Consider the following 249,726-nt stretch of genomic DNA (forward strand, 5'->3'; position numbering starts at 1 on the left):
GTAGGTTTGCAGCTCCCCCTGCATGAAAACGACGGAACGTGCAGCGTTAGTCACGAAGTTGTGCGTAAGCGCCATAAGGCGCTGTGAGCTGACCTGCCACCACGTTCACAGTTCAACAGGGGGCAGCCGAGAGAGAGAGCGAGGTCCGTAGAGGTCGACCAAAGGTTAAACCCCCGCCATCCCCGTGACCGGAGACTAACACCCCTGACCCCCCACCCGTCCCCAAGGCCCCTTAAGATAAGACCTTCCAAAAGGTTCTGGGAGGGGGGGGGGGTCAAGAGGGGAGTGGAGACCCCGACCTGGGGTTAAAAGCCCAGCCCTCTGGACGGGCCGGGCAGTGTTCACCAACTCAAGCCTGAAGACATCCGAAGACCTGAAGACTGGACCAGCACCCGGGGACCCTCAACCGAGGCTCTTGTTAGAGTCGGGTTGTAGCAGACCGAGGTGGCTCGGACACCCTGGGACCCTCCCCGAGCTCTAGCCAGAGCCGGGTTGTAGCGGACTAGAGGTGAGCTCCCGTACCCTGGCTGGGACGGGTCGTCCAGTCTTCCCTTAACGCCGGGCTAAGGGACCCGTGGGTAGCAGAGCCCGGAGTGTGCAGGCTGCGATAGAAGGGAGGCTGTCACTCGCGTAGGCTATCAAGTGGAAGGGGCCGTACTCCTTCGTGGTACAGTAGTGTGTAGAGCCGAGTTCAAAAGAGTTATAAAAAACGCGTTGCCTCAACCAGACGTCTACGTGTGGTTAGTTAAGGACACAACACCTATATAAAAGTATAGCCAGTGGGTTTTCAAAGTACCTTCGTTTTACAGAAATCAATTTCGCGTGAGCCCACCGCATTAAAACAATGCTCTGCTGAGCAGGGATAGCCACGGGGGTGGGGGGTCACCTTATCTTTGCCACGTGCCGTAGCTCACGTGACTTCTGCCGCGACAATGTCTGGATGTTTTCGCCTGAGGACGACCGCTCGTGTTGCGATAGAAACGTCGTGATTTATTGTATTTTTCTACCTGCGTGACTTCACTCAAAGAACCAAAGAGTATGAAAGACGTCTTGTCTGCTGATCTTGTTCATATCTATCTACATTGATATCCCACATTGCTTACACGTACACACCACATACAATGAAATAAATAGAAACTGGAACGACTTCCGGGGATGGGCAAAGATTGAGGAATCTCTTTCAATGGAGCAAGTTAAGTTTGTTCGATTCAACATCTCTCTGTCCATCTGTGTCTCTGTTCCTTTTTGTGTCTCTCTCTCGCTGACTGTGTCTCTGTCATCTCTGTATCTTTCTTTCTGTCTTCCTCTTGTCTGTCTGTCCACCTCTCTCTTGTCAGTCTCTGTGTGTGTCTCTATCAGCGTCTTTCCAACCGTATTCAACTACTGTCAGTAGCAACATGCGCCAATTCAACTTTCATGGTCCACGACTGCACGCGACTCAAACTTGCTCCGAGTCTCTGTGTGTACGTTGAACTTATTTCGCAACATACGTAGCCAACCGTGCTAATCTGTGGGTCTCTGTGTGAGTCTCTGTGTGTATCTGGAACTTCTTTTGCACTGTACGTAGCTGAACCTGCACAGGAGGAGCGGCTGGTATCTGTGGAGCTGTGGGCTGGGTACATCTGTCAGCAGGAGCGAGAGACAATGAAGCTCTCAAGCATTCACTACGTTACCAACATCATATTTGCACTCATAAATCGCTTGCCTAATTGCCTCGGCAACTCGGTGTTTCGTATCGAATCTCATCTCAAACAAGCGAAGGACCCCCCCCTCCTAAGTGGCAGCTGCCCCTGTGTGGCACAAGGTGGCCCTGCACCGGTCTGCACGTGGACATGAGTCTGTCGGTAGGGGGCGATCATTGGAGCGCCATCTCCGTTGTGTAGTTTCAGGATAATGTTTGGAATTACCCCAATTTTGACCGTGACACAAATATGCAATGACCTGCGCGTTGTGAATGATACAACGCTATGTTTTATAGCTGCCGTTAAGCAGACTGTGCATATTTTGGTGAATGTTACTGGGGTAGCCAGGTGTGTCTGTCGGTGTTGAACCTTGAATCTCTGCAATAAATACAGAATGTGCTACCGTATTCTTGGTTCTTTCGGTAAAGTTACGTAAATAGAAAAAAAATGGAAAATAATAAATTGATGAAAAAATGCCATTGGTCGACTGACTTAGATGACTGGGCCCCGCACAGTGTGTACACACACACAGTGTACACACACACAGTGTACACACACACAGTGTACACACACACAGTGTACACACACACAGTGTACACACACACAGTGTACACACACAGTGTACACACACAGTGTACACGTACACACAGTGTACACACACACAGTTGTTGCTGAGCTCACACACCCATGGGGTCTCTGATCAAGGGAGGGAGCAAGGGAAAATGAATCTAAATCAACTTAAACTCCAACCCCGCTCTGTGACGTCACCACTCAGCATTACCTCATCGGCGTAAAACGCCAGGGGGAGGTGTACCTCGCTAGTGACGTCATGTCACCAAGGTATTCATCCCACCCGGTCCACTGCGCCCTTGAGTGTGACGTCACCTCTGCCTGGGTCACTTCCCTTACCTGTTCAACTAGAATCCTTGTTTGGGCAAAGCTACTCCCGGTGACTGGCGGCTCATTAACATAATATATTCATGAAAGCCGTCGCGAGTTTATTGCGACGAGTTCGGCACCCACGCCCACAGAGCCGCTCATTGTGGGAGGGGAGTGTTTGGTACCCCGCAAGTGACGTCATGTCACCTCCTGCTGCTGCGTGACGTCACGAAGTAACAGGAAGCTGCTGCTCCGCCGTGCACTGAAATCCGAGGTGAGAAATTCTCATCGCGGTTGTGGTGGTGGTGGTTGTTTTTGTTTACCGAGCTCTCTCTCGTAGGGATGTCAATTGAGTAGCAGCGAGCATGGAAGCGATGTCCAGGTTGGAAATTTACAGCGCGGGGCCTAGCCACGCGGGGCCTTGCCTCCTGCCCTCGCCTGATCGCGTTTGCTTCAATTCTCTCGCTTAAGTTTAATTTGTCTTCACTCAGCTCGTCACTTTGTCACTTTGTTTTACTTGTTGTGGTGGTTGGCATGGTTGTTGTGGTGGTTGTTGTTGTGGTTGTTGTGGTCGTGGTTATTGTGGTGGTTGTTGTGGTTTTTGTGGTGGTTGTGGTGGTTGTGGTGGTGGTTGTGGTGGTGGTTGTGGTGGTTGTTGTGGTGGTTGTTGTGTTGGTGGTTGTGGTGGTTGTTGTGGTGGTGGTTGTGGTGGTGGTTGTTGTGGTGGTGGTGGCTGTGGTGGTTGTTGTAGTGGTGGTTTTGGGGTGTTTGTGGTTGTTGTTGTGGTTGTTGTGGTGTTTGTTGTTGTGGTGGTGGTGGTTGTTGTGGTGGTGGTGGTTGTTGTGGTGGTGGTTGTGGTGGTGGTTGTGGTGGTGTTTGCTGTAGTGGTGGTGGTTGTGGTGATGGTTGTTGTGGTTGTTGTGGTGTTTGTTGTTGTGTTGGTGGTTGTGGTGGTGGTGGTTGTTGTGGTGGTGGTTGTTGTGGTTATTGTGGTGGTTATGGTGGTGGTTGTGGTGGTTGTTGTGGTGGTTGTTGTGGTTTTGGTGGTGGTTGTGGTGGTGGTTGTTTTGGTGGTAGTTCTGGTGATTGTGGTTGTGGCTGTGGTGGTTGTTGTGGTGGTTGTGATTGTGGGGGTTGTGGTTGTGGTGGTGACTGTGGTGGTGGTTGTTGTGGTGATAGTTGTGGTGGTGATTGTTGTGGTAGTGGTTGTTGTGGTGGTAGTTCTGGTGATTGTGGTTGTGGTGGTGGTTGTTGTGGTAGTGATTGTTGTGGTGGTTGTGGGGGTGGTAGTTGTGGTGGTGGTTGTGGTGGTGGTTGTGGTGGTGGTTGTTGTGGTGATTGTTGTGTTGGTGGTTGTGGTGGTTGTTGTGGTGGTTGTTGTGGTGGTGGTTGTGGTGGTTGTGGTGGTGGTTGTTGTGGTGGTGGTTGTGGTGGTGGTTGTTGTGGTGGTTGTTGTGGTGGTGGTGGCTGTGGTGGTTGTTGTGGTGGTTGTTGTGGTGGTGGTGGCTGTGGTGGTTGTTGTAGTGGTGGTTGTGGTGGTGTTTGTGGTGGTTGTTGTGGTTGTTGTGGTATTTGTTGTTGTGGTGGTGGTTGTGGTGGTGGTTGTTGTGGTGGTGGTTGGTGTGGTGGTGGTTGTTGTGGTGGTGGTTGTGGTGGTGGTTATACGCTTTGGTTCTATTCGGTGAAGTCACGTAGGTAAATAATAAAACAACAATAATCACGACGTTTCGGCCACAACACAAGCGGCCTTCATCAGGTGAAGGGACGAGCCTGTCTGGAGGACAGCGCTGGAGTGGAAGAAGCCACGCTTAGATCGCGACATTTAAGCTGTGTGAGAAGAAGAAGAAGACCACGGGCTTTGACAAAGGAATTAGCATATAATTTAGCATTGAAATGGCTCATTGAAATAGCTAAGTTAAAGTATACACATCCACAGAGGTGCCCCTTGACAAAGGAATTAGCATAGAATTTAGCATTTAAATAGCTGAGTGATTAGCTAGTAACTGGTCACAGAAATAGCTATGTTAAAGTCAGAGTATATACATTCACCGAGGCACCTAGTACTCATCAAACAGGAGAATTTAGCGAAACACAACCACGCTCAGACATCGGACCTGTGTGCGAGCAAAGAGGTGGTGTACGTGCCGGTGGACTTGCAGTTTGGCGAAGGGGGGGGGGGAAAGGGGGGAGGGGGATTTTACCTATTGATGGTGTGAAAATGGGAATTTATAAGAGCTGCAAAAGTTTGGGGTACCACTACTCGAAAAATATACTGTACCATTGAAATTAGTTTAATGTTTAGTTCGATTTAGAACATCTTTCCAATGGTTGCTTAATTTGAAACCATCCTCTCGGTTGAAATTGTGGCTGTGTTTGTAGATCTGAATTGCTTCATGAACAAATCTCTGATAAAAGCCCGTGGGTTTGCAAAGAACCTTGGTATCGGAAAAAATTATATCGTGATCCCCCACAGCGTTGTAACAGTGATCAGCTACGGCAGAAGAATTCGTTTTGCCGTGTTTCAAATCTGATTTGTGCTCGCGAATTCGGTCAGAGACATGTCGCTTTGTCTCACCGATGTAGCAATAACCGCAGGTACAACTCAATTTGTGAACCCCGGGGTACTGTAAATCAGGAATGACATCCTTCACGGATGGGATCAGATCACGAATTTTGTGTACTGTATTGAACCGGACCTGGATCTTGTGTTTGTTTAGAATTTTGGAAATATTTTTAGTAACGCCTGCTATATATGGAAGTGTGATGGTTTTGACCGGAGTATCAAGTGGTTGTTTCTGTATGGAGGGAGAGACAGCTTGGCGGATGGTACGGTCAGAGTAACCATTCCTTTTGAGGGCCAGGTGTACATGTTTTAATTCACTGGTCAGGTGGTGTTGGTCCGAAATGCAATGAGCCCTATGGTATAAAGTTTTGATGAGAGAATTCTTTTGAGCTGGGTGGTGGTGGGAATCAGGTTTCAAGTAGGAATCTGTGTGGGTGGGTTTCCTGTAGACAGAATGTCCCAATGAGCCATCAGGTCTCCTCTCAAACAGAACGTCTAAGAATGGTAGCTTGCCATCTTTCTCCACTTCCATGGTGAATTTGATGGCGGGATGTCTGGAATTTATGTGGTGTAGGAAAAGGTTCAGAGCTGGGAGGCCATGTGGCCAAATGACGAAAGTGTCATCCACATATCTCTTTCACAGGGAAGGTCTGAGGGTGGAAGTCTGGATGGCATCTGATTCAAATTTCTCCAAGAAAATATTGGCTATCACTGGTGACAAGGGGGAACCCATGGGGGTACCCTCATTTTGTTTGTAGAAGGAGCCATTCCAAGTAAAGTAGGTATTGTTGAGGCAGTGCCTAACCAGTGCAGGTGTGTCAGGGTCTAGTCCATGTTGGACCAAATTTTCAATTATTTCAATGGTATCAGGTACTGGGACCTTGGTGAACAAAGAGACCACATCGAAGCTGACAAGGATATCGTCAGGGGACAGTACAACGTCTTTGACCATAGAGACCAATTGGGCTGAGTTAAGTACTGCTGAGGTGGTCTTGCCAGTGAAAGGCAGCAAGGTATCTGACAGAAAACGGGCTAGTCTAAAGGTAGGGGAGTTGATCGTGGATACGATGGGTCGTAGTGGGGTGCCTTCTTTATGAATCTTGGGAAGACCATAGAATCTAGGGGGTCTTGCAGCAGAAGGTTTTAGGGAGGGACGTTTAGTTGGGTCGATTAGGGAGGTCGAACTAGTGATGATCTTGTTGGTTTTTATCGCTAGGCTATTAGTGGGGTAATTTTTTTATTTTTGAGTAACTTCCATCGTTGAGCAGATTCTGGATTTTGTTGTTGTATGAATCTTTATCCATAATAACAGTAGCGTTTCCTTAAATGTCGTGATCTAAGCGTGGCTTCTTCCACTCCAGCGCTGTCCTCCAGACAGGCTCGTCCCTTCACCTGATGAAGGCCACTTGTGTTGTGGCCGAAACGTCGTGATTATTGTTGTTTTATTATTTACCTACCTGACTTTACCGAATAGAACCAAAGAGTATGGATCCTTGCAGTCACGAAAGCTTTAAATCTAGAATTGTGGTGGTGGTTGTTGTGGTGGTGGGTGTTGTGGTGGTGGTTGTGGTGGTTGTTGTTGTGTTGATGGTTGTGGTGGTTGTTGTTGTGGTGATGGTTGTGGTGGTGTTTGCTGTAGTGGTGGTGGTTGTGGTGGTTGTGGTGATGGTTGTTGTGATTTTGGTGGTGGTTGTGGTGGTGGTTGTTGTGGTGGTAGTTCTGGTGATTGTGGTTGTGGTGGTGGCTGTGGTGGTTGTTGTGGTGGTTGTGATTGTGGGGGTTGTGGCTGTGGTGGTGGCTGTGGTGGTGGTTGTTGTGGTGATAGTTGTGGTGGTGATTGTTGTGGTAGTGGTTGTTGTGGTGGTAGTTCTGGTGATTGTGGTTGTGGTGGTGGCTGTGGTGGTTGTTGTGGTGGTTGTGATTGTGGGGGTTGTGGTTGTGGTGGTGGCTGTGGTGGTGGTTGTTGTGATAGTTGTGGTGGTGATTGTTGTAGTAGTGGTTGTTGTGGTGGTAGTTCTGGTGGTTGTGGTGGTGGTTGTTGTGGTAGTGGTTGTTGTGGTTGTTGTGGTAGTGGTTGTGGGGGTGGTGGTTGTTGTGGTGGTTGTGGTTGTGGGGGTTGTGGTTGTGGTGGTGGCTGTGGTGGTGGTTGTTGTGGTGATAGTTGTGGTGGTGATTGTTGTGGTAGTGGTTGTTGTGCTAGTGGTTGTTGTTGTGGTGGTGGTGTTTGTTGTAGTTGTGGTTGTGGTTGTTATGGTGGTAATGGTTGTTGTGGTGTTTGTTGTTGTTGTGGTGGTTGTGGTGGTGGTTGTTGTGGTGGTTGTCATGGTGGTTGTTGTGGTGGTTGTGGTGGTGGTTTTTGTAGTTATTGTGGTGGTTGTGGTTGCTGTGGTGGTTGTTGTTGTGGTTGTTGTGGTGGTGGTTGTTGTGGTGGTGGTTGTTGTGGTGGTGGTGGTTGTTGTGGTGGTTGTTGTGGTGGTGGTTGTTGTGGTGGTTGTTGTGGTGGTTGTGGTGGTGGTTGATGTGGTGGTGGTTGTTGTAGTGGTGGTGGTTGTGGTGGTGGTTGTTGTGGTGGTTGTGGTGGTTGTTGTATTGGTGGTGGTTGTGGTGTTTGTTGTGGTGTTGTGGTGGTGGTTGTGGTGGTGGTTGTTGTGGTTGTTGTGGTGGTGGTTGTTGTGGTGGTTGTGGTGGTGGTTGTGGTGGTTGTTGTGGTGGTTGTTGTGTTGGTGGTTGTGGTGGTTGATGTGGTGGTGGTTGTGGTGGTGGTTGTTGTGGTGGTTGTTGTGGTGGTTGTTGTGGTGGTGGTGGCTGTGGTGGTTGTTGTAGTGGTGGTTTTGGTGGTGTTTGTGGTTGTGGTGGTTGTTGTGGTGTTTGTTGTGGTGGTGTTTGTTGTGGTGGTGTTTGCTGTAGTGGTGGTGGTTGTGGTGGTTGTGGTGATGGTTGTTGTGGTTGTTGTGGTGTTTGTTGTTGTGTTGGTGGTTGTGGTGGTGGTTGTTGTGGTTATTGTGGTGGTTATGGTGGTGGTTGTGGTGGTTGTTGTGGTGGTTGTTGTGGTTTTGGTGGTGGTGGTTGTGGTGGTGGTTGTTGCGGTGGTAGTTCTGGTGATTGTGGTTGTGGTGGTGGCTGTGGTGGTTGTTGTGGTGGTTGTGATTGTGGGGGTTGTGGTTGTGGTGGTGACTGTGGTGGTGGTTGTTGTGGTGATAGTTGTGGTGGTGATTGTTGTGGTAGTGGTTGTTGTGGTGGTAGTTCTGGTGATTGTGGTTGTGGTGGTGGTTGTTGTGGTAGTGGTTGTTGTGGTAGTGGTTGTTGTGGTGGTTGTGGGGGTGGTTGTTGTGGTGGTTGTGGTGTTTGTGGTGGTGGTTGTGGTGTTTGTGGTGGTGGTTGTGGTGGTGGTTGTGGTGGTGGTGGTTGTGGTGGTTGTGGTGGTGGTTGTAGTGGTGGTGGTTGTAGTGGTGGTGGTTGTTGTGGTAGTGGTTGTTGTGGTGGTGGTTGTGGTGGTGGTTGTTGTGGTGGTGGGTGTTGTGGTGGTGGTTGTGGTGGTTCTGGTGCTTGTTGTTGTGTTGATGGTTGTGGTGGTTGTTGTTGTGGTGATGGTTGTGGTGGTGTTTGCTGTAGTGGTGGTGGTTGTGGTGGTTGTGGTGATGGTTGTTGTGGTGTTTGTTGTGGTGGTGGTTGTGGTGGTGGTTGTTGTGGTGGTGGTTGTTGTGGTTATTGTGGTGGTTATGGTGGTGGTTGTGGTGGTTGTTGTGGTGGTTGTTGTGGTTTTGGTGGTGGTTGTGGTGGTGGTTGTTGTGGTGGTAGTTCTGGTGATTGTGGTTGTGGTGGTGGCTGTGGTGGTTGTTGTGGTGGTTGTGATTGTGGGGGTTGTGGTTGTGGTGGTGGCTGTGGTGGTGGTTGTTGTGGTGATAGTTGTGGTGGTTATTGTTGTGGTAGTGGTTGTTGTGGTGGTAGTTCTGGTGATTGTGGTTGTGGTGGTGGTTGTTGTGGTAGTGGTTGTTGTGGTAGTGGTTGTTGTGGGGTGGTGGTTGTTGTGGTGGTTGTGGTTGTGGGGGTTGTGGTTGTGGTGGTGGCTGTGGTGGTGGTTGTTGTGGTGATAGTTGTGGTGGTGATTGTTGTGGTAGTGGTTGTTGTGCTAGTGGTTGTTGTTGTGGTGGTGGTGTTTGTTGTAGTGGTGGTGGTTGTGGTTGTTATGGTGGTAATGGTTGTTGTGGTGTTTGTTGTTGTTGTGGTGGTGGTTGTTGTGGTGGTTGTTGTGGTGGTTGTGGTGGTGGTTGTTGTAGTTATTGTGGTGGTTGTGGTTGCTGTGGTGGTTGTTGTGGTGGTGGTTGTTGTTGTGGTTGTTGTTGTGGTGGTGGTTGTGGTGGTGGTTGTTGTGGTGGTGGTTGTGGTGGTGGTTGATGTGGTGGTGGTTGTGGTGGTGGTTGTTGTGGTGGTGGTTGTTGTGTTGGTGGTGGTTGTGTTGGTGGTGGTTGTAGTGGTGGTGGTGGTGGTTGTAGTGGTGGTGGTGGTTGTAGTGGTGGTGGTGGTTGTTGTGGTGGTGGTTGTTGCTTACCGAGGTAGAGCCTCGCTGTCTCTCTCGTAGGGATGTCAATTGAGTACCAGCGAGCATGGAAGCGATGTCCAGGTTGGAACTTTACAGCGCGGGGCCTAGCCACCCGGGGCCTTGCCTCCTGCCCTCGCCTGATCGCGTTTGCTGATTCTATCGCTTAAGTTTAATTTGTCTTCACTCGGCTCGCCACTTTGTCACTTTGTTTTACTTTTAAATATTCACGCAGTTTTTATTTCATTCTTTTTTTACCAGGCCAGGCCCGCTTGAGCTGCTGTGCTGCTTTTGTTTTTAGAAGCGACCTGCCGACATCACAAGGTGAGGCTCGTCAACAGTGTGGCGGTGTTCACTCTAGACGCGTGGCGGTGTTCACTCTAGACGTGTGGCGGTGTTCACTCTAGACGCTTGGCGGTGTTCACTCTAGACGCGTGGCGGTGTTCACTCTAGACGCGTGGTGGTATTCACACTCTACATGTGGAGGGGAAACCCGGGTATCGGGAAGGAAATCCACGCAACCACGGGAAGAGAGATAGAGACACGCAACTTCGGCTGTGTTGATTGATCCTCAATGAATTTGCTTGGTGGAGTGAGGAAGCATTAATTCTGAGCAGGTGAACGTGGCCAGGCGTGGGTCTGGACACACCATCACCAGTGTAGCATGCCAGTCCATGACAGTGGTGGAGCCAGTGGGGGTGGGGTGGCACGTGCCCTCCCAACAGTCCGATCGAAATCCCTAATTTCGATTGGATCATTGGGGTTTATTAGTAACTAGCTTCACTACCCGGCTTCGCCCGGAACTTGGATTCTTGTCTTGGATATATTTCATATTACCTTATATTTCACTGAAAAACCCTTAAATGTTGATGCTTGCAAGAAGGAAAAAAGCCAAAACAAATCAAGTTACCTAAATCGGTTGTTTTCACTCAAGGAAATTTAACCTTAATCCACTTCTACGCAAGGTCGATTTTCGCCACTCTGGAATGAATGACGTGGCGAGCTGAAAATAGTCGCGTTCACTTAGAAATTCCAAACAGCATAAGCTGTGAAAATTTCATGACGCCAAAGCTCAGCGTTAGAGAGGTTTTGCTGCTTCACACAAACAAACAGATATAATTTTCTGCTTCATATTTAAGATAGCCATTCTACCCGTTCTTCGCACGGATATGTATTGAAACTCCGAGAAACCAATGGCTTCATCGGCCAGGAGCGACGCGCCACCTAAAATCTCCCGGCACGCTGTGAACAGCTCTAAGCATTGCAGAGCGCTTAACTCAGGTGTGTTGCGGGTTGACGTAACAAACTTGATGGTCATACAAAATACAAAAATATATTTTTATAATAAAGTATTAAAGCTTTCGTGACTGGATAAAATTACTCATTTGTTTTTTCGGTGAAGTCACGTATGTAGAAATACAATAAAATTATATTTAAACAAAAAAACAAAAAACAATCACGACGCTTCGATCACAATGCAAGCGATCTTCATCAGGTGTCAAGAACAAATCACGGAGGTAAATACAACAAAAAGATGAGAGACGAGAATTCAACAAACCTGAAAAAACATGTGAAGCACATCCAGTCAGGCCAACAACACAGACACTTCCTAGCGGACCACGAATTTCAGAAGAGTGTTAAATTTCGTGTTCAACCTTTGGATTGCAAATACCAGCATAGATAGAATAAAAAATACGAGGTACAAGGTCAGTAGAAATACATATACATGTCCACCAAGAGGTAAGGGGGGAGGAAAGACGGACAGGGAGGCAGAGAGAGGGGGGGGGGGGGGGGCGGAGGGATGAACAGAAGCTTAAATAGGAAATACGGTTGGAGGGGGGGAGGGGCCAGAGCGAGAGCGGCAGCTCAAACACGCACATCTTACACATACAAAACGGCAGCTCAAAAAAGGACCACCTCTTGTAGATACAAAACGGCAGCTCAAAAAATGACCACCTCTTGTAAATACAAAATGTCAGCTCAAAAAAGGGCACATCTTACACGTAATTACAACGGTAACTTCCCCGTAGAAGTGTGATAATAAAGTATTAAAGCTTTCGTGACTGCATAAAATTACTCATTGTTTTTTTTGGTAAAGTCACGTATGTAGAACCTCGTATTTTTCATTCTATCTATGCTGGTATGTGCAATCCAAAGGTTGAATACGAAATTTAACACTCTCCTGAAATTCGTGGTCCGCCAGGAAGTGTCTGTGTTGTTGGCCTGACTGGATGTGCTTCACATAATGTTTTTCAAGTTTGTTGAATTCTCGTCTCTCATCTTTTTGTTGTATTTACCTCCGTGATTTGTTCTTGACACCTGATGAAGATCGCTTGCGTTGTGATCGAAACGTCGTGATTGTTTTTTTGTTTTAATATAATTTTATTGTATTTCTACATACGTGACTTTACCAAAAAAACCAATGAGTAATTTTATGCAGTCACGAAAGCTTTAATACTTTATTATCACACTTCTACGGGGAAGTTACCGTTGTACTTATGTGTAAGATGTGCCCTTTTTTGAGCTGCCGTTTTGGATTTACAAGAGGTGGTCCTTTTTTGAGCTGCCATTTTGTATTTACAAGAGGTGGTCCTTTTTTGAGCTGCCGTTTTGTATGTGTAAGATGTGCATGTTTAAGCTGCCGCTCTCGCTCTGGCCCCTCTCCCCCTCCAATCGTATTTCCTATTTAAGCTTCTGTTCATCCTTCCGCACCTCCCCCTCTCTCTGCCTCCCTGTCCGTCTTTCCTCCCTCCTTATATTTTCATACTTTGTTCATTGCGTACAGTACGGAACCTACCCACATGCCAAATTTCAAGTGTGTAGCATGTTGGGAAGTATGCTAATCACTTTCGAACAGACACACATATCCACACTTTTCCCTTTTATATATATATAGATAAATCAGCATTTTGCGACCCCCACTGCCACCGTGTGGCATATTATTACGTGCCAGGGACTCTATGAGAGGACAACAGTCCGAGTCCAAAATTGGCAATAAGTCACGGCAAAGCTGTTACAAGCGACTCACAGAATTGGGCGCAGTTGCGTATACAGTACACGACTTCCCTGATGGCAAACACCTTCAGCGAGCGCGGTGCCTATCATACGCGTCAAATATAAAGCAAGGGACAAGTCCTTACTAACTAACAACTCCTTACAACTCCTTACTAACAACTCCTTACTAACAACTCCTTGCTTACTAACAACTCCTTACATACTAACAACTTACTTACTAACAACTCCTTACTTACTAACAACTCCTATCATTTTTCATTGCTGAAGGGGTTGCCCCATCTTCCTGAAAATCCTGGCTCCACCTCTGAGTGTGTGACAGGGTCAAGTTTGTATTTTGCAGTAAAGTCTATTAACTCTATTGAGCACGGAGGTTATATCAAAACAGTTTATTTTTTATTTCCTCTGGAACTTTTTGTAAGAATGGAGTCAGGAAGTTATCACAGCACATGTGCAGTTGAAGTCAGAACTGTTCATCCCAGCATTCAAGGACATCTGTGCCTGGCTTCACACCTCTAAGTTGCGATTGAACATTAATTTATGCATTTCTGCATAACACAAACAGTATTATTTTCAACACCCTTTGCTATGTCAACTGAATTTAGCTTTCATAAATATTCCTTTTGAAGCCAGATAGCCGAAATTGTGTGCTCGGAGTTTTGGGTTAACATTCATTTTGAAGATACGAGGGCTTCCAGGCATGTTTATAACATTCGACCTCTCGTTGTGTGCCATAACAGCCCGCGTGATGAATTTGGGACACTTTTTCACCATATCATGAATATATGAATAAGTATAGATGTGTAAGTCATGTGTTACTGTGTGTTTGCATTCCTCTGTGCCTCAATACTGACGTGTAGATGGTGTGGATATTCTTTTTTCTCTCTCTGCAGCTGTCGCTTCCTCTGCAGAATTTGTCTGATGGAGCAAAGGCACTCAGCACAGCTCGGTGCAAAAAGGCATCAATGCAACCGGCGTGCAAACAGCACGGATAGTACTGAACATTTGACATGGCACCAGATAACTCACACAGGAGAGAAACCCTTCAAGTGCAGTGTGTGCGGGAAGGCATTTTCACAGTCATCTGCTCTTGTAGCACACCAGAGAACACACACGGGAGAGAAACCCTTCAAGTGCAGTGTGTGTGGGAAGGCGTTTGCACGTTCATCTACTCTTGTAGAACACCAGAGAACACACACGGGAGAGAAACCCTTCAAGTGCAGTGTGTGTGGGAAGGCGTTTGCACGTTCATCTACTCTTGTAACACACCAGAGAACACACACAGGAGATAAACCCTTCAAGTGCAGTGTGTGTGGGAAGGCGTTTTCAAATTCATCTACTCTTGTAAAACACCAGAGAACACACACGGGAAATAAACCCTTCAAGTGCAGTGTGTGTGGGAAGGCGTTCACACAGTCATCTACTCTTGTAACACACCAGATAACTCACACAGGAGAGAAACCCTTCAAGTGCAGTGTGTGTGGGAAGGCGTTTTCACATTCATCTCCTCTTGTAACACACCAGAGAACACACACGGGAGAGAAACCCTTCAAGTGCAGTGTGTGTGGGAAGGCGTTTGCACGTTCATCTACTCTTGTAGAACACCAGAGAACACACACAGGAGAGAAACCCTTCAAGTGCAGTGTGTGTGGGAAGGCGTTTGCACATTCATCACATCTTCAAGTACACCAGAGAACTCACACGGGAGAGAAACCCTTCAAGTGCAGTGTGTGTGGGAAGGCGTTTTCAGATTCATCTGCGCTTGTAAAACACCAAAGAACACACACAGGAGAGAAACCCTTCAAGTGCAGTGTGTGTGGGAAGGCGTTTGCAGATTCATCTACTCTTGTAAAACACCAGAGAACACACACGGGAAATAAACCCCTCAAGTGCAGTGTGTGTGGGAAGGTGTTCACACAGTCATCTACTCTTGTAACACACCAAATAACTCACACAGGAGACAAACCCTTCAAGTGCAGTGTGTGTGGGAAGGCGTTTTCAGATTCATCTGCTCTTGTAAAACACCAGAGAACACACACGGGAGAGAAACCCTTCAAGTGCAGTGCGTGTGGGAAGGCGTTTGCACGTTCATCTACTCTTGTAGAACACCAGAGAACACACACGGGAGAGAAACCCTTCAAGTGCAGTGTGTGTGGGAAGGCGTTTGCAAAGTCATCAAATCTTCATGTACACCAGAGAACACACACGCATCAGAAGATCCACAAGGAGAGGAGTCTGAAATCAGCTTGTGAAAGTCAAAGTACCGCAATGAGCCCATCCTTGATGAAACAAGATACGGAAGAAAATCCCAGCTTGGACACTTTTAAAGGTATCGAGGTGAAATATGAAGAGGTGAAGGTGAAATGTGAAGAAGTGATGGTGAAGAGCGAAGAAGTGAAGGTAAAATGTGAAGTGATGGTGAAGAGCGAAGGAGTGAAGGTAAAATGTGAAGATGAAGATTCAACTCCAAAGTCGGACCTTCACATCAATGGAGGCAACGTGAAGCGGGAGGAGAATTCTGACTGTGAGGCAGAGCGAGGCAACTCCCAGCAGTTTGTGGAAGTGGAGGTGTGGGTGGACTTCCTCCGAGACAATACAAAGTCAAATGGAGACCCGGTAGATGTGTAAGCTTGAGACGATGTCGCTCCAATAGATGCACCTTTGGCACAGGCCTTTAATGATGATAATGAAGTTGAACACAATTCCTAGGTTCAACCTGCAGGGTAAGAGCGGCCAGTCTTTGTGAACCTGTGGGTTGGGTAGATCTCTAACCAGGAGCGAGAACCAATAAGCTCCCAAGCATTCACTATGTTCTATTAATTCCATTTATATGGTGCTTGCTTAATCGCCTCTGGCAATTCGGAGTTTTGTATCGTATCTCGTTTGAAACACTCGGAAGAGCACCCCCAAGTAGCAGCTGCCCCTGTGTGGCCCTGCACCGGCCTGCATGTGGACAAGAGCCTGTCAGTAGGGAGCGATTGTTGATGTGGCATCTCAGTTGTGGAGTTTGTAGGTAATGTTTAGAATTTGATCAATTTTGACCCAGACACCAGCATGCAATGGCCTACTCGTTTTGAATTGTGCAATAGTATGTTGTACATACACTGTTAAGCGTATTTTTTACATAGCTTCTTGTTCATGCGATTTAACCTGGTGCAGTATATTTCACTGCAGTAATACAATTTTGTTAAAATGACTCTAATTTAGAATGAATACTTGTTTGATTGTGTGCATACATGTAACATTTTGTCTATAAAGGTCAAACATTAAATAAGTGATGTTAGGACAAAGTGTGTGTTTGGAAGTAACCTGTACAGATAACTCAGGTGAGACTCATTGTTCTTGTGATACAGGTCAAAGGGTACTTTTGTGTTTTCAGGAAGCATCTCCCTCTGGAGCAACTCATTGTCTTTGAAATAGGGAGCACACTCGGATCATTCATCAGTTACAAGGCATACCACACAAAAGTTACACGTAGAGGAGATACATTCTCTACAACACGAATTATAATTTTGTATTTCGTGTTGACGTAGATTTTGTCAAATTAGGACGAGAAATGGTCCTTGCTGATTAACGTCTGGATGTTCACAACAAAGGCTTGAAGCAAGCCTGACCGCCTGCGGCGCCCCTTACAACCATTTACAGCCTTCGGCCAGGAAAGTCACAAAAAAAATTGCGCACGAATGATGCATTCACGCAAGCACCTGATGCTCCGTTTTGAAGTTTGAAAATGAAACAACTTTGAATTGTATTATGTTTTGAATTAGATCATTGTATTTCTTCATTTAAAGCTTATTCATTGAAAACGATATTTTGTGTGAATGTTCTCTCGTCTTTAAGTTGATGGCCTTGCCAGAGGTTCAGTTCGATGCGGACTTTCACCTGGTTGGGATCGCGGGATTGAGATGAGGCGACAGAGCTGGGCGTGCATGAAGACCGCCGTCCGCAGATCGATTCCAACGCGATTGAACGTCTGTCCCTGCGCCTGCGTCGTTCATGCAGGGGGCGCGTAGGTTTGCAGCGCCCCCTGCATGAATATGACGGAACGTGCAGCGTTAGTCACGAAGTTGTGCGTAAGCGCCACAACAAGGCGCTGTAAGCTGACCTGCCACCACGTTTACGGGCCAACAGGAGGCAGCCGAGAGAGAGAGCGAGGTGCGTAGGGGTCGACCAAAGTAAACCCCTGGCCCCTGTTGTATATGTAGGTCATGAAAATTTAATGAAAATATTTTTTTTTAATTTAATTTAAAATTTGCGTAAATTATCCGAAATTATGTTAATTTGTGTAATTATGTGTATAATTATGCTAATTCGAGAGATAATCGTATTAATTTATGCGAGTGTGTGTGATTATGATAATGCAAGTCGTTATGATATTGAGGGTCGCATCCAATCGGAATAAGACGATTGGTCGTATGCAGTTATGCAGGTGTTGTGAGCGTGAATGAGAGAATCAACTCAGCTTCGTTTAACTCTGTATTATCAATAAGGATACGATTATTCTCGTTTTAACATTTATTGATTATGTGTATTAGTGTGCTTATGATAGGTCCCCCAAGTTCATATCTCAATCGGAGAACAATTCTAATGCGGAATTTCAGAAAGAATCACAAGTCGCTTCTGCATTAATCAATTTTATTTTCTAACTAAACTTTAACTTTAGAAGATGCACTCTCGATCTTGGCATTTCAACACCGTATCATCACTTCTGCGTTATTTCACTCTGGCCACGGCACATATGGTTAACCACCGCGTAACGCGACCTCGGTTGTTGAGACAAAAAAATGCAAAGGCTACTCTAAGCAAAACCTTAACTCTCTATTATGAATGATTATACTGGAATTTTGCACACACAGTACCGCGTTCATTCCTAGATCCATAACAAGATTATGCCATTAAAGACGACCGACTAAAATATTTCTCGGTGACCGTATTTACGTAACTCGATTCAATCGTTATCAATTGATTTTTAATGCACCACCTTGGAGTGGCAACCCTTCTTGATTGTCCCGATATGCGTATCATGTGTCTTCTTTATCACTGGTTCAATTCTTTGCGTAAAGCAGACGCCGATGTTGGCATCTCTTGTGTCAAAAATGTGTTTGTTCCCTGCGGAGCGGTGGGGGTGTGAGGGTGAGAGTGTGGGGGAGGTGGGGGCATACGAACACGGCTGCCACAGTTTCTGTCCACAGCTGGCTGGAAGAGTCGGCACGACGCTCGCCGTCGTCGCGCGATGATCCGTCGTCAGAGAGCGCCCGCAGCTCGTCCGCTGGCTGCAGTTCCTCACTCTTGTCTTGGTTCCCAGCTGGTGCTGGTCGGTGTGCGTGTGGATCGAACCCACGGCGCGCTCGCTGGCGCTGACACTCTTGCTCACGGGCGGCTGGTCAGGCTCTTTCCGCTGCTGGATGAGCCAAGTCGCATGCGCTCTCTCTGTTGAGATGCCCGAGCGCTCTCACTGATTCGCTGGCAGCAGCAAGCTTAAATTTCGATTTAAAGCTTTCGTGACTGCAATGATTCATCTTCTTTGGTTCTTTCGGTAAAGTCACGTAGAATGAGAATAAAATAATAAATTGATAAAATAAAATAACACAATAATATTCTCACGACGTTTCGGCCACAACACAAGCGGCCTTCATCAGGTGAAGGGGGCGAGACTGTCTGGTAGGACAGCGCTGGAGTGAGAGAGCCACGTTCAGATCACGGCTTTTAAGCTGTGTGAGAGGAACAAAGAGCCCTCTCACAGCTTAAAAGCCGTGATCTGAACGTGGCTCTCTCACTCCAGCGCTGTCCTACCAGACAGTCTCGCCCCCTTCACCTGATGAAGGCCGCTTGTGTTGTGGCCGAAACGTCTTGAGAATATTATTGTGTTATTTTATTTTATCAATTTATTATTTTATTCTCATTCTACGTGACTTTACCGAAAGAACCAAAGAAGAAGCAGCAAGCTTCTTCACTGCTGGATGACTGCTACACGCTCTTGCTTGGCGGCGCTGACTCGTTGACTCTTTGTTTGTTGGCGGCTGGCCAAGCTTTTTCCGCTGCTGGATGAGCCAAGTCGGCACACGCTTGGCCGCTGGTTGCAGAAGCTCTTGCTTGGTGCGTCGGTCGCGCTACAGCTGGACTCGATGTAGAAATAAGGGTCTTTAAGTGATACTTTGCCTTTCAGCTCTGAATCACGCACGTTGATACATCGTTATTGGGCGAGGCTCGCCATCCTCAGTTGATTGCGGGGCTCGTTGGAGCCAGCCGCTCGTGCCCTCTTCGGCAGCTCGCCTGAGCTAACGACCTGTTGCTGTTGTTCCCTGTTTGAACTGCACTTTTGAAATTATGGTTGGACCGTTATATTAAAAAAAAAATTATCCGCTCTGCGCCGTGGAGGGGCGTGGCCTGTGTGTGTGTGTGTTCGTGTGTGTGTTCGTCAAGCCATCTGCGTTATACAACCCTGGGGGGGAGGAGGGGGCGACCCTCTTTGTAACAACAAGCCATTCCTCGCTAGGGTGTTAAATTCCTTTCTCGTGCTGTGGGGAGAGACAAAGACGGCCGGGGTCTCTTTCTCTCTCTCTCCAACCCTTGAGTGATAGAAAACAGATATCCCTTTTTCACCGTCCTTCCGTGGCAGTCTGGAGATTTCGCAGATAACCTCTCTGCCCTCTCTTGGAGTTTATTATTATATAAATTTATGGCCTTTTTACGATTTCCATCTGTGCTTGCGTGTTTTTGGGTTTGTGTGTTTTTATTCATTATTGTTTTAATTATTTAAAATATATACATTGGCAGATCATATTGTTAATATAAATTTTGGAAAAGACACATCTATCCAACATCCTGCACCGGCCTGCACGTGGACATGAGTCTGTCGGTAGGGGGCGATCATTGACGCGCCACCTCCGTTGTGTAGTTTCTGGATAATGTTTGGAATTACCCCAATTTTGACCGTGACACCAACATGCAATGACCTGTGCGTTGTGAATGACACAACTCTATGGTTTTTCATCTGCCGTGAAGCAGACTGCGCATATTGTGGTGAATGTTACTGGGGTAGCCAGGTGTGTCTGTCAGATTTGAACCTTGAACCTCTGCAATAAATAGCAAATGTGCTACCATATTCTTGGTTCTTTCGGTTGGCGCCGATGATGGCAGCCTCGGCCTGTTGGTGCGCCCTGTTTTGTCCGGTTTTGTCTTGTTTTGCTTGATCACCCGTGCTGGTGATAGAGGCCTGATGTTCAGCACACCCGTGCTAGTGAGAGAGGCCTGCTGTTCAGCACACCAGTGCTGGTGAGAGAGACCTGCTGTTCATCACATTGGTCCTGGTGAGAGGGGCCTGCTGTTCAGCACACCTGTGCTGGTGAGAGGGGCCTGCTGTTCATCACACCCGTGCTGGTGAGAGGGGCCTGCTGTTCAGCACACCTGTGTTGGGGAGAGAGTGCTGCTGTTCAGCACACCTGTGTTGGTGAGAGGGGCCTGCTGTTCAGCACACCCGTGCTGGTGAGAGGGGCCTGCTGTTCAGCACACCTGTGCTGGTGAGAGGGGCCTGCTGTTCAGCACACCCGCGCTGGTGAGAGAGGCCTGCTGTTTAGCACACCTGTGCTGGTGAGAGGGGCCTGCTGTTCAGCACACCTGTGCTGGTGAGAGGGGCCTGCTGTTCAGCACACCTGTGCTGGTGAGAGGGGCCTGCTGTTCAGCACACCTGTGCTGGTGAGAGGGGCCTGATGTTCAGCATACCTGTGTTGGTGAGAGGGGCCTGATGTTCAGCACACCTGTGCTGGTGAGAGGGGCCTGCTGTTCAGTACACCTGTGCTGGTGAGAGGGGCCTGCTGTTCATCACATCGGTGCTGGTGAGAGGGGCCTGCTGTTCAGCACACCCATGTTGGTGAGAGATGCCTGCTCTTCATCACACCCGTGCTGGTGAGAGGGGCCTGCTGTTCAGCACACCTGTGCTCGTGCTGGTGAGAGGGGCCTGCTGTTCAGCACACCTGTGCTGGTGAGAGGGGCCTGCTGTTCAGCACACCCGTGCTGGTGAGAGAGGCCTGCTGTTCAGCACGCTCATGCTGTTCATAATAACGTTTTTTGGGTTAGATCGCGTTTATTTATAAATGTGTCGTAACCCTCCACCACCCGACACGGCCAATCAGCAAAAAAAGTGTCACGTTGACAAAAGACGAATAATTCACTACTTTAGCCCACCGGTGTGTTGAAGAGCGAATCCACATTTACAGTTTGAGTACGACGTTTCGCTGGTAAATACATCCAGCATCATCGGGCAATTCGCCAGAATGGTAAAGCCCTCGCTTGCTCCCGGTTTTATATAGAGCAGCAGGGTGACGTCATCACTTAACTCATATCAGGTGCAGTGATTAGAGGCGGAGGGGGGGGGTATTGCAATTATATAATCGATTAGTAATCAGTCATTGGTTATGATTAGTAATGAGTTGTAGATTAGTAATTCTTTAAATCAAAATGTAATGTGTATTATTTAATAATACGCTTCCAGGCCGCACTAAGCCGGTAGCTGTCAGAGCGATTAAAGTTATTCTTGTTCCTCTCAATTTCAATGGATTCTCTAATTAGTCTTTGCCAGTAATAATTAGTTTTACACACCACTGCAACATTGTCAAAATCAATTGAGTGTCCTTGTTGACAAGCATGTTCTGCCACTGCCGACAGTTGTGTTTGAGATAATTTAATATTTCTCTGATGTTCTTTTAGTCTTACACTGATGTTACGTCCCGTCTGCCCAATGTAGCAGCTGCCACATGAACAATTAATCCGATATACACCTTCTGTTGATAGTTTAGGTAATGCGTCTTTAGTGCAAGATACTAGTTTTTGAATTTTGTGTACTGTACCAAATCTTACTGTGATGTTTTGCTTTTGCAAAACACGGGCTAATTTGTCAGTTACTCCTGAGATATATGGAATTTTTATTGTTTTAACAATCTGGTCGCTTTCAGCAGTATTGCTTTGCGATCATGATTTGGCATTCAGTGCTCTGTTAATTTGAGCATTATTGTAGCCATTCTGTCGTAGTGCGTCTTTAACGTGTTTAATCTCTCTCACTAGACTCTCACCATCTGACACTGTTTTTGCCCGATGTATGAGCGTCTTGATAAGAGAGGATTTCTGAGCTGGATGATGATGTGATTCTGCATTCAGATAGGCATCAGTGTGCGTTTGCTTTCTGTAAACGCTGTGTTATTTTACCGTTTAGGCCATGTCCAAGCAAAATATCTAGGAATGGGAGTGTGTTATTCACCTCCATGTAAATGTGGATTCGTTCTTCAACACACCAGTGGGCTAAAGTAGTGAATTATTTGTCTTTTGTCAACGTGACACTTTTTTTGCTGATTGGCCGTGTCGGGTGGTGGAGGGTTACGACACATTTATAAATAAACGCGATCTAACCCAAAAAACCGTTATTATGAATAATATTGGTCGCGAAAGCCTACGTGTTAAACTGACGCTCATGCTGGTAAGAGAGGCCTGCTGTTCAGCACGCTCGTGCTGATGAGAGAGGCCTGCTGTTCAGCACACCTGTGCTTGTGAGAGGGGCCTGCTGTTCAGCACACCCGTGCTGGTGAAAGAGGCCTGCTGTTCAGCACACCTGTGCTGGTGAGTGGGGACTGCTGTTCAGCACATCCGTGCTGGTGAGAGGGGCCTGCTGCTCAGCACACCCGTGCTGGTGAGTGGGGACTGCTGTTCAGCACACCTGTGCTGGTGAGAGGGGCCTGCTGCTCAGCACACCCGTGCTGGTGAGAGGGGACTGCTGTTCAGCACCCCCGTGCTGGTGAGAGGGGCCTGCTGTTCAGCACACCCGTGTTGGTGAGAGAGGCCTGCTGTTCAGCACACCCGTTCTGGTGAGAGGGGCCTGCTGTTCATCACACCCATGCTGGTGAGAGGAGCCAGCTGTTCAGCACACCTGTGCTGGTGAGAGGGGCCTGCTGTTCAGCACACCCGTGCTGGTGAGAGAGGCCTGCTGTTCAGCACACCCGTGCTTGTGAGAGGGGCGTGCTGTTCAGCACACCTGTGTTGGTGAGAAAGGCCTGCTGTTCAGCACATCTGTGCTGGTGAGAGGGGCCTGCTGTTCAGCACACCTGTGTTGGTGAGAAAGGCCTGCTGTTCAGCACACCTGTGCTGGTGAGAGATGCCTGCTGTTCAGCACACCTGTGCTGATAAGAGGGGCCTGCTGTTCAGCACAACCGTGCTGGTGAGAGAGGCCTGCTGTTCAGCACACCCTTGCTGGTGAGAGGGGTCTGCTGTTCATCACATCCGTGCTGGTGAGAGATGCCTGCTGTTCAGCACACCCGTGCTGGTGAGAGGGGCCTGCTGTTCATCACACCCATGCTGGTGAGAGAGGCCTGCTGTTCATCACACCCATGCTGGTGAGAGAGGCCTGCTGTTCATCACACCCATGCTGGTGAGAGAGGCCTGCTGTTCATCACACCCATGCTGGTGAGACAGGCCTGATGTTCATCACACCCATGCTGGTGAGAGAGGCCTGATGTTCAGCACATCCGTGCTGGTAAGAGGGGCCTGCTGTTCAGCACGACCCAATTGGTGCTCGACCAGGTGATGCCAGAAGGCGTACAGCTCAAAGACAATGCACTATCAAAGTAATGAGGGCTCGGGGTGGACCAATTAGTTTCAAGGACAATGCATATATTGTCATAGTATGTTTTTTGTTTGCATTTTGACTGCAGGTATTGTGGTTAATGCAGACATGAACCCTCGTAAAAAGGTTTCAGTTTTGTTGCCAGAAAAAAGGGGAAAAACCCTATTATTACATTTTGGTACTGGCAAAGGAGGTCTAATGATGAAGAGACAAACTTTTAAACATAAGGGAAACAACTCCTGTGGATTTATTTCCCACTTTTCTGCTTCCAGCGGCAGAATTTGTGGGCATTCTAGTCATAGCCGCGCTAGGCTTTGCTCAAGCAGTGAAACGCCGCCGAAGGGGTAAACGGTCGGGGGCTCTTGTATGGCTACGCAGACGCGGGATCCGAACAGTGCTTCCGAACTTTTTCCTCTCCAACGTAATGCACTGTGCAACAAAATGAACGAACTTCAGCTACTGATGGTGAAAAACAGAGACTTTCTTTCACCTTCTGTTTTGTGCTTCACGGAGACATGGCTGTGTGATTTCATTCCGGACACTGCGCTACAACTGGCAGGATTCCATCTTGTAAGATCGGATCGTGACATAGCACTCTCCGGCAAGACGAAAGGCGGTGGTATTTGTTTTTACATTAACAGTGGCTGGTGTGTAGATGTCACAGTGATTCTGCAACATTGTTCTCCGCTCCTTGAATCATTTTTTTATAAACTGTAAACCTTTCTACTCGCCTCGCGAGTTCGCGTCGCTCATTTTGGTCGAAGTTTACTTGCCGCCGGGTCCTCAGGTTAAAGAGGCCCAACGCATGCTCGCCGACCAGATTCTGAGTGTGGAGCGAGCAAATCCAGATTCGCTGGTTATCGTACTTGGGGACTTTAACAAAGGTAATCTCTGCCACGAACTCCCCAAATACATACAATTCATTAAATGCCCTACCAGAGAAGGGAACACTCTGAATCACTGCTACACTACAGTCAGTAGAGCCTACCGCGCCGTCCCCCGAGCAGCACTGTGACACTGACCATGCCATGGTTCTCCTGATTCCTGCATACAGGCAGAAACTAAAGCTCTGTAAACCTGCTGTGAGGACATCTAAACAGTGGACCAGTGAGGCTGTGGAGGATTTGCGGGCGTGCTTGGACTATACTGACTGGGATATGTTCACGACTGCTACCAATAGTCTGGATGAACTCACAGAGGCTGTTGACGTCGTACATCAGCTTCTGTGAGGACTGCTGTATTCCAACACGTGTCAGGGTGAACTTCAAAAACAACAATCCCTGATTCTCAGCAAAGCTCAGAAGGTTGAGGTTGGAGAAGGAGGAAGCGTTTGGAGTGGGGAGAGAGACAGATTCAAGGAGTCAAAGAACAGGTTTAGCAAGGCGGTGAGAGAGACTAAACGACTGTACTCAGAGAGACTAAAACACCATTTCTGTGCTAACGACTCTGTCTCTGTCTGGAGAGGGCTCAGGCAGATCACCAACTACAAGCCCAGAGCCCCCCACACCACTAACGACTCCCGCTTGGCCAACGACCTGAACGAGTTCAACTGCAGATTTGAAAGACAATTGGACTGTCCTGAACTACCCCTTCCCACCCAAGAGGCCCCATCCCCCACCGTTACTACAGAGACGACCCTCTCCTTTCAGGAGGGAGAAGTTAATAGACTTTTCAAGAGGCAGAACCCACGCAAAGCAGCTGGGCTGGACTCTGTCTCTGCAGCCACCCTCAGGCACTGTGCTGACCAGCTGTCTCCGGTGTTCACCAACATCTTTAACACCTCCCTGGAGACATGCCATGTACCAGCCTGTCTCAAGTTCTCCACCATCATCCCTGTGCCCAAAAAGCTAAGGCCAACAGGACTAAATGATTATAGACCGGTCGCCATTACCTCTATGGTAATGAAGTCTTTTGAGCGCCTGGTCCTGGCACACCTCAAAGCCATCACAGACCCTCTCCTGGACCCCCTTCAGTTTGCCTACAGAGCCAACAGGTCTGTGTTAACATGGCCCTCCACTTCACCCTACAGCATTTGGACTTCCCAGCATCCTACGCCAGGATCCTGTTTGTGGACTTCAGCTCTGCCTTCAACACCATCATCCCTGCTGCCCTGCTTCAGGACAAGCTCTTCCAGCTGAACGTGCCCGACTCCACCTGCAGGAGGATCACAGACTTCCTGTGTGACAGGAAGCAGCGTGTTAAGCCGGGAACACAAGTCTCTGACTCCAGGTCCATCAGCACCGGAACTCCTCAGGGCTGCCTCCTTTCCCCACTGCTCTTCTCCCTGTACACCAACAGCTGCACCTCCAATCATCTGTCTGTCAAACTCTTGAAGTTTGTGGACGACACCACCCTCATTGGGCTGATCTCTGGTGGGGATGAGTCTGACTATAGGTGGGAAGCTGATATCCTGGTGACCTGGTGTAGCCAGAACAACTTAGAGCTAAATGCTCTAAAGACAGTTGAGATGGTTGTGGACTTTAGGAAAAATACAGCCCCACTCACCCCCATCACCCTGTGCGACTCCCCAGTCAAAACTGTGAAGTTGTTCAGCTTCCTGGGCACTATTCTCTCCCGGGACCTCAAGTGGGAACTGAACATAAGCTCCCTCACCAAGAGAGCTCAACAGAGGATGTACTTCCTACGGCAGCTGAAGAAATTCAACCTGCCAAAGACAATGATGGTGCACTTCTATACAGCAATCATTGAATCCATCCTCACCTCCTCCGTAACCGTCTGGTACGCTGCTGCCACTATCAAGGACAAGAGCAGACTGCAGCGTATCATCCACAGTCCCGTCGCTCCAGAAGGACTCTGGCCCAATTCTCCCTCCTGCCCCCCTTATGCCCCCAACGCCCGTTAACCCCCTGGTCATATGACGTAATTCTGAACATGCAATCGAATCCTCTTTTCGGCCGTTTTGAGCGCTCTGGCCGTTGGGGGGGGGGGGGTCGTGTCATCCCCCCCCCTTCCCATTGTCTCTGTGCCTGCGTTCCTCGCCGGTGACTCACCGATAATCCCCTCGCTCCCACTTAAGTCAATTCTTATCTGCCTGGGGGCTTTTCCCTCCCACCCCACTGGTTACCCTGCCGCTAGGTACTGGCTGAAGGTCCCATCCCCCCGTGATGTGTACGCTTCATCGCGGCCGGCCTGTAAGGCTCTACGCCCCCTTTTTGGGGGGGCCACCATGTAATCCGGTCTGGGGGGCTCAGCCAATTTCCTGGTCCGGGGAAACCGTGGAACGTCCCTGCTAGTGGAGTTCTCGGGTGAAAACCCATCGTACCAGGTGATCCCTCCTCGAGACCCTACGGGGGTGCATGCGAGTGTTTAGTGGGGCGTGCATTCATGGGGTGGGTGTGGGGGGGGCACATGGAGGGGGTAGCGCCGATCGAGCTGCTCCGCTGCGGTGGCACCACACAATCTACCAACCCTCGAGGACCTGCACACCTCGAGGAGCATGAGGCGAGCGAGGAAGATTTGTGGCCGATTCCTCCCACCCTGGACACTTCTCTGTTCCAGCTACTCAACTCCGACAGAAGGCTGCGGCCCATCAGGACCAAAACCACACGCCACAAAAACAGTTTCTTCCCATCCGCTGCTGGCCTCTTCAACAAGGCCAAGGGCTTACACTGACTTTAACATTTTATCTACAAAATGACACCTTGCCATATTTACACTATGTTACCCTATTTGTATTTTTAGATTGTATCTCATAGCTAATTTATATTCAATATTTATTCAAAATTTTACATACGTTAGCCCCTTAGTGTTAGTTAGACGTTGTACCTTTAGTATAGTTAGACTTGTATACCACTTATTTAAGATTCCTATATGTTGAATGTAAATTCCTTGTCTGTACGAACTTTCATGGCGAATAAAACCCTTTCTGATTTAAACCCTTTCTGATTAAAGTCATGTAAATAGAAAACAAAAATAAAGAAAAATGTGGTTATTTTTATTATTTAAATTGTCATTTCAGTTCATTATTTTCTTTTGAGTAACATGTTTTTTAATCTACCAGACTTTACCGAAAGAAGCAAGAATATTAATTCCTGCAGTCACAAAAGTTTAAAGTCAAAATAGAATGCGCCACCACTCGGCTCGCCTCAATCTGCGTGGGGGCTTGGCCCCCCCTCACACACACAAAGTGTGTACACACACACAGTGTACACACACAGTGTACACACACACACAGTGTACACACAGTGTACACACACAGTTTTCAAACACACAGTGTGCACACACACAGTGTACACAGTGTACACACACACACAGTGTACACACAGTGTACACACAGTGTACACACAGTGTACACACACACTGTCTACACACACACAGTGTACACACACAGTGTACACACACACAGTGTACACACACACACCGTGTACACACAGTGTGTACACACACAGTGTACACACAGTGTGTACACAGTGTACACACACACCGTGTGTACACACACAGTGTACACACACATACAGTGTACACACATACAGTGTACACATAGTGTACACACACACAGTGTACACACACAGTGTACACACACAGTGTACACATACACAATGTGTACACACACAGTGTACAGACACACACACACTGTGTGTGTACACACACACACACACAGTGTACACACACACAGTGTACACACACACAGTGTACACACAGTGTTCACGTATACACACACACACGCAGTGTGCGCGCGCACACACGCAGTGTGCGCGCGCGCACACACGCAGTGTGCGCGCGCGCACACACGCAGTGTGCGCGCGCGCGCACACACGCAGTGTGTGCGCGCACGCACACAATAATGTCCACGTTGTTGCTCAGCTCACACACCCAAGGGGCCTCTGATCAAGTGAGGGAGCAATGGAAAATGAATCTAAACTTAAACTCCAACCCCGCTCTGTGACGTCACCACTCAGCATTACCTCATCGGCGTGAAACGCCAGGGGGAAGTGTACCTCGCTAGTGATGTCATGTCACTAAGGTATTCACCCCACCCTGTCCAAGGCTCCTTTGAGCGTGACGTCAACTCTGCCTGGGTCTTTCTGTTCAAGTGACGTCATGTCACCTCATACTGCCGCGTGACGTCACGAGATAACAGGAAGCTGCTGCTCCGCCGTGCACTGAAATCTGAGGTGAGAAATTCTCATCGCGGTTGTGGTGGTTGTGGTGGTGGTTGTGGTGGTTTTTGTGGTGGTGGTTGTGGTGGTTGTGGTTGTTGTGGTGGTTGTTGTGGTGGTGGTTGTGGTGGTTGTTGTGGTGGTTGTTGTGGTGGTTGTTGTGGTGGTTGTGGTTGTTGTGGTGGTTGTTGTGGTGGTTGTGGTGGTTGTTGTGGTGGTTGTTGTGGTGGTGGTGGTTGTGGTGGTGGTTGTTGTGGGGGTGGTTGTTGTGGTTGTGGTGGTGTTTGTGGTGGTTGTTGTAGTGGTGGTGGTTGTGGTGGTTGTTGTGGTGGTTGTAGTGGTGGTTGTGGTGGTGGTGGTTGTTGTGTTGGTTGTTTGTTGGTTGTTGTGATGGTTGTTGTGGTGGTGGATGTGGTGGTGGTGGTGGTGGTGGTTGTGGTGGTGCTTGTGGTGGTGGTGGTGGTGGGTGGGTGGTTGTAGTGGTGGTTGTGGTAGTGGTTGTTGTGGTGGTTGTGGTGGTGGTTGTGGTGATGGGTGTGGTGGTGTTTGTGGTGGTGGGTGTGGTGGTTGTGGTTGTGGGGGTGGTTGTGGTGGTTGTGGTGGTGGTGGTTGTTGTTTACCGGGGTAGAGCCTCGCTCTCTCTCTCAGGGATGTCAATTGAGTAGCAGGGAGCATGGAAGCGATGTCCAGGTTGGAACTTTACAGCACGGGGCCTAGCCACGCGGGGCGTTGCCTCCTGCCCTCGCCTGAACGCGTTTGCTTCAATTCTCTCACTTAAGTTTAATGTGTCTTCACTCGGCTCGCCACTTTGTCACTTTGTTTGATTTTTAAATATTCACGCAGTTTTAATTTCATTATTTTTTACCAGGCCATGCCCGCTTGAGCTGCTTTACCGCTTTTGTTTTCAAAAGCGATCTGCCCACAACACAAGGTGAGGCTCATCAACAGCGTGGCGGTGTTCACTCTAGACGCGCGGCGGTGTTCACTCTGGGCGCGTGGCGGTGTTCACTCTGGGCGCGTGGCGGTGTTCACTCTGGGCCAGCGGCGGTGTTCACTCTGGGCGCGTGGCGGTGTTCACTCTGGGCGCGTGGCGGTGTTCACTCTGGGCCAGCGGCGGTGTTCACTCTAGACGCGTGGCGGTGTTCACTCTGGGCATGTGGCGGTGTTCACTCTAGACGCGCGGCGGTGTTCACTCTGGGCGCGTGGCGGTGTTCACTCTAGACGCGTGGCGGTGTTCACTCTGGGCGCGCGGCGGTGTTCACTCTGGGCGCGTGGTGGTGTTCACTCTAAACGCGTGGCGGTGTTCACTCTAGACGCGTGGCGGTGTTCACTCTAGACGCGTGGTGGTGTTCACTCTGGGTGCCTTGCGGTGTTCACTCTGGGCGCGTGGCGGTGTTCACTTTGGGCGCGTGGCGGTGTTCACTCTGGGCGCGTGGCGGTGTTCACTCTAGACGCGTGGCGGTGTTCACTCTGGGCACGTGGCGGTGTTCACTCTGGACGCGTGGTGGTGTTCACTCTGAACGCGTGGCGGTGTTCACTCTGGACGCGTGGTGGTGTTCACTCTAGACGTGTGGCGGTGTTCACTCTGGGCACGTGGTGGTGTTCACTCTAGACGCGTGACGGTGTTCACTCTGGGCACGTGGCGGTGTTCACTCTGGACGCGTGGTGGTGTTCACTCTGAACGCGTGGCGGTGTTCACTCTGGACGCGTGGCGGTGTTCACTCTGGACGAGTGGCAGTGTTCCCTCTTGACGCACGGCGGTGTTCACTCTGGGCGCGCAGCCGTGTTCACTCCGGGCGCGTGGCGGTGTTCACTCTGGGCACACGGCGGTGTTCACTCTACTTGGTGGAGTGAGGAAGCATGAATTCTGAGCAGGTGAAGGTGGCCAGGCGTGGGTCTGGACACACCACCAACTGTGAACTATGCCAGTGTGTGACAGTGGTGGAGCCAGTGGGGGTGGGGTGGCACGTGCCCCTCCAACGGTCCGATCGAAATCCCTAATTTCGATCGGACCGTTGGGGTTTATTAATAACTAGCTTCACTACCCGACATCGCCCGGAACTTGGATTCTTGTCTTGGATAAATTTCAAATTTCATATTCCCTTATCTTTGTTGCAGGTTGATGCCACACACTGCATGGTCATTTCCCCCACCCCCCCCCCCCCCCCCCCAAATACAAAAGTATATTTTAATACTTTTTGCATTGTGTCCTGTCTGGAAGCTACCGACATGCCAAATTTCAAGTGTGTAGCATGTCGGGAAGTATGCTGCACATTTCAAACAGACACAAATTCACAAATTTCCATTTTATAAATATAGATAAATCAGCATTTTGCGACCGCCACTGCCACCATGTGGCATATTATTACGTGCCAGGGACTCTATGAGAGGACAACAGTCCGAGGCCATAATTGGCAATAAGTAACGGCAAAGCAGTTACAAGCGACTCAGAATTGTGCGCAGTTGCCTATATAGTACACGACTTCCCTGATGGCAAACACCTTCAGCGAGCGCGATGCCAATCATCCGCGTCCAATAAAAAGCATAGGACAAGTCCTTAGTAACAACTCCTTACCAACAACTCCTTACCAACAACTCCTTAATAACAACTCCTTACTAACAACTCCTTACTAATAACTCCTTACTAACAACTCCTTACTTAATAACAACTCCTTACTAGCAACTCCTTACTTACTAACAACTCCTTACTAACAACTCCCTACTTACTAACAACTCCTATCATTTTTAATTGCTGGAGGGGTTACCCCTCCCTGCCTGAAAATCCTGGCTCCACCTCTGAGTGTGTGACAGTGTCAAGTTTGTATTTGCAGTAAAGTCTATTAACTCTATTGTGCACGAAGGTTATATCAAAACGGTAGTTTATTTTTATTTTCCTCTGGAACTCATTGTAAGAATGGAGTCGGGAAGTTATCACAGCACACGTGCAGCTGAAGTTGGAACTGTTCATCCCAGCATTCAAGGACATCTGTGCCTGGCTTCACACCTCTAAGTTGCGATTGAACATTTATTTATGCATTTCTGCATAGCACAAATAGTATTATTTTCCACACCCTTTGCTATGTTAGCTGAATTTAGCTTTCATAAATATTCCTTTTGAAGCCAGACAGCTGAAATTGTGTGCTCGGAGTTTTGGATTAACATTCATTTTGAAGATACGAGGGCTTCCAGGCACGTTTATGACATTTGCCCTCTCATTGTGTGCCATAACAGCCCGTGTGATGAATTTGGGACACGTTTCCACTATATCATGCATATATGAATAAGTATAGACATGTAAGTCGTGTTATTGTGTATATATGCATTTCTCTGTGCATCGATACTGACGTGTAGATGGTGTGGATATTATTTTTTTCTGTCTGCAGCTGTCACTTCCTCTGCAGAATTTGTCTGATGGAGCAAAGGCACTCGGCACGGCTCGGTGCAAAAAGGCAACAATGCGACCGGCGTGCGAACAGCACGGATCGTTCTGCACATTTGACACAGCACCAGAGAACTCACACAGGAGAGAACCCCTTCAACTGCAGTGTGTGTGGGATGGTGTTTATACATTCATCTACTCTTGTAATACACCAGCGAACACACACGGGAGAGAAACCCTTCAAATGCAGTGTGTGTGGGAAGGGGTTTGCACAGTCACCACATCTTCAAAGACACCAGAGAACACACACAGGAGAGAAACCCTTCAAGTGCAGTGTGTGTGGTAAGGCGTTTGCACTTTCATTTACACTTGTAACACACCAGAGAACACACACAGGAGAGAAACCCTTCAAGTGCAGTGTGTGTGGGAAGGCGTTTGCACTTTCATTTACACTTGTAACACACCAGAGAACACACACAGGAGAGAAACCCTTCAAGTGCAGTGTGTGTGGGAAGGCCTTTGCACATTCATCTGCTCTTGTAACACACCAGAGAACACACACAGGAGAGAAACCCTTCAAGTGCATTGTGTGTGGGACGGCATTTTCAGATTCATCTACTCTTAAAAAACACCAGAGAACACACACGGGAGATAAACCCTTCAAGTGCAGTGTGTGTGGGAAGGCGTTTGCACTTTCATCTACTCTTGTAAAACACCAGAGAACACACACAGGAGATAAACCCTTCAAGTGCAGTGTGTGTGGGAAGGCGTGTGCACAGTCATCTGCTCTTGTAACACACCAGAGAACTCACACAGGAGAGAAACCCTTCAAGTGCAGTGTGTGTGGGAAAGCGTTTGCACGTTCAACACATCTTCAAATACACCAGAGAACTCAAAAGCATCTGAAGATCCACAAGGAGTGGAGTCTGAAATCAGCTTGTGAAAGTCAAAGTGCCGCAATGAGCCCATCCCTCATGAAACAAGAACCGGAAGAAAATCCCAGCTTGGACACTTTTAAAGGTATCGAGGTGAAATATGAAGAGGTGAAGGTGAAATGTGAAGAAGTGATGGTGAAGAGCGAAGAAGTGAGTGTAAAATGTGAAGATGAAGATTCAACTCCAAAATCGGACCTTCACATCGATGGAGGCAACGTGAAGCAGGAGGAGAATTCTGACAGCGAGGCAGAGCGAGGCAACTCCCAGCAGTTTGTGGAAGTGGAGGTGTGGGTGGACTTCCTAGACAATACAAAGTCAAATGGAGACCCGGTAGATGTGTAAGCTTGAGACAATGTCGCTCCAATAGATGCACCTTTGGCACAGACCTTTAATGACAAGAATGAAGTTGAACACTCAATTGCGAGTTTCAACCTGCAGGGTAAGAGCAGCCAGTCTTTGTGGACCTGTGGGTTGGGTAGATCTCTAACCAGGAGCGAGAGCCAAGAAGCTCCCAAGCGTTGACTATGTTATAATTGCAATTATATGGTGTTTGCTTAATCACCTCTGGCAATTCGGAGTTTTGTATCGTTTCTCATCTCAAACACTCGAAGAGCACCCCCAAGTAGCAGCTGCCCCTGTGTGGCACAAGGTGGTGGCCCTGCACCGGCCTGCATGTGGACAAGAGCCTGTCAGTATGGGGCGCTGGTTGATGTGTCATCTCAGTTGTGTAGTTAGTAGGTAATGTTTAGAATTTGCTCAATTTTGACCCAGACGCCAGCATGCAATGGCCTACTCGTTTTGATTGGCGCAATAGTATGTTGTACATACACTGTTAAGCAGACGGTACGTATGTTTTAAAATAGCTTCTTGTTAGTACGATGTAACCTGATGCAGTATATTTAACTGCAGTAATTCAATTTTGTTAATATGCCTGTCAGTTTAGAATGAATACTTTTCTGATTGTGTGCGTATATGTAACATTTTGTCTTTAAGGGTGAAACATTGAATAAGTGATGTTAGGACAAATTGTGTGTTTTGGAAGTAACCTGTACAGATAGCTCAGGTGAGACTCATTGTTCTTGTGATGAAGGTCAAAGGGTATTTTTGTGTTTTCAGGAAGCTTCTCCCTCTGGAGCTAGTCATTGTCTTTGAAATAGGGAGCACACTCGAATTATTAATCAGTTACACGTAGAGGAGATACATTCTCTACAACACGAATTATAATTTAGTATTACGTGTTGACGTAGATTTTGTCTAACTAGGTCTAGAAATGCTCCTTGCTGATTAACGTCTGGATGTTCACAACCAAGGGTTGAAGCAAGCCTGACCGCCTGCGCCGCCCCTCACAACCATTTACGGCCTGGGGCCAAGAAAGTCACAAAGAAAACTGCACACGAACGACGCCTCCACGCAAGCACCTGATGCTCCGTTTTGAAGTTTTAAAATGAAACAGTTTTAATTTGATTATGTTTTGAATTCGATAATTGTATTTCTTCATTAAAAGCTTATCTCATTTTACATCTGGAACACTTATTTGAAAACGACATTTGGTATGAATTTTCTCTCGTCATTAATTATTATTTTTTAATTAGATAATTGTATTCATTAAAAGCTTATCTCATTTTACATCTGGAAGACTTATTTCGTGTGAATTTTCTCTCGTCATTAAGTAGATGGCCTTGCCGGGGGTTTGGTTCGATGCGGACTTTCACCTGGTTGGGATCGCGGGATCCAGATGAGGCGACACAGAGCTGGCCGTGCGAGAAGACCGCCGTCCGCAGATCGATTACAACGCGATCGAACATCTGTCCCTGCGCCTCCGTCGTTCATGCAGGGGACGCGTAGGTCTGCAGCGCCCCCTGCATGAATATGACGGAACGTGCAGCGTTAGTCACGAAGTTGTGCGTAAGCGCCACAACAAGGCGCTCTAAGCTGACCTGCCACCACGTTCACGGGTCAACAGGGGGCAGCCGAGAGAGCGAGGTGCGTAGGGGTCGATGAAAGTAAACCCCTGCCCCCCCTCCCCGTGACCGGAGACTACCACACCTGACCCTCCACCCGTCCCTAAGGCCCCTTAAGATAAGACCTTCCAGAAGGTTCTGGGAGGGGGGGGGTTCAGGAGGGGAGGGGTGACCCCGACCTGGGGTTAAAAGCCCGGCCCCCTGGACCGGCCGGGCAGTGTTCACCAACTCAAGCCTGAAGACATCCGAAGACCTGAAGACTGGACCAGCACCCAGGGACCCTCAACCGAGGCTCTTGTTAGAGCCGGGTTGTAGCGGACCAGAGGTGAGCTCCCGTACCCTGTCTGGGACGGGTCGTCCAGTCTTCCTTTAACGCCGGGCTAAGGGACCTGTGGGTAGCAGAGCCCGGAGTGTGCAGGCTGCCATAGAAGGGAGGCTGTCACTCCCGGAGGCTATCGGGTGGAAGGGGCCGTACCCCTTCGTGTTACAGTAGTGTGAAGAGCCGAGTTCGAAAGAGTTATAATAAACGCGTTGCCTCAACCAGACGTCTCCGTGTGGTTAGTTAAGGACACAACGCTTATATAAAAGAGAATAGCCAGTGCGTTTTCAAAGTACCTTCTTTTTAGAGAAATAAATTTCGCGTGAGCCCACCGCATTAAAACAATGCTCAGCTGAGCGGGGCGAGCCACACGGAGTGGGGGGGGTGGGGGTCACCTTATCTTTGTCACGTGCCGTAGCTCACGTGACTTCTGCCGCGACAATGTCTGGATGTTTTCGTCTGAGGACGACCGCTCGTGTTGCGATCGAAACGTCGCGATTTATTTTTTATAATTTAATTTTTTCGACCTACGTCACTTTACTGAAAGAACCAAAGAGTATGAAAGACGTCTTGTCTGCTGATCTTGTTCATATCCGTGTACATCGATATCCCACATTGCTTACACGTACACACCACACACAATGAAACAAGAACGACTTCCGGGGATGGGCAAAGATCAAGGAATCTCTTTCAATGGAGCGAGTTAAGTGTGTTCGATTCAACATCTCTCTGTCCATCTGTGTCTCTGTTCTCCTCTGTGTCCCTCTCTCTCCGACTGTGTCTCTGTCGTCTCTGTATCTTTCTTTCTGTCTTCCTCTTGTCTGTGTCTGTCCACCTCTCTCTTGTCAGTCTCTGTGTGTGTCTCTATCAGCGTCTTTCCAACCGTATTCAACTACTGTCAGTAGCACGCGACTCAAACTTGCTCCGAGTCTCTTGTGTGTACGTGGACCTTATTTTGCACCGTATGTAGCCAACCGTGCTAATCTGTGGGTCTCTGTGTGAGTCTCTGTGTGTATCTGTAACTTATTTCGCACCGTACATAGCCGAACCTGCACAGGAGGAGTGGCAGGTATCTGTGGAGCTGTGGGCTGGGTACATCTGTCAGCAGGAGCGAGAGACAATGAAGCTCCCAAGCATTCACTACGTTACCAACATCATATTTGCACTCATAAATCGCTTGCCTAATTGCCTCGGCAACTCGGTGTTTCGTATCGAATTTCATCTCAAACAATCGAAGGACCCCCCCCCCCCCCCGCCAAGTGGCAGCTGCCCCTGTGTGGCACAAGGTGGCCCTACACCGGCCTGCACGTGGACATGAGTCTGTTGGTAGGGGGCGATCATTGACGCGCTATCTCCCTTGTGTAGTTTCTGAATAATGTTTGGAATTTCCACAATTTTGACCGTGACACCAACATGCAATGACCTGTGCGTTGTGAATGACACAACGCTATGGTTTACATCTGCCGTTAAGCAGACTGCGCATATTTTTGTGAATGTTACTGGGGTAGCCAGGTGTGTCTGTCGGATTTGAACCTTGAACCTCTCCAATAAATATAGAATGTGCTACCATATTCTTGGTTCTTTCAGTTGGCGCCGATGATGGCAGCCTCGGCCGGTTGGTGCGCCCTGTTTTGTCTGGTTTTGTCTTGTTTTGCTTGATTACCCGTGCTGGTGATAGGGGCCTGCTGTTCAGCACACCCGAGCTGGTGAGAGGGGCCTCCTGTTCAGCATACCCGCGCTGGTGAGAGGCCTGCTGTTCAGCACACCTGTGCTGGTGAGAGGGGCCTGCTGCTCAGCACACCCGTGCTGGTGAGAGGGGCCTGCTGTTCCGCACACCTGTGTTGGTGAGAGAGGCTTGCTGTTCAGCACACCTGTGCTAGTGAGAGGGGCCTGCTGTTCAGCACACCTGTGCTGGTGAGAGGGGCCTGCTGTTCAGCACACCCGTGCTGGTGAGAGAGGCTTGCTGTTCAGCACACCTGTGCTGGTGAGAGAGGCCTGCTGTTCAGCACACCCGTGCTGGTGAGAGGGGACTGCTGTTTAGCACACCTGTGCTGGTGAGAGGGGCCTGCTGTTCAGCACAATCGTGCCGGTAAGAGAGGCCTGCTGTTCAGCACACCCGTGATGGTGAGAAGATGGCGCCGATGATGGTAGCCTCAGCCGGTCAGTGCGCCCTGTTTTGTCTTGTCTGTTAATTCAGTGTTTTGCCAAGATTTTCGGAGTTCCCTAACAAGAGACAAACTTTTAACATCAGGGAAACAACTCCTGTGGATTTATTTCCCAACTTTCTGCTTCCAGCGGCAGAAAATGTGGGATTTCTAGTCATAGCCGCGCTAGGCTTTGCTCAAGCAGCGAAACGCCGCCCAAGAGGTAAATGGTCGGGGGCTCTTGTACGGCTATGCAGACGCGGGATCCGAACGTTGCTTCCGAACTTTTTCCTCTCCAACGTACGTTCACTGTGCAACAATATGGACGAACTTCAGCTACTGATGGTGAAAAACAGAGACTTTCTTTCATCTTCTGTCTTGTGCTTCACAGAGACATGGCTGTGTGATTTGATTCCGGACACTGCGTTACAACTGGCAGGAGTCTATCTTGTAAGATTGGATCGTGACTCATCGGCAATCTGAAAGGCGGTGGTATTTGTTTTTACATTAACAGTGGCTGGTGTGTAGATGTCACAGTGATTCTGCAACATTGTTCTCCGCTCCTTGAATTATTTTTCATAAACTGTAAACCTTTCTACTTGCCTCGCGAGTTCGCGTCGCTCATTTTGGTCGGAGTTTACTTGCCGCCGGGTCCTCAGGTTAAAGAGGCCCATCGCATGCTCACCAACCAGATTCTGAGTGTGGAGCGAGCAAATCCAGATTCGCTGGTTATCGTACTTGGCGACTTTAACAAAGGTAATCTCAGCCACGAACTCCACAAATACATACAATTCATTAAATGCCCTACCAGAGAAGGGAACACTCTGGATCACTGCTACACTACAGTCAGTAGAGCCTACCACGCCGTCCCCCGAGCAGCACTGGGACACTCTGACCATGCCATGGTCCACCTGATTCCTGCATACAGGCAGAAACTATAGCTCTGTAAACCTGCTGTGAGGACATCTAAACAGTGGACCAGTGAGGCTGTGGAGGATTTGCAGGCGTGCTTGGACTGTACTAACTGGGATAAGTTCACAACTGCTATCAAGAGACTGGATGAACTCACAGAGGCTGTGACGTCGTACATCAGCTTCTGTGAGGACTGCTATATTCCAACACGTACCAGCGTGAACTTCAACAACAACAAGCCCTGGTTCTCAGCAAAGCTCAGAAGGTTGAGGTTGGAGAAGGAGGAAGCGTTTAGGAGTGGTGATAGAGACAGATTCAAGGAGACGAAGAACAGGTTTAGCAAGGCGGTGAGAGAGGCTAAACGACTGTACTCAGAGAGACTAAAACACCAGTTCTCTGCTAACGACTCTGCTTCTCTCTGGAGACCGCTCAGGCAGATCACCAACTACAAGCCCAGAGCCCCCCACACGACTAACGACTCCCGCCTGGCCAACGACCTGAACGAGTTCTACTGCAGATTTGAAAGACAATTGGACTGTCCTGAACTATCCCTTCCCACCCAAGAGGCCCCATTCCCCACCCCTACTACAGAGACAACTCTCTCCTTTCCGGAGGGAGAAGTTAATAGACTTTTCAAGAGGCAGAACCCACGCAAAGCAGCTGGGCCGGACTCTGTCTCTCCAGCCACCCTCAGGCACTGCGCTGACCAGCTGTCTCCGGTGTTTACCAACATCTTTAACACCTCCCTGGAGACATGCCATGTACCAGCCTGTCTCAAGTCCTCCACCATCATCCCTGTGCCCAAAAAGCTAAGGCAAACAGGACTAAATGATTATAGACCGGGCGCCCTTACCTCTGTGGTAATGAAGTCTTTTGAGCGCCTGGTCCTGGCACACCTCAAAGCCATCACAGACCCTCTCCTGGACCCCCTTCAGTATGCCTACACAGGTCTGTGGACGACGCAGTTAACATGGCCCTCCACGTCACCCTACAGCATCTGGACTCCCGAGCATCCTACACCAGGATCCTGTTTGTGGACTTCAGCTCTGCCTTCAACACCATCATCCCTGCCCTGCTTCAGGACGAGCTCTTCCAGCTGAACGTGCCCGACTCCACCTGCAGGTGGATCACAGACTTCCTGTCTGACAGGAAGCAGTACATTAAGCTGGGAACACAAGTCTCTGACTCCAGGTACATCAGCACCGGAACTCCTCAGGGCTGCGTCCTTTCCCCACTGCTCTTCTCCCTGTACACCAACAGCTGCACCTCCAATCATCTGTCCGTCAAACTCTTGAAGTTTGCGGATGACACCACCCTCATTGGGCTGATCTCTGGTGGGGATGAGTCTGACTATGGGTGGGAAGCTGACAACCTGGTGACCTGGTGTAGCCAGAACAACTTAGAGCTAAATGCTCTAAAGACAGTTGAGATGGTTGTGGACTTCAGGAAAAATACAGCCCCACTTACCCCCATCACCCTGTGCGACTTCCCAGTCAAAACTGTAGAGTTCTTCCGTTTCCTGGGCACTATTCTCTACCGGGACCTCAAATGGGAAGTGAACATCAGCCCTTTCACCAAGAGAGCTCAACAGAGGATGTACTTCCAACGGCAGCTGAATAAATTCAACCTGCCAAAGACAATGATGGTGCACTTCTATACAGCAATCATTGAATCCATTTTCACCTCCTCCATAACCGTCTGGTACGCTGCTGCCACTGCCAAGGACAAGAGCAGACTGCAGCATATCATCCACACTCCCGTCGCTCCAGAAGGACTCTGACCCAATTCTCCCTCCTCCCCCATTATGTCCCCAAAGCCCGTTAACCCCCGGTCACATGACGTCATCCTGAGCATCCAATCAAATCCTCTTTTCTGGCCGTTTTGAGCGCTCTGGCCGTTGGTGGGGGGGGGGGGGGGTCGCGTCATCCCCCCCCCCCTCCTTCCCATTGTCTCTGTGCCTGCGTTCCTCGCCGGTGACTCACCGATAATCCCCTTGGCCCCTCCCACTTAAGTCAACTTCTTATCTGCCTCGGGGCTTTTCCCTCCCACCCCACTGTTTACCCTTACGCTGGGTACTGGCTGAAGGTCCCACCCCCCCCACCCCCCCCGTGTTGTGAATGCTTCAATGCGGCCGGCCTGTAAAGCTCTACGCCCCCCTTTTTGGGGGGGCCGCCATGTAATCCAGTCTGGGGGGCTCAGCCAATTTCCTGGTCCGGGGAAACCGTGGAACGTCCCTGCTAGTGGAGTCCTCGAGTGAAAATCCATCCTACCTGGTGATCCTTCCTTGAGACCCTATGGGGGTGCATGCGAGTGTTTAGTGGGGCATGCGTTCGTGGGGGGGGGGGGGGCACATGGAGGGGGTAACGGCGACCGAGCTGCTCCGCTGCGGTGGCACCACACAATCTACCAACCCTCGAGGACCTGCACACCTCGAGGAGCATGAGGCGAGCGAGGAAGATTTGTGGCCGATTCCTCCCACCCTGGACACTTCTCTGTTCCAGCTACTCCCCCCCGGCAGAAGGCTGCGGTCCATCAGGACCAAAACCTCACGCCACAAAAACAGTTTCTTCCCATCCGCTGCTGGCCTCTTCAACAATGCCAAGGGCTTACACTGACTTGAACATTTTATCTAAAAAATGACACCTTGCCATACTTACACTATGTTACCATATTTGTATTTTTTTTATTTTTAGATTGTATCTTACAGCTACTTTATATTAAATATTTATTCAATATTTTACATACTTTTAGCCCCTTAGTGTTAGTTTGACTTTTTACCTTTAGTATAGTTAGACTTGTATACCACTTATTTAAGATTTAAGATTCCTATATGTTGAATGTAAATTCTTCGTGCGAACTTTCATGGCGAATGAAATCCTTTCTGATTAAAACCCTTTCTGATTAAAGTCATGTAAATAGAAACCAAAAATAAAGAAAAAATGTGGTTAATTTTATTATTTAAATTGCCTTTTCATTTCATTATTTTCTTTTGAGTAACATGTTTTTTAATTTACCAGACTTTTCTGAAAGAAGCAAGAATATTAATTCCTGCAGTCACGAAAGTTTTAAGTAAAAAAAGAATGCGCCACCACTTGGCTCGCCTCAATCTGCGTGGAGGCTTGGCCCCCCCTCACACAAAGTGTACACACACAGTGTACACACACACAGTGTACACATACACAGTGTGCACACACACAGTGTGCACACACACAGTGTACACACACACAGTGTACACACACACACAGTGTACACACACACACACAGTGTACACACACACACAGTGTGCACACACACACAGTGTACACACACAGTGTACACACATACACAGTGTGCACACATACACAGTGTACACACAGACACAGTGTACACACAGACACAGTGTACACACACACTGTACACACACACAGTGTACAAACACACAGCGTGTACACTCAGTGTACACACACACACAGTGTACACACACACAGTATACACACACAGTGTACAAACACACACACAGTGTGTACACAATAATGTCCACGTTGTTGCTGAGCTCACACACCCAAGGGGCCTCTGATCAAGTGAGGGAGCAATGGAAAATGAATCTAAACTTAAACTCCAACCCCGATCTGTGACGTCACCACTCAGCATTACCTCATCGGCGTGAAACGCCTGGGAGAGGTGTACCTCGCTAGTGACGTCATGTCACCAAGGTATTCACCCCACCCTGTCCAAGGCTCCCTTGAGCGTGACGTCATCTCTGCCTGGGTCGCTGCTGTTTTCTGTTCAAGTGACGTCATGTCACCTCTTGCTGCCGCGTGACGTCACGAGATAACAGGAAGCTGCTGCTCCGCCGTGCACTGAAATCTGAGGTGAGAAATTATCATCGCGGTTGTTGTGGTGGTGCTTGTGGTGGTGGTTGTGGTTGTGGTGGTGGTGGGTGGGTGGTTGTAGTGGTGGTTGTGGTAGTGGTTTTGTGGTGGTTGTTGTGGTGGTTGTTGTGGTGGTTATGGTGGTGGGTGTGGTGGTTGTAGTGGTGGTGGTTGTGGTGGTTGTGGTGGTGGTTGTTGTTTACCGGGGTAGAGTATCGCTCTCTCTCTCGTAGGGATGTCAATTGAGTAGCAGCGAGCATGGAAGCGATGTCCAGGTTGGAACTTTACAGCACGGGGCCTAGCCACGCGGGGCCTTGCCTCCTGCCCTCGCCTGATCGCATTTGCTTCAATTCTCTCACTTAAGTTTAATTTGTCTTCACTCGGCTCGCCACTTTGTCACTTTGTTTTACTTTTAAATATTCACGCAGTTTTTATTTCATTATTTTTTACCAGGCCAAGCCCGCTTGAGCTGCTGTACCGCTTTTGTTTTCAGAAACGACCTGCCCACAACACAAGGTGAGGCTCGTCAACAGCGTGGCGGTGTTCACTCTAGACGCGTGGCGGTGGTCACTCTGAACTTGTGGTGGTGTTCATCTCTAGACGCGTGGCGGTGTTTACTCTGGGCGTGCGGCGGTGTTCACTCTATACGCGTGGTGGTGTTCACTCTGGGTGCCTTGTGGTGTTCACTCTGGACGCGTGGCGGTGTTCACTCTGGGCTCGTGGCGGTGTTCACTCTGGGCTCGTGGCGGTGTTCACTCTGGACGCGTGACGGTGTTCACCCTAGATGTGTGGCGGTGTTCACTCTGGGCGCGTGGCGGTGTTCACTCTGGACGCGTGGCGGTGTTCACTCTGGGCTCGTGGCAGTGTTCACTCTGGGCGCGTGGCGGTGTTCACTCCGGGCGCGTGGCGGTGTTCACTCTGGGCACGTGGCGGTGTTCACTCTACTTGGTGGAGTGAGGAAGCATGAATTCTGAGCAGGTGAAGGTGGCCAGGCGTGGGTCTGGACACACCACCACCTGTGAACCATGCCAGTGCGTGACAGTGGTGGAGCCAGTGGGGGTGGGGTGGCACATGCCCCCCCAACGGTCCGATCGAAAACCCTAATTTCGAACGGATCATTGGGGTTTAATAGTAACTAGCTTCACTACCCGGCTTCGCCCGGGAATTGGATTCTTGTCTTGGATAAATTTCATATTCCCTCATTTTTCACTGAAAAACCCTTAAAAATGTTGATGCTTGCAAGAAAGAAAAAAGCTGAAACAAAGCAAGTTACCTAATTCGGATGTTTCACTCAAGGAAATTCAACCTTTTCCCACTTCTACGCAAGTTCGATTTTGGCCACTCCAGAAGGGAATGACGTGGCGAGCTTAAAATAGTCGGGTTCACTTAGAAATTCCAGACAGCATAAGCTGTGAAAATTTCATGACGCCAGAGCTCAGCGTTGGAGAGGTTTTGCTGCTTCACGCAAACGAACAGATGTAATGTTCTGCTTCATATTTAATATAGCTGTTGTACCCGTTCTTCGCGCGGATATGTATTGAAACTCCGAGAAACCAATGGCTTCATCGGCCAGGAGCAAAGCGCCACCTAAAATCTCCCGGCACGCTGTTAACAGCTCTAAGCATTGCAGAGCGCTTAACTCAGGTGTGTTGCGGGTTAACGCCACAAACTTCATGGTCATACAAAATACAAAAGTACATTTTTTATACTTTTTTTCATTGTGTACAGTATGGAACCTACCCACATGCCAAATTTCAAGTGTGTAGCATGTTGGGAAGTATGCTAAACATTTCAAACAGACACACATATCCACACATTTCCCTTTTATATATATAGATAAATCAGCATTTTGCGACCCCCACTGCCACCGTGTGGCATATTATTACGTGCCAGGGACTCTATGAGACGACAACAGTCCGAGTCCATAATTGGCAATAAGTAACGGCAAAGCAGTTACAAGGGACTCACAGAATTGTGCGCAGTTGCGTATACAGTACACGACTTCCCTGATGGCAAACACCTTCAGCGAGCGCGATGCCGATCACACGCGTCGAATAAAAAGCAAGGGACAAGTCCATACTTACTAACAACTCCTTAATAACAATGCCTTACTTACTAACAACTCCTTATGAACAACTCCTTACTAACAACGCCTTACTAACAACTCCTTACTTACAACTCCTTACTTAATAACAACTCCTTACTAATAACTCCTTACTAACAACGCCTTACTAACAACTCCTTACTAGCAACTCACTAACAACTCCTTACTTACTAACAATTCCTTACTAACAACTCCTTACTTACTTACAACTATCATTTTGCTGGAGGGGTTGCCCCCCCCCCTACCTGAAAATCCTGGCTCCACCTCTTGAGTGTGTGACAGGGTTAAGTTTGTATTAGCAGTAAAGTCTATTAACTATATTGAGCACGGATGTTATATCAAAACAGTAGTTTATTTGAGTTTTTCTCTGCAACTCTTTGTAAGAATGGAGTCAGGAAGTTATCACAGCACATGTGCAGCTGAAGTCGGAACTGTTCATCCCAGCATTCAAGGACATCTGTGCCTGGCTTCACACCTCTAAGTTGCGATTGAACATTAATTTATGCATTTCTGCATAATACAAATAGTATTATTTTCCACACCCTTTGCTATGTCAGCTGAATTTAGCTTTAATAAATATTCCTTTTGAAGCCAGACAGCCGAAATTGTGTGCTCGGAGTTTTGGGTGAACATTCATTTTGAAGATACTAGGGCTTCCAGGCATGTTTATGAACATTTGCCCTCTCATTGTGTGCCATAACAGACCATGTGATAAATTTGGGACACTTTTTCACTATATCATGAATATATTAATAAGTATAGACATGTAAGTCATGTGTTACTGTGTGTATGCATTCCTCTGTGCATCGATACTGACGTGTAGATGGTGTGGATATAATTTTTTCAGTCTGCAGCTGTCACTTCCTCTGCAGAATTTGTCTGATGGAGCAAAGGCACTCGGCGCGGCTCGGTGCAAAAAGGCAACAATGCGACGGCGTGCATACAGCACGGATCGTCCTGCACATTTGACACGGCACCATAGAACTCACACAGGAGAGAAACCTTTCAAGTGCGGTGTGTGTGGGAAGGCGTTTGCACATTCATCTACTCTTGTAACACATCAGAGAACACACACAGGAGAGAAACCCTTCAAGTGCAGTGTGTGTGGGAAGGCGTTTGCACATTCATCTGGTCTTGTAAAACACCAGAGAACACACACGGGAGATAAACCCTTCAAGTGCAGTGTGTGTGGGAAGGCGTTTGCACATTCATCTACTCTTTTAAAACACCAGAGAACACACACGGGAGATAAACCCTTCAAGTGCAGTGTGTGTGGGAAGGCGTTTGCACAGTTATCTACTCTTGTAACACATCAGAGAACACACACAGGAGAGAAACCCTTCAAGTGCAGTGTGTGTGGGAAGGCGTTTGCACGTTCAACACATCTTCAAGCACACCAGAGAACACACACAGGAGAGAAACCCTTCAAGTGCAGTGTGTGTGAGAAGGCATTTGCACAGTTATCTACTCTTGTAACACATCAGAGAACACACACAGGAGAGAAACCCTTCAAGTGCAGTGTGTGTGGGAAGGCGTTTTCAGTTTCATCTACTCTTGTAAAACACCAGAGAACACACATGGGAGATAAACCCTTCAAGTGCAGTGTGTGTGGGAAGGCGTTTACACGTTCATCTACTCTTGTAAAACACCAGAGAACACACACGGGAGATAAACCCTGCAGGTGCAGTGTGTGTGGGAAGGCATTTGCACATTCAGCACATCTTCAAATACACCAGAGAACACACACAGGAGAGAAACCCTTCAAGTGCAGTGTGTGTGGGAAGGCGTTTGCACGTTCATCTACTCTTGTAGAACACCAGAGAACACACATGGGAGAGAAACTCTTCAAGTGCAGTGTATGTGGGATTGCCTTTGCAAAGTCATCTAATCTTCATGTACACCAGAGAACACACAAGCATCAGAAGATCCACAAGGAGTGGAGTCTGAAATCAGCTTGTGGAAGTCATAGTGCCGCAATGTGCCCATCCTTCCTGCAACAAGAACCGGAAGAAAATCCCAGCTTGGACACTTTTAAAGGAATCGAGGTGAAATATGAAGAGGTTAAGGTGAAATGTGAAGAAGTGATGGTGAAGAGTGAAGAAGTGAAGGTCAAATGTGAAGATGAAGATTCAACTCCAAAATGGGACCTTCACATCGATGGAGGCAACGTGAAGCAAGAGGAGAATTCTGACTGTGAGGCAGAGCGAGGCAACTCCCAGCAGTTTGTGGAAGTGGAGGTGTGGGTGGACTTCCTCCGAGACAATACAAAGTCAAATGAAGACCCAGTAGATGTGTGAGGCAGAGACGATGTCGCTCCAATAGATGCACCTTTGTCACAGGCCTTTAATGACAAGAATGAAGTTGAACACAATTCCTAAGTGCAACCTGCAGGGTAAGAGCGGCCAGTCTTTGTGGACCTGTGGGTTGCGTAGATCTCTAACCAGGAGCGAAAACCAATAAGCTCCCAAGCATTCACTAGGTTATCAATTGCATTTATATGGTGCTTGCTTAATCGCCTCTGGCAATAAGGAGTTTTGTGTCGTATCTCGTTTCAAACACTCGAAGAGCACCCCCAAGTAGCAGCTGCCCCTGTGTGGCACAAGGTGATGCCCCTGCACTGGCCTGCATGTGGACAAGAGCCTGTCAGTAGGGGGCGATGGTTGATGTGGCATCTCAGTTGTGGAGTTTGTAGGTAATGTTTAGAATTTGATAAATTTTGACCCAGATGCCAGCATGCAATGGCCTACTCGTTTTGAATGGCGCAATAGTATGTTGAACATACACTGTTAAGCATATTTTTAAAAATAGCATCTTGTTAGTACGATGTAATCTGATGCAGTATATTTCACTGCAGTAATTCAATTTTGTTAAAATGACTCTAATTTAGAATTAATACTTGTCTGATTGTGTGCGTACATGTAATATTTTGTCTATAAGGGTCAAACATTGAATAAGTGATGTTAGGACAAAGTGTGTGTTTTGTAAGTAACCTTTACAGATAACTCAGGTTAGACTCATTGTTCTTGTGATACAGGTCAAAGGGTATTTTCACGTTTTCAGGTAGCATCTCCCTCTGGAGCAACTCATTCTGTTTGAAATAGAGAGCACACTCGGATCATTCATCAGTTACAAGGCATACCACTCAAAAGTTACACGTAGAGGAGGTACATTCTCTACAACACGAATTTTGTATTACGTGTTGACGTAGATTTTGTCGAATTAGGACGAGAAATGGTCCTTGCTGATTAACGTCTGGATGTTCACAACCAAGGGTTGAAGCAAGCCAGACCACCTGTGGCGCCCCTCACAACCATTTACGGCCTTGGGCCAGGAAAGTCACGAAAAAAATTGCACACGAATGACGCATTCACGCAAGCTCCCGATGCTCCGTTTTGAAGTTTGAAAATGAAACAACTTTGAATTGTATTATGTTTTGAATGAGATAATTGTATTTCTTCTTTAAAAGCTTATTCATTGAAAACGATATTTAGTGTGAATTTTATCTTGTCGTTAAGTAGATGGCCTTGCCGGGGATTCGGTTCGATGTGGACTTTCACCTGGTTCGGATCGCGGGATAGAGATGAGGCGACACAGAGCTGGCCGTGCGAGAAGACCGCCGTCTGCAGATCGATTTCAACGCGATTGAACGTCTGTCTCTGTGCCTCCATCGTTTATGCAGGGGGTGTGTAGGTTTGCACCGCCCCCTGCATGAAAACGACGGAAAGTGCAGCGTTCGTCACAGATGAAGTTGTGCGCTTATATAAGAGTACTAGCGGTAAGCACCCAGCGTTACCTGGGCAAAAAAGACATACACACACATTGACCTACACACACAGACATCCACTTTAGACACACACACATGGAGTTACACACAAATCGACATACAGCAACTCACACACATACATAGACTCTCACACATGGACCTAAGCACACAGATTTACACACATATCGACTAAGAGACACACACATGGACTTACACACAACATGGACCCACGCACACAAATTGACGTACACACACACGGACTCACACATACCGGGGTTTTGGGGCACCCGAAGGGCTGGGGTCTCTCTCGCCGGGGCCGCCCTCCATGGTTTAAATCTGCGGACGTTGACCACTGTCTCACGGCCCCTCTCCCCACCCTGGATCAGCACCGTCCAGGGGGGGATCTGCCGCACCATGGTCCAGGATCCACGGCAGTAGGTGGTCAGCTTCCCCACCTGTCCAGCCCCTACGCGCGGGGTGTGCAGCCGCACCTTAGAGCCCGCTGAGTAGAAGGGGGGCTCCACACGGGGCCGGGCGCCCTGCTCTTGCCGCTGATGTGCAGCCTCCGCCTGTTGGTAGGCCCGGCCACGGGCCCCTCCCAGGATCCCCATCAGGTGCTCCACGGGCTGGCTCCCTCTGGTTGCGGCGGGGGAACGCCGAACAACAGATCTGCTGGTAGGCGAGACTTACGACCAAACATCATTAGGAACGGGGTCTGTCCCATAGATGTGTGTACCGTGGTGGCGTAGGCGAAAGGGGCATAGGGGAGGTGTTCGTCCCAATCCCGTTGATTGGCGGCTGCCATACGTTTGAGCTTCCCGTCTAAGGTCTGGTTTGTACGCTCCACCATCCCATTCGCCTGGGGGTGGTATGCCGTAGTTTGGTCCTTCTGGATTCCGAACTCCCGGCACAGCGCCTGAAATAGCTCTGCCTCGAACTCACTACCCTGGTCAGTAATGACTCGTTCAGGGATCCAATGTTTAAGTACGTATTGTTCCACAAATGCTCTGGTGACCACAAGGGCCGTTTTATCTGGGATGACCACCGCCACTGCGTAGCGCGTGAAATACTCCACCGCCACGAGGATATACCAGTTGCCTCGGTGTAATCGTGGGAATGGCCCCTGTAGGTCGATCCCAACTAGCTGGTTCACCCGTCTGACACGGATCGGACTCAGGGACACCTGATACTGCACCGGTTTCTGCCCACACTGCTGACAAGCGCGGCAGCCCTGTACCCAGGTGGCCACATCTTGTGCCAGTTTGGGCTAGAGATACTGGCGACGCAGGGTCTCCCGAGTGCGCCGTTCCCCATCATGGCCCCCTAGCGGGTGATCATGCACCAACCGTAGCAGCTGGGGCCGCACCTGGGCAGGAACACAGATGCACCCCAGCTGCCCGGCTTCGGTTAGTTCCCGCACCACTCCGTTCTCTACACGCAACCGGGCATACAAACCACTCCAGGGTCCCTGCAGGGCGACCTTTTCCTCCCGCAGGGCTGCCTCCACCGCCGCCAGGTCCGGGTCCCGCCGCTGGGCCTGTCTCAGCTGCTCGTGATCCAGGCCCGGGAACGCACAGCCGACGTCCTCTTGGATCTGACCGGGTGAGGCTGAGTGGCCCGTCGGGCCCCGGGATGTGGGCCCCGTGCCCGCCGGGCGGTCCACTGGGTCCCTGGCTCCTTCTGCAGGGACCTCCGTGGCACACACGGCACTTTCTCTCAGCGGAGGGGGGTTAGTCTCAGGGCGCTCCAGGGGGGCCGTTGCCTGTCGGCAGCGTCCCCCCGTGAAGTACGGGCAGGCCTCCTCCACCCTCGTCTCGGCGCACACCGCGGGTCGCCTTGACAAGGCGTCCGCGTTTGCGTGCGTCCGCCCTGCCCTGTACTCGATCTGCAGGTTATACTCCTGCAGCTGCATCAGCCACCGGGCCATCTGCCCCCCACGGTTCCTTGAATGTGAGGAGGAACTGCAGAGCATAATGGTCAGTTCGCACGCGACATTTCCTGCCGTACAGATACGGCCGGAACTGTTTACACGTGAAAATCACGGCATACAGTTCCTGACGGGTCACGCAATAATTCAGCTCGGCCCCGCTCAGGGTCCGGCTGGCGTATGCGATGACCCGCTCTATCCCATCCTGAACCTGTGACAACACCGCGCCCAGCCCACTGCTGCAGGCGTCGGTGTCCAAAATAAAATCGGTGGAAAAGTCAGGGAAAGCCAGGGTGGGGGGTATGGGCGAGGTGGTCCTCCGTCCACTGATAGGGGTTCTTAGGGGAACTGAGTTTGGTGAGGGGGCGTGCAATCTCGCCGAATCCCTTCACAAATCGACGACAATAAGTGGCTAGCCCCAAAAACGACCTGATCTCCGTCAGGTTCCTCAGTCTTGGCCATTCCACTACGGCGCGTACCTTCTCCGGGTCGGTGCGCACCCCTGCCTCGCTGACGCGGTGTCTTAGGTACCCAACCTCGCGCTGCGCAATATGACACTTACGCGGCTTGAGCTTGAGATGGGCTTCTCGCAGTCGTTCGAACTGTGGTGCCACGACAGCGAAGACGCTCCGTGGGAGCCGTGCCTGCAACGGGGGTGCTGCGGCAGAGAAGCCACCAGGCTGCCGTCGCAGCGCTTCCCCCACCACCCTCCACGTGAACGCACACACGCACTCACGTAGGGTCTCGTGGGGGGGTCACCTGCCCCTGAGTTTTCACCCGCAGCTCGGGGTTAGCGTGGACGAGAGGGGCACCGCGGCGTATTCGCAAGATGGTTAGTACAGCCATTTAAATCATGCCACGAGGGGCAGCAGCGAGGGGGGGAGAAGAGACGAGTGGGGGGTCACGGGAGAATGGGGAGACGGGGGGCAGCCACCCCAACAATTCATATTCTTGGTTCTTTCGGTAAAGTCACCACGTAGAAGGGAAACAAAATGAAAACCGCGACTTTTTTCAAATTTTCTTGCTGTGGTTTTCACACCTGATGATGATTGCTTGTGTTGCAGTCGAAACGCCATGAGAATTTTATTGTTTTATATTTTTATTATTTTATTTTTTCCCTATCTTCGTGGTGACTTTACCGAAAGAACCAAAAATACAGTTGAGATGGTTGTGGACTTCAGGAAGAATACAGCCCCACTCACCCCCATTACCCTGTGCGACTCCCCAGTCAAACCTGTGGAGTCCTTCCGCTTCCTGGGCACTATTCTCTCCCGGGACCTCAAGTGGGAACTGAACATCAGCCCCCTCACCAAGAGAGCTCAACAGAGAATGTACTTCCTACGGCAGCTGAAGAAATTCAACCTGCCAAAGACAATGATGGTGCACTTCTATACAGCGATCATTGAATCCATCCTCACCTCCTCCATAACCGCTGCTGCCACTGCCAAGGACAAGAGCAGACTGCAGCGTATCATCCACACTCCCATTGCTCCAGAAGGACTCTGACCCAATTCTCCCTCCTGCCCCCCTTATGTCCCTAACGCCCGTTCACCCCCGGGTCACATGACGTCATCGTGAGCATCCAATCGAATCCTCTTTCCGGCCGTTTTGAGCGCTCTGGCCGTTGGGGGGGGGGGGTCGCTTCATCCCCCCACCCTTCCCATTGTCTCTGTGCCTGCGTTCCTCGCCGGTCACTCATCGATAATCCCCTCGCTCCCTCCCACTTAAGTCAACTCTTTTCGGCCTAGGGGCTTTACCCTCCCACCCCTCTGGTTACCCTGCTGCTGGGTGCTGGCTGAAGTTCCCATCCCCCCGTGTTGTGAATGCTTCATCGCGGCCAGCATGTAAAGCTCTACGCCCCCCTTTTTTGGGGGGGGGGTAATCAGGTAATCCGGTCTGGGGGCTCAGCCAATTTCCTGGTCCGGGGAGACCGTGGAACGTCCCTGCTAGTGGAGTTCTCGGGTGAAAACCCATCGTACCAGGTGGTCCCTCCTCGAGACCCTACGGGGGTGCATGTAAGTGTTTAGTGGGGCATGCGTTCGTGGGGGGGGGGGGCACATGGAGGGGGTAACGGCGACCGAGCTGCTCCGCTGCGGTGGCACCACACAATCTACCAACCCTCGAGGACCTGCACACCTCGAGGAGCATGAGGCGAGCGAGGACGATTTGTGGCCGATTCCTCCCACCCTGGACACTTCTCTGTTCCAGCTACTCCCCCCCGGCAGAAGGCTGCGGTCCATCGGGACCAAAACCTCAAGCCACAAAAACAGTTTCTTCCCATCCGCTGCTGGCCTCTTCAACAAGGCCAAGGGCTTACACTGACTTTAACATTTTATCTACAAAATGACACCTTGCCATATTTACACTGTTACCCTATTTGAATTTTTTGTATTTTTAGATTGTATCTTATCACTACTTTATATTCAAAATGTATTCTTCATTTTACATACTTTAGCCCCTTAGTGTTAGTTAGACTTTGTACCTTTAGTATAGTTAGACATATACCACTTATTTAAGATTTAAGATTCCTATATGTTGAATGTAAGTTCCTTGTCTGTGCGAAATTTCATGGTGAATAAAACCCTTTCTGATTAAAGTCATGTAAATAGAAAACAATAATAAAGAAAAAATGTGTTTATTTTTATTATTTAAATTGTCATTTCATTTAAGTTTTTTCTTTAATAAAACATGTTTTTTTATCTACCTGACTTTACTGAAAGAACCAAGAATATTAATTCCTGCAGTCACAAAAGTTTAAAGTCAAAATAGAATGCACCTCCACTAGGCTCGCCTCAATCTGCGTGGAGGCTTGGCCCCCACACACACACAGTGTGTACACACACACAGAGTGTACACACAGACAGTGTGTACACGTACACACACACAGCGTGTGCGTACACACACACAGCGTGTGCGTACACACACACAGTTGTTGCTGAGCTCACACATTCAAGGGGTCTCTGATCAAGGGAGGGAGCAATGGAAAATTAATTTAAATCAACTTAAACTCAAACCCCGCACTGTGACGTCACCACTCAGCATTACCTCATCGGCGTGAAACGCCAGGGGGAGGTGTACCTCGCTAGTGACGTCATGTCACCAAGGTATTCACCCCACCCCGTCCACCGCGCCCTTGAGCGTGGCGTCACCTCTGCCTGGGTCACTTCCCTTATCTGTTCAAGTAGAATCCTTATTTGGGCAAAGCTACTCCAAGGGACTGGCGGCTCATTAACATAATATATTCATGAAAGCCGTCGCGAGATTATTGCGACGAGATCGGCACCCACGCCCATCCCTCAACGTATGGGCCAGGCTCATTAACATAATTTATTTAAATTACAGAGCCGCTCATTGTGGGAGGGGAGTGTTTTGTACCCCGCAAGTGACGTCATGTCAACTCCTGCTGCTGTATGACGTCACAAAATAACAGGAAGCTGCTGCTCCGCCGTGCACTGAAATCCGAGGTGAGAAATTCTCATCGCGGTTGTGGTGGTGGTTGTTGTTGTGGTGGTTGTGGTGGTGGTTATGGTGGTGGTTGTTGTTTACCGAGGTAGAGCCTCGCTCTCTCTCGTAGGGATGTCAATTGAGTAGCAGCGAGCATGGAAGCGATGTCCAGGTTGAAACTTTACAACGCGGGGCCTAACCACGCGGGGCCTTGCCTCCTGCCCTCGCCTAATCGCGTTTGCTTCAATTCTCTCGCTTAAGTTTAATTTGTCTTCACTCGGCTCGCCACTTTGTCACTTTGTTTTACTTGTTGTGGTGGTTGTTGTGGTGGTTGTGGTGGTGGTTGTTGTGGTTTTGGTGGTGGTTGTAGTGGTTGTTGTGGTGGTGGTTGTTGTGGTGGTGGTAGTGGTTGTTGTGGTGGTGGTTGTTGTGGTTATTGTGGTGGTTGTGGTGGTGGTTGTTGTGATGGTGGTTGTTGTGGTGGTTGTTATTGTGGTGGTTGTGGTTGTTGTGGTGGTTGTGGTGGTGTTTGTGGTTGTGGTGGTTGTTGTCCGGCAAAACAACCCCCTACCTCCTCGCAGTGCCGGACGGGCAACTCTGTCGTGGACAGCGCTGTGGGGGGAGATCCAATTTTGATTGGCTCCCCTCATGGCATATGTGTCCACCACAGGGGCTAAACGGGGGCTCTGGACGGGTGCGAGGGGCTGGTAACCCCTCCACCTTCAATTAATTACCACGAAACCACGAATTAAACTGAAATATGTAACAACTAAGCTTGTGCCGGAGGCCCCGGGGGGCCAGGCGTCTATGACGTCTCCTGGCCAAACCCCAATTGGCGGAGCCAGGAGATTGAATACCTACCCTCGGGGCTACTCCAGAAACAACGAAAAGCCACTACGGGTGGCCACGTGGAATGTTCGAACGCTCACTGCAGAGGAGAGGCTGCCACTCCTCTGTCGGGAGCTGGACCGGTACCGCCTGGATCTATGCGGCATTCAGGAGGTCCGGTGGACCGGCTCTGGCTCCTGCCACCATGAGGGGTGGACAGTCCTCTACTCGGGGCAGCAGACTGCCAAACAACAGGGTGTGGGTCTTCTTTTGAACAAAAGAATGAAGGGGGCGTGGGAGCGTGGCGGTGAGGTGTGGGAAGCTGTAAGCCCCAGGCTACTTTGGGCTCGCCTTCCCATCAACCGGAGGCGAGGAATGGTGGTCGTGGTTACTTATGCCCCCACCGAAGATGAACATCCGTGGAGGGATGCAGGCAAAGCCGATGAGTCAGATGCCTTCTATGACCTCCTGTCACAGGTGCTGGCTAAAGTGGCCCCTCGGGATAGAGTAATCATGTTGGGTGACTTCAATGCCCGAGTTGGTCATGATACTGGCACCTGGTCTGGAGTGATTGGAGGGCATGGGCCAGATCAGCTCAATAACAACGGTAGGAGGCTGCTAGATTTTTGTGCAGCCCATGGGCTTGTAATTACCAACACGCTGTTCCGGCATCGGCGCATCCACACAACATCATGGATGCATGCCGGGTCCAAGCAAGAACATCTGCTGGACTACATAGTGACGGACCAGCGAATGCGAGCCCATGTCCTTGACACCAGGACCTACCGTGGAGCTGATCTGCCCTCTGACCATCGACTAGTCATCTGTAAGATGCACCTGCCATTCTTCCACTCCGGTGGTGGGTGTACACCCAGGACCCCATTCCAACCTAAAGTGGCCTGGTCTCAGTTATCTGATGAAAGTTGCAAGCGAGAATTTCATCATCGCTTGCGGCTGGGTTTGGCATCTTCCCCGACTACTCCTGCTGTCGAGGGTAAATGGGCGAGGTTTAGGACTGTAACTCATGCTGCTGCAATGGCTGCTTTGGGTACGCGGTCCAGACCTCCCCAGACACCCTGGATGACAGAGGAGTTGCTCAGGATGGTTGAGAAAAAGCGACAGGCCCACTGTCATCGGCTACAGAATCCCACGTCAGAGAATGAGGAGGCTTACCGCAGCCTTCGCTCGGAGGTTCGGAGAGCCGTGAGGCGCTGCAAGGATGGGTGGTGGTCGCGGGTTGCTGAGGAGATGGAGTCTGCCTCAGTGGCCCGTGATCACAAATCTCTATTTAACTCCATCAAAAAAGTAACCTGCAGCGCCACACCTATTACCATCATTAGGGGAAAAAACGGTGATCCAATTTCCGACCCCCAGGAACAGGTTCGCAGATATGCTGAGCATTTCTGTGAGGTCCTGGGGGAGGGAAAATCCCTCAGCCAGGAAAACATCGTGGCACAAAGTGAGGATGACCCTGCTGAGGCTGCGGTGCCTCAAATATTGGATGAAGTCACCCCCTGTGAGTGGCTGGCTGAGGTGCCATCTGCTGAGGAAGTATTGAAGGCGATCCGGAGTCTGAGACCAGGAAAGGCAGCGGGCAGAGATGATCTCCCAAGCGAAATGCTGAGGGAGGGTGGCGTTTGTGCACAGACTGCCCTATATGACATCATAACAACAGTCTGGACCACTGGACGGGTTCCGCAGGATTGGAAGGATGCCCTGGTGGTCCCCCTTTTTAAGAAGGGGGACCGCACAGACTGTAACAACTACAGGGGCATCTCACTCCTCAGTGTGCTGGGAAAGGTCCTGGCAAGGATTATTCAGCATCGCCTTGCCAGGCACGCTGAGGAGAGGCTTGCGGAGCCCCAATGCGGTTTCAGGAAAGGGCGGTCCTGCACAGATGCCATATTTTCTGTCCGTCTGCTACAGCAGAGGTGTAGGGAATTCCAACAAGACCTACATCTCTGCTTTATTGACCTGGTCAAGGCCTATGATACCATCAGTAGGCCTGGGCTCTGGGTCGTTCTTCGTGCTTTTGGAGTACCTGACCCTCTGCTCACGATCATTAAGGACCTTCATGATGGTGAGCGGGCCCGGGTAAAACTACGTGGCCGGGAGTCAGAGCCATTCCCTGTACACCTTGGGGTGCGAAAGGGATGTCCTCTGGCTCCCACATTATTTAACATCTATTTTGACCACGTAGTTCGTGAAGCCTTCAATAGCTGTACCGGGGGAATCTCCATATGGTACAGATATAATGGGAGGCTAATCGATGCCCGGGTGCGGTCAAGGGATGGCTCCCTATTGCTCAACCACGTTATGTATGCTGATGACTTGGTAATAGCTGCTCAGTCAGAGGAGGAGTTGGAGACGCTGCTGCTGAGACTGGAGCGTGCCACTAAGAGGTGGGGCCTTACCATCAGCCCCACCAAAACTAAGCACCTGCCTGGGTATTTTGTACCATCGGACACTCCACCCCCACAACTCCCAATCGGTGATGGGGCAGTTGTGGAGAGAGTGGAGAGTTTCCCATACCTGGGCAGTGTGCTTATGACTGGCTCCAGTTTAACAGCAGAGGTCTCACTCCGAATCAGTCGAGCGGCAATATCTTTTCATCGGTTGCGTAACGCTGTGTGGAAGCTACCTGGTCTGTCGCTCCGCACTAAGCTTCAGGTCTTCTCGGCCACGGTCATTCCCTCCCTTCTCTACGCTTGCGAAACGTGGACCCCCCTAATGGAACATCTTCGCCGGTTAGAAACATTTAGGCTGGCCTGCCTACGATCCATCCTGGGTTTAACCAGACTGGATTGTGTGAGGAGCTCACAAATCCTTGAAAGATCTGGGCAGGGTCCCATCGGTGAGCTCCTCCGGCAGGCAAGGCTGCGATGGCTGGGTCATGTAGCCCGCATGCCCAGCCACCGCATGCCGAAACAGCTTTTGTTTGGCCGGATTGAGGGGGCTAAGCGGGCGCGGCACGGGCTAGAGAAGAGATGGAGTGATGTGGTACAGGAGGACGTGGAGCTGAGTGGACTTGCCGATGACTGGTACCAGCGGTGTCAAGATTGGCCTCTGTGGAGGAGGCTCGTGAAGGATGCTACTGGGCAGTTGGAGGCAGTCGCCCTCCAACAACAACGGAGGGCGGAGGAGCGACGCTCACAACAGCGAGCGGAGTGCCGGGTGGCTAAAGCACAGCAGGTTGGCACAGTAGGGGGCACAGGTGGTGCATCAGCCAGTCATCTCAGTCAGTCGACCCGTGGCACCTGGGTCTGCCCCGTGACCTCCTGCCAGCGGGCGTTCGACACTTCACGTGGCCTCAGGGTGCACATAGCCTGGCACAAGCGTCGTGGTGACGTCACCGCCACTTGGTGGCGAATGGCGGTTGTTGTTGTTGTTGTGGTTGTTGTGGTGTTTGTTGTGGTGGTGGTTGTGGTGGTGGTTGTGGTGGTGGTTGTTGTAGTGGTGGTTGTGGTGGTAGTTATTGTGGTGGTTATTGTGGTGGTTGTTGTGGTTATTGTGGTGGTGGTTGTTGTGGTGGTGGTTGTTGTGGTGGTGGTGGTAGTGGTTGTTGTGGTGGTGGTTGTGGTGGTGGTTGTTGTGGTGGTGGTTGTTGTGGTGGTGGTTGTGGTGGTGGTTGTTGTGGTGGTGGTTGTTGTGGTTATTGTGGTGGTTATTGTGGTGGTTGTTGTGGTTATTGTGGTGGTGGTTGTTGTGGTTGTGGTTGTGGTTTTGGTGATGGTGGTTGTTGTGGTGGTTGTGGTTGTTGTGGTGGTTGTTGTGGTGGTGGTTGTTGTGGTGGTGGTTGTTGTGGTGGTGGTGGTTGTTGTGGTGTTGGTTGTGGTTGTTGTGGTGGTTGTGGTGGTTGTTGTGGTGGTTGTTGCAGTGGCGGTTGTTGTGGTTGTGGTGGTTGTGGTGGTGGTTGTGGTGGTTGTTGTGGTGGTCGTTGTGGTGGTGGTTGTTGTGGTTGTTGTGGTGGTGGTTGTTGTGGTGGTTGTTGTGGTGGTTGTGTTTCGTGTGGTGGTGGTGGTTGTTATGGTGGTGGTTGTGGTTGTTGTGGTGGTTGTTGTGTTGGTTGTTGTGGTGGTTGTTGTGGTGGTTGTGGTGTGGTTTTGGTGGTAATGGTTTTGATGGTGGTGGTGGTGGCTGTTGTGGTGGTTGTTCTGGTGGTGGTTGTTGTGATGGTTGTTCTGGTGGTGGTTGTTGTGATGGTGGTTGTTGTGGTGGTGGCGGTGGTGGTTGTGGTGGTGGTGGTTGTTGTTTACCGAGGTAGAGCCTCCCTCTCTCTCGTAGGAATGTCAATTGAGTAGCAGCGAGCATGGAAGCGATGTCCACTTTACAGCGCGGGGCCTAGTCACGCGGGGCCTTGCCTCCTGCCCTCGCCTGATCGCGTTTGCTTTAATTCTCTCGCTTAAGTTTAATTTGTCTTCACACGGCTCGCCTCTTTGTCACTTTGTTTTACTTTTAAATATTCACGCAGTTTTTATTTCATTCTTTTTTACCAGGCCAAGCCCGCTTGAGCTGCTGTACCGCTTTTGTTTTTTTCAGAAGCGACCTGCCCACAACACAAGGTGAGGCTCGTCAACAGCGTGGCGGTGTTCACTCAGTGCGCGTGGCGGTGTTCACTCTAGACGCGTGTTGGTGTTCCCTCTAGACGCACGGCGGTGTTCACTCTAGACGCGTGGCGGTGTTCACTCTGGGCGCGTGGCGGTGTTCACACTGGGCGCGTGGTGGTGTTCACTCTAGACGCGTAGCGGTGTTCACTCTAGACGCGCGGCGGTGTTCACTCTGGACGCGTGGCGGTGTTCACTTTGGACGCGTGGCGGTGTTCACTTTGGACGCGTGGCGGTGTTCATTCTGGGTGCGTGGCGGTGTTCACTCTGGGCGCGTGGCGGTGTTCACTCTAGACACGTGGCGGTGTTCACTCTGGACGTGTGGCGGTGTTCATTCTAGACGCCTGGCGGTGGTCACTCTAGAAGCTTGACGGTGTTCACTCTGGACGCGTGGCGGTGTTCACTCTAGACGCGCGGCGGTGTTCACTGGACGCGTGGCAGTGTTCACTTTGGACGCGTGGCGGTGTTCACTTTGGACGCGTGGCGGTGTTCACTTTGGACGCGTGGCGGTGTTCACTCTGGGCGCGTGGCGGTGTTCACTCTGGGCGCGTGGCGGTGTTCACTCTAGACACGTGGCGGTGTTCACTCTGGACGTGTGGCGGTGTTCACTCTAGACGCGTGGCGGTGGTCACTCTAGAAGCTTGGCGGTGTTCACTCTGGACGCGTGGCGGTGTTCACTCTAGACGCGCGGCGGTGTTCACTCTGGACGCGTGGCGGTGTTCACTTTGGACGCATGGCGGTGTTCACTTTGGACGCGTGGCGGTGTTCACTCTGGGCGCGTGGCGGTGTTCACTCTAGACGCGTGGCGGTGTTCACTCTGGACGCGTGGCGGTGTTCACTCTGGTCGCGTGGCGGTGTTCACTCTAGACGCTTGGCGGTGTTCACTCTGGGCGCGTGGCGGTGTTCACTCTAGACGCTTGGCGGTGTTCACTCTGGGCGCGTGGCGGTGTTCACTCTGGGCGCGTGGTGGTGTTCACTCTCTACATGTGGAGGGGAAACCCGGGGATCGGGAGGGAAATCCACGCGACCACGGGGAGAGAGAGAGAGAGAGAGACACGCAGCCTCGGCTGTGTTGATTGATCCTCAATGAATTACTTGATGGAATGAGGAACTATTAATTCTGAGCAGGTGAACGTGGCCAGGCGTGAGTCTGGACACACCACCACCTGTGAACCATGCCAGTGCGTGACAGTGGTGGAGCCAGTGGGAGTGGGGTGGCACGTGCCCCCCCAACAGTCCGATCGAAGGGGTTGCCCCCCCTAACTGAAAATCCTGGCTCCACCTCTGAGTGTGTGACGGTGTCAAGTTTGTATTTGCAGTGAAGTCTATTAACTCTATTGAGCACGGGTCTTATATCAAAACAGTAGTTTATTTTAGTATTTTTTCTCTGCAACTCTTTGTAAGAATGGAGTCAGGAAGTTATCACAGCACACGTGCAGCTGAAGTCGGAACTGTTCATCCCAGCATTCATTCTGCTCTTGTAACACACCAGAGATCGCACACGGGAAAGAAACCCTTCAAGTGCAGTGTGTGTCGGAAGGCGTTTGCACAGTCACCACATCTTCAAGCACACCGGAGAACTCACACGGGAGAGAAAACCTTCAAGTGCAGTGTGTGTGGGAAGGCGTTTTCAGATTCATCTGCTCTTGTAACACACCAGAGAACACACACGGGAGAGAAACCCTTCAATTGCAGTGTGTGTGGGAAGGCGTTTTCACAGTCACCAAATCTGGTAAAACACACGAGAACACACACGGGAGAGAAGCCCTTCAGGTGCAGTGTGTGTGGCAAGGCGTTTACATGTTCATCTGCTCTTGTAACACACCAGAGAACACACACAGGAGAGAAACCCTTCAAGTGCAGTGTGTGTGGGAAGGCGTTTGCACGTTCATCTGTTCTTATAACACACCAGAGAACACACACAGGAGAGAAACCCTTCAAGTGCAGTGTGTGTGGGAAGGCATTTACACTTTCATCAAATCTTCATGTCCACCAGAGAACACACATGGGAGAGAAACCCTTCAAGTGCAGTTTGTGTGGGAAGGCGTTTACACATTCATCTGGTCTTGTAACACATCAGAGAAGACACACGGGAGAGAAACCCTTCAAGTGCAGTCTGTGTGGGAAGGCGTTTGCACGTTCATCTGTTCTTATAACACACCAGAGTACACACACAGGAGAGAAACCCTTCAAGTGCAGTGTGTGTGGGAAGGCGTTTGCACATTCATCTACTCTTAAAAAACACCAGAGGACACACACAGGAGAGAACCCCTTCAAGTGCAGTGTGTGTGGGAAGGCGTTTGCACAGTCATCTACTCTTGTAGCACACCAGAGAAGTCACGGGGAAGAGAAACCCTTCAAGTGCAGTGTGTGTGGGAAGGCGTTTGCACGTTCATCAAATCTTCATGTACACCAGACAACACACAAGCATCAGAAGACCCACAAGGAGTGGAGTCTGAAATCAGCTTGTGAAAGTCAAAGTGGCGCAATGTGCCCATCCCTCATGAAACAAGAACTGGAAGAAAATCCCAGCTTGGACACTTTTAAAGGTATCGAGGTGAAATATAAAGAGGTGAAGGTGAAATGTGAAGAAGTGATGGTGAAGAGCGAAGAAGTGAAGGTAAAATGTGAAGATGATTCAACTCCAAAGTCGGACCACATCAATGGAGGAAACGTGAAGCAGGAGGAGAATTCTGACTGTAAGGCAGAGCGAGGCAACTCCCAGCAGTTTGTGGAAGTGGAGGTGTGGGTGGACTTCCTCCGAGACAATACGAAGTCATTTGGAGACCCGTTAGATGTGTAAGCTTGAGACAATGTCGCTCCAATAGATGCACCTTTGTCACAGGCCTTTAATGACAATCAATGAAGTTGAACACTCAATTCCTAGGTAAGAGCGGCCAGTCTTTGTGGACCTGTGGGTTGGGTAGATCTCTAACCATGAGCGAGAGCCAATAAGCTCCCAAGCATTCACTATGTTCTAATAATTCCATTTATATTTTGTTTGCTTAATCGCCTCTGGCAATTCGGAGTTTTGTATCGTATCTCGTCTCAAACACTCGAAGAGCATCCCCAAATAGCAGCTGCCCCTGTGTGGCACAAGGTGGTGGCCCTGCACCGGCCTGCATGTGGACAAGAGCCTGTCAGTAGGGGGTGATGGTTGATGCGGCATCTTGGTTGTGTAGTTTGTAGGTAATGTTTAGAATTTGATACATTTTGACCCAGACGCCAGCATGCAATGGCCAACTCGTTTTGAATGGCGCAATAGTATTTTGTACATGCACTTAAGCAGACGGTGCATATTTTTTTTAAATAGCTTCTTGTTAATGCGCTGTAACCTTACTCATTGGTTTTTTCGGTAAAGTCACGTATGTAGAAATACAATAAAATTATATTAAATACAAAACAATCATGACGTTTAGATCACAACACAAGCGATATTCATCAGGTGTCAAGGACAAATCATGGCAAGAACAAATCATGGAGGTAAATACAACAAAAAAGATGAGAGACGAGAATTTAACAAACCTAAAAAACATGTGAAGCACAACCAGTCAGGCCAACAACACAGACACTTCCTGGCGGACCACGAATTTCAGAAGTGTAAAATTTCGTGTTCAACTTCTGGATTGCATAAACCAGCATAGAGTGAAAATACGAGGTACATGGTCAGTAGGAAAGACAGAGAGGCAAGGAGAGAGAGAGGTGAACAGAAGCTTAAATAGGAAATAAGGTTGGGCAGGGGAGCAAAAGGAGAGTGGCAGCTCATCTTGCGGCAGCTCAAAACAGCACATCTTGCATATACACAGAAGCGGGGGGGGGAGGGGTGGGAACAGGCTTGGGGTGCACCTGCAATTCAATTTTGTTCATATGCCTGTCAATAATTTAGAATTAATACTTGTCTGATTGTGTGCGTACATGTAACATTTTGTGTTAAAGGGTCAAATATTGAATAAGTGATGTTAGGACAAAGTGTGTTTTGGAAGTAACCTGTACAGATAACTCAGGTGAGACTCATTGTTCTTGTGATACAGGTCAAAGGGTATTTTTATGTTTCAGGAAGCTTCTCCCTCTGGAGCAACTCATTGTCTTTGAAATAGGGAGCACCCTCGGATCATTCATCAGTTACAAGGCATACCACTCAAAAGTTACACGTAGAGGAGATACATTCTCTACAACACGAATTATAATTTTGTATTACGTGTTGATGTAGATTTTCTCGAATTAGGACAAGAAATGGTCCTTGCTGATTAACGTCTGGATGTTCACAACCATGGCTTGAAGCAAGCCAGATCGCCTGCGGTGCCCCTCACAACCATTTACGGCCTGGGGCCAGGAAAGTCACGAAAAAAATTGCACACGAACGACGCCTCTACGCAAGCTCCCGATGCTCCGTTTTGAAGTTTTAAAATGAAACAACTTTGAATTGTATTATTTTGAATTAGATAATTGTATTTCTTCATTAAAAGCTTATTAATTGGAAACGATATTTCGTGTGAATTTTCTCGGGTCATTAAGTAGATGGCTTTGCCGGTGGTTTGGTTCGATGCGGACTTTCACCTGGTTGGGATCGCGGGATCGAGATGAGGCGACACAGAGCTGGCCGTGCGAGAAGACCGCCGTCCGCAAATTGATTCCAATGCGATCGAACGTCTGTCCCTGCGCCTCCGTCGTTCATGCAGGGGATGCGTAGGTTTGCAGCGCCCCCTGCATGAATACGACGGAACGTGCAGCGTTAGTCACGAAGTTGTGCGTAAGCGCCACAACAAGGCGCTGTAAGCTGACCTGCCACCACGTTCACGGGTCAACAGGGGGCAGCCGAGAGAGAGAGAGAGTGAGGTGTGTACGGGTCGACCAAAGTAAACCCCCGCCCCCCCCCCCCCCGTGACCGGAGAATAACATCCCTGACCCCCCACCCGTCTCTAAGGCCCCTTAAGATAAGACCTTCCAGAAGGTTTTGGGAGCGGGGGGGGGGGGGTGGTTCAGGAGGGGAGGGGTGACCCCAACCTGGACCGGCCGGGCAGTGTTCACCAACTCAAGCCTGAAGACATCCGAAGACCTGAAGACTGGACCAGCACCCAGGGACCCTCAACCGAGGCTCTTGTTAGAGCCGGGTTGTAGTGGACCAGAGGTGAGCTCCCATACCCTGTCTGGGACGGGTCGTCCAGTCTTCCCTTAACGCCGGGCTAAGGGACCCGTGGGTAGCAGAGCCCGGAGTGTGCAGGCTGCCATAGAAGGGAGGCTGTCACTCCTGGAGGCTATCGGGTGGAAGGGGCCGTACCCCTTCGTGTTACAGTAGTGTGAAGAGCCGAGTTCAAAAGAGTTATAATAAACGCGTTGCTTCAACCAGACGTCTCCGTGTGGTTAGTTAAGGACACAACGCTTATATAAAAGAGAATAGCCAGTGCGTTTTCAAAGTACCTTCTTTTTAGAGAAACAAATTTCGCGTGAGCCCACCGCATTAAAACAATGCTCAGCTGAGCGGGGCGAGCCACGGGGGGGAGGGGGGGGGTCACCTTATCTTTGGCACGTGCCGTAGCTCACGTGACTTCTGCCGCGACAATGTCTGGATGTTTTCACCTGAGGACGACCGCTCATGTTGCGATCAAAACGTCGTGATTTATTTTTTATTGATTTTTTCTACCTATGTGACTTCACTCAAAGAACCAAAGAGTATGAAAGACGTCTTGTCTGTTGAACTTGTTCATATCCGTATACATCGATATCCCACATTGCTTACACGTACACACCACACGCAATGAAGTAAATAGAAACTAGAACGACTTACTTCCAGGGATGGGCAAAGATGGAGGAATCTCAATGGAGCGAGTTAAGTGTGTTCGATTCAACATCTCTCTATCCGTCTGTGTCTCTGTTCCCCTCTTTGTGTCTCTCTCGCTGACTGTGTCTCTGTCGTCTCTGTATCTTTCTGTCTTCCTCTTGTCTGTTTCTGTCCACCTCTCTATTGTCAGTCTCTGTGTGTGTCTCTATCAGCGTCTTTCCAACCGTATTCAAATACTGTCAGTAGCAACATGCGCCCATTCAACTTTCATGGCCCACGACTACACGCAACTCAAACTTGCTCTGACTCTCTGTGTGTACGTTGAACTTGTTTTGCACCATACGTAGCCAACCATGCTATCTGTGGGTCTCTGTGAGTCTCTGTGTGTATCTGGAACTTCTTTTGCACCGTACGTAGCCGAACCTGCACAGGAGGAGCGTCTGGTATCTGTGGAGCTGTGGGCTGGGTACATCTGTCTGCAGGAGCGAGAGACAATGAAGCTCTCAAGCATTCACTACGTTACCAACATCATATTTGCACTCATAAGTCGCTTGCCTAATTGCCTCGGCAACTCAGTGTTTCGTATCGAATCTCATCTCAAACAATCGAAGGGCCCCCCCCCCCCCCCCCCTGAGTTGCAGCTGCCCCTGTGTGGCACAAGGTGGCCCTGCGCCGGCCTTCACGTGGACATGAGTCTGTCGGTAGGGGGCGATCATTGAAGCGTCATCTCCATTGTGTAGTTTCTGGATAATGTTTGGAATTACCCCAATTTTGACCGTGACACAAATATGCAATGACCTGCGCGTTGTGAATGATACAACGCTATGTTTTATAGCTGCCGTTAAGCAGACTGTGCATATTTTGGTGAATGTTACTGGGGTAGCCAGGTGTGTCTGTTGGTGTTGAACCTTGAATCTCTGCAATAAATACAGAATGTGCTACCGTATTCTTGGTTCTTTCGGTAAAGTTACGTAAATAGAAAAAAAAATTGGAAAATAATAAATTGATGAAAAAATGCCATTGGTCGACTGACTTAGATGACTGGGCCCCGCACAGTGTGTACACACACACAGTGTACACACACACACAGTTGTTGCTGAGCTCACACACCCAAGGGGTCTCTGATCAAGGGAGGGAGCAAGGGAAAATGAATCTAAATCAACTTAAACTCCAACCCCGCTCTGTGACGTCACCACTCAGCATTACCTCATCGGCGTAAAACGCCAGGGGGAGGTGTACCTCGCTAGTGACGTCATGTCACGAAGGTATTCATCCCACCCGGTCCACTGCGCCCTTGAGCGTGACGTCACCTCTGCCTGGGTCACTTCCCTTACCTGTTCAACTAGAATCCTTGTTTGGGCAAAGCTACTCCCGGTGACTGGCGGCTCATTAACATAATATATTCATGAAAGCCGTCGCGAGTTTATTGCGACGAGTTCGGCACCCACGCCCACAGAGCCGCTCATTGTGGGAGGGGAGTGTTTGGTACCCCGCAAGTGGCGTCATGTCAACTCCTGTTGCTGCGTGACGTCACGAAGTAACAGGAAGCTGCTGCTCCGCCGTGCACTGAAATCCGAGGTGAGAAATTCTCATCGCGGTTGTGGTGGTGGTTGTTGTGGTGGTGGTTGTTGTTTACCGAGGTAGAGCCTCGCTCTCTCTCGTAGGGATGTCAATTGAGTAGCAGCGAGCATGGAAGCGATGTCCAGGTTGGAACTTTACAGCACGGGGGCTAGCCACGCGGGGCCTTGCCTCCTGCCCTCGCCTGATCGCGTTTGCTTCAATTCTCTCGCTTAAGTTTAATTTGTCTTCACTCGGCTCGCCACTTTGTCACTTTGTTTTACTTGTTGTGGTGGTTGTTGTGGTCGTGGTTATTGTGGTAGTTGTTGTGGTTTTTGTGGTGGTTGTGGTGGTGGTTGTGGTGGTGGTTGTGGTGGTGGTTGTGGTGGTTGTTGTGGTGGTTGTTGTGTTGGTGGTTGTGGTGGTTGTTGTGGTGGTGGTGGTGGCTGTGGTGGTTGTTGTAGTGGTGGTTTTGGTGGTGTTTGTGGTTGTTGTGGTGTTTGTTGTTGTGGTGGTGGTTGTGGTGGTGTTTGCTGTAGTGGTGGTGGTTGTGGTGGTTTTGGTGATGGTTGTTGTGGTTGTTGTGGTGTTTGTTGTTGTGTTGGTGGTTGTGGTGGTGGTTGTTTTGGTGGTAGTTCTGGTGATTGTGGTGGTGGCTGTGGTGGTTGTTGTGGTGGTTGTGATTGTGGGGGTTGTGGTTGTGGTGGTGACTGTGGTGGTGGTGGTTGTTGTGGTGATAGTTGTGGTGGTGATTGTTGTGGTAGTGGTTGTTGTGGTGGTAGTTCTGGTGATTGTGGTTGTGGTGGTGGTTGTTGTGGTAGTGGTTGTTGTGGTAGTGGTTGTTGTGGTGGTTGTGGGGGTGGTGGTTGTGGTGGTGGTTGTGGTGGTGGTTGTTGTGGTGGTTGTTGTGTTGGTGGTTGTTGTGGTTGTTGTGGTGGTGGTGGCTGTGGTGGTGGTTGTGGTGGTGTTTGTGGTTGTGGTGGTTGTTGTGGTTGTTGTGGTATTTGTTGTTGTGGTGGTGGTTGTGGTGGTGGTTGTTTTGGTGGTGGTTGTTGTGGCGGTGGTGGTTGTGGTGGTTATACTCTTTTGTTCTATTCGGTAAAGTCACGTAGGTAAATAATAAAACAACAATAATCACGACGTTTCGGCCACAACACAAGCGGCCTTCATCAGGTGAAGGGACGAGCCTGTCTGGAGGACAGCGCTGGAGTGGAAGAAGCCACGCTTAGATCACGACATTTAAGCTGTGTGAGAAGAAGAAGAAGACCACGGGCTTTGACAAAGGAATTAGCATATAATTTAGCATTGAAATGGCTCATTGAAATAGCTAAGTTAAAGTATACACATCCGCAGAGGTGCCCCTTGACAAAGGCATTCGCATAGAATTTAGCATTTAAATAGCTGAGTGATTAGCTAGTAACTGGTAACAGAAATAGCTATGTTAAAGTCAGAGTATATACATTCACCGAGGCACCTAGTACTCATCAAACAGGAGAATTTAGCGAAACACAACCACGCTCAGACATCGGACCTGTGTGCGAGCAAAGAGGTGGTGTACGTGCCGGTGGACTTGCAGTTTGGCGAGGGGGGGGGGAAGGGGGGAGGGGGATTTTACCTATTGATGGTGTGAAAATGGGAATTTATAAGAGCTGCGAAAGTTTGGGGTACCACTACTCGAAAAATATACTGTACCATTGAAATTAGTTTAATGTTTAGTTCGATTTAGAACATCTTTCCAATGGTTGCTTAATTTGAAACCATCCTCTCGGTTGAAATTGTGTCTGTGTTTGTAGATCTGAATTGCTTCATGAACAAATCTCTGATAAAAGCCCGTGGGTTTGCAAAGAACCTTGGTATCGGAAAAAATTATAGCGTGATCCCCCACAGCGTTGTAACAGTGATCAGCTACGGCAGAAGATTTTGTTTTGCCGTGTTTCAAATCTGATTTGTGCTCGCGAATTCGGTCAGAGACATGTCGCTTTGTCTCACCGATGTAGCAATAACCGCAGGTACAACTCAATTTGTAAACCCCGGGGTACTGTAAATCAGGAATGACATCCTTCACGGATGGGATCAGATCACGAATTTTGTGTACTGTATTGAACCGGACCTGGATCTTGTGTTTGTTTAGAATTTTGGAAATCTTTTTAGTAACGCCTGCTATATATGGAAGTGTGATGGTTTTGACCGGAGTATCAAGTGGTTGTTTCTGTATGGAGGGAGAGACAGCTTGGCGGATGGTACGGTCAGAGTAACCATTCCTTTTGAGGGCCAGGTGTACATGTTTTAATTCACTGGTCAGGTGGTGTTGGTCCGAAATGCAATGAGCCCTATGGTATAAAGTTTTGATGAGAGAATTCTTTTGGGCTGGGTGGTGGTGGGAATCAGGTTTCAAGTAGGAATCTGTGTGGGTGGGTTTCCTGTAGACAGAATGTCCCAATGAGCCATCAGGTCTCCTCTCAAACAGAACGTCTAAGAATGGTAGCTTGCCATCTTTCTCCACTTCCATGGTGAATTTGATGGCGGGATGTCTGGAATTGATGTGGTGTAGGAAAAGGTTCAGAGCTGGGAGGCCATGTGGCCAAATGACGAAAGTGTCATCCACATATCTCTTCCACAGGGAAGGTCTGAGGGTGGAAGTCTGGATGGCGTCTGATTCAAATTTCTCCATGAAAATATTGGCTATCACTGGTGACAAGGGGGATCCGATGGGGGTACCCTCATTTTGTTTGTAGAAGGAGCCATTCCAAGTAAAGTAGGTATTGTTGAGGCAGTGCCTAACCAGTGCAGGTGTGTCGGGGTCTAGTCCATGTTGAACCAAATTTTCAATTATTTCAATGGTATCAGGTACTGGGACCTTGGTGAACAAAGAGACCACATCGAAGCTGACAAGGATATCGTCAGGGGACAGTACAACGTCTTTGACCATAGAGACCAATTGGGCTGAGTTAAGTACTGCTGAGGTGGTCTTGCCAGTGAAATGCAGCAAGGTATCTGACAGAAAACGGGCTAGTCTATAGGTAGGGGAGTTGATCTTGGATGCGATGGGTCGTAGTGGGGTGCCTTCTTTATGAATCTTGGGAAGACCATAGAATCTAGGGGGTATTGCAGCAGAAGGTTTTAGGGAGGGACGTTTAGTTGGGTCGATTAGGGAGGTCGAACTAGTGATGATCTTGTTGGTTTTTATCGCTAGGCTATTAGTGGGGTCATTTTTTATTTTTGAGTAACTTCCATCGTTGAGCAGATTCTGGATTTTGTTGCTGTATGAATCTTTATCCATAATAACAGTAGCGTTTCCTTAAATGTCGTGATCTAAGTGTGGCTTCTTCCACTCCAGCACTGTCCTCCAGACAGGCTCGTCCCTTCACCTGATGAAGGCCGCTTGTGTTGTGGCCGAAACGTCGTGATTATTGTTGTTTTATTATTTACCTACGTGACTTTACCGAATAGAACCAAAGAGTATGGATCCTTGCAGTCACGAAAGCTTTAAATCTAGAATTGTGGTGGTGGTTGTTGTGGTGGTGGGTGTTGTGGTGGTGGTTGTGGTGGTTGTTGTTGTGTTGATGGTTGTGGTGGTTGTTGTTGTGGTGATGGTTGTCGTGGTGTTTGCTGTAGTGGTGGTGGTTGTGGTGGTTGTGGTGATGGTTGTTGTGGTTGTTGTGGTGTTTGTTGTTGTGTTGGTGGTTGTGGTGGTGGTTGTGGTGGTGGTTGTTGTGGTGGTTGTTGTGGTTATTGTGGTGGTTATGGTGGTGGTTGTGGTGGTTGTTGTGGTGGTTGTAGTTTTGGTGGTGGTTGTGGTGGTAGTTCTGGTGATTGTGGTTGTGGTGGTGGCTGTGGTGGTTGTTGTGGTGGTTGTGATTGTGGGGGTTGTGGTGGTGGCTGTGGTGGTGGTTGTTGTGGTGATAGTTGTGGTGGTGATTGTTGTGGTAGTGGTTGTTGTGGTGGTAGTTCTGGTGATTGTGGTTGTGGTGGTGGTTGTTGTGGTAGTGGTTGTTGTGGTAGTGGTTGTGGGGGTGGTGGTTGTTGTGGTGGTTGTGGTGGTTGTTGTGGTGTTTGTTGTTGTGGTGGTGGTTGTGGTGGTGGTTGTTGTGGTGGTTGTTGTGGTGGTTGTGTTGGTGGTGGTTGTGGTGGTGGTTGTTGTGGTAGTGGGTGTTGTGGTGGTGGTTGTGGTGGTTGTGGTGGTTGTTGTTGTGTTGATGGTTGTGGTGGTTGTTGTTGGGGTGATGGTTGTGGTGGTGTTTGCTGTAGTGGTGGTGGTTGTGGTGGTTGTGGTGATGGTTGTTGTGGTTGTTGTGGTGTTTGTTGTTGTGGTGGTTGTGGTGGTGGTTGTTGTGGTGGTGGTTGTGGTTATTGTGGTGGTTATGGTGGTGGTTGTGGTGGTTGTTGTGGTTTTGGTGGTGGTTGTGGTGGTGGTTCTGGTGATTGTGGATGTGGTGGTGGCTGTGGTGGTTGTTGTGGTGGTTGTGATTGTGGGGGTTGTGGTTGTGGTGGTGGCTGTGGTGGTGGTTGTTGTGGTGATAGTTGTGGTGGTTATTGTTGTGGTAGTGGTTGTTGTGGTGGTAGTTCTGGTGATTGTGGTTGTGGTGGTGGTTGTTGTGGTAGTGGTTGTTGTGGTAGTGGTTGTTGTGGTGATAGTTGTGGTGGTGATTGTTGTGGTAGTGGTTGTTGTGCTAGTGATTGTTGTTGTGGTGGTGGTGTTTGTTGTAGTGGTGGTGGTTGTGGTTGTTATGGTGGTAATGGTTGTTGTGGTGTTTGTTGTTGTTGTGGTGGTGGTTGTTGTGGTGGTTGTTGTGGTGGTTGTCATGGTGGTTGTTGTAGTTATTGTGGTGGTTGTGGTTGCTGTGGTGGTTGTTGTGGTGGTGGTTGTTGTTGTGGTTGTTGTGGTTTTGGTGGTGGTTGTGGTGGTGGTTCTGGTGATTGTGGTGGTGGCTGTGGTGGTTGTTGTGGTGGTTGTGATTGTGGGGGTTGTGGTTGTGGTGGTGGCTGTGGTGGTGGTTGTTGTGGTGATAGTTGTGGTGGTTATTGTTGTGGTAGTGGTTGTTGTGGTGGTAGTTCTGGTGATTGTGGTTGTGGTGGTGGTTGTTGTGGTAGTGGTTGTTGTGGTAGTGGTTGTTGTGGTAGTGGTTGTGGGGTGGTGGTTGTGGTTGTGGGGGTTGTGGTTGTGGTGGTGGCTGTGGTGGTGGTGGTTGTTGTGGTGATAGTTGTGGTGGTGATTGTTGTGGTAGTGGTTGTTGTGCTAGTGGTTGTTGTTGTGGTGGTGGTGTTTGTTGTAGTGGTGGTGGTTGTGGTTGTTATGGTGGTAATGGTTGTTGTGGTGTTTGTTGTTGTTGTGGTGGTGGTTGTTGTGGTGGTTGTCATGGTGGTTGTTGTGGTGGTTGTGGTGGTGGTTGTTGTAGTTATTGTGGTGGTTGTGGTTGCTGCTGTGGTGGTTGTTGTGGTGGTGGTTGTTGTTGTGGTTGTTGTGGTGGTGGTTGTGGTGGTGGTTGTTGTGGTGGTTGTGGTGGTGGTTGATGTGGTGGTGGTTGATGTGGTGGTGGTTGTGGTGGTGGTTGTTGTGGTGGTGGTGGTTGTAGTGGTGGTGGTGGTGGTTGTGGTGGTGGTTGTTGTTTACAGAGGTAGAGCCTCGCTGTCTCTCTCGTAGGGATGTCAATTGAGTAGCAGCGAGCATGGAAGCGATGTCCAGGTTGGAACTTTACAGCGCGGGGCCTAGCCACCCGGGGCCTTGCCTCCTGCCCTCGCCTGATCGCGTTTGCTTCAATTCTATCGCTTAAGTTTAATTTGTCTTCACTCGGCTCGCCACTTTGTCACTTTGTTTTACTTTTAAATATTCACGCAGTTTTTATTTCATTCTTTTTTTACCAGGCCAGGCCCGCTTGAGCTGCTGTGCTGCTTTTGTTTTTAGAAGCGACCTGCCGACATCACAAGGTGAGGCTCGTCAACAGCGTGGCGGTGTTCACTCTAGACACGTGGCGGTGTTCACTCTAGACGCGTGGCGGTGTTCACTCTAGACACGTGGCGGTGTTCACTCTAGACGCGTGGCGGTGTTCACCCTAGACGCGTGGTGGTGTTCACACTCTACATGTGGAGGGGAACCCCGGGTATCGGGAAGGAAATCCACGCAACCACGGGAAGAGAGATAGAGACACACAACTTCGGCTGTGTTGATTGATCCTCAATGAATTTGCTTGGTGGAGTGAGGAAGCATTAATTCTGAGAAGGTGAACGTGGCCAGGCGTGGGTCTGGACACACCATCACCTGTGTAGCATGCCAGTCCGTGACAGTGGTGGAGCCAGTGGGGGTGGGGTGGCACGTGCCCCCCCCAACAGTCCGATCCAAATCCCTCATTTTGATTGGATCATTGGGGTTTATTAGTAACTAGCTTCACTACCCGGCTTCGCCCGGAACTTGTATTCTTGTCTTGGATATATTTCATATTACCTTATATTTCACTGAAAAACCCTTAAATGTTGATGCTTGCAAGAAGGAAAAAAGCCAAAACAAATCAAGTTACCTAAATCGGTTGTTTTCACTCAAGGAAATTTAACCTTAATCCACTTCTACGCAAGGTCGATTTTCGCCACTCTGGAATGAATGACGTGGCGAGCTGAAAATAGTCGCGTTCACTTAGAAATTCCAAACAGCATAAGCTGTGAAAATTTCATGATGCCAAAGCTCAGCGTTGGAGAGGTTTTGCTGCTTCACACAAACAAACAGATGTAATTTTCTGCTTCATATTTAAGATAGCCATTCTACCCGTTCTTCGCACGGATATGTATTGAAACTCCGAGAAACCAATGGCTTCATCGGCCAGGAGCGACGCGCCACCTAAAATCTCCCGGCACGCTGTGAACAGCTCTAAGCATTGCAGAGCGCTTAACTCAGGTGTGTTGCGGGTTGACGTAACAAACTTCATGGTCATACAAAATACAAAAATATATTTTTATAATAAAGTATTAAAGCTTTCGTGACTGCATAAAATTACTCATTTTTTTTTCGGTAAAGTCACGTGTGTAGAAATACAATAAAATTATATTTAAACAAAAAAACAAAAAACAATCACGACGCTTCGATCACAATGCAAGCGATCTTCATCAGGTGTCAAGAATAAATCACGGAGGTAAATACAACAAAAAGATGAGAGACGAGAATTCAACAAACCTGAAAAAACATGTGAAGCACATCCAGTCAGGCCAACAACACAGACACTTCCTAGCGGACCACGAATTTCAGAAGAGTGTTAAATTTCGTGTTCAACCTTTGGATTGCAAATACCAGCATAGATAGAATAAAAATACGAGGTACAAGGTCAGTAGAAATACATATACATGTCCACCAAGAGGTAAGGGGGGAGGAAAGACGGACAGGGAGGCAGAGAGAGAGGGGGGGGGGGGGGGCGGAGGGATGAACAGAAGGTTAAATAGGAAATACGGTTGGAGGGGGGGAGGGGCCAGAGCGAGAGCGGCAGCTCAAACACGCACATCTTACACATACAAAACGGCAGCTCAAAAAAGGACCACCTCTTGTAGATACAAAACGGCAGCTCAAAAAATGACCACCTCTTGTAAATACAAAATGTCAGCTCAAAAAAGGGCACATCTTACACGTAATTACAACGGTAACTTCCCCGTAGAAGTGTGATAATAAAGTATTAAAGCTTTCGTGACCGCATAAAATTACTCATTGTTTTTTTTTGTAAAGTCACGTATGTAGAACCTCGTATTTTTCATTCTATCTATGCTGGTATGTGCAATCCAAAGGTTGAATACGAAATTTAACACTCTCCTGAAATTCGTGGTCCGCCAGGAAGTGTCTAACTGTGTTGTTGGCCTGACTGGATGTGCTTCACATAATGTTTTTCAGGTTTGTTGAATTCTCGTCTCTCATCTTTTTGTTGTATTTACCTCCGTGATTTGTTCTTGACACCTGATGAAGATCGCTTGCGTTGTGATCGAAACGCCGTGATTGTTTTTTTGTTTTAATATAATTTTATTGTATTTCTACATACATGACTTTACCGAAAAAAACAATGAGTCATTTTATGCAGTCACGAAAGCTTTAATACTTTATTATCACACTTCTACGGGGAAGTTACCGTTGTACTTATGTGTAAGCTGTGCCCTTTTTTGAGCTGCCGTTTTGGATTTACAAGAGGTGGTCCTTTTTTGAGCTGCCATTTTGTATTTACAAGAGGTGGTCCTTTTTTGAGCTGCCGTTTTGTATGTGTAAGATGTGCGTTTTTTATCTGCCGCTCTCGCTCTGGCCCCTCTCCCCCTCCAACCGTATTTCCTATTTAAGCTTCTGTTCATCCCTCCGCACCTCCCCCTCTCTCTCTCTCTGCCTCCCTGTCCGTCTTTCCTCCCTCCTTATATTTTTATACTTTGTTCATTGTGTACAGTACGGAACCTACCCACATGCCAAATTTCAAGTGTGTAGCATGTTGGGAAGTATGCTAAACACTTTCGAACAGACACACATATCCACACATTTCCCTTTTATATATATAGATAAATCAGCATTTTGCGACCCCCACTGCCACCGTTTGGCATATTATTACGTGCCAGGGACTCTATGAGAGGACAACAGTCCGAGTCCAAAATTGGCAATAAGTCACGGCAAAGCTGTTACAAGCGACTCACAGAATTGTGCGCAGTTGTGTATACAGTACACGACTTCCCTGATGGCAGACACTTTCAGCGAGCGCGGTGCCTATCATACGCGTCAAATAAAAAGCAAGGGACAAGTCCTTACTAACTAACAACTCCTTACAACTCCTTACTAACAACTCCTTACTAACAACTCCTCGCTTACTAACAACTCCTTACATACTAACAACTTACTTACTAACAACTCCTTACTTACTAACAACTCCTATCATTTTTCATTGCTGAAGGGGTTGCCCCATCTTCCTGAAAATCCTGGCTCCACCTCTGAGTGTGTGACAGGGTCAAGTTTGTATTTTGCAGTAAAGTCTATTAACTCTATTGAGCACGGAGGTTATATCAAAACAGTTTATTTTTTATTTCCTCTGGAACTTTTTGTAAGAATGGAGTCAGGAAGTTATCACAGCACATGTGCAGTTGAAGTCAGAACTGTTCATCCCAGCATTCAAGGACATCTGTGCCTGGCTTCACACCTCTAAGTTGCGATTGAACATTAATTTATGCATTTCTGCATAACACAAACAGTATTATTTTCAACACCCTTTGGTATGTCAGCTGAATTTAGCTTTCATAAATATTCCTTTTGAAGCCAGATAGCCGAAATTGTGTGCTCGGAGTTTTGGGTTAACATTCATTTTGAAGATACGAGGGCTTCCAGGCATGTTTATGACATTCGCCCTCTCGTTGTGTGCCATAACAGCCCGTGTGATGAATTTGGGAGACTTTTTCACTATATCATAAATATATGAATAAGTATAGACATGTAAGTCACCTTTGACTGTGTATATGCATTCCTCTGTGCATCAATACTGACGTGTAGATGGTGTGGATATTCTTTTTTTTCTCTCTGCAGCTGTCGCTTCCTCTGCAGAATTTGTCTGATGGAGCAAAGGCACTCAGCGCAGCTCGGTGCAAAAAGGCATCAATGCAACCGGCGTGCAAACAGCACGGATAGTACTGAACATTTGACACGGCACCAGATAACTCACACAGGAGAGAAACCCTTCAAGTGCAGTGTGTGCGGGAAGGCATTTTCACCGTCATCTGCTCTTGTAGCACACCAGAGAACACACACGGGAAATAAACCCTTCAAGTGCAGTGTGTGTGGGAAGGCGTTCACACAGTCATCTACTCTTGTAACACACCAGAGAACTCACACAGGAGAGAAACCCTTTAAGTGCAGTGTGTGTGGGAAGGCGTTTTCAGATTTATCTCCTCTTGTAACACACCAGAGAACACACACGGGAGAGAAACCCTTCAAGTGCAGTGTGTGTGGGAAGGCGTTTGCACGTTCATCTACTCTTGTAGAACACCAGAGAACACACACGGGAGAGAAACCCTTCAAGTGCAGTGTGTGTGGGAAGGCGTTCACACAGTCATCTACTCTTGTAACACACCAGAGAACTCACACAGGAGAGAAACCCTTCAAGTGCAGTGTGTGTGGGAAGGCGTTTTCAGATTTATCTCCTCTTGTAACACACCAGAGAACACACACGGGAGAGAAACCCTTCAAGTGCAGTGTGTGTGGGAAGGCGTTTGCACGTTCATCTACTCTTGTAGAACACCAGAGAACACACACGGGAGAGAAACCCTTCAAGTGCAGTGTGTGTGGGAAGGCGTTTGCACATTCATCACATCTTCAAGTACACCAGAGAACTCACACGGGAGAGAAACCCTTCAAGTGCAGTGTGTGTGGGAAGGCGTTTTCAGATTCATCTGCTCTTGTAAAACACCAGAGAACACACACAGGAGAGAAACCCTTCAAGTGCAGTGTGTGTGGGAAGGCGTTTGCACATTCATCTACTCTTAAAAAACACCAGAGAACACACACAGGAGAGAAACCCTTCAAGTGCAGTGTGTGTGGGAAGGCGTTTGCACAGTCACCACATCTTCAAAAACACAAGAGAACTCGCAAGCATCAGAAGACCCACAAGGAGTGGAGTCTGAAATCAGCTTGTGGAAGTCAAAGTGGCGCAATGAGCCCATCCCTCATGAAACAAGAACCGGAAGAAAATCCAAGCTTGGACACTTTTAAAGGTATCGAGGTGAAATATAAAGAGGTGAAGGTGAAATATGAACAAGTGATGGTGAAGAGCGAAGAAGTGAAGGTAAAATGTGAAGATGATTCAACTCCAAAGTCGGACCGACACATTAATGGAGGAAACGTGAAGCAGGAGGAGAATTCTGACTGTGAGGCAGAGCGAGGCAATTCTCAGCAGTTTGTGGAAGTGGAGGTGTGGGTGGACTTCCTCCGAGACAATACGAAGTCAATTGGAGACCCGTTAGATGTGTAAGCTTGAGACGATGTCGCTCCAATAGATGCACCTTTGTCACAGGCCTTTAATGACAACAATAAAGTTGAACACTTAATTCCTAGGTTCAACCTGCAGGGTAAGAGCAGCCAGTCTTTGTGGACCTGTGGGTTGGGTAGATCTCTAACCATGAGCGAGAGTCAATAAGCTCCCAAGCATTCACAAGGTTCTAATTATTCCAATTATATGGTGGTTGCTTAATCGCCTCTGGCAATTCGGAGTTTTGTATCGTATCTTGTCTCAAACACTCGAAGAGCACCCCCAAATAGCAGCTGCCCCTGTGTGGCACAAGGTGGTGGCCCTGCACCGGCCTGCATGTGTACAAGAGCCTGTCAGTAGGGGGTGATGGTTGATGTGGGATCTTGGTTGTGTAGTTTGTAGGTAATGTTTAGAATTTGATACATTTTGACGCAGACGCCAGCATGCAATGGCCAACTCGTTTTGGCGCAATAGCACGTTGTACATACACTGTTAAGCAGACGGTGCATATTTTTTTAAAATAGCTTCTTGTTAATGCGATGTAACCTTACTCATTGGTTTTTTCGGTAAAGTCACGTATGTAGAAATACAATAAAATTATATTAAATACAAAACATATCACGACGTTTAGATCACAACACAAGCGATCTTCACCAGGTGTCAAGGACAAATCATGGCAAGAACAAATCATGGATGTAAAAAAGATGAGAGACGAGAATTTAACAAACCTAAAAAACATGTGAAGCACAACCAGTCAGGCCAACAACACAGACACTTCCTGGCGGACCACGAATTTCAGAAGAGTGTTAAATTTCGTGTTCAACTTCTGGATTGCACAAACCAGCATAGACAGAGTGAAAATACGAGGTACATGGTCAGTAGGAAAGACGGAGAGGCAAAGAGAGAGAGAGGTGAACAGAAGCTTAAATAGGAAATAAGGTTGGGGGGGGGGGGAGCAAAAGGAGAGTGGCAGCTCATCTTGCGGCAGCTCAAAACAGCACATCTTGCATATACACAGAAGCGGGGGGGGGGGGGGGGTGGGAACAGGCTTGGGGTGCACCTGTAATTCAATTTTGTTCAGATGCCTGTCAATAATTTAGAATGAATACTTGTCTGATTGTGTACGTACATGTAACATTTTGTGTATAAGGGTCAAACATTGAATAAGTGATGTTAGGACAAAGTGTGTGTTTTGGAAGTAACCTGTATAGATAAGTCAGGTGAGACTCATTGTTCTTGTGATACAGGTCAAAGGGTATTTTATGTTTCAGGAAGCTTCTCCCTCTGGAGCAACTCATTGTCTTTGAAATAGGGAGCACACTCGGATCATTCATCAGTTACAAGGCATACCACTCAAAAGTTACACGTAGAGGAGATACATTCTCTACAACACGAATTATAATTTTGTATTACGTGTTGATGTAGATTTTCTCGAATTAGGACAAGAAATGGTCCTTGCTGATTAACGTCTGGATGTTCACAACCAAGGGTTGAAGCAAGCCAGATCGTCTGCGGTGCCCCTCACAACCATTTACGGCCTGGGGCCAGGAAAGTCACGAAAAAAAATTGCACACGAACGACGCCTCCACGCAAGCTCCCGATGCTCCGTTTTGAAGTTTTAAAATGAAACAACTTTGAATTGTATTATTTTGAATTAGTTAATTGTATTTCTTCATTAAAAGCTTATTAATTGAAAACGATATTTCGTGTGAATTTTCTCGCGTCATTAAGTAGATGGCTTTGCCGGTGGTTTGGTTCGATGCGAACTTTCACCTGGTTGGGATCGCGGGATCCAGATGAGGCGACGCAGAGCTGGCCGTGCGAGAAGACCGCCGTCCGCAAATTGATTCCAATGCGATCGAACGTCTGTCCCTGCGCCTCCATCGTTCATGCAGGGGACGCGTAGGTTTGCAGCGCCCCCTGCATGAAAACGACGGAACGTGCAGCGTTAGTCACGAAGTTGTGCGTAAGCGCCATAACAAGGCGCTGTCAGCTGACCTGCCACCACGTTCACGGGTCAACAGGGGGCAGCCGAGAGAGAGTGAGGTGTGTACGGGTCGACCAAAGTAAACCCCCGCCCCCACCCCCGTGACCCGAGAATAACATCCCTGACCCCCCACCCGTCTCTAAGGCCCCTTAAGATAAGACCTTCCAGAAGGTTCTGGGAGGGGGGGTTGGTGGTTCAGGAGGGGAGGGGTGACCCCGACCTGGGGTTAAAAGCCCGGCCCCCTGGACCGGCCGGGCAGTGTTCACCAACTCAAGCCTGAAGACATCCGAAGACCTGAAGACTGGACCAGCACCCAGGGACCCTCAACCGAGGCTCTTGTTAGAGCCGGGTTGTAGCGGACCAGAGGTGAGCTCCCGTACCCTGGCTGGGACGGGTCATCCTGTCTTCCCTTAACGCCGGGCTAAGGGACCCGTGGGTAGCAGAGCCCGGAGTGTGCAGGCTGCGATAGAAGGGAGGCTGTCACTCGCGTAGGCTATCAAGTGGAAGGGGCCGTACACCTTCGTGGTACAGTAGTGTGTAGAGCCGAGTTCAAAAGAGTTATAATAAACGCGTTGCCTCAACCAGACGTCTACGTGTGGTTAGTTAAGGACACAACACTTATATAAAAGAGTTTAGCCAGTGGGTTTTGAAAGTACCTTCGTCTTCCAGAAATCTATTTCGCGTGAGCCCACCGCATTAAAACAATGCTCAGCTGAGCAGGGCGAGCCACGGGGGTGGGGGGTCACCTTATCTTTGCGACGTGCCGTAGCTCACGTGACTTCTGCCGCGACAATGTCTGGATGTTTTCGCCTGAGGACGACCACTCGTGTTGCGATAGAAGCGTCGTGATTTATTGTATTTTTTCTACCTGCGTGACTTCACTCAAAGAACAAAAGAGTATGAAAGACGTTTTGTCTGCTGATCTTGTTCATATCTGTCTACATTGATATCCCACATTGCTTACACGTACACACCACATACAATGAAATAAATAGAAACTGGAACGACTTCCGGGGATGGGCAAAGATTGAGGAATCTCTTTCAATGGAGCGAGTTAAGTTTGTTCGATTCAACATCTCTCTGTCCATCTGTGTCTCTGTTCCCCTCTGTGTCTCTCTCTCGCTGACTGTGTCTCTGTCATCTCTGTATCTTTCTTTCTGTCTTCCTCTTGTCTGTGCCTGTCCACCTTTCTCTTGTCAGTCTCTGTGTGTGTCTCTATCAGCGTCTTTCCAACCGTATTCAACTACTGTCAGTAGCAACATGCGCCAATTCAACTGTCATGGCCCACGACTGCATGCGACTCAAACTTGCTCCGAGTCTCTGTGTGTACGTTGAACTTATTTCGCACCATACGTAGCGAACCATGCTAATCTGTTGGTCTCTGTGTGAGTCTCTGTGTGTATCTGGAACTTCTTTTGCACTGTACGTAGCTGAACCTGCACAGGAGGAGCGGCTGGTATCTGTGGAGCTGTGGGCTGGGTACATCTGTCAGCAGGAGCGAGAGACAATGAAGCTCCCAAGCATTAACTACGTTATCAACATCATATTTGCACTCATAAGTCGCTTGTCTAATTGCCTCAGCAACTCGGTGTTTCGTATCGAATCTCATCTCAAACAAGCGAAGGACCCCCCCCCTGTGTGGCACAAGGTGGCCCTGCACCGGCCTGCACGTGGACATGAGTCTGTCGGTAGGGGGCGATCATTGGAGCGCCATCTCCGTTGTGTAGTTTCTGGATAATGTTTGGAATTACCCCAATTTTGACCGTGACACAAATATGCAATGACCTGCGCGTTGTGAATGACACAACGCTATGTTTTATAGCCGCCGTTAAGCAGGCTGTGCATATTTTGGTGAATGTTACTGGGGTAGCCAGGTGTGTCTGTCGGTGTTGAACCTTGAATCTCTGCAATAAATAGAGAATGTGCTACCGTATTCTTGGTTCTTTCGGTAAAGTTACGTAAATAGAAAAACAAATTTGGAAAATAATAAATTGATGAATAAATGCCATTGGTCGACTGACTTAGACACACAGTGTGTGTGTACACTGTGTGTACGTACACACACAGTGTGTGTGTACACACACACAGTGTGTGTACACACGTACACACTGTGTGTGTACACTGTGTGTGTTTGCACTGTGTGTGTACAAAGTGTGTGTGTACACTCTGTGTGCAAACACTGCAAACACTGTGTGTGTACGTACACACACACAGTGTACGTACACACAGAGTGTACACACACACAGTGTACACACACAGTGAGAAGTACACACACTGTGTGTGTGTACACACACAGTGTACACACACACAGTGTACACGTACATACAGTGTACACACACACACAGTTGTGGCTGAGCTCACACACCTAAGGGGTCACTGATCAAGGGAGGGAGCAAGGGAAAATGAATCTAAATCAACTTAAACTCCAACCCCGCTCTGTGACGTCACCACTCAGCATTACCTCATCGGCGTGAAACGCCAGGGGGAGGTGTACCTCGCTAGTGACGTCATGTCACGAAGGTATTCATCCCACCCGGTCCACTGCGCCCTTGAGCGTGACGTCACCTCTGCCTGGGTCACTGCCCTTACCTATTCAACTAGAATCATTGTTTGGGCAAAGCTACTCCCGGTGACTGGCGGCTCATTAACATAATATATTCATGAAAGCCGTCGCGAGTTTATTGCGACGAGTTCGGCACCCACGCCCACAGAGCCTCTCATTGTGGGAGGGGAGTGTTTTGTACCCCGCAAGTGACGTCATGTCAACTCCTGCTGCTGCGTGACGTCACGAAGTAACAGGAAGATTCTGCTCCGCCGTGCACTGAAATCCGAGGTGAGACATTCTCATCGCGGTTGTGGTGGTGGTGGTTGTGGTGGTTGTTGTTGTGGTGGTGGTTGTTGTTTACCGAGGTAGAGCCTCGCTCTCTCTCGTAGGGATGTCAATTGAGTAGCAGCGAGCATGGAAGCGATGTCCAGGTTGGAAATTTACAGCGCGGGGCCTAGCCACGCGGGGCCATGCCTCCTGCCCTCGCCTGATCGCGTTTGCTTCAATTCTCTCGCTTAAGTTTAATTTGTCTTCACTCAGCTCGTCACTTTGTCACTTTGTTTTACTTCTTGTGGTGGTTGGCATGGTTGTTGTGGTGATTGTTGTTGTGGTTGTTGTGGTCGTGGTTATTGTGGTGGTTGTTGTGGTTTTTGTGGTGGTTGTGGTGGTTGTGGTGGTGGTTGTGGTGGTTGTTGTGGTGGTTGTGGTGGTTGTTGTGGTGGTTGTGGTGGTGGTTGTTGTGGTGGTTGTGGTGGTTGTTGTGGTGGTGGTGGCTGTGGTGGTTGTTGTAGTGGTGGTTTTGGTGGTGTTTGTGGTTGTTGTTGTGGTTGTTGTGGTGTTTGTTGTTGTGGTGGTGGTGGTTGTTGTGGTGGTGGTGGTTGTTGTGGTGGTGGTGGTTGTTGTGGTGGTGGTTGTGGTGGTGTTTGCTGTAGTGGTGGTGGTTGTTGTGGTTGTTGTGGTGTTTGTTGTTGTGTTGGTGGTTGTGGTGGTGGTGGTTGTTGTGGTGGTGGTTGTTGTGGTTATTGTGGTGGTTATGGTGGTGGTTGTGGTGGTTGTTGTGGTGGTTGTTGTGGTTTTGGTGGTGGTTGTGGTGGTGGTTGTTTTGGCGGTAGTTCTGGTGATTGTGGCTGTGGTGGTTGTTGTGGTGGTTGTGATTGTGGGGGTTGTGGTTGTGGTGGTGACTGTGGTGGTGGTTGTTGTGGTGATAGTTGTGGTGGTGATTGTTGTGGTAGTGGTTGTTGTGGTGGTAGTTCTGGTGATTGTGGTTGTGGTGGTGGTTGTTGTGGTAGTGATTGTTGTGGTAGTGGTTGTTGTGGTGGTTGTGGGGGTGGTAGTTGTGGTGGTGGTTGTGGTGGTGGTTGTTGTGGTGATTGTTGTGTTGGTGGTTGTGGTGGTTGTTGTGGTGGTGGTTGTGGTGGTTGTGGTGGTGGTTGTTGTGGTGGTTGTTGTGGTGGTGGTGGCTGTGGTGGTTGTTGTGGTGGTTGTTGTGGTGGTGGTGGCTGTGGTGGTTGTTGTAGTGGTGGTTGTGGTAGTGTTTGTGGTTGTGGTGGTTGTTGTGGTTGTTGTGGTATTTGTTGTGGTGGTGGTTGTTGTGGTGGTGGTTGTTGTGGTGGTGGTGGTTGTGGTGGTGGTTATACTCTTTGGTTCTATTCGGTGAAGTCACGTAGGTAAATAATAAAGCAACAATAATCACGACGTTTCGGCCACAACACAAGCGGCCTTCATCAGGTGAAGGGACGAGCCTGTCTGGAGGACAGCGCTGGAGTGGAAGAAGCCACGCTTAGATCGCGACATTTAAGCTGTGTGAGAAGAAGAAGAAGACCACGGGCTTTGACAAAGGAATTAGCATATAATTTAGCATTGAAATGGCTCATTGAAATAGCTAAGTTAAAGTATACACATCCACAGAGGTGCCCCTTGACAAAGGAATTAGCATAGAATTTAGCATTTAAATAGCTGAGTGATTAGCTAGTAACTGGTCACAGAAATAGCTATGTTAAAGTCAGAGTATATACATTCACCGAGGCACCTAGTACTCATCAAACAGGAGAATTTAGCGAAACACAACCACGCTCAGACATCGGACCTGTGTGCGAGCAAAGAGGTGGTGTACGTGCCGGTGGACTTGCAGTTTGGCGAAGGGGGGGGGGGGAAAGGGGGGAGGGGGATTTTACCTATTGATGGTGTGAAAATGGGAATTTATAAGAGCTGCAAAAGTTTGGGGTACCACTACTCGAAAAATATACTGTACCATTGAAATTAGTTTAATGTTTAGTTCGATTTAGAACATCTTTCCAATGGTTGCTTAATTTGAAACCATCCTCTCGGTTGAAATTGTGTCTGTGTTTGTAGATCTGAATTGCTTCATGAACAAATCTCTGATAAAAGCCCGTGGGTTTGCAAAGAACCTTGGTATCGGAAAAAATTATATCGTGATCCCCCACAGCGTTGTAACAGTGATCAGCTACGGCAGAAGAATTCGTTTTGCCGTGTTTCAAATCTGATTTGTGCTCGCGAATTCGGTCAGAGACATGTCGCTTTGTCTCACCGATGTAGCAATAACCGCAGGTACAACTCAATTTGTGAACCCCGGGGTACTGTAAATCAGGAATGACATCCTTCACGGATGGGATCAGATCACGAATTTTGTGTACTGTATTGAACCGGACCTGGATCTTGTGTTTGTTTAGAATTTTGGAAATATTTTTAGTAACGCCTGCTATATATGGAAGTGTGATGGTTTTGACCGGAGTATCAAGTGGTTGTTTCTGTATGGAGGGAGAGACAGCTTGGCGGATGGTACGGTCAGAGTAACCATTCCTTTTGAGGGCCAGGTGTACATGTTTTAATTCACTGGTCAGGTGGTGTTGGTCCGAAATGCAATGAGCCCTATGGTATAAAGTTTTGATGAGAGAATTCTTTTGGGCTGGGTGGTGGTGGGAATCAGGTTTCAAGTAGGAATCTGTGTGGGTGGGTTTCCTGTAGACAGAATGTCCCAATGAGCCATCAGGTCTCCTCTCAAACAGAACGTCTAAGAATGGTAGCTTGCCATCTTTCTCCACTTCCATGGTGAATTTGATGGCGGGATGTCTGGAATTGATGTGGTGTAGGAAAAGGTTCAGAGGTGGGAGGCCATGTGGCCAAATGACGAAAGTGTCATCCACATATCTCTTCCACAGGGAAGGTCTGAGGGTGGAAGTCTGGATGGCGTCTGATTCAAATTTCTCCAAGAAAATATTGGCTATCACTGGTGACAAGGGGGAACCCATGGGGGTACCCTCATTTTGTTTGTAGAAGGAGCCATTCCAAGTAAAGTAGGTATTGTTGAGGCAGTGCCTAACCAGTGCAGGTGTGTCGGGGTCTAGTCCATGTTGGACCAAATTTTCAATTATTTCAATGGTATCAGGTACTGGGACCTTGGTGAACAAAGAGACCACATCGAAGCTGACAAGGATATCGTCAGGGGACAGTACAACGTCTTTGACCATAGAGACCAATTGGGCTGAGTTAAGTACTGCTGAGGTGGTCTTGCCAGTGAAAGGCAGCAAGGTATCTGACAGAAAACGGGCTAGTCTAAAGGTAGGGGAGTTGATCGTGGATACGATGGGTCGTAGTGGGGTGCCTTCTTTATGAATCTTGGGAAGACCATAGAATCTAGGGGGTCTTGCAGCAGAAGGTTTTAGGGAGGGACGTTTAGTTGGGTCGATTAGGGAGGTCGAACTAGTGATGATCTTGTTGGTTTTTATCGCTAGGCTATTAGTGGGGTCATTTTTTATTTTTGAGTAACTTCCATCGTTGAGCAGATTCTGGATTTTGTTGCTGTATGAATCTTTATCCATAATAACAGTAGCGTTTCCTTAAATGTCGTGATCTAAGCGTGGCTTCTTCCACTCCAGCGCTGTCCTCCAGACAGGCTCGTCCCTTCACCTGATGAAGGCCGCTTGTGTTGTGGCCAAAACGTCGTGATTATTGTTGTTTTATTATTTACCTACGTGACTTTACCGAATAGAACCAAAGAGTATGGATCCTTGCAGTCACGAAAGCTTTAAATCTAGAATTGTGGTGGTGGTTGTTGTGGTGGTGGGTGTTGTGGTGGTGGTTGTGGTGGTTGTTGTTGTGTTGATGGTTGTGGTGGTTGTTGTTGTGGTGATGGTTGTGGTGGTGTTTGCTGTAGTGGTGGTGGTTGTGGTGATGGTTGTTGTGGTTGTTGTGGTGTTTGTTGTTGTGTTGGTGGTTGTGGTGGTGGTTGTGGTGGTGGTTGTTGTGGTGGTTGTTGTGGTTATTGTGGTGGTTGTGGTGGTTGTTGTGGTGGTTGTTGTAGTTTTGGTGGTGGTTGTGGTGGTGGTTGTTGTGGTGGTAGTTCTGGTGATTGTGGTTGTGGTGGTGGCTGTGGTGGTTGTTGTGGTGGTTGTGATTGTGGGGGTTGTGGTTGTGGTGGTGGCTGTGGTGGTGGTTGTTGTGGTGATAGTTGTGGTGGTGATTGTTGTGGTAGTGGTTGTTGTGGTGGTAGTTCTGGTGATTGTGGTTGTGGTGGTGGTTGTTGTGGTAGTGGTTGTTGTGGTAGTGGTTGTTGTCGTAGTGGTTGTGGGGGTGGTGGTTGTTGTGGTGGTTGTGGTTGTGGGGGTTGTGGTTGTGGTGGTGGCTGTGGTGGTGGTTGTTGTGGTGATAGTTGTGGTGGTGATTGTTGTGGTAGTGGTTGTTGTGCTAGTGGTTGTTGTTGTGGTGGTGGTGTTTGTTGTAGTTGTGGTGGTTGTGGTTGTTATGGTGGTAATGGTTGTTGTGGTGTTTGTTGTTGTTGTGGTGGTTGTGGTGGTGGTTGTTGTGGTGGTTGTCATGGTGGTTGTTGTGGTGGTTGTACACCCAGGACCCCATTCCAACCTAAAGTGGCCTGGTCTCAGTTATCTGATGAAAGTTGCAAGCGAGAATTTCATCATCGCTTGCGGCTGGGATTGGCATCGTCCCCGACTCCTCCTGATGTCGAGGGTAAATGGGCGAGGTTTAGGACTGTGACTCATGCAGCTGCAATGGCTGCTTTGGGTACGCGGTCCAGACCTCCCCAGACACCCTGGATGACAGAGGAGTTGTTCACGATGGTTGAGAAAAAGCGACAGGCCCACTGTCATCGGCTACAGAATCCCACGTCAGAGAATGAGGAGGCTTACCGCAGCCTTCGCTCGGAGGTTCGGAGAGCCGTGAGGCGCTGCAAGGATGGGTGGTGGTCGCGGGTTGCTGAGGAGATGGAGTCTGCCTCAGTGGCCCGTGATCACAAATCTCTATTTAACTCCATCAAAAAAGTAACCTGCAGCGCCACACCTATTACCATCATTAGGGGAAAAAACGGTGATCCAATTTCCGACCCCCAGGAACAGGTTCGCAGATTTGCTGAGCATTTCTGTGAGGTCCTGGGGGAGGGAAAATCCCTCAGCCAGGAAAACATCGTGGCACAAAGTGAGGATGACCCTGCTGAGGCTGCGGTGCCTCAAATATTGGATGAAGTCACCCCCTGTGAGTGGCTGGCTGAGGTGCCATCTGCTGAGGAAGTATTGAAGGCGATCCGGAGTCTGAGACCAGGAAAGGCAGCGGGCAGAGATGATCTCCCAAGCGAAATGCTGAGGGAGGGTGGCGTTTGTGCACAGACTGCCCTATATGACATCATAACAACAGTCTGGACCACTGGACGGGTTCCGCAGGATTGGAAGGATGCCCTGGTGGTCCCCCTTTTTAAGAAGGGGGACCGCACAGACTGTAACAACTACAGGGGCATCTCACTCCTCAGTGTGCCGGGAAAGGTCCTGGCAAGGATTATTCAGCATCGCCTTGCCAGGCACGCTGAGGAGAGGCTTGCGGAGCCCCAATGCGGTTTCAGGAAAGGGCGGTCCTGCACAGATGCCATATTTTCTGTCCGTCTGCTACAGCAGAGGTGTAGGGAATTCCAACAAGACCTACATCTCTGCTTTATTGACCTGGTCAAGGCCTATGATACCATCAGTAGGCCTGGGCTCTGGGTCGTTCTTCGTGCTTTTGGAGTACCTGACCCTCTGCTCACGATCATTAAGGACCTTCATGATGGTGAGCGGGCCCGGGTAAAACTACGTGGCCGGGAGTCAGAGCCATTCCCTGTACACCTTGGGGTGCGACAGGGATGTCCTCTGGCTCCCACATTATTTAACATCTATTTTGACCACGTAGTTCATGAAGCCTTCAATAGCTGTACCGGGGGAATCTCCATATGGTACAGATATAATGGGAGGCTAATCGATGCCCGGGTGCGGTCAAGGGATGGCTCCCTATTGCTCAACCACGTTATGTATGCTGATGACTTGGTAATAGCTGCTCAGTCAGAGGAGGAGTTGGAGACGCTGCTGCTGAGACTGGAGCGTGCCACTAAGAGGTGGGGCCTTACCATCAGCCCCACCAAAACTAAGCACCTGCCTGGGTATTTTGTACCATCGGACACTCCACCCCCACAACTCCCAATCGGTGATGGGGCAGTTGTGGAGAGAGTGGAGAGTTTCCCATACCTGGAGTGTGCTTATGACTGGCTCCAGTTTAACAGCAGAGGTCTCACTCCGAATCAGTCGAGCGGCAATATCTTTTCATCGGTTGCGTAACGCTGTGTGGAAGCTACCTGGTCTGTCGCTCCGCACTAAGCTTCAGGTCTTCTCGGCCACGGTCATTCCCTCCCTTCTCTACGCTTGCGAAACGTGGACCCCCCTAATGGAACATCTTCGCCGGTTAGAAGCATTTAGGCTGGCCTGCCTACGATCCATCCTGGGTTTAACCAGACTGGATTGTGTGAGGAGCTCACAAATCCTTGAAAGATCTGGGCAGGGTCCCATCGGTGAGCTCCTCCGGCAGGCAAGGCTGCGATGGCTGGGTCATGTAGCCCGCATGCCCAGCCACCGCATGCCGAAACAGCTTTTGTTTGGCCGGATTGAGGGGGCTAAGCGGGCGCGGCACGGGCTAGAGAAGAGATGGAGTGATGTGGTACAGGAGGACGTGGAGCTGAGTGGACTTGCCGATGACTGGTACCAGCGGTGTCAAGATCGGCCTCTGTGGAGGAGGCTCGTGAAGGATGCTACTGGGCAGTTGGAGGCAGTCGCCCTCCAACAACAACGGAGGGCGGAGGAGCGACGCTCACAACAGCGAGCGGAGCGCCGGGTGGCTAAAGCACAGCAGGTTGGCACAGTAGGGGGCACAGGTGGTGCATCAGCCAGTCATCTCAGTCAGTCGACCCGTGGCACCTGGGTCTGCCCCGTGACCTCCTGCCAGCGGGCGTTCGACACTTCACGTGGCCTCAGGGTGCACATAGCCTGGCACAAGCGTCGTGGTGACGTCACCGCCACTTAGTGGCGAATGGCGGTTGTTGTTGTTGTTGTGGTGGTTGTGGTGGTGGTTGTTGTAGTTATTGTGGTGGTTGTGGTTGCTGTGGTGGTTGTTGTGGTGGTTGTTGTTGTGGTTGTTGTGGTGGTGGTTGTTGTGGTGGTGGTTGTTGTGGTGGTGGTTGTTGTGGTGGTGGTTGTAGTGGTGGTGGTTGTTGTGGTGGTGGTTGTGGTGGTGGTTGTTGTTTACCGAGGTAGAGCCTCGCTGCCTCTCTCGTAGGGATGTCAATTGAGTAGCAGCGAGCATGGAAGCGATGTCCAGGTTGGAACTTTACAGCGCGGGGCCTAGCCACCCGGGGCCTTGCCTCCTGCCCTCGCCTGATCGCGTTTGCTTCAATTCTCTCGCTTAAGTTTAATTTGTCTTCACTCGGCTCGCCACTTTGTCACTTTGTTTTACTTGTTGTGGTGGTGGTTATTGTGGTGGTTGTGGTGGTGGTTGTGGTGGTTGTTGTGTTGGTGGTTGTGGTGGTTAATGTGGTGGTGGTTGTGGTGGTGGTGGTTGTTGTGGTGGTTGTGGTGGTTGTTGTGGTGGTGGTGGCTGTGGTGGTTGTTGTAGTGGTGGTTTTGGTGGTGTTTGTGGTTGTGGTGGTTGTTGTGGTTGTTGTGGTGTTTGTGGTGGTGGTGGTTGTTGTGGTGGTGGTTGTTGTGTTGGTGGTTGTGGTAGTGTTTGCTGTAGTGGTGGTGGTTGTGGTGGTTGTGGTGATGGTTGTTGTGGTTGTTGTGGTGTTTGTTGTTGTGTTGGTGGTTGTGGTGGTGGTTGTTGTGGTTATTGTGGTGGTTATGGTGGTGGTTGTGGTGGTTGTTGTGGTTTTGGTGGTGGTGGTTTTGGTGGTGGTTGTGGTGGTGGTTGTTGTGGTGATAGTTGTGGTGGTGATTGTTGTGGTAGTGGTTGTTGTGGTGGTAGTTCTGGTGATTGTGGTTGTGGTGGTGGTTGTTGTGGTAGTGGTTGTTGTGGTGTTTGTGGTGGTGGTTGTGGTGGTGGTTGTTTTGGTGGTTGTTGTGTTGGTGGTTGTGGTGGTTGTGGTGGTGGTTGTGGTGGTGGTTGTTGTGCTGGTGGCTGTGGTGGTTGTTGTAGTGGTGGTTGTGGTGGTGTTTGTGGTTGTGGTGGTTGTTGTGGTGTTTGTTGTTGTGGTGGTGGTTGTGGTGGTGGTTGTTGTGGTGGTGGTTGTTGTGGTGGTGGTTGTGGTGGTGGTGGTGGTGGTTGTGGTGGTAGTTGTTGTGGTAGTGGGTGTTGTGGTGGTGGTTGTGGTGGTTGTGGTGGTTGTTGTGTTGATGGTTGTGGTGGTTGTTGTTGTGGTGATGGTTGTGGTGGTGTTTGCTGTAGTGGTGGTGGTTGTGGTGGTTGTGGTGATGGTTGTTGTGGTTGTTGTGGTGTTTGTTGTTGTGGTGGTTGTGGTGGTGGTTGTTGTGGTGGTGGTTGTTGTGGTTATTGTGGTGGTTGTGGTGGTTGTTGTGGTTTTGGTGGTGGTTGTGGTGGTGGTTCTGGTGATTGTGGATGTGGTGGTGGCTGTGGTGGTTGTTGTGGTGGTTGTGATTGTGGGGGTTGTGGTTGTGGTGGTGGCTGTGGTGGTGGTTGTTGTGGTGATAGTTGTGGTGGTTATTGTTGTGGTAGTGGTTGTTGTGGTGGTAGTTCTGGTGATTGTGGTTGTGGTGGTGGTTGTTGTGGTAGTGGTTGTTGTGGTAGTGGTTGTTGTGGTGATAGTTGTGGTGGTGATTGTTGTGGTAGTGGTTGTTGTGCTAGTGGTTGTTGTTGTGGTGGTGGTGTTTGTTGTAGTGGTGGTGGTTGTGGTTGTTATGGTGGTAATGGTTGTTGTGGTGTTTGTTGTTGTTGTGGTGGTGGTTGTTGTGGTGGTTGTCATGGTGGTTGTTGTGGTGGTTGTGGTTTTGGAGGTGGTTGTGGTGGTGGTTCTGGTGATTGTGGTTGTGGTGGTGGCTGTGGTGGTTGTTGTGGTGATTGTGATTGTGGGGGTTGTGGTTGTGGTGGTGGCTGTGGTGGTGGTTGTTGTGGTGATAGTTGTGGTGGTTTTTGTTGTGGTAGTGGTTGTTGTGGTGGTAGTTCTGGTGATTGTGGTTGTGGTGGTGGTTGTTGTGGTAGTGGTTGTTGTGGTAGTGGTTGTTGTGGTAGTGGTTGTGGGGTGGTGGTTGTGGTTGTGGGGGTTGTGGTTGTGGTGGTGGCTGTGGTGGTGGTGGTTGTTGTGGTGATAGTTGTGGTGGTGATTGTTGTGGTAGTGGTTGTTGTGCTAGTGGTTGTTGTTGTGGTGGTGGTGTTTGTTGTAGTGGTGGTGGTTGTGGTTGTTATGGTGGTAATGGTTGTTGTGGTGTTTGTTGTTGTTGTGGTGGTGGTTGTTGTGGTGGTTGTCATGGTGGTTGTTGTGGTGGTTGTGGTGGTGGTTGTTGTAGTTATTGTGGTGGTTGTGGTTGCTGTGGTGGTTGTTGTGGTGGTGGTTGTTGTTGTGGTTGTTGTTGTGGTGGTGGTTGTTGTGGTGGTGGTTGTGGTGGTGGTTGATGTGGTGGTGGTTGTGGTGGTGGTTGTTGTGTTGGTGGTGGTTGTAGTGGTGGTGGTGGTTGTGGTGGTGGTTGTTGTTTACAGAGGTAGAGCCTCGCTGTCTCTCTCGTAGGGATGTCAATTGAGTAGCAGCGAGCATGGAAGCGATGTCCAGGTTGGAACTTTACAGCGTGGGGCCTAGCCACCCGGGGCCTTGCCTCCTGCCCTCGCCTGATCGCGTTTGCTTCAATTCTGTCGCTTAAGTTTAATTTGTCTTCACTCGGCTCGCCACTTTGTCACTTTGTTTTACTTTTAAATATTCACGCAGTTTTTATTTCATTCTTTTTTTACCAGGCCAGGCCCGCTTGAGCTGCTGTGCTGCTTTTGTTTTTAGAAGCGACCTGCCGACATCACAAGGTGAGGCTCGTCAACAGCGTGGCGGTGTTCACTCTAGACGCGTGGCGGTGTTCACTCTAGACGTGTGGCGGTGTTCACTCTAGACGTGTGGCGGTGTTCACTCTAGACGCGTGGTGGTGTTCACTCTAGACGCGTGGCGGTGTTCACTCTAGACGCGTGGCGGTGTTCACCCTAGACGCGTGGTGGTGTTCACACTCTACATGTGGAGGGGAACCCCGGGTATCGGGAAGGAAATCCACGCAACCACGGGAAGAGAGATAGAGACACACAACTTCGGCTGTGTTGATTGATCCTCAATGAATTTGCTTGGTGGAGTGAGGAAGCATTAATTCTGAGAAGGTGAACGTGGCCAGGCGTGGGTCTGGACACACCATCACCTGTGTAGCATGCCAGTCCGTGACAGTGGTGGAGCCAGTGGGGGTGGGGTGGCACGTGCCCCCCCAACAGTCCGATCGAAATCCCTAATTTCGATTGGATCATTGGGGTTTATTAGTAACTAGCTTCACTACCCGGCTTCGCCCGGAACTTGGATTCTTGTCTTGGATATATTTCATATTACCTTATATTTCACTGAAAAACCCTTAAATGTTGATGCTTGCAAGAAGGTAAAAAGCCAAAACAAATCAAGTTACCTAAATCGGTTGTTTTCACTCAAGGAAATTTAACCTTAATCCACTTCTACGCAAGGTCGATTTTCGCCACTCTGGAATGAATGACGTGGCGAGCTGAAAATAGTCGCGTTCACTTAGAAATTCCAAACAGCATAAGCTGTGAAAATTTCATGACGCCAAAGCTCAGCGTTGGAGAGGTTTTGCTGCTTCACACAAACAAACAGATGTAATTTTCTGCTTCATATTTAAGATAGCCGTTCTACCCGTTCTTCGCACGGATATGTATTGAAACTCCGAGAAACCAATGGCTTCATCGGCCAGGAGCGACGCGCCACCTAAAATCTCCCGGCACGCTGTGAACAGCTCTAAGCATTGCAGAGCGCTTAACTCAGGTGTGTTGCGGGTTGACGTAACAAACTTCATGGTCATACAAAATACAAAAATATATTTTTATAATAAAGTATTAAAGCTTTCGTGACTGCATAAAATTACTCAATTTTTTTTCGGTAAAGTCACGTATGTAGAAATACAATAAAATTATATTTAAACAAAAAAACAAAAAACAATCACGACGCTTCGATCACAATGCAAGCGATCTTCATCAGGTGTCAAGAACAAATCACGGAGGTAAATACAACAAAAAGATGAGAGACGAGAATTCAACAAACCTGAAAAAACATGTCAAGCACATCCAGTCAGGCCAACAACACAGACACTTCCTAGCGGACCACGAATTTCAGAAGAGTGTTAAATTTCGTGTTCAACCTTTGGATTGCAAATACCAACATAGATAGAATAAAAATACGAGGTACAAGGTCAGTAGAAATACATATACATGTCCACCAAGAGGTAAAGGGGGAGGAAAGACGGACAGGGAGGCAGAGAGAGAGGGGGGGGGCGGGCGGAGGGATGAACAGAAGCTTAAATAGGAAATACGGTTGGAGGGGGGGAGGGGCCAGAGCGAGAGCGGCAGCTCAAACACGCACATCTTACACATACAAAACGGCAGCTCAAAAAAGGACCACCTCTTGTAGATACAAAACGGCAGCTCAAAAAATGACCACCTGTTGTAAATACAAAATGTCAGCTCAAAAAAGGGCACATCTTACACGTAATTACAACGGTAACTTCCCCGTAGAAGTGTGATAATAAAGTATTAAAGCTTTCGTGACCGCATAAAATTACTCATTGTTTTTTTTTGTAAAGTCACGTATGTAGAACCTCGTATTTTTCATTCTATCTATGCTGGTATGTGCAATCCAAAGGTTGAATACGAAATTTAACACTCTCCTGAAATTCGTGGTCCGCCAGGAAGTGTCTAACTGTGTTGTTGGCCTGACTGGATGTGCTTCACATAATGTTTTTCAGGTTTGTTGAATTCTCGTCTCTCATCTTTTTGTTGTATTTACCTCCGTGATTTGTTCTTGACACCTGATGAAGATCGCTTGCGTTGTGATCGAAACGCCGTGATTGTTTTTTTGTTTTAATATAATTTTATTGTATTTCTACATACGTGACTTTACCGAAAAAACCAATGAGTCATTTTATGCAGTCACGAAAGCTTTAATACTTTATTATCACACTTCTACGGGGAAGTTACCGTTGTACTTATGTGTAAGATGTGCCCTTTTTTGAGCTGCCGTTTTGTATTTACAAGAGGTGGCCCTTTTTTGAGCTGCCATTTTGTATTTACAAGAGGTGGTCCTTTTTTGAGCTGCCGTTTTGTATGTGTAAGATGTGCGTTTTTTATCTGCCGCTCTCGCTCTGGCCCCTCTCCCCCTCCAACCGTATTTCCTATTTAAGCTTCTGTTCATCCCTCCGCACCTCCCCCTCTCTCTCTCTCTCTGCCTCCCTGTCCGTCTTTCCTCCCTCCTTATATTTTTATACTTTGTTCATTGTGTACAGTACGGAACCTACCCACATGCCAAATTTCAAGTGTGTAGCATGTTGGGAAGTATGCTAAACACTTTCGAACAGACACACATATCCACACATTTCCCTTTTATATATATAGATAAATCAGCATTTTGCGACCCCCACTGCCACCGTTTGGCATATTATTACGTGCCAGGGACTCTATGAGAGGACAACAGTCCGAGTCCAAAATTGGCAATAAGTCACGGCAAAGCTGTTACAAGCGACTCACAGAATTGTGCGCAGTTGTGTATACAGTACACGACTTCCCTGATGGCAAACACTTTCAGCGAGCGCGGTGCCTATCATACGCGTCAAATAAAAAGCAAGGGACAAGTCCTTACTAACTAACAACTCCTTACAACTCCTTACTAACAACTCCTTACTAACAACTCCTCGCTTACTAACAACTCCTTACATACTAACAACTTACTAACAACTCCTTACTTACTAACAACTCCTATCATTTTTCATTGCTGAAGGGGTTGCCCCATCTTCCTGAAAATCCTGGCTCCACCTCTGAGTGTGTGACAGGGTCAAGTTTGTATTTTGCAGTAAAGTCTATTAACTCTATTGAGCACGGAGGTTATATCAAAACAGTTTATTTTTTATTTCCTCTGGAACTTTTTGTAAAAATGGAGTCAGGAAGTTATCACAGCACATGTGCAGTTGAAGTCAGAACTGTTCATCCCAGCATTCAAGGACATCTGTGCCTGGCTTCACACCTCTAAGTTGCGATTGAACATTAATTTATGCATTTCTGCATAACACAAACAGTATTATTTTCAACACCCTTTGGTATGTCAGCTGAATTTAGCTTTCATAAATATTCCTTTTGAAGCCAGATAGCCGAAATTGTGTGCTCGGAGTTTTGGGTTAACATTCATTTTGAAGATACGAGGGCTTCCAGGCATGTTTATGACATTCGCCCTCTCGTTGTGTGCCATAACAGCCCGTGTGATGAATTTGGGACACTTTTTCACTATATCATAAATATATGAATAAGTATAGACATGTAAGTCACCTTTGACTGTGTATATGCATTCCTCTGTGCATCAATACTGACGTGTAGATGGTGTGGATATTCTTTTTTTTCTCTCTGCAGCTGTCGCTTCCTCTGCAGAATTTGTCTGATGGAGCAAAGGCACTCAGCGCAGCTCGGTGCAAAAAGGCATCAATGCAACCGGCGTGCAAACAGCACGGATAGTACTGAACATTTGACACGGCACCAGATAACTCACACAGGAGAGAAACCCTTCAAGTGCAGTGTGTGCGGGAAGGCATTTTCACCGTCATCTGCTCTTGTAGCACACCAGAGAACACACACGGGAAATAAACCCTTCAAGTGCAGTGTGTGTGGGAAGGCGTTCACACAGTCATCTACTCTTGTAACACACCAGAGAACTCACACAGGAGAGAACCCCTTCAAGTGCAGTGTGTGTGGGAAGGCGTTTTCAGATTTATCTCCTCTTGTAACACACCAGAGAACACACACGGGAGAGAAACCCTTCAAGTGCAGTGTGTGTGGGAAGGCGTTTGCACGTTCATCTACTCTTGTAGAACACCAGAGAACACACATGGGAGAGAAACCCTTCAAGTGCAGTGTGTGTGGGAAGGCGTTCACACAGTCATCTACTCTTGTAACACACCAGAGAACTCACACAGGAGAGAAACCCTTCAAGTGCAGTGTGTGTGGGAAGGCGTTTTCAGATTTATCTCCTCTTGTAACACACCAGAGAACACACACGGGAGAGAAACCCTTCAAGTGCAGTGTGTGTGGGAAGGCGTTTGCACGTTCATCTACTCTTGTAGAACACCAGAGAACACACACGGGAGAGAAACCCTTCAAGTGCAGTGTGTGTGGGAAGGCGTTTGCACATTCATCACATCTTCAAGTACACCAGAGAACTCACACGGGAGAGAAACCCTTCAAGTGCAGTGTGTGTGGGAAGGCGTTTTCAGATTCATCTGCTCTTGTAAAACACCAGAGAACACACACAGGAGAGAAACCCTTCAAGTGCAGTGTGTGTGGGAAGGCGTTTGCACGATCATCTACTCTTATAAAACACCAGAGTACACACACAGGAGAGAAACCCTTCAAGTGCAGTGTGTGTGGGAAGGCGTTTGCACATTCATCTACTCTTAAAAAACACCAGAGAACACACACAGGAGAGAAACCCTTCAAGTGCAGTGTGTGTGGGAAGGCGTTTGCACAGTCACCACATCTTCAAAAACACAAGAGAACTCGCAAGCATCAGAAGACCCACAAGGAGTGGAGTCTGAAATCAGCTTGTGGAAGTCAAAGTGGCGCAATGAGCCCATCCCTCATGAAACAAGAACCGGAAGAAAATCCAAGCTTGGACACTTTTAAAGGTATCGAGGTGAAATATAAAGAGGTGAAGGTGAAATATGAACAAGTGATGGTGAAGAGCGAAGAAGTGAAGGTAAAATGTGAAGATGATTCAACTCCAAAGTCGGACCGACACATTAATGGAGGAAACGTGAAGCAGGAGGAGAATTCTGACTGTGAGGCAGAGCGAGGCAATTCTCAGCAGTTTGTGGAAGTGGAGGTGTGGGTGGACTTCCTCCGAGACAATACGAAGTCAATTGGAGACCCGTTAGATGTGTAAGCTTGAGACGATGTCGCTCCAATAGATGCACCTTTGTCACAGGCCTTTAATGACAACAATAAAGTTGAACACTTAATTCCTAGGTTCAACCTGCAGGGAAAGAGCAGCCAGTCTTTGTGGACCTGTGGGTTGGGTAGATCTCTAACCATGAGCGAGAGTCAATAAGCTCCCAAGCATTCACAAGGTTCTAATTATTCCAATTATATGGTGGTTGCTTAATCGCCTCTGGCAATTCGGAGTTTTGTATCGTATCTTGTCTCAAACACTCGAAGAGCACCCCCAAATAGCAGCTGCCCCTGTGTGGCACAAGGTGGTGGCCCTGCACCGGCCTGCATGTGTACAAGAGCCTGTCAGTAGGGGGTGATGGTTGATGTGGGATCTTGGTTGTGTAGTTTGTAGGTAATGTTTAGAATTTGATACATTTTGACGCAGACGCCAGCATGCAATGGCCAACTCGTTTTGGCGCAATAGCACGTTGTACATACACTGTTAAGCAGACGGTGCATATTTTTTTAAAATAGCTTCTTGTTAATGCGATGTAACCTTACTCATTGGTTTTTTCGGTAAAGTCACGTATGTAGAAATACAATAAAATTATATTAAATACAAAACATATCACGACGTTTAGATCACAACAAGCGATCTTCACCAGGTGTCAAGGACAAATCATGGCAAGAACAAATCATGGATGTAAAAAAGATGAGAGACGAGAATTTAACAGACCTAAAAAACATGTGAAGCACAACCAGTCAGGCCAACAACACAGACACTTCCTGGCGGACCACGAATTTCAGAAGAGTGTTAAATTTCGTGTTCAACTTCTGGATTGCACAAACCAGCATAGACAGTGAAAATACGAGGTACATGGTCAGTAGGAAAGACGGAGAGGCAAAGAGAGAGAGAGGTGAACAGAAGCTTAAATAGGAAATAAGGTTGGGGGGGGGGGAGCAAAAGGAGAGTGGCAGCTCATCTTGCGGCAGCTCAAAACAGCACATCTTGCATATACACAGAAGCGGGGGGGGGGGGGGGGGTGGGAACAGGCTTGGGGTGCACCTGTAATTCAATTTTGTTCAGATGCCTGTCAATAATTTAGAATAAATACTTGTCTGATTGTGTACGTACATGTAACATTTTGTGTAAAAGGGTCAAACATTGAATAAGTGATGTTAGGACAAAGTGTTTGTTTTGGAAGTAACCTGTATAGATAAGTCAGGTGAGACTCATTGTTCTTGTGATACAGGTCAAAGGGTATTTTATGTTTCAGGAAGCTTCTCCCTCTGGAGCAACTCATTGTCTTTGAAATAGGGAGCACACTCGGATCATTCATCAGTTACAAGGCATACCACTCAAAAGTTACACGTAGAGGAGATACATTCTCTACAACACGAATTATAATTTTGTATTACGTGTTGATGTAGATTTTCTCGAATTAGGACAAGAAATGGTCCTTGCTGATTAACGTCTGGATGTTCACAACCAAGGGTTGAAGCAAGCCAGATCGCCTGCGGTGCCCCTCACAACCATTTACGGCCTGGGGCCAGGAAAGTCACGAAAAAAAATTGCACACGAACGACGCCTCCACGCAAGCTCCCGATGCTCCGTTTTGAAGTTTTAAAATGAAACAACTTTGAATTGTATTATTTGGAATTAGTTAATTGTATTTCTTCATTAAAAGCTTATTAATTGTAAACGATGTTTCGTGTGAATTTTCTCGCGTCATTAAGTAGATGGCTTTGCCGGTGGTTTGGTTCGATGCGAACTTTCACCTGGTTGGGATCGCGGGATCCAGATGAGGCGACGCAGAGCTGGCCGTGCGAGAAGACCGCCGTCCGCAAATTGATTCCAATGCGATCGAACGTCTGTCCCTGCGCCTCCATCGTTCATGCAGGGGACGCGTAGGTTTGCAGCGCCCCCTGCATGAAAACGACGGAACGTGCAGCGTTAGTCACGAAGTTGTGCGTAAGCGCCATAACAAGGCGCTGTCAGCTGACCTGCCACCACGTTCACGGGTCAACAGGGGGCAGCCGAGAGAGAGTGAGGTGTGTACGGGTCGACCAAAGTAAACCCCCGCCCCCACCCCCGTGACCCGAGAATAACATCCCTGACCCCCCACCCGTCTCTAAGGCCCCTTAAGATAAGACCTTCCAGAAGGTTCTGGGAGGGGGGGTTGGTGGTTCAGGAGGGGAGGGGTGACCCCGACCTGGGGTTAAAAGCCCGGCCCCCTGGACCGGCCGGGCAGTGTTCACCAACTCAAGCCTGAAGACATCCGAAGACCTGAAGACTGGACCAGCACCCAGGGACCCTCAACCGAGGCTCTTGTTAGAGCCGGGTTGTAGCGGACCAGAGGTGAGCTCCCGTACCCTGGCTGGGACGGGTCGTCCAGTCTTCCCTTAACGCCGGGCTAGGGGACCCGTGTGTAGCAGAGCCCGGAGTGTGCAGGCTGCGATAGAAGGGAGGCTGTCACTCGCGTAGGCTATCAAGTGGAAGGGGCCGTACTCCTTCGTGGTACAGTAGTGTGTAGAGCAGAGTTCAAAAGAGTTATAATAAACGCGTTGCCTCAACCAGACGTCTACGTGTCGTTAGTTAAGGACACAACACTTATATAAAAGAGTTTAGCCAGTGGGTTTTGAAAGTACCTTCGTCTTCCAGAAATTAATTTCGCGTGAGCCCACCACATTAAAACAATGCTCAGCTGAGCAGGGCGAGCCACGGGGGTGGGGGGTCACCTTATCTTTGTCACGTGCCGTAGCTCACGTGACTTCTGCCACGACAATGTCTGGATGTTTTCGCCTGAGGACGACCGCTCGTGTTGCGATAGAAGCGTCGTGATTTATTTTATTTTTTCTACCTGCGTGACTTCACTCAAAGAACCAATGAGTATGAAAGACGTCTTGTCTGCTGATCTTGTTCATATCTGTCTACATTGATATCCCACATTGCTTACACGTACACACCACATACAATGAAATAAATAGAAACTGGAACGACTTCCGGGGATGGGCAAAGATTGAGGAATCTCTTTCAGTGGAGCAAGTTAAGTTTGTTCGATTCAACATCTCTCTGTCCATCTGTGTCTCTGTTCCCCTCTGTGTCTCTCTCTCTCACTGACTGTGTCTCTGTCGTCTCTGTATCTTTCTTTCTGTCTTCCTCTTGTTTGTGTCTGTCCACCTCTCTCTTGTCAGTCTCTGTGTGTGTCTCTATCAGCATCTTCCCAACCGTATTCAACTACTGTCAGTAGCAACATGCGCCAATTCAACTTTCATGGCCCACGACTACACGCAACTCAAACTTGCTCTGACTCTCTGTGTGTACGTTGAACTTATTTTGCACCATACGTAGCCAACCATGCTATCTGTGGGTCTCTGTGAGTCTCTGTGTGTATCTGGAACTTCTTTTGCACCGTACGTAGCCGAACCTGCACAGGAGGAGCGTCTTGTATCTGTGGAGCTGTGGGCTGGGTACATCTGTCAGCAGGAGCGAGAGACGATGAAGCTCCCAAGCATTCACTACGTTACCAACATCATATTTGCACTCATAAATCGCTTGCCTAATTGCCTCGGCAACTCGGTGTTTCGTATCGAATCTCATCTCAAACAAGCGAAGGACCCCCCCCCCCCCAAGTGGCAGCTGCCCCTGTGTGGCACAAGGTGGCCCTGCACCGGCCTGCACGTGGACATGAGTCTGTCGGTAGGGGGCGATCATTGGAGCGCCATCTCCGTTGTGTAGTTTCTGGATAATGTTTGGAATTACCCCAATTTTGACCGTGACACAAATATGCAATGACCTGCGCGTTGTGAATGACACAACGCTATGTTTTATAGCTGCCGTTAAGCAGACTGTGCATATTTTGGTGAATGTTACTGGGGTAGCCAGGTGTGTCTGTCGGTGTTGAACCTTGAATCTCTGCAATGAATAGAGAATGTGCTACCGTATTCTTGGTTCTTTCGGTAAAGTTACGTAAATAGAAAAAAAAATTGGAAAATAATAAATTGATGAAAAAATGCCATTGGTCGACTGACTTATATGACTGGGCCCCCCACGTGTGTACACACGTGTACACACAGTGTACACGTGTGTACACACAGTGTACAAACACACAGTTGTTGCTGAGCTCACACCCAAGGGGTCTCTGATCAAGGCAGGGAGCAAGGGAAAATGAATCTAAATCAACTTAAACTCCAACCCCGCTCTGTGACGTCACCACTCAGCATTACCTCATCGGCGTGAAACGCCAGGGGGAGGTGTACCTCGTTAGTGACGTCATGTCACCAAGGTATTCATCCCACCCGGTCCACTGCGCCCTTGAGCGTGACGTCACCTCTGCCTGGGTCACTTCCCTTACCTGTTCAACTAGAATCCTTGTTTGGGCAAAGCTACTCCCGGTGACTGGCGGCTCATTAACATAATATATTCATGAAAGCCGTCGCGAGTTTATTGCGACGAGTTCGGCAACCCGCAAGTGACGTCATGTCAACTCCTGCTGCGTGATGTCACGAAGTAACAGGAAGCTGCTGCTCCGCCGTGCACTGAAATCCGAGGTGAGAAATTCTCATCGCGGTTGTGGTTGTGGTGGTTGTTGTGGTGGTGGTTGTTGTTTACCGAGGTAGAGCCTCGCTCTCTCTCGTAGGGATGTCAATTGAGTAGCAGCGAGCATAGAAGCGATGTCCAGGTTGGAAATTTACAGCGCGGGGCCTACCCACACGGGGCCTTGCCTCCTGCCCTCGCCTGATCGCGTTTGCTTCAATTCTCTCGCTTAAGTTTAATTTGTCTTCACTCGGCTCGCCACTTTGTCACTTTGTTTTACTTGTTATGGTGGTTGTTGTGGTGGTGGTTGTGGTGGTGGTTGTTGTGGTGGTTGCTGTGGTGGTGGTTGTTGTGGTGGTTGTGGTGGTGGTTGTTGTGGCGGTTGTGGTGGTGGTTGTTGTGGTGGTTGCTGTGGTGGTGGTGGTTGCTGTGGTGGTGGTTGTTGTGGTGGTGGTTGTTGTGGTTTTCGTGGATGTTGTGGTTTTTGTGTGGGTGGTGGTTGTTGTTGTGGTGGTTGTTGTGGTCGTTGTTGTGGTGGTGGTTGTGGTGGTTGCTGTGGTGGTGATTGTTGTGGTGGTGATTGTTGTGGTGGTGGTTGTGGTGGTTGTTGTGGTGGTTGTTATTTTGGTGGTGGTTGTGGCAGTGGTTGTTGTGGTAGTGGTTGTGGTGCTGGTTGTTGTGGTGGTGGTTGTGGTGGTGGTTGTTGTGGTGGTTGTTGTGGTGGTTGTTGTGGTTGTTGTGGTGGTTGTTATTTTGGTGGTGGTTGTGGTAGTGGTTGTTGTGGTAGTGGTTGTGGTGCTGGTTGTTGTGGTGCTGGTTGTTGTGGTGGTGGTTGTGGTGGTGGTTGTGGTGGTTGTTGTGGTGGTTGTTGTGGTGGTGGTTGTGGTGGTGGTTGTGGTGGTGGTTGTGGTGGTGGTTGTGGTGGTGGTTGTTGTGATGGTTGTCGTGGTTTTCGTGGTTGTGGTGGTGGCTGCGGTGGTGGTTGTTGTGGTGGTAGTGGTGGTGGTTGTGGTGGTTGTTGTGGTGGTAGTGGTTGTGGTTGTTGTGGTGGTGGTTGTGGTGCTGGTTGTTGTGGTGGATGTTGTGGTGGTGGTTGTGGTGGTGGTTGTGGTTGTTGTCGTGGTTGTGGTGGTGGTTGTTGTGGTTGTTGTGGTGGTGGTTGTGGTGGTTGTTGTGGTGGTGGTGGTTGTTTTGGTGGTTGTTGTGGTGGTGTTTGTGGTGGTTCTTGTGGTTGTTGTGGTGGTGGTTGTGGTGGTTGGTGGTGGTTGTTGTTGTGGTTGTGGTGGTGGTTGTGGTGGTGGTTGTGGTGGTTGTTGTCGTGGTTGTTTTACTTGTTGTGGTGGTTGTTGTGTTGGCTGTTGTGGTGGTTGTTGTGTTGGCTGTTGTGGTGGTTGTTGTGGTGGTTGTGGTGGTGGTTGTGGTGGTGGTTGATGTGGTGGTGGTTGTGGTGGTGGTTGTTGTGTTGGTGGTGGTTGTTAGTGGTGGTGGTGGTGGTGGTTGTGGTGGTGGTTGTTGTTTACCGAGGTAGAGCCTCGCTCTCTCTCTCGTAGGGATGTCAATTGAGTAGCAGCGAGCATGGAAGCGATGTCCAGGTTGGAACTTTACAGCGCGGGGCCTAGCCACGCGGGGCCTTGCCTCCTGCCCTCGCCTGATTGCGTTTACTTCATTTCTCTCACTTAAGTTTAATTTGTCTTCACACGGCTCGCCACTTTGTCACTTTGTTTTACTTTTAAATATTCACGCAGTTTTTATTTCATTCTTTTTTACCAGGCCAAGCCCGCTTGAGCTGCTGTACCGCTTTTGTTTTTAGAAGCGACCTGTGGTTGTGGTGGTGGTAGTGGTTGTGGTGGTGGTGGTTGTTGTGGTTGTTGTGGTTGTTGTGGTTTTGGTGGTTTTCGTGGTGGTTGTGGTTGTTGTGGTGGTGGTTGTGGTGGTGGTGGTTGTTGTGGTGGTGGTTGTTGTGGTTGTTTTGCTGGTGGTTGTGGTGGTTGTTGTTGTGATGGTGGTTGTTGTGGTGGTTGTTGTGGTTTTTATGGTTCTTGTGGTTTTGGTGGTTGTGGTGGTGGTTGTGGTGGTGGCTGCGGTGGTGATTGTTGTGGTGGTTGTGGTTGTGGTGGTTGTTGTGGTGGTTGTTGTGGTGGTGGTTGTTGTGATGGTTGTTGTGGTGGTGGTTGTGGTGGTGGTTGTTGTGGTGGTTGCTGTGGTGGTGGTTGCTGTGGTGGTGGTTGTTGTGGTGGTGGTTGTTGTGGTTTTCGTGGATGTTGTGGTTTTTGTGTGGGTGGTTGTTGTGGTGGTGGTTGTTGTGATGGTTGTGGTGGTTGTTGTGGTGGTTGTTGTGGTGGTGGTTGTGGTGGTGGTTGCTGTGGTGGTGATTGTTGTGGTGGTGATTGTTGTGGTGGTGGTTGTTGTGGTGGTTGTGGTTGTTGTGGTGGTTGTGGTGGTGGTTGCTGTGGTGGTTGTGGTGGTGGTTGCTGTGGTGGTGGTGGTTGCTGTGGTGGTGGTTGTTGTGGTGGTGGTTGTTGTGGTTTTCGTGGATGTTGTGGTTTTTGTGTGGGTGGTGGTTGTTGTTGTGGTGGTTGTTGTGGTCGTTGTTGTGGTGGTGGTTGTGGTGGTTGCTGTGGTGGTGATTGTTGTGGTGGTGATTGTTGTGGTGGTGGTTGTGGTGGTTGTTGTGGTGGTTGTTATTTTGGTGGTGGTTGTGGCAGTGGTTGTTGTGGTAGTGGTTGTGGTGCTGGTTGTTGTGGTGGTGGTTGTGGTGGTGGTTGTTGTGGTGGTTGTTGTGGTGGTTGTTGTGGTTGTTGTGGTGGTTGTTATTTTGGTGGTGGTTGTGGTAGTGGTTGTTGTGGTAGTGGTTGTGGTGCTGGTTGTTGTGATGGTTGTCGTGGTTTTCGTGGTTGTGGTGGTGGCTGCGGTGGTGGTTGTTGTGGTGGTAGTGGTGGTGGTTGTGGTGGTTGTTGTGGTGGTAGTGGTTGTGGTTGTTGTGGTGGTGGTTGTGGTGCTGGTTGTTGTGGTGGATGTTGTGGTGGTGGTTGTGGTGGTGGTTGTGGTTGTTGTCGTGGTTGTGGTGGTGGTTGTGGTGGTGGTTGTGGTGGTTGTTGTGGTGGTGGTGGTTGTTTTGGTGGTTGTTGTGGTGGTGTTTGTGGTGGTTCTTGTGGTTGTTGTGGTGGTGGTTGTGGTGGTTGGTGGTGGTTGTTGTTGTGGTTGTGGTGGTGGTTGTGGTGGTGGTTGTGGTGGTTGTTGCAGTGGTGGTGGTTGTGGTGGTTGTTGTTGTGGTGGTGGTTGTGGTGGTGGTTGTGTTGGTGGTTGTTGTGGTTTTGGTGGTGGTTGTTGTTGTGGTGGTGGTGGTTGTTGTGGTGGTCGTTGTTGTCGTGGTTGTTTTACTTGTTGTGGTGGTTGTTGTGTTGGCTGTTGTGGTGGTTGTTGTGTTGGCTGTTGTGGTGGTTGTTGTGGTGGTTGTGGTGGTGGTTGTGGTGGTGGTTGATGTGGTGGTGGTTGTGGTGGTGGTTGTTGTGTTGGTGGTGGTTGTTAGTGGTGGTGGTGGTGGTGGTTGTGGTGGTGGTTGTTGTTTACCGAGGTAGAGCCTCGCTTTCTCTCTCGTAGGGATGTCAATTGAGTAGCAGCGAGCATGGAAGCGATGTCCAGGTTGGAACTTTACAGCGCGGGGCCTAGCCACGCGGGGCCTTGCCTCCTGCCCTCGCCTGATTGCGTTTACTTCATTTCTCTCACTTAAGTTTAATTTGTCTTCACACGGCTCGCCACTTTGTCACTTTGTTTTACTTTTAAATATTCACGCAGTTTTTATTTCATTCTTTTTTACCAGGCCAAGCCCGCTTGAGCTGCTGTACCGCTTTTGTTTTTAGAAGCGACCTGTGGTTGTGGTGGTGGTAGTGGTTGTGGTGGTGGTGGTTGTTGTGGTTGTTGTGGTTGTTGTGGTTTTGGTGGTTTTCGTGGTGGTTGTGGTTGTTGTGGTGGTGGTTGTGGTGGTGGTGGTTGTTGTGGTGGTGGTTGTTGTGGTTGTTTTGCTGGTGGTTGTGGTGGTTGTTGTTGTGATGGTGGTTGTTGTGGTGGTTGTTGTGGTTTTTATGGTTCTTGTGGTTTTGGTGGTTGTGGTGGTGGTTGTGGTGGTGGCTGCGGTGGTGATTGTTGTGGTGGTTGTGGTTGTGGTGGTTGTTGTGGTGGTTGTTGTGGTGGTGGTTGTTGTGATGGTTGTTGTGGTGGTGGTTGTGGTGGTGGTTGTTGTGGTGGTTGCTGTGGTGGTGGTTGCTGTGGTGGTGGTTGTTGTGGTGGTGGTGGTTGTTGTGGTTTTCGTGGATGTTGTGGTTTTTGTGTGGGTGGTTGTTGTGGTGGTGGTTGTTGTGATGGTTGTGGTGGTTGTTGTGGTGGTTGTTGTGGTGGTGGTTGTGGTGGTTGCTGTGGTGGTGATTGTTGTGGTGGTGATTGTTGTGGTGGTGGTTGTTGTGGTGGTTGTGGTTGTTGTGGTGGTTGTTGTGGTGGTTGTTATTGTGGTGGTTGTTGTTGTGGTAGAGGTTGTGGTGGTGGCTGCGGTGGTTGTTGTGGTGGTTGTTGGTGGTTGTTGGGGTGGTTGTTGTGGTGGTTGTTGTGGTGGTTGTTATTTTGGTGGTGGTTGTGGTAGTGGTTGTTGTGGTTGTGGTGCTGGTTGTTGTGGTGGTGGTGGTGGTTGTGGTTGTTGTGGTGGTTGTTGTGGTGGTTGTTGTGGTGGTTGTTGTGGTGGTTGTTGTGGTGGTGGTTGTGGTGGTGGTTGTTGTGATGGTTGTTGTGATGGTTGTCGTGGTTTTCGTGGTTGTGGTGGTGGCTGCGGTGGTGGTTGTTGTGGTGGTAGTGGTGGTGGTTGTGGTGGTTGTGGTGGTAGTGGTTGTTGTGGTGGTGGTTGTTGTGGTGGTTGTTGTGGTGGTGGTTGTGGTGGTTGTTGTGGTGGTTGTTGTGGTGGTGGTTGTTGTGGTGGTCGTGGTTGTTGTGGTGGTGGTTGTTGTTGTGGTGGTTGTTGTGGTGGTGGTGGTTGTTGTGGTGGTGGTTGTGGTGGTGGTGGTTGTTGTTGTGGTGGTTGTTGTGGTGGTGGTTGTAGTGGTGGTGGTTGTTGTTTACCAAGGTAGAGCCTCGCTCTCTCTCTCTCGTAGGGATGTCAATTGAGTAGCAGCGAGCATGGAAGCGATGTCCAGGTTGGAACTTTACAGCGCGGGGCCTAGCCACGCGGGGCCTTGCCTCCTGCCCTGTGGTTGTTGTGGTTTTGGTGGTGGTGGTTTTCGTGGTGGTTGTGGTGGTGGTTGTGGTTGTTGTGGTGGTGGTTGTGGTGGTGGTTGTTGTGGTGGTGGTTGTTGTGGTTGTTTTGCCGGTGGTTGTTGTTGTGATGGTGGTTGTTGTGGTGGTTGTGGTGGTTGTTGTGGTGGTTGTTGTGGTTTTTATGGTTCTTGTGGTTTTGGTGGTTGTGGTGGTGGTTGTGGTGGTGGCTGCGGTGGTGGCTGCGGTGGTGATTGTTGTGGTGGTGGTTGTGGTGGTTGTGGTGGTTGTTGTTGTGGTTGTGGTGGTTGTGGTGGTGGTTGTTGTGGTGGTGGTTGTGGTGGTGGTTGTTGTTTACCGAGGTAGAGCCTCGCTCTCTCTCTCTCGTAAGGATGTCAATTGAGTAGCAGCGAGCATGGAAGCGATATCCAGGTTGGAACTTTACAGCGTGGGGCCTAGCCACGCGGGGCCTAGCCTCCTGCCCTCGCCTGATCGCATTTGCTTCAATTCTCTCGCTTAAGTTTAATTTGTCTTCACACGGCTCGCCACTTTGTCACTTTGTTTTACTTTTAAATATTCACGCAGTTTTTATTTCATTCTTTTTTACCAGGCCAAGCCCGCTTGAGCTGCTGTACCACTTTTGCTTTCAGCAGCGACCTGCCCACAACACAAGGTGAGGCTCGTCAACAGCGTGGTGGTGTTCACTCTAGACGCGTGGCGGTGTTCACTCTAGACGCGTGGCGGTGTTCACTCTAGATGCGTGGTGGTGTTCACTCTAGATGTGTGGCGATGTTCACTCTAGACACGTGGCGGTGTTCACTCTAGATGCGTGGCGGTGTTCACTCTAGACGTGTGGTGGTGTTCACTCTAGACGCATGGCGGTGTTAACTCTGGACGCGTGGCGGTGTTCACGCTAGACGCTTAGTGGTGTTCACTCTAGAGGCGTGGTGGTGTTCACTCTAGACGCGTGGTGGTGTTCACTCTAGACGCGTGGCGGTGTTCACTCTAGACGTGTGGCGGTGTTCACTCTAGACGCGTGGCGGTGTTCACTCTAGACGCGTGGCGGTGTTCTTTCTCTGCATGTGGAGTGGGGACAACTGGGGAATCCGGAGGGAAATCCACGCGGCCACAGGGAGAGAGAGAGGGACACACAAACTCCAAATATACAGCAGGCGCCAGGGTCGGCATCGAACCCACGACATACTGTATTCCAGGAGAGGTAGTTAACATCTCACCACATGGAGAGAGAGACACGCAGCCTCGACGATGTTGATTGATCTTCAATTAATTACTTGGTGGAGTAAGGAAGCATTAATACTGAGCGGATGAAGGTGGCCAGGCATGCGTCTGGACACACCACCAACTAAATTTTGATTTAAAGCTTTCGTGACTGCATTAATTCATATTCTTAGCTCTTTCGGTAAAGTCACGTTGAAGGGAAACAATAAAATAATAAAATATATATATAAATTCTCACGACATTTCGACCATAACACAAACGGTCATCATCAGGTGTGAAAAACCCAACGGCAAGAAACATTTGAAAGAAGTGGCGGTTTGCATTTATTTTTAAACGGTGTTTGTATTTATTTATTGATAAAAAAGCGTTAGCGCCACAGACAGCAATTTGGCAGTTTGTTTAGAAGGATGAGTTCTTCATGGTTTGAGTGATACTCCGACTATACAATCCGCAAAGCTATCACTCAAACCATGAAGAAGGACCCTCTTGAGAAGCTTTTCAAAACCATCACTTTACCCTACATAGCGGGGATCACAAAAAAGATCTCCAAAATCTTGAATAAACACAAGATCCAGGTCCGTTTCAACACATTACATAAAATCCGTGATCTGGTTCCGTCTGTAAAAGATGTGAATCCGGACATACAGTACCCTGGTGTCTACAAACTAAGTTGCCTCTGTGGTAGTAGTTACATTGGAGAAACCAAACGCCATGTCTCAGACCGCATTCGTGAATACAAAGCAGACCTTAAACACGGTAGGACCAACACCTCGGCCGTGGCAGATCATTGTTATAATTTGGTAGGCTCACATGACATTGACTTCTCCAAGACAGGTTCTTTGTAAGCCATCTGGCTGCCATGAGAGATTAGTTTATGAGGCTATCCACATATACAAGCACAGAGACAATTTCAACTGAGAAGATGGATTCTGGCTTAGCAATTATTGGAAGGATTTGATAAACCATTTCAGGTCTTAATTGATTGTTCACGCTTACGGTGGCTTTCAGACAGCATACATTAATTTTTCGTCTCCCCCCTCTTTTCAGAACATAGGTAGACTTGTCCTTCTAAAGAAACTGCCAAATCGCTGCCCGTGTCGCTAACGTTTTTTAAATAAATAAATGCAAACCACCACTTCTTTCAAATGTTTCTTGCCGTTGGTTTTTCACACCTGATGATGACCGTTCGTGTTATGGTCGAAACGTCGTGAGAATTTTATTGTTTTATATATATTTTATTATCTTATTATTTCCCTTCAACGTGACTTTACCGAAAGAGCTAAGAATATACACCACCAACTGTTTACCATGCCAGTGTGTGACAGTGTCAAGTTTGTATTTGTAGTAAAGTCTATTAACTCTATTGAGCACGGAGGTTATATCAAAACAATAGTTTGTTTTCCTCTGGAACTCTTTGTAAGAATGGAGTCAGGAAGTTATCACAGCACACGTGCAACTGAAGTCAGAACTGTTCATCCCAGCATTCAAGGACATGTGCCGGGCTTCACACCTCTAAGTTGCGATTGAACATGAATTTATGCATTTCTGCATAACACAGATAGTATTATTTTCAACACCCTTTGCTATGTCAGCTTAATTTAGCTTTCATAAATATTCCTTTTGAAGCCAGAAAGCCGAAATTGTGTGCTCGGAGTTTTGGGTTAACATTCATTTTGAAGATACGAGGGCTTCCAGGCACGTTTATGACCATTTGCCCTCTCATTGTGTGCCATAACAGCCCGTGTGATGAATTTGAGACACTTTTTCACTATATCATGAATATAGAATAAGTATAGACATGTAAGTCATGTGGGACTGTATATAAGCATTCCTCTGCACATCAATACTGACGTGTAGATGGTATGGATATTATTTGTTTCTGTCTGCAGCTGTCGCTTCCTCTGCAGAATTTGTCTGATGGAGCAAAGGCACTCGGCGCAGCTCGGTGCAAAAGGGCAACAATGCGACCGGCTTGCAAACAACACGGATCGTACTAGAAATTTGACACGGCACCAGAGAACTCACACAGGAGAGAAACCCTTCAAGTGCAGTGTGTGTGGGAAGGCGTTTGCACATTCATCTCTTCTTGTAAGACACCAGAGAACTCACACGGGAGAGAAACCCTTCAAGTGCAGTGTGTGTGGGAAGGCATTTGCACTTTCATGTACTCTCGTAAAACACCAGAGAACACACTCGGAAGATAAACCCTTCAAGTGCAGTGTGTGTGGGAAGGCGTTTGCACATTCATCTCTTCTTGTAACACACCAGAGAATACACACGGGAGAGAAACCCTTCAAGTGCACTGTGTGTGGTAAGGCGTTTGCACAGTTATCTACTCTTATAACACATCAGAGAACACACACAGGAGAGAAACCCTTCAAGTGCAGTGTGTGTAGGAAGGCGTTTTCACATTCATCTCCTCTTGTAACACACCAGAGAACACACACAGGAGAGAAACCCTTCAAGTGCAGTGTGTGTGGGAAGGCGTTTGCACGATCATCTGCTCTTAAAAAACACCAGAGAACACACACGGGAGATAAACCCTTCAAGTGCAGTGTGTGTGGGAAGGCGTTTGCACAGTCATCTACTCTTGTAACACACCAGAGAACTCACACAGGAGAGAAACCCTTTAAGTGCAGTGTGTGTGGGAAGGTGTTTTCAGATTCATCTACTCTTAAAAAACACCAGAGAACACACAGGATAGAGAAACCCTTCAGGTGCACTCCGTGCGGGATGGCGTTTACACTTTCATCAAATCTTCATGTACACCAGATAACACACAAGCATGAGACGCTCCACAAGGAGTGGAGTCTGAAATCAGTTTATGAACGTCAAAGTGCCGCAATGAGCCCATCCCTCATGAAACAAGAACCGGAAGAAAATCCCAGCTTCGACACATTTACAGGTATCGAGGTGAAATATGAAGAGGTGAAGGTGAAATGTGAAGAAGAGCGAAGAAGTGAAGGTGAAATGTGAAGATGAAGATTCAACTCCAAAATCGGACCTTCACATCGATGGAGGCAACGTGAAGCAGGAGGAGAATTCTGACTGTGAGGCAGAGCGGGACAACTCCCAGCAGTTTGTGGAAGTGGAGGTGTGGGTGGACTTCCTCCAAGACAAAACCAAGTCAAATGGAGACCCGGTAGATGTGTAAGCTTGAGATGATGTCGCTCCAATAGATGCACCTTTGTCACAGGCCTTACCCTGCAACCTGCAGGGTAAGAGCGGCCAGTTTTTGTGGACCTGTGGGTTGCGTAGATCTCTAACCAGGAGCGAGAGCCAATACCCTCCCAAGCATTCACAAGGTTCTAATACGTAGAATGAGTATTCTCATTCTACGTGACTTTACCGAAAGAACCAAAGAAGATGAATCCTTGCAGTCACGAAAGCTTTAAATCGAAATTTAAGGTTCTAATAATTGCATTTATATGGTGCTTGCTTAATCGCCTCTGGCAATTCGGAGTTTTGTGTCGTATCTCGTCTCAAACACTCGAAGAGCATCCCCAAGTAGCAGCTGCCCCTGTGTGGCAAAAGGTGGTGGCCCTGCACCGGCCTGCATGTGGACAAGAGCCTGTCAGTAGGGGGCGATGGTTAATGTGCCATCTTAGTTGTGGAGTTTGTAGGTAATGTTTAGAATTTGATCAATTTTAACCCAAACGCCAGCATGCAATGGCCTACTCGTTTTGAATGGCGCAATAGTATGTTGTACATACACTGTTAAGCAGATGGTGCATATTTTTTTAATTAGCTTCTTGGTAATGTGATGTAACCTGATGCAGTATATTTCAGTGCAGTTATGTAATTTTGTTAAAATGATTGTCAATAATTTAGAATTAATACTTGTCTGATTGTGTTCGTATATGTAACATTTTGTCTATAAGGGTCAAACATTGAATAAGTGATGTTAGGACAAAGTGTGTGTTTTGGAAGTAACCTGTACAGATAACTCAGGTGAGACTCATTGTTCTTGTGATACAGGTCAAAGGGTATTTTTGTGTTTTCAGGAAGCATCTCCCTCTGGAGCAACTCATTCTATTTTAAATAGGGAGCACACTCGGATCATTCATCAATTACAAAGCATAACACTCAAAAGTTACACGTAGAGGAGATACATTCTCTGCAACACGAATTATAATTTTGTATTACGTGTTGACGTAGATTTTGTCGAATTAGGACGGGAAATGATCCTTGCTGATTAACGTCTGGATGTTCACAACCAGGGGTTGAAGCAAGCCAGATCGCCTGCGGTGCCTCTCACAACCATTTACGACCTTGGGCAAGGAAAGTCACGAAAAAAATTTCACACGAACGACGCCTCCACGCAAGCTCCCGATGCTCCGTTTTGAAGTTTGAAAATGAAATAACTTTAAATTGTATTAACTTTTTGAGTTAGATAATTGTATTTCATCATTAAAAGCTTATCATTTTACATCTGGAAGACTTCATTGATGACGACATTTCTTGTGAATTTTCTCTCGTAGTTAAGTAGATGGCCTTGCCGGGGATTCGGTTCGATGCGGACTTTCACCTGGTTGGGATCGCGGGATCGAGATGAGGCGACACAGAGCTGGGCGTGCGAGAAGACCGCCGTCTGCAGATTGATTCCAACGCGATCGAACGTCTGTCCCTGTGCCTCCGTCGTTCATGCAGGGGGCGCGTAGGTTAGCAGCGCCCCTTGCATGAAAACGATGGAAAGTTCAGCGTTCATCACAGATAAATTTGAGCGCTTATATAAAAGAGTTTAGCCAGTGGGTTTTCAAAGTTCCTTTGTCTTACAGAAATCAATTTCCCGTGAGCCTACCGCATTAAAACAATGCTCAGCTGAGCGGGGCGAGTCACTGGGGGAGGGGGGGGGGTCACCTTATCTTTGTCACGTGCCGTAGCTCACGTGACTTCTGCCGCGACAATGTCTGGATGTTTTCACTTGAGGACGACCGCTCGTGTTGCGATCGAAACGTCGTGATTTATTTTTTATTATTTAATTTTTTCTACCTGCGTGACTTTCCCGAAAGAACCAAAGAGTATGAAAGACGTCTTGTCTGCTGATCTTGTTCATATCCGTGTACATCGATATCCCACATTGCTTACACGTACACACCACACACAATGAAATAAATAGAAACTTGAACGACCTCCGGGGATGGGCAAAGATTGAGGAATCTTTCAATGGAGCGAGTTAAGTTTGCTCAACATCTCTCTGTCCGTCTGTGTCTCTGTTCGCCTCTGTGTTTCTCTCTGCCTGTGTCTCTCTGTCTATCTGTCTCTGTGTTCCTCTTGTCTGTGTCTGTCCGCCTGTCTTGTCTGTCTATCAGCGTCTGTCCAACCGTAGTCAACGACTGTCAATAGCAGCAGGCGCCCGTTCAGCTCCCACGGCTACACGCCACTCAAACTTGCTCCCAACACACAAAGATCCCCCGTATAGCCTGGACAGACTTGGGGAAAGTGCAGTTTGTGAGCACCTAACGCAAAGACAAAGATCCCCCGTAAAGCCTGGACAGAATGTAGGGGCAAGTGCTGTTAGCGAGCACCTATTAAGGGTGAGACGGCACACGAGGGGGTGGGTGACCAACACCACGCCGGGCCGCCTTTGTCTCCCTAGTGGCGATGTTTACTACACACCGCACCGGGTACTCGTTTGAGGCTGAGTCGACGTAGGGGAGGCTCAGGACCGGTTCAGAAAATCGTCACTGGCGGTGTTGGCCACGAGCGGGAATGGAACTCGGCTGGTCGGGAGCGCAGCGCTCCCCACGTCACTGCCGCTCCCCTTCTGTCACCGCTCAGCGTGACCTCAATGGCGTCAAACGCGAGGGGGCGGTTGGCCTCGCTAGTGACGTCATGTCAGCCACCCCGACAACCGCTCTCTTGAGCGTGACGTCACCTCCGTTCGGCCGCTGCCGATTTCTGTTCCGGTGCCAATCCTTATTTGGGCAAAGCTACGCCCGGTGACTGCACGCTCATTAACATAATGTGTTCGTTAAAGCCGTCCGCTCAGTGTGGGAGGAGAGTGTCTTGTACCCCAGAAGTGACGTCATGTCACATGCTGCCGCGTGACGTCACGAGGAAACAGGAAGCTGCCGCTTCGTGCGTGAACTGAAATCCGAGGTGAGAAATTCTCATGGTTGTTGTGGTGGTTGTGGTTGTTGTGGTGGTGATTGTGGTGGTGGTTGTGGTGGTGGTTGTGGTTGTGGTGGTTGTGATGGTGGTGGTTGTGGTGGTTGTTGTGGTTGTTGTGGTGGTTGTGGTTGTGGTGGTGATTGTGGTGGTGGTTGTGGTGGTGGTGGTTGTGGTGGTGGTTGTTGTTTACCGAGGTAAAGCCTCGCCTCGTAGGGATGTCAATTGAGTAGCAGCGAGCATGGAAGCGATGTCCAGGTTGGAACTTTACAGCGCGGGGCCTAGCCACGCGGGGCCTTGCCTCCTGCCCTCGCCTGATCGCGTTTGCTTCAATTCTCTTGCTTAGTTGAGCAATCTTTGTAAGAATGTAATCGACCAAGCTATGCGTTAATTTTGTGTTGACCGACTCTCTGTGTTGCATTGCATTACATTTCCAAATTTTACTCAGTTTGTTTGATTAAGTGTGCTTTCTCTCTGTGTCCTGTTATTATTTACTGCAGTCACCAAAGCTCCAATCTGTCATTGGCACAAGGCCGTAATTGTAATATATTATAATAATTATAATATATATTGGGCGACACACACTGTTGTATATATGTTTTATGAAAATTGATGAAAATAATGAAAATTAATTGAAAGTTGAATTTTGCATAATTTATCTGAAATTATGTTAATTAGTGCAATTATGCGCATAAATTATGCTGATTCGAGAGATAATCGTATTAATTTATGCGAGTGGGCGTGGTTAGGATAATGCAGGTCGTTATGGATTATCAGGTCGAGCCTCGCTGACTAGGATTGTGTTATGAATTGGAATGACGCAATTAATCGTATGCAGTGACGCAGCGTTGTGAGCGTGAATGAGGGAGAGTCGATTCGACTCTGCTCTTTAATTCCGTATTATCGATAAGGATACGATTACTCTCGATTGAACATTACGAATTATGTGTGTTATGGATTATGTGTGGTGATAGTGTGCTTATGATAGGTCCCCAGGATTCAGATCTCATACACAGAACAATATTATGCAGAATTTCAGGAAGAATCACACACAAACCTTCTGCTTTAATCAATTTTATTTCTAGCTAACTTTAATTTTTGGATAATATGAAAACTCAATCTCGGGATTTTGGAATTTCAACACAGCGTTAACATGATACCATCACGATTGCGTTGTTTCACCTCGATAGCGGCACCTGTGGTTAATTCCCGACGCGTAGCGCAATCGATCGGTTGTTGAGAGAGAGCTTAAATACATGCAAACTATTCTATCAAACCTTAACTTTATAATATGCAAACTCGTATACTTGAATTGTTACACAACACGGCACTCGGTCTTTGATTCGTATCCAATCCTTAACACATTCTGATATGCGAAATTATAATGCTTGCAATCGTCAGCACAGTACCACGACGATGTTCGTTCATTAATTCATCAACGATTATGCAATTAAAGCGTTCGACTGAAATAATTCTGATTGCCTCATCAACGTAACTCAATGGGTGGCGATGTTTTTCGTTATCAGCTAATAGTTGACGCAGTTATCATGAGTCTTGTATGTTTAATGGGAGGGTTGTTGATTTCTTGCGTTGAGCAAACGCCTAGGTTGATTTCCTTGTCAAAAAAAAATGTTTGTTCGTTGTGTAGCGGTGGGGGAGTGAGGAGGGAGTGTGGGGGAGGGGCATACGAACGACTGCCAGTTTCTGTCCACCGCTGGCTGGATGAGTCAGCACGACGCTCGCCGTCGTCGCGCCGATGGGTGTTGAGTGCGGGGCCGCTGCCCTCTCAGCCCTGGTGACGCGAAGTTGCGCGCTGTAGCACGCTGGTGGCACGCTGTTGGCACGCGCTGGTGCTGGTGGCACGCTGGTGGCGCGCTGTTGGCACGCGCTGGTGCTAATGCTGGTGCTGATGGCACGCTGGTGGCGCGCGCTCCCTCTCCTTGAAGATGCGCGAACGCGCCCGTGCTGGTTCGCTGATAGCAGTTTCTCTCCACTGCTGGCTGAGCTGCTGCACGCTCTTGCTTGGCGTTGCTGGCCGCGCTCTTTCTCCTTGAAGATGCGCGAACGCGCCCGTGCTGATTCGCTGACAGCAGTTTCCTCCACTGCTGGATGAGCTGCGCCGGTGCGCGCTCTTTCCGCTGCTGTAGTATCTGACGCTGCGCTCGCGGGCGACAGGTCAAGTTTTCTTCTGCTGAGTGAGCCGAGTCGCACGCGCTCTCTTTGTTGAGGTTGTTGGCGGCTCTCTGACAGCAGGTTTCCTCCACTGCTGTATAACTCAAGTCGCACGCGCTTGGTCACTGGTTTGCTGAAGTTGTTGGCGGCTGCTCGTGCTTTTCCGCTGCTGGTTGAGCCACGTTGCACGTGCTTTCCTCGTGGAGATGCTCGAGCGCTCTCAGCGCTGATTCGCTGATACTTTGTTGGCGGCTGGCCAAGCTTTTTCTTCAGTTGAGTGAGTTGAGTCGCACGTGCTCTCTCTGTTGAAGTGCGCGAACGCGCCCGTGCTGGTTCGCTGACAGCAGGTTTCCTCCACTGCTGTATGGCTCACTTTTGTTGATACATCGCGACTCAGCGATCATCGCTACTCAGCGAGGCTCGGAGCCAGCCGCTCCATGCGACTGCTCGTCCTGTGGACGTCTTGACTCGCTGATCTGTCTTGACTCTTGACTTAACTTCACTGACTTTTGAAAATGCGGCTGACCGTTATATTCAAAGACAATTATCTCTGCGCAGTGGAAAAGGGGGGGGGGGCGGGGTCTGTGTGTGTGAGTTCGTGTGGTTGTACAGATGGCTCCTGCGATAACGATCTGTTTGCCCTGGCGTGAAATTCCTCTCTCGCGCTCTTCGGGAGAGACAAAGGTGGTCGGGAGTACCTATCTCTTTATACTTTCGACTTTATATTTCTCAAATATCATTTGGTCCCATGTTCGCCAAGACTCGTGTTTGTAACTACGTCCTCCCGACACCCCTCTCGGGTTACCGAGGTTCGCATTGATATGATGGAGTTATTAGAAAGAAAAATAATTTTCATCCTGAGTTTAAGAGGTCCGTTTCCAGATTGTTGGAATCCATATCCCTTGGTTCTGTAAGGTTCTATAATGGAATATCGTTTAAGGTTAACACGTTATTATTAATATTATATTGCAATTTTCTTTAAAACTTTGTTTGACTGGTTGCCATGTGTGGGGTGGGGTGTGTCTCCTCATCAAACCCAGCTGGCTTTTCCAGATGGCCCCTTGTGATAAAGGTGGTCGGGGTTGCTTGGGATATTGTTTAAACTCTTTTGTAAGTTTGCCCGTTCACCTCATTCCTTCTCGATAACCTTTGATGTGACTCGGTATTTTGTCTCCAAGCTTTGTTTTAACAGTAAAAGTATTAAAGGTGAAAATCATTTGATCGCGAATTAATTATTGGATAATAATTCACTGATGTATCTGGTGGCCTGGTCTTGATTGGAGTGAGCGCAAGGACCGCTTACTTTAGCTTATTCTTGTTATTGCATTTTAAATTTGAACCGTTGTTTTAATGACAAAGGAAAAAAATATATATGGTTTAACCCGTGGGCGTCCTCGTTTCTGGCTTGCGGAGGGCTTCCCTCTGCGTGACCTCCCTTAGGGCACATCAAACTCTTGTTCATCTGGAGATCTTCACAGATAGCTGCTAACATGCTCACCTCGAGAGTTTTATTATTTCTTTATTTTTTAATGGTCTGTTTATGATCGACATCTGGTTTTTAGTGTGCCTGGCTTACGGGTTTTATTGATTATTTTGTTTGTTTGTAAAAAAATATATATAACGCAAATATTATTGTTAATATCAATTTTAGAAAAGGCTCATATACAACAACACCCCCCTCCCAATAATAAAATATGCTCAAAATGTCCCCCCCAATATATTGCTATGAAAATATGTTTTTTAAATAATAATTGCTATGTTAATAAAAACCACAATTTGCTAAACCTTGGCCACAAAATCTGGACTTGTCTTCATATAACAATGCATAGATTTCTGTTTATATGATTGCGTTGTACTTTATGAATCCCTAATCTCTGCCATTACATACTATGAAACAAGAAAAGGTAAAAAAGAAAAAACAGAGCAATGTAATACAATACAATATTAGACATTGTATCAAATAAAACAAATTCCAACCCATGTGTTAGTGAATTTTTAAAATATTTTATGCAGGAAATGGCAGGAAATTAGTTTTCAAATTACATTTTTTTCTGGGGGGGGGGGGGACCCCAGACCCCCTGGAAAATTTGGTCCCTCCCCAATGTTGACTCCATGGCTACGGCCTTGCAATGACTTGCTAATTTCTCTACCCCCCCCTCTCTCGCTATTTAAGGCCTCGACACAGAGGCGTTGCCTATGTGTGTATCTCTCTCTGTGTGTCTTTGTGTTATCTCTCTCTGTCTGTGTCTCTGTGTCTGTGTTTTGTCTCTCAAATTGAGCAATCTTTGGAAGAACGTAATCAACCAGGTGGGGTGTTGTTGACTGTTATGTTAGCCGACTTTGTGTTGTATTGCAGTACTTTCTAAGTTTTCTAGGTTTGTTTTCTCTTTCATTTGTATCTGATGATGATTGCTTGTGTTGCAATCGAAACGTCGTATGCTATTTGCACACAGCGTTGGTGTACGGTGCTTTTTCTGGAATATTTAGCTGTTTTTTCCTGGATTTTCTATTTGCACAGTCACATAGTCACTTCAAGATGTTTTCTTGTTCGTGTTTTTGTTTTTTGTTTGTTGCGGTTGCACCCGATTCAAGAGCCGAAGGGCTCACAGAGCTATACCAAATAAATGAAACTGAAAATATTATTTTATTTATTTAGTTTTTTTCCACGTGACTTTACCGAAAGAACCAAAGACTATCTTGCTTAAGTTTTAATTTCTCTTCACCTGGCTTGCTACTTTGTTACTTTGTTTTATTTTAAATATGCACAGTTTTTATTTAATTTTTTTACCAGGCCACGCCCGCGTTCAACTGCTGTACTCCTCTTGTTTTCAAAAGCGACCTGCCCACAACAACAATAACAACAAGGTGGGGCTTGTCAACAGCATGGCGGTGTTCACTCTAAACGCGTGGAGGTGTTCACTCTGGATGCGTGGAGGTGTTCACTCTGGACGCGTGGCGGTGTTCACTCTGGATGCGTGGCGGTGTTAACTCTGGACGCGTTACGGTGTTCACTCAAGACGCTTGGTGGTGTTCACTCTGGAGGCGTGGCGGTGTTCACTCTACTTGGTGGAGTGAGGAAGCATTAATTCTGAGCAGGTGAAAGTGGCCAGGCGTGGGTCTGGACACACCACCACCTGTGAACCATGCCAGTGTGTGACAGTGGTGGAGCCAGTGGGGGTGTGGTGGCACGTACTTCCCCAATGGTCCGATTGAAATCCCTAATTTCGATCGGATCATTGGGGTTTATTAGTAACTAGCTTCACTACCTGGCTTCGCCTGGGACTTGGATTCTTGTCTTGGATAAATTTCAAATTTCATAATCCCTTATCTGTGTTGCGGGTTGACGCCACACACTCCATGGTCAATTCCCCCACTCCCCTAAAATACAAAAATATATTTTAATACTTTGTGCATTGTGTCCAATCTGGAAGCTACCCACATTACAAATGTCAAGTTTGTAGCATGTTTGGAAGTATGCTGAACATTTCAAACAGACACAAATTCACAATTGTGTGCAGTTGCGTATTCAGTACACGACTTCCCTGATGGCAAACACCTTCAGCGAGCGTGATGCCTATCACACGCATCGAATAAAAAGCATAGGACAATTCCTTAGTAACAACTCCTTACTTACTAACAACTCCTTACTAACAACTCCTTACTTACTAACAACTCCTTACTAACAACTCCTTACTCACTAACAACTCCTTACTAACAACTCCTTACTTACTAACAACTATCATTTTTAATTTGCTGAAGGGGTTGCCCCTCCTACCTGAAAATCCTGGCTCCACCTCTGAGTGTGTGACAGGGTCAAGTTTGTATTTGCAGTAAACTCTATTAACTATATTGAGCACGGCGGTTATATCAAAACAGTTTATTTTAGTTTTCTATGGAACTCTTTGTAAGAATGGAGTCAGGAAGTTATCACAGCACACGTGCAGCTGAAGTCGGAACTGTCCATCCCAGCATTCAAGGACATCTGTGCCTGGCTTCACACCTCTAAGTTGCAATTGAACATTAATTTATGCATTTCTGCACAACACAAATAGTATTATTTTCAACACCCTTTGCTATGTCAGCTGAATTTCGCTTTCATTAATATTTCTTTTAAAGCCAGACAGCCGAAATTGTGTGCTCGGAGTTTTGGGTTAACATTCATTTTGAAGATACGAGGGCTTCCAGGCACGTTTATGACATTTGCCCTCTTATTGTGTGCCATAACAGCCCTTGTGATGAATTTGGGACACTTTTTCACTATATCATGAATATATGAATAAGTATAGACATGTAAGTCACGTGTGACTGTGTGTATGCATTCCTCTGTGCATCAATACTGACGTGTAGATGGTGTGGACATACGTTTTTTTCTGTCTGCAGCTGTCGCTTCCTCTGTTGCTTCCTCTGCAGAATTTGTCTAATGGAGCAAAGGCACTCGGCGCAGCTCGGTACAAAAAGGCAACAATGCAACCTGTGTGCATACAGCACGGATCGTACTGGAAATTTGACCTTGCACCAGAGAACTCACACAGGAGAGAAACCCTTCAAGTGCAGTGCGTGTGGGAAGGCGTTTTCAGTTTCATCTACTCTTGTAACACACCAGAGAACACACACGGGAGAGAAACCCTTCAAGTGCAATGTGTGTGGGAAGGCATTTTCAGATTCATCAAATCTTCATGTACACCAGAGAACACACACGGGAGAGAAACCCTTCAAGTGCAGTGTGTGTGGGAAGGCGTTTACACTTTCATCTACTCTTGTAACACACCAGAGAACACACACGGGAGAGAAACCTTTCAAGTGTACTGTGTGTGGGAAGGCGTTTGCACAGTCACCTACTCTTGTAAGACACCAGAGAAGACACACGGGAGAGAAACCCTTCAAGTGCAGTGTGTGTGAGAAGGCGTTTTCAGATTCATCTGCTCTTGTAGCACACCAGAGAACACACAGGAGAGAAACCCTTCAAGTGCAGTGTGTGTGGGAAGGCGTTTACACGTTCATCAAATCTTCATGTACACCAAAGAACACACACGGGAGTGAAACCCTTCAATTGCAGTCTGTGTGGGAAGGTGTTTTCACAGTCACCACATCTTCAAAAACACAAGAGAACTCACAAGCATCAGAAGATCCACAAGGAGTGGAGTCTGAAATCAGCTTGTGAAAGTCAAAGTGCTGCAATGAGCCCATCCCTCATGAATCAAGAACTGGAAGAAAATCCCAGCTTGGACACTTTTAAAGGTATCGAGGTGAAATATGAAGAGGTGAAGGTGAAATGTGAAGAAGTGATGGTGAAGAGCGCAGAAGTGAAGGTCAAATGTGAAGATGAAGATTCAACTCCAAAATCGGACCTTCACATCGATGGAGGCAAGGTGAAGCAGGAGGAGAATTCTGACTGCGAGGCAGAGCGAGGCAACTCCCAGCAGTTTGTGGAAGTGGAGGTGTGGGTGGACTTCCTAGACAATACAAAGTCAAATGGAGACCCGGTAGATGTGTAAGGCAGAGACGATGTCGCTCCAATAGATGCACCTTTGTCACAGGCCTTCAATGACAAGAATGTGAAGTTGAACACTCAATTCCTAGGTGCGACCTGCAGGGTAAGAGCGGCCAGTCTTTGTGGACCTGTGGGTTGCGTAGATCTCAAACCAGTAGCGAGAGCCAATAAGCTCCCAAGCATTCACTGTTCTAATAATTGCATTTATATGGTGCTTGCTTAATCGCCTCTGGCAATTCGGAGTTTATTTATCGTATCTCGTCTCAAACACTCGAAGAGCATCCCCAAGTAGCAGCAGCCCCTGTGTGGCACAAGGTGGTGGCCCTGCACCGGCCTGCATGTGGACAAAAGCCTGTCAGTAGGGGGCGATGGTTGATGTGGCATCTCAGTTGTGGAGTTTGTAGGTCATGTTTAGAATTTGGTAAATTTTGACCCAGACGCCAGCATGCAATGGCCTACTCGTTTTTAATGACAATAGTATGTTGTACATACACTGTTAAGCAGACGGTGTGTATTTTTTTTTAAATATCTTCTTGTTAATACGATGTAACCTGATACAGTATATTTCAGTGCAGTAATAAAATTTTGTTAAAATGACTCAATAATTTATAATTAATACTTGTCTGATTGTGTTCGTACATGTTTAATTTTGTCTATAAGGGTCAAACATTGAATAAGTGATGTTAGGACAAAGTGTGTGTTTTGGAAGTAACCTGTACAGATAACTCAGGTGAGACTCATTGTTCTTGTGATACAGGTCAAAGGGTATTTTTGTGTTTTCAGGAAGCATCTTCCTCTGGAGCAACTCTTTGTCTTTGAAATAGGGAGCACACTTGGATCATTAATCAGTTACAAGGCATACCACTCAAAAGTTACACGTAGGGGAGATGCATTCTCTACAACACGAATTATAATTTTGTATTACGTGTTGACGTAGATTTTGTCTTACTAGGTCTAGAAATGCTCCTTGCTGATTAACGTCTGAATGTTCGAAACTATCGGTTGAAGCAGCCCGGCTGCTTTTGAGACGCTGTGCAACAATAAGAGTCCACAGGTGGCTTGCACTGAATCAATGATGCCCTCTCAGAAGGCTGTGCTAGATATAGTTTGTGGTAAACATTCCTTTGTTTCGTGGAGAGATCGATAAATGAAAGATGTCGTGTCTGCTGATCTGCTTCATAGCAAGGAGGTAATTTTAAGAGCACATTTGAAATGCATTTTTGGTACAGATTTGTATTCGGTTACAAGGCAGAGCACATCTAGTAGATACATTCCCCACAACACTCATTAGAATTTTTCATGACGTCTTATATGTTCGTGAACGAGGACTAGAAATGCTCCTTGCTGATTATTGTCTGGATGTTCACAACCAAGGGTTGAAGCAAGCCTGACCGCCTGCGGCGCCCCTCACAACCATTTACGGCCTTGGGCCAGGAAAGTCACGAAAAAATTTGCACACGAACGACACCTCCATGAAAGCTCCCGATGCTCCGTTTTGAAGTTTTAAAATGAAACAGCTTAGAATTGTATTGTTTTGAATTAGATAATTTTATTTCTTCATTAAAAGCTTATCTCATTTTACATGTGGAATACTTATTTGAAAACGACATTTGGTGTGAATTTTCTCTCGTCGTTAAGTAGATGGTCTTGCCGGGGATTCGGTTCGATGCGGACTTTCACCTGGTTGGGATCGTGGGATCGAGATGAGGTGACACAGAGATGGCCGTGCGAGAAGACCGCCGTCTACAGATCGATTCCAACGCGATTGAACGTCTGTCCCTGCGCCTCCACTGTTCATGCAGGGGGTGCGTAGATTTGCAGAGCCCCCTGCATGAAAACGATGAAAAGTACAGCGTTCGTCACAGATGAAGTTGTGCGCTTATATAAAAGAGAGTAGCCAGTGGGTTTTCAAAGTACCTTCGTCTTACAGAAATCAATTTCGCGTGAGCCCACCGCAGTAAAACGATGCTCAGCTGAGCGGGGTGAGCCACGGCGGGGGGGGGGGGGGTCTCCTTATCTTTGTCACGTGCCGTAGCTCACGTGACTTCTGCCGCGACAATGTCTGGATGTTTTCACTTGAGGACGACCGCTCGTGTTGCGATCGAAACGTCGCGATTTATTTTTTATTATTTTATTTTTTCTACCTGCGTGACTTTACCCAAAGAGTATGAAAGACGTCTTGTTTGCTGATCTTGTTCATAGCTGTGTACATTGCTTACACGTACACACCACACACAATGAAATAATTAGAAACTAGAACGACTTCTGGGGATGGGCAAAGATTGAGGAATCTTTCAATGGAGCGAGTTAAGTTTGTTCAACATATAGGAATAGGTTTTACCCTTTTAACTGGCACAAAAACTGACACCTTTATTCAAGGCATCATGTTTGCAATGACCACAACACAAGCAGTCAAAATGCAAACAAAAAAGACAACTCTGATAATAATATGCACTGTCCTTGAATTTGATTGGTCCACACCCGAGACAGCTTTTCTTAGAGCCTAGTCTCCATTGGTGTTGGACCAGAAGACGCCAAAAGGCGTACAACTAAAAAAACAGCGCACTATCAGAGTATTGAGGGCTCGGGGTGAGCATTTACATTATGAGACCTCCTTTGCCAGAAACAAGATATAGGAATAGGTTTTACCCTTTTAACTGGCACAAAAAACTGACACCTTTATTTAAGGCATCATGTTTGCAATGACCACAACACAAGCAGTCAAAATGCAAACAAAAAGGACAACTCTGATAATAATATGCACTGTCCTTGAATTTGATTGGTCCACTCCCGAGACAGCTTTTCTTAGAGCCTAGTCTCCATTGGTGTTGGACCAGAAGACGCCAAAAGGCGTACAACTCAAAAAAGAGCGCACTATCAGAGTATTGAGGGCTCGGGGTGAGCATTTACATTGAGACCTCCTTTGCCAGAAACAAGATATAGTAATAGGTTTTACCCTTTTAACTGGCACATCTCTCTGTCCGTCTGTGTCTCTGTTCCCCTCTGTGTCTCTCTCTGCCTGTGTCTCTCTGTCTCTGTCTATCTTTCTCTGTGTTGTTCTTGTCTGTGTCTGTCCGCCTGTCTTGTCTGTCTATCAGCGTCTGTCCAACCGTAGTCACCGACTGTCAGTAGCAGCAGGCGCCCGTTCAGCTCCCACGGCTACACGCCACTCAAACTTGCTCCCAACACATAAATACAAAGATCCCCCGTGTAGCCTGCACAGACTGTTGGGGCAAATGCTGTAAGCGAGCACCTATTAAGGGTGAGACGGCACACGAGGGGGTGGGTGACCAGCACCACGCCGGACCGCCTTTGTCTCCCTAGTAGCGATGTTTACTACACACCGCACCGGGTACTCATTTGAGGCTGAGTCGACGTAGGGGAGGCTCAGGACCGGTTCAGAAAATCGTCACTGGCGGTGTTGGCCACGAGCGGGAATGGAACTCGGCTGGTCGGGAGCGAGGCGCTTCCCACGTCACTGCCGCTCCCCTTCTGTCACCGCTCAGCATGACCTCATCGGCGTCAAACGCGAGGGGGCGGTTGGCCTCGCTAGTGACGTCATGTCAGCCACACCCGACAACCGCTCTCTTGAGCGTTACGTCACCTCCGTTCGGCCGCTGCCGATTTCTGTTCCGGTGCCAATCCTTATTTGGGCAAAGCTACGCCCGTTGACTGCACGCTCATTAACATAATGTATTCGTTAAAGCCGTCCGCTTAGTGTGGGAGGAGAGTGTATTGTACCCCGGAAGTGACGTCACGAGGAAACATGAAGTTGCCGCTTCACGCGTGAACTGAAATCCGAGGTGAGAAATTCTCATCGCGGTTGTGGTGGTTGTTGTGGTGGTTGTGGTTGTTGTGGTGGTTGTTGTTGTGGTGGTTGTGCTGGTGTTTGTAGTTGTTGTGGTTGTGGTTGTTGTAGTTGTTGTTGTGGTGGTTGTGGTTGTTGTGGTTGTGGTTGTTGTGGTTGTGGTTGTTGTGGTGGTTGTGGTGGTGGTTGTTGTGGTGGTTGTTGTTTACCGAGGTAGAGCCTCGCTCTCTCTCTCATGGATGTCAATTGAGTAGCAGCGAGCATGGAAGCGATGTCCAGGTTGGAACTTTACAGCGTGGGGCCTAACCACACGGGGCCTTGCCTCCTGTCCTCGCCTGATCACGTTTGCTTCAATTCTCTTGCTTAGTTGAGCAATCTTTGTAAGAATGTAATCGACTAGACTATGCGTTAATTGTGTGTTGACCGACTCTCTGTGTTGCATTGCATTATATTTCCAAATTTTACTCAGTTTGTTTGATTAAGTGTGCTTTCTCTCTCTCTGTGTGTCCTGTTATTATTTACTGCAGTCACCAAAGCTCTAAATCTCTCATTGACACAAGGCCGTAATTATAATATATTATAATAATTATAATATATATTGGGCGACACACACCCCCCTCCCAATAATCAAATATGCTCAAAATTTCCCCCCCAATATATTGCTATAAAAATATTTTCTAAATATAATAATTGCTATGTTAATAAAAACAATTTGCTAAACCTTGGCCACAAAATCTGGACTTGTCTTCATATAACAATGCATAGATTTCTGTTTATATGATTGCGTTGTACTTTATGAATCCTTAATCTCTGCCATTACATACTATGAAACAAGAAAAGGTAAAAAAGTAAAAACAGAGCAATGTAATACAATACAATATTTGACATTGTATCAAATAAAACAAATTCCATCCCATGTGTTAGTGAATTTTTTAAATATTTTACGCAGGAAATGGCAGGAAATTAGTTTTCAAATTTACATTTTTTTCTGGGGGGGGGACCCCAGACCCCCTGGAAGATTTGGTTCCCCCCAATGTTGACTCCATGGCTACGCCCTTGCATTGACATGCTAATTTCTCTACCACCCCTCTCTCTCTATTTAAGGCCTCGACACAGAGGCGTTGCCTATGTGTGTATCTCTCTCTGTGTGTCTTTGTGTTATCTCTCTGTCTATGTGTCTCCGTGTCTGTGTTTTGTCTCTCAAATTGAGCAATTTTTGGAAGAACGTTATCAACCAGGTGGGGTGTTGACTTATGTTAGCCGACTCTTTGTGTTGTATTGCAGTACGTTTCTAAGTTTTCTAGGCTTGTTTTCTCTTTCATTTGTACCTGATGATGATTGCTTGTGTTGCAATCGAAACGTCGTATGCTATTTGCACACAGCGTTGGTGTACGGTGCTTTTTCTGGAATATTTTGCTGTTTTTTCCTGGATTTTCTATTTGCACAGTCACATAGTCACTTCAAGATGTTTTCTTGTTCGTGTTTTTGTTTTTTGTTTGTTGCGGTTGCACCCGATTCAAGAGCCGAAGGGCTCGCAGAGCTATACCAAATAAATGAAACTGAAAATAGTAATTAATTTATTTTTTCCCACGTGACTTTACCGAAAGAACCAAAGAGTATCTTGCTTAAGTTTTAATTTCTCTTCACCTGGCTTACTACTTTGTTACTTTGTTTTATTTTAAATATGAACAGGTTTATTTATTTATTTTTACCAGGACACGCCCGCGTTGAGCTGCTGTACCACTCTTGTTTTCAGAAGCGACCTGCCCACAACAACAATAACAACAAGGTGGGGCTTAAATTTTGATTTAAAGCTTTCGTGACTGCAGTAATTCATATTCTTAGTTTTTTCGGTAAAGTCACGTTGAAGAGAAACAGCGTGGTGGTGTTCACTCTAGATGCGTGGTGGTGTACACTTTAGACGCGTGGTGGTGTTCACTTTAGACACGTGGTGGTGTTCACACTAGACGCGTGGCGGTGTTCACTCTAGACGCGTGGCGGTGTTCACTCGACGCGTGGCTGTGAAAATTTCATGACGCCAGAGCTCAGCGTTGGAGAGGTTTTGCTGCTTCACACAAACAAACAGATGTAATGTTCTGCTTCATATTTAAGATAGCAGTCCTACCCGTTCTTCGCACGGATATGTATTGAACCTCCGAGAAGCCAATGGCTTCATCGGCCAGGAGCAAAGCGCCACCTAAAATCTCTCGGCACACTGTTAACAGCTCTAGAAGCACGGCGCGCAAACAGCTATATGGTGGAGGTAAGCATTCAGTTTTTTTTTCAGTTTCTTTATTTTGGTATAGCCCTGTGAGCCATTTGGCTCTTGAATCGGGTGCATCCACAACAAACAAAAAAACAAAAACACGAACAAGAAAAACATATTAAAGTGACTATGTGACTGTGCAAACAGAAAATACATGAAAATAAACAGCAAAATATTCCTGAAAAAAGCACCATACACCAACGCTGTGTGCAAAAAATCCCGGTGGGATGCAAGTCAAATAACAACAACAACCAAAATAAAACTTAGATTAAGGCCATCAGTCTAACTCTACTACAACAAACAAACATGTCCAAACCAAAAAACTTTCCGAATCACCCAAAAATAAAGCCATAATTGCAACGTAACAGTGATTACAGGGACTGTGACCGAATTTTTACAATGAACTACATAAATAACATGTAACACCAAACCCTAGAGCCATAGCTGGCTGCATGAGTTACTCCACATAAACAGAAGCATCAGTCGAAGTATCAAATTTTTCAATACACCTTTAAGATCAGCACGCTAAATCAAAATACAGATAATACTTTGCAGCATCATCTGGAGCGAAACATTTTATTTTACGCCAATGAATAGCTGTGGCAGCTCGGGGTGTACAACTCCTCTAGAGCAGTTTTGAGAGAAGATCTCATTGGTAGCGATTCAAGTTGCAGTTTATTGGCAATAGCATTCCAGACCCTGGGGGCATCAATAGCAAAGGCCCTTCCTCCAGTTTTTGTACGGCAATAGGGAATGTGAAGCTGGTAAATGAGCGAAGACCTGAGGTCAAATTTGTTCTTTGAAACAGAGAGGAGATCCAGCAGAGCGCTTAACTCAGGCATTGCAAAGCGCTTAACTCAGGTGTGTTGTGGGTTGACGTCACACACTCCATGGTCATTTCCCCCCCCCCCCCCAAAAAATATACAAAAGTCTATTTTTATACTTTTTACATTGTGTACAGTATGGAACCTACCCACATGCCAAATTTCAATGGTGTTGCATGTTGGGAAGTATGCTAAACATTTCGAACAGACACACATATCCACACATTTCCCTTTTATAAATATAGATAAATCAGCATTTTGCGACCCCCACTGCCACCATGTGGCATATTATTACGTGCCAGGGACTCTATAAGAGGACAACAGTCCAAGTCCATAATTGGCAATAATTAACGGCAAAGCAGTTACAAGCGACTCACAGAATTGTGCGCAGTTGCGTATACAGTACACGACTTCCCTGATTTAAAGCTTTCGTGACTGCAAGGATTCATATTATTGGTTCTTTCGGTAAAGTCACGTAGAAGGGAAACAATAAAATAATACCGAAAGAACCAAGAATATGACTTCCCTGATGGCAAACACCTTCAGGGAGCGTGATGCCTATCACACGCGTTGAATAAAAAGCATAGGACAAGTCCTTACTTAGTAACAACTCCTTACTAACAACTCCTTACTTACTAACAACTCCTATCATTTTTGATTGCTGAAGGGGTTGCCCCTCCTACCTGAAAATCCTGGCTCCACCTCTGAGTGTGTGACAGGGTCAAGTTTGTATTTGCAGTAGAGTCTATTAACTCTATTGAGCATGGAGGTTATATCAAAACAGTTTATTTTTGTTTTCCTCTGGAACTTTTTGTAAGAATGGAGTCAGGAAGTTATCACCGCACACGTGCAGCTGAAGTTGGAACTGTTCATAACAGCATTCAAGGACATCTGTGCCTGGCTTCACACCTCGAAGTTGCGATTGAACGTTAATTTATGCATTTCTGCATAACACAAATAGTATTATTTTCAACACCCTTTGCTATGTCAGCTGAATTAAGCTTTCATAAATATTCCTTTTGAAGCCAGACAGCCGAAACTGTGTGCTCGGAGTTTTGGGTTAACATTCATTTTGAAGATACTAGGGCTTCCAGGCATGTTTATGAACATTTGCCCTCTAATTGTGTGCCATAACAGCCCATGTGATGAATTTGGGACACTTTTTCACTATAACATGAATATATGAATAAGTATAGACATGTAAGTCATGTTTGACTGTATATATGCATTCCTCTGTGCCTCGATACTGACGTGTAGATGGTGTGGATATTGTTTTTTCTCTCTGCAGCTGTCGCTTCCTCTGCAGAATTTGTCTGATGGAGCAAAGGCACTCGGTGCAGCTCTGTGCAAAAAGGCATCAATGCGACCGGTGTGCATACAGGACGGATCGTACTGACCATTTGACCTTGCACCAGAGAACTCACACGGGAGAGAAACCCTTCAAGTGCAGTGTGTGTGGGAAGGCATTTTCACAGTCATCTGCTCTTGTAACAACAACAACCGCCATTCGCCACTAAGTGGCGGTGACGTCACCACGACGCCTGTGCCAGGCCATGTGCACCGTGAGGCCACGTGAAGTGTCGAACGCCCGCTGGCAGGAGGTCACTGGGCAGACCCAGGTGCCACGGGTCGACTGACCGAGATGACTGGCTGATGCACCACCTGTGCCCCCTACTGTGCCAACCTGCTGTGCTTTAGCCACCCGGCGCTCCGCTCGTTGTTGTGAGCGTCGCTCCTCCGCCCTCCGTTGTTGTTGGAGGGCGACTGCCTCCAACTGCCCAGTAGCATCCTTCACGAGCCTCCTCCACAGAGGCCGATCTTGACACCGCTGGTACCAGTCATCGGCAAGTCCACTCAGCTCCACGTCCTCCTGTACCACATCACTCCATCTCTTCTCTAGCCCGTGCCGCGCCCGCTTAGCCCCCTCAATCCGGCCAAACAAAAGCTGTTTCGGCATGCGGTGGCTGGGCATGCGGGCTACATGACCCAGCCATCGCAGCCTTGCCTGCCGGAGGAGCTCACCGATGGGACCCTGCCCAGATCTTTCAAGGATTTGTGAGCTCCTCACACAATCCAGTCTGGTTAAACCCAGGATGGATCGTAGGCAGGCCAGCCTAAATGTTTCTAACCGGCGAAGATGTTCCATTAGGGGGGTCCACGTTTCGCAAGCGTAGAGAAGGGAGGGAATGACCGTGGCCGAGAAGACCCGAAGCTTAGTGCGGAGCGACAGACCAGGCAGCTTCCACACAGCGCTACGCAACCGATGAAAAGACATTGCCGCTCGACTGATTCGGAGTGAGACCTCTGCTGTTAAACTGGAGCCAGTCATAAGCACACTGCCCAGGTATGGGAAACTCTCCACTCTCTCCACAACTGCCCCATCACCGATTGGGAGTTGTGGGGGTGGAGTGTCCGATGGTACAAAATACCCAGACAGGTGCTTAGTTTTGGTGGGGCTGATGGTAAGGCCCCACCTCTTAGTGGCACGCTCCAGTCTCAGCAGCAGCGTCTCCAACTCCTCCTCTGACTGAGCAGCTATTACCAAATCATCAGCATACATAACGTGGTTGAACAATAGGGAGCCATCCCTTGACCGCACCCGGGCATCGATTAGCCTCCCATTACATCTGTACCATATGGAGATTCCCCCGGTACAGCTCTTGTAACACACCAGAGAACACACACGGGAGAGAAACCCTTCAAGTGCAGTGTGTGTGGGAAGTCGTTTTCAGATTCATCTACTCTTGTAACACACCAGAGAACACACACGGCAGAGAAACCCTTCAAGTGCAGTGTGTGTGGGAAGGCGTTTGCACAGTCATCAAATCTTCAAAAACACCAGAGAACGCACAAGCATCAGAAGATCCACAAGGGATGGAGTCTGAAATCAGCTTGTGAAAGTCAAAGTGCCGCAATGAGTCCATCCCTCATGAAACAACCGGAAGAAAATCCCAGCTTGGACACTTTTAAAGGTATCGAGGTGAAATATGTAGAAGTGATGGTGAAGAGCGAAGAAGTGAGGGTAAAATGTGAAGATGAAGTTTCAACTCCAAAATCGGACCTTCACATCGATGGAGGCAACGTGAAGCAGGAGGAGAATTCTGACTGAGGCAGAGCGAGGCAACTCCCAGCAGTTTGTGGCAGTGGAGGTGTGGGTGGACTTCCTCCGAGACAATATAAAGTCAAATGGAGACCCGGTAGATGTGTAAGCTTGAGAAGATGTTGCTCCAATAAATGGACCTTTGCCACAGGCCTTTAATGACAAGAATGTGAAGTTGAACACTCAATTCCTAGGTTCAACCTGCAGGGTAAGAGCGGCCAGTCTTTGTGGACCTGTGGGTTGGGTAGATCTCTAACCAGGAGCGAGAAACAATAAGCTCCCAAGCGTTGAGTATGTTATCATAATTGCATTTAGATGGTGCTTGCTTAATCGCCTCTGGCAATTCGGAGTTTTGTATCGTATCTCGTCTCAAACACTGGAAGAGCACCCCCAAGTAGCAGCTGCCCCTGTGTGGCACAAGGTGGTGGCCCTGCACCGGCCTGCATGTGGACAAGAGCCTGTCAGTAGGGGGCGATTATTGACGTGGCATCTTATTTGTGGAGTTTGTAGGTAATGTTTAGAATTTGATCAATTTTGACCCAGACGCCAGCATGCAATGGCCTACTCGTTTTTAATGACACAATAGTATGTTGTACATACACTGTTAAGGAGATGGTGCGTATTTTTTTTAAAAATATCTTCTTGTTAATACGATGTAACCTGATACAGTATATTTCAGTGCAGTAATAAAATTTTGTTAAAATTACTCAATAATTTAGAATTAATACTTGTCTGATTGTGTGCGTACATGTAACATTTTGTCTAAGGGTCAAACATTGATTAAGTGATGTTAGGACAATGTGTGTGTTTTGGAAGTAACCTGTACAGATAACTCAGGTGAGGCTCATTGTTCTTGTGATACAGGTCAAAGGGTATTTTTGTGTTTTCAGGAAGCATCTTCCTCTGGAGCAACTCATTGTCTTTGAAATAGGGAGCACACTCGGATCATTGATCAGTTACACGTAGAGGAGATACATTCTCTTCAACACGAATTATAATTTTGTATTACGTGTTGACGTAGATTTTGTCTAACTAGGTCTGATTAACGTCTGGATGTTCGAAACTATCGGTTGAAGCAGCCCGGCTGCTTTTGAGATGTTGTGCACCAATAAGAGTCCACAGGTGGCTTGCACTGAATCAGTGATGCACTCCCAGAAGGCTGTGCTAGTTTTAGTTTGTGTAAAACATTCCTTTGTTTCGTGGAGAGATCGATAAATGAAAGATGTCGTGTCTGCTGATCTGCTTCATAGCAAGGAAGTAATTTTAAGTGCACATTTGAAATTCATTTTTGGTACAGATTTGTATTCGGTTACAAGGCAGAGCACATCTAGTAGATACATTCTCCACAACAACACTCATTAGAATTTTGCATGACGTCTTATATGTTGGTGAACTAGGACAAGAAATGGTCCTTGCTGATTAACGTCTGGATGTTCACAACCAAGGGTTGAAGCAAGCCTGACCGCCTGCGGTGCCCCTCAACCATTTACAGCCTGGGGCCAGAAAAGTCACGAAAAAAATTGCACACGAATGAGGCCTCCACGCAAGCTCCCAATGCTAGATTGAACGCTTTCGTGACTGCAAGGATCCATACTCTTTGGTTCTATTGGGTAAAGTCACGTAGGTAAAAAATAAAATAACAAAAATCACGACGTTTCGGCCACAACACAAGCGGCCTTCATCAGGCGAAGGGACCAGGCTGTCTCGAGGACAGCGCTGGAGCGAAACACAACCACTCTCAGACCGCGGACCTTTAAGCTGTGTGCGAGCAAACAAGGTGTCCTGACAAATAAATTAGCATAAAAATTAGCATTTGATTGGCCGATTTTAGAAAAGACGTGGTGTACGTGCCGGTGGACTTGCCGTTTGGCGCGGGGGGGGGGGGGGGGTGAGTTTACCTATTGATGGGGTGAAAAGGGAATTTATAAGAGCTGTGAAAGTTTGGGGTACCACTGCTTGAAAAATATACTGTACCATTAAAATTAGTTTAATGTTTAGTTCGATTTAGAACATCTTTCCAATGGTTGCTTAATTTGAAACATCTTCTCGGTTGAAATTGTGTCTGTGTTTGTAGATCTGAATTGCCTCGTGAACAAATCTCTGATAAAAAAACCCGTGGGTTTGCAAAGAACCTTGGTATTGGAGAAAATTATATCGTGATCACCCACAGCGTTGTAACAGTGATCAGCCACGGCAGAAGAATTTGTTTTGCCGTGTTTCAAATCTGATTTGTGCTCGCGAATTCGGTCAGAGACATGTCGCTTTGTCTCCCCGATATAGCAATCACCGCAGGTACAACTCAATTTATAAACCCCGGGGTACTGTAAGTCAAGAATGACATCCTTCACGGATGGGATCAGATCACGAATTTTGTGTACTGTATTGAACCGGACCTGGATCTTGTGTTTGTTTAGAATTTTGGAAATCTTTTTAGTAACGCCTGCTATATATGGTAGTGTGATGGTTTTGACCGGAGTATCAAGTGGTTGTTTCTGTATGGAGGGAGAAACAGCTTGGCGGATGGTACGGTCAGAGTAACCATTCCTTTTGAGGGCCAGGTGTACATGTTTTAATTCACTGGTCAGGTGGTGTTGGTCCGAAATGAAATGAGCCCTATGGTATAAAGTTTTGAAGAGAATTATTTTGGGCTGGGTGGTGGTGGGAATCAGGTTTAAAGTAGGAATCTGTGTGGGTGGGTTTCCTGTAGACAGAATGCCCCAATGAGCTATCAGGTCTCCTCTCAAATAGAACATCTAAGAATGGTAGCTTGCCATCTTTCTCCACTTCCATGATGAATTTGATGGCGGGATGTCTGGAATTGATGTGGTGTAGGAAAAGGTTCAGAGCTGGGAGGCCATGTGGCCAAATGACGAAAGTGTCATCCACAGATCTCTTCCACAGGGAAGGTCTGAGGGTGGAAGTCTGGATGGCGTCTGATTCAAATTTCTCCATGAAAATATTGGCTATCACTGGTGACAAGGGGGATCCGATGGGGGTACCCTCATTTTGTTTGTAGAAGGAGCCATTCCAAGTAAAGTAGGTATTGTTGAGGCAGTGCCTAACCAGTGCAGGTGTGTCGGGATCTAGTCCATGTTGGACCAAATTTTCAATTATTTCAATGGTATCAGGTACTGGGACCTTGGTGAACAAAGAGACCACATCGAAGCTGACAAGGATATCGTCAGGGGACAGTACAACGTATTTGACCATAGAGGCCAATTGGGCTGAGTTAAGTACTGCTGAGGCGGTCTTGCCAGTGAAAGGCAGCAAGGTATCTGACAGAAAACGGGCTAGTCTATAGGTAGGGGAGTTGATCGTGGATACGATGGGTCGTAGTGGGGTGCCTTTTTTACGAATCTTGGGAAGACCATAGAATCTAGGGGGTCTTGCAGCAGAAGGTTTTAGGGAGGGACGTTTAGTTGGGTCGATTAGGGAGGTCGAACTTGTGATGATCTTGTTGGTTTTTATCGCTAGGCTATTGGTAGGGTCATTTTTTATTTTTGAGTAACTTCCATCGTTGAGCAGATTCTGGATTTTGTTGTTGTATGAATCTTTATCCATAATAACAGTAGCGTTGCCTTTATCGGCTGAGAGGATTACTATATCACTTCTGTTTTTTAAATTCGCGAGTTCAGAGCGTTCATTTTAGCTGATGTTACTAATAGGTTTCTTAGCATTCTTAAGAATAGTGGCTATTTCAGCTCTCGCAACGTCTGCTTGGATGTGTCCTACGCCTTTGAGGGCTACATCGACCTGAGAGATGATATCATCTACTGGTATGTGTTTTGGGGTGACAGCAAAATTTAGTCCCCTAGCCAGTACTGTTTTCAGATTGTCTGAAATCGGGGTGCTACTCTGATTAATGACGAATGGGTTCTTCTTTGATAGGTGGTTGAATTTAGAAATCAGGTTAGCTTTACATTTGACTGACAGTGACTCCGCAGAAGCAGTCATGTTGTCTACGTGATTCCAATCAGACGGTGACATTTTTTTGTGTTAACATTAAATGAGCTTGTAGGAGAGTCCAGTCTAAAGTATCGAGTTCAAATCGGAGTAGCCTTATCCTCTCTGAGATTAAAGATAGGCTGGCCTTAAGCAGAATCTGTTTAGAATTCGGAGAAGATACAGCAGCAGAAGTGAGTGTGAAAGCGGTTAAAGTCACGTAGGTAAAAAGCTCCCCATGCTCCGTTTTGAAGTTTTAAAATGAAACAGTTTTAATTTGATTATGTTTTGAATTCGATAATTGTATTTATTCATTAAAAGCTTATATCATCTTACATCTGGAAGATTTATTTGAAAACGACATTTGGTATGAATTTTCTCTCGTCGTTAAGTAGATGGCCTTGCCGGGGGTTCGGTTCGATGCGGACTTTCACCTGGTTGGGATCGCGGGATCGAGATGAGGCGACACAGAGCTGGCCGTGCGAGAAGACCACCGTCTGCAGATCGATTCCAACGCGATTGAACGTCTGTCCCTGCACCTCCGTCGTTCATGCAGGGGACGCGTAGGTTTGCAGCGCCCCCTGCATGAAAACGACAATGTGCAGCGCTAGTCACGAAGTTGTGCGTAAGCGCCATAACAAGGCGCTGTAAGCTGACCTGCCACCACGTTCACAGGTCAACAGTGGGCAGCCGAGAGAGCGAGGTGCGTAGGGGTCGACCAAAGGTTAAACCCCCGGCCCCCCCCTGTGACCGGAGACTAACACCCCTGACCCCCCACCGGTCCCGAAGGCCCCTTAAGATAAGACCTTCCAGAAGGTTCTGGGAGGGGGGGGGGGATCAGGAGGGGAGGGGTGACCCCGACCTGGGGTTAAAAGCCCGGCCCCCTGGACCGGCCGGGCAGTATTTACCAACTCAAGCCTGAAGACATCCGAAGACCTGAAGACTGGACCAGCACCCGGGGACCCTCTCCGAGCTCTCGCCAGAGCCGGGTTGTAGCGGACCAGAGGTGAGCTCCCGTACCCTGGCTGGGACGGGTCATCCTGTCTTCCCTTAACGCCGGGCTAAGGGACCCGTGGGTAGCAGAGCCCGGAGTGTGCAGGCTGCGATAGAAGGGAGGCTGTCACTCGCGTAGGCTATCAAGTGGAAGGGGCCGTACACCTTCGTGGTACAGTAGTGTGTAGAGCCGAGTTCAAAAGAGTTATAATAAACGCGTTGCCTCAACCAGACGTCTACGTGTGGTTAGTTAAGGACACAACACTTATATAAAAGAGTTTAGCCAGTGGGTTTTGAAAGTACCTTCGTCTTCCAGAAATCTATTTCGCGTGAGCCCACCGCATTAAAACAATGCTCAGCTGAGCAGGGCGAGCCACGGGGGTGGGGGGTCACCTTATCTTTGCGACGTGCCGTAGCTCACGTGACTTCTGCCGCGACAATGTCTGGATGTTTTCGCCTGAGGACGACCACTCGTGTTGCGATAGAAACGTCGTGATTTATTTTATTTTTTCTACCTGCGTGACTTCACTCAAAGAACCAAAGAGTATGAAAGACATCTTGTCTGCTGATCTTGTTCATATCTGTCTACATTGAAATCCCACATTGCTTACACGCACACACCACATACAATGAAATAAATAGAAACTGGTACGACTTCCGGGGATGGGCAAAGATTGAGGAATCTCTTTCAATGGAGCGAGTTAAGTTTGTTCGATTCAACATCTCTCTGTCCATCTGTGTCTCTGTTCCCCTCTGTGTCTCTCTCGCTGACTGTTTCTCTGTCATCTCTGTATCTTTCTTTCTGTCTTCCTCTTGTCTGTGTCTGTCCACCTTTCTCTTGTCAGTCTCTGTGTGTGTCTCTATCAGCGTCTTTCCAACCGTATTCAACTACTGTCAGTAGCAACATGCGCCAATTCAACTTTCATGGCCCACGACTGCACGCGACTCAAACTTGCTCCGAGTCTCTGTGTGTACGTTGAACTTATTTCGCACCATACGTAGCCAACCATGCTAATCTGTTGGTCTCTGTGTGAGTCTCTGTGTGTTTCTGAAACTTCTTTTGCACTGTACGTAGCTGAACCTGCACAGGAGGAGCGGCTGGTATCTGTGGAGCTGTGGGCTGGGTACATCTGTCAGCAGGAGCGAGAGACAATGAAGCTCCCAAGCATTCACTACGTTACCAACATCACATTTGCACTCATAAGTCGCTTGCCTAATTGCCTCAGCAACTCGGTGTTTCGTATCGAATCTCATCTCAAACAAGCGAAGGACCCCCCCCCCCCCCCCACTAAGTGGCAGCTGCCCCTGTGTGGCACAAGGTGGCCCTGCACCGGCCTGCACGTGGACATGAGTCTGTCGGTAGGGGGCGATCATTGAAGCGCCATCTCCGTTGTGTAGTTTCTGGATAATGTTTGGAATTACCCCAATTTTGACCCTGACACAAATATGCAATGACCTGCGCGTTGTGTGTGCGTACGTACACACAGTGTACTCACAATAATGTTCACGTTGTTGTTGCTGAGCTCACACACCCAAGGGGTCTCGGATAAAGGGAGGGGGCAATGGAAAATTAATCTAAATCAACTTAAACTCCAACCCCGCTCTGTGACGTCGCCACTCAGCATTACCTCATCGGAGTGAAACGCCAGGGGGAGGTGTACCTCGCTAGTGACGTCATGTCACCAGGGTATTCACCCCACCCCGTCCAAGGCGCCCTTGAGTGTGTCACACTCTACCTGGGTCGCTTTCGTTTTCTGTTCAAGTAGAATCCATACTTGGGCAAGGCCACGCCCAGTGACTGGCGGCTCATTAACATAATTATTTCGTGAAAGCTGTCGCGACGGGTTCAGCACCCACCCCCATCCCTCCACATATGGGCTGGGACATTAACATAATTTATTCACCTAAATTATGTCACGTACGGAGCCGCCTATTGTTATCGTTCCCCACAAGTGACGTCATGTCGTCTCCTGCTGCCGCGTGACGTCACGAGATAACAGGAAGCTGCTGCTCCGCCCGTGCACTGACATCCGAGGTGAGAAATTCTCATCGCGGTTGTGGTGGTGGTGGTGGTTGTTGTTGTGGTGGTTGTGGTGGTGGTTGTTTTTGTTTACCGAGGTAGAGCCTCGCTCTCTCTCTCTCTCAGGGATGTCAATTGAGTAGCAGCGAGCATGGAAGCGATGTCCAGGTTGAAACTTTACAGCACGGGGCCTAGCCACGCGTGGCCTTGCCTCTTGCCCTCGCCTGATCGCGTTTGCTTCAATTCTCTTGCTTAAGTTTAATTTGTCTTCACGGGGCTCGCCACTTTGTCAGTTTGTTTTACTTTTAAATATTCACGCAGTTTTTATTTCATTTTTTTTTACCAGGCCAAGCTCGTTTGAGCTGCTGTACCGCTTTTGTTTTCAGAAGCGACCTGCCCACATCACAAGGTGAGGCTCGTCAACAGCGTGGCGGTGTTCACTCTGGACGCGTGGCGGTGTTCACTCTGGACGCGTGGCGGTGTTCACTTTGGACGCGTGGCGGTGTTCACTTTGGACGCGTGGCGGTGTTCACTCTAGACGCGTGGCGGTGTTCACTCTGGGCGCGTAGCGGTGTTCACTCTAGACGCGTGGCGGTGTTCACTCTGTACGTGTGGCGGTGTTCACTCTAGACGCGTGGCGGTGGTCACTCTAGACGCTTGGCGGTGTTCACTCTGGACGCGTGGCGGTGTTCACTCTGGACGCGTGGCGGTGTTCACTCTGGACGCGTGGCGGTGTTCACTTTGGACGCGTGGCGGTGTTCACTCTAGACGCGTGGTGGTGTTCACTCTGGACGCGTGGCGGTGTTCCCGCTGGTCGCGTGGCGGTGTTCACTCTAGACGCGTGGCAGTGGTCACTCTAGACCAGTGGTTCTTAACCTGGGTTCGATCGAACCCCAGGGGTTCGGTGAGTCGATCTCAGGGGTTCGGCAGAGACCCCGCCACGGAGGTCCGGACACACTTGAATTATTGTGTAAATTTGTGATGACACACACGGCCCGCTTGGCCATCACTGGCTGCAGATGATCATGCTACACTGCTTGGCCAATCAGCGCTGCGGGGAATTTAGTGCGTACTCAGTAGTCAACGTGTGACTGTTGTTGTCGTACGTCGTGTGATTTCTTTAATATTTTATCCATACTAACTATGTCGGGCAAAAGAAGAAAGTGGTCGGACGAATATGTACAACATGGATTCTCATGTATCACGGAACGTGATGGGAGTGAGCGTCCTATCTGCATGATTTGCAACGCCAAGTTGAGCAACTCTAGTCTTGCACCGGCAAAACTAAAGGAACACTTCTTGAAGCTGCATGGAGACGGGGAATACAAGAACACAACACTTGCTGAATTCAGGGTGAAGAGAGCCAGATTCGATGAAAGGGCCACTCTGCCTGCTCTTGGATTTGTACCTGTTAACAAACCGATCCTGACAGCATCGTACGAAGTTGCTTACCTGATCGCAAAGCAGGGCAAGCCACACACCATTGGTGAAACACTTGTGAAACCAGCTGCATTAAAGATGGCGAATCTGATACTCGGAACAGCGGCCGAAGGTAAATTATCCCAAATTCCCCTTTCAAATGACACCGTCAGTGACAGAATAGAAGACATGAGTAAAGACATCTTGGCTCAAGTAGTCGCGGATCTGATTTCAAGCCCGGCAAAATTCAGCCTTCAACTCGACGAAACCACAGACGTTTCTGATCTAAGCCAGCTTGCTGTTTTTGTACGCTATGTGAAAGACGACATGATAAAAGAAGAGTTTTTATTTTGTAAGCCTCTTACAACAACAACGAAGGCAGCCGATGTGAAGAAGCTTGTGGATGACTTCTTCAGAGACAACAATCTTTCATGGGATATGGTTTCTGCAGTTTGTACGGACGGAGCTCCAGTCATGCTGGGAAGAAAGTCTGGTTTTGGTGCGCTAGTAAAGGCCGATGCACCACACATCATTGTGACGCATTGTATTCTGCACAGGCATGCGTTGGCAACAAAAACCTTACCTCCAAAAATGGCAGAAGTATTAAAAACTGTGGTGGAATGTGTGAACTATGTGCGAAAAAGTGCTCTGAGGCACCGCATCTTCAGTGAGCTGTGTAAAGAAATGGGCTCTGAATTTGAGGTACTTCTGCTCCATTCTAATATTCGGTGGTTATCCCGGGGACAGGTGCTGAATCGTGTTTTTGCCATGCGTGTGGAATTAGCCCTGTTTTTGCAAGAGCACCAACACTGCCATGCAGATTGCTTAAAAAATCCTGAGTTCATTCTCATTTTAGCGTACATGGCTGATATATTCGCAGCTCTCAATCATCTCAATCAGCAGATGCAGGGTGGTGGAGTCAATATCATGGAAGCAGAAGAACACCTGAAGGCTTTTCAAAAAAAGCTACCGTTATGGAAACGACGAACAGAGAACAATAACTTCGCAAACTTCCCGCTTCTGGACGACTGTGCAAGTAAGATCGAAGATGTGTCTGGAATCGGAGATATTTTTGTATCCACGGAACTGAAGCAAACAATTGCCACGCACTTAGATGAGCTTGCAAAGTCTCTCGCTGTTGAAACAGCAGATGTCAATGATGAATTCCTCGACGAAATCATTGAAATTCAGCAGAGCCAGGTTCAACAGCAACTCTTCAGAACAACAACGCTCTCAACGTTTTGGTGTCGACAAATGAACAAGTATCCAGTTATTGCTAAGAAAGCCCTGGATTTTTTTTATACCATTTGTTACAACATATCTTTGTGAGCAATCCTTTTCGAGGATGCTGGACATAAAAACGAAGAAAAGGAACAGACTTTGCTGTGAAAATGACATGAGAGTGGCACTTGCCAAGGTGAAGCCACGCATATCTGAACTGATCTCTCAAAGGCAACAGCAGAAGTCACATTGATTTCCAGGTATGTAATTTGTTGTGAGTTTATGCATTGTGTTGGTTTTATTCTTTGAACAAGGTAATGTTCATGCACGGCTCATTTTGTGTACCAGTAAAAAACATATCTATGTCTTGAATTTGAAAAAAATCACATTTTATTTTTCACTAAAGAGGGGTTCGGTGAATGCGCATATGAAACTGGTGGGGTTCGGTACCTCCAACAAGGTTAAGAACCACTGCTCTAGACGCTTGGCGGTGTTCACTCTGGGCGCGTGGCGGTGTTCACTCTAGACGCTTGGCGGTGTTCACTCTGGGCGCGTGGTGGTGTTCACTCTCTACATGTGGAGGGGAAACCCGGGGATCGGGAGGGAAATCCACGCGACCACGGGGAGAGAGAGAGAGACACGCAGCCTCGGCTGTGTTGATTGATCCTCAATGAATTACTTGATGGAATGAGGAACTATTAATTCTGAGCAGGTGAACGTGGCCAGGCGTGAGTCTGGACACACCACCACCTGTGAACCATGCCAGTGCGTGACAGTGGTGGAGCCAGTGGGGGTGGGGTGGCACGTGCCCCCCCAACAGTCCGATCGAAGGGGTTGCCCCCCCTAACTGAAAATCCTGGCTCCACCTCTGAGTGTGTGACGGTGTCAAGTTTGTATTTGCAGTAAAGTCTATTAACTCTATTGAGCACGGGTCTTATATCAAAACAGTAGTTTATTTTCGTATTTTTTCTCTGCAACTCTTTGTAAGAATGGAGTCAGGAAGTTATCACAGCACACATGCAGCTGAAGTCGGAACTGTTCATCCCAGCATTCAAGGACATCTGTGCCTGGGTTCACACCTCTAAGTTGTGATTGAACATTAATTTATGCATTTCTGCATAACACAAATAGTATTATTTTCAACACCCTTTGCTATGTCAGCTGAATTTAGCTTTCATAAATATTCCTTTTGAAGCCAGACATCCGAAATTGTGTGCTCGGAGTTTTGGGTTAACATTCATTTTGAAAAAAATACTAGGGCTTCCAGGCACGTTTATAACCATTTGCCCTCTCATTGTGTGCCATAACAGATCGTGTGATGAATTTGGGACACTTTTTCACTATAACATGAATATATGAAGAAGTATAGACGTGTTAGTCACGTGTTACTGTGTGTATGCATTCCTCTGTGCATCGATACTGACGTGTAGATAGTGTTTTATATTCCTTTTTTCTGTCTGCAGCTGTCGCTTCCTCTGCAGTATTTGTCTGATGGAGCAAAGGCACTCGGCGCGGCTCGGTGCAAAAAGGCAACAATGCGACCGGCGTGCATACAGCACGGATCGTACTGGAAATTTGACACGGCACCAGATAACTCGCACAGGAGAGAAACCCTTCAAGTGCAGTGTGTGTGGGAAGGCGTTTGCACATTCATCTGCTCTTGTAACACACCAGAGAACACACACGGGAAAGAAACCCTTCAAGTGCAGTGTGTGTGGGAAGGCGTTTACACAGTCACCACATCTTCAAGTACACCAGAGAACACACACGGGAGAGAAACCCTTCAAGTGCAGTGTGTGTGGGAAGGCGTTTGCACATTCATCTGCTCTTGTAACACACCAGAGATCGCACACGGGAAAGAAACCCTTCAAGTGCAGTGTGTGTCGGAAGGCGTTTGCACAGTCACCACATCTTCAAGCACACCGGAGAACTCACACGGGCGAGAAACCCTTCAAGTGCAGTGTGTGTGGGAAGGCGTTTTCAGATTCATCTGCTCTTGTACCACACCAGAGAACACACACGGGAGAGAAACCCTTCAATTGCAGTGTGTGTGGGAAGGCGTTTTCACAGTCACCAAATCTGGTAAAACACCAGAGAACACACACGGGAGAGAAGCCCTTCAGGTGCAGTGTGTGTGGGAAGGCGTTTACATGTTCATCTGCTCTTGTAACACACCAGAGAACACACACAGGAGAGAAACCCTTCAAGTGCAGTGTGTGTGGGAAGGCGTTTGCACGTTCATCTGTTCTTATAACACACCAGAGTACACACACAGGAGAGAAACCCTTCAAGTGCAGTGTGTGTGGGAAGGCGTTTGCACATTCATCTACTCTTAAAAAACACCAGAGAACACACACAGGGGAGAAACCCTTCAAGTGCAGTGTGTGTGGGAAGGCATTTACACTTTCATCAAATCTTCATGTCCACCAGAGAACACACATGGGAGAGAAACCCTTCAAGTGCAGTTTGTGTGGGAAGGCGTTTACACATTCATCTGGTCTTGTAACACATCAGAGAAGACACACAGGAGAGAAACACTTCAAGTGCAGTGTGTGTGGGAAGGCGTTTGCACATTCATCTACTCTTAAAAAACACCAGAGAACACACACAGGAGAGAACCCCTTCAAGTGCAGTGTGTGTGGGAAGGCGTTTGCACAGTCATCTACTCTTGTAGCACACCAGAGAAGTCACGGGGAAGAGAAACCCTTCAAGTGCAGTGTGTGTGGAAAGGCGTTTGCACGTTCATCAAATCTTCATGTACACCAGAGAACACACAAGCATCAGACGATCCGCAAGGAGTGGAGTCTGAAATCAGCTTGTGGAAGTCAAAGTGCCGCAATGTGCCCATCCCTCATGAAACAAGAACCGGAAGAAAATCCCAGCTTGGACACTTTTAAAGGTATCGAGGTGAAATATAACGAGGTGAAGGTGAAATGTGAAGAAGTGATGGTGAAGAGCGAAGAAGTGAAGGTAAAATGTGAAGATTCAACTCCAAAGTCGGACCGTCACATCAATGGAGGAAACGTGAAGCAGGAGGAGAATTCTGACTGTGAGGCAGAGCGAGGCAACTCCCAGCAGTTTGTGGAAGTGGAGGTGTGGGTGGACTTCCTCCGAGACAATACCAAGTCAATTGGAGACCCGTTAGATGTGTAAGCTTGAGACGATGTCGCTCCAATAGATGCACCTTTGTCACAGGCCGTTAATGACAATCAATGAAGTTGAACACTCAATTCCTAGGTAAGAGCGGCCAGTCTTTGTGGACCTGTGGGTTGGGTAGATCTCTAACCATGAGCGAGAGCCAATAAGCTCCCAAGCATTCACTATGTTCTAATAATTCCATTTATATTTTGTTTGCTTAATCACCTCTGGCAATTCGGAGTTTTGTATCGTATCTCGTCTCAAACACTCGAAGAGCATCCCCAAATAGCAGCTGCCCCTTTGTGGCACAAGGTGGTGGCCCTGCACCGGCCTGCATGTGGACAAGAGCCTGTCAGTAGGGGGTGATGGTTGATGCGGCATCTTGGTTGTGTAGTTTGTAGGTAATGTTTAGAATTTGATACATTTTGACCCAGACGCCAGCATGCAATGGCCAACTCGTTTTGAATGGCGCAATAGTATGTTGTACATACACTGTTAAGCAGACGGTGCATATTTTTTTAAAATAGCTTGTTAATGCGCTGTAACCTTACTCATTGGTTTTTTCGGTAAAGTCATGTATGTAGAAATACAATAAAATTATATTAAATACAAAACAATCACGACGTTTAGATCACAACACAAGCGATCTTCATCAGGTGTCAAGGACAAATCATGGCAAGAACAAATCATGGAGGTAAATACAACAAAAAGATGAGAGACGAGAATTTAACAAACCTAAAAAATATGTGAAGCACAACCAGTCAGGCCAACAACACAGACACTTCCTGGCGGACCACGAATTTCAGGAGTGTTAAATTTCGTGTTCAACTTCTGGATTGCACAAACCAGCATAGACAGAGTGAAAATGAGGTACATGGTCAGTAGGAAAGACAGACAGAGAGGCAAGAAGAGAGAGAGGTGAACAGAAGCTTAAATAAGCAGCTCATCTTGCGGCAGCTCAAAGCAGCACATCTTGCATATACACAGCAGGGGGGGGGGCGGGGTGGGAACAGGCTTGGGGTGCACCTGTAATTCAATTTTGTTCATATTCCTGTCAATAATTTAGAATGAATACTTGTCTGATTGTGTACGTACATGTAGCATTTTGTGTATAAGGGTCAAACATTGAATAAGTGATGTTAAGACAAAGTGTGTGTTTTGGAAGTAACCTGTACAGATAACTCAGGTGAGACTCATTGTTCTTGTGATACAGGTCAAAGGGTATTTTATGTTTCAGGAAGCTTCTCCCTCTGGAGCAACTCATTGTCTTTGAAATAGGGAGCACACTCGGATCATTCATCAGTTACAAGGCATACCTCTCAAAAGTTACACGTAGAGGAGATACATTCTCTACAACACGAATTATAATTTTGTATTACATGTTGACGTATATTTTCTCGAATTAGGACAATAAATTGTCCTTGCTGATTAACGTCTGGATGTTCACAACCATGGCTTGAAGCAAGCCAGATCGCCTGCGGTGCCCCTCACAACCATTTACGACCTGGGGCCAGGAAAGTCACGAAAAAAATTGCACACGAACGACGCCTCCACGCAAGCTCCCGATGCTCCCTTTTGAAGTTTTAAAATGAAACAACTTTGAATTGTATTATTTTGAATTAGATAATTGTTTTTCTTCATTAAAAGCGTATTAATTGAAAACGATATTTCGTGTGAATTGTCTCGCGTCATTAAGTAGATGGCTTTGCCGGTGGTTTGGTTCGATGCGAACTTTCACCTGGTTGGGATCGCGGGATCCAGATGAGGCGACACAGAGCTGGCCGTGCGAGAAGACCGCCGTCCGCAAATTGATTCCAATGCGATCGAACGTCTGTCCCTGCGCCTCCATCGTTCATGCAGGGGACGCGTAGGTTTGCAGCGCCCCCTGCATGAATACGACGGAACGTGCAGCGTTAGTCACGAAGTTGTGCGTAAGCGCCACAACAAGGCGCTGTAAGCTGACCTGCCACCACGTTCACGGGTCAACAGGGGGCAGCCGAGAGAGAGAGTGAGGTGTGTACGGGTCGACCAAAGTAAACCCCCGCCCCCCCCCGTGACCCGGGAATAACACCCTTGACCCCCCACACGTCTCTAAGGCCCCTTAAGATAAGACCTTCCAGAAGGTTCTGGGAGGGGGGGTTGGTGGTTCAGGAGGGGAGGGGTGACCCCGACCTGGGGTTAAAAGCCCGGCCCCCTGGACCGGCCGGGCAGTGTTCACCAACTCAAGCCTGAAGACATCCGAAGACCTGAAGACTGGACCAGCACCCAGGGACCCTCAACCGAGGCTCTTGTTAGAGCCGAGTTGTAGCGGACCAGAGGTGAGCTCCCGTACCCTGGCTGTGACGGGTCGTCCAGTCTTCCCTTAACGCCGGGCTAAGGGACCTGTGGGTAGCAGAGCCCGGAGTGTGCAGGCTGCGATAGAAGGGAGGCTGTCACTCCTGGAGGCTATCGGGTGGAAGGGGCCGTACCCCTTCGTGTTACAGTAGTGTGTAGAGCCGAGTTCAAAAGAGTTGTAATAATAAACGCGTTGCCTCAACCAGACGTCTCCGTGTGGTTAGTTAAGGACACAACGCGTATATAAAAGAGAATAGCTAGTGGGTTATCAAAGTACCTTCGTTTTACAGAAATCAATTTCGCGTGAGCCCACCACATTAAAACAATGCTCAGCTGAGCGGGGCGAGCCACGGGGGGGGGGGGGTCACCTTATCTTTGTCACGTGCCGTAGCTCACGTGACTTCTGCCGCGACAATGTCTGGATGTTTTAGCCTGAGGACGACCGCTCGTGTTGCGATCGAAACGTCGTGATTTATTTATTATTATTTTATTTTTTCGACCTACGTGACTTTACTGAAAGAACCAAAGACTATGAAAGACGTCTTGTCTGCTGATCTTGTTCATATCTGTGTACATCGATATCTCACATTGCTTACACGTACACACCACACGCAATGAAGTAAATAGAAACTAGAACGACTTACTTCCAGGGATGGGCAAAGATGGAGGAATCTCAATGGAGCGAGTTAAGTGTGTTCGATTCAACATCTCTCTATCCGTCTGTGTCTCTGTTCCCCTCTTTGTGTCTCTCTCGCTGACTGTGTCTCTGTCGTCTCTGTATCTTTCTGTCTTCCTCTTGTCTGTTTCTGTCCACCTCTCTATTGTCAGTCTCTCTGTGTGTCTCTATCAGCGTCTTTCCAACCGTATTCAACTACTGTCAGTAGCAACATAAACCCATTCAACTTTCATGGCCCACGACTGCACGCGACTCAAACTTGCTCCGACTCTCTGTGTGTACGTTGAACTTATTTTGCACCATACGTAGCCAACCATGCTATCTGTGGGTCTCTGTGAGTCTCTGTGTGTATTTGGAACTTCTTTTTCACCGTACGTAGCCGAACCTGCACAGGAGGAGCGTCTGGTATCTGTGGAGCTGTGGGCTGGGTACATCTGTCAGCAGGAGCGAGAGACAATGAAGCTCTCAAGCATTCACTACGTTACCAACATCATATTTGCACTCATAAGTCGCTTGCCTAATTGCCTCAGCAACTCAGCGTTTCGTATCGAATCTCATCTCAAACAATCGAAGGACCCCCCCCCCTGAGTTGCAGCTGCCCCTGTGTGGCACAAGGTGGCCCTGCACCGGCCTTCACGTGGACATGAGTCTGTCGGTAGGGGGCGATCATTGAAGCGTCATCTCCGTTGTGTAGTTTCTGGATAATGTTTGGAATTACCCCAATTTTGACCGTGACACAAATATGCAATGACCTGCGCGTTGTGAATGACACAACGCTAGGTTTTATAGCTGCCGTTAAGCAGACTGTGCATATTTTGGTGAATGTTACTGGGGTAGCCAGGTGTGTCTGTCGGTGTTGAACCTTGAATCTCTGCAATGAATAGAGAATGTGCTACCGTATTTTTGGTTCTTTCGGTAAAGTTACGTAAATTGAAAAAAAAAATTGGAAAATAATAAATTGATGAAAAAATGCCATTGGTCGACTGACTTAGATGACTGGGCCCCGCACAGTGTGTACACACACACAGTGTACACACACACACAGTTGTTGCTGAGCTCACACACCCAAGGGGTCTCTGATCAAGGGAGGGAGCAAGGGAAAATGAATCTAAATCAACTTAAACTCCAACCCCGCTCTGTGACGTCACCACTCAGCATTACCTCATCGGCGTAAAACGCCAGGGGGAGGTGTACCTCGCTAGTGACGTCATGTCACCAAGGTATTCATCCCACCCGGTCCACTGCGTCCTTGAGCGTGACGTCACCTCTGCCTGGGTCACTTCCCTTACCTGTTCAACTAGAATCCTTGTTTGGGCAAAGCTACTCCCGGTGACTGGCGGCTCATTAACATAATATATTCATGAAAGCCGTCGCGAGTTTATTGCGACGAGTTCGGCACCCACGCCCACAGAGCCGCTCATTGTGGGAGGGGAGTGTTTGGTACCCTGCAAGTGACGTCATGTCAACTCCTGCTGCTGCGTGACGTCACGAAGTAACAGGAAGCTGCTGCTCCGCCGTGCACTGAAATCCGAGGTGAGAAATTCTCATCGCGGTTGTGGTGGTGGTTGTTGTTTACCGAGGTAGAGCCTCGCTCTCTCTCGTAGGGATGTCAATTGATTAGCAGCGAGCATGGAAGCGATGTCCAGGTTGGAAATTTACAGCGCGGGGCCTAGCCACGCGGGGCCTTGCCTCCTGCCCTCGCCTGATCGCGTTTGCTTCAATTCTCTCGCTTAAGTTTAATTTGTCTTCACTCGGCTCGCCACTTTGTCACTTTGTTTTACTTGTTGTGGTGGTGGTTATTGTGGTGGTGGTTATTGTGGTGGTTGTGGTGGTGGTTGTGGTGGTTGTGGTGGTGGTGGTTATTGTGGTGGTTGTTGTGGTGGTTGTGGTGGTGGTGGTTGTGGTGGTGGTTGTGGTGGTTGTTGTGGTGGTTGTTGTGTTGGTGGTTGTGGTGGTTGTTGTGGTGGTTGTGGTGGTGGTGGTCGTTGTTGTGGTGGTTGTTGTGGTGGTGGTGGCTGTGGTGGTTGTTGTAGTGGTGGTTTTGGTGGTGGTTGTGGTGGTTGTTGTGGTTGTTGTGGTGTTTGTTGTTGTTGTGGTGGTTGTTGTGGTTGTGGTGGTGGTTGTGGTGGTGTTTGCTGTAGTGGTGGTTGTGGTGGTTGTGGTGATGGTTGTTGTGGTTGTTGTGGTGTTTGTTGTTGTGTTGGTGGTTGTGGTGGTGGTTGTTGTGGTGGTGGTTGTTGTGGTTATTGTGGTGGTTATGGTGGTGGTTGTGGTGGTTGTTGTGGTTTTGGTGGTGGTGGTTTTGGTGGTGGTTGTGGTGGTGGTTGTTTTGGTGGTAGTTCTGGTGATTGTGGTTGTGGTGGTGGCTGTGGTGGTTGTTGTGGTGGTTGTGATTGTGGGGGTTGTGGTTGTGACTGTGGTGGTGGTTGTTGTGGTGATAGTTGTGGTGGTGATTGTTGTGGTAGTGGTTGTTGTGGTGGTAGTTCTGGTGATTGTGGTGGTGGTTGTTGTGGTAGTGGTTGTTGTGGTAGTGGTTGTTGTGGTGGTTGTGGGGGTGGTGGTTGTGGTGGTGGTTGTGGTGGTGGTGGTTGTGGTGGTGGTTGTTGTGGTGGTTGTTGTGTTGGTGGTTGTGGTGGTTGTTGTGGTGGTGGTTGTGGTGGTTGTTGTTGTGGTGGTTGTTGTTGTGGTGGTTGTTGTGGTGGTGGTTGTGGTGGTTGTTGTGGTGGTGGTGGTGGTTGTGGTGGTGGTTGTGGTGGTGGTTGTTGTGGTGGTTGTGGTGGTGGCTGTGGTGGTTGTTGTAGTGGTGGTTGTGGTGATGTTTGTGGTGGTTGTTGTGGTTGTTGTGGTATTTGTTGTGGTGGTGGTTGTGGTGGTGGTTGTTGTGGTGGTGGTTGTTGTGGTGGTGGTTGTTGTGGTGGTGGTGGTTGTGGTGGTGGTTATACTCTTTGGTTCTATTCGGTAAAGTCACGTAGGTAAATAATAAAACAACAATAATCACGACGTTTCGGCCACAACACAAGCGGCCTTCATCAGGTGAAGGGACGAGCCTGTCTGGAGGACAGCGCTGGAGTGGAAGAAGCCACGCTTAGATCACGACATTTAAACTGTGTGAGAAGAAGAAGAAGACCACGGGCTTTGACAAAGGAATTAGCATATAATTTAGCATTGAAATGGCTCATTGAAATAGCTAAGTTAAAGTATTCACATCCGCAGAGGTGCCCCTTGACAAAGGAATTAGCATAGAATTTAGCATTTAAATAGCTGAGTGATTAGCTAGTAACTGGTCACAGAAATAGCTATGTTAAAGTCAGAGTATATACATTCACCGAGGCACCTAGTACTCATCAAACAGGAGAATTTAGCGAAACACAACCACGCTCAGACATCGGACCTGTGTGCGAGCAAAGAGGTGGTGTACGTGCCGGTGGACTTGCAGTTTGGCGAGGGGGGGGGGGGAAAGGGGGGAGGGGGATTTTACCTATTGATGGTGTGAAAATGGGAATTTATAAGAGCTGCGAAAGTTTGGGGTACCACTACTCGAAAAATATACTGTACCATTGAAATTAGTTTAATGTTTAGTTCGATTTAGAACATCTTTCCAATGGTTGCTTAATTTGAAACCATCCTCTCGGTTGAAATTGTGTCTGTGTTTGTAGATCTGAATTGCTTCATGAACAAATCTCTGATAAAAGCCCGTGGGTTTGCAAAGAACCTTGGTATCGGAAAAAATTATATCGTGATCCCCCACAGCGTTGTAACAGTGATCAGCTACGGCAGAAGAATTCGTTTTGCCGTGTTTCAAATCTGATTTGTGCTCGCGAATTCGGTCAGAGACATGTCGCTTTGTCTCACCGATGTAGCAATAACCGCAGGTACAACTCAATTTGTAAACCCCGGGGTACTGTAAATCAGGAATGACATCCTTCACGGATGGGATCAGATCACGAATTTTGTGTACTGTATTGAACCGGACCTGGATCTTGTGTTTGTTTAGAATTTTGGAAATCTTTTTAGTAACGCCTGCTATATATGGAAGTGTGATGGTTTTGACCGGAGTATCAAGTGGTTGTTTCTGTATGGAGGGAGAGACAGCTTGGCGGATGGTACGGTCAGAGTAACCATTCCTTTTGAGGGCCAGGTGTACATGTTTTAATTCACTGGTCAGGTGGTGTTGGTCCGAAATGCAATGTGCCCTATGGTATAAAGTTTTGATGAGAGAATTATTTTGGGCTGGGTGGTGGTGGGAATCAGGTTTCAAGTAGGAATCTGTGTGGGTGGGTTTCCTGTAGACAGAATGTCCCAATGAGCCATCAGGTCTCCTCTCAAACAGAACGTCTAAGAATGGTAGCTTGCCATCTTTCTCCACTTCCATGGTGAATTTGATGGCGGGATGTCTGGAATTGATGTGGTGTAGGAAAAGGTTCAGAGCTGGGAGGCCATGTGGCCAAATGACGAAAGTGTCATCCACATATCTCTTCCACAGGGAAGGTCTGAGGGTGGAAGTCTGGATGGCGTCTGATTCAAATTTCTCCAAGAAAATATTGGCTATCACTGGTGACAAGGGGGAACCCATGGGGGTACCCTCATTTTGTTTGTAGAAGGAGCCATTCCAAGTAAAGTAGGTATTGTTGAGGCAGTGCCTAACCAGTGCAGGTGTGTCGGGATCTAGTCCATGTTGGACCAAATTTTCAATTATTTCAATGGTATCAGGTACTGGGACCTTGGTGAACAAAGAGACCACATCGAAGCTGACAAGGATATCGTCAGGGGACAGTACAACGTCTTTGACCATAGAGACCAATTGGGCTGAGTTAAGTACTGCTGAGGTGGTCTTGCCAGTGAAAGGCAGCAAGGTATCTGACAGAAAACGGGCTAGTCTATAGGTAGGGGAGTTGATCGTGGATACGATGGGTCGTAGTGGGGTGCCTTCTTTATGAATCTTGGGAAGACCATAGAATCTAGGGGGTCTTGCAGCAGAAGGTTTTAGGGAGGGACGTTTAGTTGGGTCGATTAGGGAGGTCGAACTAGTGATGATCTTGGTTTTTATCGCTAGGCTATTAGTGGGGTCATTTTTTATTTTTGAGTAACTTCCATCGTTGAGCAGATTCTGGATTTTGTTGTTGTATGAATCTTTATCCATAATAACAGTAGCGTTTCCTTAAATGTCGTGATCTAAGCGTGGCTTCTTCCACTCCAGCGCTGTCCTCCAGACAGGCTCGTCCCTTCACCTGATGAAGGCCGCTTGTGTTGTGGCCGAAACGTCGTGATTATTGTTGTTTTATTATTTACCTACGTGACTTTACCGAATAGAACCAAAGAGTATGGATCCTTGCAGTCACGAAAGCTTTAAATCTAGAATTGTGGTGGTGGTTGTTGTGGTGGTGGGTGTTGTGGTGGTGGTGGTTGTGGTGGTTGTTGTTGTGTTGATGGTTGTGGTGGTTGTTGTGGTGTTTGTTGTTGTGTTGGTGGTTGTGGTGGTGGTTGTGGTGGTGGTTGTTGTGGTGGTTGTTGTGGTTATTGTGGTGGTTATGGTGGTGGTTGTGGTGGTTTTGTGGTGGTTGTTGTGGTTTTGGTGGTGGTTGTGGTGGTGGTTGTTGTGGTGGTAGTTCTGGTGATTGTGGTTGTGGTGGTGGCTGTGGTGGTTGTTGGGGTGGTTGTGGGAGTTGTGGTTGTGGTGGTGGCTGTGGTGGTTGTTGTGGTGATAGTTGTGGTGGTGATTGTTGTGGTAGTGGTTGTTGTGGTGGTAGTTCTGGTGATTGTGGTTGTGGTGGTGGTTGTTGTTTTAGTGGTTGTTGTGGTAGTGGTTGTGGGGGTGGTGGTTGTTGTGGTGGTTGTGGTTGTGGGGGTTGTGGTTGTGGTGGTGGCTGTGGTGGTGGTTGTTGTGGTGATAGTTGTGGTGGTGATTGTTGTGGTAGTGGTTGTTGTGCTAGTGGTTGTTGTTGTGGTGGTGTTTGTTGTAGTTGTGGTGGTTGTGGTTGTTATGGTGGTAATGGTTGTGGTGTTTGTTGTTGTTGTGGTGGTTGTGGTGGTGGTTGTGGTGGTGGTTGTTGTGGTGGTTGTCATGATGGTTGTAGTGGTGGTTATGGTGGTTGTTGTAGTTATTGTGGTGGTTGTGGTTGCTGTGGTGGTGGTTGTTGTTGTGGTGGTTGTTGTTGTGGTTGTGGTGGTGGTTGTTGTGGTGGTGGTTGTTGTGGTGGTGGTTGTGGTGGTGGTTGTTGTGGTGGTTGTGGTGGTGGTTGATGTGGTGGTTGTTGTAGTGGTGGTGGTTGTTGTGGTGGTGGTTGTGGTGGTGGTTGTTGTTTACCGAGGTAGAGCCTCGCTGCCTCTCTCGTAGGGATGTCAATTGAGTATCAGCGAGCATGGAAGCGATGTCCAGGTTGGAACTTTACAGCGCGGGGCCTAGCCACCCGGGCCTTGCCTTCTGCCCTCGCCTGATCGCGTTTGCTTCAATTCTCTCGCTTAAGTTTAATTTGTCTTCACTCGGCTCGCCACTTTGTCACTTTGTTTTACTTGTTGTGGTGGTTGTTGTGGTCGTGGTTATTGTGGTGGTTGTGGTGGTGGTTTTTGTGGTGGTTGTGGTGGTTGTTGTGGTGGTTGTTGTGTTGGTGGTTGTGGTGGTTAATGTGGTGGTGGTTGTAGTGGTGGTGGTTGTTGTGGTGGTTGTGGTGGTGGTGGCTGTGGTGGTTGTTGTAGTGGTGGTTTTGGTGGTGTTTGTGGTTGTGGTGGTTGTTGTGGTGTTTGTTGTGGTGGTGGTTGTTGTGGTGGTTGTTGTGGTGGTGGTTGTTGTGTTCGTGGTTGTGGTGGTGTTTGCTGTAGTGGTGGTGGTTGTGGTGGTTGTGGTGATGGTTGTTGTGGTGTTTGTTGTTGTGTTGGTGGTTGTGGTGGTGGTTGCTGTGGTTATTGTGGTGGTTATGGTGGTGGTTGTGGTGGTTGTTGTGGTTTTGGTGGTGGTGGTTTTGGTGGTGGTTGTGGTGGTGGTTGTTGTGGTGATAGTTGTGGTGGTGATTGTTGTGGTAGTGGTTGTTGTGGTGGTGGTTCTGGTGATTGTGGTTGTGGTGGTGGTTGTTGTGGTAGTGGTTGTTGTGGTAGTGGTTGTTGTGGTGGTTGTGGGGGTGGTTGTTGTGGTGGTTGTGGTGTTTGTGGTGGTGGTTGTGGTGGTGGTTGTGGTGGTGGTTGTTGTGGTGGTTGTTGTGTTGGTGGTTGTGGTGGTGGTTGTGGTGGTGGTTGTTGTGGTTGTTGTGGTGGTGGTGGCTATGGTGGTTGTTGTAGTGGTGGTTGTGGTGGTGTTTGTGGTTGTGGTGGTTGTTGTGGTGTTTGTTGTTGTGGTGGTGGTTGTGGTGGTGGTTGTGGTGGTTGTGGTGGTTGTTGTTGTGTTGATGGTTGTGGTGGTTGTTGTTGTGTTGATGGTTGTGGTGGTTGTTGTTGTGTTGATGGTTGTGGTGGTTGTTGTTGTGGTGATGGTTGTGGTGGTGTTTGCTGTAGTGGTGGTGGTTGTGGTGGTTGTGGTGATGGTTGTTGTGGTTGTTGTGGTGTTTGTTGTTGTGGTGGTTGTGGTGGTGGTTGTTGTGGTTATTGTGGTGGTTATGGTGGTGGTTGTGGTGGTTGTTGTGGTGGTTGTTGTGGTTTTGGTGGTGGTTGTGGTGGTGGTTGTTGTGGTGGTAGTTCTGGTGATTGTGGTTGTGGTGGTGGCTGTGGTGGTTGTTGTGGTGGTTGTGATTGTGGGGGTTGTGGTTGTGGTGGTGGCTGTGGTGGTGGTTGTTGTGGTGATAGTTGTGGTGGTTATTGTTGTGGTAGTGGTTGTTGTGGTGGTAGTTCTGGTGATTGTGGTTGTGGTGGTGGTTGTTGTGGTAGTGGTTGTTGTGGTAGTGGTTGTTGTGGTAGTGGTTGTGGGGTGGTTGTGGTTGTGGGGGTTGTGGTTGTGGTGGTGGCTGTGGTGGTGGTTGTTGTGGTGATAGTTGTGGTGTTGATTGTTGTGGTAGTGGTTGTTGTGCTAGTGGTTGTTGTTGTGGTGGTGTTTGTTGTAGTGGTGGTGGTTGTGGTTGTTATGGTGGTAATGGTTGTTGTGGTGTTTGTTGTTGTTGTGGTTGTGGTGGTGGTTGTTGTGGTGGTTGATGTGGTGGTGGTTGTGGTGGTGGTTGTTGTGGTGGTGGTTGTTGTGTTGGTGGTGGTTGTGTTGGTGGTGGTTGTAGTGGTGGTGGTGGTTGTAGTGGTGGTGGTGGTGGTTGTGGTGGTGGTGGTTGTTGTTTACCGAGGTAGAGCCTCGCTGTCTCTCTCGTAGGGATGTCAATTGAGTAGCAGCGAGCATGGAAGCGATGTCCAGGTTGGAACTTTACAGCGCGGGGCCTAGCCACCCGGGGCCTTGCCTCCTGCCCTCGCCTGATCGCGTTTGCTTCAATTCTATCGCTTAAGTTTAATTTGTCTTCACTCGGCTCGCCACTTTGTCACTTTGTTTTACTTGTTGTGGTGGTTGTTGTGGTCGTGGTTATTGTGGTGGTTGTGGTGGTGGTTTTTGTGGTGGTTGTGGTGGTTGTTGTGGTGGTTGTTGTGTTGGTGGTTAATGTGGTGGTGGTTGTAGTGGTGGTGGTTGTTGTGGTGGTTGTGGTGGTTGTTGTGGTGGTGGTGGCTGTGGTGGTTGTTGTAGTGGTGGTTTTGGTGGTGTTTGTGGTTGTGGTAGTTGTTGTGGTTGTTGTGGTGTTTGTTGTGGTGGTGGTGGTTGTTGTGGTGGTTGTTGTGGTGGTGGTTGTTGTGTTGGTGGTTGTGGTGGTGTTTGCTGTAGTGGTGGTGGTGGTTGTGGTGATGGTTGTTGTGGTTATTGTGGTGTTTGTTGTTGTGTTGGTGGTTGTGGTGGTGGTTGCTGTGGTTATTGTGGTGGTTATGGTGGTGGTTGTGGTGGTTGTTGTGGTGGTTGTTGTGGTTTTGGTGGTGGTGGTTTTGGTGGTGGTTGTGGTGGTGGTTGTTGTGGTGATTGTTGTGGTGGTGATTGTTGTGGTAGTGGTTGTTGTGGTGGTAGTTCTGGTGATTGTGGTTGTGGTGGTTGTTGTGGTAGTGGTTGTTGTGGTGGTTGTGGGGGTGGTTGTTGTGGTGGTTGTTGTGTTGGTGGTTGTGGTGGTTGTGGTGGTGGTTGTTGTGGTGGTTGTTGTGGTGGTGGTGGCTGTGGTGGTTGTTGTAGTGGTGGTTGTGGTGGTGTTTGTGATTGTGGTGGTTGTTGTGGTGTTTGTTGTTGTGGTGGTGGTTGTGGTGGTTGTGGTGGTTGTTGTTGTGTTGATGGTTGTGGTGGTTGTTGTTGTGGTGATGGTTGTGGTGGTGTTTGCTGTAGTGGTGGTGGTTGTGGTGGTTGTGGTGATGGTTGTTGTGGTTGTTGTGGTGTTTGTTGTTGTGGTGGTTGTTGTGGTGGTGGTTGTTGTGGTGGTGGTTGTTGTGGTTATTGTGGTGGTTATGGTGGTGGTTGTGGTGGTTGTTGTGGTGGTTGTTGTGGTTTTGGTGGTGGTTGTGGTGGTGGTTGTTGTGGTGGTAGTTCTGGTGATTGTGGTGGTGGCTGTGGTGGTTGTTGTGGTGGTTGTGATTGTGGGGGTTGTGGTTGTGGTGGTGGCTGTGGTGGTGGTTGTTGTGGTGATAGTTGTGGTGGTTATTGTTGTGGTAGTGGTTGTTGTGGTGGTAGTTCTGGTGATTGTGGTTGTGGTGGTGGTTGTTGTGGTAGTGGTTGTTGTGGTAGTGGTTGTTGTGGTAGTGGTTGTGGGGTGGTGGTTGTTGTGGTGGTTGTGGGGGTTGTGGTTGTGGTGGTGGCTGTGGTGGTGGTTGTTGTGGTGATAGTTGTGGTGGTGATTGTTGTGGTAGTGGTTGTTGTGCTAGTGGTTGTTGTTGTTGTGGTGGTGTTTGTTGTAGTGGTGGTGGTTGTGGTTGTTATGGTGGTAATGGTTGTTGTGGTGTTTGTTGTGGTTGTGGTGGTTGTTGTGGTGGTTGTCATGGTGATTGTTGTGGTGGTTGTGGTGGTGGTTGTTGTTGTGGTTGTTGTTTTGGTGGTGGTTGTTGTGGTGGTGGTTGTGGTTGATGTGGTGGTGGTTGTGGTGGTGGTTGTTGTGGTGGTGGTTGTTGTGTTGGTGGTGGTTGTGTTGGTGGTGGTTGTAGTGGTGGTTGTAGTGGTGGTGGTGGTTGTAGTGGTGGTGCTGGTTGTAGTGGTGGTGGTGGTGGTGGTGGTTGTTGTGGTGGTGGTGGTTGTGGTGGTGGTTGTTGTTTACCGAGGTAGAGCCTCGCTGTCTCTCTCGTAGGGATGTCAATTGAGTAGCAGCGAGCATGGAAGCGATGTCCAGGTTGGAACTTTACAGCGCGGGGCCTAGCCACCCGGGGCCTTGCCTCCTGCCCTCGCCTGATCGCGTTTGCTTCAATTCTCTCGCTTAAGTTTAATTTGTCTTCACTCGGCTCGCCACTTTGTCACTTTGTTTTACTTTTAAATATTCACGCAGTTTTTATTTCATTCTTTTTTTACCAGGCCAGGCCCGCTTGAGCTGCTGTGCTGCTTTTGTTTTTAGAAGCGACCTGCCGACATCACAAGGTGAGGCTCGTCAACAGCGTGGCGGTGTTCACTCTAGACGCGTGGCGGTGTTCACTCTAGACGTGTGGCGGTGTTCACTCTAGACGCGTGGCGGTGTTCACTCTAGACGCGTGGCGGTGTTCACTCTAGAAGCGTGGTGGTGTTCACACTCTACATGTGGATGGGAAACCCGGGTATCGGGAAGGAAATCCACGCAACCACGGGAAGAGAGATAGAGACACGCAACTTCGGCTGTGTTGATTGATCCTCAATGAATTTGCTTGGTGGAGTGAGGAAGCATTAATTCTGAGCAGGTGAACGTGGCCAGGCATCGGTGTGGACACACCATCACCAGTGTAGCATGCCAGTCCGTGACAGTGGTGGAGCCAGTGGGGGTGGGGTGGCACGTGCCCTCCCAACAGTCCGATCGAAATCCCTAATTTCGATTGGATCATTGGGGTTTATTAGTAACTAGCTTCACTACCCGGCTTCGCCCGGAACTTGGATTCTTGTCTTGGATATATTTCATATTACCTTATATTTCACTGAAAAACCGTTAAATGTTGATGCTTGCAAGAAGGAAAAAAGCTAAAACAAATCAAGTTACCTAAATCGGTTGTTTTCACTCAAGGAAATTTAACCTTAATCCACTTCTACGCAAGGTCGATTTTCGCCACTCTGGAATGAATGACGTGGCGAGCTGAAAATAGTCGCGTTCACTTAGAAATTCCAAACAGCATAAGCTGTGAAAATTTCATGACGCCAAAGCTCAGCGTTGGAGAGGTTTTGCTGCTTCACACAAGCAAACAAATGTAATTTTCTGCTTCATATTTAAGATAGCCGTTCTACCCGTTCTTCGCACGGATATGTATTGAAACTCCGAGAAACCAATGGCTTCATCGGCCAGAAGCGACGCACCACATAAAATCTCCCGGCACGCTGTGAACAGCTCTAAGCATTGCAGAGCGCTTAACTCAGGTGTGTTGCGGGTTGACATAACAAACTTCATGGTCATACAAAATACAAAAATATATTTTTATAATAAAGTATTAAAGCTTTCGTGACTGCATAAAATTACTCATTGGTTTTTTCGGTAAAGTCACGTATGTAGAAATACAATAAAATTATATTTAAACAAAAAACAATCACGACGCTTCGATCACAATGCAAGCGATCTTCATCAGGTGTCAAGAACAAATCACAGAGGTAAATACAACAAAAAGATGAGAGACGAGAATTCAACAAACCTGAAAAATATGTGAAGCACATCCAGTCAGGCCAACAACACAGACACTTCCTGGCGGACCACGAATTTCAGAAGAGTGTTAAATTTCGTGTTCAACCTTTGGATTGCAAATACCAGCATAGATAGAATAAAAAATACGAGGTACAAGGTCAGTAGAAATACATATACATGTCCACCAAGAGGTAAGGGGGGAGGAAAGACGGACAGGGAGGCAGAGAGAGAGGGGGGGGGGCGGAGGGATGAACAGAAGCTTAAATAGGAAATACGGTTGGAGGGGGGGAGGGGCCAGAGCGAGAGCGGCAGCTCAAACACGCACATCTTACACATACAAAACGGCAGCTCAAAAAAGGACCACCTCTTGTAGATACAAAACGGCAGCTCAAAAAATGACCACCTCTTGTAAATACAAAATGTCAGCTCAAAAAAGGGCACATCTTACACGTAATTACAACGGTAACTTCCCCGTAGAAGTGTGATAATAAAGTATTAAAGCTTTCGTGACTGCATAAAATTACTCATTGTTTTTTTTGGTAAAGTCACGTATGTAGAACCTCGTATTTTTCATTCTATCTATGCTGGTATGTGCAATCCAAAGGTTGAATACGAAATTTAACACTCTCTTGAAATTCGTGGTCTGCTGGGAAGTGTCTAACTGTGTTGTTGGCCTGACTGGATGTGCTTCACATAATGTTTTTTCAGGTTTGTTGAATTCTCGTCTCTCATCTTTTTGTTGTATTTACCTCCGTGATTTGTTCTTGACACCTGATGAAGATCGCTTGCGTTGTGATCGAAACGTCGTGATTGTTTTTTTAAATATAATTTTATTGTATTTCTACATACGTGACTTTACCGAAAAAACCAATGAGTAATTTTATGCAGTCACGAAAGCTTTAATACTTTATTATCACACTTCTACGGGGAAGTTACCGTTGTAATTATGTGTAAGATGTGCCCTTTTTTGAGCTGCCGTTTTGTATTTACAAGAGGTGGTCCTTTTTTGAGCTGCCATTTTGTATTTACAAGAGGTGGTCCTTTTTTGAGCTGCCGTTTTGTATGTGTAAGATGTGCGTGTTTGAGCTGCCGCTCTCGCTCTGGCCCCTCCCCCCCTCCAACCGTATTTCCTATTTAAGCTTCTGTTCATCCCTCCGCACCTCCCCCTCTCTCTCTCTCTGCCTCCCTGTCCGTCTTTCCTCCCTCCTTATATTTTTATACTTTGTTCATTGTGTACAGTACGGAACCTACCCACATGCCAAATTTCAAGTGTGTAGCATGTTGGGAAGTATGCTAAACACTTTCGAACAGACACATATCCACACATTTCCCTTTTATAAATATAGATAAATCAGCATTTTGCGACCCCCACTGCCACCGTGTGGCATATTATTACGTGCCAGGGACTCTATGAGAGGACAACAGTCCGAGTTCAAAATTGGCAATAAGTCACGGCAAAGCTGTTACAAGCGACTCACAGAATTGTGCGCAGTTGCGTATACAGTACACGACTTCCCTGATGGCAAACATCTTCAGCGAGCGCGATGCCTATCATACGCGTCAAATAAAAAGCAAGGGACAAGCCCTTACTAACTAACAACTCCTTACTAACAACTCCTTACTAACAACTCCTCGCTTACTAACAACTCCTTACATACTAACAACTTACTTACTAACAACTCCTTACTTACTAACAACTCCTATCATTTTTCATTGCTGAAGGGGTTGCCCCATCTTCCTGAAAATCCTGGCTCCACCTCTGAGTGTGTGACAGGGTCAAGTTTGTATTTTGCAGTAAAGTCTATTAACTCTATTGAGCACGGAGGTTATATCAAAACAGTTTATTTTTTATTTCCTCTGGAACTTTTTGTAAGAATGGAGTCAGGAAGTTATCACAGCACATGTGCAGTTGAAGTCAGAACTGTTCATCCCAGCATTCAAAGACATCTGTGCCTGGCTTCACACCTCTAAGGTGCGATTGAACATTAATTTATGCATTTCTGCATAACACAAACAGTATTATTTTCAACACCCTTTGCTATGTCAGCTGAATTTAGCTTTCATAAATATTCCTTTTGAAGCCAGATAGCCGAAATTGTGTGCTCGGAGTTTTGGGTTAACATTCATTTTGAAGATACGAGGGCTTCCAGGCATGTTTATGACATTCACCCTCTCGTTGTGTGCCATAACAGCCCGTGTGATGAATATGGGACACTTTTTCACTATATCATGAATATATGAATAAGTATAGATGTGTAAGTCATGTGTTACTGTGTGTATGCATTCCTCTGTGCCTCAATACTGACGTGTAGATGGTGTGGATATTCTTTTTTTTCTCTCTGCAGCTGTCGCTTCCTCTGCAGAATTTGTCTGATGGAGCAGAGTCACTCAGCGCAGCTCGGTGCAAACAGGCATCAATGCAACTGGCGTGCAAACAGCACGGATAGTACTGAACATTTGACACGGCACCAGATAACTCACACAGGAGAGAAACCCTTCAAGTGCAGTGTGTGCGGGAAGGCATTTTCACAGTCATCTGCTCTTGTAGCACACCAGAGAACACACACGGGAGAGAAACCCTTCAAGTGCAGTGTGTGTGGGAAGGCGTTTTCACATTCACCACATCTTCAAATACACCAGAAAACACACACGGGAGAGAAACCCTTCAAGTGCAGTGTGTGTGGGAAGGCGTTTGCACATTCATCTCCTCTTGTAGCACACCAGAGAACACACACGGGTGAGAAACCCTTTAAGTGCAGTGTGTGTGGGAAGGCATTTGCACATTCATCACATCTTCAAGTACACCAGAGAACTCACACGGGAGAGAAACCCTTCAAGTGCAGTGTGTGTGGGAAGGCGTTTTCAGATTCATCTGCTATTGTAAAACACCAGAGAACACACACAGGAGAGAAACCCTTCAAGTGCAGTGTGTGTGGGAAGGCGTTTGCAGATTCATCTGATCTTGTACCACACCAGAGAACACACACAGGAGAGAAACCCTTCAAGTGCAGTGTGTGTGGGAAGGCGTTTGCAGATTCATCTGCTCTTGTACCACACGAGAGAAGAGACATGGGAGAGAAACCCTTCAAGTGCAGTGTGTGTGGGAAGGCGTTTGCACGTTCATCTACTCTTGTAACACACCAGAGAACACACACAGGAGATAAACCCTTCAAGTGCAGTGTGTGTGGGAAGGCGTTTTCAATTTCATCTACTCTTGTAAAACACCAGAGAACACACACGGGAAATAAACCCTTCAAGTGCAGTGTGTGTGGGAAGGCGTTCACACAGTCATCTACTCTTGTAACACACCAGAGAACTCACACAGGAGAGAAACCCTTCAAGTGCAGTGTGTGTGGGAAGGCGTTTGCACGTTCATCTACTCTTGTAACACACCAGAGAACACACACAGGAGATAAACCCTTCAAGTGCAGTGTGTGGGAAGGCGTTTTCAAATTCATCTACTCTTGTAAAACACCAGAGAACACACATGGGAAATAAACCCTTCAAGTGCAGTGTGTGTGGGAAGGCGTTCACACAGTCATCTACTCTTGTAACACACCAGAGAACTCACACAGGAGAGAAACCCTTCAAGTGCAGTGTGTGTGGGAAGGCGTTTTCAGATTCATCTGCTCTTGTAAAACACCAGAGAACACACACAGGAGAGAAACCCTTCAAGTGCAGTGTGTGTGGGAAGGCGTTTTCAGATTCATCTGCTCTTGTAAAACACCAGAGAACACACACAGGAGAGAAACCCTTCAAGTGCAGTGTGTGTGGGAAGGCGTTTGCACATTCATCTACTCTTAAAAAACACCAGAGAACACACACAGGAGAGAAACCCTTCAAGTGCAGTGTGTGTGGGACGGCGTTTACACTTTCATCAAATCTTCATGTACACCAGAGAACACACACAGGAGAGAAACCCTTCAAGTGCAGTGTGTGTGGGACGGCGTTTACACTTTCATCAAATCTTCATGTACACCAGAGAACACACATGGGAGAGAAACCCTTCAAGTGCAGTGTGTGTGGGAAGGCGTTTGCACGTTCATCTACTCTTGTAGAACACCAGAGAACACACACGGGAGAGAAACCCTTCAAGTGCAGTGTGTGTGGGAAGGCGTTCACACAGTCATCTACTCTTGTAACACACCAGAGAACTCACACAGGAGAGAAACCCTTCAAGTGCAGTGTGTGTGGGAAGGCGTTTTCAGATTTATCTCCTCTTGTAACACACCAGAGAACACACACGGGAGAGAAACCCTTCAAGTGCAGTGTGTGTGGGAAGACGTTTGCACGTTCATCTACTCTTGTAGAACACCAGAGAACACACACGGGAGAGAAACCCTTCAAGTGCAGTGTGTGTGGGAAGGCGTTTGCACATTCATCACATCTTCAAGTACACCAGAGAACTCACACGGGAGAGAAACCCTTCAAGTGCAGTGTGTGTGGGAAGGCGTTTTCAGATTCATCTGCTCTTGTAAAACACCAGAGAACACACACAGGAGAGAAACCCTTCAAGTGCAGTGTGTGTGGGAAGGCGTTTGCACAATCATCTACTCTTATAAAACACCAGAGTACACACACAGGAGAGAAACCCTTCAAGTGCAGTGTGTGTGGGAAGGCGTTTGCACATTCATCGACTCTTAAAAAACACCAGAGAACACACACAGGAGAGAAACCCTTCAAGTGCAGTGTGTGTGGGAAGGCGTTTGCACAGTCACCACATCTTCAAAAACACAAGAGAACTCGCAAGCATCAGAAGACCCACAAGGAGTGGAGTCTGAAATCAGCTTGTGGAAGTCAAAGTGGCGCAATGAGCCCATCCCTCATGAAACAAGAACCGGAAGAAAATCCAAGCTTGGACACTTTTAAAGGTATAGAGGTGAAATATGAACAAGTGATGGTGAAGAGCGAAGAAGTGAAGGTAAAATGTGAAGATGATTCAACTCCAAAGTCGGACCGACACATTAATGGAGGAAACGTGAAGCAGGAGGAGAATTCTGACTGTGAGGCAGAGCGAGGCAATTCTCAGCAGTTTGTGGAAGTGGAGGTGTGGGTGGACTTCCTCCGAGACAATACGAAGTCAATTGGAGACCCGTTAGATGTGTAAGCTTGAGACAATGTCGCTCCAATAGATGCACCTTTATCACAGGCCTTTAATGACAACAATAAAGTTGAACACTCAATGCCTAGGTTCAACCTGCAGGGTAAGAGCGGCCAGTCTTTGTGGACCTGTGGGTTGGGTAGATCTCTAACCATGAGCGAGAGTCAATAAGCTCCCAAGCATTCACAAGGTTCTAATTATTCCAATTATATGGTGGTTGCTTAATCGCCTCTGGCAATTCGGAGTTTTGTATCGTATCTTGTCTCAAACACTCGAAGAGCACCCCCAAATAGCAGCTGCCCCTGTGTGGCATAAGGTGGTGGCCCTGCACTGGCCTGCATGTGGACAAGAGCCTGTCAGTAGGGGGTGATGGTTGATGTGGCATCTTGGTTGTGTAGTTTGTAGGTAATGTTTAGAATTTGATACATTTTGACCCAGACGCCAGCATGCAATGGCCAACTCGTTTTGGCGCAATAGTATGTTGTACATACACTGTTAAGCAGACGGTGCATATATTTTTTAAATAGCTTCTTGTTAATGCGATGTAACCTTACTCATTGGTTTTTTCGGTAAAGTCACGTATGTAGAAATACAATAAAATTATATTAAATACAAAACAATCACGACGTTTAGATCACAACACAAGCGATCTTCACCAGGTGTCAAGGACAAATCATGGCAAGAACAAATCATGGAGGTAAAAAAGATGAGAGACGAGAATTTAACAAACCTAAAAAACATGTGAAGCACAACCAGTCTGGCCAACAACACAGACACTTCCTGGCGGACCACGAATTTCAGAAGTGTTAAATTTCGTGTTCAACTTCTGGATTGCACAAACCAGCATAGACAGTGAAAACACGAGGTACATGGTCAGTAGGAAAGACGGAGAGGCAAAGAGAGAGAGAGGTGAACAGAAGCTTAAATAGGAAATAAGGTTGGGGGGGGGGGCAAAAGGAGAGTGGCAGCTCATCTTGCGGCAGCTCAAAACAGCACATCTTGCATATACACAGAAGCGGGGGGGGGGGGGGGGGGGTGGGAACAGGCTTGGGGTGCACCTGTAATTCAATTTTGTTCAGATGCCTGTCAATAATTTAGAATGAATACTTGTTTGATTGTGTACGTACATGTAACATTTTGTGTATAAGGGTCAAACATTGAATAAGTGATGTTAAGACAAAGTGTGTGTTTTGGAAGTAACCTGTACAGATAACTCAGGTGAGACTCATTGTTCTTGTGATACAGGTCAAAGGGTATTTTATGTTTCAGGAAGCTTCTCCCTCTGGAGCAACTCATTGTCTTTGAAATAGGGAGCACACTCGGATCATTCATCAGTTACAAGGCATACCACTCAAAAGTTACACGTAGAGGAGATACATTCTCTACAACACGAATTATAATTTTGTATTACATGTTGATGTAGATTTTCTCGAATTAGGACAAGAAATGGCCCTTGCTGATTAACGTCTGGATGTTCACAACCAGGGGTTGAAGCAAGCCAGATCGCCTGCGGTGGCCCTCACAACCATTTACGGCCTGGGGCCAGGAAAGTCACGAAAAAAAATGCACACGAACGACGCCTCCACGCAAGCTCCCGATGCTCCGTATCATACTACTGTCCCTCCCGGCCATATCTAGTGCCACACTCAACTCCACAAACGGCTACCCTCGTTATTTTGCGTCAATACTTGTTGCTCGATTTGCCACTACACCTGCAAATGAAACAGCTCATAGACACTTCTACACTCCATCATTGTATCCTTTTAAACCCTATCTTTGTCCCATTACTTCACCAGCACTCCTTCCAAACTTCATTCTGCTCTTAAAAATAACACCATCTGCGAGCTACTGCTATTCGTCCAAGGTTCGCCGCTCTTTATCCTTTCACAGAAAATACTTGTGCAAACTGTTAATTCTACTTTTCTTATTTCTGGGTGGTATTGAGCATCATCCTGGCCCAAATGAAAATAACTCGTATAATTCTGTAGATTTTTCTGGCAGGAAAGGTGTTGGTGTTCTACATGTCAACATCAGAGGGCTTGTGATTAAATTAAGTCAACTAAAACTAGAAGTGGCAAATCTTGACTGGGACATTTTTTTCCTAACAGAAACATTTCTCACTCCTGCCGTCAATGACTTGCAGATTACGATTGAAAACTACAACCTTTTTTGGCTTGACCGAGGATCTAAAGGAGGTGGCATTGCCATCTATGTTCGTAATACTATTGCATGTTCACCAGCTCACTCCTTGTTTAAAAAATGTTGCTTTGAAGGTTTGGCTCTCAGAATAACTCTCCCAAATAACAGATATTGGTAGTGTGCTACTATAGACACCCTTGTGGGAAGGATGTTGAAGCTGCATCGGCACTGAGAGAGTTTTTTGGGGGCCTCCCTAAAGGTGAAATAGTTTTAGTGGGTGATCTAAATTGGAATTGGCTAAATCCGCCGGCCGTGGCCACAAATTTTACAGATGAATTTAACCTGTTTCAATTAATAAATGTCCCCACAAGACCCAATCTAAAAAATCCGGAACAGTCAACTCTGCTTGACATCCTATTGACAAATGCCCCTCACAATTTCACACTGACTGATGTTCTGGGTAATAACCTTAGTGATCACTCCTTCATTTTTGGGGTGAAATCATCAGCCAGACCCAAAGCCCCCCCTAAAATTGTTGAGAAGCACTCTTTGAGGCACTTCAGCACTCAGGCATTTACAAATGATGTGCTTCACTCGGATATTGATAAGGTCTGTGATATCCCCAACCTGACTACGGCTTGGGAGACTTTCAGGTACACATTTCTCCAAATTCTTAACAAACATGCTCCGTTGGTTAGATTTAAAACTAAAGGCAACCGCCCACCATGGTATGATCCTTTGATTACAAAGCTCATGAAAACTAGGGACAAGGCTTGGGCATGTGCTCAGAAAAGTAATTTGGTAAATGACTGGCTAGAATACAGGATTTTAAGGAATAGATGTATCAAAAAAATACGGCATGAAAAAAATGCCTACTTTCCTGGAATCGCATGGAAATGCCAGGATTTTTTGTAAAACAATCAAATCTATCGAAAAGGCATCCAAAACAGACAATCTGCCCGTTGAGATTAATGGAAATAGGGAATATTTTTCAGATCCCCAAAAAATTGTTGACAATTTTAACCTTCATTTTTCTGAAGCTGGTAATCTTTTTGATCATGTATTGGGAGTCACCCCTGCTCATGCAAATTCCTACACCCCTGTCCAAACATTAAACGAATTTAGTTTCCAGCCAATCCACGAAAGTAATGTTCTGAAACAGCTTTCCTACCTCAAAGGGTCCTCCTCTACCGGAGCAGATAGTTTTCCCATCTTTGCTCTACTAACTGTTGGTCACCTAATATACAAACCTATAGCCCACATTTTCAACCTGTCCATCAAAGAAGCATCAGTTCCTCTAGAATGGAAACATTCCTATGTCCGTCCACTTCACAAAGGGGGCCCTAAAGATGATCCCAAAAACTACCGACCTATCTCAATTTTGTCCCCATTGATGAAAATTTTTGAAAAATTATTGAACTACCAAATTAGCAGTTTCCTGCCCACCAACAATCTACTACATCTAAAACAATCTGGGTTCCGAAAAAAATACAGCACCACATCTGCTGCATTAGACTCTCTGAATCAAATTTACAGTAGCCTTGATAATAAGCTGTACTGTGCCTGTCTTTTTCTTGACCTGTCCAAAGCTTTTGATACAGTAGACCACAACACCCTGCTTGGTAAACTAAGTTGCCTCGGTTTTTCCAAAAACACAGTAAAATGGTTAAAAAAATTACCTCTTTTCTCACACCCAAACTGTATTCACAGATGGTTGGAGGTCAAACAGTGTTAAGATAACAAAAGGGGTTCCACAGGGTTCCATCCTCGGCCCCCTCTTGTTCTCTCTTTATGTCAATGACTTGGGCACTGACCTGGATCATTCCAGGGTAAATCTTTTTGCAGAAGATACGATACTGATTACTGCTGGCCGCTCTCCAGATGACGTGATTGCTAAGCTCCAGGGTGATTTCAACAAACTACAACATCAGCTAGTTGCTCTTAAACTAGTCCTGAATACCTCCAAAACCAAGGTGCTATGCTTCTCAACAGGACTAAAGCAGGAAGTTATTTTTCCCCAATTACATTCCTTAAATAATTGTCAAATAGAGCAAGTCAAGATCTATAAGTATCTTGGGGTCATCCTGGATTCAAAACTGAATTTTGAATATCACATTGATTATATTGGTAAAAAGACAAATAAAAATTGGTTTTCTGTATCGACACAAGCACTGCTTCCCTCCAATGATCCGTTTGGAATTGATAAAAGCTACCATACTGCCTCTAATTGACTACTGTGACATCGTGTATAAATCAGCCCCAAGTACTGTACTGAAGAAGCTTGATTCCATCTATCACTCGGCCTTAAGATTTACATTGAACTGCTCATATAGGACTCGCCACTGTGATCTCTACATTGGGTCAAACTTAACATCTCTTAATGTTCGACAGCTTGTGCACCAGATCTTATTAATGATGTACTTACAAAAAAATCCGCAGACTACCTGCTGGATATCCTTTCTGTTTCAAAGAACAAATTTGACCTCAGGTCTTCGCTCATTTACCAGCTTCACATTCCCTATTGCCGTACAAAAACTGGAGGAAGGGCCTTTGCTATTGATGCCCCCAGAGTCTGGAATGCTATTGCCAATAAACTGCAACTTGAATCGCTACCAATGAGATCTACTCTCAAAACTGCTCTAGAGGAGTTGTACACACCTAGCTGCCACTGCTATTCATTGGCGTAAAATAAAATAAAATGTTTCGCTCCGGATGACGCTGCAAAGTATTATCTGTATTTTGATTTGGCGTGCTGATCTTAAAGGTGCATTGAAAAATTTGATACTCCGACCGATGCTTCTGTTGTTGTGGAGTAACTCATGCAGCCAGCTATGGCTCTAGGGTTTGGTGTTACATGTTATTTATGTAGGTTATTGTAAAAATTCGGTCACAGTCGTTGTGATCACTGTTACGTTGCAATTATGGCTTTATTTTTTGGTGATTTGGAAAACGTTTTTTAGTCTGGACATGTTTGTTTTGTTGTAGTACGGAGTTGGACTGATGGCCTTAATCTAAGTTTTTGTGGTTGTTGTTGTTTGACTTGCATCCCACTGGGATTTTTTGCACACAGCGTTGGTGTACGGTGTTTTTTCAGGAATATTTTTACCGTTTTTTTTCCATGGATTTTCTGTTTGCACAGTCACATAGTCACTTTAAGATGTTTTTCTTGTTCGTGTTTTTTTCGTTTGTTGTGGTTGCACCTGATTCAAGAGCCGGATGGCTCACAGGGCTATACCAAAATAAACTGAACTGAAACTGAACTGAACTGAGTGTGCAGGCTGCAATAGAAGGGAGGCTGTCACTCCCGTAGGCTATCGGGTGGAAGGGGCCGTACCCCTTCGTGTTACAGGAGTGTGTAGAGCCGAGTTCGAAAGAGTTATCATAAACGCGTTGCTTCAACGAGACGTCTCCGTGTGGTTAGTTAAGGACACAACACTTATATAAAAAAGAATAGCCAGTGGGTTTTCAAAGCACCTTCATCTTACAGAAATCAATTTCGCGTGAGCCCACCGCATTGAAACGATGCTCAGCTGAGCGGGGCGAGCCACAGGGGGGGGGGTCACCTCATCTTTGTCACGTGCCGGGGCTCACGTGACTTCTGCCACGACAATGTCTGGATGTTTTTTACCTGCGTGACTTTACCGAAAGAACCAAAGAGTATGAAAGACGTCTTGTCTGCTGAGCTTGTTCATATCTGTGTACATCGATAGCCCACATTGCTTACACGTACACACCACACACATTGAAATAAATAGAAACTAGAACGACTTAATTCCGGGGATGGGCAAAGATTGATGCATCTCTTTCAATGGAGTGAGTTAGTTGTGTTCGATTCAACATCTCTCTGTCTGTGTCTCTGTTCCCCTCTCTGTCTCTCTCTGTATCTTTCTTTCCGTCTTCCTCTTGTCTGTGTCTGTCCACCTCTCTCTTGTCAGTCTCTGTGTGTGTCTCGATCAGCGTCTTTCCAACCGTATTCAACTACTGTCAGTAGCAACATGAGCCCGTTCAACTTTCACGGCCCATGACTGCACGCGACTCAAACTTGCCCTGAGTCTCTGTGTGTACGTTGAACTTGCTTCGCACCATACGTAGCCAACCATGCTAATCTGTGGGTTTCTGTGTGAGTCTCTGTGTATCTGGAACTTATTTCGCACCGTACGTAGCCGAACCTGCACAGTAGGAGCGGCTGGTATCTGGAGCTGTGGGCTGGGTAAATCTGTCAGCAGGAGCGAGAGACAATGAAGCTCCCAAGCATTCACTACATTACCAACATCATATTTGCACTCATAAGTCGCTTGCCTAATTGCCTCAGCAACTCAGTGTTTCGTATTGAATCTAATCTCAAACAATCGAAGGACCCCCCCCCCCCAAGTGGCAGCTGCCCCTGTGTGGCACAAGGTGGCCCTGCACCGGCCTGCACGTGGACATGAGTCTGTTGGTAGGGGGCGATCATTGACGCGCCATCTCCGTTGTGTAGTTTCTGGATAATGTTTGGAATTTCCACAATTTTGATCGTGACACCAACATGCAATGACCTGTGCGTTGTGAATGACACAACGCTATGGTTTACATCTGCCGTTAAGCAGACTGCGCATATTTTGGTGAATGTTACTGGGGTAGCCAGGTGTGTCTGTCGGATTTGAACCTTGAACCTCTGCAATAAATATAGAATGTGCTACCATATTCTTGGTTCTTTCAGTTGGCGCCGATGATTTCAGCCTCGGCCGGTTGGTGCGCCCTGTTTTGTCTGGTTTTGTCTTGTTTTGCTTGATTACCCGTGCTGGTGAGAGGGGCCTGCTGTTCAGCACACCCGTGCTGGTGAGAGGGGCCTGCTGTTCAGCATACCCGCGCTGGTGAGAGGCCTGCTGTTCAGCACACCTGTGGTGGTGAGAAGGGCCTGCTGTTCAGCACACCCGTGCTGGTGAGAGAGGCTTGCTGTTCAGCACACCTGTGCTGGTGAGAGAGCCCTGCTGTTCAGCACACTCGTGCTGGTGAGAGGGGACTGCTGTTCAGCACACCTGTGCTGGTGAGAGGGGCCTGCTGTTCAGCACACTCGTGCTGGTGAGAGAGGCCTGCTGTTCAGCACACCCGTGATGGTGAGAAGATGGCGGCGATGATGGTAGCCTCAGCCGGTCGGTGCGCCCTGTTTTGTCTTGTCTGTTAATTCAGTGTTTTGCCAAGATTTTCGGAGTTCCCTAACAAGAGACAAACTTTTAAACATCAGGGAAACAACTCCTGTGGATTTATTTCCCAACTTTCTGCTTCCAGCGGCAGAATATGTGGGAATTCTAGTCATAGCCGCGCTAGGCTTTGCTCAAGCAGCGAAACGCCGCCCAAGGGGTAAATGGTCGGGGGCTCTTGTACGGCTATGCAGACGCGGGATCCGAACAGTGCTTCAGAAACTTTTTTTTCTCCAACGTACGTTCACTGTGCAACAATATGGACGAACTTCAGCTACTGATGGTGAAAAACAGAGACTTTCTTTCATCTTCTGTCTTGTGCTTCACAGAGACATGGCTGTGTGATTTGATTCCGGACACTGCGTTACAACTGGCAGGATTCCATCTTGTAAGATTGGATCGTGACATAGCACTCACCGGCAAGACGAAAGGCGGTGGTATTTGTTTTTACATTAACAGTGGCTGGTGTGTAGATGTCACAGTGATTCTGCAACATTGTTCTCCGCTCCTTGAATAATTTTTCATAAACTGTAAATCTTTCTACTCGCCTTGTGAGTTCGCGTCGCTCATTTTGGTCGGAGTTTACTTGCCGCCGGGTCCTCAGGTTAAAGAGGCCAAACGCATGCTCACCGACCAGATTCTGAGTGTGGAGCGAGCAAATCCACATTCGCTGGTTATCGTACTTGGCGACTTTAACAAAGGCAATCTCAGCCACGAACTCCACAAATACATACAATTCATTAAATACCCTACCAGAGAAGGGAACACTCTGGATCACTGCTACACTACAGTCAGTAGAGCCTACCACGCCGTCCCCCGAGCAGCACTCTGACCATGCGATGGTCCACCTAATTCCTGCATACAGGCAGAAACTAAAGCTCTGTAAACCTGCTGTGAGGACATCTAAACAGTGGACCAGTGAGGCTGTGGAGGATTTGCGGGTGTGCTTGGACTGTACTGACTGGGATATGTTCACGACTGCTACCAATAGTCTGGATGAACTCACAGAGGCTGTGACGTCGTACATCAGCTTCTGTGAGGACTGCTGTATTCCAACACGTACTAGGGTGAACTTCAACAACAACAAGCCCTGGTTCTCAGCAAAGCTCAGAAGGTTGAGTTTGGAGAAGGAGGAAGCGTGTAGGAGTGGGGATAGAGACAGATTCAAGGAGTTGAAGAACAGTTTTAGCAAGGCGGTGAGAGAGGCTAAACGACTGTACTCAGAGAGACTAAAACACCAGTTCTCTGCTAACGACTCTGCTTCTATCTGGAGAGGGCTCAGGCAGATCACCAACTACAAGCCCAGAGCCCCCCACACCACTGACGACTCCCGCCTGGCCGACGACCTGAACGAGTTCTGCAGATTTGAAAGACAATTGGACTGTCCTGAACTACCCCTTCCCACCCAAGAGGCCCCATCCCCCACCCCTCCTACAGAGACGACCCTCTCCTTTCAGGAGGGAGAAGTTAATAGACTTTTTAAAAGGCAGAACCCACGCAAAGCAGCTGGGCCGGACTCTGTCTCTCCAGCCACCCTCAGGCACTGCGTTGACCAGCTGTCTCCGGTGTTCACCAACATCGTAAACACCTCCCTGGAGACATGCCATGTACCAGCCTGTCTCAAGTCCTCCACCATCATCCCTGTGCCCAAAAAGCTAAGGCCAACAGGACTAAATGATTATAGACTGGTCGCCCTTACCTCTGTGGTAATGAAGTAATTTGAGCGCTTGGTCCTGGCACACCTCAAAGCCATTACAGACCCTCTCCTGGACCCCCTTCAGTTTGCCTACAGAGCCAACAGGTGTGTGGACGACGCAGTTAACATGGCCCTCCACTTCACCCTACAGCATCTGGACTCCCGAGCATCCTACGCCAGGATCCTGTTTGTGGACTTCAGCTCTGCCTTCAACACCATCATCCCTGCCCTGCTTCAGGACGAGCTCTTCCAGCTGAACATGCCCGACTCCACCTGCAGGTGGATCACAGACTTCCTGTCTGACAGGAAGCAGTGTGTTAAGCTGGGAACACAAGTCTCTGACTCCAGGTCCATCAGCACATATATCCAACACCCTGCACCGGCCTGCACGTGGACATGAGTCTGTCGGTAGGGGGCGATCATTGAAGCGTCATCTCCGTTGTGTAGTTTCTGGATAATGTTTGGAATTACCCCAATTTTGACCGTGACACAAATATGCAATGACCTGCGCGTTGTGAATGACACAACGCTATGTTTTATAGCCGCCGTTAAGCAGACTGTGCATATTTTGGTGAATGTTACTGGGGTAGCCAGGTGTGTCTGTCGGTGTTGAACCTTGAATCTCTGCAATAAATAGAGAATGTGCTACCGTATTCTTGGTTCTTTCGGTAAAGTTACGTAAATAGAAAAAAAATTTGGAAAATAATAAATTGATGAAAAAATGCCATTGGTCGACTGACTTAGATGACTGGGCCCCCCACAGTGTGTACACACACACTGTACACACACACACTGTACACACACACACTGTACACACACACTGTACACACACAGTGTACACACACACACACAGTGTACACACACACACAGTGTACACACACACAGTGTGCACACACACACACAGTGTACACACACACACAGTGTACACATACACACACAGTGTACACATACACACAGTGTACACACACACAGTTGTTGCTGAGCTCACACACCCAAGGGGTCTCTGATCAAGGGAGGGAGCAAGGGAAAATGAATCTAAATCAACTTAAACTCCAACCCCGCTCTGTGACGTCACCACTCAGCAATACCTCATCGGCGTGAAACACCAGGGGGAGGTGTACCTCGCTAGTGACGTCATGTCACCAAGGTATTCATCCCACCCGGTCCACTGCGCCCTTGAGCGTGACGTCACCTCTGCCTGGGTCACTGCCCTTACCTGTTCAACTAGAATCCTTGTTTGGGCAAAGCTACTGCCGGTGACTGGCGGCTCATTAACATAATATATTCATGAAAGCCGTCGCGAGTTTATTGCGACGAGTTCGGCACCCACGCCCACAGAGCCGCTCATTGTGGGCGGGGAGTGTTTTGTACCCCGCAAGTGACGTCATGTCAACTCCTGCTGCTGCGTGACGTCACGAAGTAACAGGAAGCTGCTGCTCCGCCGTGCACTGAAATCCGAGGTGAGAAATTCTCATCGCGGTTGTGGTGGTGGTTGTTGTTGTGGTGGTTGTGGTTGTGGTGGTTGTTGTGGTGGTGATTGTTGTTTTTGTTTACCGAGGTAAAGCCTCGCTCTCTTTCTCGTAGGGATGTCAATTGAGTAGCAGCGAGCATGGAAGCGATGTCCAGGTTTGAACTTTACAGCACGGGGCCTAGCCACGCGGGGCCTTGCCTCCTGCCCTCGCCTGATCGCGTTTGCTTCAATTCTCTTGCTTAAGTTTAATTTGTCTTCACACGGCTCGCCACTTTGTCACTTTGTTTTACTTTTAATAATTCACGCAGTTTTTATTTCATTCTTTTTTACCAGGCCAAGCCCGCTTGAGCTGCTGTACCGCTTTTGTTTTCGGAAGCGACCTGCCCACAACACAAGGTGAGGCTCGTCAACAGCGTGGCGGTGTTCACTCTGTACGCGTGGCAGTGTTCACTCTAGACGCGTGGCGGTGTTCACTCTGGACGCGTGGCGGTGTTCACTCTAGACGCGTGGCGGTGTTCACTCTAGATACGTGGCGGTGTTCACTCTAGACGCGTGGCGGTGTTCACTCTAGATACGTGGCGGTGTTCACTCTAGACGCGTGGCGGTGTTCATTCTAGACGCGTGGCGGTGTTCATTCTAGACGCGTGGCGGTGTTCACTCTAGACGCGTGGCGGTGTTCACTCTATACACGTGGCGGTGTTCACTCTAGACGTGTGGTGTTCACTCTGGACGCGTGGCGGTGTTCACTCTGGACGCGTGGCGGTGTTCACTCTGGACGCGTGGCGGTGTTCACTCTAGACGCGTGGCGGTGTTCACTCTGGGCGCGTGGCGGTGTTCATTCTAGACGCGTGGCGGTGTTCACTCTGGATGCGTGGCGGTGTTCACTCTGGACGCGTGGCGGTGTTCATTCTAGACGCGTGGCGGTGTTCACTCTGGACGCGTGGCGGTGTTCACTCTGGACGTGTGGCGGTGTTCACTCTGGACGCGTGGCGGTGTTCACTCTATACATGTGGAGGGGAAACCGGGGGATCGGGAAGGAAATCAACGCGACCACAGGGAGAGAGGGAGACGCAGCCTCGGCTGTGTTGATTGATCCTCAGTACATTACTTGTTGCAGTGAGGAAGCATTAATGCTGAGCATGTGAAGGTGGCCAGGCTTGGGTCTGGACACACCACCACCTATAAACCATGCCAGTGCATGACAGTGGTGGAGCCAGTGGGGGTAGGGTGGCACGTGCCCCCCCAACGATCCGATCGAAATTAGGGGTTTATTAGTAACTAGCTTCCCTACCCGGCTTCACCCGGGACTTGGATTATTGTCTTGGATTAATTTCATTTTCCCTTATTTCACTGAAAAACCCTGAAAAAAATTGATGCTTGCAAGATAGAAAAAAGCTGACAAAAATCAATGTAACTAAATCGGATGTTTTTCGCTGAAGGAAATTTGGCCTTAACCCACTTACACATAATATCGACTTTGGCAACTCGGGAAGGGAATGACGTGGCAAGCTGAAAATAGTCACGTTCACTTAGAAATTCCAGACAACATAAGCTGTGCAAATTTCATGACGCCAGAGCTCAGCGTTGGAGAGTTTTGCTGCTACACACAAACAAACAGATGTAATTTCTGCTTTATATTTAAGATAGCCGTTGTACCCGTTCTTCGCACGGATGTGTATTGAAACTCCGAGAAACCAATGACTTCATCGGCCAGGAGCAAAGCGCCGCCTAAAATCTCCCGGCACGCTGTGAACAGCTCTAGAAGTACGGCACGCGAAGAGCCATATGGTAGTGGTGAGCATTGCAGAGCGCTTAACTCAGGTGTGTTGTGGGTTGACGCCACAAACTTCATGGTCATACAAAATACAAAAGTATATTTTTATCTTGTTTCATTGTGTACAGTATGGAACCTACCCACATGCCAAATTTCAAGTGTGTAGCATGTTGAGAAGTATGCTAAACATTTCGCACAGACACACACACACGTCCACAAGTTTCCCTTTTATATATAGACTAGCTTTCCTACCCGGCTTCACCCGGGACTTTGATTTTTGTCTTGGATTAAAACACGGCCTTCGCGGAGTGTTGGGGGAGGGATGCGTGACGTCAGCAGGCACACTGCGTAACGCTGACGCATAGGGTGACTTCTCAGATATGACGGCTATTTTAATACTTTGTGCATTGTGTCCAGTCTGGAAGCTACCCACATGCCAAATTTCAAGTTTGTTGCATGTCGGGAAGTATGCTGAACATTTCAAACAGACACAAATTGACAAATTTCCCTTTTATAAATATAGATAAATCAGCATTTTGCGACCCCCCCCCCACTGCCACCGTGTGGCATATTATTACGTGCCAGGGACGCTATGAGAGGACAAGAGTCCGATTCCATAATTGGCAATAATTAATGGCAAAGCAGTTACAAGCCACTCACAGAATTGTGCGCAGTTGCGTATACAGTACACGACTTCCCTGATGGCAAACACCTTCAGCGAGCGCGATGCCTATCACACGCGTCGAATAAAAAGCATAGGACAAGTCCTTACTAACAACTCCTTACTTACTAACAACTCCATACTTACTAACAACTCCATAATTACTAACAACTCCTTACTAACAACTCCTTACTTAGAACTACTTACTAACAACTCCTAACTAACAACTCCTTACTTACTAACACTCCTTACTAACAACTCCTTACTAACAACTCCTTACTAACAACTATAATTTTTCATTGCTGAACGGGGTTGCCCCCCCTACCTAAAAATCCTGGCTCCACCTCTGAGTGTGTGACAGGGTCAAGATTGTATTTGCAGTAAAGTCTATTAACTCTATTGAGCACGGAACAGTTTATTTTTGTTTTCCTCTGCAATCTTTGTAAGAATGTAGTCAGGAAGTTATCACAGCACACGTGCAGCTGAAGTCGGAACTGTTCATCACAGCATTCAAGGACATCTGTGCCTGACTTCACACCTCGAAGTTGCGATTGAACATTAATTTATGCATTTCTGCATAACACAAATAGTATTATTTTCAACACCCTTTGCTATGTCAGCTGAATTAAGCTTTCATAAATATTCCTTTTGAAGCCAGACAGCCGAAATTGTGTGCTCGGAGTTTTGGGTTTACATTCATTTTGAAGATATTAGGGCTTCCAGGCATGTTTATGAACATTTGCCTTCTAATTGTGTGCCATAACAGCCCATGTGATGAATTTGGGGCACTTTTTCACTATAACATGAAGAAATGAATAAGTATAGACATGTAAGTCATGTGTTACTGTGTGTATGCATTCCTCTGTGCCTCGATATTGACGTGTAGATGGTGTGGATATTCTTTTTTTCTCTCTGCAGCTGTCGCTTCCTTTGCAGAATTTGTCTGATGGAGCAAAGGCACTCGGTGCAGCTCTGTGCAAAAAGGCATCAATGCGACCGGTGTGCATACAGCACGGATCGTACTGACCATTTGAACTTGCACCAGAGAACTCACACGGGAGAGAAACCCTTCAAGTGCAGTGTGTGTGGGATGTCGTTTGCACAGTTCTCTACTCTTCAAAAACACCAGAGAACACACACGGGAGAGAAACCCTTCAAGTGCAGTGTGTGCGGGAAGGCATTTTCGCAGTCATCTACTCTTGTAACACACCAGAGAATACACACGGGAGATAAACCCTTCAAGTGCAGTGTGTGTGGGAAGGTGTTTTCAGATTCATCTACTCTTGTAACACACCAGAGAACACACACGGGAGAGAAACCCTTCAAGTGCAGTGTGTGTGGGAAGGCGTTTGCACAGTCATCAAATCTTCAAAAACACCAGAGAACGCACAAGCATCAGAAGATCCACAAGGGATGGAGTCTGAAATCAGCTTGTGAAAGTCAAAGTGCCGCAATGAGTCCATCCCTCATGAAACAACCGGAAGAAAATCCCAGCTTGGACACTTTTAAAGGTATCGAGGTGAAATATGAAGAGGTGAAGGTGAAACGTGAAGAAGTGATGGTGAAGAGCGAAGAAGTGAAAGTCAAATGTGAAGATGAAGTTTCAACTCCAAAATCGGACCTTCACATCGATGGAGGCAACGTGAAGCAGGAGGAGAATTCTGACTGTGAGGCAGAGCGAGGCAACTCCCAGCAGTTTGTGGAAGTGGAGGTGTGGGTGGACTTCCTCCGAGACAATACAAAGTCAAATGGAGTCCCGGTAGATGTGTAAGCTTGAGAAGATTTTGCTCCAATAAATGGACCTTTGTCACAGGCCTTTAATGACAAGAATGTGAAGTTGAACACTCAATTCCTAGGTTCAACCTGCAGGGTAAGAGCGGCCAGTCTTTGTGGACCTGTGGGTTGGGTAGATCTCTAACCAGGAGCGAGAACCAATAAACTCCCAAGCGTTGAGTATGTTATCATAATTGCATTTAGATGGTGCTTGCTTAATCGCCTCTGGCAATTCGGAGTTTTGTATCGTAGCTCGTCTCAAACACTGGAAGAGCACCCCCAAGTAGCAGCTGCCCCTGTGTGGCACAAGGTGGTGGCCCTGCACTGGCCTGCATGTGGACAAGAGCCTGTCAGTAGGGGGCGATTATTGATGTGGCATCTTGGTTGTGGAGTTTGTAGGTAATGTTTAGAATTTGATCAATTTTGACCCAGATGCCAGCATGCAATGGCCTACTCGTTTTTAATGACACAATAGTATGTTGTACATACACTGTTAAGCAGACGGTGCGTATTTTTTAAAAATATCTTCTTGTTAATATGATGTAACCTGATACAGTATATTTCAGTGCAGTAATAAAATTTTGTTAAAATGACTCAATCATTTGAATTAATACTTGTCTGATTGTGTGCGTACATGTAATATTTTGTCTAAGGGTCAAACATTGATTAAGTGATGTTAGGACAAAGTGTGTGTTTTGGAAGTAACCTGTACACATAACTCAGGTGAGGCTCATTGTTCTTGTGATACAAGTCAAAGGGTATTTTTGTGTTTTCAGGAAGCGTCTGCCTCTGGAGCAATTCATTGTCTTTGAAATAGGGAGCACACTCGGATCATTAATCAGTTACACGTAGAGGAGATACATTCTCTTCAACACGAATTATAATTTTGTATTACGTGTTGAAGTAGATTTTGTCTAACTAGGTCTAGAAATGCTCCTTGCTGATTAACGTCTGGATGTTCGAAACTATCGGTTGAAGCAGCCCGGCTGCTTTTGAGATGTTTTGCACCAATAAGAGTCCACAGGTGGCTTGCACTGAATCAATGATGCACTCCCAGAAGGCTGTGCTAGTTTTAGTTTGTGTAAAACATTCCTTTGTTTCATGGAGAGATCGATAAATGAAAGATGTCGTGTCTGCTGATCTGCTTCATAGCAAGGAAGTAATTTTAAGTGAACATTTGAAATTCATTTTTGGTACAGATTTGTATTCGGTTACAAGGCAGAGCACATCTAGTAGATACATTCTCCACAACAACACTCATTAGAATTTTGCATGACGTCTTATATGTTGGTGAACTAGGACAAGAAATGGTCCTTGCTGATTAACGTCTGGATGTTCACAACCAAGGGTTGAAGCAAGCCTGACCGCCTGCGGTGCCCCTCAACCATTTACAGCCTGGGGCCAGGAAAGTCACGAAAAAAATTGCACACGAATGAGGCCTCCACGCAAGCTCCCAATACTAGATTGAACGCTTTCGTGACTGCAAGGATCCATACTCTTTGGTTCTATTGGGTAAAGTCACGTAGGTAAAAAATAAAATAACAAAAATCACGACGTTTCGGCCACAACACAAGCGGCCTTCATCAGGCGAAGGGACCAGGCTGTCTCGAGGACAGCGCTGGAGCGAAACACAACCACTCTCAGACCGCGGACCTTTAAGCTGTGTGCGAGCAAACAAGGTGTCCTGACAAATAAATTAGCATAAAAATGAGCATTTGATTGGCCGATTTTAGAAAAGACGTGGTGTACGTGCCGGTGGACTTGCCGTTTGGCGCGGGGGGGGGGAGGGGGGGTGAGTTTACCTATTGATGGGGTGAAAAGGGAATTTATAAGAGCTGCGAAAGTTTGGGGTACCACTGCTTGAAAAATATACTGTACCATTAAAATTAGTTTAATGTTTAGTTCGATTTAGAACATCTTTCCAATGGTTGCTTAATTTGAAACATCTTCTCGGTTGAAATTGTGTCTGTGTTTGTAGATCTGAATTGCCTCGTGAACAAATCTCTGATAAAAAAAACCCGTGGGTTTGCAAAGAACCTTGGTATTGGAGAAAATTATATCGTGATCACCCACAGCGTTGTAACAGTGATCAGCCACGGCAGAAGAATTTGTTTTGCCGTGTTTCAAATCTGATTTGTGCTCGCGAATTCGGTCAGAGACATGTCGCTTTGTCTCCCCGATATAGCAATCACCGCAGGTACAACTCAATTTATAAACCCCGGGGTACTGTAGGTCAGGAATGACATCCTTCACGGATGGGATCAGATCACGAATTTTGTGTACTGTATTGAACCGGACCTGGATCTTGTGTTTGTTTAGAATTTTGGAAATCTTTTTAGTAACGCCTGCTATATATGGTAGTGTGATGGTTTTGACCGGAGTATCAAGTGGTTGTTTCTGTATGGAGGGAGAAACAGCTTGGCGGATGGTACGGTCAGAGTAACCATTCCTTTTGAGGGCCAGGTGTACATGTTTTAATTCACTGGTCAGGTGGTGTTGGTCCGAAATGAAATGAGCCCTATGGTATAAAGTTTTGAAGATAATTATTTTGGGCTGGGTGGTGGTGGGAATCAGGTTTCAAGTAGGAATCTGTGTGGGTGGGTTTCCTGTAGACAGAATGCCCCAATGAGCTATCAGGTCTCCTCTCAAATAGAACATCTAAGAATGGTAGCTTGCCATCTTTCTCCACTTCCATGATGAATTTGATGGCGGGATGTCTGGAATTGATGTGGTGTAGGAAAAGGTTCAGAGCTGGGAGGCCATGTGGCCAAATGACGAAAGTGTCATCCACAGATCTCTTCCACAGGGAAGGTCTGAGGGTGGAAGTCTGGATGGCGTCTGATTAAAATTTCTCCATGAAAATATTGGCTATCACTGGTGACAAGGGGGATCCGATGGGGGTACCCTCATTTTGTTTGTAGAAGGAGCCATTCCAAGTAAAGTAGGTATTGTTGAGGCAGTGCCTAACCAGTGCAGGTGTGTCGGGATCTAGTCCATGTTGGACCAAATTTTCAATTATTTCAATGGTATCAGGTACTGGGACCTTGGTGAACAAAGAGACCACATCGAAGCTGACAAGGATATCGTCAGGGGACAGTACAACGTATTTGACCATAGAGACCAATTGGGCTGAGTTAAGTACTGCTGAGGCGGTCTTGCCAGTGAAAGGCAGCAAGGTATCTGACAGAAAACAGGCTAGTCTATAGATAGGGGAGTTGATCGTGGATACGATGGGTCGTAGTGGGGTGCCTTTTTTACGAATCTTGGGAAGACCATAGAATCTAGGAGGTCTTGCAGCAGAAGGTTTTAGGGAGGGACGTTTAGTTGGGTCGATTAGGGAGGTCGAACTTGTGATGATCTTGTTGGTTTTTATCGCTAGGCTATTGCTAGGGTCATTTTTTTTATTTTTGAGTAACTTCCATCGTTGAGCAGATTCTGGATTTTGTTGTTGTATGAATCTTTATCCATAATAACAGTAGCGTTGCCTTTATCGGCTGAGAGGATGACTATATCACTTCTGTTTTTTAAATTCGCGAGTTCAGAGCGTTCATTTTAGCTGATGTTACTAATAGGTTTCTTAGCATTCTTAAGAATAGTGGCTATTTCAGCTCTCGCAACGTCTGCTTGGATGTGTCCTACGCCTTTGAGGGCTACATCGACCTGAGAGATGATATCATCTACTGGTATGTGTTTTGGGGTGACAGCAAAATTTAGTCCCCTAGCCAGTACTGTTTTCAGATTGTCTGAAATCGGGGTGCTACTCTGATTAATGACGAATGGGTTCTTCTTTGATAGGTGGTTGAATTTAGAAATCAGGTTAGCTTTACATTTGACTGACAGTGACTCCGCAGAAGCAGTCATGTTGTCTACGTGATTCCAATCAGACGGTGACATTTTTTTGTGCTAACATTAAATGAGCTTGTAGGAGAGTCCAGTCTAAAGTATCGAGTTCAAATCGGAGTAGCCTTATCCTCTCTGAGATTAAAGATAGGCTGGCCTTAAGCAGAATCTGTTTAGAATTCGGAGAAGATACAGCAGCAGAAGTGAGTGTGAAAGCGGTTAAAGTCACGTAGGTAAAAAGCTCCCCATGCTCCGTTTTGAAGTTTTAAAATGAAACAGTTTTAATTTGATTATGTTTTGAATTCGATAATTGTATTTATTCATTAAAAGCTTATATCATCTTACATCTGGAAGATTTATTTGAAAACGACATTTGGTATGAATTTTCTCTCGTCGTTAAGTAGATGGCCTTGCCGGGGGTTCGGTTCGATGCGGACTTTCACCTGGTTGGGATCGCGGGATCGAGATGAGGCGACACAGAGCTGGCCGTGCGAGAAGACCACCGTCTGCAGATCGATTCCAACGCGATTGAACGTCTGTCCCTGCACCTCCGTCGTTCATGCAGGGGACGCGTAGGTTTGCAGCGCCCCCTGCATGAAAACGACGGAACGTGCAGCGCTAGTCACGAAGTTGTGCGTAAGCGCCATAACAAGGCGCTGTAAGCTGACCTGCCACCACGTTCATGGGTCAACAGGGGGCAGCCGAGAGAGCGAGAGAGCGAGGTGCATTGGGGTCGACCAAAGTAAACCCCTGCACCCCCCCCCCGCCCGTGACCGGAGACTAACACCCCTGACCCTCCACCCATCCCTAAGGCCCATTAAGATAAGAACTTCCAGAAGGTTTTGGGAGGGGGGGGGGTCAAGAGGGGAGTGGAGACCCCGACCTGGGGTTAAAAGCCCGGCCCTCTGGACGGGCCGGGCAGTGTTCACCAACTCAAGCCTGAAGACATCCGAAGACCTGAAGACTGGACCAGCACCCGGGGACCCTCAACCGAGGCTCTTGTTAGTGCCGGGTTGTAGCGGACCGCGGTGGCTCGGACACCCTGGGACCCTCCCCGAGCTCTAGCCAGAGCCGGGTTGTAGCGGACCAGAGGTGATCTCCCGTACCCTGGCTGGGACGGGTCGTCCAGTCTTTCCTTAACGCCGGGCTAAGGGACCCGTGGGTAGCAGAGCCCGGAGTGTGCAGGCTGCGATAGAAGGGAGGCTGTCACTCGCGTAGGCTATCAAGTGGAAGGGGCCGTACACCTTCGTGGTACAGTAGTGTGTAGAGCCGAGTTCAAAAGAGTTATAATAAACGCGTTGCCTCAACCAGACGTCTACGTGTGGTTAGTTAAGGACACAACACTTATATAAAAGAGTTTAGCCAGTGGGTTTTGAAAGTACCTTCGTCTTCCAGAAATCTATTTCGCGTGAGCCCACCGCATTAAAACAATGCTCAGCTGAGCAGGGCGAGCCACGGGTGTGGGGGGGGGGTCACCTTATCTTTGCCACGTGCCGTAGCTCACGTGACTTCTGCCGCGACAATGTCTGGGTGTTTTCGCCTGAGGACGACCGCTCGTGTTGCGATAGAAACGTCGTGATTTATTGTATTTTTTCTACCTGCGTGACTTCACTCAAAGAACCAAAGAGTATGAAAGACGTCTTGTCTGCTGATCTTGTTCATATCTGTCTACATCGATATCCCACATTGCTTACACGTACACACCACACACAATGAAATAAATAGAAACTAGAACGACCTCCGGGGATGGGCAAAGATTGAGGAATCTCTTTCAATGGAGCGAGTTAAGTTTGTTCGATTCAACATCTCTCTGTCCATCTGTGTCTCTGTTCCCCTCTGTGTCTCTCTCTCGCTGACTGTGTCTCTGTCATCTCTGTATCTTTCTTTCTGTCTTCCTCTTGTCTGTGTCTGTCCACCTTTCTCTTGTCAGTCTCTGTGTGTGTCTCTATCAGCATCTTTCCAACGGTATTCAACTACTGTCAGTAGCAACATGCGCCAATTCAACTTTCATGGCCCACGACTGCACGCGACTCAAACTTGCTCCGAGTCTCTGTGTGTACGTTGAACTTATTTCGCACCATACGTAGCCAACCATGCTATCTGTGGGTTTCTGTGTGAGTCTCTGTGTGTATCTGGAACTTCTTTTGCACTGTACGTAGCTGAACCTGCACAGGAGGAGCGGCTGGTATCTGTGGAGCTGTGGGCTGGGTACATCTGTCAGCAGGAGCGAGAGACAATGAAGCTCCCAAGCATTCACTACGTTACCAACATCATATTTGCACTCATAAGTCGCTTGTCTAATTGCCTCAGCAACTCAGTGTTTCGTATCGAATCTAATCTCAAACAAGCGAAGGACCCCCCCCCTGAGTTGCAGCTGCCCCTGTGTGGCACAAGGTGGCCCTGCACCGGCCTGCACGTGGACATGAGTCTGTCGGTAGGGGGCGATCATTGGAGCGCCATCTCCGTTGTGTAGTTTCTGGATAATGTTTGGAATTACCCCAATTTTGACCGTGACACAAATATGCAATGACCTGCGCGTTGTGAATGACACAACGCTATGTTTTATAGCTGCCGTTAAGCAGCATATTTTGGTGACTGTTACTGGGGTAGCCAGGTCTGTCTGTCGGTGTTGAACCTTGAATCTCTGTAATAAATAGAGAATGTGCTACCGTATTCTTGGTTCTTTCGGTAAAGTTATGTAAATTGATAACAATTTTTTTTGGAAAAGAATAAATTGATGAAAAAATGCCATTGGTCGACTGACTTAGATGACTGGGCCCCCCACAGTGTGTACACACACACAGTGTACACACACACAGTGTACACACACACAGTGTACACACACACAGTGTACACACACACAGTGTACACACACACAGTGTACACACACACAGTGTACACACACACAGTGTACACACACACACAGTGTATACATACACACAGTGTATACATACACACAGTGTACACACACAGTTGTTGCTGAGCTCACACACCCAAGGGGTCTCTGATCAAGGGAGGGAGCAAGGGAAAATGTATCTAAATCAACTTAAACTCCAACCCCGCTCTGTGACGTCACCACTCAGCATTACCTCATCGGCATGAAACGCCAGGGGGAGGTGTACCTCGCTAGTGACGTCATGTCACCAAGGTATTCATCCCACCCGGTCCACTGCGCCATTGAGCGTGACGTCACCTCTGCCTGGGTCACTTCCCTTACCTGTTCAAGTAGAATCCTTATTTGGGCAAAGCTACTCCCGGTGACTGGCGGCTCATTAACATAATATATTCATGAAAGCCATCGCGAGTTTATTGTGACGAGTTCGGCACCCACGCCCACAGAGCCGCTCATTGTGGGAGGGGAGTGTTTTGTACCCCGCAAGTGACGTCATGTCAACTCCTGCTGCTGCGTGACGTCATGAAGTAACAGGAAGCTGCTGCTCCGCCGTGCACTGAAATCCGAGGTGAGAAATTCTCATCGCGGTTGTGGTTGTTGTGGTGGTGGTTGTTGTGGTTGTTGTTGTGGTTGTTGTTTACCGAGGTAGAGCCTCGCTCTCTCTCGTAAGGATGTCAATTGAGTAGCAGCGAGCATGGAAGCGATGTCCAGGTTGGAACTTTACAGCGCGGGGCCTAGCCACGCGGGGCCTTGCCTCCTGCCCTCGCCTGATCGCATTTGCTTCAATTCTGTCGCTTAAGTTTAATTTGTCTTCACTCGGCTCGCAACTTTGTCACTTTGTTTTACTTGTTATGGTGGTTGTTGTGGTGGTGGTTGTGGTGGTTGTTGTGGTGGTTGCTGTGGTGGTGGTGGTTGTTGTGGTGGTTGTGGTGGTGGTGGTTGTTGTGGTGGTTGTGGTGGTGGTTGTTGTGGTTTTCGTGGATGTTGTGGTGGTTTTTGTGTGGGTGGTTGTGGTGGTTGTTGTTGTGATGGTTGTGGTGGTGGTTGTGGTGGTGGTGGTTGTGGTGGTTGTGGTGGTTGCTGTGGTGGTGATTGTTGTGGTGGTGGTTGTTGTGGTGGTTGTGGTTGTTGTGGTGGTTGTTGTTGTGGTTGTTATTGTGGTGGTTGTTGTTGTGGTAGTGGTTGTGGTGGTGGATGCGGTGGTGGTTGTTGTGGTGGTTGTTGTGGTGGTTGTTGGGGTGGTTGTTGGGGTGGTTGTTGTGGTGATTGTGGTGGTTGTTATTGTGGTGGTGGTTGTTATTGTGGTGGTGGTTGTGGTAGTGGTTGTTGTGGTTGTGGTGATGGTTGTTGTGGTGGTGGTGGTTGTAGTGGTGGTTGTTGTGGTGGTCGTTGTTGTGGTGGTTGTTGTGGTGGTTGTTGTGGTGGTGGTGGTTGTGGTGGTGTTTGTTGTGATGGTTGTCGTGGTTTTCGTGGTTGTTGTGGTTTTGGTGGTTGTGGTGGTGGTTGTTGTGGTGGTTGTGGTGGTGGTGGTTGTTGTGGTGGTTGTGGTGGTGGTTGTTGTGGTTTTCGTGGATGTTGTGGTGGTTTTTGTGTGGGTGGTGGTTGTTGTGGTGGTGGTTGTTGTGATGGTTGTTGTGGTGGTGGTTGTGGTGGTTGTTGTGGTGGTTGTGGTGGTTGTTGTTGTGGTTGTTGTGGTGGTGGTTGTGGTTGTTATTGTGGTGGTTGTGGTAGTGGTTGTGGTGGTGGCTGCGGTGGTGGTTGTTGTGGTGGTAGTGGTGGTGGTTGTGGTGGTGGTTGTGGTGGTGATTGTTGTGGTGGTAGTGGTTGTGGTTGTTGTGGTGGTGGTTGTGGTGCTGGTTGTTGTGGTGGTTGTGGTGGTGGTTGTGGTGGTGGTTGTTGTGGTGGTTGCTGTGGTGGTGGTGGTTGTGGTGGTGGTTGTTGTGGTTTTCGTGGATGTTGTGGTGGTTTTTGTGTGGGTGGTGGTTGTTGTGGTGGTGGTTGTTGTGATGGTTGTGGTGGTGGTTGTGGTGGTTGTTGTGGTGGTTGTTGTGGTTGTGGTGGTGGTTGTGGTGGTTGCTGTGGTGGTGATTGTTGTGGTGGTGGTTGTGGTGGTTGTTGTGGTGGTTGTGGTTGTTGTGGTGGTTGTTGTTGTGGTGGTTGTTGTGGTGGTTGTGGTTGTTATTGTGGTGGTTGTTGTTGTGGTAGTGGTTGTGGTGGTGGCTGCGGTGGTGGTTGTTGTGGTTGTTGTGGTGGTTGTTGGTGGTTGTTGGGGTGGTGGTTGTGGTGGTTGTTGTCGTTGTTGTGGTGGTTGTTATTGTGGTGGTGGTTGTGGTTGTTGTGGTTGTGGTAGTGGTTGTGGTGATGGTTGTTGTGGTGGTGGTGGTTGTGGTGGTTGTGGTGGTGGTTGTGGTGGTGGTTGTTGTGGTGGTTGTTGTGGTGGTTGTTGTGGTGGTGGTTGTGGTGGTGGTTGTTATGATGGTTGTGGTGGTGGCTGCGGTGGTGGTTGTTGTGGTGGTAGTGGTGGTGGTTGTGGTGGTTGTTGTGGTGGTAGTGGTGGTGGTTGTGGTGCTGGTTGTTGTGGTGGATGTTGTGGTGGTGGTGGTTGTGGTGGTGGTGGTTGTGGTGGTGGTTGTGGTGGTGGTTGTTGTGGTGGTGGTTGTTGTGGTGGTTGTGGTGGTGGTTGTTGTGGTGGTTGTTGTGGTGGTTGTTGTGGTGGTCGTGGTTGTTGTGTTGGTGGTTGTTGTTGTGGTTGTTGTGGTGGCTGTTGTGGTGGTTGTTGTGGTGGTGGTTGTGGTTGTTGTTGTGGTGGTTGTGGTGGTGGTTGTTGTGGTGGTGGTTGTGGTGGTGGTGGTTGTGGTGGTGGTGGTTGTGGTTGTTGTGGTGGTGGTTGTGGTTGTTGTGGTGGTGGTGGTTGTTGTTTACCGAGGTAGAGCCTCGCTCTCTCTCTCGTAGGGATGTCAATTGAGTAGCAGCGAGCATGGAAGCGATGTGCAGGTTGGAACTTTACAGCGCGGGGCCTAGCCACGCGGGGCCTTGCCTTCTGCCCTCGCCTGATCGCGTTTGCTTCAATTCTCTCGCTTAAGTTTAATTTGTCTTCACACGGCTCGCCACTTTGTCACTTTGTTTTACTTTTAAATATTCACGCAGTTTTTATTTCATTCTTTTTTACCAGGCCAAGCCCGCTTGAGCTGCTGTACCGCTTTTGTTTTTAGAAGCGACCTGTGGTTGTGGTGGTGGTAGTGGTTGTGGTGGTGGTTGTTGTGGTGGTGGTTGTTGTGGTGGTTGTTGTGGTTGTTTTGCCGGTGGTTGTGGTGGTTGTTGTTGTGATGGTGGTTGTTGTGGTGGTTGTGGTGGTGGTTGTGGTGGTTGTTGTGGTGGTTGTTGTGGTTTTCGTGGTTCTAGTGGTTGGTGGTTGTGGTGGTGGTGGTGGTTGTGGTGGTGGCTGCGGTGGTGTTTGTTGTGGTGGTGGTGGTTGTGGTGGTTGAGGTGGTTGTTGTGGTGGTTGTGGTGGTGGTTGTTGTGGTAGTGGTTGTGGTGGTGGTGGTGGTTGTTGTTTACCGAGGTAGAGCCTCCCTCTCTCGTAAGGATGTCAATTGAGTAGCAGCGAGCATGGAAGCGATGTCCAGGTTGGAACTTTACAGCGCGGGGCCTAGCCACGCGGGGCCTTGCCTTCTGCCCTCGCCTGATCGCATTTGCTTCAATTCTCTCGCTTAAGTTTAATTTTTCTTCACACAGCTCGCCACTTTGTCACTTTGTTTTACTTTTAAATATTCATGCAGTTTTTATTTCATTCTTTTTTACCAGGCCAAGCCCGCTTGAGCTGCTGTACCACTTTTGTTTTCAGAAGCGACCTGCCCACAACACAAGGTGAGGCTCGTCAACAGCGTGGTGGTGTTCACTCTAGACGCGTGGCGGTGTTCACTCTAGACGCGTGGCGGTGTTCACTCTAGATGTGTGGTGGTGTTCACTCTAGATGTGTGGCGATGTTCACTCTAGACACGTGGCGGTGTTCACTCTAGATGCGTGGCGGTGTTCACTCTAGGCGTGTGGTGGTGTTCACTCTAGACGCATGGCGGTGTTAACTCTGGACGCGTGGCGGTGTTCACGCTAGACGCTTAGTGGTGTTCACTCTAGAGGCGTGGTGGTGTTCACTCTAGACGCGTGGTGGTGTTCACTCTAGACGCGTGGCGGTGTTCACTCTAGACGTGTGGCGGTGTTCACTCTAGACGCGTGGCGCTGTTCACTCTAGACGCGTGGCGGTGTTCTTTCTCTGCATGTGGAGTGGGGACAACTGGGGAATCCGGAGGGAAATCCACGCGGCCACAGGGAGAGAGAGAGGGACACGCACACTCCAAATATACAGCAGGCGCCAGGGTCGGGATCGAACCCACGACATCCTGTATTCCAGGAGAGGTAGTTAACATCTCACCACATGGAGAGAGAGACACGCAGCCTCGACGATGTTGATTGATCTTCAATTAATTACTTGGTGGAGTAAGGAAGCATTAATACTGAGCGGATGAAGGTGGCCAGGCATGCGTCTGGACACACCACCAACTAAATTTTGATTTAAAGCTTTCGTGACTGCATTAATTCATATTCTTAGCTCTTTCGGTAAAGTCACGTTGAAGGGAAACAATAAAATAATGAAATATATATAAAACAAAATTCTCACGACGTTTCGACCATAACACAAACGGTCATCATCAGGTATGAAAAACCCAACGGCAAGAAACATTTGAAAGAAGTGGCGGTTTGCATTTATTTTTAAACGGTGTTTGTATTTATTTATTGATAAAAAAGCGTTAGCGCCACAGGCAGCGATTTGGCAGTTTGTTTAGAAGGATGAGTCCATCTATGTTCTGAAAAGAGGGGGGAGACGAAAAATTAATGCATGCTGTCTGAAAGCCACCGTAAGCGTGAACAATCAATTAAGACCTGAAATGGTTTATCAAATCCTTCCAATGATTGCTAAGCCAGAATCCATCTTCTCAGTTGAAATTGTCTCTGTGCTTGTATATGTGGATAGCCTCATGAACGAATCTCTCATGGTAGCCAGATGGCTTACAAACAACTTCTGTCTTGGAGAAGTCAATGTCATGTGAGCCTACTGAATTATAACAATGATGTGCCACGGCCGAGGTGTTGGTCCTACCATGTTAAAGGTCTGCTTTGTGTTCACGAATGCGGTCCGAGACATGGCGTTTGGTTTCTCCAATGTAACTACTACCACAGAGGCAACTTAGTTTGTAGACACCAGGGTACTGTATGTCCGGAATCACATCTTTTACAGATGGAACCAGATCACGGATTTTATGTAATGTTGAAACGGACCTGGATCTTGTGTTTATTTTGTGATCCCCGCAATGTAGGGTAAAGTGATGGTTTCGAAAGGCTCCTCAAGAGGGTCCTTCTTCATGGTTTGAGTTATACTCCGACTATACAATCCGCAAAGCTATCACTCAAACCATGAAGAAGAACCCTCTTGAGAAGCCTTTCAAAACCATCACTTTACCCTACATAGCGGGGATCACAAAAAAGATCTCCAAAATCTTGAATAAACACGAGATCCAGGTCCGTTTCAACACATTACATAAAATCCGTGATCTGGTTCCGTCTGTAAAAGATGTGAATCCGGACATACAGTACCCTGGTGTCTACAAACTAAGTTGCCTCTGTGGTAGTAGTTACATTGGAGAAACCAAACGCCATATCTCAGACCGCATTTGTGAATACAAAGCAGACCTTAAACACGGTAGGACCAACACCTCGGCCGTGGCAGATCATTGTTATAATTTGGTAGGCTCACATGACATTGACTTCTCCAAGACAGGTTCTTTGTAAGCCATCTGGCTGCCATGAGAGATTAGTTTATGAGACTATCCACATATACAAGCACAGAGACAATTTCAACTGAGAAGATGGATTCTGGCTTAGCAATTATTGGAAGGATTTGATAAACCATTTCAGGTCTTAATTGATTGTTCACGCTTACGGTGGCTTTCAGACAGCATACATTAATTTTTCGTCTCCCCCCTCTTTTCAGAACATAGATAGACTTGTCCTTCTAAAGAAACTGCCAAATCGCTGCCTGTGGCGCTAACGCTTTAAAAATAAATAAATAAATGCAAACCACCACTTCTTTCAAATGTTTCTTGCCGTTGGTTTTTCACACCTGATGATGACCGTTTGTGTTATGGTCGAAACGTCGTGAGAATTTTATTGTTTTATATATATTTTATTATCTTATTATTTCCCTTCAACGTGACTTTACGGAAAGAGCTAAGAATATACACCACCAACTGTTTACCATGCCAGTGTCTGACAGTGTCAAGTTTGTATTTGTAGTAAAGTCTATTCACTCTATTGAGCACGGAGGTTATATCAAAACAATAGTTTGTTTTGTTTTCCTCTGGAACTCTTTGTAAGAATGGAGTCAGGAAGTTATCACAGCACACGTGCAACTGAAGTCAGAACTGTTCATCCCAGCATTCAAGGACATATGTGCCGGGCTTCACACCTCTAAGTTGCGATTGAACATGAATTTATGCATTTCTGCATAACACAGATAGTATTATTTTCAACACCCTTTGCTATGTCAGCTGAATTTCGCTTTCATTAATATTCCTTTTGAAGCCAGACAGCCGAAATTGTGTGTTCGGAGTTTTGGGTTAACATTCATTTTGAAGATACGAGGGCATCCAGGCACGTTTATGACATTTGCCCTCTTATTGTGTGCCATAACAGCCCTTGTGATGAATTTGGGACACTTTTTCACTATATCATGAATATATGAATAAGTATAGACATGTAAGTCACGTGTGACTGTGTGTATGCATTCCTCTGTGCATCAATACTGACGTGTAGATGGTGTGGACATACGTTTTTTTCTGTCTGCAGCTGTCGCTTCCTCTGTTGCTTCCTCTGCAGAATTTGTCTAATGGAGCAAAGGCACTCGGCGCAGCTCGGTACAAAAAGGCAACAATGCAACCTGTGTGCATACAGCACGGATCGTACTAGAAATTTGACCTTGCACCAGAGAACTCACACAGGAGAGAAACCCTTCAAGTGCAGTGCGTGTGGGAAGGCGTTTTCAGTTTCATCTACTCTTGTAACACACCAGAGAACACACACGGGAGAGAAACCCTTCAAGTGCAATGTGTGTGGGAAGGCATTTTCAGATTCATCAAATCTTCATGTACACCAGAGAACACACACGGGAGAGAAACCCTTCAAGTGCAGTGTGTGTGGGAAGGCGTTTACACTTTCATCTACTCTTGTAACACACCAGAGAACACACACGGGAGAGAAACCTTTCAAGTGTACTGTGTGTGGGAAGGCGTTTGCACAGTCACCTACTCTTGTAAGACACCAGAGAAGACACACGGGAGAGAAACCCTTCAAGTGCAGTGTGTGTGGGAAGGCGTTTTCAGATTCATCTGCTCTTGTAGCACACCAGAGAACACACACAGGAGAGAAACCCTTCAAGTGCAGTGTGTGTGGGAAGGCGTTTACACGTTCATCAAATCTTCATGTACACCAAAGAACACACACGGGAGAGAAACCCTTCAATTGCAGTCTGTGTGGGAAGGTGTTTTCACAGTCACCACATCTTCAAAAACACAAGAAAACTCACAAGCATCAGAAGATCCACAAGGAGTGGAGTCTGAAATCAGCTTGTGAAAGTCAAAGTGCTGCAATGAGCCCATCCCTCATGAATCAAGAACTGGAAGAAAATCCCAGCTTGGACACTTTTAAAGGTATCGAGGTGAAATATGAAGAGGTGAAGGTGAAATGTGAAGAAGTGATGGTGAAGAGCGAAGGAGTGAAGGTAAAATGTGAAGATGAAGATTCAACTCCAAAATCGGACCTTCACATCGATGGAGGCAAGGTGAAGCAGGAGGAGAATTCTGACTGCGAGGCAGAGCGAGGCAACTCTCAGCAGTTTGTGGAAGTGGAGGTGTGGGTGGACTTCCTAGACAATACAAAGTCAAATATGTAGATATGTAAGGCAGAGACGATGTCGCTCCAATAGATGCACCTTTGTCACAGGCCTTCAATGACAAGAATGTGAAGTTGAACACTCAATTCCTAGGTGCAACCTGCAGGGTAAGAGCAGCCAGTCTTTGTGGACCTGTGGGTTGCGTAGATCTCAAACCAGTAGCGAGAGCCAATAAGCTCCCAAGCATTCACTGTTCTAATAATTGCATTTATATGGTGCTTGCTTAATCGCCTCTGGCAATTCGGAGTTTATTTATCGTATCTCGTCTCAAACACTCGAAGAGCATCCCCAAGTAGCAGCAGCCCCTGTGTGGCACAAGGTGGTGGCCCTGCACCGGCCTGCATGTGGACAAAAGCCTGTCAGTAGGGGGCGATGGTTGATGTGGCATCTCAGTTGTGGAGTTTGTAGGTCATGTTTAGAATTTGGTAAATTTTGACCCAGACGCCAGCATGCAATGGCCTACTCGTTTTTAATGACAATAGTATGTTGTACATACACTGTTAAGCAGACGGTGTGTATTTTTTTTTAAATATCTTCTTGTTAATACGATGTAACCTGATACAGTATATTTCAGTGCAGTAATAAAATTTTGTTAAAATGACTCAATAATTTATAATTAATACTTGTCTGATTGTGTTCGTACATGTATCATTTTGTCTATAAGGGTCAAACATTGAATAAGTGATGTTAGGACAAAGTGTGTGTTTTGGAAGTAACCTGTACAGATAACTCAGGTGAGACTCATTGTTCTTGTGATACAGGTCAAAGGGTATTTTTGTGTTTTCAGGAAACATCTTCCTCTGGAGCAACTCTTTGTCTTTGAAATAGGGAGCACACTCGGATCATTAATCAGTTACAAGGCATACCACTGAAAAGTTACACGTAGGGGAGATGCATTCTCTACAACACGAATTATAATTTTGTATTACGTGTTGACGTAGATTTTGTCTTACTAGGTCTAGAAATGCTCCTTGCTGATTAACGTCTGAATGTTCGAAACTATCGGTTGAAGCAGCCCGGCTGCTTTTGAGACGCTGTGCAACAATAAGAGTCCACAGGTGGCTTGCACTGAATCAATGATGCCCTCTCAGAAGGCTGTGCTAGATATAGTTTGTGGTAAACATTCCTTTGTTTCGTGGAGAGATCGATAAATGAAAGATGTCGTGTCTGCTGATCTGCTTCATAGCAAGGAAGTAATTTTAAGTGCACATTTGAAATTCATTTTTGGTACAGATTTGTATTCGGTTACAAGGCAGAGCACATCTAGTAGATACATTCTCCACAACAACACTCATGAGAATTTTGCATGACGTCTTATATGTTGGTGAACTAGGACAAGAAATGGTCCTTGCTGATTAACGTCTGGATGTTCACAACCAAGGGTTGAAGCAAGCCTGACCGCCTGCGGCGCCCCTCACAACCATTTACGGCCTAGGGCCAGGAAAGTCACGAAAAAAATTGCACACGAACGACGCCTCCACGCAAGCTCCCGATGCTCAGTTTTGAAGTTTTAAAATGAAACGGTTTTAATTTGATTGTTTTGAATTAGATAATTGTATTTCTTCATTAAAAGCTTATTCATTGAAAACGATATTTGGTGTGAATTTTCTCTCGTCGTTAAGTAGATGGCCTTGCCGGGGGTTCGGTTCGATGCGGACTTTCACCTGGTTGGGATCACGGGATCGAGATGAGGTGACACAGAGCTGGCCGTGCGAGAAGACCGCCGTCTGCAGATCGATTCCAACGCGATCGAACATCTGTCCCTGCGCCTCCGTCGTTCATGCAGGGGCGCGTAGGTTTGCAGCGACGGAACGTGCAGCGTTAGTCACGAAGTTGTGCGTAAGCGCCATAACAAGGCGCTGTAAGCTGACCTGCCACCACGTTCATGGGTCAACTGGGGGCAGCCGAGAGAGAGAGAGAGCGAGGTGCATAGGGGTCGACCAAAGTAAACCCCTGCCCCCACCGCCCGTGACCGGAGACTAACACCCCTGACCCCCACCCGTCCCTAAGGCCCATTAAGATAAGACCTTCCAGAAGGTTTTGGGAGGGGGGGGGGGGTCAGGAGGGGAGGGTGAGCCCGACCAGGGGATAAAAGTCCGGCCCTCTGGACGGGCCGGGGCAGTGTTCACCAACTCAAGCCTGAAGACATCCGAAGACCTGAAGACTGGACCAGCACCCGTGGACCCTCAACCGAGGCTCTTGTTAGAGCCGGGTTGTAGCGGACCGAGGTGGCTCGGACACCCTGGGACCCTCCCCGAGCTCTCGCCAGAGCCGGGTTGTAGCGGATCAGAGGTGAGCTCCCGTACCCTGGCTGTGACGGGTCGTCCAGTCTTCCCTTAACGCCGGGCTAAGGGATCCGTGGGTAGCAGAGCGTCATTCATGCGAATAGAAATCCCATAACGCAGTATATGTTTGAGCTGCTGCTCCCCGGGTCTGCCTGAGCTGCTGCTCTTTGCGTCTACCTGAGCTGCTGCTCTTTGCGTCCACCTGAGCTGCTGCTCTTTGCATCTACCTGAGCTGCTGCTCCCCGTGGCTGCCTGAGCTGCTGCTTCTTGGGCCTGCCTGAGCTGCTCCCTGGGTCTGCCTGAGCTGCTGCTTCCTGGGCCTGCCTGAGCTGCTCCCTGGGTCTGCCTGAGCTGCTGCTCCCCGTGGCTGCCTGAGCTGCTCCCTGGGTCTGTCTGAGCTGCTGCTTTCGTGGCCTGCCAAAGTTACTGCTCCACGGGTCTGTCTGTGCTGCTGCTCCCTGAGTTGCTCCATGGGTCTTCCAGAGCTGCTGCTCCCTGGCTCTACTTGAGCTGCTGCTCCCTGGGTCTACTTGAGCTGCTGCTCCCTGGGCCTGCCTGAGCTGCTGCTCCCTGGGCCTGCCTGAGATGCTGCTCCTTGGGTCTGCCTAAATCTGCTGCTGCCTGGTTTGCTCAGAAACGCTCTCCGTTATCAAGGAGCCGAAGCTTCTGCAGGAAGCCCTCGACCGTCTTAACCCGCCCCTTGAGGTTTTTACCCTTTACCTGCTTGATCAGGTTATTGCCCTGTTCGCAAAGATGCTCCTTGAAAAAAAAGAGTGTTAGGTCACATGCACGCTAGCGTAGCGAAATAGCAAAGCACCAAGGTGTGCTTACAAACAGCAAGAATTTGAACGGCTAGTCAACTTCGTGACCTGGAGCTGAACGCCACCACAAACTCAAAAACACGGGCGAGAAGCCGTACATGTGCGACGAGTGTGGCAAGACATTACTCGCGATTGGCCTACCTGTGCGTTTTTCACTTGTGTGTTTAACTGTTGTAGATCTTTGTTATCTTAAAAATGTCAATTCTCCTGCTGTGTATCATACTACTGTCATTCCCGGCCATATCTAGTGCCACATTCAACTCTACAAACGGCTACCCTCGTTACTTTGCGTCCTTACTTGTTGCTCGATTTGCCACTACACCTGCAAATGAAACAGCTCATAGACACTTCTACACTCCATCATTGTATCCTTTTAAACCCTATCTTTGTCCCATTACTTCACCAGGACTCCTTCCAAACTTCATTCTGCTCATAAAAATAACACGATCTGCATTCTGCTGCTATTCGTCCAAGGTTCACCGCTCTTCATCCTTTCACAGAAAATACTTGTGGAAACTATTAATTCTACTTTTCTTATTTCTGGGTGGTATTGAGCTTCATCCTAGCCAAAATATAAAGAACTGGTATAATTCTGTAGATTTTTCTGGCAGGAAAGGTGTTGGTGTTCTACATGTCAACATGAGATGGCTTGTGATTAAATTAAGTCAACTAAAACTAGAAGTGGCAAATCTTGACCCGGACATTTTTTTGCCTAACAGAAACATTTCTCACTCCTGCCGTCAATGACTTGCAGATTACGATTGACAACTACAACCTTTTTCGGCTTGACCGAGGATCTAAAGGAGGTGGAATTGCCATCTATGTTCGTAATACTATTGCATGTTCACCAACTAACTCCTTGTTAAAAAAATGTTGCTTTGAAGGTTTGGCTCTCAGAATAACTCTTCCAAATAATCAACAGATATTGGTAGTGTGCTGCTATAGACCGCCTATTGGGAAGGATGTTGAAGCTGCATCTGCACTGAGAGAGCTTTTTGGGGGCCTCCCTAAAGGTGAAATAGTTTTAGTGGGTGAACTAAATTGGAATTTGCTAGACCCGCCGGCCGTGGCCACAAATTTTGCAGATAAATTTAACCTGTTTCAATTAATAAATGTCCCCACAAGACCCAACCTAAAAAATCCGGGACAGTCATCTCTGCTTGACGTCCTATTGACAAATGCCCCTCACAAATTCACACTTACTGGTGTTCTGGGTAATAACCTTAGTGATCACTCCTTCATTTTTGGTGTGAGATCATCAGCCAGACCCAAAGCCCCCCCTAAATTGGCTGAGAAGCACTCTATGATACACTTCAGCACTCAGGCATTTAATAATGATGTGCTTCACTCGGATATTGACAAGGTCTGTGATATCCCCAACCTGACAGGCTTGGGATACCTTCAGGTACACGTTTCTCCAAATTCTTAACAAACATGCTCCGTTGGTTAGATTAAAACTAAAAGCAACCGCCCACCATGGTTTGATCCTTTGATTACTAAGCTCATGAAAACTAGGGACAAGGCTTGGGCATGTGCTCAGAAAGTAATTTGGTCAATGACTGGCTAGAATACAGGATTTTAAGGAATAGATGCGTTAAAAAAATACGGCATGCAAAAAATGCCTATTTTTCCTTCACTCTCCTGGAATCACATGGACATGCCAGGATTTTCTGGAAAACAATCAAATGTATCGAAAAGGCATCCAAAACAGACAATCTGCCCATTGAGCTTAACCGAAATGGGAAATATTTTTCTGATCCCTAAAAAAATAGTTGACAATTTTAACCTTCATTTTTCTGAAGCTGGTAATCTTTTTGATAATGTATTGGGAGTCACCCCTGCTCATGCAAATTCCTACACCTCTGTCCAAACATTAAACGAATTTAGTTTCCAGCCAATCCACGAAAGTAATGTTCTGAAACAACTGTCCTACCTCAAAGGGTCCTCCTCTACCGGAGCAGATAGTATTCCTGTCTTTGCTCTACTAACTGTTGGTCACCTAATATACAAACCTATAGCCCATATTTTCAACCTGTCCATCAAAGAAGCATCAGTTCCTCTAGAATGTAAACATTCCTATGTCCATCCACTTCACAAAGGGGGCCCTAAAGATGATCCAAATAACTACCGACCTATCTCAATTTTGTCCCCGTTGATGAAAATTTTTGAAAAACTATTGACCTACCAAATTAGCAGTTTCCTGGACACCAACAATCTCCTACATCTAAAACAATCTGGGTTCCGAAAAAAATACAGCACCACATCTGCTGCATTAGACTCTCTGAATCACATTTACAGTAGCCTTGATAATAAGCAGTACTGTGCCTGTCTTTTTCTAGACCTGTCCAAAGCTTTTGATACAGTAGACCACAACACCCTGCTTAGTAAACTAAGTTGCCTCGGTTTTTCCGAAAACGCAGCAAAATAGTTACAAAATTACCTCTTTTCTCGCACCTAAACTGTATTCACAGATGGTTGGAGGTCAAACAGTGTTAAGATAACAAATGGGGTTCCACAGGGTTCCATCCTCGGCCCCCTTTTGTTGTCTCTTTCTGTCAATGACTTGGGCACTGACCTGGATCATTCCAGGGTAAATCTTTTTGCAGATGACACGATACTGATTACTGCTGGCCGCTCTACAGATGACGTGATTGCTAAGCGACAGGGTGATTTCAACAAACTACAACATCAGCTAGTTGCTCTTAAACTAGTCCTGAATACCTCCAAAACCAAGGTGCTATGCTTCTTACCAGGACTAAAGCAGGAAGTTATTTTTCCCCAATTACATTCCTTAAATAATTGTCAAATATAGCAAGTCAAGATCTATAAGTATCTTGGGGTCATCCTGGATTCAAAATTGAATTTTGAATATCACATTGATTATATTGGTAAAAAGACAAAGATAAAAATTGGTTTTCTGGATCGACACAAGCACTGCTTCCCCCCAATGTTCCGTTTGGAATTGATAAAAGCTACCATACTGCCTCTAATTGACTACTGTGACATCGTGTATAAATCAGCCCCAAGTACTGTACTGAAGAAGCTTGATTCCATCTATCACTCGGCCTTAAGATTTACATTGAACTGCCCATATAGGACTCGCCACTGTGATCTCTACATTGGGTCAAACTTAACATCTCTTAATGTTCGACAGCTTGTGCACCAGATCTTATTTATTCACGATGTACTTACAAAAAAATCCGCAGACTACCTGCTGGATATCCTCTCTGTTTCAAAGAACAAATTTGACCTCAGGTCTTCGCTCATTTACCAACTTCACATTCCCTATTGCCGTACAAAAACTGGAGGAAGGGCCTTTGCTATTTATTCCCCCAGAGTCTGGAATGCTATTGCCAATAAACTGCAACTTGAATCGCTACCAATGAGATCTTCTCTCAAAACTGCTCTAGAGGAGTTGTACACCCCTAGCTGCCACTGCTATTCATTGGCGTAAAATAAAATAAAATGTTTCGGATGACGCTGCAAAGTATTATCTGTATTTTGATTTCTCCCTTCTGCCCCCCTTATGTCCCCAACGCCTGTTAACCCCCGGGTCACATGACGTCATCCTGAGCATCCAATCAAATCCTCTTTTCCGGCCATTTTGAGCGCTCTGGCCGTTGGGGGGGGGGGGGGGGGTCGCTTCATCCCCCCTCCTTCCCATTGTCTCTGTGCCTGCGTTCCTCGCCGTTGATTCATCGATAATCCCCTCGCTCCCTCCCACTTAAGTCAACTTCTTATCTGCCTAGGGGCTTTTCCCTCCCACCCCACTGTTTACCCTGCCGCTGGGTACTGGCTGAAGTTCCCATCCCCCCTTGTTGTGAATGCTTCATCGCGGCCGGCCTGTAAAGCTCTACGCCCCCCTTTTTGGGGGGCCGCCATGTAATCCGGTCTGGGGGGCTCAGCCAATTTCCTGGTCCGGGGAACCCGTGGAACGTCCCTGCTAGTGGGGTCCCCGGGTGAAAACCCATCGTACCAAGTGATCCCTCCTCGAGACCCTACGGGGGTGCATGTAAGTGTTTAGTGGGGCGTGCGTTCGTGGGGGGGCACATGGAGGGGGTAACGGCGACCGAGCTGCTCCGCTGCGGTGGCACCACACAATCTACCAACCCTCGAGGACCTGCACACCTCGAGGAGCATGAGGCGAGCGAGGAAGATTTGTGGCCGATTCCTCCCACCCTGGACACTTCTCTGATCCAGCTACTCCCCTCCGGCAGAAGGCTGTGGTCCATCGGGACCAAAACCTCACACCACAAAAACAGTTTCTTCCCATCTTCTGCTGGCCTCTTCAACAAGGCCAAGGGCTTACACTGACTTTAACATTTTATCTACAAAATGACACCTTGCCATATTTACACTATGTTACCCTATTTGTATTTTTTGCATTTTTAGATTGTATCTTATAACTACTTTATATTCAATATTTATTTAAAAAATTACATACTTTAGCCCAGTGGTTCTTAACCTTGTTGGAGGTACCGAACCCCACCAGTTTCATATGCGCATTTACCGAACCCCTCTTTAGTGAAAAATAAAATGTGATTTTTTTCAAATTCAAGACGTAGATATGTTTTTTACTGGTACACAAAATGAGCCGTGCATGAACATTACCGTGTTCAAAGAATAAAACCAACACAACGCATAAACTCACAACAAATTACATACCTGGAAATCAATGTGACTTCTGCTGTTGTCTTTGAGAGATCAGTTCAGATATGCGTGGCTTCACCTTGGCAAGTGCCACTCTCATGTCATTTTCACAGCAAAGTCTGTTCCTTTTCTTCGTTTTTATGTCCAGCATCCTCGAAAAGGATTGCTCACAAAGATATGTTGTAACAAATGGTATAAAAAAATCCAGGGCTTTCTTAGCAATAACTGGATACTTGTTCATTTGTCGACACCAAAACGTTGAGAGCGTTGTTGTTCTGAAGAGTTGCTGTTGAACCTGGCTCTGCTGAATTTCAATGATTTCGTCGAGGAATTCATCATTGACATCTGCTGTTTCAACAGCAAACGTGAACGGCTGTCTCATCCATGCTGGATATGACTCTCTTGTAGGGAAATATCCGTCGAGAGACTTTGCAAGCTCATCTAAGTGCGTGGCAATTGTTTGCTTCAGTTCCGTGGATACAGAAATATCTCCGATTCCAGACACATCTTCGATCTTACTTGCACAGTCGTCCAGAAGCGGGAAGTTTGCGAAGTTATTGTTCTCTGTTCGTTGTTTCCATAACGGTAGCTTTTTTTGAAAAGCCTTCAGGTGTTCTTCCGCTTCCATGATATTGACTCCACCACCCTGCATCTGCTGATTGAGATGATTGAGAGCTGCGAATATATCAGCCATGTATGCTAAAATGAGAATGAACTCAGGATTTTTGAAGCAATCTGCATGGCAGTGTTGGTGCTCTTGCAAAAACAGGGCTAATTCCACACGCATGGCAAAAACACGATTCAGCACCTGTCCCCGGGATAACCACCGAATATTAGAATGGAGCAGAAGTACCTCAAATTCAGAGCCCATTTCTTTACACAGCTCACTGAAGATGCGGTGCCTCAGAGCACTTTTTCGCACATAGTTCACACATTCCACCACAGTTTTTAATACTTCTGCCATTTTTGGAGGTAAGGTTTTTGTTGCCAACGCATGCCTGTGCAGAATACAATGCGTCACAATGATGTGTGGTGCATCGGCCTTTACTAGCGCACCAAAACCAGACTTTCTTCCCAGCATGACTGGAGCTCCGTCCGTACAAACTGCAGAAACCATATCCCATGAAAGTTTGTTGTCTCTGAAGAAGTCATCCACAAGCTTCTTCACATCGGCTGCCTTCGTTGTTGTTGTAAGAGGCTTACAAAATAAAAACTCTTCTTTTATCATGTCGTCTTTCACATAGCGTACAAAAACAGCAAGCTGGCTTAGATCAGAAACGTCTGTGGTTTCGTCGAGTTGAAGGCTGAATTTTGCCGGGCTTGAAATCAGATCCGCGACTACTTGAGCCAAGATGTCTTTACTCATGTCTTCTATTCTGTCACTGACGGTGTCATTTGAAAGGGGAATTTGGGATTATTTACCTTCGGCCGCTGTTCCGAGTATCAGATTCACCATCTTTAATGCAGCTGGTTTCACAAGTGTTTCACCAATGGTGTGTGGCTTGCCCTGCTTTGCGATCAGGTAAGCAACTTCGTACGATGCTGTCAGGATCGGTTTGTTAACAGGTACAAATCCAAGAGCAGGCAGAGTGGCCCTTTCATCGAATCTGGCTCTCTTCACCCTGAATTCAGCAAGTGTTGTGTTCTTGTATTCCCCGTCTCCATGCAGCTTCAAGAAGTGTTCCTTTAGTTTTGCCGGTGCAAGACTAGAGTTGCTCAACTTGGCGTTGCAAATCATGCAGATAGGACGCTCACTCCCATCACGTTCCGTGATACATGAGAATCCATGTTGTACATATTCGTCCGACCACTTTCTTCTTTTGCCCGACATAGTTAGTATGGATAAAATATTAAAGAAATCACACGACGTACGACAACAACAGTCACACGTTGACTACTGAGTACGCACTAAATTCCCCGCAGCGCTGATTGGCCAAGCAGTGTAGCATGATCATCTGCAGCCAGTGATGGCCAAGCGGGCCGTGTGTGTCATCACAAATTTACACAATAATTCAAGTGTGTCCGGACCTCCGTGGCGGGGGCTCTGCCGAACCCCTGAGATCGACTCACCGAACCCCTGGGGTTCGATCGAACCCAGGTTAAGAACCACTGCTTTAGCCCCTTAGTGTTAGTTAGACCTTGTACCTTTAGTATAGTTAGACTTGTATACCACTTATTTAAGATTCCTATATGTTGACTGTATGCACCTTCCTGCCAAAGTAAATTCCTTGTCTGTGCGAACATTCATGGCGAATAAAACCCTTTCTGATTAATACGCTTTCTGATTAAAGTCATGTAAATAGAAAACAAAAATAACGAAAAAAATTGTTTATTTTTATTATTGGAATTGTCATTTCGTTTAATTTTTTTTCTTTAATGTAACATGTTTTAAAATTTACTTGACTTTACCGAAAGAACCAAGAATATTGATTCCTGCAGTCACGAAAGTTTTAAGTCAAAATAGAATGCACCTACACTCGGCTGGCCTCAATCTGCGTGGAGGCTTGGCCCCCACACACACAGAGTGTACACACACACACAGTGTACACACACACAATGTACACACGCACACAGTGTAAACACACACACCGTGTACACGCACAGTGTACACACACACAGTGCACACACACACAATGTACAGACACAGTGTGTACGTACACACACAGTGTGTACGTACACACACAGTGTGTGTGTACACACACAGTGTGTACGTACACACAGTGTGTGTACACACACACAGTATGTACACACACACAGTATGTATACACACACAGTGTACACACACGCAGTGTACACACACACACCGTGTACACACACACACACAGTGTGTACACACACAGTAGTGTACACACACACACAGTGTACACACCCACAATGTACACACGCACACAGTGTACACACACACACAGTGTACACACAACACACCGTGTACACAGACACATTGTGTACACAAACACACAGTGTACACACACAGTGTACACACACACAGTGTACACACACAGTGTACACCCAGTGTACACACACACAGTGTACACACACAGTGACACACACACAGTGTGCACACACACACACAGTGTAAACACACACACAGTATGTACACACACACAGTATGTACACACACGCAGTGTACACACACGCAGTCTACACACACGCAGTCTACACACAGTGTAAACACACACACACAGTATGTGCACACACAGTATGTACACACACGCAGTGTACACACACGCAGTCTACACACAGTGTACACACACACACAGTGTACACACACACAGTGTACACACACACAGTGTACACACACACAGTATGTACACACACGCAGTATGTACACACACGCAGTATGTACACACACGCAGTATGTACACACACACACAGTGTACACACACACACACAGTGTACACACACACAGTGTACACACACAGAGTTGTTGCTGAGCTCACACACCCAAGGGTTCTCTGATCAAGGGAGGGAGCAATGGAAAATGAATCTAAATCAACTTAAACTCCAACCCCGCTCTGTGACGTCAACACTCAGCATTACCTCATCGGCGTGAAACGCCAGGGGGAGGTGTACCTCGCTAGTGACGTCATGTCACCAAGGTATTCACCCCACCCCGTCCACCGCGCCCTTGAGCGTGACGTCACCTCTGCCTGGGTCACTTCCCTTATCTGTTCAAGTAGAATCCTTATTTGGGCAAAGCTACTCCAGGTGACTGGCGGCTCATTAACATAATATATTCATGAAAGCCGTCGCGAGTTTATTGCGACGAGTTCGGCACCCATGCCAATCCCTCCACGTATGGGCCAGGCTCATTAACATAATTTATTTAAGTTACAGAGCCGCTCATTGTTGGAGGGGAGTGTTGTCGTTCCCCGCAAGTGACGTCATGTCAACTCCTGCTGCGGCGTGACGTCACAAAGTAACAGGAAGCTGCTGCTCCTCCGTGCCCTGAAATCCGAGGTGAGAAATTCTCATCGCGGTTGTGGTGGTTGTGGTTGTGGTGGTTGTTGTTTACCGAGGTAGAGCCTCGCTCTCTCTCTCTTGTAGGGATGTCAATTGAGTAGCAGCGAGCATGGAAGCGATGTCCAGGTTGGAACTTTACAGTGCGGGGCCTAGTCACGCGGGGCCTTGCCTCCTGCCCTCGCCTGATCGCGTTTGCTTCAATTCTCTCGCTTAAGTAAAATTTGTCTTCACACGGCTCGCCACTTTGTCACTTTGTTTTACTTGTTGTGGTGGTTGTTGTGGTGGTGGTTGTTGTTGTGGTTGTTGTGGTGGTTGTTGTGGTGGTGGTTGTTGTGGTGTTGTTGTGGTGGTTGTGGTTGTTGTGGTGGTGGTTGTTGTGGTGGTGGTTGTGGTTGTTGTGGTGGTGGTTGTTGTAGTCGTGGTGTTTGTGGTGGTTGCTGTAGTGGTGGTGTTTGTGGTGGTTGTTGTAGTGGTGGTGGTTTTGGTGGTTGTTGTGGTGGATGTAGTGGTGGTGGTTGTGGTGGATGTAGTGATTGTGGTTGTGGTGGTTGTGGTGGTGGTTGTTTACCGAGGTAGAGCCTCGCTCTCTCTCGTATGGATGTCAATTGAGTAGCAGCGAGCATGGAAGCGATGTCCAGGTTGGAACTTTACAGCGCGGGGCCTAGTCACGTGGGGCCTTGCTTCCTGCCCTCGCCTGATCGCGTTTGCTTCAATTCTCTCGCTTAAGTTGAATTTGTCTTCACACGGCTCGCCACTTTGTCACTTTGTTTTACTTTTAAATATTCACGCAGTTTTTATTTCATTATTTTTTACCAGGCCAAGCCCGCTTGAGCTGCTGTACTGCTTTTGTTTTCAGACGCAACCTGCCCACATCACAAGGTGAGGCTCGTCAACAGCGTGGCGGTGTTCACTCTAGACGCATGGCGGTGTTCACTCTAGACGCGTGGTGGTGTTCACTCTAGACGCGTGGTGGTGTTCACTCTCTACATGTGGAGGGGAAACCGGGGGATCGGGAGGGAAATCCACGCGACCACGGGGAGAGAGAGGGAGACATGCAGCCTCGGCTGTGTTGATTGATCCTCAATGAATTTCTTGGTGGTGTGAGGAAGCATTAATACTGAACATGTGAAGGTGGCCAGGCGTGGGTCTGGACACACCACCACCAGTGAACCATGCCAGTGTGTGACAGTGGTGGAGCCAGTGGGGGTGGGGTGGCACGTGCCCCCCCCAATGGTCCGATCGAAATCCCTAATTTCGATCGGATCATTGGGGTTTGTTAGTAACTAGCTTCACTACCCGGCTTCGCCCGGGACTTGTATTCTTGTCTTGGATAAATTTCATATTCCCTTTCACCGAAAACCCCTGAAAAAATTTGATGCTTTCAAGAAAGAAAAAAGCTGAAACAAATCAAGTTTCCTAAATCGGATGTTTTCACTCAAGGAAATTCAACCTTAATCCACTTCTACGTAAGGTCGATTTTGGCCACTCCAGAAGAGAATGACGTGGCGAGCTGAAAATAGTCGTGTTAACTTAGAAATTCCAGACAACATAAGCTGTGCAAATTTCATGACGCCAGAGCTCAGCGTTGGAGAGTTTTTGCTGCTTCACACAAACAAACAGTTGTAATTTCTGCTTCATGTTTAAGATAGCCGTTGTACACGTTCTTCGCACAGATATGTATTGAAACTCCGAGAAGCCAATGGCTTCATCGGCCAGGAGCAAAGCGCCACATAAAATCTCCCGGCATGCTGTTAACAGCTCTAGAAGTATGGCGTGCGACGAGCCATATGGTACGGGTAAGCATTACAAACTACTTAACTCAGGTGTGTTGCGGGTTGACGTCACACACTCCATGGTCTCCCACCCTCCCCCCCCCAAATATACAAGTAATTTCTTATAGTTTTTTCATTGTGTAAAGTATGGAACCTACCCACATGCCAAATTTCAAGTGTGTTGCATGTTGGGAAGTATGCTAAACATTTCGAACAGACACACACACACACATGTCCACACATTTCCCTTTTATATATAGACTAGCTTTACTGCCCGGCTTTGCCCGGGACTTTAATTCTTGTCTTGGATTAAAACACGGCCTTCGCGGAGTGTTGGGGGGGGGGGATGCGTGACGTTAGCAGGCACACTGCGTAACGCTGCCGCATAAGGTGACATCTCAGATGACGACTATTTTAATACTTTGTGCATTGTGTCCAGTCTGGAAGCTACCCACATGTCAAATTTCAAGTTTGTTGCATGTCGGGAAGTATGCTGAACATTTCAAACAGACGCAAATTCACAAATTTCCCTTTTATATATATAGATAAATCAGCATTTTGCGACCCCCACTGCCACCGTGTGGCATATTATTACGTGCCAGGGACTCTATGAGAGGACAACAGTCCGAGTCCAAAATTGGCAATAAGTCACGGCAAAGCTGTTACAAGCGACTCACAGAATTGTGCGCAGTTGCGTATACAGTACACGACTTCCCTGATGGCAAACACCTTCAGCGAGCGCGATGCCTATCATACGCGTCAAATAAAAAAAGCAAGGGACAAGTCCTTACTAACTAACAACTCCTTACAACTCCTTACTAACAACTCCTTACTAACAACTCCTCGCTTACTAACAACTCCTTACATACTGACAACTTACTTACTAACAACTCCTTACTTACTAACAACTCCTATCATTTTTCATTGCTGAAGGGGTTGCCCCATCTTCCTGAAAATCCTGGCTCCACCTCTGAGTGTGTGACAGGGTCAAGTTTGTATTTGCAGTAAAGTCTATTAACTCTATTGAGCAAGGAGGTTATATCAAAACAGTTTATTTTTTATTTCCTCTGGAACTTTTTGTAAGAATGGAGTCAGGAAGTTATCACAGCACATGTGCAGTTGAAGTCAGAACTGTTCATCCCAGCATTCAAGGACATCTGTGCCTGGCTTCACACCTCTAAGTTGCGATTGAACATTAATTTATGCATTTCTGCATAACACAAACAGTATTATTTTCAACAGCCTTTGCTATGTCAGCTGAATTTAGCTTTCATAAGTATTCCTTTTGAAGCCAGATAGCCGAAATTGTGTGCTCGGAGTTTTGGGTTAACATTCATTTTGAAGATACGAGGGCTTCCAGGCATGTTTATGACATTCACCCTCTCGTTGTGTGCCATAACAGCCCGTGTGATGAATTTGGGACACTTTTTCACTATATCATGAATATATGAATAAGTATAGATGTGTAAGTCATGTGTTACTGTGTGTATGCATTCCTCTGTGCCTCAATACTGACGTGTAGATGGTGTGGATATTCTTTTTTTTCTCTCTGCAGCTGTCGCTTCCTCTGCAGAATTTGTCTGATGGAGCAGAGTCACTCAGCGCAGCTCGGTGCAAACAGGCATCAATGCAACCGGCGTGCAAACAGCACGGATAGTACTGAACATTTGACACGGCACCAGATAACTCACACAGGAGAGAAACCCTTCAAGTGCAGTGTGTGCGGGAAGGCATTTTCACCGTCATCTGCTCTTGTAGCACACCAGAGAACACACACGGGAAATAAACCCTTCAAGTGCAGTGTGTGTGGGAAGGCGTTCACACAGTCATCTACTCTTGTAACACACCAGAGAACTCACACAGGAGAGAAACCCTTCAAGTGCAGTGTGTGTGGGAAGGCGTTTTCAGATTTATCTCCTCTTGTAACACACCAGAGAACACACACGGGAGAGAAACCCTTCAAGTGCAGTGTGTGTGGGAAGGCGTTTGCACGTTCATCTACTCTTGTAGAACACCAGAGAACACACATGGGAGAGAAACCCTTCAAGTGCAGTGTGTGTGGGAAGGCGTTCACACAGTCATCTACTCTTGTAACACACCAGAGAACTCACACAGGAGAGAAACCCTTCAAGTGCAGTGTGTGTGGGAAGGCGTTTGCACGTTCATCTACTCTTGTAGAACACCAGAGAACACACACGGGAGAGAAACCCTTCAAGTGCAGTGTGTGTGGGAAGGCGTTTGCACATTCATCACATCTTCAAGTACACCAGAGAACTCACACGGGAGAGAAACCCTTCAAGTGCAGTGTGTGTGGGAAGGCGTTTTCAGATTCATCTGCTCTTGTAAAACACCAGAGAACACACACAGGAGAGAAACCCTTCAAGTGCAGTGTGTGTGGGAAGGCGTTTGCACGATCATCTACTCTTATAAAACACCAGAGTACACACACAGGAGAGAAACCCTTCAAGTGCAGTGTGTGTGGGAAGGCGTTTGCACATTCATCTACTCTTAAAAAACACCAGAGAACACACACAGGAGAGAAACCCTTCAAGTGCAGTGTGTGTGGGAAGGCGTTTGCACAGTCACCACATCTTCAAAAACACAAGAGAACTCGCAAGCATCAGAAGACCCACAAGGAGTGGAGTCTGAAATCAGCTTGTGGAAGTCAAAGTGGCGCAATGAGCCCATCCCTCATGAAACAAGAACCGGAAGAAAATCCAAGCTTGGACACTTTTAAAGGTATCGAGGTGAAATATAAAGAGGTGAAGGTGAAATATGAACAAGTGATGGTGAAGAGCGAAGAAGTGAAGGTAAAATGTGAAGATGATTCAACTCCAAAGTCGGACCGACACATTAATGGAGGAAACGTGAAGCAGGAGGAGAATTCTGACTGTGAGGCAGAGCGAGGCAATTCTCAGCAGTTTGTGGAAGTGGAGGTGTGGGTGGACTTCCTCCGAGACAATACGAAGTCAATTGGAGACACGTTAGATGTGTAAGCTTGAGACGATGTCGCTCCAATAGATGCACCTTTGTCACAGGCCTTTAATGACAACAATAAAGTTGAACACTTAATTCCTAGGTTCAACCTGCAGGGTAAGAGCAGCCAGTCTTTGTGGACCTGTGGGTTGGGTAGATCTCTAACCATGAGCGAGAGTCAATAAGCTCCCAAGCATTCACAAGGTTCTAATTATTCCAATTATATGGTGGTTGCTTAATCGCCTCTGGCAATTCGGAGTTTTGTATCGTATCTTGTCTCAAACACTCGAAGAGCACCCCCAAATAGCAGCTGCCCCTGTGTGGCACAAGGTGGTGGCCCTGCACCGGCCTGCATGTGTACAAGAGCCTGTCAGTAGGGGGTGATGGTTGATGTGGGATCTTGGTTGTGTAGTTTGTAGGTAATGTTTAGAATTTGATACATTTTGACGCAGACGCCAGCATGCAATGGCCAACTCGTTTTGGCGCAATAGCACGTTGTACATACACTGTTAAGCAGACGGTGCATATTTTTTTAAAATAGCTTCTTGTTAATGCGATGTAACCTTACTCATTGGTTTTTTCGGTAGTCACGTATGTAGAAATACAATAAAATTATATTAAATACAAAACATATCACGACGTTTAGATCACAACACAAGCGATCTTCACCAGGTGTCAAGGACAAATCATGGCAAGAACAAATCATGGATGTAAAAAAGATGAGAGACGAGAATTTAACAGACCTAAAAAACATGTGAAGCACAACCAGTCAGGCCAACAACACAGACACTTCCTGGCGGACCACGAATTTCAGAAGAGTGTTAAATTTCGTGTTCAACTTCTGGATTGCACAAACCAGCATAGACAGAGTGAAAATACGAGGTACATGGTCAGTAGGAAAGACGGAGAGGCAAAGAGAGAGAGAGAGGTGAACAGAAGCTTAAATAGGAAATAAGGTTGGGGGGGGGGGAGCAAAAGGAGAGTGGCAGCTCATCTTGCGGCAGCTCAAAACAGCACATCTTGCATATACACTGAAGCGGGGGGGGGGGGGGGGGGTGGGAACAGGCTTGGGGTGCACCTGTAATTCAATTTTGTTCAGATGCCTGTCAATAATTTAGAATAAATACTTGTCTGATTGTGTACGTACATGTAACATTTTGTGTAAAAGGGTCAAACATTGAATAAGTGATGTTAGGACAAAGTGTATGTTTTGGAAGTAACCTGTATAGATAAGTCAGGTGAGACTCATTGTTCTTGTGATACAGGTCAAAGGGTATTTTATGTTTCAGGAAGCTTCTCCCTCTGGAGCAACTCATTGTCTTTGAAATAGGGAGCACACTCGGATCATTCATCAGTTACAAGGCATACCACTCAAAAGTTACACGTAGAGGAGATACATTCTCTACAACACGAATTATAATTTTGTATTACGTGTTGATGTAGATTTTCTCGAATTAGGACAAGAAATGGTCCTTGCTGATTAACGTCTGGATGTTCACAACCATGGCTTGAAGCAAGCCAGATCGCCTGCGGTGCCCCTCACAACCATTTACGGCCTGGGGCCAGGAAAGTCACGAAAAAAAATGCACACAAACGACGCCTCCACGCAAGCTCCCGATGCTCCGTTTTGAAGTTTTAAAATGAAACAACTTTGAATTGTATTATTTTGAATTAGATAATTGTATTTCTTCATTAAAAGCTTATTAATTGAAAACGATATTTCGTGTGAATTTTCTCGCGTCATTAAGTAGATGGCTTTGCCGGTGGTTTGGTTCGATGCGAACTTTCACTTGGTTGGGATCGCGGGATCCAGATGAGGCGACGCAGAGCTGGCCGTGCGAGAAGACCGCCGTCCGCAAATTGATTCCAATGCGATCGGACGTCTGTCCCTGCGCCTCCATCGTTCATGCAGGGGATGCATAGGTTTGCAGCGCCCCCTGCATGAATATGACGGAACGTGCAGCGTTAGTCACGAAGTTGTGCGTAAGCGCCACAACAAGGCGCTGTCAGCTGACCTGCCACCACGTTCACGGGTCAACAGGGGGCAGCCGAGAGAGAGTGAGGTGTGTACGGGTCGACCAAAGTAAACCCCCGCCCCCCCCCCCCCCCGTGACCCGAGAATAACATCCCTCACCCTCCACCTGTCTCTAAGGCCCCTTAAGATAAGACCTTCCAGAAGGTTCTGGGAGGGGGGGTTGGTGGTTCAGGAGGGGAGGGGTGACCCCGACCTGGGGTTAAAAGCCCGGCCCCCTGGACCGGCCGGGCAGTGTTCACCAACTCAAGCCTGAAGACATCCGAAGACCTGAAGACTGGACCAGCACCCAGGGACCCTCAACCGAGGCTCTTGTTAGAGCCGGGTTGTAGCGGACCAGAGGTGAGCTCCTGTACCCTGTCTGGGACGGGTCGTCCAGTCTTCCTTTAACGCCGGGCTAAGGGACCTGTGGGTAGCAGAGCCCGGAGTGTGCAGGCTGCCATAGAAGGGAGGCTGTCACTCCCGGAGGCTATCGGGTGGAAGGGGCCGTACCCCTTCGTGTTACAGTAGTGTGAAGAGCCGAGTTCGAAAGAGTTATAATAAACGCGTTGCCTCAACCAGACGTCTCCGTGTGGTTAGTTAAGGACACAACGCTTATATAAAAGAGAATAGCCAGTGCGTTTTCAAAGTACCTTCTTTTTAGAGAAACAAATTTCGCGTGAGCCCACCGCATTAAAACAATGCTCAGCTGAGCGGGGCGAGCCACACGGAGTGGGGGGGGTCACCTTATCTTTGTCACGTGCCGTAGCTCACGTGACTTCTGCCGCGACAATGTCTGGATGTTTTCACCTGAGGACGACCGCTCGTGTTGCGATAGAAGCGTCGTGATTTATTTTATTTTTTCTACCTGCGTGACTTCACTCAAAGAACCAATGAGTATGAAAGACGTCTTGTCTGCTGATCTTGTTCATATCTGTCTACATTGATATCCCACATTGCTTACACGTACACACCACATACAATGAAATAAATAGAAACTGGAACGACTTCCGGGGATGGGCAAAGATTGAGGAATCTCTTTCAGTGGAGCAAGTTAAGTTTGTTCGATTCAACATATCTCTGTCCATCTGTGTCTCTGTTCCCCTCTGTGTCTCTCTCTCTCTCACTGACTGTGTCTCTGTCGTCTCTGTATCTTTCTTTCTGTCTTCCTCTTGTTTGTGTCTGTCCACCTCTCTCTTGTCAGTCTCTGTGTGTGTCTCTATCAGCATCTTCCCAACCGTATTCAACTACTGTCAGTAGCAACATGCGCCAATTCAACTTTCATGGCCCACGACTACACGCAACTCAAACTTGCTCTGACTCTCTGTGTGTACGTTGAACTTATTTTGCACCATACGTAGCCAACCATGCTATCTGTGGGTCTCTGTGAGTCTCTGTGTGTATCTGGAACTTCTTTTGCACCGTACGTAGCCGAACCTGCACAGGAGGAGCGTCTTGTATCTGTGGAGCTGTGGGCTGGGTACATCTGTCAGCAGGAGCGAGAGACGATGAAGCTCCCAAGCATTCACTACGTTACCAACATCATATTTGCACTCATAAGTCGCTTGTCTAATTGCCTCAGCAACTCGGTTTTTCGTATCGAATCTAATCTCAAACAATCGAAGGACCCCCCCCCCCCAAGTGGCAGCTGCCCCTGTGTGGTACAAGGTGGCCCTGCACCGGCCTTCACGTGGACATGAGTCTGTCGGTAGGGGGCGATCATTGAAGCGTCATCTCCATTGTGTAGTTTCTGGATAATGTTTGGAATTACCCCAATTTTGACCGTGACACAAATATGCAATGACCTGCGCGTTGTGAATGATACAACGCTATGTTTTATAGCTGCCAATAAGCAGACTGCGCATATTTTGGTGAATGTTACTGGGGTAGCCAGGTCTGTCTGTCGGTGTTGAACCTTGAATCTCTGCAATAAATACAGAATGTGCAACCGTATTCTTGGTTCTTTCGGTAAAGTTACGTAAATAGAAAAAAAATGTGAAAATAATAAATTGATGAAAAAATGCCATTGGTCAACTGACTTAGATGACTGGGCCCCCCACAGTGTGTACACACACTGTGGGGGGCCCAGTCACACACACAGTGTGTGTACACACAGTGCAAACACTGTGTGTGTACGTACACACACACAGTGTACGTACACACACAGTGTACACACATACAGTGTACACACACAGTGTAAACGTACACACAGTGTACACACACACACAGTTGTTGCTGAGCTCACACACCCCAAGGGGTCTCTGATCAAGGGAGGGAGCAAGGGAAAATGAATCTAAATCAACTTAAACTCCAACCCCGCTCTGTGACGTCACCACTCAGCATTACCTCATCGGCGTGAAACGCCAGGGGGAGGTGTACCTCGCTAGTGACGTCATGTCACCAAAGTATTCATCCCACCCGGTCCACTGCGCCATTGAGCGTGACGTCACCTCTGCCTGGGTCACTTCCCTTACCTGTTCAACTAGAATCCTTGTTTGGGCAAAGCTACTCCCGGTGACTGGCAGCTCATTAACATAATATATCCATGAAAGCCGTCCCGAGTTTATTGCGACGAGTTCGGCACCCACGCCCACAGAGCCGCTCATTGTGGGAGGGGAGTGTTTTGTACCCCGCAAGTGACGTCATGTCAACTCCTGCTGCTGCGTGACGTCACGAAGTAACAGGAAGCTGCTGCTCCGCCGTGCACTGAAATCCGAGGTGAGACATTCTCATCGCGGTTGTGGTGGTTGTTGTTGTGGTGGTGGTTGTTGTGGTGGTGGTTGTTGTTGTTGTTGTGGTTGTTGTTGTGGTGGTTGTTGTGGTGGTGGTTGTTTTTGTTTACCGAGGTAGAACCTCGCTCTCTCTCGTAGGGATGTCAATTGAGTAGCAGCGAGCATGGAAGCGATGTCCAGGTTGAAAGTTTACAGCACGGGGCCTAGCCACGCGGGGCCTTGCCTCCTGCCCTCGCCTGATCGCGTTTGCTTCAATTCTCTCGCTTAAGTTTAATTTGTCTTCACTCGGCTCGCCACTTTGTCACTTTGTTTTACTTGTTGTGGTGGTTGTTGTGGTGGTTGTTGTGGTTGTTGTGGTGGTTGTTGTTGTGATGGTGGTTGTGGTGGTGGTTGTCGTGGTGGTTGTTGTGGTGGTTGTTGTGGTGGTTGTTGTGGTGGTGGTTGTTGTGGTGGTTGTGGTGGTGGTTGTTGTGGTGGTGGTGGTTGTTGTGGTGGTTGTGGTTGTTGTAGTGGTGGTTGTTGTGGTGGTGGTTGTTGTTTTGGTGGTGGTGGTTCTGGTGGTGGTTGTGGTTGGTGTGGTGGTTGTTGTGGAGGTTGTGGTTGTTGTGGTGGTTGTTGTGGTGGTTGTTGTGGTGGTGGTTGTTGTAGTGGTTGTGGTGGTTGCTGTGGTCGTGGTTCTGGTAGTGGTTGTTGTGGTGGTGGTTGTTGCGGTGGTTGTTGTGGTGGTTGTAGTGGTGGTGGTTGTGGTGGTTGTGGTGGTGGTTGTTGTGGTGGTGGTTGTTGCGGTGGTTGTTGTGGTGGTGGTTGTTGTGGTGGTTGTAGTGGTGGTGGTTGTGGTGGTTGTGGTAGTGGTGGTGGTTGTGGTGGTTGTTGTGGTGGTGTTTGTTGTGGTGGTTATGGTGGTTGTGGTGGTGGTTGTGGTGGTTGTGGTTGTTGTGGTTGTTGTTGTGGTGGTGTTTGTTGCGGTGGTTGTTGTGTTGGTGGTTGTAGTGGTGGTGGTTGTTGTTTACCGAGGTAGAGCCTCGCTCTCTCTCTCGTAGGGATGTCAATTGAGTAGCAGCGAGCATGGAAGCGATGTCCATGTGAAAGTTTACAGCGCGGGGCCTAGCCACGCGGGTCCTTGCCTCCTGCCCTCGCCTGATTGCGTTTACTTAAATTCTCTCGCTTAAGTTTAATTTGTCTTCACACGGCTCGCCACTTTGTCACTTTGTTTTTCTTTTAAATATTCACGCAGTTTTTATTTCATTCTTTTTTGCCAGGCCCAGCCCGCTTGAGCTGCTGTACCACTTTTGTTTTCAGAAGCGACCTACCCACATCACAAGGTGAGGCTCGTCAACAGCGTGGTGATGTTCACTCTAGACGCGTGGCGGTGTTCACTCTAGACGCGTGGCGGTGTTCCCTCTAGACGCGTGGCGGTGTTCACTCTACTTGGTGGAGTGAGGAAGCATGAATTCTGAGCATGTGAAGGTGGCCAGGCGTGGGTCTGGACACACCACCACCTGTGCACCATGCCAGTGCGTGACAGTGGTGGTGCCAGTGGGGGTGTGGTGGCACGTGCCCCCCCGACGGTCCGATCGAAATCCCTAATTTCGATGGGATCATTGGGGTTTATTAGTAACTAGCTTCACTACCCGGCTTCGCCCGGGACTTGGATTCTTGTCTTGGATAAATTTCAAATTTCATATTCCCTTATATGTGTTGCGGGTTGACGCCACACACTCCATGGTTATTTCCCCCACCCCCCCCCAAAATAAAAAGTAGTTTTTGAATACTTTGTGCATTGTGTCCAGTCTGGAAGCTATCCACATTACAAATTTCAAGTTTGTAGCATGTTGGGAAGTTTGCTGAACATTTCAAACAGACACAAATTCACAATTGTGTGCCGTTGCGTATTCAGTATACGACTTCCCTGATGGCAAACACCTTCAGCGAACGCGATGCCGATCACAGGCGTCGAATAAAAAGCATAGGACAAGTCCTTACTAACATCTCCTTACTTACTGACAACTCCTTACTTACTAACAACTCCTTACTTACTAACAACTCTTATCATTTTTCATTGCTGGAGGGCTTGCCTGCCCTACCTGAAAATCCTGGCTCCACCTCTGAGTGTGTGACAGGGTCAAGTTTGTATTTGCAGTAAAGTCTATTAACTCTATTGAACACGGAGGTTATATCAAAATAGTTTATTTTTGTTTTCACCTGGAACTTTTTGTAAGAATGGAGTCAGGAAGTTATCACAGCACACGTGCAGCAGAAGTCAGAACTGTTCATCCCAGCATTCAAGGACATCTGTGCCTGGGTTCACACTTCTAAGTTGCGATTTAACATTCATTTATGAATTTCTGCATAACACAAATAGTATTATTTTCCACACCCTTTGCTATGTCAGCTGAATTTAGTTTTCATAAATATTCCTTTTGATGCCAGACAGCCGAAATTGTGTGCTCGGAGTTCTGGGTTAACATTAATTTTGAAGATACTAGGGCTTCAAGGTACGTTTATAACCATTTTCCCTCTCATTGTGTGCCATAACAGCCCGTGTGATTAATTTGGGACACTTTTTCACTATATCATGAATATATTAATAAGTATAGACATGTAAGTCATGTGTTACTGTGTGTATGCATTCCTCTGTGCATCGATACTGACGTGTAGATGGTGGGGATATTCTTTTTTCTGTCTGCAGCTGTCGCTTCCTCTGCAGAATTTGTCTGATGGAGCAAAGGCACTCGGCGCGGCTCGGTGCAAAAACTCAACAATGCGATCGGTGTGCATACAGCACAGATCGTCCTGACCATTTGACACGGCACCAGAGAACTCACTCAGGAGAGAAACCCTTCAAGTGCAGTGTGTGTGGGAAGGCGTTTGCACATTCATCTACTCTTGTAAAACACCAGAGAACACACACGGGAGAGAAACCCTTCAAGTGCATTGTGTGTGGGAAGGCGTTTGCAAGTTCATCTGCTCTTGTAAAACACCAGAGAACACACACGGGAGATAAACCCTTCAAGTGCAATGTGTGTGGGAAGGCGTTTGCACAGTTAACGCATCTTCATGTACACCAGAGAACACACAGAGGAGAGAAACCCTTCAAGTGCAGTGTGTGTGGGAAGGCGTTTGCACATTCATCTGTTCTTGTAACACACCAGAGCACTCACACAGGAGAGAAACCCTTCAAGTGCAGTGTGTGTGGGATGGCATTTTCAAATTCATCTGCTCTTGTCAAACACCAGAGAACACACACGGGAGAGAAAGCCTTTAAGTGCAGTGTGTGTGGGACGGCGTTTTCAGATTCATCTGCTCTTGTAATACACCAGAGAACACACACGGGAGATAAACCCTTCAAGTGCAGTGTGTGTGGGAAGGCGTTTGCACGTTCAAATACTCTTGTAACACACCAGAGGACTCACACAGGAGAGAAACCCTTCAAGTGCAGTGTGTGTGGGAAGGCGCTTGCACATTCATCTGGTCTTGTAAAACACCAGAGAACACACACGGGAGAGAAAGCCTTTAAGTGCAGTGTGTGTGGGACGGCGTTTTCAGATTCATCTGCTCTTGTAAAACACCAGAGAACACACACGGGAGATAAACCCTTCAAGTGCAGTGTGTGTGGGAAGGCGTTTGCACGTTCAACTACTCTTGTAACACACCAGAGGACTCACACAGGAGAGAAACCCTTCAAGTGCAGTGTGTGTGGGAAGGCGCTTGCACATTCATCTGGTCTTATTAAACACCAGAGAACACACACGGGAGATAAACCCTTCAAGTGCAATGTGTGTGGGAAGGCGTTTGCACAATCATCTACTCTTGTAATACACCAGAGAACTCACACAGGAGAGAAACCCTTCAAGTGCAGTGTGTGTGGGAAGGCGTTTGCACGTTCAACTACTCTTGTAACACACCAGAGCACTCACACAGGAGAGAAACCCTTCAAGGACAGTGTGTGTGGGAAGGCGCTTGCACATTCATCTGGTCTTGTAAAACACCAGAGAACACACACGGGAGATAAACCCTTCAAGTGCAATGTGTGTGGGAAGGCGTTTGCACAATCATCTACTCTTGTAACACACCATAGAACTCACATAGGAGAGAAACCCTTCAAGTGCAGTGTGTGTGGGAAGGCGTTTGCAGTTTCATCAAATCTTCAAAGACACCAGAGAACACACAAGCATCGGAAGATCCACAAGGAGTGGAGTCTGAAATCAGCTTGTGAAAGTCAAAGTGCCGCAATGAGCCCATCCCTCATGAAACAAGAACTGGAAGAAAATCCCAGCTTGGACACTTTTAAAGGTATCGAGGTGAAATATGAAGAGGTGATGGTGAAATGTGAAGAAGTGATGGTGAAGAGTGAAAAAGTGAGGGTAAAATGTGAAGATGAAGATTCAACTCCAAAACCGGACCTTCGCATCGATGGAGGCAACGTGAAGCAGGAGGAGAGTTCTGACTGTGAGGCAGAGCGAAGCAACTCCCAGCAGTTTGTGGAAGTGGAGGTGTGGGTGGACTTTTTCCAAAACAATACAAAGTCAAATGGAGAACCGTTAGATGTGTAAGCTTGAGACGATGTCGCTCCAATAGATGCACCTTTGTCACAGGCCTTTAATGACAAGAATGTGAAGTTGAACGCTCAATTCCTAGGTGCAACCTGCAGGGTAAGAGCGGCCAGTCTTTGTGGACCTGTGGGTGGGGTAGATCTCTAACTAGGAGCGAGAGCCAATAATCTCCTAAGCATTCACTAGGTTCTAATAATTCCATTTATATCGTGCTTGCTTAATCGACGCTGGCAATTCGGAGTTTTGTGTCGTATCTCGTTTCAAACACTCGAAGAGCACCCCCAAGTAGCAGCTGCTCCTGTGTGGCACAAGGTGGTGGCCCTGCACTGGCCTGCATGTGGACAAGAGCCTGTCAGTAGGGGGCGATGGTTGATGTGGCGTCTTATTTGTGGAGTTTGTAGGTAATGTTTAGAATTTGATACATTTTGACCCAGACGCCAGCATGCAATGTCCTACTCGTTTTGAATGGCGCAAGAGTATGTTGTACATACACTGTTAAGCAGACGGTGCGTATTTTTAAAAATACGATGTAACCTGATGCAGCATATTTCAGTGCAGTAATACAATTTTGTTAAAATTACTCAATAATTTAGAATGAATACTTGTCTGATTTTGTCTATAAGGGTCAAACATTGAATAAGTGATGTTAGGACAAAGTGTGTGTTTTGGAAGTAACCTGTACAGGTAACTCGGTTGAGACTCACTGTTCTTGTGATACAGGGCAAAGGGTTTTTTTGTGTTTTCAGGAAGCATCTCCCTCTGGAGCAACTCATTCTTTGAAATAGGGAGCACACTCGGATCATTCATCAGCTACAAGGCATACGACTCAAAAGTTACACGTAGAGGAGAAACATTCTCTACAACACTAATTATAATTTTGTTTTACGTGTTGACGTAGATTTTGTCGAATAAGGACGAGAAATGGTCCTTGCTTATTAACGTCTGGATGTCCATAACTATCGGTTGAAGCAGCCCGGCTGCTCTTGAGACGCTGTACACCAATAAGGGTCCACAGGTGGCTTGCACTGACTCAATAATGCACTCCCATAAGGCTGTGCTAGTTATAGTTTGTGTAAAACATTCCTTTGTTTTGTGGAGAGATCGATAAATGAAAGATGTCGTGTCTGCTGATCTGCGTCATACCAAGGAAGTAATTTAAGAGACTACATTTGAAATGCATTTTAGGTACAGATTTGTATTCGGTTACAAGGCAGCGCACATGTAGTAGATACATTCTCCACAACAACACTCATGAGAATTTTGCATGACGTCTTATATGTTGGTGAACTAGGACAAGAAATGGTCCTTCCTGATTAACGTCTGGATGTTCACAACCAAGGGTTGAAGCAAGCCTGACCGCCTGCGGTGCCCCTCAACCATTTACAGCCTAGGGCCAGGAAAGTCACGAAAAAAATTGCACACGAACGACGCCTCCGCACAAGCTCCCGATGCTCTGTTTTGAAGTTTTAAAATGAAACAGTTTTAATTTGATTGTTTTGAATTTGATAATTGTATTTCTTCATTAAAAGCTTCTCATTTTACATCTGGAAGACTTATTTTAAAACGACATTTGGTATGAATTTTCTGTCGTGGTTAAGTAGATGGCCTTGCTGGGAGTTCGGTTCGATGCGGACTTTCACCTGGTTTGGGATCGCGGGATCGAGATGAGGCGACACAGAGCTGGCCGTGCGAGAAGACCGACGTCTGCAGATCGATTCCAACGCGATCGAACGTCTGTCCTTGTGCCTCCGTCGTTCATGCAGGGGGCGCGTAGGTTTGCAGCGCCCCCTGCATGAAAACGACGTAACGTGCAGCGTTAGTCACGAAGTTGTGCGTAAGCGCCATAACAGGGGGCAGCCGAGAGAGAGAGAGTGAGGTGCGTAGGGGTCGACCAAAGTAAACCCCTGCCCCCCCCCCCCCCCCGTGACCGGAGACTAACACCCCTGACCCCCCCACCTGTCCCCAAGGCCCCTTAAGATAAGACCTTCCAGAAGGTTTTGGGAGGGGGGGGGGGTCAGGAGGGGAGGGGTGAGCCTGACCTGGGGATAAAAGTCCGGCCCTCTGGACGGGCCGGGCAGTGTTCACCAACTCAAGCCTGAAGACATCCGAAGACCTGAAGACTGGACCAGCACCCAGGGACCCTCCCCGGGCTCTAGCCAGAGCCGGGTTTTAGCGGACCAGAGGTGAGCTCCCGTACCCTGGCTGGGACGGGTCGTCCAGTCTTCCCTTAACGCCGGGCTAAGGGACCCGTGGGTAGCAGAGCCCGGAGTGTGCAGGCTGCGATAGAAGGGAGGCTGTCACTCCCGCAGGCTATCGGGTGGAAGGGGCCGTACCCCTTAGTGCTACAGTAGTGTGTAGAGCCGAGTTCGAAAGAGTTGTTATAATAAACGCGTTGCCTCCACCAGACGTCTCCGTGTGGTTAGTTAAGGACACAACGCTTATATAAAAGAGAATAGCTAGTGGGTTATCAAAGTACCTTCGTTTTAGAGAAATCAATTTCGCGTGAGCCCACCGCATTAAAACAATGCTCTGCTGAGTGGGGCGAGCCACGGGGGGGGGGGGGGTCACCTTATCTTTGTCACGTGCTGTAGCTCACGTGACTTCTGCCACGACAATGTCTGGATGTTTTCGTCTGAGGACGACCGCTCGTGTTGCGATCGAAACGTCGCGATTTATTTTTTATTATTTTATTTTTTCGACCTACGTCACTTTACTGAAAGAACCAAAGAGTATGAAAGACGTCTTGTCTGCTGATCTTGTTCATATCCATGTACATCGATATCCCACATTGCTTACACGTACACACCACACACAATGAAACAAGAACGACTTCCGGGGATGGGCAAAGATCGAGGAATCTCTTTCAATGGAGCGAGTTAAGTGTGTTCGATTCAACATCTCTGTCCGTCGGTGTCTCTGTTCTCCTCTGTGTCTCTCTCTCGCCGACTGTGTCTCTGTCGTCTCTGTATCTTTCTTTCTGTCTTCCTCTTGTCTGTGTCTGTCCACCTCTCCCTTGTCAGTCTCTGTGTGTGTCTCTATCAGCGTTTTTCCAACCATATTCAACTACTGTCAGTAGCACGCGACTCAAACTTGCTCCGAGTCTCTTGTGTGTACGTGGACCTTATTTTGCACCGTATGTAGCCAACCGTGCTAATCTGTGGGTCTCTGTGTGAGTCTCTGTGTGTATCTGTAACTTATTTCGCACCGTACGTAGCCGAACCTGCACAGGAGGAGCGGCAGGTATCTGTGGAGCTATGGGCTGGGTACATCTGTCAGCAGGAGCGAGAGACAATGAAGCTCCCAAGCATTCACTACGTTACCAACATCATATTTGCACTCATAAATCACTTGCCTAATTGCCTCGGCAACTCGGTGTTTCGTATCGAATTTCATCTCAAACAATCGAAGGACCCCCCCCCCAAGTGGCAGCTGCCCCTGTGTGGCACAAGGTGGCCCTGCACCGGCCTGCACGTGGACATGAGTCTGTTGGTAGGGGGCGATCATTGACGCGCCATCTCCGTTGTGTAGTTTCTGAATAATGTTTGGAATTTCCACAATTTTGACCGTGACACCAACATGCAATGACCTGTGCGTTGTGAATGACACAACGCTATGGTTTACATCTGCCGTTAAGCAGACTGCGCATATTTTTGTGAATGTTACTGGGGTAGCCAGGTGTGTCTGTCGGATTTGACCCTTGAACCTCTGCAATAAATAGAGAATGTGCTACCATATTCTTGGTTCTTTCAGTTGGCGCCGATGATAGCAGCCTCGGCCGGTTGGTGCGCCCTGTTTTGTCTGGTTTTGTCTTGTTTTGCTTGATTACCCGTGCTGGTGATAGGGGCCTGCTGTTCAGCACACCCGTGCTGGTGAGACGGGCCTGCTGTTCAGCATACTTGCGCTGGTGAGAGGCCTGCTGTTCAGCACACCTGTGCTGGTGAGAGGGGCCTGCTGTTCAGCACACCCGTGCTGGTGAGAGGGACCTGCTGTTCCAGACACCTGTGTTGGTGAGAGAGGCTTGCTGTTCAGCACACCTGTGCTGGTGAGAGGGGCCTGCTGTTCAGCACACCTGTGCTGGTGAGAGGGGCCTGCTGTTCAGCACACCCGTGCTGGTGAGAGAGGCTTGCTGTTCAGCACACCTGTGCTGGTGAGAGAGGCCTGCTGTTCAGCACACCCGTGCTGGTGAGAGGGGACTGCTGTTTAGCACACATGTGCTGGTGAGAGGGGCCTGCTGTTCAGCACAATCGTGCTGGTGAGAGAGGCCTGCTGTTCAGCACACCCGTGATGGTGAGAAGATGGCGCCGATGATGGTAGCCTCAGCCGGTCGGTGCGCCTTGTTTTGTCTTGTCTGTTAATTCAGTGTTTTGCCAAGATTTTCGGAGTTCCCTAACAAGAGACAAACTTTTAACATCAGGGAAACAACTCCTGTGGATTTATTTCCCAACTTTCTGCTTCCAGCGGCAGAAAATGTGGGAATTCTAGTCATAGCCGCGCTAGGCTTTGCTCAAGCAGCGAAACGCCGCCCAAGAGGTAAATGGTCGGGGGCTCTTGTACGGCTATGCAGACGCGGGATCCGAACGTTGCTTCCGAACTTTTTCCTCTCCAACGTACATTCACTGTGCAACAATATGGACGAACTTCAGCTACTGATGGTGAAAAACAGAGACTTTCTTTCATCTTCTGTCTTGTGCTTCACAGAGACATGGCTGTGTGATTTGATTCCGGACACTGCGTTACAACTGGCAGGAGTCCATCTTGTAAGTTTGGATCGTGACATAGCACTCATCGGCAAGATGAAAGGCGGTGGTATTTGTTTTTACATTAACAGTGGCTGGTGTGTAGATGTCACAGTGATTCTGCAACATTGTTCTCCGCTCCTTGAATAATTTTTCATAAACTGTAAACCTTTCTACTCGCCTCGCGAGTTCGCGTCGCTCATTTTGGTCGGAGTTTACTTGCCGCCGGGTCCTCAGGTTAAAGAGGCCCATCGCATGCTCACCAACCAGATTCTGAGTGTGGAGCGAGCAAATCCAGATTCGCTGGTTATCGTACTTGGCGACTTTAACAAAGGTAATCTCAGCCACGAACTCCACAAATACATACAATTCATTAAATGCCCTACCAGAGAAGGGAACACTCTGGATCACTGCTACACTACAGTCAGTAGAGCCTACCACGCCGTCCCCCGAGCAGCATTGGGACACTCTGAACATGCCAAGGTCCACCTGATTCCTGCATACAGGCAGAAACTAAAGCTATGTAAACCTGCTGTGAGGACATCTAAACAGTGGACCAGTGAGGCTGTGGAGGATTTGCAGGCGTGCTTGGACTGTACTAACTGGGATATGTTCACGACTGCTATCAAGAGACTGGATGAACTCACAGAGGCTGTGACGTCGTACATCAGCTTTTGTGAGGACTGCTATATTCCAACTCGTACCAGCGTGAACTTCAACAACAACAAGCCCTGGTTCTCAGCAAAGCTCAGAAGGTTGAGGTTGGAGAAGGAGGAAGCGTTTAGGAGTGGTGATAGAGACAGATTCAAGGAGACGAAGAACAGGTTTAGCAAGGCGGTGAGAGAGGCTAAACGACTGTACTCAGAGAGACTAAAACACCAGTTCTCTGCGAATGACTCTGCTTCTCTCTGGAGACCGCTCAGGCAGATCACCAACTACAAGCCCAGAGCCCCCCACACCACTAACGACTCCCGCCTGGCCAACGACCTGAACGAGTTCTACTGCATATTTGAAAGACAATTGGACTGTCCTGAACTATCCCTTCCCACCCAAGAGGCCCCATTCCCCACCCCTACTACAGAGACAACTCTCTCCTTTCAGGAGGGAGAAGTTAATAGACTTTTCAAGAGGCAGAACCCACGCAAAGCAGCTGGGCCGAACTCTGTCTCTCCAGCCACCCTCAGGCACTGCACTGACCAGCTGTCTCCGGTGTTCACCAACATCTTTAACACCTCCCTGGAGACATGCCATGTACCAGCCTGTCTCAAGTCCTCCACCATCATCCCTGTGCCCAAAAAGCTAAGGCCAACAGGACTAAATTATTATAGACAGGGCGCCCTTACCTCTGTGGTAATGAAGTCTTTTGAGCGCCTGGTCCTGGCACACCTCAAAGCCATCACAGACCCTCTCCTGGACCCCCTTCAGTTTGCCTACACAGGTATGTGGACGACGCAGTTAACATGGCCCTCCACGTCATCCTACAGCATCTGGACTCCCGAGCATCCTACACCAGGATCCTGTTTGTGGACTTCAGCTCTGCCTTCAACACCATCATCCCTGCCCTGCTTCAGGACGAGCTCTTCCAGCTAAACGTGCCCGACTCCACCTGCAGGTGGATCACAGACTTCCTGTCTGACAGGAAGCAGTGCATTAAGCTGGGAACACAAGTCTCTGACTCCAGGTACATCAGCACCGGAACTCCTCAGGGCTGCGTCATTTCCCCACTGCTCTTCTCCCTGTACACCAACAGCTGCACCTCCAATCATCTGTCCGTCAAACTCTTGAAGTTTGCGGATGACACCACCCTCATTGGGCTGATCTCTGGTGGGGATGAGTCTGAATATGGGTGGGAAGCTGACAACCTGGTGACCTGGTGTAGCCAGAACAACTTAGAGCTAAATGCTCTAAAGACAGTTGAGATGGTTGTGGACTTCAAGAAAAATACAGCCCCACTTACCCCCATCACCCTGTGCGACTTCCCAGTCAAAACTGTAGAGTCCTTCCGTTTCCTGGGCACTATTCTCTCCCGGGACCTCAAGTGGGAAGTGAACATCAGCCCTTTCACCAAGAGAGCTCAACAGAGGATGTACTTCCAACGGCAGCTGAATAAATTCAACCTGCCAAAGACAATGATGGTGCACTTCTATACAGCAATCATTGAATCCATCCTCACCTCCTCCATAACCGTCTGGTACGCTGCTGCCACTGCCAAGGACAAGAGCAGACTGCAGCATATCATCCACACTCCCGTCGCTCCAGAAGGACTCTGACCCAATTCTCCGTCCTCCCCCCTTATGTCCCCAAAGCCCGTTAACCCCCGGGTCACATGACGTCATCCTGAGCATCCAATCAAATCCCCTTTTCCGGCCGTTTTGAGCGCTATGGCCGTTGGTGGGGGGGGGGGGGGTCGCGTCATCCCCCCCCCCTCCTTCCCATTGTCTCTGTGCCTGCGTTCCTCGCCGGTGACTCACCGATAATCCCCTTGCCCCCTCCCACTTAAGTCAACTTCTTATCTGCCTCGGGGCTTTTCCCTCCCACCCCACTGTTTACCCTTACGCTGGGTACTGGCTGAAGGTCCCACCCCCCCCCCCCCGTGTTGTGAATGCTTCAATGAGGCCGGCCTGTAAAGCTCTACGCCCACCTTTTTGGGGGGGCCGCCATGTAATCCAGTCTGGGGGGCTCAGCCAATTTCCTGGTCTGGGGAAACCGTGGAACGTCCCTGCTAGTGGGGTCCTCGAGTGAAAATCCATCGTACCAGGTGATCCCTCCTTGAGACCCTACGGGGGTGCATGCGAGTGTTTAGTGGGTCGTGCGTTCGTGGGGGGGGGTGGGGGTGCGTGGAGGGGGTAGCGCTGACCGAGCTGCTCCGCTGCGGTGGCACCACACAATCTACCAACCCTCGAGGACCTGCACACCTCGAGGAGCATGAGGCGAGCGAGGAAGATTTGTGGCCGATTCCTCCCACCCTGGACACTTCTCTGTGCCAGCTACTCCCTTCGGGCAGAAGGCTGCGGTCCATCGGGACCAAAACCTCACGCCACAAAAAACAGTTTCTTCCCATCCGCTGCTGGCCTCTTCAACAAGGCCAAGGGCTTACACTGACTTTAAAATTTTATCTACAAAATGACACCTTGCCATACTTACACTATATTAGCATATTTGTATTTTTAGATTGTATCTTACAGCTACTTTATATTAAATATTTATTCAATATTTTACATACTTTTAGCCCCTTAGTGTTAGTTTGACTTTTACCTTTAGTATAGTTAGACTTGTATACCACTTATTTAAGATTTAAGATTCCTATATGTTGAATGTAAATTCTTCGTGCGAACTTTCATGGCGAATGAAATCCTTTCTGATTAAAACCCTTTCTGATTAAAGTCATGTAAATAGAAACCAAAAATAAAGAAAAAATGTGGTTAATTTTATTATTTAAATTGCCATTTCATTTCATTATTTTCTTTTGAGTAACATGTTTTTTAATTTACCAGACTTTACCGAAAGAAGCAAGAATATTAATTCCTGCAGTCACGAAAGTTTTAAGTAAAAAAAGAATGCGCCACCACTCGGCTCGCCTCAATCTGCGTGGAGGCTTGGCCCCCCCTCACACAAAGTGTACACACACAGTGTACACACACAGTGTACACACACACAGTGTACAAACACACAGCGTGTACACTCAGTGTACACACACACACAGTGTACACACACACAGTATACACACACAGTGTACACACACAGTGTACACACACAGTGTACACACACAGTGTACACACACACAGTGTACACACACACACTGTACACACACACAGTGTACAAACACACAGCGTGTACACTCAGTGTACACACACACACAGTGTACACACACACAGTATACACACACAGTGTACAAACACACACACAGTGTGTACACAATAATGTCCACGTTGTTGCTGAGCTCACACACCCAAGGGGCCTCTGATCAAGTGAGGGAGCAATGGAAAATGAATCTAAACTTAAACTCCAACCCCGCTCTGTGACGTCACCACTCAGCATTACCTCATCGGCGTGAAACGCCAGGGAGAGGTGTACCTCGCTAGTGACGTCATGTCACCAAGGTATTCACCCCACCCTGTCCAAGGCTCCCTTGAGCGTGACGTCATCTCTGCCTGGGTCGCTGCTGTTTTCTGTTCAAGTGACGTCATGTCACCTCCTGCTGCCGCGTGACGTCACGAGATAACAGGAAGCTGCTGCTCCGCCGTGCACTGAAATCTGAGGTGAGAAATTCTCATCGCGGTTGTTGTGGTGGTGCTTGTGGTGGTGGTTGTGGATGTGGTGGTGGTTGTGGTGGGTGGGTGGTTGTAGTGGTGGTTGTGGTAGTGGTTTTGTGGTGGTTGTTGTGGTGGTTGTTGTGGTGGTTATGGTGGTGGGTGTGGTGGTTGTAGTGGTGGTGGTTGTGGTGGTGGTTGTTGTTTACCGGGGTAGAGCCTCGCTCTCTCTCGTAGGGATGTCAATTGAGTAGCAGCGAGCATGGAAGCGATGTCCAGGTTGGAAATTTACAGCACGGGGCCTAGCCACGCGGGGCCTTGCCTCCTGCCCTCGCCTGATCGCATTTGCTTCAATTCTCTCACTTAAGTTTAATTTGTCTTCACTCGGCTCGCCACTTTGTCACTTTGTTTTACTTTTAAATATTCACGCAGTTTTTATTTCATTATTTTTTACCAGGCCAAGCCCGCTTGAGCTGCTGTACCGCTTTTGTTTTCAGAAACGACCTGCCCACAACACAAGGTGAGGCTCGTCAACAGCGTGGTGGTGTTCACTCTGTACGCGTGGCAGTGTTCACTCTAGATACGTGGCGGTGTTCACTCTGGGCTCGTGGCGGTGTTCACTCTGGACGCGTGACGGTGTTCACTCTGGGCGCGTGGCGGTGTTCACTCTGGGCTCGTGGCGGTGTTCACTCTACTTGGTGGAGTGAGGAAGCATTAATTCTGAGCAGGTGAAGGTGGCCAGGCATGGGTCTGGACACACCACCACCTGTGAACCATGCCAGTGTGTGACAGTGGTGGAGCCAGTGGGGGTGGGGTGGCACGTGCCCCCCCCAATGGTCCGATCGAAATCCCTAATTTCGATTGGATCATTGGGGTTTATTAGTAACTCGCTTCACTACCCGGCTTCGCCCGGGACTTGGATTCTTGTCTTGGATAAATTTCATATTCCCTTTCACCGAAAACCCCTGAAAAAATTTGATGCTTGCAAGAAAGAAAAAAGCTGAAACAAATCAAGTTTCCTAAATCGGATGTTTTCACTCAAGGAAATTCAACCTTAATCCACTTCTACGTAATGTCGATTTTGGCCACTCCAGAAGAGAATGACGTGGCGAGCTGAAAATAGTCGTGTTAACTTAGAAATTCCAGACAACATAAGCTGTGCAAATTTCATGACGCCAGAGCTCAGCGTTGGAGAGTTTTTGCTGCTTCACACAAACAAACAGTTGTAATTTCTGCTTCATGTTTAAGATAGCCGTTGTACACGTTCTTCGCACAGATATGTATTGAAACTCCGAGAAGCCAATGGCTTCATCGGCCAGGAGCAAAGCGCCACATAAAATCTCCCGGCATGCTGTTAACAGCTCTAGAAGTATGGCGTGCGACGAGCCATATGGTACGGGTAAGCATTACAAACCACTTAACTCAGGTGTGTTGCGGGTTGACGTCACACACTCCATGGTCTCCCACCCTCCCCCCCCAAATATACAAGTAATTTCTTATAGTTTTTTCATTGTGTAAAGTATGGAACCTACCCACATGCCAAATTTCAAGTGTGTTGCATGTTGGGAAGTATGCTAAACATTTCGAACAGACACACACACACGTCCACACATTTCCCTATTATATATAGACTAGCTTTACTGCCCGGCTTTGCCCGGGACTTTAATTCTTGTCTTGGATTAAAACACGGCCTTCGCGGAGTGTTGGGGGGGGGGATGCGTGACGTCAGCAGGCACACTGCGTAACGCTGCCGCATAAGGTGACATCTCAGATGACGACTATTTTAATACTTTGTGCATTGTTTCCAGTCTGGAAGCTACCCACATGTCAAATTTCAAGTTTGTTGCATGTCGGGAAGTATGCTGAACATTTCGAACAGACACACATATCCACACATTTCCTTTATATATAGATAAATCAGCATTTTGCGACCCCCACCGCCACCATGTGGCATATTATTACGTGGCAGGGACTCTATGAGAGGACAACAGTCCGAGTCCATAATTGGCAATAATTAACGGCAAAGCAGTTACAAGCGACTCACAGAATTGTGCGCAGTTGCGTATACAGTACACGACTTCCCTGATGGCAAACACCTTCAGCGAGCACGATGCCTATCACACGCGTTGAATAAAAAGCAAGGGACAAGTCCCTAGTAACAACTCCTTACTAACAACGCCCTACTTACTAACAACTCCTTACTTACCAACAACTCCTTATTAACAACTCCCTACTAACAACTCCTTACTTACGAACAACTCCTTACTTACTAACAACTCCTTACTAACAACTTCCTACTTACTAACAACTATCATTTTTCATTGCTGAAGGAGTTGCCCCTCCTACCTGAAAATCCTGGTTCCACCTCAGAGTGTGTGACAGGGTCAAGTTGGTATTTGCAGTAAAGTCTATTAACTCTATTGAGCATGGAGGTTATATCAAAACTGTAGTTTATTTTTGTTTTCCTCTGGAACTCTTTGTAAGAATGGAATCAGGAAGTTATCACAGCACACGTGCAGCTGAAGTCAGAACTGTTCATCCCTGCATTCAAGGACATCTGTGCCTGGCTTCACACCTCTAAGTTGCGATTGAACATTAATTTCTGCATTTCTGCATAACACAAATAGTATTATTTTCCACACCCTTTGCCATGTCAGCTGAATTTAGCTTTCATAAATATTCCTTTTGAAGCCACACAGCCGAAATTGTGTGCTCGGAGTTTTGGGTGAACATTCATTTTGAAGATACGAATGCAAACACCTTCAGCGAGCGCGATGCCGATCACACTCGTCGCATAAAAAGCATAGGACAACTCCTTACTTATGACATTTGCCCTCTCATTGTGTGCCAAAACAGCCCGTGTGATGAATTGGAGACTATTTTTCACTCTACCATGAATATATGAATAAGTATAGACGTGTAAGTGACGTGTGACTGTGTATATGCATTCCTCTGTGCATCGATACTGACGTGTAGATGGTGTGGATGTTTTTTTCTGTCTGCAGCTGTCGCTTCCTCTGCAGAATTTGTCTGATGGAGCAAAGGCACTCGGCGCGGCTCGGTGCAAACAGCACGGATCGTCCTGCACATTTGACACGGCACCAGAGAACTCACACAGGAGAGAAACCCTTCAAGTGCAGTGTGTGTGGGAAGGCGTTTGCACATTCATCTGCTCTTGTAGCACACCAGAGAACACACACGGGAGAGAAACCCTTCAAGTGCAGTGTGTGTGGGAAGGCTTTTGCCCAGTCATCTGCTCTTGTAACACACCAGAGAACACACACGGGAGAAAAACCCTTCCAGTGCAGTGTGTGTGGGAAGGCGTTTGCACAGTCATCTCCTCTTGTAACACACCAGAGAACACACACAGGAGAGAAACCCTTCAAGTGCAGTGTGTGTAGCAAGGCGTTTTCATATTCATTTACTTTTGTAACACACCAGAGAACACACACGGGAGAGAAACCCTTCAAGTGCAGTGTGTGTGGGAAGGCGTTTGCACATTCAACATATCTTCAAAGACACCAGAGAACTCACACGGGAGAGAAACCCTTCAAGTGCAGTGTGTGTGGGAAGGCGTTTGCACGTTCATCATATCTTCAAGTACACCAGAGAAAACACACAGGAGAGAAACCCTTCAAGTGCAGTGTGTGTGGGAAGGCGTTTGCACAGTCATCAAATCTTCAAGTACACCAGAGAACACACAAGCATCAGAAGATCCACATGGAGTGGAGTCTGAAATCAGCTTGTGAAAGTCAAAGTGCCGCAATGAGCCCATCCCTCATGAAACAACCGGAAGAAAATCCCAACTTGGACAATTTTAAAGGTATTGAGGTGAAATATGAAGAGGTGAAGGTGAAATGTGAAGAAGTGATGGTGAAGAGCGAAGAAGTGATGGTAAAATGTGAAGATGAAGATTCAACTCCAAAATTGGGCCTTCACATCAATGGAGGCAACGTGAAGCAAGAGGAGAACTCTGACTGTGAGGCAGAGCGAGGCAACTCCCAGCAGTTTGTGGAAGTGGAGGTGTGGGTGGACTTCCTCCGAGACAATACAAAGTCAAATGGAGACCCGGTAGATGTGTAAGGCAGAGACGATGTCGCTCCAATAGATGCACCTTTGTCACAGGCCTTTAATGACAACAATAAAGTTGAACACTCAATTCCTAGGTTCAACCTGCAGGGTAAGAGCGGCCAGTTTTTGTGGAACAGTGGGTTTGGTAGATCTCGAACCATGAGCGAGAGCCAATACGCTCCCTTCCTACACCTGTGACAACACCGCGCCCAGCCCACTGCTGAAGGCATCGGTGTCCAAAATAAAATTGGTGGAAAGGGTCAGGGAAAGCCAGGGTGGGGGTGTGGGTGAGGTGGTCCTCCGTCCACTGATAGGGATTCTTGGGGGAAGTGAGTTGGGTGAGGGGGCGTGCAATCTCGCTGAATCCCTTGACAAATCGACGCCAATAAGTGGCTAGCCCCAAAAACGACCTGATCTCCGTCAGGTTCCTCAGTCTTGGCCATTCCACTACGGCGCGTACCTTCTCCAGGTCGGTGCGCACCCCTGCCTCGCTGACGCGGTGTCCGAGGTACCCAACCTCGCGCTGCGCAAGGTAACACACAGCTTGAGCTTGAGATGGGCTACTCGCAGTCGCTGGAACACCTCCCGTAACCTGGACCAGTGCTCAGACAGAAATCTACTGAACACTATCACATCATCCAGGTAAATTAGGCATTGTTCCCACTGCAAGCCCCCCATCACCAACTCCATCAACCGCTGGAATGTCGCAGGCACGTTAGTGAGTCCGAACAGGAGTATTCGGAACTCGAACAGTCCCATCGGGGTGGTAAACGCGGTCTTTGGCCGATCCTCCTCCACCATCTCCACCTGCCAGTACCCGGACGCTAGATCGAGGGTGGAAAAATACCGCGCCCCTGCGAGGCTGTCAAAGGTGTCATCGATGTGGGGGATGGGAAGGCGTCGCTGAGGGTAGCTGCATTTAACTTTCGATAATCGACGCAAAACCGGGTCGATCCATCCTTTTTCGTCACTAGTACAACCGGTGTAGAGGTGTGACGGGAGGGGGGACAGGCGGTTGTAGGGCAGTGGTTACAACCACGTCCGCTACGGACCACCCTGGAGGGCTGTGGGGGATGCTGGGATCCCTCTCGAGCCCCACCCCTGAGTGAGGAACTGTATAAAAGGTGGGACCCGGGGTGCTGGAGTTCAGTTCGGCTCAAGCAAGATGAAGCACCAGTGAAGAAAGAAGATCAACTAGCTAGACCCTGGAACTCCTTTGGCCCGCTGTCCTTTTGAGGGCCGGGCAAAGCAAGCCAGGGTGCGACCCCAGAGCCGCGAGGCCCGATGTCCTTTTAAGGGCCGGACTCGTGTGGCTGGTGGTCGTGACCTACGCCGAAGCTGGGCTAGGTCAGATAGCCTCGGGAGATAGGGCCAGGTTGGAGGGAACCAGGGAACTAGCGTAGGCTTGAGCTCGGGGACCGTTCCCTCTGTAGAGTACAGGTGGAGAGGCCGTTACCCCTCCAAGTATTAGATTCGTTACTGTGATCGAAGTGTTGGTAATAAATACGTGTTGCCTCTACGAACAGTCTCCGACGTCATTAAGGCCACTACACCGGTGCAGACCAGGGGCTCGCCGAGGGCTGGATTATGTTATCACGGAGCATATCCACGACTGCCTCTTTGATCTGGGCCCGTTCAGGCGCGCCCACTCGGTATGCGGGGAGTTTGATGGGTCTGGCTGCACCGGTGTCAATTTGGTGCTTAACGAGGTCTGTCCGGCCCACATCCGAATCGTGCTCACTGAACACGTCGGCGTACTCCCGCAACAACCCGCGCAGCTGATCGGCCTCCCCCTTAGGTAAATCTGCCCGTGGCACATGTAACGCATCACGCAAGGGGATGACCTCGGCTCGGGGAGTCGGGCGGACCCGCCAGGCCTAGGTCCTGGTTGTCCTCGGGGCGACCGGGGTCCTCAGCCCAGAGTGCAAACACCGAGTCGTTAGAGTGGCGCGCGTGCAGGGGGTGTATGGTGGATACCGTGGTGCGTCATCATAGCATTGCCGGGGTACCGTGAGGGTTAAACACCCGCATAACAGTCGACCCCCGTCTGCGCTTACCAGCGTGGCTGATCCCACCACTCCGTACCGCGCTGCCAACTCCGGGTGAGGAGTCAGCATTACCTCGCCCGATGGTCGATGTGCGGGGTCAGTGGAGGGTGCTGCCACTGGCACCAGCATCTCGGCGAGCGGCCCGATGGTGACGGCCGACACCAGGGTAGCGGCCACGGGTGTGAAGCGAGGGCGATTCAGCTCGGGGTCCCAAGAACGGGATCCGCTCCCCGCTGCCTTCCACGGTGGCGCATCGCTGGCGGGGCTGCACGTTGAGCCCCAGCTTTTCCAGGAGGTCCGTACCTGCGATACACTCGTGGCATAACACGCTCGAGACATAGAACTCTTGGTCACACACCTGGCGTCCGAGATGGACTTCCAGGGTGACCCTCCCCAGAGGTCCCATCCCGGCTCCGCTCGCCGTGTGCAGCGCGCGATCCGGGGCCTGCAGGCGGCTCACGTCAACCCCGAGCACGCTGCAGTGCGCGGCGCTCACGAGTGAGGCCACCGCCCCCGTGTCCAGCAGAATCCAGGTGCGCCACCCGTTCACCTGCCCTTCTACCAGCGACGTGGCCCCCGTGATTCCCCCCACCAGCTCCCGCAGCCAGTCACCCGTCCTCACCGCCTCCTTGGGTGTTGTTGCCGGAATCTGTGTGGAGGTCACTCGCTCGCCATTATTATTGTCTTTTTGTGTTGGGACCGTGTCAATTGCACCCCTAGTTGGTTCACTCCCTAGAGTTTAACCCTGGCGCGTGTCTAGCGTGGGCCATCTGAGGACAGTCTCTCACGAGATGCCCTCGACAGTCGCACAGGTAACATGCCCGGGGAAGGGCGGCGGCCCCTAGGGGCTTCCCCGCCCACTCCCTACTTCCCCTCCAGTACGCCGCTGCCCAGACTCTGCCTCTAGTCGGGCCACCCTCCCGGTTAGCCCTCCTACCGTGGAGCGTAGTTCACCCATCTCGGACTGGATCGTCTCCACGGTAGACTGCAGTTTGGTGATATGGCCGAGCACTTGGGTCACCTCCCCGCTAATTCGGTTCACCTCCCCGCCAACTTGGGCCACCTGTCCCGCCAACTTGGGCCACCTTGTTGTCTATCCTCCCGATGCCCGTCTGTATCCCCACTACCCAGCCCGGGGTTGTCTCGCGGGGTCCCGGGGGCTCCCTTGCCCACCCCCTTACCGTCCTGGCGAGCTCCTCCTCCTCCTCTTCCTCCTCTGGGAGTAGGCTCGCGATGGCACGCTCTCCTCCCAGCCCCCGAAGCTTTGCTCGCGCTCACTAGACAGTCTCTCGCATTTATGCGCACGCTCGACAAAGGCGTTAAAGGGTAGACGTGCACAGCTTACATCGGGCTGCCACCACGAGGTGCGAGCCAAGTACCGCTGGATCTTCTCGGCGGCGAGGTCCTCAATCGCCTCGGTCGTGTACCCCGGGCGTGCGATCTTTGTTAGCGCGCGCACATCCTCGGCATAGTTAGAAAAGTCCTCGCCGGGTTGGCGGCGGCACGCCTCTAAGGCTGCCTTTGCCTCCTCATCACGCGCACCGAAGCGCAGGTCAAGTCAGCGCATCAACTCCTCTAATTGGGTTTGCGCGCTTGCGGGTAGGGCCTCCACAAAGTCAGCCGCCCGCCCATCCAGGTTCATAGCAAGTCGGCGTAACGCCTGCGCGTCCATCCAGCCATTAATGTCTTTAGCCCCTATGATGTTGCGGGCAAACGCTTTCCGTGAAGGGGTCCCCTGGCCGGTGAACACATTCCTTAATTTTGCATGTGGTGCTACGCACCTCTCCCGTGGGGATGTGGGGGTTCGTACAACCTCTGACACCAATTTGTGGGGGCTGATGCCCCCCCGCCCCACTCCCCATTACGTGGGGGCTGATCTCTCACTCTCCACGAGCGAGGGGGGGGGGGTGTGATGTTTGCCTCCACCACCCCCGTCCCCTCTGCGTTTGCGTCTTTCGGGGTCCCCCGAGCGGGTGACCGCCCCCCCCCGTACCAGGGTCCTCTCGGACCGACATAGCTGGCGGCTGGCCGACCCCGCCTAGGGTTTGATTACGCGCCGCGTGCCTTCCCCCACTCGCGGGTCCTAACTGCCTGGATTACGCAAGTGTTTGACTCGCCGCTGTGTGTGTGTAATTCATAATTTCCACTAAGCCGTTGTGTCAAAAAGGCGAACGCTCCCGCGCGGTCCGAGTATTAATAAATTAATCGGCGCTCGCGCGGCCCCCTCCCCCACCCACCCACGCGGTTTCTCCACGCGACCCTCGCGCGTGTCTCACCGTTAATACTGTGGTGCGCGCATTGACACGCGCCGGAGCGGCAACCGTTGGTATTTTAATATGCGCGCGCGTCACACCCACACTGATTTATAGTCATCCACACACCGTCGTACGCCGATCGCTCTCCCACCGCTCTTCACACGGACACATGCACCACGCGTCACAACGTCAGCCTGTGCTAAGATTCATTTCCCGGAGCGAATGGGGACCCCCGTTTATGGCCCCCTCCAGCCAGCACCCTTCGTACGCGCCTAACCTCCTATCAGAATCAGAAAGAATCAGAATCAGAAAGGGTTTTATTCGCCATGAAAGTTCACACAGGCACGGAATTTACTTTGGCAGGATGGTGCATACATTCAACATATAGAAATCTAAAATCTTAAGTGGTAAACAAGTCTTACTATAATAAGGGTTCAAAGTCTAACACCAAGGGGCTAAAGTATATTAAATTGAATAAATATAGAATATAAAATAGCTATAAGATACAATCTTAAAATAAATAAAAAATACAAAGAGGGTAACATAGTTAATATTGGCAAGGTGTCATTTTGTAGATAAAATGTTAAAGTCAGTGTAAGTCCTTGGCCTTGTTTAAGAGGCCAGCAGCGGATGGGAAGAAACTGTTTTTATGGCGTGAGGTTTTGGTCCTGATGGACCGCAGCCTTCTGCCGGAGGGGAGTAGCTGGAACAGAGAAGTGTCCAGGGTGGGAGGAATCGGCCACAAATCTTCCTCGCTCGCCTCATGCTCCTCGAGGTGTGCAGGTCCTCAAGGGTTGGTAGATTGCAGGCAATCACCTTCTCAGCAATGTGGACGATACGCTGCAGTCTGCTCTTGTCCTTGGCAGTGGCAGCAGCGTACCAGACGGTTATGGAGGTGAGGATAGATTCAATGATTGCTGTATAGAATTGCACCATCATTGTCTTTGGCAGATTGAATTTCTTCAGCTGCCGTAGGAAGTACATCCTCTGTTGTGCTCTCTTGGTGAGGGAGCTGATGTTCAGTTCCTACTTGAGGTCCCGGGAGAGAATAGTGGCCAGCAAGTGGAAGGACTCTACAATTTTGACTGGGGAGTCACACAAGGTGATCGGGGTGAGTGGGGCAGTATTCTTCCTGAAGTCCACAACCATCTCAACTGTCTTTAGAGCATTTAGCTCTAAGTTGTTCTGACTACACCAGGTCACCAGGTTGTCAGCTTCCCACCTATAGTCAGACTCATCCCCACCAGAGATCAGCCCAATGAGGGTGGTGTCGTCCACAAACTTCAAGTGTTTGACGGACTGATGATTGGAGGTGCAGCTGTTGGTATATAGGGAGAAGAGCAGTGGGGAAAGGACGCAGCCCTGAGGAGTTCCGGTGCTGATGGACCTGGAGTCAGAGACTTGTGTTCCCAGCTTAACGCACTGCTTCTTGTCAGACAGGAACTCTGTGATCCACCTGCAGGTGGAGTCGGGCACGTTCAGCTGGAAGAGCTTGTCCTGAAGCAGGGCAGGGATGATGGTGTTGAAGGCAGAGCTGAAGTCCCCAAACAGGATCCTGGCGTAGGATGCTGGGGAGTCCAGATGCTGTAGGGTGAAGTGGAGGGCCATGTTAACTGTGTCGTCCACAGACCTGTTGCCTCTGTAGGCAAACTGAAGGGGGTCCAGGAGAGGGTCTGTGATGGCTTTGAGGTGTGCCAGGACCAGGCGCTCAAAAGATTTCATTACCACAGAGGTAAGGGTGACCAGTCTATAATAATTTAGTTCTGTTGGCCTTTACTTTTTGGGGACAGGGATGATGGTGGAGGACTTGAGACAGAATGGTACATGGCATGTCTCCTAGCCGTCGCAGAGTGCGTCTATCTCCCAAGCTCGAGCTTACTGGATTGGTCCCCCTTCCTGTACCTACTCACGTCTTCAGCTGCCCGATGGGGCTGGGGAAGATGCTCGCCTTGGGGACTTTTTCTGACCGATCGTTTCCAGCTCCACCCTGCATGCGTTGAAGGACGCTGAGGATGGCTGGTCTCTTCCGCCGCTCCAGAAGAACTCTGATTCAATCCGCCCCCCCCCCACAGCCCCCTTATGTCTCCAACGCCCGTTAACCCCCGGGTCATATGACGTCATCCTTCGCATCCAATCGAATCCTCTTTGCGGCCGTTTTGAGCGCTCCTTTTCCCTCCCTCCCCACTGTTAACCCTGCCGCTGGGTGCTGGCTTTGAGGTCCCACCCCCTCCCCACTGTGTTGTGAATGCTTCATCGCGGCTAGCCTGTAAAGCTCTTTGGGGGCCGCCATGAAATCCGGTCTGGGGGGCTCAGCCAATTTCCTGGTCCGGGGAAACCGTGGAACGTCCCTGCTAGTGGGGTCCTCTGGTGAAAACCCATCGTACCAGGTGATCCCTCCTCGAGACCCTACGGGGGTGCATGTGAGTGTTTAGTGGGGCGTGCGTTCGTGGGGGGGGGGCGGGGTTGCGAGGAGAGGGTAGCGCCAGCCGAGTTGCTCCGCTGCGGTGGCACTACAGCCTCTTCACCCGTTCTACAGAGGGAAGTATTTCCCAAGCTAACACCCCAAGTTAACTCCTCTACTTCCCTCTATCCTACGATCCTCCTCTCAAGGAGACTAATTGACCTGGCCCAGCTTCGGCACAGGTCTCGACCACCAGCCACACGAATCCAGCCCTGAAAAGGACATCGGCCTTCGTGGCTCTGGGGTTGTACCACTGGCTTGCTCTGCCAGACACACAGAACCCACACAGTGTATACACAGTTTGTACACACACACATACAGTACACATACAGTGTATACACAGTTTGTACACACACACAATACACACACAGTGTATGCACAGTTTGTACACACACACAGAACACACACAGTGTATACACAGTTTGTACACACAGTACATACAGTGTATACACAGTTTGTACACACAGTACACACACAGTGTATACACAGTTTGTACACACACAGTGTATACACAGTTTGTACACACACACAGTGTATACACAGTTTGTACATACACACAGTACACACATTGTATACACAGCCAAATCACGATCGCAAAGCAATACTGCTGAAAGCGATAAGATTGTTAAAACAATAAAAATTCCATATATCTCAGGAGTAACTGACAAATTAGCCCGTGTTTTGCAAAAGCAAAACATTAAGTAAGATTTGGTACAGTACACAAAATTCAAAAACTAGTATCTTGCACTAAAGACGCATTTCCTAAATTATCAACAGAAGGTGTATATCGGATTAATTGTTTATGTGGCAGATGCTATATTGGACAGACGGGACGTAACATCAGCATAAGACTAAAAGAACATTAAAGAAATATTAAATTATCTCAAACACAACTGTCGGCAGTGGCAGAACATGCTTGTCAACAAGGACACTCAATTGATTTTGATAACGTTGAAGTGTTGTGTAAAACTAATTATTACTGGCAAAGACTAATCAGAGAATCCATTGAAATTGAGAGGAATAGAAATAACTTTAATCACTCTGACAGCTACAGGCTTAGTGCGGCTTGGAAGCGTATTATTAAATAATATATATTACAATTCCTTATAGGGGAAACGCATACTGATTAACGGATTACTAACATAAACACAATAAAACATTACAACTAATTACCAATCTACAATTCATTACTAAAAATAACCATTGACTGATTACCAATCGATTATATAATTACAATACCCCCTCCACCTCAAATCACTGCACCTGAAATGAGTTAAATTATGACGTCACCCTGCTGCTCTATTTAAGACCGGGAGCAAGCGAGGGCTTTACCATTCTGGCGAATTGCCCGATGATGCTGGATGTAATTACCAGCGAAACGTCGTACTCAAACTGTAAATGTTGTGGATTCACTCTTCAATACACCGGTAGGCTAAAGTAGTGAGCTATTTGTCTTTTGTCAACGTGACACTTTTTTTGCTGATTGGCCGTGTCGGGTGGTGGAGGGTTATGACACATTTATAAATAACGCGATCTAACCAAAAAACCTTTATGAATAATATTGGTCGCGAAAGCCTACGTGTTAAACTGACTAACCTCTATGGGGAGGATACTTTTCTTAAAACCAGAAAGTTGGAGAAGCTCCGCATTAAGCGGATTAAATTGATATCTTCACTGGCGTTCCTCAAAAGGTGCAGAGATTCAAAGGTAATGCCTAACGCAGTTAAAATAAAACATCACATAAAGTCTTCTAAAGCTAGCCAAATACTACACAAAGCTAGTGAATTATTAATAGAGAGAATACAGCACAACAGGAGTGAATGATCTCATTTCAGAATCGCTAAAGCAGTTACACTTAGATATAAGCAATAGTGTATCCATGCATTATTGGAATATAATCGATACCATAACAACAATCGGCTGATAATGTGTTTAATCTAACAAAAACTCACCAAATTAATAAATTTTCTAGACTTCATAATAAACAAATTCCTACTAAAAACGAACAATTTAAAAACAAAACCGTAATGAACTTGACTAACACTGTTTTAACCAGTGACATGATCTCTGTTCTTTCTAAAGGCCTTAACTTTGCCATTACCCCACGCACAATTACAGTGGATGAGATAATTGCTGAGGTAGAATCAGCAGTAAGACTACTTCCACATAATGAGGCAGAGATGACTAGACACGAGGTTGCCAAAGTAATTGAGAATAGCAAAGTTCCAAAAGTAAATATTAGCTCTAACGAAGCAAAAGCCTTCAGAGAGCTGCGTGTAAATGAAGATATCCAAATCCTGGCAGCTGATAAAGGCGTACTACTGTAGTGATGTCACGAGCCGATTATGATAATAAGATTAGAAATTTACTAGAGAAAAGTACCTACATTAAAATTAAATGAGATCCAACTAATATTTTAGAACGTAAGCCTACTGCAATAATTGCAAATTCATTAATCCCTAAGAATGAGCAATACCAAATTAAGCCAAGGGCCTCAAAACCACCTAGACTGTATGGGCTACCAAAGATTCATAAAATCGACATACCATTACGACCCATAGTCAATACAATTGGCTCTGCCACATATAAATTAGCAAAATATATAACAAAACAAATACAACCCTACATCGATAGGACATCTTCATTCATAAGAAATTCAGAACATCTTGTGAATGTGATTAAAGATATTAAACTTAATCCTAATGATATTCTGACAAGTTTTGACGTGATTTCTCTATTCACAGGTTCCAGTAAACGAATCGCTTAAATTACTTGATACACTAGTAAAGAATATAGGTTTACCAAAAGATATTCCGAAACTTGCTGACCATTGTTTAAATAACACTTCTTATGGAGAGGGGATTTCTTTAAACAAAAGGAAGGAGCAGCAAAGGGCTCTCCTTTATCCCCTGCTATAGCAAATCTGTACATGGAAAACTTAGAAATAAGAGCACTTGCCTCGAGCACATTAAAACCATCTTTTTGGTTTAGATATGCAGATGACACTTTGGTTGTCTGGCCACATGGTAAAGATACCCTTAATGATTTTCTAAATCATCTCAATGCACAAAACCCAGCCATCCAGTTCACCATGGAAATGGAGGTGAGTAACATACTCCCGTTCCTAGATATTTTGCTTGAACATGGCCTAAACGGTAAAATAACACAGCGTTTACAGAAAGCAAACGCACACTGATGCCTATCTGAATGCAGATTCGCATCATCATCCAGCTCAGAAATCCTCTCTTATCAAGACGCTCATACATCGGGCTAAAACAGTGTCAGATGGTGAAAGTCGAGTGAGAGAGATCAAACACGTTAAAGAAGCACTACGACAGAATGGCTACAATAATGCTCAAATTAACAGAGCACTGAATGCCAAATCACGATCGCAAAGCAATACTGCTGAAAGCGATCAGATTGTTAAAACAATTAAAATTCCATATATCTCAGGAGTAACTGACAAATTATCCCGTGTTTTGCAAAAGCAAAACATTACAGTAAGATTTGGTACAGTACACAAAATTCAAAAACTAGTATCTTGTACTAAAGACGCATTACCTAAATTATCAACAGAAGGTGTATATCGGATTAATTGTTTATGTGGCAGATGCTATATTGGACAGACGGGACGTAACATCAGCATAAGACTAAAAGAACATCAAATAAAATTAAATTATCTCAAACACAACTGTCGGCAGTGGCAGAACATGCTTGTCAACAAGGACACTCAATTGATTTTGATAACGTTGAAGTGTTGTGTAAAACTAATTATTACTGGCAAAGACTAATCAGATAATCCATTGAAATTGAGAGGAATATAAATAACTTTAATCGCTCTGACAGCTCCAGGCTAATTGCGGCTTGGAAGCGTATTATTAAATAATACATATTACAATTCCTTATAGGGGAAACACATACTAATTAACAGATTACTAACGTAGCATATAAATGCGATAAAACACATTACAACTAATTACCAATCTACAATTCATTACTAATCAACCATTGACTGATTACCAATAGATTATATAATTACAATACCCTCCCCCTCCGCCTCAAATCACTTCACCTGAAATGAGTTAAATGATGATGTCACCCTGCTGCTCTATTTAAGACCGGGAGCAAGCGAGGGCTTTACCATTCTGGCGAATTGCCCGATGATGCTGGATGTAATTACTAGCGAAACGTACTCAAACTGTAAATGTTATGGATTCACTCTTCAACACACCGGTGGGCTAAAGTAGTGAACTATTTGTCTTTTGTCAACCTGACACTTTTTTGCTGATTAGCCGTGATGGGGGGTGGAGGGTTACGACACATTTATAAATAACGCGATCTAACCCAAAAACCTTTATTATGAATAATATTGGTCGTGAAAGCTTACGTGTTAAACAAATAAATGAAACTGAAAAACTGAAGCTGAAACACAGTACACAGTGTATATACACACACACACAGTGTATACACAGTTTGTACACACACAATAATGTTCACGTTGTTGTTGAGCTCACGCACCCAAGGGGCAAGGTACACGTTTCTCCAAATTCTTAACAAACATGCTCCGTTGGTTAGATTTAAAACTAAAGCAACCGCCCACCATGGTTTGAACCTTTTATTACAAAGCTCATGAAAACTAGGGACAAGGCTTGGGCATGTGCTCAGAAAAGTAAGTTGCTCAATGACTGGCTAGAATACAGGATTTTAAGGAATAGATGCGTCAAAAAAAAAGGCATGCAAAACATGCCTACTTTTCCTCCACTCTCCTGGAATCACATGAAAATGCCAGGATTTTCTGGAAAACAATCAAATGTATCAAAAGGTATCCAAAACAGATAATCTGCCCTTTGAGCTTAACCAAAATGGGGAATATTTTTCAGATCCCCAAAAAATAGTTGACAATTTTAACCTTCATTTTTCTGAAGCTGGTAATCTTTTTGATAATGTATTGGGAATCACCCCTGCTCATGCAAATTCCTACACCCCTGTCCAAACATTAAACGAATTTAGTTTCCAGCCAATCCACGAAAGTAATGTTCTGAAACAACTGTCCTACCTCAAAGGGTCCTCCTCTACTGGAGCAGATAGTGTTCCTGTCTTTGCTCTACTAACTGTTGGTCACCTAATATACAAACCTATAGCCCACATTTTCAACCTGTCCATCAAAGAAGCATCAGTTCCTCTAGAATGGAAACATTCCTATGTCCATCCACTTCACAAAGGGGGCCCTAAAGATGATCCAGACAACTACTGACCTATCTCAATTTTGTCCCCGTTGATGAAAATTTATGAAAAATTATTGAACTACCAAATTAGCAGTTTCCTGTCCACCAACAATCTACTACATCTAAAACAATCTGGGTTCCGGAAAAAAATACAGCACCACATCTGCTGCATTAGACACTCTGAATCACATTTACAGTAGCCTTGATAATAAGCAGTACTGTGCCTGTCTTTTTCTTGACCTGTCAGCTTTTGATACAGTAGACCACAACACCCTGCTTAGTAAACCAAGTTGCCTCGGTTTTTCCGAAAACGCAGTAAAATGGTTAAAAAATTACCTCTTTTCTCGCACCCAAACTGTATTCACAGATGGTTGGAGGTCAAACAGTGTTAAGATAACAAAAGGGGTTCCACAGGGTTCCATCCTCGGCCCCCTCTTGTTTTCTCTATATGTCAATGACTTGGGCACTGACCTGGATCATTCCAGGGTAAATCTTTTTGCAGATGGCACGATACTGAATACTGTTGGCCGCTCTCCGGATGACGTGATTGCTAAGCTCCAGGGTGATTTCAACAAACTACAACATCAGCTAGTTGCTCTTAAACTAATCCTGAATATCTCCAAAACCAAGGTGCTATGCTTCTCACCAGGACTAAAGCAGGAAGTTATTTTTACCCAATTACATTCCTTAAATAATTATCAAATAGAGCAAATGAAGATCTATAAGCATCCTGGGGTCATCCTGGATTCAAAACTGAATTTTGAAGATCACATTGATTATATAGGTAAAAAGACAAATATAAAAAATTGGTTTTCTGTATCGACACAAGCACTGCTTCCCCCCTATGTTCCGTTTGGAATTGATAAAAGCTACCATACTGCCTCTACTTGATTACTGTGACATCGTGTATAAATCAGCTCCAAGTACTGAACTGAAGAAGCTTGATTCCATCTATCACTCGGCCTTAAGATTTGCATTGAACTGCCCATATAAGACTCACCACTTTGATCTCTACATTGGGTCAAACTTAACATTTCTTAATGTTCGACGGCTTGTGCACCAGATCTTATTTATTCACGATGTACTTACAAAATAATCCGCAAACTACCTGCTGGATCTCCTCTCTGTTTCAAAGAAAAAAATTGACCTCAGGTCTTCGCTCATTTACAAGCTTCACATTCCCTATTGCCGTACAAAAACTGGAGAAAGGGCCTTTGCTATTGATGCCCCCAGGGTCTGGAATGCTATTGCCAAAAAACTGCAACTTGAATCATTACCAATGAGATCTTCACTCAAAACTGCTGTAGAGGAGTTGTACACCCCTAGCTGCCACTGCTATTCAGTGGCCTAAAATAAAATAAAATGTTTCGCTCCGGATGACCACTGCAAAGTATTATCTGTATTTTGATATAGCGTGCTGATTTTAAAGGTGCATTGAAAAATTTGATACTCCGACTGATGCTCCTGTTTTATGAGACCTCCATTGCCAGTAACAAGATATAGTAATAGGTTTTACCCTTTTAACTGACACAAAAACTGACACCTTTATTTCAGGCATCATGTTTGCAATAAGCACAACACAAGCAGTCAAAATGCAAACAAAAGAGACAACTCTGATAATAATATGCACTGTCCTTGAATTTGATTGGCCCACACCCGAGACGGCTTTTCTTAGAGCCTAGTTTGTGCCAGTTAAAAGGGTAAAACCTATTACTATATCTTGTTACTGGCAAAGGAGGTCTCAATGTAAATGCTCACCCTGAGCCCTCAATACTCTGATGGTGCGCTGTTTTTGAGCTGTACGCCTTTTGGTGTGATCTCGTCGAACACCAGTGGAGACTAGGCTCTAAAGAAAGCCGTCTCGGGTGTGGAGCAATCAAATTCAAGGACAGTGCATGTCATTATCAGAGTTGTCTCTTTTGTTTGCATTTTGACTGCTTGTGTTGTGGTTATTGCAAACATGATGCCTTGAATAAAGGTGTCAGTTTTTGTGCCAGTTAAAAGGGTAAAACCTATTACTATTTGATGCTCCTGTTGTTGTGGAGTGACTCATGCAGCCAGCTATGGCTCTCGGGTTTGGTGTTACATGTTATTTATGTAGTTTATTGTGAAAATTCGGTCACAGTTCCTATGATCACTGTTACATTGCTTTTATGGCTTTATTTTGGTGGTGTCGAAAACTTTTTTGGTTTGGCCATGTTTGTTTGTTGTAGTACGGAGTTAGACTGATGGCCTTAATCTAAGTTTTCTTGTGGTTGTCGTTGTTTGACTTGCATCCCACTGGGATTTTTTGCACACAGCGTTGGTGTACGGTGCTTTTTCAGGAATATTTTGCTGGGTTTTTTTTTCTGGATTATCTGTTTGCACAGTCACATTATCACTTTAAGATGTTTTCTTGTTCGTGTTTTTTTGTTTGTTGCGGTTGCACCCGATTCAAGAGCCGAATGGCTCACAGGGCTATACCAAATAAATGAAACTGAAACTGAAAGAGAGGGAGCAATGGAATACAATCTAAATAAACTTAAACTCAAACCCCGCCCTCTGACGTCACAACTCCGCATTACCTCATCGGCGTGAGACGCGAGGGGGAGGTGTAACCCGCTAGTGACGTCATGTCGCCAAGGTATTCACCCAACCCCCCTCTACCGCGAGTTCACTCACTTATGGGCCTAAGTTCATTAACATAATTTATTAATATTCTTAGTTTTTTCGGTAAAGTCACGTTGAAGAGAAACAACAAAATAACAAAATATATATAAAACAATAAAAAATTCTCACGACGTTTCGACCATAACTCAAACGGTCATCATCAGGTGTGTCGGTTTGCATAAATTTATTTTGAAAACGGCATATTTATTTATATATATAAAAATAACGTTTGCGTCACGCGCAACGATGGCAGTTTGCCAGGACTAGTCCATCTATTTTTTGAAAAGAGGAGGGGGGAGACGAAATTTGTTTTTATGTATGCTGTCTGAAAGGCACTGTAAGCGTGAACAATCAATCAAGAACTGAAATGATTTATCAAATCTTTCCAATGATTGCTAAGATAGAATCCATCTTCTCGGTTGAAATTGTCTCTGTGTTTGTATATGTGGATAGCCTCATGAACGAATCTCTCATGGAAGCCAGATGGCTTACAAAGAACCTCCGTCTTGGAAAAGTCAATGGCATGTGAGCCTACTGAATTAGAACAATGATCTGCTACGGCCGAGGTGTTGGTCCTACCGTGTTTAAGGTCTGCTTTATGTTCACGAATGCGGTCCGAGATATGGCGTTTGGTTTCTCCAATGTAACTACTACCACAGAGGCAACTTAGTTTGTAGACACCAGGGTATTGTATGTCCGGAATCACATCTTTTACAGACGGAACCAGATCACGGATTTTATGTAATGTGTTGAAACGGACCTGGATCTTGTGTTTATTCAAGATTTTGGAGATCTTTTTTGTGATCCCAGCAATGTAGGGTAAAGTGATGGTTTTGAAAGGCTCCTCAAGAGGGTTCTTCTTCATGGTTTGAGTGATAGCTTTGCGGATTGTATAGTCGGAGTAACCATTAGCCCTAAGAGCTTGGTGTACGTGCTTGAGTTCACTGCTTATGTGTTCCTGGTCGGATATGCATTGGGCTCTATGATACAGAGTCTTGATGAGAGAATTCTTCTGTGATGGATGGTGGTGGGAATCCGGTTTCAGATAAGCATCCGTATGGGTAGCTTTCCTGTAGACAGAGTGGCTCATTGAACCATCAGGTCTCTTTTTAATTAGGACATCCAAAAAAGGTATCTTGCCATCTATTTCGACTTCCATGGTAAATCTGATGGCTGGGTGTATGGAATTGATGTGGTCGAAGAATTTGTCTAGAGCAGGCCGGCCATGTGGCCAGATGACAAAAGTGTCATCCACGTACCTCTTCCATAAGGTTGGGCGCAGAGTGGCAGTCTGGATGGCGTCAGTCTCAAATTTCTCCATGAAAATGTTAGCTATAACTGGAGAAAGGGGGGAGCCCATTGGGGTGCCCTCAGTTTGTTTGTAGAAAGTTCCATTCCAAGTGAAGTATGTATTGGTTAAACAGTGTCTCACCAGGGGGGGTACCTCAGTGTTTAGTCCTTGATGAACCAAGTCTTCAATGATTGCAATGGTGTCAGGTACAGGAACCTTGGTGAATAAGGAAACTACATCAAAACTGACAAGCAGGTCGTCTGGGGACAGGGAAATACCCTTGATTGTTGATACCAGGTGAGTAGAATTTTGTACCGCAGAGGTGGTCTTTCCAGTGAAAGGACGCAGGATTTCAGACAAAAAACGAGCTAGTTTGTAGGTGGGGGAGCTGATAGTAGAGACTATGGGACGAAGAGGTGTATCAACTTTATGTATTTTTGGTAAGCCGTATAATCTTGGTGGCCTGGCAGCAGAAGGTTTCAACGAAAACTGTTTAGATTGATCAATTAATGCGGTTGAATCAGAAATTATTTTGTTGGTTTGTGTGACGAGGCTGTTGGTGGGATCTCTTTTTATTTTTGTATAACTACCATCGTCGAGTAATTCTTTAATTTTGTTGTTGTATTCTATTTTATCCATGATAACAGTAGCATTGCCTTTGTCAGCTGAGAGAACTACAATATCATTCCTCTTTTTTAATTTATATAATTCAAAACGCTCATCTTTGCTGAGGTTGCTAGCTGGCATCTTAGCGTTTTTGAGGGTTGCAGCGATTTCAGATCTTGCTACGTCTGCAGCGATGTGACCCAGGCCCCTGAGAGCAACGTCTACTTGGGCAATTATATCATTAACTGGTATGTGTTTAGGTGTGACTGCAAAGTTTAGACCTTTAGCTAAAACGGATTTCAGACCATCGGAAATAGAACTGTTACTGCGATTAATTACGACTTTATTAACGTCTAACTTTTTGGTGTGTGGGTCCGGTCTTTTGTTTAAGAGGAGGTTAAATTTGGAAATCAGGTTTTCCTTACATTTGGTCGACATAGTAGCAGCTGAAGAGGCAGTCATATTGTCTACATGTTCCCAATCCGATGTGGACATTATTGCCGTCAATGATAAGTGTGATTTGTAGAGTGTCTTGTCTAACTGATCTAGTTCTGTGCGTATAAGTCTGATTTTTTCTGAGATAAGAGCTAAGCTAGTTTTGAAAAGAATTCGTTTCGCATTAGAAGAAGTTACAGTAGCAGAGGTGAGTGTAAATGCGATTGGTATTACCCCAGAGTCGCGGCATCTCTTCAGGAAGGTGAGAGACTCGATCAGCTGAGCTTTCTTATCC

The 249,726-nt window shown here is 47.6% G+C and overlaps 8 protein-coding genes, 2 long non-coding RNA genes and 1 pseudogene across 13 annotated transcripts; all 11 read left to right on the forward strand.

Moving 5' to 3' along the window:
* Positions 1-2,617: 2,617 nt before the first annotated feature.
* On the forward strand, positions 2,618-34,342 carry LOC142906886 (uncharacterized). Its single transcript, XM_076055606.1, has 4 exons — positions 2,618-2,835; positions 9,923-9,985; positions 13,567-14,852; positions 31,896-34,342. Exons 3-4 carry the CDS (start codon positions 13,595-13,597, stop codon positions 33,056-33,058), a joined length of 2,421 nt encoding a protein of 806 aa, XP_075911721.1. The 5' UTR covers positions 2,618-2,835; positions 9,923-9,985; positions 13,567-13,594; the 3' UTR covers positions 33,059-34,342.
* Positions 34,343-42,434: 8,092 nt separating this feature from the next.
* On the forward strand, positions 42,435-63,054 carry LOC142906801 (uncharacterized). The gene is made up of 2 exons (XM_076055349.1): positions 42,435-46,301; positions 59,865-63,054. Exons 1-2 carry the CDS (start codon positions 44,781-44,783, stop codon positions 61,374-61,376), a joined length of 3,033 nt encoding a protein of 1,010 aa, XP_075911464.1. The 5' UTR covers positions 42,435-44,780; the 3' UTR covers positions 61,377-63,054.
* LOC142906892 (uncharacterized) lies at positions 52,968-162,628 on the forward strand. Its single transcript, XM_076055613.1, has 4 exons — positions 52,968-53,161; positions 58,466-58,531; positions 142,662-143,966; positions 161,586-162,628. Exons 3-4 carry the CDS (start codon positions 142,690-142,692, stop codon positions 162,607-162,609), a joined length of 2,301 nt encoding a protein of 766 aa, XP_075911728.1. The 5' UTR covers positions 52,968-53,161; positions 58,466-58,531; positions 142,662-142,689; the 3' UTR covers positions 162,610-162,628.
* Positions 65,829-98,522, forward strand: LOC142906802 (uncharacterized). Its single transcript, XM_076055350.1, has 4 exons — positions 65,829-65,930; positions 71,772-71,834; positions 75,424-76,861; positions 95,309-98,522. Exons 3-4 carry the CDS (start codon positions 75,452-75,454, stop codon positions 96,830-96,832), a joined length of 2,934 nt encoding a protein of 977 aa, XP_075911465.1. The 5' UTR covers positions 65,829-65,930; positions 71,772-71,834; positions 75,424-75,451; the 3' UTR covers positions 96,833-98,522.
* On the forward strand, positions 101,281-122,202 carry LOC142906803 (uncharacterized; annotated as a pseudogene).
* Positions 138,907-179,499, forward strand: LOC142906881 (uncharacterized). The gene is made up of 2 exons (XM_076055601.1): positions 138,907-138,967; positions 178,052-179,499. Exon 2 carries the CDS (start codon positions 178,080-178,082, stop codon positions 178,902-178,904), a length of 825 nt encoding a protein of 274 aa, XP_075911716.1. The 5' UTR covers positions 138,907-138,967; positions 178,052-178,079; the 3' UTR covers positions 178,905-179,499.
* LOC142906900 (uncharacterized) lies at positions 148,632-161,450 on the forward strand. Of its 2 annotated transcripts, none has more exons than XR_012930541.1 (3): positions 148,632-148,879; positions 157,833-157,895; positions 160,986-161,450. It is a non-coding gene; the product is annotated as an uncharacterized LOC142906900 (long non-coding RNA). The 2 variants fall into 2 exon arrangements; XR_012930542.1 differs by lacking the exon at positions 160,986-161,450 and adding an exon at positions 160,351-160,979.
* A 12,999-nt stretch (positions 179,500-192,498) lies between the features above and the next one.
* On the forward strand, positions 192,499-194,242 carry LOC142906860 (uncharacterized). Its single transcript, XM_076055557.1, has one exon. The coding sequence runs from the start codon at positions 192,580-192,582 to the stop codon at positions 193,639-193,641; it is 1,062 nt and encodes a 353-aa protein (XP_075911672.1). The 5' UTR covers positions 192,499-192,579; the 3' UTR covers positions 193,642-194,242.
* A 14,168-nt stretch (positions 194,243-208,410) lies between these two features.
* LOC142906885 (uncharacterized) lies at positions 208,411-220,945 on the forward strand. The gene is made up of 3 exons (XM_076055604.1): positions 208,411-209,702; positions 217,716-220,132; positions 220,324-220,945. The coding sequence occupies exons 1-2, from the start codon at positions 208,605-208,607 to the stop codon at positions 219,402-219,404; spliced, it is 2,787 nt and encodes a 928-aa protein (XP_075911719.1). The 5' UTR covers positions 208,411-208,604; the 3' UTR covers positions 219,405-220,132; positions 220,324-220,945.
* On the forward strand, positions 214,574-216,512 carry LOC142906905 (uncharacterized). Its single transcript, XR_012930548.1, has 3 exons — positions 214,574-214,837; positions 216,111-216,173; positions 216,257-216,512. It is a non-coding gene; the product is annotated as an uncharacterized LOC142906905 (long non-coding RNA).
* A 7,339-nt stretch (positions 220,946-228,284) lies between the features above and the next one.
* LOC142906862 (uncharacterized) lies at positions 228,285-233,980 on the forward strand. Of its 3 annotated transcripts, none has more exons than XM_076055562.1 (4): positions 228,285-228,399; positions 228,848-228,910; positions 229,667-229,783; positions 231,396-233,980. In XM_076055562.1, the coding sequence occupies exon 4, from the start codon at positions 231,424-231,426 to the stop codon at positions 232,471-232,473; it is 1,050 nt and encodes a 349-aa protein (XP_075911677.1). In that variant the 5' UTR covers positions 228,285-228,399; positions 228,848-228,910; positions 229,667-229,783; positions 231,396-231,423; the 3' UTR covers positions 232,474-233,980. The 3 variants fall into 3 exon arrangements, with proteins under 3 accessions (XP_075911677.1, XP_075911676.1, XP_075911678.1); XM_076055561.1 differs by having other exon boundaries at positions 228,286-228,399; positions 229,667-229,789; XM_076055563.1 differs by lacking the exon at positions 229,667-229,783 and having other exon boundaries at positions 228,286-228,399.
* The last annotated feature ends 15,746 nt before the right edge of the window (positions 233,981-249,726 follow it).

The sequence above is a fragment of the Petromyzon marinus genome, chromosome 71, assembly GCF_048934315.1.
Source record: "Petromyzon marinus isolate PM22_M1 ecotype Great Lakes invasive population chromosome 71, UKy_Petmar_22M1.pri1.0, whole genome shotgun sequence".
NCBI lineage: Eukaryota > Metazoa > Chordata > Hyperoartia > Petromyzontiformes > Petromyzontidae > Petromyzon > Petromyzon marinus.

Excerpts from the sequence above, each read along its gene's own strand:
- LOC142906886 (XM_076055606.1), top strand. The coding sequence starts at position 13,595 with ATGGAGCAAAGGCACTCAGCACAGCTCGGTGCAAAAAGGCATCAATGC. Across the intron at positions 14,853-31,895 it reads GGCGTTTGCAAAGTCATCAA|ATTTGACACAGCACCAGAGA; the intron begins ATCTTCATGTAC and ends ATCGTTCTGCAC.
- LOC142906801 (XM_076055349.1), top strand. The coding sequence starts at position 44,781 with ATGTGTTACTGTGTGTATGCATTCCTCTGTGCATCGATACTGACGTGT. Across the intron at positions 46,302-59,864 it reads ATGAAGACCCAGTAGATGTG|TGTGACGGTGTCAAGTTTGT; the intron begins TGAGGCAGAGAC and ends CACCTCTGAGTG.
- LOC142906802 (XM_076055350.1), top strand. The coding sequence starts at position 75,452 with ATGGAGCAAAGGCACTCAGCGCAGCTCGGTGCAAAAAGGCATCAATGC. Across the intron at positions 76,862-95,308 it reads TTGGAGACCCGTTAGATGTG|TGTCGCTTCCTCTGCAGAAT; the intron begins TAAGCTTGAGAC and ends TCTCTCTGCAGC.
- LOC142906892 (XM_076055613.1), top strand. The coding sequence starts at position 142,690 with ATGGAGCAAAGGCACTCGGCGCGGCTCGGTGCAAAAAGGCAACAATGC. Across the intron at positions 143,967-161,585 it reads AATCTTCATGTACACCAGAG|AACTCACACAGGAGAGAAAC; the intron begins AACACACAAGCA and ends ACGGCACCAGAT.
- LOC142906881 (XM_076055601.1), top strand. The coding sequence starts at position 178,080 with ATGGAGCAAAGGCACTCGGTGCAGCTCTGTGCAAAAAGGCATCAATGC.
- LOC142906860 (XM_076055557.1), top strand. The coding sequence starts at position 192,580 with ATGGAGCAAAGGCACTCGGCGCAGCTCGGTACAAAAAGGCAACAATGC.
- LOC142906885 (XM_076055604.1), top strand. The coding sequence starts at position 208,605 with ATGTGTTACTGTGTGTATGCATTCCTCTGTGCCTCAATACTGACGTGT. Across the intron at positions 209,703-217,715 it reads AGTGCAGTGTGTGTGGGAAG|GCGTTTGCACATTCATCTAC; the intron begins GCGTTTGCACAG and ends GTGTGTGGGAAG.
- LOC142906862 (XM_076055562.1), top strand. The coding sequence starts at position 231,424 with ATGGAGCAAAGGCACTCGGCGCGGCTCGGTGCAAACAGCACGGATCGT.